General features: G+C 38.8%; 3 protein-coding genes and 1 long non-coding RNA gene across 12 annotated transcripts; 3 read left to right on the forward strand and 1 right to left on the reverse strand.

The window, feature by feature from the left end:
* Window positions 1–22,681: 22,681 nt before the first annotated feature.
* On the forward strand, window positions 22,682–24,076 carry LOC129761176 (uncharacterized). The gene has a single exon (XM_055758889.1). The coding sequence runs from the start codon at window positions 22,682–22,684 to the stop codon at window positions 24,074–24,076; it is 1,395 nt and encodes a 464-aa protein (XP_055614864.1).
* Window positions 24,077–25,996: 1,920 nt separating this feature from the next.
* On the forward strand, window positions 25,997–28,703 carry LOC129761177 (uncharacterized). Its single transcript, XM_055758891.1, has 4 exons — window positions 25,997–26,159; window positions 26,213–26,406; window positions 26,844–28,080; window positions 28,168–28,703. The coding sequence occupies exons 1-4, from the start codon at window positions 25,997–25,999 to the stop codon at window positions 28,701–28,703; spliced, it is 2,130 nt and encodes a 709-aa protein (XP_055614866.1).
* Window positions 28,704–30,684: 1,981 nt separating this feature from the next.
* LOC129762981 (broad-complex core protein isoforms 1/2/3/4/5) lies at window positions 30,685–218,364 on the reverse strand. 9 transcript variants are annotated; one of them, XR_008740768.1, is made up of 9 exons: window positions 102,950–103,975; window positions 78,593–78,836; window positions 70,830–71,018; window positions 70,326–70,767; window positions 69,904–70,261; window positions 60,849–61,000; window positions 60,656–60,706; window positions 49,534–50,067; window positions 48,118–48,165 (listed from the first exon to the last, which is right to left on the reverse strand). XR_008740768.1 is itself a non-coding variant. In XM_055761628.1 (8 exons), the coding sequence occupies exons 2-8, from the start codon at window positions 78,776–78,778 to the stop codon at window positions 47,420–47,422; spliced, it is 1,803 nt and encodes a 600-aa protein (XP_055617603.1). In that variant the 5' UTR covers window positions 78,779–78,836; window positions 102,950–103,975; the 3' UTR covers window positions 30,685–47,419. The 9 variants fall into 9 exon arrangements, 8 of the variants coding, with proteins under 8 accessions (XP_055617603.1, XP_055617597.1, XP_055617601.1 ...); XM_055761628.1 differs by lacking the exons at window positions 48,118–48,165; window positions 49,534–50,067 and adding an exon at window positions 30,685–47,844; XM_055761622.1 differs by lacking the exons at window positions 48,118–48,165; window positions 49,534–50,067; window positions 102,950–103,975 and adding exons at window positions 50,074–56,897; window positions 217,875–218,364.
* LOC129762982 (uncharacterized) lies at window positions 95,547–96,470 on the forward strand. The gene is made up of 2 exons (XR_008740769.1): window positions 95,547–95,996; window positions 96,053–96,470. It is a non-coding gene; the product is annotated as an uncharacterized LOC129762982 (long non-coding RNA).
* Window positions 218,365–288,358: the final 69,994 nt, after the last annotated feature.

The raw sequence follows: 288,358 nt of genomic DNA on the forward strand, positions 1-288,358 counted from the left end.
TTCATTCTTGTGCTCGCAGAACAATACATGCTCGGGATAAGCGCAGCTGTAATCCTTAGTGGAGAAAGTTTTACTACTGGCAAGCGAAACCAAATCACATACAAAATTCCAGAACGACATTTACCCATACTCCAGCATAGGCGTAACAACCTGTCTGTGAACAGCCAGTTTGCTGACTGTGGACGCTTCCGATCTGCGATTAATAATCGGGTATAGACACTTCAGCATTACGATGCCTTTATTTATGCGATCTTCTACATGAGAATGAAAAAGGAGTTTGTTGTCTAGGATCAGACCCAGATAGCGAACTTCGCTAGACCACTCGATTTGTGTATTCGAAACCGTGATGTTTGATGTGGGTCTGAGCCGGAATGTGTTGCGGTGCAGGAACATGATAGTTTGGGTTTTGCCCGCGTTCACGCAAATTTTCCAATCGGTGAGATAATTGATGTAGGCGTCCAGACCGATCTGGAGTTTTGACACAAGCGGCCGCATGACTCGTCCTTGATAGCTGATTCCTGAGTCATCAGCAAACAGCGAGAGTGTTCCACCGTGCGGCAGAGGCGGGATGTCTGATGTGTACAAACTATAGAGTAACGGGCCCAGGATGCTATTTTGGGGGACTCCAGCAAGAAATGCTTACGGCTCGGAGAGTGCACGTCCTATACACACTTGGAACGACCTCACGTTCAGATAATCCGAAATTATTTTCACCAGGTAGGTAGGAAAGTTGAATCTGCGAAGTTTGTGCATCAACCCGTCATGCCAAACGTTATCGAACGCCTTCTCTATGTCTAATAGTACCATAGCCGTTGTCTTCGAGGTTGATTTGGCCCGTTTAATTAAATTCGTGATCCGTTTAAACTGGTCCACCGTGGAATGACCTCGGCGGAAGCCAAATTGTACCTCAAGGATGATGTTGTTCGATTCGGTGTGTTCTAGGAGCCTAGTGTATATCAGTTTTTCAAACAGCTTGCTGAGCGACGAGAGCAAGCTAATCGGACGATAGCTTGAGGGGTTGGTGGGATCCTTACCCGGCATCAGTATCGGTACTACCTTGGATCGTTTCCAAGCGGTGGGGAAGTAACCCAGCTCTAGGCAACGGTTGAAGGTGCTCGCCAAGAAGGTGTAAGCTTTCGGCCCCAAGTTTTTCAGAACGATGTTGAATAGACCATCGAAGCCTGGTGCCTTCATGTTGCTAGTTGATTTGATGGCGTTTACCAGCTCATCCGCCGTTGTTTTGCAGCTATTCTGTAATTCGATAGGTTCTGCAGCTAGCTGATGATGCTCTCAAAAACTTCGTCCTCCAACGGGCTGACAATATCCCCACCCAAATTGTGCGAAGCCATAGAATGGTGTGATATGCAATTCGCCTTCTCAACAGTTGTGATATGAATCTCGTTCATTACTCGAAGAGACGGGATGGACTTAGGTTTATTTTTGAGCACTTTTGATAGTCGCCAGAAGAGCTTGAAATAATTTGGTAGGTTTCCAATATCTCTCGAAAACTGATTATTTTTTAAATTTTCCACCCTGGCGGCAATAATTTTATTCAACTGTTTACAAAGAATCTTCCTTGCTATGTTCTGGGTTCTTTGAAACTGTCGTCTAATGCAATTCCTGAGGGAAATCATTTGTTTGGTTTCGTCGTCAAGATTGGAAAACTTATGTACTATCGGGGTCGCCGGAATGAACCGCTATTTAGCTTCGCCGATGTCATAGCAGAGGGCTTGCAACTCAACATCAATGTCATCTGTAGTTATCAGCACAGGATTTTCGCTTATACGGTCCGCTACAAACCGCTGTAGTTGGGGCCAGCACGGTAATAATTTCGTCGTCGATATAGGTGGCCCTGATCGATTGCATCATCCAGTGAGAACGCTACCGGTAGATGGTCACAGGACAGGTCGGTGATAACACGAAAGGCAGAGCAAACATCCGCCATGTTGGTGAGTACAATGTCAAGAATAGATCCAGCTCCAACGGGTGAGTAGAATGTAGGCGATTCTGAATTGAGGATCACTTAGTGGCCAGCTGTAGGTCCTCGGCCAGCACCGGCCGGCAAGAATGAACTTTCCCTCCCGACAAGTGAGTTTCTGTATGTCTCGTTTAAGAAGCGCAGCTGTACCATTCGTCTGTTTGCACTGCACTGGACAGTAGATGGCGATAAATGTGATGGGACCATTGGATGACTCCAGTTCCACTCCGACGGCTTCCACAAGTGTGAGGCGGAAGTCAGGCAGCACCAGACCTCGCTTGATGGCAATGGCGACGCCACCACCTTGTTGCACTCGGTCGAGTCTGATGAATGTGTGATCGGGCAGGCTAAAGGATTTCTCCGGCTTGAGGTGTGTCTCAGTCAAAAACGCAATGTGAATATCATGGTGTCGCAGGAAATCGATGACTTCAAGCTGTTTTTTACCCACAGAGTGGGCATTCCAGTTAAGAACGTTTCGACTAGATCACATGCATTTATCTCATGGGTTTTGCCACACTGGATACAGCGCTCAGCCATATGGCAGTTTTTTGCTCCATGCCCAAATTTGTAGCATTTCATGTACTGTGTAACTACCCGGTGAACCGACTTATAGCGGTCCCACTGAATCGAAGTGTGCGAGAGCACCCGAAAGGTCTGCAGATCCTTCAGTAATGTTGAATATTTTGACGTAGGACTACGTCTTTCATTTCTATACCGGGGTGTAAAATGAAAGTTTCGAAAACGAAAGCGTTACGCCGGAGACCGAGATTTTGAGCGTTAATAGCTCCTAAACAGCTGAACGAAATGGTATGATTAACACTTCATTCGAAAGATAAAATGTCTACGCGTTATATACTTGTTACTTTTTGATCCAAAAACTTGTTTCAATAGTCTTAAAATTGCTTTCAAAACAGGCTATTGATATCACCAATCGGTATATAAGCGAGCGCCACTCGGAAATTCACTCAGTTATAATTGAACAGTGATTGGAGCATGTTGTCGCTGTTGTGGTGAAGCTCTTCGTTTATCATGAAAGCGCGGATGAACGGTGTCACCAAGAGCCTGTTTGTGCACCTTAGGCCGAAAGGGAATCCATCAGGAGGAGAGTGATGCCACAAACGGTTCCGCTTGAAACATCGGAGCAGCCAACACACACACATACACGCGCGGAACTATTTTCGTTTGGATGCCATTCAGCATCGAGAAATTTCAGGAAAGATGCAATCGTTGTTGAAAAATAATCTGCCAGTTCCCTTGAGAACTGAAAAATACATTCATGCGAAAGAGTTCATTTTAATGTTCTCTATCCATGTAACACTGCGACCAAATATTTTTCAATTAAGTGCTTTTAACAGGTGGTTATCGAGTTAGCATTAACCACTGGTGGGCTTCGAGTATCGAGGAAAATCGGGAAAGAACTAATCGTTGCTGAAAAATACTCTGTCAGTTCCCCTGGGAATTTAAAAATACATTGATGAGAAACAGTTTATTCTAATGTTTTCTATGCATATAACAATGCAACCAAATACATTTGGTTTTGTGATTTTTCAATTGATCGCAATTAACAGGAAAGCTTCTGAAAATTATTCTTTTTCGGCGAGGAATCAAGGGATCGAGGGATTCATTACCTAGCCTGACCTGACCTGAAAGACATGCAGTTTGTTTGGAACTGTGAGGGAGGGCAGAAAAGCCAGGAGGCAGGAGGCAGGAGGAGAAGAGAAGGTGACCAAGAGAGTATCAGCACCGAAAAACGGTTCCGCTTGAGACATCGGAGCAGCCACCACACACACATACACGCGCGGAACTATTTTTGTTTGGTTGCCATCCAGCATCGAGAAGATTCCGGAAAGATATTATCGTTGCTGAAAAATAATCTGCCAGATCCCTCGGGAATTGAAAATTACAATCAAGCGAAATAGTTTATTTTAACGTTTTCTATCCATATAATACTGCGACCAAATACAATTGATTTTGTGGTTTTTCAATCATGTGCAATTAACAGGTGGTTATCGAGTTAGCATTAACCACTGGTGGTGGACTTCGAGAAGCATCCGGATAGATATCGCTGCTGCAAAATAATCTGACAGTTCCTCTTGGCATTGAAAATAACATGCAAGCGAAAAAGCTCTCGTTTTCGAAGTGCCTCAAATATTCATTTGGTCATTCATTCAACTTCAAACAAATGATCACTGAATCAACGATAGTCCTACGTCACCATTGCAGTTATACCATAGCTATAACCCACTTCCTGTTTTTCTAGATGGACCAAATATAGTTGATCTCTATACGTACGGGATGTGTCATGTCGCTTTATTTTATATATCTGGACCGGCTTGAGACCATTTTGCTTAAGCTCCTCCAACAGTATCTCCACATCCATGTCAGGGAGTCTACGCAGCACCACATTGAAAGGTTTGTCAGCTTCGATGTCGTGACTGTAATATTCACAGCCCTGTTGTTTTAGGATTTATTTGACGGCGTTGTAATGGTTCCTAGATGGAACCATAAAGTTGTACCCCTCAGAGCGGTTACTTTTTGATCCAAAAACTTGTTTCAATAGTCTTAAAATTGCTTTCAAAACAGGCTATTGATATCACCAATCGGTATATAAGCGAGCGCCACTCGGAAATTCACTCAGTTATAATTGAACAGTGATTGGAGCATGTTGTCGCTGTTGTGGTGAAGCTCTTCGTTTATCATGAAAGCGCGGATGAACGGTGTCACCAAGAGCCTGTTTGTGCACCTTAGGCCGAAAGGGAATCCATCAGGAGGAGAGTGATGCCACAAACGGTTCCGCTTGAAACATCGGAGCAGCCAACACACACACATACACGCGCGGAACTATTTTCGTTTGGATGCCATTCAGCATCGAGAAATTTCAGGAAAGATGCAATCGTTGTTGAAAAATAATCTGCCAGTTCTCTTGAGAACTGAAAAATACATTCATGCGAAAGAGTTCATTTTAATGTTTTCTATCCATGTAACACTGCGACCAAATATTTTTCAATTAAGTGCTTTTAACAGGTGGTTATCGAGTTAGCATTAACCACTGGTGGGCTTCGAGTATCGAGGAAAATCGGGAAAGAACTAATCGTTGCTGAAAAATACTCTGTCAGTTCCCCTGGGAATTTAAAAATACATTGATGAGAAACAGTTTATTCTAATGTTTTCTATGCATATAACAATGCAACCAAATACATTTGGTTTTGTGATTTTTCAATTGATCGCAATTAACAGGAAAGTTTCTGAAAATTATTCTTTTTCGGCGAGGAATCAAGGGATCGAGGGATTCATTACCTAGCCTGACCTGACCTGAAAGACATGCAGTTTGTTTGGAACTGTGAGGGAGGGCAGAAAAGCCAGGAGGCAGGAGGCAGGAGGAGAAGAGAAGGTGACCAAGAGAGTATCAGCACCGAAAAACGGTTCCGCTTGAGATATCGGAGCAGCCACCACACACACATACACGCGCGGAACTATTTTTGTTTGGTTGCCATCCAGCATCGAGAAGATTCCGGAAAGATATTATCGTTTTTTTTTTTATCCAAAATATATATTTTTATTAAGGCTCATATGGCGTCAACCTGACGGGGCCGGGAGTTCAATATTTCGACAATGTTTGCCTTATAACTATGTTAGTAATATGTAACCGATTACTCGCGGTTGGCTCGAGGTTAGTATTACAAGTGTTTTCGTAATTGTGATGTTGCTGTCTCCAATGCTCTGTACCTGTGCCCGACACGGGATACTTCCTTTTGGGATGCAGCTGACCATTAATCAGCAACGCCCCCTAGTCTGTACCCCATATCTAGCGTGGTGCGTCTTCTCGACTCGAGGAATCCAAAAAAGAATGGTCACTAGCCGGCGCAAACATCAGCTCGTGTAGAGTTGTCATGAGCGATACAACCTTTGGCTCTTGTTGAATGATCAGTGGACTGCACAACCTTTGGCCCGTGTATCTGTAAAGAGTGTGTGTATGTATTGCCGCGACTAAGTAAAAGTTTATAGATCGGATAGGAGGGATATGAAACAGGGACACAACGAAGGAAACATCATTAAACGTTGACATCGGCGTTTCTGAGGAACAGGTATAGATGAAGCAGAAGATCAGGATCACGGCTACCTAAGATATCCCGGACGGGGATATCCGATTGTCTGCCTTTTGCTCTCAGTGCTCTAGAGAGCTGAGAGCGAGCAGCATGGAACCGGATACACGACCAGACAACATGCTCGATGTCGTGGTAGCCATCGCCACAATCGCAAAGATTGTTTGCTGCGAGCCCAATGCGATAGAGATGCGCGTTTAGGTTGTAGTGATTGGACATAAGCCGAGATATCACGCGAATGAAATCACGACCTACATTCAATCCCTTAAACCAAGCTTTCGTCGAAACCTTAGGAATAATCGTGTGTAACCAGCGACCGAACTCATCTTCACTCCACATGCGCTGCCAACTAACGAGTGTGTCCTGACGAGGAATGTGAAAAAATTCATTATAAGCAATTTGCCTTTCAAAAAGTGTGCCTTCTGAAGCGCCCACCTTAGCTAGCGAGTCCGCTTTCTCATTCCCCGGAATCGAGCAATGAGAGGGAACCCATGCTAAGGTAATCTTGAATAATTTTTCGACCAAAACACTCAATAGATGTCTTATTCTTGTTAGGAAATAAGATGAGCGTTTATCAACTTTCATTGGACGAATTGCCTCTATTGAGCTGAGACTGTCTGAAAAAATAAAATAATGGTCGATGGGCAGTGTTTCAATGATCCCTAGTGCGTAGTATATCGCACCCAGTTCAGCGACATACACGGAACAAGGATCTTTGAGTTTGAAAGAGGCATTGGAATTTTCATTGAAGATGCCGAAGCCAGTGGACCCGTTTATGAATGAACCGTCAGTAAAGAACATTTTATCAGATCTAACTTTCCCATATTCTGCCGAAAATATCGGCGGAATAGAATCGGAGCGTAGGTGATCTGGGATTCCATGGATTTTTTGTCGCATGGACAGATCAAAATTGACAGAGGAATTGCAAAAGTATGGGAAGCAAACTTGGTTGGAGATGCCCGGTGAAGGGTGCACTTCATGGGTAAGGAAATCATGGTACAAAGACATAAAACTTGACTGAGGAGTCAGTTGGAGTAGATTTTCGAAGTTATCAATCACCAATGGATTCATGATCTTGCAACAGATGAGAAATCTGTAGGATAATTCTGTGAATCGAAGAGTAAGCGGGGGTACTCCTGCCAAGACTTCGAGACTCATCGTATGTGTCGAATGCAAACACCCCATTGCTATACGCAAGCAACGATATTGTATTCTCTCCAGCTTGAGAATATGAATCCTGGCAGCTGATCGGAAGCAAAAACTGCCATATTCTAACACTGATAATATCGTTGTTTTGTACAACTGAATGAGGTCTCCTGGATGGGCGCCCCACCATGTTCCGGTTATTGTTTGGAGAAAATTGATTCTTTGCTGGCATTTCTGTTTCAAATACGCAATGTGTATTCCCCAGGTACATTTAGAGTCAAAATATACTCCAAGGTATTTGAAAAACATCGAGTGCCTGATCGCTTTACCGGATAGGTGATCGTTGCTGAAAAATAATCTGCCAGATCCCTTGGGAATTGAAAATTACATTCAAGCGAAATAGTTTATTTTAACGTTTTCTATCCATATAATACTGCGACCAAATACAATTTATTTTGTGGTTTTTCAATCATGTGCAATTAACAGGTGGTTATCGAGTTAGCATTAACCACTGGTGGTGGACTTCGAGAAGCATCCGGAAAGATATCGCTGCTGCAAAATAATCTGACAGTTCCTCTTGGCATTGAAAATAACATGCAAGCGAAAAAGCTCTCGTTTTCGAAGTGCCTCAAATATTCATTTGGTCATTCATTCAACTTCAAACAAATGATCACTGAATCAACGATAGTCCTACGTCACCATTGCAGTTATACCATAGCTATAACCCACTTCCTGTTTTTCTAGATGGACCAAATATAGTTGATCTCTATACGTACGGGATGTGTCATGTCGCTTTATTTTATATATCTGGACCGGCTTGAGACCATTTTGCTTAAGCTCCTCCAACAGTATCTCCACATCCATGTCAGGGAGTCCACGCAGCACCGCATTGAAAGGTTTGTCAGCTTCGATGTCGTGACTGTAATATTCACAGCCCTGTTGTTTTAGGATTTCTTTGACGGCGTTGTAATGGTTCCTAGATGGAACCATAAACTTGTACCCCTCAGAGCGGTAACGGATGGTACACTTCAAGCCTTTCGATATGAAGAATATGATTTTTTCCCGAAGTCCACCAGGGAACCCTTTCACGAAAAACGGCGGAAGTTTCTCCTTTTTTTTCTATTTTATTCGGCTCAGCACCTTTGTTCAAAACGGCAAAACGGTTGTGGGTCAGCAGCCTTTTTGCTGACGGGTCAGCGGGAGGGTTTATCATATCGGCATCGTTGATCGATCGGGATCGCTTCCCGGAGGAACTGGCGCTCGTATCAGAGCGCCTTATACCCATAGTAGGGTTAATAGATACGTCAACTTCCAGCACGAACTAAAATTCAACTTTATCTTTACTTTCACTTTTTCACGAACTGTACTGCTGAAAGTTCGGCTCAGCAAGATCCACTGTTTACACTCTAGGCGAATATTCCCCTTCGTTCTTCTTCTTTTCCTTTGTTCTCGGAGACTTAACATCTTACGATTTCCCCTTCGTTGCTCGTCGATAATTTGCTCGTTATTGACAGCTCTGTTCGGAAAAGCACACAAATGGACAGAACAAATGTATGAGGAAATGTTTCCAATTTAAACCATATACCATATACAGACTATGAGATTCTAATGTATAGCATCTCAAACAAATCGTTTGGTATGTAAATCGCCAAAATCCGTTCGCGGCAAAAATAGTTATTAACGTTAACTTTATTTCATATAAACGTGACCTGTTTTCTGATATGGCACCTTTAATGAAAGACGTAGTTATACGTCAAAGAATCCCATTAACATGACCAACAGTGGCTTCAACATTGCACAATGATCCAGGAGGTGCGTTTAAGTGGAAATTAGCATTTAGAGCTCGACAGTTATTTTCTAGACAAAAACTGTCTTCGACAAAGTTGTTACATATAATAGAGCGATTTTTACGTTATCAAAAATAGGATGACCAAAACTGTCGATGAAATAAATAATATAACTTTCTTATCTTTATAGATAGAGGTAAACATAGTTCGACAATGGTGTAGCACCAGTTATTTGAGACATCTTTGTAGAACAAAGTTTTTTTTTCTATCTCTTGAAATAACCGATATAGCGCCATTTTTCTAAGTTCCGTTAGGGCCACCATGGAAAAACTGTTTTTTTGCTCTAACTTTTATATTTCAAACTCTACATACAAACTGTCTTCGAAAGACTTATTATTATCATATGTAACAACTTTGTCGAAGATAGTTTTTGTTTAGAGAATAACGCCTTTTTTCGATGACATTGCCGCAAGTTTTGAGATCAAATCATTGCACATAAAATTATTACATAAAAGTTGGACTTCAAATGACACAAAAAATTAATCACATATAAAAACCATTCTCAAAACATAATTTGAAAAAAAAAACAGGAAGTGGGTTATATCTATGGTATAACTGCAATGGTGACGTAGGACTATCGTTGATTCAGTGATCATTTGTTTGAAGTTGAATGAACGACCAAATGAATATTTGAGGCACTTCGAAAACGAGAGCTTTTTCGCTTGCATGTTATTTTCAATGCCAAGAGGAACTGTCAGATTATTTTGCAGCAGCGATATCTTTCCGGATGCTTCTCGAAGTCCAACACCAGTGGTTAATGCTAACTCGATAACCACCTGTTAATTGCACATGATTGAAAAACCACAAAATCAATTGTATTTGGTCGCAGTATTATATGGATAGAAAACGTTAAAATAAACTATTTCGCTTGAATGTAATTTTCAATTCCCAAGGGATCTGGCAGATTATTTTTCAGCAACGATAATATCTTTCCGGAATCTTCTCGATGCTGGATGGCAACCAAACAAAAATAGTTCCGCGCGTGTATGTGTGTGTGGTGGCTGCTCCGATGTCTCAAGCGGAACCGTTTTTCGGTGCTGATACTCTCTTGGTCACCTTCTCTTCTCCTCCTGCCTCCTGCCTCCTGGCTTTTCTGCCCTCCCTCACAGTTCCAAACAAACTGCATGTCTTTCAGGTCAGGTCAGGCTAGGTAATGAATCCCTCGATCCCTTGATTCCTCGCCGAAAAAGAATAATTTTCAGAAGCTTTCCTGTTAATTGCGATCAATTGAAAAATTACAAAACCAAATGTATTTGGTTGCATTGTTATATGCATAGAAAACATTAGAATAAACTGTTTCTCATCAATGTATTTTTAAATTCCCAGGGGAACTGACAGAGTATTTTTCAGCAACGATTAGTTCTTTCCCGATTTTCCTCGATACTCGAAGCCCACCAGTGGTTAATGCTAACTCGATAACCACCTGTTAAAAGCACTTAATTGAAAAATATTAGGTCGCAGTGTTACATGGATAGAAAACATTAAAATGAACTCTTTCGCATGAATGTATTTTTCAGTTCTCAAGGGAACTGGCAGATTATTTTTCAACAACGATTGCATCTTTCCTGAAATTTCTCGATGCTGAATGGCATCCAAACGAAAATAGTTCCGCGCGTGTATGTGTGTGTGTTGGCTGCTCCGATGTTTCAAGCGAAACCGTTTGTGGCATCACTCTCCTCCTGATAGATTCCCTTTCGGCCTAAGGTGCACAAACAGGCTCTTGGTGACACCGTTCATCCGCGCTTTCATGATAAACGAAGAGCTTCACCACAACAGCGACAACATGCTCCAATCACTGTTCAATTATAACTGAGTGAATTTCCGAGTGGCGCTCGCTTATATACCGATTGGTGATATCGATAGCCTGTTTTGAAAGCAATTTTAAGACTATTGAAACAAGTTTTTGGATCAAAAAGTAACAAGTATATAACGCGTAGACATTTTATCTTTCGAATGAAGTGTTAATCATACCATTTCGTTCAGCTGTTTAGGAGCTATTAACGCTCAAAATCTCGGTCTCCGGCGTAACGCTTTCGTTTTCGAAACTTTGATTTTACACCCCGGTATAGAAATGAAAGACGTAGTCCTACGTCAAAACTTGCTGTTTGCTTGCTAAACCAGATGGCAAGGATCTATTCGATCTATTCGGATCATGGCTTCAGGCCAGTGGAGAGGAAGCCGTGCCGTTGAAGATGCCAAAGTGTTCTTATCCCCCTTCATCGTGGAGGGGAAGGAGCAAGGATCTTCTTGACTGATCCATTGTTCAGACACTAAATCCTGAAAAATAGTTCGGCATCTTTTAAGTAGCAGAAAAGCGCTGCTACTCTCGCTGAATCGTCGCTCAAGACATCTCGTATACTCCCTCTAATTCCATGAAGATTTCGCAGATCATCACATTTGGGGCAACCACACAGGAAGTGTTCGATGGAGTTGTGAACTTGGCAGCGGTCGCAGAGTTGATGGAAAGATCATCTGTTGAATCCATGTGAGACCGAGCAGTGACTGGTCCTCAGTCTGGACAGGATTCGTTGTTCTCTCATTCTTTTCAGGTCGTTGAACCTGATAGTCGAGCCCTTGATTTTTCTGAGAAACTGTCCTCTCTCTGCTAACATCCTTTTGGTCTAAAAGGTGCGAAAAGAGTTGGTGATCCACAATTTCACTTCATCCAGCGGCACCTCCTGGGTGAAAAATGGTCCGGTGTGACCGATTCCGGCAAATCGGTCAGCCGCTTCATTCCCTGCGATGCCGTTGTGTCCGGGGACCCAAATGGGCGCAGGGAATGATCTTGTTGCTTTGTGTCATTATAAACAAACAATGCTTCAACTTATATTCTAGTGCGTTGGTATTGGTGACTACCATACACAGCATGATTTTCATATGTGGGTGTGCAAGCGCTGAGCGTAAACCAAAGGTTTCCAAGTGTCAATTTTCTATAAGACCAGTTACATTTTTCCGTTGTTTTGATCAATAAATCTGGAAAATACCGAAGGGAAAATGCTCACGGAGAGAAAAGAAAGACAAATTGATGAATTTCACAAAGAACATGCTGGTATCAGAGAAATTTCTCGTCATATTGGACGATCCCATCAAGTAGTGCTCAATTATTTGACGAATCCTCAAGCATACGGTAAGAAGGAGAGAGCTCCACGTAAATCGAAGCTCTCTGACCGGGATAAGCGGGAAACAGCTAGTACAGATCCGAATACTTTAAAATCGCTTATGCGAATAAAGCAACAAATAAATGTTTCTCGGTTGACAATTCGTCAAGTTTTGGTAAAAAATTCACACATAGAGAGGGTTGAAGAAGTTAAAGCTCCTCATCTTACACCATCTCACATCGGAAGACGTCTGAGTTTTGCCAAAGCTCACATGAACCGACAATGAGATATGGTATGCTGTGATAAAGAATGTTTCCAAAAGAATACATTTTTCTATATACCATAACGAAAAGTTCAGGGGCAAGGGGACGAATGATTGTCTTGCGTTGCTTTCTTCAGAAATTCAAATGGCTTACGCCGAAAAAAAACAAATGGCTTCAGTATTCTTGGACATAAAGGGGGCGTTTGATTCAGTTTCAATAGAGGTCCTGTCAGACAAATTACACTCTCGGGGTCTGCCGCCTCTATTGAATAATATGTTATATAACTTGCTTTGTGAGAAACATTTGAATTTTTCTCATGGAGATTCGGCAGTGAGTCGGATCTCTTACATGGGCCTCCCTCAGGGCTCATGTTTAAGCCCCCTTTTGTACAACTTCTATGTAAGCGACATCGACAATTGCCTTACACAAAATTGCAACCTAAGACAACTTGCAGATGATGGAGTGGTGTCTGTCGTAGGATCAAACGAATCCGACCTGCAAGGACCCTTACAAGCTACTTTGAACAATTTTTCAACCTGGGCCATTGGGCTAGGGATCGAATTCTCCACGGAGAAAACAGAGATGGTGGTTTTTTCTAGGAAGCATAGACCAGCAAAACCAAAGCTTCAACTTTTGGGTAAACCGATCACTCATGCTATGTCATTCAAGTATCTTGGGGTCTGGTTCGACTCCAAATGTACTTGGGGGGCCCATATTAGGTATCTGAGTAAAAAATGTCAACAAAGAATAAACTTTCTCCGTACAATTACCGGCACCTGGTGGGGAGCCCATCCTGAAGATCTTATAATGTTGTATCGAACAACTATTCTCTCAGTGATGGAGTATGGCAGTTTCTGTTTTCAATCAGCTGCCAAAACACACCTCATTAAACTCGAGCGAATTCAGTATCTTTGTCTCCGTATCGCGTTGGGATGTATGCCCTCAACGCATACCATGAGTCTCGAGGTTTTGGCAGGCCTACTCCCACTAAAAGATCGCTTCAATTTATTATCTCTTCGGTTCCTCATCCGGTGTAAGGTTATGAACCCATTGGTGATCGGAAATTTTGAGCAGCTTATCGAGCTAAATTTTCATTCTGGATTCATGAGCTCATATCATGAATTCATCACCATGCAGGTTGATCCTTCTTCGTATATTCCCAACCGTGTTTGTTTTTCTGACTACATCAATTCCTCTGTACATTTTGATCTGTTCATGAAGGAGAAAATCCATGAAATTCCAGATTATCTTCGATCGAGGATCGCTCCTACGATCTTCAAAGCAAAGTATGGGCGTGTCAATTGTGATAATATGTACTTTACTGATGGGTCCTCTATGAATGAGTCCATAGGACTTGGAGTGTTCAACGTATTTTTTAGCACCTCACACAGTCTTCAGTATCCTTGCTCAGTATATATTGCTGAATTGGCAGCAATACACTGGGCGCTGGACAGCGTCGCCTCACGACCTGTTGAACACTATTACATTGTAACGGATAGTCTTAGCTCTGTCGAAGCTATCCGTTCAGTGAGGCCGGAAAAGCACTCGCCGTACTTCCTTGAGAGAATACGAGAAATTTTGAGTGCTTTATCCAGACGCTGTTATGTCATTACTTTTGTCTGGGTCCCTTCACATTGCTCCATTTCGGGTAATGAGAGGGCTGACTCATTAGCAAAGGTAGGTGCAATTGAAGGCGATATTTATCAGCGTCAAATCGCCTTCAATGAATTTTATTCTTTAGTTCGTAAAAATACCATCGCTAACTGGCAACGCAAGTGGAACGAAGATGAATTGGGCCGGTGGTTCCACTCGATTATCCCTAAGGTTAGCCTCAAACCATGGTTCAAAAGTCTGGACTTGAGTCGGGACTTTATTCGGACCTTCTCCCGACTCATGTCCAATCACTGTTCTTTAGATGCGCTGCTTTTTCGTTTCAAGCTTGCCGACAGCAATCTCTGCGTTTGTGGCCATGGTTACCACGACATCGAACACGTTGTTTGGTCGTGCGAGCTATATTTTGTCGCCAGATCGAATTTAGAAAACTCCCTTCGGGCTCGAGGAAGGCAGCCCAATGTGCCGGTGAGAGATGTGTTGGCTCGGTTAGACCTTGATTACATGTCCCAAATATATGTTTTCCTTAAAGATATCGATCTTCGAGTGTGATTGTTCTTACATCCTTTCCCCCCCATTTTCTCCTCCTTTTCGTCCTTCGCGAGCTATCGGTTCCCTAACATTAGAATAAGTTAAATTGTTAATACATATTAGATGTGAGGATAGTTTAAGAATTCAGTGTGATGTGTGAGTATGAATGTGAAAGTGAGTGTGAGTGTGAGTGTGAACATGGTTACAATCTCCTTACATCCCATCCTTTTCCTAAAGAAAATGTGTCACTCTTCTAAACTTGAGTCAACCGCGAGTAATCGGTTTCCTATTTCATTAACCGTAGAATTAAGAAAACATGTTAATAGTAAAAGTATAGTTGAGAGTTTGGCTTCTTTAAACCTATGTAACTGAGCCTGTACAAATAAACGAATTATAAAAAAAAAAAAAAAAAATAACGAAAAGTTCTTCAATGTATAGGTTATCTCCTCTGACGAAAAAAAGTTCAATTAGGATGGTCTTGATGGTTTCAACGGGTACTGGCGTGATTTACGGAAGAAGGAACAGTATTTTTCAACCAGGAATTTTGGTGAAGGCTCGTGCATGGATTGGGCGGGATTCTGTGCAACCGGAAAGCTCAAGACAGCTTTCATATCATTCAAGGATTACATACATGTTCTGGAATCCTCTCTCCTACCGTTTTTGTGTGGATATCGATATTCATATCAGCAAGGAAACTAAACAATGGATTAAGGCTCACTCTCCAGATTTGAATCCTGTTGAAAATCTTAGGGGGATCCTTGTACGCGGAATCTGCACTGAGGGGAAACGGTACACCACGATCGAAGATCTCAAGGTCGCAATTTCGGAAACATGGAAAAATATCGAGAAATTCGTTCAGCAGCATTTGGTAAATAATATTCCAACACTAATTTTCCAGGTTATTAACCGAAATGGCAAGGTTGCCAATTATTGACATGTAAATCAGCCGATCGTTTTGAATTTTTCATTGATAATCCATATTAATTTTGAAATGGTCTTATAGAAAATGGACAGCTGAAATTATCATATTTAAGCACACTAAATAAACAAACAACACTTTGAAAGAAATTTGGAAACTGCAACATTTCTGGCCGACTGGATGCAGGGTATCCTTATTGATGATGATGATGATGGTCCCACCTCATACCCCTACAATGGTTTGGACGATTTATCATTAAGATAATATTAGGAATTTAACCTTACACATGAAAACCAGTATATCAACTAAAACGGACTGGTTCTATTCCAGACACAAATTGACTATTAGAAGAACATCGAAGAAATAGGCGAAAACTGAAAAAAAAATCCCAAGGCATGTCAAGAAAATTTCCAACCCGGGAAGATCCTTGACCGATCGGGAATTGAACCCAATGTCTTGAAGTTTCCACTAGATGCTTACCCTGAGATCTGCCACAGTACAGAAAAAACCTCGTTATAATCATCTGCTAATACGATAGCTTACGAGTATTCCAACGGGGCTATCCCAAGTTCGAATCCGGTTTCCTCTGTAGACCCTATAAACTTTTATTGTATGTCGGTTTTCGCCAATGTCCAAAATCTAGGTTATTTATGTCTACTAAAACGCGCGCGTGGCTCAAACGTTTGTAGACTACTCATGTATATATCTTTTTTAAATCTAATTTAAAAGCAAAAAACACGCATGTACACGCAAATAATTCATAACACAGATTTCACATGTACTATACACATCTTTTTGAACTCAGCCATTGTTGCCGCTTGCTTAATCTTTCTGGGCATCGAATTAAAGAAATTCACTCCTTTATATAATAGTGAGTTTTGCGACCTACTAAATAAAAAGTTCCGTGTTCTTGCATCATTCGCGTTTCTTGTATTATATCTATGCAAATCACTTCCTCGTTCTATTCGATCACACAAGTATCGAGGCAACATACCATTCAAAATTTTAAAGATGAACACCATTGTCAAGTAATAAATTCTTTGCTAAACAGATAACCACTGTAGCGCGTCCGACATTAAATTAGAGGAAGTGTATCTATGGCATCTTAATATTACGCGCATAATCTTATTTACTAATCGTTGCAATCACAATACTTGTGCGCTATTTGCAAGGAACAAGATGGATGAACAGAAGTCTATGTGAGGTGAAACGAGTGATTTATACAATCTGATTTCACTAGTTATAGTTAACTCATTCTTCAATCGGCATATGATGCCATACTTTTTAGCAATCTTTTTGATGACATTATCAATGTGAGACTTGAAGGCTATTTTGTCATCAATAACTACTCCTAGATATTTGATTTCTGTAACCCGTTCAATTGTCTCACCATCAATTTCAAAATGACTATCGAATCTGGAGTTTGATGAAGAAATGAGCATGTATTTAGTCTTACTAAATTTCAATTTCAATTGTTTAAATTTCAACCACCGAGCAAGAGAATGAAGATCTTCGTTTAAATGTGCCGCGGTTTCATCTAACTCCTTAGATGCAATGAACAGAACAGTATCATCCGCGAACAAATTAACATCACAAAAACGTAAGACTCGCCGCATATCATTGATATATAAAATGAATAAAATGGGCCCTAACACACTTGGTACACCAAGTGTGTTACCGATAGGAGCAGAAATAAAATCGTTGAAACGAGTCCTTTGAGTTCGATCACACAAATAGCTTTCAAACCATTTGTATGATGTCCATACAATTCCATTGCGCTTCAATGTTTGTAACAGTAAGGCCCTAGAAATTGTTTCAAAGGCGCGTTTTAAATCCAAGAACACCGCTAAAATAGTTTCTTTAGCCTCGATATTCTCTTTCCACGGAGTGGTCTCACAAGAGTGTCCCTCTCGATATCCCGACTGTTCTGGTATCAGCAAGTTATTGATGTTAATAAATTTCATCAGCTGACCTTTCACTACAAGTTCTCAAATTTTTTCTGTTGTGTGTAATATGTTAACAGGACGGTACTCTTCGGCTTTATCCGTCCCATTAACTTTGGGGATAGGAATCACGAAAGATTCCTTCCAAACTTTTGGCACGTGCCCAGTTTGCAATGATTCATTTATCAGGCTCAGCAACTCGTGTCCAATAACATGAAAGCAAAATTGAATCACTTTTGCGTTGACATTGTCGATACCAGCCGGAAAAACAATTATCTTTCAACTCTGCAAATATGATGGGTAGAAAACATTCTAATCTACAATTGTTATTCATCGGCTGTATTATTTCGTGAGGCGCACTGACCAATTCAATACTTTGATTAATCAGTTGATCACTGTTCACAAAATAACTGTTGAATTTTTCCGCTATTATTTGTTCTGAATGTTCTTCTGAACCATCGAAAGTTATGGACCGCGATAAGCTACTCTCAGTGTTAAGCAAAATTTTCCATAACTCCTTGCTGTTATTCTGGTGTTGATCGATTTTCCTCTGAATATATTCACATCTAGTCTTTTTCAAGGCTTGTGAATACATGTTCCGCAAAGCAGTGTACCTATTCCAGTCATTTTCTAAATTGCTTCTCCGAAACTTTACGTACTGTGTATCTCGTTTACGCTTGAGACGCAAAAGTGATAACGAGTACCAGCTGTTCGAATTCTTCAAACTGATTTGTTTTCCAAAAACCAAGCTATTCGTACATACATTCAATACATTAGTGAGAGCTGTTGCTTTCAAATCCAAATTATCAGTTATCGCAGTAAAATCCAGGCTTCTCGTGACTAGATGAAACAGTGCTTCTTTCGAATATTTGTCCCAGCACTTGATTTTAATTTTATTTTCTTCATGTTCTCTCATTTCATTCTCAATGTAAACAAAAATTGTCTCATGGTCCGTTATTTTAAATTTGGCCTCTACCAGAGAATGAACCATATCAAAATTGGAGAAAACATGATCAATCAAAGTTCTACTGTTTTTTGTTATTCTAGTGAATTCCGGAACAGTCTGTTTTAAATTGTAAAAATACGATAGATGCTTCATTTGGTTCGAATTTGTAATATTGAGCCAATCAATGTTAAAATCACCAGCAATTACATTCAATTTGCTACAATCAATGAAACTCTCCCATCAGTTTTCTAAGATTTCTAAAAAACGCTGGACACTTGAACTGGGGGAATGATATAAAATTCCAAAATTTCCCATCTGCATACCCCTTACAACTGAAATTGTCAAGAACCAATTATTTTCAACAGATTCGTTTAACCGAGTTTTGAATTTAATCGATTCTTTTGCGTAAATAGCAACTCCTCGAGTGTGTCTGGAATGTGAAAGGCAGAAAGCAACTTCGTAACACGGGATGTTATATTGATCAAATGAATTCTCATCAACAATATGAGTTTCAGAAAGAAAGACTAATCGTGGACGGAAATTCTCTACAAGTTGTCGCATTGCAACATAATTTGTAGAAAGCCCAGCAATATTGAAGTACATTATTTCTAACCTCCTCTCTCATGGTCTTTCCTCGGATTGCTATTTACTGGAAAAAACGATGCTTTTCTTCTTTTCTAGCAGCCTCCGATACACTGGACACTGTGTACTATAAGCAGGATGGGCAATGTCCAATTTTATTCTTTGTTCTTTATTACATTTTAAACAATTTGCGCACTTAAATTCAGTTGAAGAGCATTTAGATGTTTTATGATTTTCATTAAATCTTGAGCATTTTTGCTCATTTTGGCAAACTTTGCTCTTATGCCCGAATTCTCCGCATTTGAAGCAACGTAGAACATTAGAGGCCTCAACTTACACTTACACCATTCGATGCTTATTTTGGGAGTCTTCATCAGACATCCATAAGTTTCATGGTCGGCTTCAATAATTACATTGTATTTGTTATATTTAAAACGTGGATTTTCATATTTTGCAAAAACTCTAACTTCTCGGAACGCGATATCTTCATTTTGGGTTTTCAAAAGGTCAATGAAAATATCTGAGGAATATTGATCGCTCATTCCTAATATTTTAAATTATCTCCCAGATTGCTTTCAATGCTATTCTTCACAGTTCCAATGTCATCCCCTGTGGCACACTCAACTATAATCGAGCCGTCTTTCCCATTCCTAAAATTACAAATTTTATGGATTCTTGGATTCAATTAATTTTTTAAAAATTTCCTTGTCTCGTCATTATTTTGCGAAGACTCAACTGGCTTGATCACTATTACAGGGCAAGCTTTACGTTTCTTTTCAAGTTTTGGTTTAATAGTTGTGCTTTTCACCACAGATGCGTATGTGCGTTCATCGTTCACAACATCGTCATCATTTTCTGTATCTGTATTTTCTGTAATTTCTACTTGAATCGGTTCTTCGCGCTGATTCATTACTATTTTTTTCTTCCTACTCGGGCAGTCAGGTTCAGAACTACCCGTCCTACTACTCAGAGCCCGTTTTCTGTTCATCCCAGCTAATTTTCTTTCATCATGATTTTTTTCATTAAACGAACTTTTTATGTTGGGAAATACTGATTTCAATACATCCCATCTTCTGCGCTAGAAGTTCATCGAAAGTTTCTCCGTTTCCTTTTAAATCGCAATCTTTACCCGCTCATTGATGTTCTTTTGAACCTCGCTTAGAGAAAGTGAAAGAGCAGAGATTTTTTCTATCTCCAGAACATCGTCTCGCGCACAATTATTGTTATTCAACAAACATTCGATACATTTAAACAGAATATTTTCATTCTCCGTTATCATTTTAGAGGCGAATGAACTGCGAAGCTTAAAGCCTCTTAAAAACAAAGAACCTACCAATCTCCGTTATCAACTTAGCAGCCGCTTTTGTAAGAGATGTGCAGCGTCGGTGATATCGAGCACCACAAATCTCTCCGCAAGCGACTGGATCATCATTAGATAAAATTTTGGTTTCACAAGATCTGCACACACTCATCTTGCATGCAATAACCCGTACAAGTGGAAGCAAGAGCCGAGACAACAACACACATTAAACACAAAAGGACGTTCAAACAATAATGCCGCTACAGTCGTCACCAAACCGATAGCAGACCATAGTGTTATTATTTATTCAATTGATGAGCACCAGAGTAAATCAAAGCATGCACTTATACTTATCTGGATAAATCATCAATATAGCTAAACGTTGAACACAATTTATTTCACGTTTGCACAAAATTTCACAATGAAAATATCAAACTGAACGGAGCACAATTTGCACACAAGCTACTTTGTTCGCCATTCATATTAGGGTTCCAAAGAAAAGGGATCGAACCGTGGGCTCCTTTGAGAGCCTATTAGGATTAGGAGCACCTCAACGACTTTGCTTTTGATGATAACAGTGCACTATTGACGACCTGGCCGCATGCTCTTCCACGGCTGGCCTGAAAATTAATGTCAGCAAGTCAATAGCTTTGGATGTCAACACGGTCACGCCTTCCAGATTCACAGTAGCCGGGCAAGCAGTGGAGAAGATCGAGTTTCCAATATCTTGGTAGCCTGATTGCGTCAGATGTCGGGCTGCCCTTGCGAGTCTGAGGAAGACATGGAGGTCAAATCAGATCAGTAACTACACCAAAATCCGGATCTCTAATTTCAACGTAAATCAGTGCTGCTTTACGCATGTGTTCCTAACAGCACCGAGCACAAATTACCAGTGGGTTATCCAGCGTTGCAGACATTGCAGACGAAAAAACAATAGATTGACAGATCATGAACACACAATTGTCAAACACTCACTCACACATACGAATACTAAAATATCTAAAAAATAACATGTAAACATTCAGACAAACAACAAATCACAAAGGAACACATTGGACGTATAATTAAAAGCAGCACGGTTCAAATCTAGTTAAAATACAAATATTAGCACCTTTCGTTGGACAGCAGATTATCTAACACAAGCAGGACTGAAAACGTAATTATTTATAAATTAAACATGAATTATATTAAAACCAAATAAAAATTACAGCTTAAAAGCAACTCAAAATAACCTTCAGCAAACGAGTTTGCTAAACGGTGGTCCGAAGTCTTGTCGGCTGTGCCAACAAACTTTTAAGGTTTTTATGCGAAAATCGTGCTAGATGCCTAGGTCGAAGAACGCTCCCGCTGGTTCGAATCCGGTTCCAGCTGCCGATGAACGATGCTCATGCGGTCGTCCTGATGAAACTGAAGCGAACATGGTACAATGCGAGCGCTGCACCCGATACTACCACTACACTTGTGCTAACGTGACAGCTAGCATTGAAGCGGAAGATCGACATTTCGTGTGTGCGGCCTGCATCCCGCCGGCTGTACAGCTCCCAAGTGTCGCAAGCTCAAGATCCAGTCGATCAACAGCGAGTGCCAGAGCCAGAGCAGTGCTTAAGCTTCAACGTCTGGAGGAGGAAAAGGAGGCGGAGAAAAGGTATCTCGCCAAAAAGTACGATGTTCTCCAAGCTCAACTGGACGAAGAGGAAAACGGGAGTGTCAGAAGTCGTCGATCGCGTCGCAGTACACAAAGGATACAGGAATGGGTTCAGCAGTTAGTCCCGACTACGAGTGTCAGTACCGGGTTACCAATCCCCACTAGTATTCCGTCTCGGACCGGAACCCTACCGAAACAAATCCTTTCAGTACCAGCACCGCAAGTGATGCCAATCACATCCGAGCTCACCGCACAAAATGTGCAGTTACAGCCCACCGTTCTTAATCCAGTCAGTACCGTATGCAACAATATAGCTCCAGCCTTTACTCGAGTGTCTGTTCCTCGCAATATGGGTATGCAGCTTTCCAGCACAACCAACGCTAGTGGTTTACAAAGTGAAGCCATTGGAGGATTAGACAACTACCCGTTCCGGCAGAATCCCCAGGTGGATTTTTCTATCTCTGCAACGCAGCATCCCGATGATCTGATGCAGCAACTGTTTGAGCTGCGAAAACGAATGGATGGTCTACAGCTGCAGCTGGCGAAAGAGCCACCTCAGAACACACTACCAGTCACAGCACCCAATCTATCGGCATCGCAGATTGTTAGCAACAGAATTCCTGAGTATTAGTTTCCAAAGTACAAGGGTAATGAACTTGTTAGCAGTTCGGTAAGTCAGACGTGCTCAAAGCCAGTAGACACTATCAAGAGAGGTGTGTTAACGAATACAACAAGCATTTCAATTTTCGATAAAACCCCGCCGTGTACAATGCCAGTTGAATCAATAAATTATAATGCACCTCCCACTTCGACCGGTCCATGCCAAACCCCCCCTGCCTTGTCGTTCGTTCCGTCGCTTATGAGTACTCCGCATCATCTGGAACTGGTGAACAAATTGCCTGCGAACATAAAATTAAATTGGTCCCTCTTCAAGCGACAACAACGAGTCGTAGATCTCACTACGTTCGGTAGCTATATGGACGACATAGTAACGGCGGTCAGTGACGTCACCTTCACTTACGAAGCCGAAGAGCATCGCGTGAGCAAGCACGAGAAACCCAAACCCAAAGAAAAGTTGTACGTGAACGCACACGCTACATACATTTCGAAGGATAAGCCGAATATCAGCATAGTCAACCACAAAGGAGTTACACCGAAGCCGTGTCCAGTCTGCCAAAAGGAAGGGCATAAGGCTAAGGACTGCTACACTTTCCGAAATATGACCTTGAATGACCGATGGAAACTCACCCAAGAGCAACATTTATGCAGCCGTTGTCTGGTATCTCATGGAAAATTTCCGTGTAAAGCGTCCACTTGCGGTGAGAATGGATGTGAGGAACGTCACCATAAACTTCTTCATCCTGGAAAGCCACTGGTGTCACAGATCGTTGAAGTTCCGAAGACAACTAGTATGGTTACTATGCATCGCAAACTCCAACCAACTATCCTTTTCCGGATACTGCCTGTAACACTGTATGGGAATGGCAAAGTCATTGATACATATGCGTTCCTAGATGACGGTTCATCCACCACGCTGGTGGAATCCCACATCGCAAAGGAATTGGGAGTGAGAGGCGACGTAAGTCCACTCTGTCTTCAGTGGACAAATGACATCGAGCGTACAGAAAACGAGTCACAACTGATTAATCTGGAAATCTCTGGTGATGGGCATACGAAACGGCATCCATTAACAAGAATCCACACAGTTGAAAAAATGAATCTACCAGTTCAGTCACTGAATTATTCGGAAATCAGTCAACAATTTTCTCATCTTCGTGGGTTACCAGTCCGTAACTATAAAAGTGCAGTTCCCACCATTTTAATTGGTTTATACAACTCATATTTAAAAACATCTCTGAAACGTCGTGAAGGTTCCAGAAATGAACCGATTGCTTCCAAAACTCTGTTAGGTTGGACGGTTTATGGAGCCATCAACGCTGGTCCTGATTCTAAGGTCCAGTTACAGTTTCACATCTGTGCTCGTTCGCCCGATCAGGAGCTCCATGAAATCGTGAAGGACTTTTTCGCTTTGGAAAGCGTTGGTTCAATTTCACCGATCGTAGAAAGCGACGATGACATTCGTGCACGTGCAATACTTGAGCGCACTACGGTTCGAACACCTACGGGGAGATTTCAGACGGGCTTGCTGTGGAAACACGACTAAAGGGTGTGTCACATCAAATTGCATCACGGAAAAAACGCTGTAGAAATTTAATTTTTAGGAATTATATCTTCAGATTTCGCTTATAATCAGATAAGAGTGTATAGATCACGTTGGCCATGCTTCACTGTCAATTTTTCGTAAATTTGGAAAAATGTCGTCGAACGAAAAAGAGCGTCGTGAATTAATCCTGCGCACTCATTTCGAGAATCCGGAGTTGTCACATCGGGACATCGGTAAGATGCTGGGAATCGTCCAATCCACGGTCAGCAGAGTACTAAAACGATACTTCGAGAACCTAACCATCGACCGGAAGGTGAAGAACGGCAAAAATGGATGCTCCGTCAGTGAAAAAGATCACAAGCGCGTAGTTAAGCAGTTTAGACGTGATCCGAGAAGTTCGGTCCGGGATGTCGCCAATAAGCTGAATTTGTCAAGTTCATTCGTTCAGCGGACCAAGCAGCGGGACCTGCGTACATACAAGGTTCAGAAGGCTTCTAACCGCGACGAAAGGCAAAACATGGTGGGGACGACGCGAGCCCGGAAGCTGTACACCGAAATGCTGACGAAGCCGCATTGCCTGGTAATGGACGACGAAACCTACGTCAAAGCGGACTTTCGTCAGCTGCCGGGCCTGTTGTTCTTCTCCGCAGAGGACAAATTCAGCGTTCCGGGGGAGATTCGCAAGCAGAAACTATCCAAGTTTGCCAAAAAGTACATGGTGTGGTAAGCGATCTGCTCTTGCGGAAAGCGGAGCGCCCCCTTTGTGATGACCAGCACGGTAAACGGGCAGGTTTACCTTAAGGAGTGCCTACAGAAGCGCTTACTACCACTATTGAAGCAGCACGAGGGCCCGACCATGTTCTGGCCGGATCTCGCTTCGTGCCACTATTCAAAGGACATGTTGGAGTGGTACGAAGCCAACGGGGTTATCTACGTGCCAAAGGAAATGAACTCGCCCAACGCGCCGGAGCTTCGCCCAATAGAGAAATATTGGGCGATTATGAAGCAGGCCCTCCGGAAGAACCCAAAAGTTGTCAAATCGGAGGCGGACTTCAAGAGAAAATGGATTTCTGCTCAAAAAAAAACTACAACCTGACGTTGTACAGAACCTTATGGACGGGGTAAAGAGGAAGGTGCGAGCATACGGGCTTGGGCTCGAAGTATGAATAAAAAGAAAATGCCAAAAGTTGTTTAATAGTTTTATTTTACTGTCTAAAATTTTTCAAAAGGATCGGTCTACTGGGCGAATTTCTACAGCGTTTTCCGTGATGCAATTTGATGTGACACACCCTTTATATTCAGTTTCCAAACAGCAGACCAATGGCGGAAAGAAGACTCCAGTGCCTTGAACGTCGCTTGGCGTCCAAACCAGAGCTTTACGACAAATTGCGAGAGCAGATGAAGGAGTATCAATCCAAAGAATATGCCTACAAACTCAGCCAGGGCGAACTAGCCGCATTAGACGCGAATAGGACTTGGTTCTTACCGTTGAACGTCGTAATCAATCCAAGAAAGCCAAACAAATTACGTTTAGTGTGGGATGCTGCAGCCAAGGTCCAGGGTTAGTCATTGAACTCCAATCTACTAGCTGGTCTTGATCTCCTTACTCCGCTTCCCGCTGTACTTTGTCCATTCCGACAATTCCAAGTCGCCATCACAGCGGATATTTCGGAAATGTTTCACCAAATATTGATACAACCGGAAGATCGATCGGCGCAGCTGTTTCTTTGGAGAGATCATCCGTCGAAACAATTTGTTTTCGCAATGAAAGTGGCGACGTTTGGATCTACGTGCTCCCCATCCGCAGCACAATTCATAAAAAATCGAAACGCTCAAGAATTTTCTAAGCAGTTTCCACAAGCGGCTGAAGCGATTTTAAAACATCACTATGTGGATGATTTTTTGTACAGTGTAGACACGATGAAGGAGGCGGTACAAATTGCGCAACAAGTGAAGGAAATCCACTCAAAAGCTGGCTTCCATATCCGTAACTGGCTCTCGAACTCCAGCGACCTTCTAACACGGGTCGGGGAAAGGAACGTGGAAACGTCGAAGTACTTCGCAGCGACCAAGTCAACTACTAGTGAAGTCTCGGCATGATTTGGAAACCAGATCCAGATATTTTCGTGTTCCAAGGGTTGTTTCGCGAAGAAATGTTACCGCTGATCCAGGGTAATTACATTCCAACCAAGAGACAGACCCTTCGGATCGTGATGAGCATATTTGATCTCTTAGGATTGGTAGCTGTTTTTGTGGTCCACGGAAAAATGCTCACTCAGAACATCTGGCGTTCGAAAATCGGATGGGACGAGCGTATACCCGATGAGCTAGTTAGTCAATGGGAGCGCTAGTTGACCTTGTTGCAGCAACTTGAGCAAATACAAATACCCCGGAGTTACTTTCCTGGCACTTCAAGTGAGATCTATCGTTCACTTGAGCTGCATATTTTCGTGGATGCCAGTGAGGAGGCCTTTGCCGCTGTCGCATATTTCCGGATCATCGAACAACAAACGGTTCGCTGCGTTCTTGTATCCGCGAAGACAAAGGTTGCTCCACTAAAGCCCATATCGATTCCTAGATTGGAATTAATGGCGGCCGTTCTTGGGGTGAAACTTGCCAAATCGGTCGAAAACACCACACCCTAGCTATTACCCGCAGAGTATTTTGGAGCGACTCCAGCACCGCACTTTCGTGGATACGTTCAGACCAAAGAAAATATCGACAGTTTGTTGCTTTCCGGGTGACTGGGATTCTTGATAATTCTCAGGTAGATGAGTGGCGATGGATCCCTTCTCGTTGGAACGTAGCGGACGAAGTAACGAAAAGGGGCAAGGGACCTTCTATCAACAACAGTAGTCGCTGGTTCCAAGCACCAGCTTTTCTCTATCAGCATCCTGATCTATGGCCTCATCAAGATCTACGTGTTACAGAGACACCAGAAGAGCTTCGTCCCATCCACATTCACCATCAAATTGCAATAGTTGAGCAGCTGATCGTGTTCGGAAGGTTCTCAAAATGGGAACGCTTGGTGCGAGCTGTAGCGTATGTTCTCAGATATCTTTGGAAGCTGCGCCGCAGAGTCAAAAAGCAAACTGCAGGAACGACGAATTGGTTGAATCAGGACGAGTTACGAAAGGCAGAGTCAGAGATTTTTAAGCAAATCCAGCAAGAGACTTACGGAGATGAAATCATCACACTAATTAGAAATAAAAAGCTACCGATGGAACAGCAACTAGGTTTGGAGAAAACGAGCAAGCTTCGCAAGTTATCACCTTTCCTGGATAAGCACAGTGTCATTCGTATGGACAGTAGAGCTTCGATTTCCGAGTACTTGTCAACAGACTTCAAGTTTCCTGTAATCCTTCCGAAAGGCCACTATGGAACTCAGTTGCTGATAAATTGGTACCATCGTCAACTCAAACATCGGAACGCAGAGACAGCAGTGAACGAGATGCGTCAGAGATTCCACGTATCAGAAATGAGAGCGGCGTTTCGACAGGTCAGAAAACTTTGCCAATGGTGTAAGATCTACAAAGCGGTCCCTGCAGTACCTAGGATGGCTCCCTTGCCTCCAGAGAGGACCACATCCTACATTCGTCCATTTTCTTTCGTTGGCGTGGACTACTTTGGACCAATGTTAATCAGACAAGGACGCAGTGATGTGAAGCGGTGGGTGGCGATATTTCCTTGCCTCACTATACGTGCTGTGCATTTAGAGGTGTCGCACAGCTTGTCCACGGAGTCCTTTAAACTGGCAATTCGGAGATTCATCGACAGGAGGGGGGCTCCTGCCGAAATATTTAGCGATCAGGGAACCAACTTTGTTGGTGCAAACAACGAGTTGAAGAAAGAGTTGCAGCAAATGTACACAAGTCTGGCTTCAACGTTCACCAATACAGCAACGCAGTGGCGTTCCAACCCTCCGCTTTCACCGCATATGGGGGGGTGTTGGGAACGCCTGGTCCGGTCAATCAAGAGTGCTTTGGCTTCGTTGTCTACAATTCGTAAGCCGAGCGATTAAATGTTTTTGACATTGTTGGTCGAGGCGGAGTCGATCGTGAATTCGCGGCCACTTACCTATTTACCAATAGAATCAGAGGCGCACGAAGCACTGACACTGAACTGCTTCTTGATGCTGAGTACGAGTGGAGTAAATCAACCAACGAGGCACTTCATCGACGACGAGAAGTTGGGAGCATACTCAACCTGGAACACGTGCCAACAACTTTTAGACCAGTTCTGGAGTCGTTGGGTGAAGGAGTACCTCCCAACAATTACCAAGCGGACGAAGTGGTTCAACGACTGCCGACCAATTCAGGTGGGGGATCTCGTAGTCCTAGTTGAAGAACATCTGCGTAACGGGTGGCTGCGAGGACGTGTACTACGAGTATTCCCAGGTCGAGATGGTCGAGTACGCAGTGCGGTAGTGAAGACAACTTCGGGAGTCATGCATCGCCCAGTGGTCAAAATAGCAGTTCTGGAATTAGCAGGTACAACTGGAGTGAACTCGCAGCAATACGGGTCGGGGGATGTTTCGAACAGCACCGAGCACAAGTTACCAGTGGGTTATCCAGCGTTACTGGAACCCGTGACTGAAGATATTGCAGACGAAAAAACAATAGATTGACAGATCATGAACACACAATTGTCAAACACTCACTCACACATACGAATACTAAAATATCTAAAAAATAACATGTAAACATTCAGATAAACAACAAATCACAAAGGAACACATTGGACGTATAATTAAAAGCAGCACAGTTCAAATCTAGTCAAAATACAAATATTAGCACCTTTCGTTGGACAGCAGATTATCTAACACAAGCAGGACTGAAAACGTAATTATTTATAAATTAAACATGAATTATATAATGGAATCCCAGATCACCTACGCTCCGATTCTATTCCGCCGATATTTTCGACAGAATATGGGAAAGTTAGATCTGATAAAATGTTCTTTACTGACGGTTCATTCATAAACGGGTCCACTGGCTTCGGCATCTTCAATGAAAATTCCAGTGCCTCTTTCAAACTCAAAGATCCTTGTTCCGTGTATGTCGCTGAACTGGGTGCGATATATTACGCATTAGGGATCATTGAAACATTGCCCATCGACCACTATTTCATTTTTTCAGACAGTCTCAGCTCAATAGAGGCAATCCGCTCAATGAAAGTTGATAAACGCTCATCTTATTTCCTAACAAGAATAAGACAACTATTGAGTGTTTTGGTCGAAAAATTATTCAAGATTACCTTAGCATGGGTTCCCTCTCATTGCTCGATTCCGGGGAATGAGAAAGCGGACTCGCTAGCTAAGGTGGGCGCTTTAGAAGGCACACTTTTTGAAAGGCAAATTGCTTATAATGAATTTTTCCACATTCCTCGTCAGTATACGCTCGTAAGTTGGCAGCGCATGTGGAGTGGTGATGAGTTCGGTCGTTGGTTACACACGATTATCCCTAAGGTCTCGACGAGTGCATGGTTCAAGGGATTGAATGTAGGTCGTGATTTCATTCGCGTGATATCTCGGCTTATGTCCAATCACTACAATCTAAACGCGCATCTCTATCGCATTGGGCTCGCAGCAAACAATCTTTGTGATTGTGGCGATGGCTACCACGACATCGAGCATGTTGTCTGGCCGTGTATCCGGTTCCATGCTGCTCGCTCTCAGCTCTCTAGAGCACTGAGAGCACAAGGCAGACAATCGGATATCCCCGTCCGGGATATCTTAGGTAGCCGGGATCCTGATCTTCTGCTTCATCTATACCTGTTCCTCAGAAACGCCGATGTCAACGTTTAATGATGTTTCCTTCGTTGTGTCCCCGTTTCATATCCCTCCTATCCGATCGATAAACTTTTACTTAGTCGCGGCAATACATACACACACTCTTTACAGATGCACGGGCCAAAGGTTGTGCAGTCCACTGATCATTCAACAAGAGCCAAAGGTTGTACCGCTCATGACAACTCTACACGAGCTGATGATTGCGCCGGCTAGTGATGATTCTATCCTGGATTCCTCGAGTCGAGAAAGACGCACCACGCTAGAGATGGGGTACAGACTAGGGGGGCGTTGCTGATTAATGGTCAGCTGCATCCCGATAGGAAGTATCCCGTGTCGGGCACACGTACAGAGCATCGAAGACTGCGACATACCAATTATGAGAACACTTGTAAAACTTACCTCGAGTTAACCGCGAGTAATCGGTTACATATTACTAACATAGTTGTAAGCAAACATTGTCAAAATATTGAACTCCCGGCCCCGTTAGGCTTACGCCATATGAGCCTTAATAAAATATATATTTTGGATAAAAATGAATTATATTAAAACCAAATAAAAATTACAGCTTAAAAGCAATTTAAAATAACCTCGGTGCTAAACTAAACGGTGGTCCGAAGTCTTGTCGGCTGTGCCAACAGCATGTGAGACGAAAGGCTCCGTATCGGTACTTGATCCATCCCTGCGGACAGACAGTGAACTTTTCGTTGGGAGTCAAAACTTAATTGTCGGTCCCTCGCTCGGTCGAGGATCTACTGAAATACGAATATAACAATACAGAAATAATAATAAAAATATTGTTGCTACTCATCAAAACAAGTTTGTAGAATTAGATTTTATTGAGTAATTATTGTTTTTTCTTACATTGATAATAATTACATGATAATTAAACATTATCTGATAAAAAAATTAATTTCATGTTTACAATTTGATTTGTTGAATGACCTACATACTTATTTGTTTGCATTAAAACATGTGTGTGTGTTTCCCGTTCAAATTCTATGAAAAAATGTGAAGGTGTTGTTGTATTGATTTCACGAGTTAATTTGGAACATTCTGATAATGTTCTATTGCGATCGAGTCCTCAACCTAGTTTTCAGTGAACCTGTTTACAATTAGTACACAAATAAATGGGGTTTCCTTCTCTATTTCGAGCGATTCGGATGTGGAACAGAGTTTGTTGTGCTGCAGTTTTGCAGTCTTTTGTTTGTATGTTTGTTTGTCGAACGCAACGTAAAATTATTCTGTACAATACACTGTCTCGCTGTGCTCGCTGTGTGAGATCTTTTATGCTGATGTTTAGTGATGTGTTGATTTTATTTTACCTATTTCACGCTATCGGCAGATTTGATAAGTGTACTGTTTTTTGATTTCACAAGCCTGCTTGCTATATATTTAGATTTGTTTCACTGTAAAATGGTTTTGTTTGCTAAAATTTTGTTTTGTTTGCATTCTAAAACCTGAGGTATATCGTCATGTTTGTTAAAATTCTATTTTCATCCACCGTTTTAAGATTAATGGAAAATTTCATTACCTAAATCAGACAATGTGAGTTATAATATCTATGACATGTTTAAATGTTCGTTTTGCTTTTTTAAAATATTTTTTTCTTCTATTATTTCTCTGTATTTCTTGTACTGTCTGAAAGGCAGCTCGGTTGCATTTGAACTGATAATTCGTCTAAATTTTGCAGCTTTGTTTGTGATATTATTTGTTGCATTCGATCATATTTGGTTAGTGTGTATGTTTTAAACGATCTCGATTCGGTTCACTTCTGTCTTAACTTGAAAATTTGCAAATCAATATGATTGACACTGAGTGGTAATATGGCAAGCAATTACTTCCTGATGATGGTGTGAAGGTTTGAAAAAAACTGGTCGAAATAAGTGATTTTTTGCTCAATGCAGATTGTGCTGTTGCTTGGCAACGGTAATGTATTTGATTCGATAACCCGTTTTCAAATTAGTTTTGAACTAAAATCCTTAAAAAAGATGGAAATACACTTTGTTAATGTGTTTGATGAATAGTTTACTTTTTTTTCCTAGCGTTATCCATGTGTTGTGTTCCAAATTATTCGTAATGTTTATAGTACAATGACCTTAAAATTAGATTGCTGCATTACAAATAAACCTTCAATTCGTCTCACTCTTATTTCTATACTTAACTGTATGAATCTCTCCCGTTGGTTGTGACACATTGAACGCATTTAAACTGGTTACACAAAGAGAATCACACAATGGCTTCCTGAACCGACGTATCCTCCGGTAGGGAGCGGTCATTGATACCCATACCCAGTTTGTTCCATCTTCGTACAAATATTTTGTCTGCAACTGGTGGCAAACTGACGACCAAATATAATTTTTCTCAGTTGTAGAAACAATATTGAGCTAGTGTACGGATGTGATGGCGGTTCTTTGATACCGCGGTTTTTTTTATCGTAATGATTCGTATCGTTTCGTGTTATTATCTACATATATAACTTTTAGAATTAACAAAGTCTTACAGAACTACAAACTATCAGCATATGTGTCTTTAAATAATTACTTTCCTTTTCTTAATTATTTTTACATTTATAAATTCGTATTTTTGCTTAGTTCTATTCATTAAATTAAATGACACATTATATTTAAACTTGTATTATTTGTTATTTCAAATCCTGTCAAGTGTAAAACATTAGTTTAAAAGTTATAATACTGAGTTTTATTTAAATTTCATTTTTTCCGTTTATTAAAATATGATTCTCTTGTAAAAATGTAAAAGTTGAGCCGAGATATGTTTTGAAAGATATTTTCCTATAATTTTGATGATGTCTGATTTTCTCGCATATTAGATCATTTATTGACAATTTTTTTCTTTTTGTAGCGGACTATTATTGGATGCTTGCACACACACGTTGCAACCTCTGTTGATAAACGAGTATGCTCTGGGGGTGAATTTGAATGACTGTCGTGTCGCTCGGGCGGAACGTAATTCTACTATTTGGCACATCATTATCCTCGCCATCATCAACTTGGCCGTCAACAATTGGTTGTTAGACAAACACGGATGGGATTAACTGGATTGTACTGGAGCGCCACGACAATTGTCCAAATAAGTTACCACGTAATAATAGGAAAAACTCCTAATTGTACAGTTCGGAAGTTTGCTGTTTGTAAGATATTTATGTAAATGGCACATTCTGTGTTCAGTAGTTTTGCTTATAGTTTGTAAATTCCCCTTTGAATGGTTTTCATCTGGCTCTGTGTGCAGTGTTTATCTAGTTTCAAACGAAAGGGCCTATGTGTGACGATCCATTTTTAAACGAAAAGTAGTTATCTTTGGCAGCCGAAATCACTTTTAGTATCTCAGATTTTTAAGAGTTTCCTACACATCTTTTCACTTTCTAAAAATTTAGTTAATAATGATCTAATCAGTTCTTTTCAGTTTAATAATTTTATAGTTTCTCTTTCTTTCTATTATTTTCATCTACAAGACGGGATAGACAAAATAAGTAATATTAAAAATTATCCTTCTTGTTAAAATTTACAAATCACAGTTCCATTTCTTTTAAGAATTCTTAAATTTAAAACGTGTATCTGAATTGATTGAAAATTAGAATGTCATTCTGTGATTTCAACCAGAGAACCAGCATATGAATGTGTGTCGGATAACTAAGTAAATGATATGTTGCACACGGATGCAAGAATTCTGTTCTGCTCAGTCGTGACACATTCGACACTTGATAAATGTACCATTTAAGTATTTGAACTTACGGGAAAATTCCCTTTCCGTTGATCCTCACAAATGGCCGGACTGAAAACAGCGATATTGAGATATGTACCTTTCTAGAGCGCTAAACATTTAGGCTATCAAATTATTTTCCCTTTGTTTCTTTCTTGTAATCTTTTAAACAGTAGCTTGAAGGGAACTAGTTGCTGATGAATAAATATTGCGTTTGTATCCACTTGTTATGTTTTTTTTTCGGTCACATTTCATCTCGACAGCATAGTGGAAACATTGAGAAGATACACGAAGAGGTCGGCATTTGCACTCCACAATTTGGGGAAAGCCACTGATAATTAAATTGGTGTGTCATTGAGGTTTATCTTAGCGTTTGTTTTATTTTCATTCTGTTTGTAATTTGTATACTCGTCGAAGATTCCCGCCATACGTTACGATATATATCGTCCTAGTAACTGAGTAACCCATTTCGTGTCCTTTTCAATGTACGATGGGTAAAGCAAATGATTATGTCAATTCAATACGATATGTTGCTATTCATAGAAATAATTTCGAAAGCAGCATTATGTGCCTATTTTTTTATCAAGTGTGCCTTGCCTTTTAAAACATGTTTATTTGATTTTGTGTTTTGTACTTTGTGTCGTGGCACCATGTTTCTCATACAATCATGTTTGAAACCGTCGACAGAAGAGGATGACAGATAAATGGATACAACTGGACTTTTCATTACTTTGTGCATTTGAGGACGGTTTGATTTAACGCCTAGAACTTTCAGTAGGATTTTGTGTTGTTTTGTGTGTTCCAGATCAAGAAAATATTTTGACGTTTCTGTACCGGGGTGTAAGTTCAAAGTTTCGAAAACGAGAGCGTTACACTTGAAGTGTAAGTTTTTGAACGTAAATACTGTGGAAGAAAAATTTCCAACTTGTTGAATATATAGAGAACGTTATCTGTATTCAAATCTATGAACAAGTGTTGTTTGAACTGACTCATGTCTTTTCGATATGTTCTTTATTCTGTTGTCAAAAACAAAACGTTCAGAACGTTCAGAACGTTCAGGTTATGGGTCCGGACACGATATGGAAGGTGATAAAGTAACATATCCACAATTTGACGGAAAGGGTTCCGCGAGCTGGGAATTTCGGATCGTGCTGTTGCTTGCTGAGAAGAATCTGTCGGTTTTCATGGAGAAGGAACCGACAGCGGACGATCTGCGATCTGCGGAATGGATACGAAGGCTCGGAACACAATCGTAAAATGCTGGGAAAATTCTCATTTGAGAAAAAGGGTGTAGTTACCGAAATGTTGCTGCAAAAACGTCTATTGTGCCTGTAGTATGCCGAGGAGGATTCCATGGAACGTCATTTGACGACATTCAATGCAATAATTAATGAGTTGCGAGCAGCTGGAGGGTAAGGTACGTGAGGGTGAATCTGTAAGTCATCTCTACCTCAGTCGTATGACAATGTTGTTACGCCTCTCGAAACGTTAGAAGATATAGTCGTCTCAATAAAGTGAAGGCGAGATTGTTGGCGGAAGAGATAAAACGAAAGGAACGGGACACTGCAGAGCAGAATAAAAACAAGTCTGCAGCATTCATGAGCATAAATCGGAATTTTTTGGGGAAATGCTGGAGATGTTAAAAACCAGGACACCGGACAAATGACTGCAGAGTGCACATAGATTCAGATAGATTCAGTAGCTGGAAGCCCAGGAGGAAGTTTGACTTGAGGCGTTTTTGGAGGACAGAAAAAAGTATTCTAGAACGGGCCTCCGATCAACAGGAAGTGGAAATAATGCCGAAAAGGGTGCATTTGCCTTTGTTACCGAGCAGAGATGAGCAAATGAATTGTCAAATTTCATGGTATGGGTACGTTCGTAGTTCTTTGGATCGTTGAGCTTGAGCTTGGGTAGACTGTACAATTCGTAGTTGCTCTCCGTGATTGACCTGAATCAACCAAATTGCACAAAGAACACACAGAATGACCCTTGGGACTAGCAAATCATTCTCGTTGTGCAATTTTCGGTGATTCGAGCTTTAAATGGTCAATAACGACGCCGGCCACGTCCTTACAGTCACCAGGGGAAGGGAAGGAATGTTAGTATGATATTCGCCGCCCGAAGGCCAGAAGGGTCGCCTCTATAGCGTGGTTCCCTAGCGAATATCATGGGAGGGATGGTTGTTAGTGGGAAGAGGTATGAATCAGGATTCACTGCGGTAAGTGATGTGACTCCCTAAATGCTAAATCTCAACAATTTAACGAACCGAATGCATTCTAATTCGATATCAATGATATCAAAGCGTAACCTGAAATCGTAACCTAAAGCAATGATCGCAACATTGCTGAATTTGATTTGCCAAATGCCCTCGTATTTTTAATATCCCTGCTTTGAATTGATTCAGAGCACTTGCCCATACAACCACATCCACCAATGTACACAAACGCGCCCGAAACTCATAAAAAGAAACGAGTACTTCCGTATACAACCCTGAATACACTTATAATGAAGTGCTGTGATAACAACACTACGCAAATCGTGTATGAATACTATAGCACTTCTGGCAACCACTCAGATTATTACACTTCTATGTTTATTTTATCATTGGGATTGAATCTTTAATGCTATTTCAGTTGTCCAAAGTTTTGATCTGCATATCGATTTTCTCAAAACAGGCACACTCCTTCCAAATGAAAGTATCTCCGACGTAAGTTTTATGATAGGAACGCAGCTTTTTGGGGGGTCACATATATTTCGCGTGTGTTGTTCTTTGCTTTGAACTACTTGAACTACTGAACTACTACACGATGACTGACACGTATCGAATACTTCCAGTACTGAAGCACTGGTCATAAGAATAACGTTGCTATGGTGATAATTACACTACGCTTACACATGAGACGGTGCATACTCAAAGTTTGAAATTATGCGCATCCTACTCACACATTACTTACACACGATACAGTGTACACACGTTATCAAATGGGTCTCGTCTATCGAATGAAACACACGAAAATGCACCAACACTCGCCCCAGAAACACCTCTCACTCACTATCCTGTTTTTGATCATATTTCACAGCAAAAACCAAACAATCCAGCTAAATAGAACCCGTTAAAAACGGAAACAACACATGATTCCGATTTTACCCATCGTGACTCGCCACTCTAACACCCGTTCGTAGTTCTTTGGATCGTTTGTCGTTTACTCGCAACCGAGTAACTGACAACGTATAAACCAGGCTTAACGGCTGGAAACTTTTTTCAAGATCCTTATGAGAGAGAACGGGATGTATGTACGCGTGAATTCATGAGAGAGAGAGAAAGTTTGGGAGAAAATTCATTCGATTTTGCTGTGCTCCCGCCATTAGAGGGCAGTCGAGTTCATTCATCATTTCAGTGTCTATTGGTAATCGCTTTTTTATCGCTGCACTAGTAAAAAAAGAAAACTTGCTGACGAAGGACGTGTATTCCAGGGAAAATTGTCTGGGATATCCTTTTTTACGTGCATAAATCATTGTTTATTTGATTTGTAATGAATCTGCTGCTGTTTTGAATGTTCAATTTGGAACGAAAATATGAATCCAAACATGCGTCAAAATGGACAAGTTAGTTGCCACATCCTGTGCTGGAAAATTAGCTGAGTTAGAAGCGAAAATTCTTTGTTTTAAAGTTTGAAAGAACGAGCTGCCGACTATGTATTTTATTCAGTGATAATAGATGCTAGAAGGATTTCGAAGTTACCGAGGAATTGGCTTGCCTTTTTCCTATGGATGTAGGATTCGAGAATGTGTGAAAATACACTGGAAACATGCATATGGAACTCATTGAAACGCAGAGTTATTTAGAGTTTCGTGACAAATTTGGAAACCATGATGTCCTGGATTTGTACTCCAGATTTGTTCCAGAAGCGCGATTTCCATAATTCATAAAACATGCTCATTTAATTACTGCTTTGTTTGAATCCACAAATATTTGTTAGCAAATGTTTCAGTTATGAAAGAAGTGAAATCAAAGTCAAGGAACAGAATCACTGATAGTCAGTCACTATCAGTGACTATCTATTATATTCAAGCTGATTTAGATAAAATGGCTCTAGAAAAATAGTTCGAGTGAAATCGAAATGGTGTTGGAGTATGTTTGTATTTAAGGATATTCTATATTGAAACAAACACAAAACAATATTGTACAAACTTTTTGATGAATGAAAGAACGTCAAAATGATTCGTGATAACGTATTCACATTATCAAGTATAGCCATAATTCTGTCAGCAGAGAAATTTGGTGCGAAGAAAAGTAGTAACATTGCAGTCATGTAGTTCGATGTTCCCCTTCACTTTCACTAAGTTTCGTGGCCCCATTAGTACTTGTTCGGTTTCCTAGCAACGATAAAGTTCGGTCTGTACTAGAAGCGTGTGGCAATTGTCACGTTATTCAAGTGCGAGAAAACGTCAAAAAAGATCTATAGGAGAAGTGCGTAATACGCACCCCCTAAGCGAGAATGGATTTATCTTGACCGTGCTCTTAAAATTTAAAGTAACAACTACGTCAGTACATATATTAGTTAATCCTCGTCATCTGTAATCGTTGAGTGTTTGTTTCTCTCAGATACTATAAAGCTCAGAGAAACAGCTTCTATGAATGAGAGATTCCATCAATCTATTCCCTTCATGCCCACCAGCGAAGAGAAGAAACCGCTCCTCCGGTGAGCGTGTTCTCCCAGTATTCGTGCATTAATTCTCCAGTCCGCGCTCTTGTTTTCCTGCATTCTCTGAGCACATAATATAGATGCCAGATGTGAAGACATGCTTTCGTTTTCAAGACATTTGATTTTGTGAAAACATACTGAGGTCATTTTAAAGTATGTGAAAACAATTGTTTGTGTGATTTATCTAACATGATTAAGAAATATCGTGATGGTTTGCTCATTTTTTGCTCATTATGATTATATTTGAAAACATTTATTCGTGCCATTCAGAGATATTTGAAAAAATCATCTGGCATCCCTTCACATACAAGCTTTTTCTATCGTGAGAATGTTTACGACCGAAAGCGAGCAAATTGCCCCGATCGAGGGTATGCCATACTGCCCGATGGTAAGCTGATACGGAAAATATCAAATCAAGAAAGAAAAGAATCCTTTCTTACAATTTTCTTCATCTGAGATATTCACTGGGAACTCGACTCAATAAATATTTATTTATTTATTTTTATCTTCGCTTATTTTTCGTCGGCCTATTTCCGCCACTTTAGTGCCAATCACCGACATCAGGGAGGCGACTCCACCTGTTCCTACCTATCAGACTCAACAATTCATGAGCCGGGCCAACTTCTTTTACTTCCGCTCCGAAGGAAGACGTAACCAGAGATTTTTCGCCTCAGAAAATCCCAACGACGCCAGCTGGGATTGAACCCAGGCCGATCGGATTGTGAGGCTGTTACGCTAACCATACAACCACTGGCGCCGTCGACTCAATAAATATGACCCACAGTTATCGCCTCTGAATCGGTTTCAAGCAACAAAAACATTATAGAAATGATGTAGAAAACTACATCGAAAATCACTTCCAAAGAAAATTATTTTTCTTATTTTTTGAAATGTAAAACTTGCATGATAGGATTCTATCATTGACTGGCACGATTGCCTATATCCATTTCATTTCTATTCTTGCTGGTTTACGAGAAAATCAGGCGGGTCAAATTGCGCGGCAGGCGCGTTTTAGACACATCTCCTCTACGAGCAGCTCAAACTGTTTTTTGATTCGTGTTCCGTACACTTCAACAGTACAAAGAAATATCTGATGTGGGCGATATGCCCAAAAGGGACGCCCGAGGTTGGTACGGCTACACAATGTTGTCTATGTTGTTCATGTTGTTCATGAAGGCATGCAACGCAATCCTCTTCGGAAACAAAAGCGTTCATCAATCGAAATGAATTGAATAAACTAATTGGTGCGTACATCGATGTGTGAATCGTTTATTGACGCCTAGATTGTAGCGAATATGTTTGGAACGATGAGACTAGCGACAAACCTACCAGATTTCATCTCCGAAAATGATTGACCATTTGCCAATCCATCGGATTATTCACAGTTCTTATTGGAATTACCAATCGTCAAAAAATTCTATCGAGAAGCTGCAGCGATTAACGATTGGCTCTGCGTGAAGAGATGGTCGAATAATTATGCCAAAAATGTTAATTCTGAATACTTTTATACCTTCAATTAATGTGTTGGGTTCTTATCTCATTTTGTTCTCGAGTTATGCGTGAAGTGAACAGTGTGCAGCAAGTTATCGGTAGAAACGCCCTGAGGCACAGGCGGTTGAGATATCTGGATGCATTGGGTCTGTGCGAAGCGTGCGTTATGGGTAAGCACTTAAAGCCACCGTTTCGTAGCCGTAAGAAACGAGCGAGTCGACCATTGAAGCGAGTGCACACCGATGTTTACTGATCAATCACTCCAGCAATATGGGATGGAAAGAGGGGTGAGGTCGCTCACCGATCCAAGGAATATAAGACAATACACAATGGTCCAGGAGATGCATTCAAGTGGAAATTAGCATGTATGATCACGCTCATTACATATGATTACATATGAATGCTCATTTTTATGTTATCAAAAATAGGGTAACCAAAATTGTCGATGAAATACAAAATATAGCTTTCTTATCTTTATAGATAGAGATAAACGTAGTTCGACAATGTTGTAGTTCTAGTTATTAGAGACTGCTTGCCCAGTTCAGAACGAACTGTGTACGAAGACCGCTGGCTGAACTGTGTATACAGTTCAGTTCAGAACGAACTGTGTACGGTGAACGATGAATGTGTATGCAGTTCTGGACCAGTTCAGAACGAACTGTTTACGATGACCGCTGGCGGAACTGTGTATGCAGTTCAGAACGAACTGATAGCTGACTGAACTGTGCATACAGTTCAGAACGAACTGTGTATGGTGATCGGTGTATAAGAGGAAGGCGAGCGAACGAGTGATAGACAAATGCTGCTGCAAAGTGAATAGTCCTAAAATTAACGAATGGAAACAAACGATATCCCCATGAAATAACAAAAATAAGATATCGGTATTGTCGTTTTCATAATAAAACGCAATATTTCAATATTTTTTAAATTGGATTGTTCGATTATTTATCAAATAAAGTATTAATTTCATATTTTTGAGTTGAGGGTAAATATTTCAGTAAGATATGCAAATCTACCTCACAAATCAATACAGTTGGAAGCGAATCGATTCAAACAGTTTTTTCAACAGTAAATAAAAATTTGTGTCGCTGATATGAAATGTTTTTATATTATATCATATTGTCCTCGATAATTTCGAGAAAGTCTTTCGCGTTTTTTTTACAGTCTTGCTTTAGCAGTTATTGCAAAACAGTGAAGAAAAGCAGCGCAACGCTAGGTTGTGCTGAAATGAATGAATCACGGCTCAAACTAAATCAAAATTTCAAAATCATAGTTTGATTTTCTATTCTGCTAAGATATTTTTAACAAAATTCGGTCATATAATTATTGCTAACAGCATTTTATGAATGAAAAGAACAGTCCTACATAACATCTCACACTTTTTTTATACTTGCTTTGGCATATCCCTCTAATTTACGAAAGAGTGAGTGAACTGCTCAAGAGAACTAGTTCACATTAAAGTGAACCGTTTTGCCCATCTCTAGTAATCACATACACACATAGCATGCGACGAGTGTAGCTTTAAGTTTTTTCCTTCATTCTGTTTGTGACTTTTAGATTAGCAACATCGAAAATATAAGTGCATCAACATTTAAAACAGCCTTTCATTGAAGAAGTATCCCAGTGAAGCAGTAGCAGTGGAATCCAATCTGGTCAACAGGGCGACCAACGTTTTTTCCTCCGTTGTGTTGTGAGTCACCGATCGCAGATTGTGGAGACAACCATGATGAGAATCCTTGCGCGAAAGAACCCAAGTGTCTTCATTGTGGCGGGACTCCTCATGATCTTATCCAATGCCCGGTATACAAACAACGAGGGGAAAAAATCAAGCGTTCCTTCAAGGAACGTTCCAAGCGGACTTATGCAGAAATGCTTAAGAATTCCGTTCCAACGACTCAGGACAATCCCTTCTCCATTCTGCAGAACGACGAGCCTGTTGCTGACGCTCCCAATGCAGGATGTTCCGGTACATCGCAGGGTCGAAAGTGCTGAGAATAGACCGAAGCAAGTACCTCCTGGTTTAAGCGGTTCTTCTAAGCACCAGGGGTCTTCAGCACTTCCCGGATCAGCACCCAACCCACAATCTGGCTTGCTTGCGCTTTATGACCTGGTGGACAACATTTTAAATGCTTTAAATATAAATGACCCTCTTAAAAGCATAGTATTATGTTTGCTTACGATTATGAGAACATTTTTGAAAAAAAGTGGTTTTTTAGCAGCGTTCATTTCCCTCGATGCCTGATTCAGTGCAAGAGGTCAAGGATTTGATACAGTGGATTTGCAGAAGCATCATCCCTAAACTAGATCAATTTAAATTTTTAGTTCATAGTTCTAACTGTGATGTATTTTCCCTCTGTGAAACATGGCTTTCTTCAACCGACGAGCTGAATTTACACGATTTCAACATTATTCGCCTCGATCGAAATAACTCGTTTGGTGGGTTACTAATGGGGATCAAAAAATGTCACTACTTCTATAGAGTCACTCTCCCATCGATGACAGGCATTGAAGTTGTCGCTTGCCAGACACAAATCAATGGCAAAGATCTCTGCATTGCCTAGATATATATTCCTCCAAGAACTATGGTTGGTCGCCATCAGTTTTTTGATATCATCGAGGCATTGCCGGAGCCGCGGTTAATCTTAGGTGACCGCAACTCCCATGGAACAGCATGGGGTTAACTCTACGATGACAACCGTGCCACTTTGATTTATGATCTGTGCGACAACTTTAAATTGACAGTTTTGAATACTGGGGAAGCAACTAGAATAGCCAACCCTCCTGCACGGGCAAGCATGCTAGACATATCACTTTGCTCTTCTTCGTTATCCCTGGATTGCACGTGAAAGGTAATCCAAGATCCCCACGGTAGTGATCACCTGCCAATAATTGTATCGATCGCCAATGAATCAGGTTCTCGTGAGTCAGTCGATATTGCGTATGACCTCACGAAAAACATTGACTGGAGAAAATTTGCAGAAATAATATCTGAAGCAATTGTTTCAATGCATGAACTTCCTCCACTCGAAGAGTATAACTATATATCGAGTTTGATTTACGAAAGCGCACTTCAAGCTCAAAAGATACGTGTTCCTGCTACCACTTTCCGAAGTCGTCCTCCATCACTTTGGTGGGACAAGGAGTGTTCAAAGATCTACCTTGAAAAATCATCCGCTTTCAAAAAATTCAGGAAAACTGGATTAGTGGAATTGTTTCGAAAGTACCAAGCTCTAGAAGTCAAACTAAAAGGTTTGTTTAAAGAAAAAAGCGTGGATATTGGCGGAAATTCGTCAATGGTTTGTCAAGGGAGACCGCTATGAGCACTCTTTAGAATACGGCTAGGAGAATGCGTGGCTGGAACCATACAAACGAAAGTGACGAATACTCCGACCGTTGGATTTTAAAATTTGCAAGGAAAGTTTGCCCTGATTCCGTCCCTGCACAACACATCGTGCGCGACATACCGCTTCAAAGCGATTATGAGAATTTTTCGATGGTGGAATTCTCAATTGCACTTCTCTCATGTAACAATTCAGCTCCGGGGTCGGACAAGATTAAATTCAACTTGTTGAAGAATCTTCCCGACTTGGCAAAACAGCGTTTGCTGAACTTGTTCAACAAGTTTCTGGAGCTGAATATTGTCCCGCATGACTGGAGACAAGTGAGAGTGATAGCCATACGAAACCCCAACAAGCCGGCTTGCGATCACAACTCGTATAGGCCGATTGCAATGTTATCCTGTATTCGTAAATTGTTAGAGAAAATGATTCTACTTCGTTTAGACAAGTGGATAGAAACGAACAATTTGCTGTCAAATACGCAGTTTGGCTTCCGTCGGGGTAAAGGGACGAATGATTGTCTCGCGCTGCTATCTTCTGAAATCCAAATTGCATTTGCTCGTAAAGAACAAATGGCTTCTATTTTCCTTGATATGAAAGGGTCATTTGATTCAGTTTCCATGGAAATTCTCTCAGAGAAGCTTCATAATCGTGGACTTTCACCAACTCTGAATAATTTCTTGTACAATTTACTGTCAGAAAAGCACATGATTTTCTCTCATGGCAGCTCGAAATCTTCTCGTTACAGTTTTATGGGCCTACCGTAAGGCTCCTACCTGAGCCCTCTCTTGTACAGTTTTTACGTCAATGATATGGATGATTGTCTAACTAGAGACTGCACGCTGAGACCACTTGCAGACGATGGAGTTATTTCCATCACGGGTACTAATCCCGCCGTTCAGCAAAAGTCGTTGCAAGATACCCTGAACAATCTGTTCACGTGGGCCCTCAAGCTGGGTATCGAATTTTCTACGGAGAAAACTGAAATGCTCGTTTTTTCTAGGAAGCACGAACCCGCCCAATTCCAGCTTCACCTATCCGGCAAAACGATCAGGCACTCGATGTTTTTCAAATACCTGGGTGTATATTTTGATTCTAAGTGTACCTGTCTCCTGCGTATTTGAAACAGAAATGCCAGCAAAAAATCAATTTTCTCCAAACAATAACCGGAACATGGTGGGGCGCTCATCCAGGAGACCACATTTGGTTGTACAAAACAACGATATTATCAGTGTTAGAATATGGCAGTTTTTGCTTTCGATCAGCTGCCAGGATTCATATTCTCAAGCTGTAGAGAATACAATATCGTTGCTTGCGTATAGCCATGGGCTGTTTGCATTCGACACATACGATGAGTCTCGAAGTCTTGGCAGGAGTACCCCCGCTTACTCTTCGGTTCACAGAATTATCCTACAGATTTCTCATCCGTTGTAAGATCATGAATCCTTTGGTGATTGATAACTTCGAAAATCTACTTCAACTGACTCCTCAGTCAAGTTTTATGTCTTTATACCATGAGTATCTTACTCAGGACGTGCACCCTCAACCAAGTTTGTTTCCCATATTTTTGCAATTCCTCTGTTATTTTTGATCTGTCCATGAGACATTTTGATCTGTCCATGGAATCCAAGATCATTTACGATCCAATGTTATTCCGTCTATATTTTCGGAAAAATATGGGAAAGTTAGATCTGATAAAATGTTCTTTACTGACGGTTCATTCATAAACGGGTCCACTGGCTGCGGCATCTTCAATGAAAAATTCCAGTGCCTCTTTCAAACTCAAAGATCCTTGTTCCGTGTATGTCGCTGAACTGGGTGCGATATACTACGCACTAGGGATCATTGAAACATTGCCCATCGGCCATTATTTTATTTTTTCAGACAGTCTCAGCTCAATAGAGGCAATCCGCTCAATGAAAGTTGATAAACGCTCATCTTATTTCCTAACAAGAATAAGACATCTATTGAGTGTTTTGGTCGAAAAATTATTCAAGATTATCTTAGCATGGGTTCCCTTTCATTGCTCGATTCCGGGGAATGAGAAAGCGGACTCGCTAGCTAAGGTGGACGCTTTAGAAGGCACACTTTTTGAAAGGCAAATTGCTTATAATGAATTTTTCCACATTCCTCGTCAGTACACACTCGTAAGTTGGCAGCGCAGGTGGAGTGGTGATGAGTTCGGTCGTTGGTTACACACGATTATTCCTAAGGTCTCGACGAGTGCATGGTTCAAGGGATTGAATGTAGGTCGTGATTTCATTCGCATGATATCTCGGCTTATGTCCAATCACTACAATCTAAACGCGCATCTCTATCGCATTGGGCTCGCAGCAAACAATCTTTGTGATTGTGGCGATGGCTACCACGACATCGAGCATGTTGTCTGGTCGTGTATCCGGTTCCATGCTGCCAGCTCTCAGCTTTCCAGAGCATTGAGGGCACTAGGCAGACAATCGGTTATCCGCGTCCAGGATATCTTAGGTATCCGCGATCCTGATCTTCTGCTTCATCTATACTTGTTCCTCAGAAACGCCAATGTTAACGTTTAATGATGTTTCCTCCGTTGTATCCCTGTATCATATCCCTCCTATCCGACCGATACACTTTTACTTAGTCGCGGCAGTACATACGCATACTCTTTACAGACACACAGGTCGAAGGTTGTGCAGTCCACTGATGTTTCAACAAGAGCCAAAGGTTGTACCACTCATGACAACTCTACACGAGCTGATGATTGCGCCGGCTAGTGATGATTCTATCCTGGATTCCTCGAGTCGAGAAAGACGCACCACGCTAGATATGGGGTACAGACTAGGGGGGCGTTGCTGATTAATGGTCAGCTGCATCCCAATAGGAAGTATCCCGTGTCGGGCCCACGGACAGAGCATTTGAGACAGCAATATCCCAATTACGAAAACACTTGTAATACCAACCTCGAGCCAACCGCGAGTAATCGGTTACATATTACTAACATAGTCGTGAGACAAAAATTTTCAAAATATTGAACTCCCGGTCCCGTTAGGCTAACGTCATATGTGCTTTAATAAAATATATAATTTGGAAAAAAATAAGCAACGAACGTGTTTGATTCTGTAGTCCTTTTGCCAGCCTGGTGTTGTGTTTTCTTGCGGTTAATTGTGTGTTTAGTCGCTGGAATTTCTCTGCAGGTGCTGCTGTGTGCCGCTGAGAGTGAAAACATTGTTTTGAGTTGTTTCTCGGCGAATGTGCGCCGTGGTCCTTCGGAAAAGTCAGAGCAAGCTGCGATCTGAGTGTGCTATCGTCAGCGAAGTGTAGAGACAAAACACATACCATGAGTACAGTATGTAGAAGTGTATTTTCAAATATTATTGGCAACCATTTAGAATTAAATGACCAATGGTCCGAAAAACTGGTCAGAAATCGACCTCCTATTGTCTAGTCTTGTCTTAGGGGTTTAAGCTGTTTATATGTTGGAAGTCGTCGTATGTTACTAGCAGTTGAGTTCCGTCGTCTAGTCCTCCATCAAAACTGTTCAACAGACCATGTTGCCCACATTCTAACTACATATCTTCGCACACATAAATGATTTTTGTTGAAACCCAGCCATATCCATTACCTGCCATTTAGATATGCATCTGCAATAATACATGAGATATGAGAAACATTTTGTATTTTTTAAATACAATTCCAGCGACATATTATCAGTAGTTGGTTTCTTTTTTTTATACTGATCTAATAGCGACTTCGACATTTCATAAGTTACTTGTTTACGATAACAACCGCTACAGAGGGCTTATTAATAGAGAAAAAAACATTCTGTTTGGGAACATTAACCATTGCTTCATTAGTTTCGACTTCGAAGACGAATATTTTGTTACGGCATCAAGACCAAAGTTCAATTGAAGGACTGTTAAATCATCCAGTCAGTTCACCGCGGGACATAAGAAGAGAAAATAATGAGAAAATCATATCCTTAGGACTGAATTTAGTTACAACTTAAAATCGATTTTTGATTTGATCAATTAATATTGCACATTCGTCATTTCACACTTCATCAACTGCTCAGGTATATTGATAGAAATCATTTCTCAAAAATGAAGAAAAAAAAATATCGAGACATAAAAACTGGGAGAAGACCATAGATATGCTGGTAGTATACGATCGTTGATCGCGTATGATTTGACAACTATAGACATGGACAATCTTGTCAGTTACTTATCGATATTGTATACACTTAAAATGAATGACTTAGCTGCGTATATTGTGCATTTCGCATTTGTTTGGGCAGAGCAAACAGGAGGAGGTGGAGGTCTTCTTCTTACTGTATACCTGGTGGAGGTTGGCCAAGTTCCGCAGCGAAATCGAACAGATGTGGCCGCGGATGACCGGTACTGTGAATACCTGAGTTACCGTTGGCGCTCCCTCCTCCGCCGAGCACATTTTTGATTGCCGATGTTTTCAGTAATCGCTTCAGCATTCCACTGGAGCCGCGATGCTGTAGACTTTTGTGTGTCGTTAGGGAATTTTTCGTTCGGTACCGCCGATGACAGAATTCACAAACGTACAACGTGTCGGACTGTTCGTGTTTATCCTGGAAGTGTCGTTTCAGTGAGTAGTAGCAGGAGAAAGTTCTCCGACAGTAGGGACATTCTTGGGGTTCATTTATCCCGCCACTGGTAGGCGGTGGCATACGCAGCGGTGTCAGTTGCGTTGAAGAAGCTGCCTGCACAGCACCTTGTTGTCCTGCCGGGATGAAAACACATAGGATCAGATTGTATTACCAAGGCTCTAGCGTCGAGAAGTTCTAATTAAGTGTAAAAGTTGCTATAAGAGTTGTTATGATTTCTTAAAGGAATTAGAGAGTAATGGGAGTCAAAATTTTTTTAATAAAAAAAACCGGAACTGAACAAAATAATCGGTGTGAAAAAGGAACGAAAAAAAAAGTGGAAATAGAAAATAAGGGTAAATAACTAGTAATCAACTTACATGCTGTGATCACCGAGCATTAGAAGACAATTGAACGAAAACAAAAAGCAACATCCATCTGAAGTAATGTTCCACTCGCTACAATGGCAAAGCAACAGTCATCGTTTCTGTTCATTATTATTCACTGCGAATACATGCAAATGTGAACAATCTCGGAGGACACAAATGGGAAGAGCACTCAGATATATTTGCGTGAGCTCTTGGAAGGATTCTTCGATTATCAGGTATACACATCGAAATATTGCTGAGTATTCGATTCCGATTCGATTCCTTCGCGGGCTGGGTACAAAATGACAGATTACAGAGCAAACACAAAGCTACATATCTAGCGGAAGCAACATATTGTTTAAATGTATTTTCGAGAATTGTTTTTTTACTGCTGATCTACCCTTCAGTTGGATATAACCCTTGTAATTTACCAATAAGCGTATAGAATGTTCAAAGTCATGAATGATGATAGAAAAATAGGTGCCTTCCGGTAAAACAGATAGATAAACTTCATCTCCGATTCCGAATTCTGTTGCAATGTAACTCTGGTTCATACCTACCATTTGTACAGCATGTGAGACGCGCATGCCTTGAATTTACTATGATGTTTATTTCTCAGACAATTAAATAGTTGAACGTCATGTTTCTTGAAGTGATTTCGTTGCGCGACTAACAACACACATAATGTTATAGAGAGTTTACAAAAATAGACAGTAAAAACATGCGAAATGAACACATAACACATAACACAAAAAATAAACACATAACATAGTAGGCTTATCGTATAACGTCTATGGGTATCAACATGTTAAAACTTTAGAGGTAACAATAGGTTTTTGTTTTCGCGTTCATATTTCACGGACACACAGAGAGCCTGGAATTTCTACGTTTTTTTGTAACCAAAATTTTGAATATCTGACTCTGCGCGGCTGTGATAAAATCGATTATCAAAAAAATTGGTAATCGAGGTTAGGCACCCTTGGTGTTAATTCTGGTCTAGTAAACTACTCGATGCGAATTAGTGCACTTGGTTTTAATTGTCAGAAAAAAAATGTTCCTCATGTGGCAGCAGATTATTCTACTGTTTAGGATTTGTGTGTATAAGATTTCACGTGTTTATTCTATGTATTAGATAGTAGTGTATAAATTGAATATGAAATGTTTCCAAATCTACTGAAAATAGTAACTATAAGTAAGTGGTATGTGGATCATACCATTCCAATAGTCAATAGGTGTAAATGGAGTAGAGAAACTCAAGACAGGAAATTGTCAAATGCTTCAATTCAATATGGCGTTCAAATATTATTTTTTTTATATTGCTTTATCTATCTATTTTATCGTTAAATATCCTGATGCAAGTGAAATAGCGTTTGACTCTAGCAGGAGTTTTTTTATATCATTTGAAAACTATGTGTAGAAAAGGATTTTTAGAATTCGAAGCTAAAAATATCGTCTAACCTTGGCGAACGATTATCACTTATGCTTCTGTATTTGTTCTTGCATTTTGCGTCATTTGCGTGGAGCGTATTTGCGATGGACCCTTCTCTCTCTTTCTCTTTTTCACATGGCCGATAGTATAGTCGATGAAGTAGTAAATGACGTTATCGCCACTTATGTACAAATAGTGTAGTCTACTTCTATTGTGATTGTATTACAGAGTTCTTGTTTTGCTTTTATGTTCAAGGTTTTGCGTAACTGTTTTTGCTTATAACTGTATTCCGAAGCGGCAATTATTGGGCAAGGGAGACTGCCGCTGCTGGCATTAGAAGAACTTAATATCCTTCATTTCCATTTCCCCCGGACGGGATTTATGATAGGTATAGATGTGGGTCATCAGGGAATTTCTAGAGCAATAGACGCGCTCGCAAATGATGCACCGATACTCTTCCTGTCTTTCTGCGTGTTTATCAGCGATATGTCGTTTCAACGATGCTTTCGAACACAATACTTTACCGCACAGCTGACATGAAAACAGTTTCTTAGGAGAACAGCCTGGAACAAGACATACGAAAAAATATTCCAAAAACTACCCGTATTTATTTTGGTTGATTTTGGTATGAGTTTTGTTGTTTTTTTTTATTTTTTTATGTTGTTGTTTCGTTTTGTTAAGAGCTACAGTGAGAGGAGATAAAGACAGATTGTGAATGCGCATCCAGATAGCGAGGATAGCTAGAGAGACAGACAGATAGACAGCATCAAGTGATAGTGAAGATTGGACAGAGAGTAATGTTAACCCTCCTTCTCGATTCGGGTCGCGCTATTCTTCCTGACTCGTGCTTACGCAGAATGTGGATACTGGCATAAAGTTACAAACTCGGTTGAAAATCTGCTCCTGAGTGAGCGGTTTTATTGCTGTCATTGATAATTAAGGGAAACATTCTGATTTTACTTTTTATTGTATATTTGTAAAAAATATTGATCATGTGTTAGTGTTCTGGATGTTTCATTGAAAAAAAACATATTCTTCAAATGGGATATTGAACAATAATTTCGGGGAGAAATATATGATTTGTTATTACTTTGCAGATGACCTCTGTTTTTTTTCTTTTTAAATTGTGTCCATGTAAATAAATATTATGTCCTATTCTCCCGATTTACTGCCGGTTCAGTTATTTCCATTTAAAATTTCGCACAAGTTACTTATATGCGAACAACTTGTCTCGGGGATACCAGAAAACATATTCAGATCGTTCTTCATACTTGTTTACTCTTTAAAATGCTAGTTTATTTATGTTCTGTATAATGTAGAAAATCTTTATTCACTGTGTACTGTGCTATTGTATTTAGGGAACATAATTTAGTGGTTTGTCTAAAAATAGAAATGCCAAAAATTAGAAACTCGGAATTCGATAAAAATGCATTTAACATAGATTGGAAGCAAATCGCTTTGCAGTTGCAGTGAACAGTTAACCATACGGGAATAAAAAAAAGTATGAGAACGTACAAAAATTATCCTATAATGAGCTATTCAATGTGATACAGGTAAAAAAGATGCTTCTGCTCTGGTTTTTAGCACACCGTAATTGTTACTTTTAAAATCTTTTATATATTTGTTATTTGTTCTTTGAATCGATCAAATCAAACGTAGCTATATTGAGGAGTGTTATGCGTCGAGGAGCTAATGGATAGTGCTGAATATTTATTTTCATTTAGATTTATTACTCAACGCCTCTCTGTTCGTTTACTGGTAAGATTTAACGTGTGTCTGATGGAGATTGAACATAATTTGATTTACTAGAACTTAGACTGTTTTTCAATGATTCGGGTCCATTATATGAGTGTTTAGATTAAGCTATTTGCAGTCATTTTTAATAAATCTGTGTGGTACATTGCGAAGTTAGGTTGAATATGTACAATGTACTTCGTTTCTATAGTTGGTTTTATTCTCAATGTTGTTTTATAATCATGCTAAAATAGCTAACATATGCGGAGGGACTGTATTTATGTGTACATTTTTTTTGCAAAGAAGTGGAAATGAGATTTTTATTTCTGATGTTTTTGCTTTTAAATGTTCATTTTTTCTCGAAAATAAAATAAATAAATATAAATAACAAAAAATATAAATAAGAAAATTTTAATTTTCTAAAATGCCAGATTTTTCTCTTTCATAAATATATTTCTTTAATAATAGTAATTTTGGTATCGAATTATCAAAATCAGACTTTTGTTTGATTACTTTAAATTACCTTTGTCTTATTAATTTTAGTCCAATCCAATAATTTATTATAAAAATATAATTTTTAAAATTTTCAGTCTTTTAGACAATCACAAACTCGTTTTTGCGTAAACAATATATTTAATAACAATTTTGAATTTCGAATTCTCTATAATTAGCTTTTTCGAAATTAACCGCCTTCCAATTTCTAAAATTTAATTGTATAATTGTTTCGTAACTTTTGTTTTTTTTTGCACCTCGCGAGTAATAGCTTTAGGAGCAAGATGTGTGCTGTTTCTCTTGAACATCAAACATCACCTTGTCTAATACTATGTTATACGTGGTAACTACAAAATTTTGAATGTCTTTTCTTGCTCCTCTTGCATTTCATTCTTGTGATTCATTATATCTTTTGTTTTCTTCTTTTTAAATATTCTCCATTTTTTTGTTTTGTTTTTGCTAAATCTAGTCAGTCGTCGAACAACTCATAAACTCTTTTCCGCTACTTGATTCCAAGGATTTGAATAAACGTGTTATATCGCCCCTCGATTGCGTTATGTATATCCTTTATTAACATTGATTACACATTGTTGGCCGTGTGTGTGTTTTTTGATTAACAGTAACTTCTGCATGAATTGGACTTTTTTTTCGCGACATTTTCCAATTTGAAGGCTGCACCAAGAGACCCCACTTCAGGGACAATATTGACATACAACAGTGTTTGCAACGTTTGGAGAAAGCAATTGTTGCTCTTAGATTTAACAATGGAAAGCGATTTGATCTTCATCAGAGGGATAAGCAGCTTCCAGAAAGCTGCTATTATTGGATATGAGAACAAAAATAGTTCCACATCTTCGATCTAGTAGTCACTGTCGAACAGGTTCACTAACCGAAAGCTGGGAACAAAATTTATTAAGCAAATCAGTAGAGATGTAAGTGGTGGGGATTTTGCCAAAACGAACCAAGCGCCATTTTTTTCAACATTGAGTTACTTACACCACTGGATGCAGAGAATGACAATCCACCGACTATGAATTTACCGTGTCATTCGGACAGCTGACAACAGCTCCAAAAGAAAAATTCTGTGTAGCAGGCTGTGAAAAAAACGAACTTACATTCAGCCAGAGCGAACCATAAAATCAACAACATGGCATCGGAGGATAGTGTTCGTTCTCTCCAAAAAAGGCAGTTTTCTTATTTATCTGAATCTTTAACAGATTTTTCTATTTCGGACTTGGAAACAGAAAGCTGGACATTTCTTACATCACATATCCAAAATTCCGAGAGGCGTTATTTTTTGTTTTTGAGTTATGATTTTTCAAAATTAGTCGATGGTCTGAAATACAATTTCTCCTACTACTACTACTACTACTACTACTACTACTACTAGGCCGATTCAGATGATCGATATATCTATTTGAAGCCAATAAGTTGTCCGAGTGTCGTAGTGATTCTCACAGGGTTCAATGGCCAAATGCCGGAGAAAGGGAATTCCGTGCAGTAGACCCTATTGCACACACTTCTTTCAAGTACCAGATCTACTTCAGTGGCGTCAAAGCAGCGGAACGGGTCGTCGGTTTCGTGGTGCTGGGAAAACAGAAAACAAGAGTCATCCGGTGGAGGCTCTTAGATGACCGTATATGCGTGTTGAGGATCAAGGGCAAATTCTTCAACTACAGTTTAATTAACACCTACGCACCGACAAACGACAAATCTGATGACTTCAAAGAGGATTTCTACGAAAAACTAGAACGAACCTATGGCAAGTGCCCACGACGTAAAAGTCGTCATCGGAGATGCAAACGCACAGGTTGGGAGGGAGGAATTCTTCCGTTCGATCATTGGAAGGCACAGCCTTCACTCGTCAACTACTGAAAACGGTCTGAGGCTTATAAACTTTGCCGCGGCCAGAGGAACCAAACATCGAAAGTGCTGAAATCCCGCACAGAGAGGACGATGCGGTTGAAAGCTGATAACGTGGCAGAAGAATACGCCAGAGAGCTGGATCAACGGATCGCAGAACAGCAGGAGGAACAGGATATAAATGGGCTGTGGAGTACTGTTCACGGTGCCATTGAAACGACTGCGAGAGAGGTGGTAGGTACGACGCGGGGAAGACAGTGTAACGGCTGGTTTGATGTTGAGTGCCAGAGAGCGACAGTCGAGAAGAACCGTGCCAGGAGCCGCATGTTCACTGCCGGTACGTGTCAGAACAGGGAGCCAAGAGCTGCCGAAAATAGAGATTTCCCTGCGCCGGTGATGTGTAATGACAAGGACGGCAACCTGCTTACTGAGAATCCGACGGTTGCAGCCAGATGGAAGGAGCACTTTTAGGTGCTATTGAACTGTGAGGAGTGAGATGAGCAAAATTTCACATCACGTTATTTAATTACTTGAACCACGTATTTCTGACTTTCATTTAACCATATGGCTATACAATTCCAACATTGTTCCTGAATTTTTCATTATAATATAAAGTTGTCTTCATAAACAATTTTCGTATGAGACTTTTTCACCATCTGCAAGCAAATTTTTTTTTCAATTTAAATAGAATTCTAATTTGATATGAAAAAGCAAATTTTCATTCATAATTTTAATTTTGAAAACGTTCATTCCGACTGAAAATCAGCTATTTTTTGACGCTTCCCTAAACTAGTAAACGATGGATCGCCGTCAACGCGGATCGCTGTTTTGAAGAAAACAAATATTTTTGACGTTTGAGATGTTGGCACCAAAAACATGGCGGGTGCCGTACAGCTGGGCTGTATATATACCATTTATGAGATTAGTCGAGAGCCGTTACAAAATACTAATGTGTTGTGTAATGCTATTATGTTAAGAGCTAGCATGTAATTGGTTCGCTCTGGCTGCAAATAAAACGAAGTTTGCGCTTCTAGCAACTACAAAATTTTGTTTTTTTTTCCATTTTCTTAAATATTCTGAATCCCAAATACACGAAGATGTGTGCTCACAGTTTGAAAAGGACTGTTATGTAATTGCGAATAACTTGGTTATGACTTCCGAACTTTAGGAGACAATAATACTCTAGATGACAGATGACAACTTGTAAACCTGTAAACCATGAATTCTTCATGAAGCTGGTTTCCAATGGTTAACATATTGTTAATATTGAATATGACCTGACCAGTCACGAAGAATCATAAGTTTTTCTCAACTATTTAATATTATTATTGTAGTAACGATTCAGGCTAAAATGTATCCAACCACACTGAACTGAAAACCATATTTTTTGGCTTTCATTCGACCAAAGCGAACTGAATGCATGTGTACCAAAAATAAATGTCCTTTCTTTCTATATTTATGTGTTATTTTACAGATTTTCATAATTTCAGTACTTTGAACACATCCTGTCAATAACACGTGAACGATAAAATAATAGATTTGATCAGTCTCGGTCAATTAGTGGGAGCTCAAACTCCAAATTGAAATATCTCAAAATAATGTGTTTGGCGCTTGATCGTTATAAAAAATGAGCTTGCCTTCGTAATATGACAACCATTCGGGTTGTCTGTAGCACCATTTGATTATTCGGAAATCCCACTCATTTCAGTTGGTATACTAATATTAATTTCCACAAACCATGGGGTCTCTTGCAGCTGCTTCCAACCAGTTTCACAACAATTGAACATTCTTAGTTGCGCAGATTTCAAACTGGAAACGTAAGACCAATATTCGATGGAGAATGGGTATGAATTATACATTTTTTTTCTGCATTATCAGAATCATTGACATTAATACATATATGTGTGGTGTCCCCTCGTGCGGAAAAATTTCTCTGCGCGGAGCCAAATTCGAAACTCGATTATTGCACATGGATCGAACGATGGCCAAGAAGTTCTGTAAAAATGCACATCACTGGATTTTTTTTTTGTTGTTAAGTATTTCATCCCTCAAGTTTTCCCTTCTGCGTGTTCAGAATTTAAGTATGTATATTTAAGTAAAAGCTTCAACACTCAGCCCGTGAGTCGTTCGTTAGCATGAATTTAATTTCAGTGTGTAAAAACAAAACACGTTCTCGAGTCGTTCGTATTAATCAATGTTTGTTTTCTTTGTTTCTTTTTATCGATATTGTCTAAGCTCGTTTTCATCGTGTATCTTTAGATAATTAAACAATGACATTCGAAAACGGAAATGTATAAAACAAATCGATCTTGTTAGCAATTATTGAAATAATATATGTATATAAAGAACTCTATTCAGCCGTGTAACACCTATAACCATAGTAGAAATATGCAATGTTTTATGTATATGTTATGATACTTTCTAAAAAAAACAAAATTTGTAATATAGCTTTCAGTGGAATTACAACTAAATAAATATGATGCATCTTACTCTCGAATGATTCAACTATATATGAGCTTGCTTGTTTCTTAGTGGATGAAGTTAGCAAACGACTTTGTTGCAAGCATATTTCGATTCGGATTACATCATATATTCGATTTGAAATACGTTGTTATCAATTGTTCTCTTCAACTAAATCTGAGTATTTCTGGCTACAATGAAAAATCACAATTATTTTCTCTACATTTTCAGTATGTGTGTTTACGTCATCTTTTGTCTACTATGTCAACAAAATCGGTCGACATGTGTTTGTGTTTTGTTTTGATTCAATTGACGAAGAGAAACGCGGATGTGGTTTTGCGTTGTGTTGTCCTTGCTAAACATTTACACAGTAAACTCCAACTAAAAAATATTTAGAGAAATTCCAATTTTGCAATATTATGCTTCATATCACAGCCAGCACCACTCGAATCTCCCAGCAAAGCATGCTGCGATGGATGGTGCAGCGGACTGGCAGCACCGGCTGCCGCAGCAACCGCAGCCACTGACGCGAATGGGTGCTGACTGTGATGCTGGTGATGATGGTGAAGTAGCTTCTGTCTGCGATGGTAAATGCTTTTGTGGTTATTTAAACTATTCAGCGTGCGGAAAACCTTGTGGCAAAGATTGCAGACAGCATTGTTCAACGGCTGGAGATGTTGCTGTTCCTTGTGCCTTTTCAGGGTGAGTTTTGTACTTAACAATTTACCGCAAACATCACATCGATGACAAGCAGTTAGTGGTAGCGGTAGTGCTAATCGGTTCGCTCCACCACCGCTGGCATGATTCACGTCCGATGGTGATGATGGTCGTCCCGTGTTCATACCTGCAATCACCACCCCCAGGTCAGGTGTGCGTGTGTGAGTGTCCCAACCATCCGACCACGTTATAATAGAGTGTGCAATTCAGATCGCGTGAGAAGCGATTGAATGGATTCATAAGCAGCATCACCGGGAAAAGAAAAGAGAGACAATAGTGACTTACTATTTCTGTGTTGTTGTTTTTTTTTTGGTTTGTTTTCTTCTAATTCAGGCATATATTAGTTACTTTTGATTTTGAGAAGCGCATTTTGGTTTGTTTTTTTTTAATCGAATTCAAAATTAAGAGTGAAACTATTTTTGTTTATAAACAAATGATAAAATGTGGTATTATATTTTCCATTTTTCAAAATATTCCTGTCAGCAAGAAACAACATGAATGACATAACACCTACGGTTTTGATGAATTAAATGTAAGCAGGATAAAAGATTATAAACACACGTCTGAATTCCATAACATTTACGCTAATCCGTAAGAGAAGAAAGATTCCTCTTTTTTCGCATTCAATCACGATGGAATATATGACTCAGGATTATTGGAAGCAACTATAACAATATACATCCCTCTAACAAATGCGTGTAATTTTCATCTCTGACTTATATTGTTTTTCGTATTTGTATATGTTTACGCCGCTCACAGTGATTGACGATAAAACGATCGGAAGTAGCCAAAAATATACAACTTTTTTTTTCATGTGTATTCATTTCATTTTCTGTTTTGCTCAGAAAAGTAACTTTTTCCGCGATAGTTTTTTCTTCGGTAAGCCTGATTCGGTTTTTGAAGTCACTAATGTCTCAATTTTTTTTTCCAATTTTGCTGTTTTTGACTATAAAATTTTGCGTTTCGGTCGGAAATTTTTCAGTGTTTAGTGCTACTCTAATATATTCGTTTGTTTGCTAATGCTTTCGTTGAAGATATAACTTATAACCATAAACTTCATAAAACTACGTGTTTGTTTAACGAACGATTTGAATCATGCTTTGTAGATTATATATATATTTATATGTATGTGAAAAGTAAGCGTATTTTCTATAGAACGAAACAATTAACTACTAAACTCTTAGACTTACGACTTTAAAAATTGTTTTTTTGTGTGTATGCAATAAAGATTGAGTTTCAATGATAATAATAATTGTAATGATAAAACAACTTTTTAAGCGTTACTATGCTGTGTGATGTAAGGCGTGGATGGAAGAGAGCTGGTGGCGGTTTAGGGTGTGTGATGGTTTATAGAGAAATACTGATGCTTTTGATCCACAACACCGGACATGCTCGCGAGATTCTGCTGCTGCATGGGGCCTGGATTCGTTGACAGACTATGCTCATCTTTCGGTGGCTTCATGTTTCTGTGATAGATGCTCTTATGATTTCTTAAACTATTCAGCGAGCTGTACACTCGTTTACATATATTGCATATGGGTTCTTTTGTAGGCCTCATATGGACATTTTGAATGTGGCGCTTGAGACGTGTTAATGACGAGAGATTTTTATTGCACGGATCACAGCGAAAGTCCTCGCCTGGTTGGTTCAGTGGCAGTGTGTGAAGCGTCGGGTTGGCCATTGGTGCCAGAACAGAGCACGTTGGAGGGGGTGCATCGTAGAAATCACATGATTTTTCGTTGGAATTTGTGACCGTCGTCAGTCGACCTGACGACAGAAGAAGTCATAAAATACGTCGCATATTAGCCCAAAATAAATAATTGTAAAATTTTCAATTTTATTATTTGTGTTGTTTTTTTCTAGCGAATAAATCACATCCTTCACCAATTGGGTTTTTTTACATTTTGTCAGACAGCATCCCTTTAACTCAAATGAAAATAACACCGAATCATATTTTTCCACTTCAACTGCATACAATAATAAAATGTAATTTTGATCTTTTGATTTTTTTCGTTAGATCAATTGATGAACAATATTCTACAAATTTAATACAAACTCAAAATATAACAACAGTTTCAAAAATGCTTGCAATCCCTTCTACCATTAGTAAATATTTTAAAATTAAAATCCAAATTATAGAAGCATTTGCTTGTCCTTCCATAAACGAGTGCTCCTGCCTACCAATCAATAATAAGGTTCATGTATTTTTGTGTTTCCAAAAATTCAACAGCTTTTAGCGACCAAATTGCTTGCTTGCTCTGGAAGATATTTCATTGCCGTTGAATGATTGGACACATCTCAGTTTAATTGATGCTTATACTAGTAAAATCTCCATTTCCAATTTTCGCGTAATTTTCATTATATTTTTCAATATGTACAGGTTCCGCATAAATTACTTTTTATCATTTTCCTCCACTAATAATATGTACAAATAGTTTCCAAGAGTTGTTTGACGGCTTTTTGTGTGCAAGTATTAAACTGCCACGAATTCAAGTACTCGTTCGTTGCAATATTTGAATTGTTTATTTGTTAAGACTAGCGTGTTTTAGGTTCTCCGTAGGATTCGTAGGGCGATCTTTTTTTTGTCACTTAACCAAGCTTGAGAATGATTTGAGTGTTTCGCTGTCGAATTGGTAATTACCGATTTTGGTTTTTTTTGATAATGTTTTATTTGCAAAAAGCTGCGTGCGCATATTTGCAGTTGTGTGTGAGATTTGGTTAAAAAAATAAAAAAATAAAACACAATGACATCGTTCATTTCACCAATTGGGCATTAGCTAGGACTGGAACGTTATGATTTTTTTTAGTAAATGCAGCGATTGATAATTGGAAACAAAAACAAAACACATATATATTTTTGTAGTACATATTAATATCATGAGTGAAACACACAAACACGACGTTTAATAATGAACACGATCATAACACGAAATATCTGAATTCCAAATAACAATTATACATTACTTAAAACACTGATCTCAAATAAAGAAACAAATTAACACACAATCGATAACAATCGAAATGAGCGAAAAAAAAAAATGAAAAGGAGAACTGAACAAAAATCAACGATTTGGGCAATTCCTGTTTGTACTTTTGTCGGTTTTTGGGAAAGGTATTTTTCGTGGACTCAGAAATATAGAAAAGCCGGTTAGTCTTTTGAATAAAATAGTACAGTTAGTTTCAGGTTAGTACGTAATTTGGAGTGAAAACAAAACCGATCCAGGATTTAATTTCACAGCATTCGGGCGACAACTCTCAAAGAAATGTTTTGCAAATAACTTTCTGACTGTAGAAATTCAACAACAAACAAACAATGTTTCGTTTTTAGGCTTATATCATCGCAAATCATAATAAGAAATTTCACTATCCGTCACTCAACTCAAGTTCATTGTAAACCATCGTCTGATTAAACGAAAAATATAAACAAAATAAAGCTTTGTACACGGTTTTAGATTGAATCTTTATATTTGTTATGTTTTGTTTTAAAAACATTTCACCTAGCCTTCACATGGTAGTCGTATTAGTTCGATTTATTTGAAGAAAATATGGAAAAATAGTAACTGTACTGTAATTCTGCTTTTTCGTCATTTTGTTTCGACTTGGAAAAAGAGGAGTATTGTGAGAACAGAAAATAGAAGTAAGCTGAAGCGAGATTTTGATGGCCATTTAAATCCATATTTTCTTATTCGATATGTGATTTAAACTAACATTGACGCTTGTCTTGTTTTTTTGTTATGTATTAGTTTGTTTGGATATGAAATTGGAAAATGGAAAATATATATTTTGGGCTCATTTTTTTGTAAATAAATCAACAAGTAAATAAATGTGAGAGATAGAATCCACAATCAAATAGTCGAATGGAGTAAAACACAATTTCGGACTTACCTTGCGGTGAACCAGCAAGTTCCACAGCTTGAAGCGCTTGCGAGTTGAAACCTGTGTCACACAGATGACATGTTAACAAAGTTTATTTTATTTATTTATATATATATATATATATATATATATATATATATATATATAAATATATATATAAATGGCTTGCGATAGCTTAGTGACAATTGGAAGATAAACGAACCTGCAAGTGCTGCAGGATCGGCTGCCAAAGCGGCCATGGAGAAGTTGAAGGATCCGGGAGGCGCAAACAGTTTATTATCTCCTGGTGAGATTAAGAATGGAGGCGCCGTGTGGGAATGTATGCTACTATCCATATCATCCTCGTGGGGTGAGCTGAATGGGGGGATGAAAATTCATAGAACTTATTGTATTGGGAACTTTAGCAACTTTAAAATTTGTACTATCTTAAATAATAACAATGAATTTATTTTATTGTTAACACGCTGCGATTAAGAATTTATTTTTGCATTTTTTTCAAAATTTCACTGAATCCACATAAAATCGAATCACAGTAGGCATAGTTTGATGGGATTGATAGAAAGTACAGCGCACATTGGTGCAACCTTCGTATGCTGTCAATTTTGTTCAAACAAAAGTGCACATAGCACAGTGCAGTGCACATCTTAAAAATGGATGTTACGCTATCATTTTTAATTTTACTCTATATAGCTTAAAAAACTCGATCTGTGAAAAGTGTTAATCGTTGAATAAATTATTATGGGAAGAGCCCGTTTTGCTGTTGCCTGTGTAAAAAACTAAACGTTGAACTAGTTCAGGAAAGAAATTCTAAAGGCCGTTTTATATTATCTAGCACGTAGCGTAAACGGCACGTACCGACACCGGCAGACAAATACATGATGTATTCATATCATCAGGCATAGCAACTTCTCTGTACGGACCGGCAGAGCACACGGAGCGGAGAAATGCTATTGGTGATTGAACCGATGTCGTACCGAAGAGCGACGAACGCACCCACACCACGAACTTCGACGTTTGATTTGTATGTATGGTGCTACTCGCCTGTGTAGTTCGTGCCCGGCACCGGCAGAATATTCTTTTCAAGAATTCCTTCATGCATTTGTCTGAAACGTGCTGTGTATGTCCGGAGCCGTTCCGCTATATATACGCATACACATTTGAAACACACGCAATAATATTTGTCTTGCATGAAACGTGCCGTGCCGGTTACGCTACGTGCCTGATAATATAATATTACCTTAATTCCGACGCGAAGTGCGGTTATTTTTAAGGTAATATTATATTATCAGGCACGTAGCGTAACCGGCACGGCACGTTTCATGCAAGACAAATATTATTGTGTGTGTTTCAAATGTGTATGCGTATATATAGCGGAACGGCTCCGGACATACACAGCAAGTTTCAGACAAATGCATGAAGGAATCCTCGAAAAGAATATTTTGCCGGTGCCGGGCACGAACTACACGGGCGAGTAGCACCATACATACAAATCAAACGTCGAAGTTCGTGGTATGGATGCGTTCGTCGCTCTTCGGTACGACATCGGTTCAATCGCCAGTAGCGCTCCGTCTGCGCTGCCGGTCCGTACAGAGATGTCGCTATGCCTGATGATATGAATACATCATGTATTTGTCTGCTGGTGTCGGTACGTGCCGTTTACGCTACGTGCTCGATAATATAAAACGGCCTTTATTTGTTTAAGAACTGTGCCGGAGTGAAAAGTGGAAAATGGCGGATGCAAAATTCGTTGTCGAAAAGCTCGGTTATACGAACTATGCCATGTGGAGATTCCGTATGGGACTTATCCTCATCAAAAAGGAGTTACTTGAAACGATCATTTCGGAAAAGCTGGAAAAACTAAATACTGGTTGGCTGGCTAAAGATGGAAAAGCTCGCGCGATTATTGGTCTCGCTTTGGAGAATAATCAACTCATTCATGTGATGAAAGCCACTACTGCTCGAGAAATGTGGATATCGCTGAAAAGCTTTCATCATCGGCGTCCGTTGGTCAATAAAATTAACGTATTACGTAAAGTGCTGCGGATGCAACTGGAAGAAGGCGGAAATATGTCTGATCATATTGCTGGTGTGATGGAATTGTGTGATGCCCAATAAGAGTATGACCGATTTGAACATGTGTTCTCTTAAACATATAATCACCGCAGGCGTACGCTTAGCTGTGTCTATATAACGGCGGTGTAAAAGTCCTACACCGCATAAACCATTGCCCAGCAACCGTTGTCACACGACTTGACCTCCATCATCTACGAGCACGAGGTAAGATGTATTTCTATTAAAACAGCTACGCTGGGTGATTCCCTAAGAAAGTTATATTCATGAAACACACATTGGCGATCCTGCCAGGAGTTGCTCAACATAGCAACATTTAGAATCATGTAACCTGACATATTATTTTTAATGTTTCAACAAAATCACTAATTGTAGAAAGGGAGTCACCCAGACGTACGAAAAAAATAGTTGGAATATCGTAGGAAAATGACATAACCTTGAATAGCTTATGTTATTTTCTATCAATTTAAAACGTTGTGTTATACCGGAGCGGGATGTCCGCGGAAGACAGGAAGGTCGAAATAACGTTCGTGTTCCAGCGGAACGGGATGTCCGCAAAGATTTGACGAAATGGAATATCTGTAGACGGCGTATACGGCCGAACGGGATGTCCGTGGTGATATGATGGAACTGAATGTTCGCAATGATATGGCGGAACGGGAAGTCCGCAGATTTCCATTGTGTTGGAAATTAAAGAGAAATGAACTCATCATTTTGGCGGAACGGGATGTCCGCAGAGTAAAATGTCTAGAAATAAGACAGACTCAAACGTCGTTGAGACCATCCTTCTTGTGGAACGAAATGTCCGTATAACTCACAGACATTAGTCTCCAGTTGTCAGAAAGTAATCAAAAAAAGAAAGAGCAGAAACATAATGAATGACGTATTTCAAGAAAAAACGCAAAAAAATAATTCAAAACATGACCGTTAACCTGTTTGAATCGCAGTAACAGCAAGCAGAAAATGTTCCGGGTCTAATCACAAATCTAGTGGCGGCTCGATCCCTCCGGGTCCTCAAGAAAGTGTGGAATTTTGCTGCGTGTCGTTTGTTATTCGATTAATCGTAGTCTCGACGCCACATTTCACAGGTTAAATCGTTACGCCAGGGCACCTGGGCTTCACAGAGCGAATAGCGTTTGTGAACATCTTTTACTGGACTCGATAGCACCGAAAAATCTCAAACGGAAACCATCGTCTAAGGAACCTCTGTATCTCTCTAAATCAGATTTTATTGGCGCAAAACATATTAATTTATCGTACACATTGAAAATTAGCCTAGAAGCTACGAGAAACCTATAATGATTCAACATTCACAATGTCCACGGTAGAACAAGCGTAGAGATAGAGTACATATTTTAATTTCCCAGGACCTTTTCGGTATCCTTTTAGGATCAGTTACCGTTGATCTGATGGGGTGAGAAGATCTGTCTGCAAACGAGGCCTTTCTAGCCGAGCTTCGGGCTTCGGGCAGTAACGTACATGTTTAAAATAATTCTCACTTAAAGTTATGCAGAACATGCACAATTTAGCATCTCTGCGCCCTCTCCACAGGCTGCAGACAGTGTATTTTAGATCGCTCTCACTCTTTCATTATTCTAATTGTTGATTTCTCGATAAAGAAGAAACATCAGGGCTGGAAACGAATGCATACAGCATGCATAAAATATCCTTCAAACGGATCAAATCACCTGTATTTGATTGATTTATTCAGGCTTTGGTAGTTCCATTGGCGCGTCTGTGAGTGCTGTGGCGAGCGGTGCTTCTCGGTGTGGTTCTTAGAATGTGGTGTACAAAGTGCAAGGCCGGAGTGTGGTTCAATACTGCTCTACGATCCTAAGAGCAGGTTCTCTGTCAGGAAAATTCCATCAATAATAGTATTCCTCAATTTAAATCAGGAATCCTGCATAAATCCTTCATGAAAGCTATTTTTCGTAGGTTATAAAGAATAATAAAAAAAGAGTTTTTGTTCGAGCTTATCGCTTTGCACTTTCATAATATCATCACTCGTATTATCATTTTTTGCAGAAATCGATCGTTGATGCGTAATATGAATACTTTAGATTCGCGAGATTAATAAGCCCTCGCACGTAGTGTAAGCGCGCAAGTAAACGGCAATCACCGAATGACTCGTAGAGACTGCGTACGAGGTGACAGACAGATTGAGCTATTTTCTCTTTGGCAAGAAAGTGCATCATTTGTTTGACCAGCATCTTCTCATCCTAGACCAATCGAGGAGACAAGCGAGCAACTCAAAATTGCTCGAGACACACTGCACCTTGTTTCGAACCGTACGTTTGATGAGCTAGAGATATACATCTATACGACTAAGTCGATCGCCGAGAAACCGAAGCCATATCGGCAACCAGCTCCCTGAATCCAGTAATCGGAGATGTCCCCCTCCTGTGAACGAATCCACCTTCGAGTGCTCTAAGGAATCAGGGTCGCCGAAAGCTAGCCCGTTTCATCCAACAGGAATCCTCCAGATTGATCAGCGATGTACCGATCGAAGTCTGCCGCAGACAGAATACAGCAAATCTGCATCCAATCGATTCATCACTGCCGGCTAGTTGAAGTCAGCTGAAGAATGCCGCCGCTCGAGGTTCTAACCATTCGGACGACGAACCATTATGTTTTGGATGATGACTATGTGCTACTAAACCATAACTACTTTGAACGATTTTTGTTTGATTGATTAAATCAGGAAGAGGTAACCTGTCTCATACACAAAATTTGAAGTGGTAGAATGACTTTTGCATCGACTCTCTACAGGGGAATGGACAGTAGTATTTCGCTCGCAGTGTAAATAAACATGACAAAGGTGGGTATCGAATTGAAAATCAGGGTGGGAAACATCAAGTCGGCGTGAGTTGAGGATTATTGGTCGCACATAGATTTTTTTTCAAGAAGAGGGAAGATGTGTGATGCCCAATAAGAGTATGACCGATTTGAACATGTGTTCTCTTAAACATATAATCACCGCAGGCGTACGCTTAGCTGTGTCTATATAACGGCGGTGTAAAAGTCCTACACCGCATAAACCATTGCCCAGCAACCGTTGTCACTCGACTTGACCTCCATCATCTACGAGCACGAGGTAAGATGTATTTCTATTAAAACAGCTACTCTGGGTGATTCCCTAAGAATGTTATATTCATGAAACACAAAGGAATTATCGCAGCGAATGAAGGCGATGGGTGAATCTCTTAATCGTTTCTCGTTGGTAGCCATTTTGTTATCCAGCTTGCGCCTCCATCGTACGATAATTTGATCGTCGCGTTAAGGTAATATTATATTATCAGGCACGTAGCGTAACCGGCACGGCACGTTTCATGCAAGACAAATATTATTGCGTGTGTTTCAAATGTGTATGCGTATATATAGCGGAACGGCTCCGGGCATACACAGCACGCTTCAGTGAAATGAATGAAGGAATTCTCGAAAAGAATATTTTGCCGGTGCCGGGCACGAACTACATGGGCGAGTAGCACCATTGAGTACATACAAACCCAACGTCGAAGTTCGTGGTGTGGGTGCGTTCGTCGCTCTTCGGTACGACATCGGTACGACATCGGTTCAATCACCAGTAGCATTTATCCGCTCCGTCTGCGCTGCCGGTTCGTACAGAGAAGTTGCTATGCCTGATGATATGAATACATCATGTATTTGTCTGCCGGTGTCGGTACGTGCCGTTCACGCTACGTGCCTGATAATATAAAACGGCCTTTACTTGACGAGTAGCGAAGGCGCGGTGAGTATTCGGATGGACATGACGAAGCTTTGAAAGTGAGTTTGGTCCGGTAAGCATGAAGTGAAGAACAAGACGTGTTACTATTGCAAGCTAGAGGGCCATTTTCGGCGGGAATGCGCAAAACTTTTACAAGATCAAAAAAGAGAGATGAAGGAGTAAAAGTTGTGAAACAAAAAGAAAATCAAATCAGTTTAGTGCGAGCGAAGAGCAGATGTGTAGGTGAGCGTGGTGTTTGAATTCTGAAGCAACATCTCATATGTCCAGTGATCCATTCTTGACAACACCGGGTGCTAGTGTAATAAATAACGCTGGTAGACGGTAGAAAAGTGTGTTACAGTGGTTCTGGTAATCGACAGCTGATAGCGGTTGATGGTGAAGATCAATGTGAAGAATTTATTTTGTTTGTTTCGGCATTGAAAGGAAATTTGCTATCAATCAGTAGAATGACTGATGAGGGGTGCATTGTTACTTTCAATAAGGCTGGTTGAAGAATTGCGAAAAAATGGATCTGTTGTTACTGTTGGCGAACGACGAGGAGGTTTGATCAACTAAAGGAACATAATACGGCTATGATTGCAGCTGCTCAACATGGTGATAATTGCCAGCACACATGGCTTCGGAAGCTTGAGCATCGGGATCCTGGTGCAATCGACTAAATTGTTCGCGAAAATTTTGGCACAGGTTTGAAATTAGTTGATCGTGGAATCAGGTCTACCGCGCGTGGGAGACGATGATAGATGATTTTTAGTGGTTTACCATTCTTTACCCCCCGAATAAGAAAAGCGAAGCAGAAAATAGAATAAAGAATTATATGATGCTCATCCAAAATCAATTCGGACGGATGCCGAACATCGTTCGTGCGAATGCAGGAGGAGAATATTCAGGACATTCACTACAGCGGTTTATCGGATCCAAAGGAATTGTTCTGCAGCAAACTATACCGTACAGTCCGCAGCTGAACGAAGTTGCTGAGTGGAAGAATCGTAGCTTAACGGAAATGAAGCGATGTTTCTTAGCGGAACCCGGGTTGAAGAAGAGGCTCTGGGGGCGAGAATATTTTGCCATCAACAGCTGTTCCAAGAACATCGTTTGAAATATGGAGGACTTCAAATTAAAGCACGTTTGAACATCCAAATTACGTAGAGAAACTTTTAATGCTTATTCAAACTTTATTTCACAATTGACGAACAATGAAACGAAACGAATTAAATGAAACAATTTTCGAATTCAATTGAATTCAACATTTTTGCTTTGTATGTGAATAATGTAAAAAAACGCCATGCAAGGCACCTTGGTTTAGATGACTGTGTTAGAGAACACATTTCGATGGGAACAAAAATTCCCCCAACTTGCATATATCTGCAAAGCCATTTTTTTCAGGTATGTAACACCGCGAGTGTATAGCGATAACCTTGCTTGTTACGGCCGTTATATTTTACTGAAACATCCAACCTCGTATATACACACCAATGCGTTACTACCTTCGACAAGACACACCCTGGTCGGACAGCATGAAGCCGGGTTCTCTTTCACACACGAACAGCGGCGCGAGCAGCAACAATTCCACATCGCGCTTCATCGGGCTATTTCTCGGCTTTCCAGGCCATAAACCAGGCAACTTGGTTTAGCTGGCTGTGTTAGGGAACATACTTCGATGGCAACAAAAATTCCCCCACATTGATTTTTTCCCAGCACATTGATTTTTAAGTCTGTGTTGGGGAAACCGTAAATCGAACCAATAGAAACGTAACATGTGGGGGCTTTTAGATAACGCTTAACATTTCACAATTCTTCAATGATAGATGCGTAGAAATATTTCCTATCATTTGATGCAAACATCGTTCCAATCTATTGAGAAATGTTCGAGTTATAAGCATTCGAAAGCTTTCATTTTTTTTCCTGCATGTTCTGTTTTTATGTTGGACTCCTTATCGCTGGTATAGTGCCGTTCATTGCCGGGAATGTGGGACTTTGACAGCGGAAAATAACTCTTATCGTCCAGCATGAACGACGTCCCGCGATAATTCTTCGTCATCCACCGGCATTGAGATTACACGGTCGCTATCTGCTCGTCCGTGTACTCTGAGGATCTAGTCTTCTTCCGACAGACGATGCCCTCTTGCTTGAGGGTTTTGTGGATATAGGAATAAGAGCACGCAAACTCATACCGTCCTTGTTGTCGAATAGCTTTTTCAAAGATTCCTTCTTGTTTTCGTCATGATCTTCGCCGGACGGCCACTATCAGTCTTCCGCTCGACGTTCCGGGATGCCAGGATCCGGTAAACAATGCTCACCGGCACCTTTCCGTTCCGAAAATGTTCTACTGTAATCTTTTTTCCTTGACTTTCGCGCGTTTCGAAGAACCGCACAACGCGCTCCCGGAGTTCTTATTGTTTCAACGCCATCTTTGATCGAACTGACAGCACCCAAGCGAAAAGAAACGAGTAAGGCGGCGGTGACACTGGATGGCAGAAAAGTGGTCGTACGAATTGTATGCAATAGTGAAAGTAAACAACCACATTGCCTTGTATTGGTGTGGTTACATTGCTTCCCCTTTGCTTCGTTCGAATTCACCAGCTTCTATCGAACAAAATTGTTTGTTTCTCTTCGTATAATCAAATTTTCGTGCGTACTCCGAGCCAATGTACCCGTTATAAAAACTGAAGGCATCTTCAGACCATTTGACATAACCGCTCTAAAAAACAATACTCTAGAGTTTGCGGTAATTTCACATTCTCTGGAACATCCTCAGTTTTCAGGGATGAAATTTGCAACGCTTTAATCCATTCCGTTATCAATTGGTGTTTCACCCTAGCCCCGGACGACGCTTTAAGTAACTTTCGATCAAATGATGGAATCGATGGGGGATCTCGAGATATTTGTTTCTTTAGCCGATTCCCGGATTGATCTCACTGGATTCCGATTCACTTCCTCGTTGACCGATTGCACCATTTTGCAGCACGGTCATCGACTACCCGGTACCCATGGATATGGTCCAAAAAGAAGATAACGTTTCATGTAGTAAACGGTAGTCAAATGACATCCCATAATCGCTGGAATTTCCTTTGGATATTTTATCCCAAGAAGTGAACTGGTCATTTGCTCTGTTGCGTATACTATACGGATATTGTACCACTACTTTGTTGATATCACTTGACCGTGCAATAAAAACTCGAACGAAATACAGGATGGAATTTTATCATGTCGTTCGAAATATTTCGAATCGATCGAAATACAGAATAGGGCTGTGTATCGGAATATCTTGGATTATTTGCGTAATGTAGGTATTTATCATAACCAGAAGAATGCGAAAGCACGTCATTTGGCTATAATATTCGATTTATGAAATCAATTATCTCAGGCGAATTATTTTGTGATACAAAATGTCTCCATCTTGAGTATTGATTTAACGAAGAAATATAATACAATTGAAAATTACCTGATGGGTCCCTTGATGTCCGCGGGGTGTCGAACGTCGTGCTGCTCGTCAACGATCGAATCGGAGCTGTTCTCGTGCTCAACGTTGGAACTGCACACCAGCTCCATCGGTTCCGATTTCACATCGTCGTTGGAGCGTACCGAGGGAGACGGGGTAAGACTATCCTTATCGGTGTGGGAACCTAAGCTTCCACTTCCACCGACAGTGCCTCCGTTCGCTGCTATGCTACCCAAATGGCCGCTAGATTGGTCACTTGTGTTCACACCATCCTTACTATGGGTGATTAAATTGTTGTTGTTGTTATTGTTGTTCAAATTGTTTGTGTTGTTATTGATATTGATGCTATTGTTGTTGTTACCTGTCGCAGAAAAGTAGTAGCATTATGTACATAGGTCAGTACCCAAAACCGTACTCTTTCTTACCATTGGGGGTTTTATTGCTGTCATGCCTGTGTTGTTCTTTAATATGAGGGGAGTGTGGAACGTTGCTGTTTATTTTCATGCTGGTCGAAAAATCAGTTGCGGTTATCTGTGGCATGTGACTCACCACATCTAGGTTATTGTTATTGCCAAGCATATTATTGTCCGTGGACATTCGATGTCGTTTCATGGAGAGCTCATCCGATTGATTGGAATTGTTCCGCTCGCGCCGTAGAGCGGCTGCAGCTGCAGCTCTTCTGAGCAACTGGTTCACTGTGGATCCTCCGTGGGCTGCTGGAGTGTGGTGTAAGCTGTTGATATGCGGGGATTGCGGTACACCTTGAGCAAACAGTGCATCTTCAACGAGTTTGTCCGCATAGCTTGGATGGTGATGACCAACCGGCGTCCGATTGCCAGAACTGGTGGATGTTTGTACTTGCGCTAACTACGATCACAGAAATTATGTTTCATATAATATCAAGTTGTTCTCTGAATTGTAATACTCACGTTATGGGTTTCATCAGCCTGTTGTTGTGTCAGTCCAGATACTCTCAACACTTCAGCGGTTTTCAAGAAGGAGCTAAGAGATCGCTGATGTACGTTCACTTCGCCGTGGTAAATAAACTCCACCAGCGCATGGAGATCAGTAAACGCTACATCTTGAAGTACTATTACTGGGTGCTTACAGGGTGTGCTCTGTGAAAGAAAATGAAAAAAAAAAGTTATTGACCGAACGTTTTGCATAACACAATTAACACGCTGAGTGCCACGGTTTTATAGCGACTCTATGGAATTTTTTTAACATATTAGGCCCATCGTTTCTTATCGCAGTGGAAGATATTTTTGTTCGGAAGGGAATGCTTGTATGCTTATATTAGTTACCTTTATTATCATGTTTTATACTGTCAGTCACTGGTAACTGACACAGCCTGAGTGAAAACTCGGTGTCAGTCACCGGTGACTGACGTGGCAGTCAACGTGTTAAAGGGGTAGTTATGAACATCATAAAAAGTATGTGATTTTTGCGATTTTTTTCAACTAGAAAATGAATTACTATGATTATTCTGATATCACAGTTTAATTAGGAATATATTTCTTAACGAACAAACCAAAAAGGTGTCAAATGAACTGTCCCCTGAATAGCAGCAACCGGTTTGTTGAGCCCTTGAAGCCAAAACCTTGCAAACTGGTGGAGTTCTACAAGTTTTCCTAGTGGACCGATTTCAACCAATGATTTTTTTTACTTAATCTTGGATATATTTTCTGTCATCGTACGTAGGATTTTTTCAAAATATTGATTTTTGACGAAATGGCGACATTTTTTTGTAAAAAACTTGCAGTTTTGCCTAAAAAATCAAGACAAAAACATTCACCAAAATTTTATTTTTCAAAATCTCAAAAAAAATCCTACGTACGATTACAGGAAATTTAGTGGATAATCTGAGAAAAACTATTTCATTAAAATCGGACGGACCGTTCTGGCGGTTGAAATCTCACGAAGCGGAATTCCATCTATACCATCATCCGTGGGTACTGGGAGACGGGCTCAACCAAGGACCGTGCGAGATCCGGGCGGCCGCATTCGGCGAGGACGCCAACAGCCATCAAGGTGGCGAGGGAGCGGATTCGTCGAAAAATGAACCGCTCGATCCGGAAGACCGCAGTACGCACAAACCATGGAGCGCAGTTGCTTTACTGCTACTGATCTCATCATCAGGTGTTGAGGTGAAAGCATGAAAAATTGGTAAAAATTTTCCATTTCTTTAACACAAGCATTAGTTGAAATAATTTTTCCATATGTGGACAACCAAAAATTCACGGCTCAATGTTGAAATCATGAAACATTTGCCAAACAGAACTATTATCTGGAGTGTGACTAAGGGCCTGGCCGGGTATGGAAGTAAAAAGTGCCCCCAAACCAAATCCCCCGCTCTATGGGAAATACAAATAGGGTACTAAATAAGAAATTTTGACTATTTTTAATTTTTTTGAACCCCTATGAGATTCAACATAGGATCTATAGTAAAAAACGTACTTTTCAAGTTTTTTCATGCCATTCTCGATAGCTTCGAGATAAAAATTAGAAAAAAAATACTGAAAGTGCATCTTACTATGGTGTATCGAGGAATATTATTAAAAAAAATATCAAAAATGTAAGTACTGAAAAAATCCTGAAATCAAGATTTTTTTTTGAAGATTTGGAGATTCATTACTACTCTAATCCGTGTTTAAATGTGTTTGTTTGTTTACTAGTGAAACCATCCAACAACACGGCATGCTATGCTAATTCATTGTTCGTTCGAGGTGTGGTAAACTGGAACTCATTACCGTCCGCTGTGAAGCGTTCCCCCTCGGAAGCAATTTTTAAGAGTGGCTGAATCAACTTTTGGAACCGAATAAATTGAATTTATTTAAAATAGAAGAGTAGAGAATTGGTTACATTATAATTATATCTGTACCAATTTCAAAACCGGAGGTAGCAAATTTTTAAAAAGATTCACATCTTACGCTACCGGACAATAAATAAACAAACAAACAAACAAACAAACAAATGTGTTTCTACGTGTGATTTTTTCAGAATAGGGCATCTTTTTTTTTTTTTTTTTATCCAAAATATATATTTTTATTAAGGCTCATATGGCGTCAACCTGACGGGGCCGGGAGTTCAATATTTCGACAATGTTTGCCTTATAACTATGTTAGTAATATGTAACCGATTACTCGCGGTTGGCTCGAGGTTAGTATTACAAGTGTTTTCGTAATTGTGATGTTGCTGTCTCCAATGCTCTGTACCTGTGCCCGACACGGGATACTTCCTTTTGGGATGCAGCTGACCATTAATCAGCAACGCCCCCTAGTCTGTACCCCATATCTAGCGTGGTGCGTCTTATCGACTCGAGGAATCCAGGATAGAATGGTCACTAGCCGGCGCAAACATCAGCTCGTGTAGAGTTGTCATGAGCGATACAACCTTTGGCTCTTGTTGAATGATCAGTGGACTGCACAACCTTTGGCCCGTGTATCTGTAAAGAGTGTGTGTATGTATTGCCGCGACTAAGTAAAAGTTTATAGATCGGATAGGAGGGATATGAAACAGGGACACAACGAAGGAAACATCATTAAACGTTGACATCGGCGTTTCTGAGGAACAGGTATAGATGAAGCAGAAGATCAGGATCACGGCTACCTAAGATATCCCGGACGGGGATATCCGATTGTCTGCCTTTTGCTCTCAGTGCTCTAGAGAGCTGAGAGCGAGCAGCATGGAACCGGATACACGACCAGACAACATGCTCGATGTCGTGGTAGCCATCGCCACAATCACAAAGATTGTTTGCTGCGAGCCCAATGCGATAGAGATGCGCGTTTAGGTTGTAGTGATTGGACATAAGCCGAGATATCACGCGAATGAAATCACGACCTACATTCAATCCCTTAAACCAAGCTTTCGTCGAAACCTTAGGAATAATCGTGTGTAACCAGCGACCGAACTCATCTTCACTCCACATGCGCTGCCAACTAACGAGTGTGTCCTGACGAGGAATGTAAAAAAAATCATTATAGGCAATTTGCCTTTCAAAAAGTGTGCCTTCTGAAGCGCCCACCTTAGCTAGCGAGTCCGCTTTCTCATTCCCCGGAATCGAGCAATGAGAGGGAACCCATGCTAAGGTAATCTTGAATAATTTTTCGACCAAAACACTCAATAGATGTCTTATTCTTGTTAGGAAATAAGATGAGCGTTTATCAACTTTCATTGAACGAATTGCCAATTACTATGATAAAATTACCATCGAAAATTCGAATTTTTTTTGGCATTTCGATTTTTTCTATGCGGCATTGGATAATTCTATAAATAGAACAGATGTTGATCTATCCTTTGAATTCATATTTACGATTTTATTAATCATCGATTTCAAAAAAATAGAAAGAAATGCAGACGGTGAAAATTAAGAAAACATTTTAAAATAATTGATTTACTTCAAGCTGCTGTTACTTCTCCTCAGTCTTTTGGCAAAGATGTGGAAGCTTTGTTGGGAGATGCTCATGCAGTCCGAGCCTGAATTCAAGAGGATACCCTCTATCAGTGATTTTTTTGGGCAGATTGTGGAAAATAATTGAGTATTATTTTTTTACAAATTTTATTATATTCGTCAGTGTTTGGGTGTTATATGAGATTTGGTATTTTAAATGTTTATTGTCACACAATTTTCATCGGTCTATACTCAAAATTGATTTTTAACTCATGTTTTATCATCCCGATTTATTACATAAAATCACATTCAAAATAACAAAAAAATGTCATGACTCTCAAATACTGGTAAGCTTTTGTATAATATATATAGTACGGCAATATAAGATTACGCATCACTTTGTCACATATGTACACGGCCCAGACCGAGATTGGTATAGACCTCCTTTATGCTGGGAAGTGTTTTCTAAGAGTGAAATTAGAAAACACTTCCCAACTTCAATTTGTAATGAGATGTAATATTATCAAGCGTTTACGTAACATTAACTATGTGGATAGCGTGGTCGTGTAAAACAGTCTTGCATTCCAGCCGGCCTTGGTTCGATCCACGTTGACGTCGTTTGGACTTTTTTTTGGTGCAATCTAGGATTGGGCGATCTTGGATCGATTTTCAGAAGATCGATTTTTCCCTTGCGATTTCCGATTTTTTGGATCGATTCTTTGTACCCGAAAAAATCGTGAAGATCGATCTTTTTCTTTTGATTTTTCTGATCTTACATTTTTTTTGAGCGTTCATTGATTTCAATCTCGCTCTCGAGGATATCAAATTAGTGATAGTGAATCTAGGTGAAGCTGCTGTTTATGTTTGGTCTAGGATTGGGCGATCCTAGATCGATTTTTTTCGATTTAACACAAACTTTTTGTAATTTTCTTTTTCAGTGTACATTAGTTTTAATCTCACCAAAGATTGCCTGACAAATTTTATAAACATAATGGCAACGTTTGACCGCTATGAAGCACTTCATTTGGCTTACTAACAGAGTCAGTTTGATCATTCTTCGATTTAATTCCGTACAAGTTCTGACAAGATCGGAACTTGCGATAGCTACTAAGGGTTGTTGATGCGTTACTAATGATACTTTTTCAAATAAATTATTTAATTAAATGATTCCATGATGGTACAAGATGAATTCTCTGGAAAACACTATTTTCGAAGATCTAATTTTTTGTGCTCTTGATTATTAAATAGAACCATGAAATTTTCATTTCATGTTTAAACAAAAGACGATACCCATATAACATAAGTAGATAAATTGGAAAAATGCTTCCGATTTTTTGAAGATCGATTCGGCAAAGATCGATTCTTTTGTACCGATTTAATCAGTGAATCCATCCCTACGCCGTTTAGAAAATCGATTCGTCGAGATCGATCCTTTCGCAAAGATCGCCCAATCCTAGTTCAATCCCAAAAAAGATGAAAAAAGAAAAAAGGAAGAGATGTCTGCTTCCATACATACAAATGTTTTAAAACGTTTGGGGACAGATGATTCTATTTGCTCATTTGACGCTATAAGGCATGAGAAGACATGGTTTTTGCCGAAAATGAAATGCTTTCAGGCAACGCTTGTTTGGGTGTACTATCACAATTGTAAATATTATATGTTTCGAGTTTTGATTCCAACTCTATGTTCACTAAATATGTAATATATTCTGTCAAATTCATACCGGGAATTTGTGTTCAAAAAAATACTTTATTTATTTTCTAAATTTATATTATCACCTTCAGAATATGTCCCTTCTGAATCAATGTACTTTTTCTAACGCAAAATCCATTTTTTATAACTGTTTTCAAGGATTGCTTTAAAACAGTACGTTCAATACTCGATACATTATGAAAAAAATCATTAATAAAAAAAACAAGTACGAACACAGCAGTATTGTGTCTCAAAACTTAATTTAATAATTCCAAAATTTAAAATTATTAAAAAATTGTACCGCAAAACTTAGATCGTGACTGAAAAAAACACATATCAAGGACAGTTACATTCAAATAAAAATTATGTTTTAATGGATTTAAAAATAAAAGTATCCAAAATTTCGAAATACCAAAAAATTTCTTTCTTAAAAAAAAATGTATTATCTATAATTTTTTTTGTAGTGGTACACCATAATAGACGTACTTTGAGTGTTTTCTCGAATTTCTATTTCCATGCCTATTGAGTATAGCGTGAAAAGAAAACTACGTTTTTCACTACATCTCTTATATGGAACCATATAGGGATTCAGAAAAATTACTTTATTTTTCTGATTTGATACCTTATCCAACATTTTCCATAGCCTTGGTGGTAAGATTTTGAGGCACTTTTCACGAACACATGAATACAATACAATTATAGATTTCAGGATAATAACAAAATATTAGAAAATGACGAAAATAATTTTTTTTTATAATTATTGGATATTTTCGCGCCGCGAAGTGCTCTAAATTTTCTGAAAAAAAATCACAAATATCAAAAATCGCATACGAACATATTTAAATAGAAATAAAACCAGTACTAAGTCTCAAAATTCTAAACAAATATCGAAATTTTATAAATATTTTTTTTGTTTAGCGCAATACTGTTAAAATTCTGAAAAAATCACCCATATATAGAAAAGAGGTAGAAACACATTTAAATACGAATTATAGTAGTGGTGAGCATCTAAAACTTCTAAAAATTTGTTTCAATATTTGAAAAATTTTTTTAGTTCTTTAATTTTTGATGAATATTGTTTTTAATAATACTTGACGATACACCATAGTAAGATGCACTTTCAGTATTTTTTCAAATTTTTATCTCGAAGCTATCGAGAACGGCATGAAAAACATTGAAAGTACGTTTTTACCATAGATTCTATTTTGAACCTCATAGAGGCTCAAAAAAAGTCAAAATTTCTTATTTAGTACCCTATACAATATTTTCTATAGAGCGAGAGATTTGGTTTGGGGGCACATTTTACTTCCATACCTGGCCAGGCCCTTTTATGAGAAAATTTCCAAGAATCGTAATAACCTAATTATTTTTTCGTTTCAGAGAACAATATTAAATTGATCGTTTGGTTTCATTCTCGGTTTTATTAACTTAATGAAATTCTTCCAAAAATGGGGTTTTGTTTTTTTATGGCCTACGTGTCCCGTTTTCATTCCGGAACTATATGATCAGCCTAGTTATGGGCGACAACGATGAACGGAACACGTTTACAGACGTTAGAGAATAGATCCACGAATATGGTGACTGTGAATCTGGCGGGATCCAGACGAAAAGGTGCCCAAACGTGCCTCGAAGAAGCCGCCATGGATCGATTGTTTGGATGGGGTTGTACAAAACTGAATTGTCACTGTTACATTTCCATAGAAAAAAAATCTGAATACTGTATTGATCGGCTTATATTTGACTGGACATATTTCTATCGTGTGGTCACATTGGCAAATTTAGGTCAGAGATACGGACAATCACGTTTCAATTGATACATTCGCAAAGTATGGAGACAATCTACTTATAACGGAATTGCAAATAGCAAACAAAGACGCTAATGGGATCCGCAAAGTATGTCTCTCATGCCCAAATAATTAGGCAAACTTTCCTTTTCTTCCCGCATTGAGATGAGAGATGTGTCGTAAATGTAAAATGTGCATTGGGGTGCATATAAATATACACGAAACGTAGAGTAAATATTTCGCCGAAATATCTCCATGCACTTCACAACGACGAAAACGACGACGACAACGGTGATGATGATGATGCCTGTCTGCATCATCGAATTGCATTGCAATGCGCCGCTGTGTTACTGCAGTTCAGTTGAATAACGTGAAATCTTATTTTAAGCACTTTGAAGGACACTTTCTCAAATTATTGTTTTTTTGCTTATTGGTTTGATTGCAGTTTACAGCATGTCCTACTTTCGAGTCAGCTTTTTCAGTCTTTGGCTGCAGTTGCACATTGAATGAGGCAGAGGTATAGATGAAGTAAAAAAACAGATGCCTTTAAATAACACCAACACGAGTTCGCCTCTGTTGCGTACATGTTTTGGAACGAGTGCCCTTTCACAGCTTTGAATGTGTTTGGTGTCGAAACTCAATTCAAATATCACAAGGGTGAAATGAATAAAACGTGGTCGCTTTTCAGCACAAGGATCGCGCTACTCTTGTATGAACTCGATTGATAACAATCATCACTTTTGAATGATTTGTTTTTATGTCTCTCTTAGTTAGTAACTCTAGACCTGTTAGAAGAAATTACTAGTCTATTAGATTATTTACCTTGAGCAGTTCCCTGAAGTAAGGACTACACGCCGAGAGGACGACGCGATGTGCCTTGAGACTTCGTCCATCGCAGGCAAGCGTCACATCGACAAAGTCTTCGTCGTCTCGTAAATTTTCGAAAGCAGAAGTTATGCTGCTCTGATAGTTATTCCATCGCAGACAAAAATGCTGTGTGTCTACCATTGTATGTGTGTTTGATGTGCAGTTACCGTCGACGTTATATAAGTTGTGATGAATGATCCTGCAAAAAAAAGACGGAAAGCAGAAATTGTTATACGATTAAATTTGTCAAATGATGCTGTTTTCTAATTATTTCCTAGTAAACATTTTATTATGATATATTCCAGCTATCTAGATTCATTACAAATACATTTTTTGAGTTTGGAAATATCCTGGAAAGTCATTAGGGTGGGTTTAGACTAGTGATATATTCATGTGAAGAAATATGGTGAGATTTATAGAAATCGCATCAACCGTTTACACTCTCGTGAACTTCTATAATGAATATATTCATATTTCCGGTGAATTTATTCACCTGAAGTAGAACTGCATCCAACTTTAGTGATATCTCACCAGTGAGAAATTCAAAAGCGTTTACATATGCTGAATTTATTCAAGTTATATATACCTCAAATAAGTGTATCATATTTATTCTCATCCGTCTACACCTATTTTCAGGTGAATAAATCCATCTATAGCTATAGATCTCCCTAGTGTAAACCCGCCATTAGATTTATGAGCATCATTTTATAACATAAGAGTATATTGTTTTTGGAAAGTCCTTCGTTTTGGTCACAATTAAAGGCGCAGGTTTTGGAATGTGAAAATTGATCAACTGTAGCAGATCAGACCAATCGATGTGATGTTTTTATCTGGTCAACACATTCACAACAACACATTCACCATCAAACCAAGAATCATAGAAGATTTGGTGGTGATGAATGAAATGTTAACAAACGTTTACTTGTCACCGAAAATGACAGTCCCTGAGTTTCTGGCGAGTCACTATAGACGTGTATGGCCTTACGTTTTCCTGATGAAACACAACACCTCTTATGTTGGCCAATTCTGGCAGTTTCTGACCAATCGTTAGCTTCAAACGGCAAAGATCTGAATTTAGTGTTTGGCCATACGGAAGAAACTAATAATGAATGACCCCTTTCAAGTCCCACCAAATACGCAGTAGAACTTTCCTGGCTGTTAGTCCTGGTCTGGCCACCGTATGAGCTGCTCCACCACGTTTTGAGCACGATAGTTTTCACACAATATTGTCGTGTGTGACAGTCACCATTCGTTCAAGAAATGGGACGATTTTATTCCGTTTGACCAAGGCTTCGCAAATATATACGATCCATCATGTTTTTTGGTTTTAATTGATGTAGCACCCAAACATCGTTCTTCTTTGTTAATTCAGCTTTGCGCAAGTGTTTTAAAAATATTTTGCGATCGATCTATAGTTCCTAGACGATGCTACAAATAATAACATGCCAGTCAACTTTGATTATTTCTGTGATTTCAACATCTTTAACATCAAAAATATTTGAACGGAATTGACGGAACCAGAATTGCACGTAATTAACTGTTACAGTAACGGCACCATAAACACCATTCAAAATTTCTACGACCTGGCTTACATTTTCGCCTTTATCAAAGAAAAGGTGTAAAATTTACCGAATTGTCTCTTTGTTGACATCCATTGTTAACACCCTGAAACATACGATTGAATGGAAAACTCATTCGATACTCATTTTATAGAGAATATTTTTATCTATCTTTAACCATCTTTTCATTGGTTGAAAAAGAGTCTAAGAAAAGTTATAGGCCAAAACATGTACAACAACGTATGGGTGAAATAAATGAATTCAAATAAAATTGAAAAAAAGTTATTTGAAATGGTTCGAAACACATTTCTGAGATTGTACTCATTCGATAGAGAATATTTTTATTAAAATTTAGCCAAATTTTCATTGGTAGGAAAAAAGTATGAAAAAAGTTATTGACCAAAACGTTCACGAGTTGTACGGGGGAAAGGGTCTGGCTGAGTAAGGAAGTAAAAAGTTTCCCCAAACCAAGTCACCAGCTCTGTAGAAAATATTGTATAGTAATTTTGACTATTTTTGAAATCCCTTTGTAATTCTATGGGGAAAACGTACCTTTCAATTTTTAGCACGCCATTCTCAATAGGTTCGAGATAAAAATTAGAATAAAAAACTGAAAGTGCATTTTACTATGATATATCGAAAAATATAATCAAAAAAACATATTCCTAAAACAATTAAGTACTAAAAACAAATCTTGAAATATTGAATTTTTAGAGGATTTAGAGATTCAGTACTACTCTAATTCGTATTTAAATGTGTTCCTACGTCTTTTATAGTTATGTGTATTTTTTTTAACAATGTCGCACGATCCAAAAATATATATCCCCTAATTTAGAATTTTATTATTTTTTTTAAATTTTAAAACTCAGTACTGTTTATATTTATATTTAAATATGTTCGTATGTGTGTGAACCATATCACTATAAGAGCTATAGTGAAAAAAATCAGTTTTTCGTTTTTCCCCATTCTCAATAAGCTTGGGAATGAAAATTTGAGAAAATACTCAATGTTAAATGTACTGAATGTACTGAATCATCCTCAAATACGAATTCCAAATTTTTCGTTCAAACAATGATATCTCTATACTGAATGGTCCTTCAACAACGTTATAGAAATCAAATGAAGATAGTTGATAACGTTAATTGGATTTGTTATCTTTTTTTTTAACCCAACAGTTTATTTTATTAGGCTTATTTAGCAATTCAGCTGTAACAGAGCCGAATTCATTCGTGTACATTTTTTATCTTAATATTACTTTTGTAGTATATTACACTGTTACTATTTTGAGGCGTAGGAGTATCTTTGAAAAAAAACAGAAAGAAATCGATTTCTCATCTCTTCCCGATATTTTTGTCATCATGGTCATACATCGAGATACAAATCTCTCTAAAAAATATTCCGTGTAAATTCTCGTAAATTATGCTTTAAGTTGATTTATATCCCATCTTCATGTGTTAATATTTCATGATTTCTAAAAATCGCCTAAAAATTTCGACTTCGCACTCTGTTCCTTCAATTTTTTTTTCGAGTGTGAAAAGGTTCTATTTCCATATTCGTTACATTATTACATTATTACGATACATTAATTTCTCTGCCACAACTTGTATACATTTTGGCCCATAACTTTTCTTAGACCCTTTTCCAACCAATAGAAATTTTGCTAAAGATAGATAAAAATATTCTATATCGAATAAGTACTATTTCGAGAATGCGTTTTGGGTCCTTTCAAATAACTTTTTTTTCAATTTTCTTTAAAACAATTAATTTCTCCCATGAAACTTGGCCTATAACTTTTCTCAGACCCTTTTCCGATTAATATTATTGTGGCTGGAAGATAGGTAAAATATTTTTCTATCGAATAATTTCGATAACTCTATTCGAACAACCTTTTTTGGATTTTCAAAATTTTTTATATTTTCCTATATTGACCCATGCTCATGTTTCAGTCTATAACTTTTCTCTGTCACCATCAAGAAAAAAATGACTTATGAGGAAAGATGAATGATTCAGTTCTCTATCTAATGAGCATGATTGTGAAAGGTGTTACTTGATAAACAATCAATTTATTTCAATTAAAATTATTCATTATTCATAAAATCCAGCAAGACATTGAACAGAAACTTGCACGCAACAAAAACTTTTTTTTAGATTTCTTCAATTCAGAGCAGGCATCTTGTACAACATTAAGATTAATCGCAGGGCAGGCTCCGACCGATGACAGGCTGGGTACATTTTTAACGGTTGCGGAGACTTGATCAGCGCTACCTTGCTGACAGCAGAATCATCACCCGATATCAAGGGAGTGCTCGACAAAATCAGCATCAAATAAATAGAAAGTACAGGCAAGCCGAAACCATGCAAAATCGTGCATAACTTCACCAGTAGCTTTAAAAAATCGTGCCCGGAACGCAATTTGAAAAAAACTTTTTTGTGCGGTAGATAGGGACCGCATAAAAAAAGTTTCCCCCAAGAAAATAACTCAAATCCACGCTGTTCACCGTTCGATTTCCTTTTTTCCCTGCTTTGCGATGGGACAGTTTGCCTTTTCGGTTACGCGTGGGGGTTTTTGCGGAAGATTATTCCACATGATTTGTGCTAAGGTGGACCTGCCTCTAATGGATCAATTAGGAAAATGGAAACGTGTTCTGGATACAGCTGTGCTGGATTATTCTCAAATGGGAATTTCCGCACCATGATTGAAAACAGCAAAACAGTTGAGGATTCCGAAGTCATCAACTCGCTGAAAGAAGATATCAGCAAATTGAGTGAGTCAGTCGTTGCTCTTTCTGTAAAAGTTGACACGAATGTCCAAGGTATTTCGTTCCAACATAGCATCAGTCCATGGATAAACAGAAGCGGATAGAAGCGCCAACCTCGAACAAACGACGACGCAGCGATACCGGCAGTCCGGTTAGGATTCCACCAGTTCCAACCAAAACATGTGGGACAGAACCGATGACTGACAAAATTAAAACTGTCCAACCGTAGGAAGACCTTTTATGGATCTATCTTTCAGCCTTCGATCCATTGACGAAAGAAAGCGATATCACGATGCTGGAATTGAAGGTCATAAAACTTATTCCCAAGGTAAGAGCTAAGTTGTCTGAGGTTCGTTTTTCTTCAAAGTCGAAGTCAGCAACCAATTGGAAAAAATAGCCTTATCCAGCGATTCGTGGCTACAGAACGTAGTTCGCACTGGGACGCTCTGTAGTTGGCATTATGGGAGCCCTCGATCCTTCCATCGTTGTCGAGCCATCCCTCCCAGTGCCGTCCAAGCCCAACGTGTGGGTGTGGTGACGGGGTCATGAGAGCCTCATGATCACTGTAATCGAGCTATTCCCGTCAGCTAGTAAAAGCCGTCCCGGTCCTACGTGTGGGCGTGTTGACGGGGTCGCTCAACTCGACATTACCGGCAAGTATTATTCCGTTTTTCCCGCAACGACTCTTGATCCGTGCATCGGTTTCAACCTACCTCCACCAACGATATTGGATCGATTTTCGCTAGTCAGTCGGGCTCTGAGTATGAACGGGACACTGGGACGCACTGAAGATGGGATTATGGGAGACCCCGACCCCCCACCATAGTCGAGCCATTTCTTTCAGCGACCCGCAGCCGTCCTAGTCCTACGTGTGGGTGTGGTAACGGGGTCTCCCAACTCGATACAGCCGGCAAGTATGATCCCGTTTTGTCCTCAACGACTCCTGATCCTAGCCGGACTGAGCGGCGCACTGATATTGCAAAGAACTCACAACCTAACGATCTTCTCGTTTACTACCAGAACGTGGACGAACTAAATACGTGTGCCAACGATTACCCATTGGCAACATCGGATGACGCGTATGATTATTGCGTTCACCGAAACTAAGCTGGACGATAGAACTCTCTCAACTCAGCTTCTCGGCCTGCACTACGAAGTTTTTCGATGTGATCATTCCCCGTACAACAGCCGTAAAGCATCTGGAGGCGGCGTTTTGTTAACAATTCGACAAGATCTGAAGGCGTCTAAAGGCGTGGATTATCGAGGATATCACCAGGCGCACTATAGAACAAGTCTGGGTGGAAATCAAACTCGATGGTCATAAACTCTTATGTGTGGTGTACTTTCCCCCTGATCGTATCAATTAACCACATTGAATCAATAGAGACTATCTGTTGTTTTGCCGCTGCAGTTGATGAAATAATAATTGTTGACGACTTCAATATCCCAGGTCTCAGCTGGCGTTTTTCAACGCATGATTTTCTTTTAGCTGATCCCGCGTGCTCACAGATTACCCCAACCGCTTCGGAGCTCGTAGACAGCTACAGTATTGCCACTCTTCGACAGATCAGTCATATACCAAATAAAAACATTCACCTTCTGGACTTGTTCAACAGACTAAGCTCCTAGCTTGGTGCTAGCACTGACCCCTTTATTCGAGGTTGTACGACATCATCCTCCATTGCTGATATCGTACGAAAAAAGAAAATTATCTTTAAGAGACGACGCTGCATCTGTTAGCTACAATTTTTATCAAGTCTTTTCTAGCATCGCTGATGTTTTGAATGAAATCAACTGTGACGAAATTTTAGATAACGACAACGCTAACAGTGCAGTGCAGACGTTTTCTACTGTGCTGGCCTACGTTAGTGATCGACACGTTCCCAAAAGGGTTCATGCCACCGCTAATGGACAACCATGGCAAACTTTCGTACGAAGGCACGGCTAGTTCAGATACGGAAGAAATATGTCGTTTATTCTCGAGAAAGTTCTCGATGTTGAGGAATCCCAAATTTTCACCGCCGCTGCAAAACTAAAATCCTCTGTTAGTCCAGTCCCAGATGGTATTCCATCTTTGTTTCTGAAAAGGTACATAAACAGTTTAGCGACTACACTGTTGCATCTCTTCCGACATTTTTTGACTTATGGAACTTTTCCTGAGCTTTGGAAAACCGTCGAAATGTTTCCGGTGCTCAAGAAAGGTGATAAGCGGAACGTCGAAAACTATCGCAGTATTTCATCGTTTTGTGCTTTTGTGCTAAACTCTTTAAATTAGCAGTGATGGAACCCGTCTTCTCGTATTGCAAACAGTACATAAATGATGACTAGCATGGATTTATGCCGTGAAGCATTTTCTAATTATGTAGTGGGAAGTTTGTCACGAAGCAGCCGAACTGGCATACAGACTTGACTGCTGAATTCGACAAGATTCATCACGACATCGCAAAGCTGGGAAAGTTCGGAAGAAGGATGGTTAATTGGTTCAAATCCTATCTTAAAGAACGGAAACTTCGCGTTACCGTTGGTAATAGCAGCTCGAGGGTTTTTTCTGCAGCTTCCGGTATTCCTCAAGGAAGCCACCTTGGACCTCTGATCTTCCTAATCTACTTCAACAACATTTGCTGGGTATTGGAAGGACCTCGTGTATCATTTGCGGATAATTTTAAAATCTATTGCCGTATCAGTTCTGTAACCAACTGCCGGTTCTTTCAACGAAAACCGGATATTGTAGCCGAATGGTGCGCCACGAACTTTATGATCATAAATCCAATGAAATGTTCCACGATAACCTCCTCTAGGAAGAAAGAACCGACAACGTTCGAATACGTACTCTCTGGTCATGGAGGTCAAAGGTCTTTGGGTGATACTGGTTTCGAAACTGACGCTCAAAGAACATGTATCGTACGTTGTAGATAGAGCGTTTAGAAACGGTTTTATTATGCGGTTTCAAAAATCTGTCCGGACGTATATTGTCTCAAATCTCTATATGGCGCTCTGGTTTGGACGATTCAGGAATACTGCAATATCGTATGAAATCCGCACCATCAAACTGGAATCACGAAAATCGAGTCCGTGCAGAGAAGATTCACTCGGTATGCACTTCGTCTGCTTTCGTGGCACAATCTACTTCAGCTCCCTAGTTAAGAAAACCGTTGGGAAGGCAAAAGTTCTAATGGGGTAGGAAAGTCTTGTCTGGAAATCCGGATGGACGGAGGCGTTTTGAAGTTTCAGGTTAGTCCTTCTCATCTTCTAGAATGGCGAACTGAACACGGAATCTTTTCAAGATTGGCAATTTAAAAATACATATGTTGCTTTTTTCAATTTCTTGGTCATATATATGAGCGTCTATTTTAAATCAAAACGTTTTTATGAAATATCATTTAATTTTGGTTGCAAAATAACATGGTTGTTTAGGGGGGTCTTCGTAGCCTAATTGGTTGCGTGTCCACTACTAAGCGAACGATCATGAGCTAATAACTCAGGGCCCCTCAACTGACCACCTTTGTGTGTTATTCTAGCTACTACGTCCACGCAACAATCATCATGTGTCGGTAAACCCAGTCCCTCACCGCTCACATTACGATCTGCTGCATCGGTAATTGGTGCGAATTCTAACACAGCAATGGAAGCCTCATATCAGCAGTCCCGATTTGAACAGTCCAACTGTGAACATTCGAACAATAGGAATATTCTAACGCCGAAAAAGGCGGCATGTGTTGTGTAACGATAGAAATGGAATACTCGGCATGTGTTGTGTATCGATAGAATTGGAATATTCTTAGGCCTAAACAGCTACTGTGTTATACATAAAAAAAAACAAATGTTTATCGATGGATAGGAATATTAAGCCTAAATAATATACAACAATAGTTATCTTAACATAAAAATGTATACGAATAAATTCGACTCTGTGACAGCTGAATTGCTAAATGAGCCTAATAAACGGATGGGATAAAAAAAAAACATGGTTGTTTGTAGGTTCTATTTTAGGATTGGCGATCTTTAGGAAAAGACAAAAAAGATAAGATCGATCTTCTAAATATCGATCCAAGATCGCCGAATCCTATTCAATCTACGTCCGTACCGCGATCATCCGATGCACACTTTTGCACCCCCCGTGGGGCGAGAATCCGCATTTTTCTTCTATCACGTATTCCTTGATCCTTGCTTAACCCATTTTAGGCCAAGCGTTCGAAAAATCGAACAGCAACTTTGATAATTTTTCATGTCTTTGGAAAGCAACCATATGGTAATGTTTTGCAACCAAAAGATAGCTTAATTAAGTAGCTGCCACTTACCATCGATTTCATTCAATTTTGTATAACTTTATTGGGCAATAAATTCGATATAAAGCAAGTATGCTTGAAAGGTGTTTTCAATTTCCATCAAAAAACCCAATAAAATGCAAAAATATGTGAATTTTTCCACAGTATTGTTTTGATTAAAACATACGTTGTGATATAGGGCAAAAATCATTCGATTGAGTCTCCTATAGACAAATAAAGGCCGCGAAAATTGAGTGTTCAAAAAATCGAACGTTGGCCATAACGAAAACACATCTAACCTCCGCAGTGCATTTTTGTTTGTTAGCTTTGGTAGACGGTAGGGTTTTCATTTATTTTTGCATTTTCTGTTCTGAATGTGTGCAAATATCGATTAATTTAGCAAATATTATTGAAAATCTGTATGTTTTTTTTGTCTGTAATAACCTGATGGTGGCCTGTAGAATTTCGTGTGTGGAGAAGCTGGAGGAAATGATCAGTAGGGTAATACGTGGTGAGTTGGACATACGGAGTGATTTGGACTACTGCTTTATCTCAAAAAGTACGGCTCAACTTGGATTTTTTAAAATGTCATCTCCTTCTATTGTTGAACCGTATGTACCTAACGTAAAAAAACTTTTTTTTTTGGTAAAATTCGGCAGGTGGAATTCCTTCCATCTACATCTACGGTAGCATGAATACAACAAGCACTTTGATTGTCAAAAAATGTGAGTTTTTCGATCGTGGTTTTAAGGTTTTCCTCGCTGATTAAACAAACTTTTTGTGTATTGTGCAGTAAAGTTCTATTCATCTACAGAAGAGGAACAATTTGATGCAGCGAAACTGTCACTTTGATAAAAATAAATGGAATTATGTTGGGTAAATTGATCCTACAGGTTTGAGGCTTTTCTTTGGTCTAATTGATTCCAGATGCCGATTCCAGATGAATTACAAAAAGGATGGGCAGACAACGTTGGAAGAAGGGAGAGCTTGAAAGAGCAACGCAGGTCATCAAGAACGGATTTTCTTTGACCAAGCATCGAAAGTGTTTGAAAATGCTCGAAAAACAGTGAAAAAATCGATGCAGAATTCGAGATGGCATCAATCCATCTCCATTTAAGTTCCAAGTTTGTTTGTAATTGCAAAAAAAAGCGGGGTTCGGGCAATGTTCGATTTTTCGAACAGTTATTTCCCGGAAAATGGAAGATGGGAATAAAACAATTCTTGAACATTGGGGTTTCTTTAGCGTAAATAATCGAAATTACACTGATGGCTTTCGTCAAAAAAATATACAGCTCTGCCGTTAATGGATTAATCTTTCAAGATTCAAGGCCTAAAAAATTGTTACTCAAACTCAATAGAATAAATTTTTGATACTGAAAGTTTTATTCACAATTTTTGTTTTAGAAGTGTATTTATTCCATCATAATCCGTTATCACATCACAAATCGTAACACGAAGCTCAATTTCGACATCGCGAATATGGGTTGATGCAGAGGGCATAGTAGGCACAGGAAGGCAAATATCGTGTTTTACTACATTATGGAGAACGCACTGTTTTTCAAATCCTAACCACCTTCTGGAAAAACAGACGTGTCGCAGATGTAGGCTCAGAAACATCAAAATATATCCATTTTAAGAATACTCATAATAATATGTTTATAATTGTGGGTTCACCCCTGCTATTACGGTGTTCTTAAATTATGAATCACAGTAAATCAAGTTCATGACCAGCGGAGAAGACCAGTCGTCTCGATAGATGGAATGTGTAATAATAGCGTAAATAGTGAATCTATTTTTGAATTCGTACACTGAAAACTCTGAAACTTCTCTCGGTGGTGGACTGTTTATAGCAAAGATTGAAATGGAAAGTGGAAACACACCACCCAACGTGAACCCTCCTCTCTCGTTTGAAGTTTGTGGCGAGTCCACCGACGACAACAACAAGCCAACAAGTAGAAAGTGAAAACTATTCCTCGAGTTAGTGGTGTTAGTTGGCGGATGTTTGGTGGTATGATGTGTGATGTGTGATGCAAAATAGTCATAGTACATATGGCACATGTATGTATTGTATGCATATCTTGTTCGCTTTTTTGTGTATCCGGGATGCAAGCATGTTGTCTAAGGACGATCAACATATGAGAGAGCTTTCCATCGTGGAAAGAGAATCGTATGAGCTTTTTTCCTTCTACCATTGTACATAACAACTAGTGGAGCATATGCTTGCAGCTGTGATAACACTTAGCAGATACCACATTGTCGGCAGCAGTGTTAATGATAAGCACTTATTTTTCCTAACATACGATGTTGTTCTGTGGTTTCACGCTCTATTGAAAATAGCAAATTTATATTTGTGCGGTGAAATTGGTGATGATGGCGGCACATGTATACTAATTTTTGTGTTTCTTATGTGTAAAAATCGTGTGTTTTTGCCGGCGCGTGTACTGCACACTAAAAATAGTATACCATATGCTGGGATGCTAGTGCTGCTTCTCGTATCGTACACAAACGCGAACACGTTCTCTTGCTGTACTCTGTGTGTGCACACAACAAATTCTCTACTCAAATCAAAATAGCAAAAATACGTACCCGGCATCGTGCATAACTGTCTAACAAACAGCAGCACAGACCAAGGCAAGAACGCTAGCAGCATAGCATACGGAGTATATGACCTTCACCTTAACCCAGTGACAGTGTCGGACAAACGGTCGATTGCCTTTCTTCTTCACATGCATGCAGACGGCTCTATATACATTTGCTATGTGTACACATGTTTAGTTATTTGCATTCTACGTCTGTGACACTGTCCTCCTAGATACCGAGAGAAAATGCAACCAGAGGCTTAGATTAGTTTAAGCGGAAGGTTATTTATGGCTTAATTGTAAGCTTTTCGAACTATTCGCAATCGAATGTTGAATTTAGCAACAAAATGTTAATTTTTGCAAACATACAGAAAATAAATGAGCTACGGTTGCGCGTCCGCTTAGTAACACTAAGCCGTCCGCATGTTTCGTGAAAATTTATTCGCTTGACACCGGCAGCGCTTATTCGGATTACTTGGCTTGTCACCTGCCGTTCTTGACATTATTGGGAATTTATAAATTGTTAAATTTTACTAATCTCATCGATAGTTCTCATAAGTTCTCAACTCCTTTCCCCTACTTTCACGTAATTTCGAAGATATACATACGTATATATTGCAGACCTATCCATATTCCCTCCCACTATATGTCCATATTACCTGCATGGAAAGAAAAGTTCTACATTTCGGGCTGCTTTAATTTCAGTAAAAAAAACATTGAAAAAATGGGTGGGTTATATCTATGATATAACCGCAAGATTGACGTGGGACTATCTTAGCTTAGTAATCATTAATTTGTATTCATTAAATTTTTGATTGAAACAATTTTCAAATTCAATTGAATTCAATATATTTGCTTTGTGAGTAAAGAGATTGAATAAATGCCATGTAAAGTAAATTTATGCATTGTGATAGATTATGTTCTTCGTTACAAGTAAATTTAAAGACAGTCCTTTTACGTTTGGTTTAGGAATTATCAAACGATTATTTTATTTTACATTTCCCTCTGAAGTCTGCATCTCTCAATTGTACGTACTTCTCGAAACGCGAATATGCTTGATTTGATGAACTTCAGGCACTCAGTTTCGATTTTGACATGTACCTTGAACGCATATTGTTTAATCTATAGGCGTTATCGCAGCAAATGGTTATCAACATTTTGCCTAATCATCAAATGGTATGCGTTAAGGTTTTCATTTTACCCCCCATATACTCCGGTTAGACGTAGTCCCACGTCAAAACTTTTTTTTTGTAAAACGTGTGACCGATTCATTAGAAAAATAGTATATTGAATTGCAAGAAACATCATTTAAGTTTGGGGAAACATGAGTTCTGAAAGATATATATTCTTAAAATGTCCATATTCCCCTCCCTCCCCAGCTCCCATATCTATCGAAACATAAAACTTTTTTTAAGTGTGTGAGTTATTGTTACATACACAAAACCCCAACAGAATGCAAACGATACTAAAGTGCTGTCGCTGGCCACTGAGCGACACTATGCACACGTAACCACTGTGGTGTTGCCGGACGGAGAGGGGCCCCGCTCTGGCAGTTCGAAAAAATCGAATTTTTGTTTTTTTTTTGCATTTTTGGGAAACTTATGCCCTCAGAAATGTTGTCCTAAAAGGATTTTTCGATATTTGATTTCGTTGGAAAGTTACAGCCAAAAGTATGAGGTCTGCTCAAGGGACATAGTATTGCTGTACGAATTTTTAAACACGTTTTTCTCGAAACCATGTTATTTCAACTGGTGGTATCGATCTACTCGACCGATTTGGCTGGATATTTTTTTTATCAGCATGTAAAAATTGATTATCTAAGGCGTTACATAGCCGTTTTTTGATATCTATTTTTTTTTATTTTTAAAAAGTCGCTATTTGGAGATTTTTCATGAAAAATATCTCATTTTTAACAAAAATAACGGCCGTTTCGGCAATTTTTCGAATATTCAAAATCCCTACGCTTTAGGTATTGTCCTAAAGTTTCAAAATATTCATTGAAATTTGTTCTACGAAAACCCCCCCCCCCCCCCTTTGCTACAGAACCGATACCACCAGCAAGGTACAGATTTTCAGACAACATCTACGCATCCAGCTGTCAACAGCGTCATTATCATTATTCGTGCACTCCTTAAACGTTAAACATAAACCTAAATACACGAATGCTTCACTTTATTCGTAATATCCGAAAAAAAAATCCACGAAAATTCATTATTTTCCGACCTTCCAGACAGGGGTTCCTCCTTAGGCGAACGACTGTAGGATGTTTTCAAGGCTAGAGACGAATGAAATTCAAAGTTTAGAGTTTCCATAATTTCCATAACTGGGCTTACCAAACGTACCGTTTTTCGACGATTTTTGATTGTCTCGTCTTTTTATCGATTGGTACCGTATTTTGAGCATAGAGAAAAAAAAATATTCGTAATAATGTCCTGTTGTACAACGATTACTGATCCTGCATACATTTATTGGCCTTGTTGAAAAGAGATGTATCTGCTACTAAAATTGCTGTTAATTTTGATGATTTTACTAGAATTCTTCAACATAAAAAGGAAGAAGTATGTTTGACTAGTAGAGTAGTACGGGGCAAAGGTGCGCACCTAACTGTTGTCGTCCAATAACTTTGAAATAGTAGTTAATAGGGTTAAGTTTGCTTACCAAATAGTAACTATATAAATTACCTTCGAAACGTAATCCTTAAATACTTCGAATTTTGTCTGTAGTGGGGCAAAAGTTCGCACTTATTGAATTGAACTATCGAGATAACACAATTCTCAACTCACAATGACACAAAACAACTTACAATAAAACTCTCCGCTACTGTTATGAATGTATCGTGAACGCATGTTATGTATTTTGTTTATACGTGCGAGCTGCTGGTACAACAATGCGTTAAACGAATACAGAATTGCCAGATTTTTATAATTGTATGTTTCAAAAATTCTAATGCAAACTTTTGCCCCGTGCGCACCTTTGCCCCGCACTACTCTAAGGCCTTCTTAAAAAATATTGAAGCTTACCGCCTAGTTGACTCAATACATCGGAATTATTTCCTCCAATTCGCTTGTTTACCACTTCGGTTGGAGGGGCGGAGCCATGGGCCTAAGATCCCATTTTCAATCACTATAATAGTTTGATCTAGTGAACATCGAGATTTCGTCATTCATGCCTTTTATGCAAACTATCGATCAGTGATTGCGAAACGAATAGGAATCAGATTTTTATGTTGCTCGTTCAGAATCGGTACCCTATGGTTAAGGCAAATCAAACGTGGTCAACCTGTATGACTGTTGGGCAAAGGGGCAAAGTTGGACTGTATAGGAGTTGAAGAACACCTGAAAATATGTTGAAACGAGTAAGAGTTTCAATTGAGCAGTCAGTGAGACGGTCTGTACGCAAATATTAGGTTGAAAAAAAAAATCATTATTTTCCGGGTAGATAGCTTTAGTGATCGATATTTCGTATAGTATCGATCAAACGATTTCATGTTTATGCTCGTTGTAAGGGTGCATTTCAAACTAAAAAAATATTTTGCTGTTTTTTGTTTGAAAGTATAATAACTTAATGATTTTTTTTTAATGGGTAACGTGTTTTGCCTTGCCTTTATTAGAACAATTTATAAGCGCAACCTATAATCGGACTGATTTGACGTCAGATCTTGATACAGGGCCCATTTTGGCGAAACTATATTTTTTGCGGGTACACATAATAATGCATAATTGTGTCAGCTACATGCTTATCAATAAACTTCTCTGGATGAACATGTCGTATCTCTTTTTGTTTCCTTTAACCGTTCTGAGAAATAGTCTTCCGAAGACAATAATTCGAGTACATATTTTAATGTATAAAGCATAGGTTAATACCGATAACATGTTCGATAATATTCCCTTGAATATACTGTGTTTCACTGAATGTTTGCCACCGTTTTCACACGTTATATTTTTGAAAATATATTTAGTGTTATGTTATGTATCTCTCGTCTATTATATGTCACGCTTAGACAGTTTTCAAAGTTCAGTCCAAAAAAAAAGTGGGGCCTTATTCCCGTATCTACTGCGTTCTCACTACGCTTACATCTCACTTCACTTTTTTGCACCTATTCCCGTTTCCACCAATCGTGAAGTGTAAAAATGAACTCCGTGTAGAAAGTGGAGTGGAGTGTCGTTTCTAAGGGAAACGTCAGTTGTATTTTGTTATGTTTATCCACGAGTAATGGACGAATTGTGTCGAAAATGGAATATGATCGGTTACTACGATGAAGACGAGGAATCGCTCTGTTTACACAAACGAGAGCGTAAAGTGTAAACCAGAATAACATCGATGGATGAACTCGGTGTGTTCATAATGAACTCTGCCAAAAGTTTACAGTTGAGTGTAGTCAGGGAATAAGGTTGTACTCATTTCACATTGTTTTCATGTGTAGTGTATTCGGGAATAAGGCCCTGTATAACTTGTTCTATTAATACCATGAGTGCCATTTCGTGATATCATCGAAATATCCAGTTATACGCGCTATGAATCCAACGTTACTTTGGCTGCGTGATATGCAAGACCATCTTATTGCACAGCTGCTGCCGAAACACAATGAATCTGTATTGATCGATAATGAAACTTATGCGAAAGCCGATTTCAACCAAGTTCTTGAGGTACAATTTCATAAGGCTGCTGCTCGCAGCAAGTTTTCTAGCAGATTCGAGTATGTTCCGGGGTAAAATGTGATAGAGAGTTTCAAACAACAGTGAACGATTTGTTTCTTTTTTCATGAAATATTATGCTATTACCTTTGTTTCATCCTCAGAAAGAAAGAATACCATTAAACTAAAGGAAAACCAACATTGACTTCTGTTTTAACTTTTAGCGAAATGCTTCACATAGAACTCCACGGAAAGAACGTTGTTACGATCCTTTAGTGTCGTGCGCTCCCATCCATAATTACCTTGCCCCAACGACGATCAAAGTTGTGTTAGTTTGTTTATTTTGTATTATGTTTTGGTATGTTATATGTGTTATTGTTGTTAAATTTAAAAGTTCAATTGGACAATATTGCGAGTGCGAGAAGCTTTAATAATAGCATACCATAGTTAGATCAGAACACTGCGATTCGCTAAGGTAATCACGTATGTTTTATGATACATTTCAATTCATTAAGATAGTGATTACGTTTATATCACAGGGTAATAGTCTTATTGCGGTCGGTCTGAAAGTAGAGCATGAGAAGGAAAGAAAAACACTAAACGTGAGTCTTATAAGAGTAAGGATTTTTAAAATACTTAAAATACAGTTTTTGCGAAATCGGGAATCGATTTATTCTTTCCTGTCACAACAAACGTCGACGTTCTATAAGTATTTTAGCGCCGTGCACAGATAACGTAACGCTAAAAATACGGATTTTGAATCGCCTCCCACAATCCAATCGACGAAAAAAACATCGACCTAACAACGACCGTAACGCTGTTACCTATTCACGATGACGACGATTAGGTATCGACATCTGGATACGGCATTAGTTTGTATGAGGCAAACTATTCTCTATCATATTAGTCGGCCCGAATCAGTTTATATTTGCTAAAATTTGTATGAAATTTTTTTCTTGGCATAATTTTTAATACTTAAAGTACGTTGTCATGACCCTAATTTGAATTATTTTCTATAGACATTCAGATATTCTCAAAAAAATTTGTCATTATAATATAAAATTATCTCAAAACATATTTCTTATGACGTTTTTTCACCACTTGCAGGCAATGGTGATTTTCACTTACATAGAGTACTAATTTGATTAAGGAAAAATCATGTTCATTCATAATTTCCATACTGTCATGCCTATTCCCCAATATCGTCAACGCGGATAGTTCGTTAGTCGAAAATACTGAATAATTAAACAAACCAAATGGCATCACTGGTGGTTCTTTTTTCCACTCCGCTAAACTGTCATCTCAAACAAAAACGAAGTAACAATGGTATTGCGAAGAACTTTCCCCATTAGAGGTTCCGTGCTTCGCGCACATTCAAAAATCCTCTTCAGATACGAAAACTCATCGACAAGGAGGTATTTATCAACTTGCTCAGCTGAATTACCACCCGGAGGAACCCGAATGCACTGATTCCGTTGTATAGTAGAATGAAAATAGGCGAGGTAAGCGAACGTAATCGCATGATATTTTAATGTTCGCATTTTTATCCGGATCATACAACTGGTGAGTAGGGAATTCATTTCTGCTTTTCACTTACTAATCATTTTATTTTGTTTCAGCTATGAATACATCCGACTCAATCAATCGGCGAGTGAGAAAGATGATTTCCCTCATCACCACATTGCTTATTTCCACATCTGTCACGCCAGCCAACAGCATCAGCTTTCCCGCAGCAGTATCCTTTAAGTCCAGGGTGCTATTCCGGGGAACAGCATCAACAGTAACAGCAGCAGGACCTGGCCATCGATAGTATTTCGAGCAATTTTCCCCATCGGAGATCCTGTGCTTCACGCACATTGAAGAATCCTCCTCAGCCACATATCTGTGTCATCAAGGGCAAGGAGGTATTCATCAATGTACTCAGTCGGATTTGAATCGTTAATCCAGACAACCCGGATGCACCGATTCCATTATATACCTTATTTTTATTATACATGGATTTTTATTATTTTTTTTCAATAAAATGATTAAAATCGATCAATGTATTTCCTTTTCATTTTCAATAACAAACCAATACAAACAAGCAGCAAGCAGTGCTGAAAGCAGCGCTGCAAGCAGGTCGACGCCTTGCACATGTTGGCGAAAAAGTGGTGTCAAGTTGTTCGATGAATGCATATGAAAGGTCGATAACTCGATTGCAAGGTGGCAGCATTTGAGGTCGATTGTTGACATTTCATCGACCCGATCTTGGCAGGCAAAACGGAATGTGGGCTGTAGGGCTTGCCCTTCATTACGTAACGCAAATCGTAACCCCAAGACATAGCAAGTAACGCGACCTCGATCGAAGTACAGCGTTATTTTGGTGCAAAAAAGGTGTCGACTACATCTGTATCAAACGTTTCGGGTGCTACAAAAGAACTTGGTCTGAGGACATACAGACCAAGATGCACGACAAAAAATCCGAAACACGCAACATACGTTAAAAAAAGCCAGAAAAATGTCATAAATGTCATAATGGGTGATAGGGCCTATGTAAAACTTGATTATATAGCCCTAGCAGGGCCGCAGTTCTCCATGTCTACGTCTTCTATTGCTCGGAGAAGACATCAATTCTAACCAAAAAATTAACAAAAAGTTTTTTACAGTAAATAAAAACAAAAATACTAGATGGAGATCGTTGAGCAAAATTATGTGAGGAACGCGAGGACGCTAATATTACGCTAACCGGCATTCTTCGACCTTGGCCGCCTGGTGAAGCCGAATAAGTGTGGACAGCGTTGCCAATGTTTCAGTTTAAAATCTTCCAGTTTTTTTAAATATTGTCCAGTTTTATCCAGTTTACAGCATACATACAACATGCTCCAGTTTTATCCATTTTATGTAAAACCAATTCAAAATGTATGAATATTATCCCTCCTTCACCCTTTCAATCCCTATGGAAACTGTGGAAACTTTTTCTGGATACAACCTAAACGAAACGAAGAATAGAAACAGGATGTGGAACATTATGATGAAAGGTATACAAAGCTACAAAAAATTACGTTTCTTTTCGAGAATATTAAATTTGAAATATTGAAACGGCAAGCAGGTCAAAATTTACGATGTACGAGCAGGTTGAAAGAAGTGCCAGGAAGAGCGAAGAAGAACATTCGCCAAGAAATGTCTTAATTCTAATAAGTGACCGTAAAAAAGCGCATATGTTCTGGTTGTTGAACCAACGTAGTTCGACTTTGCACCTGCGCAACACAATCCTGTCTCTCTATGACTTGTTCAAGTCTGATATAAAAAAAGAATACCAAAGAATAAGGCCAAAAAAACAGAGAGAAATATCTTTTCAATTTCAAAATTTTATAATTTCAATGGCAAGGTAATACTTGAATAGTGTTGTTTTAGTATTGGAATAATATTGTGGGACCTAATCAACAATATTCCAGAATTCTAATACGTAGTCAACTGCATGAATCAGTATATGCATACGTCAATTTGACAGTTTCGGGTGTTTCGTTTCGTTGCAATTTCCACATGTCCCTATTCAAATGTCAACGAATGGAAGCTGAAGCAAACCATGCGAAAACGTCAAACCATGCATTGATTTATTATTTTCTTTTATCCTACATTCTTCGTGAGTGTGAACAAGATATCAACGGAGATTGTCGAAACAAACACTCCAGAAATGTTAGAAAAAAAGAACAGAGGATTGAAGTTAGGTGTGATGCAGTGTTCTATAACCAGAAACCGTGTCCCAATGCACCTCAATAAATCACATTGTCGAGCAGTTTTGCGATTTTATTGACATGAAACAATGAAAAAGGAATTTTTACCCAAACACAACCGTATTTTCTAGAGGCTCTAGAAGAGAAGATCCTCAAAAATTGTTTCACAGTAATGTTCGGGTGATGGGAAACGTCATTTGAATCTACTCGAATGATCAATTAATGGTTAATGGTTCGCCATTTTACTCAGGTTTTTCAGGTGTTATTTTACAACGTGTAGAATTACTATTCCTAAAAAAGGTATATTGGATGAGCAAATACTTATGGCTATAACACAGACAAGCAGACATAGTTAAGTTTTGTGTCGAAGATTTCTAAAGACATCACTGACTCACATTGGCTGATGGCTGTATATTGTTCGTTGGTACGACCAATTTTGGAGATTGCTTCGTTGGTATGGTTGGCATCAATAGACATGGGGTTCGAGAATAGAGAGTGTTCGACGTAAGTTTGTCAGGCTTGTATTACCATGGTAAGATCCGCTAAACCTCCCATCGTATTCGGATCGCTGCAATCTGCTCAGACTGGACAAGTAACAAAGAATTCAGTGATTTATTCCTTACTATAAAAACATCAGAAATCGAATAGAGCATGAATTTTTGAATTAACGCAGATTTTCAAATAAACGCAGTTTTTTTTCACAAGCTCCTTATCCTGCGCGTAAAAAAAATACTACACGAAGCATCGAAGAAAATTCGAAAATAAAACGGTTCTACGGTATCCAGTTTTCTTCCAGTTTGTTAAGAGCAATTCTCCAGTTTTTTGAAATTTATTATTGGCAACCCTGAGTGTGGATGTGCCGAAAACCGACTCAAATCATACCAAACCCAACCCGAAACAAGTCGAAGAAAGCCGAACAGAAACAAAACGAAGTACATTCGCGTTGACGGCATTGTGCTTCATGTGTTCAATTTGTGAAGTGAAAATGATAACGGATTTTCAGGTGGAATGAACACACTTTTTAAAACAGAAATTATGAATGAACATAAATCTTTTCATATCAAATATGTAATATATGTAACAGAGTACTAATAATCGCGGTTTGCTGTACATTTTGATGCGGTGGTGTCATCGGGCCGTATGTTTTTAAAAAGCTAAGGGTAACTGACTTTCTTTGAAATTATTTCAACAAACCAGCATCTTTTGATGAAATCAAGGTCAACAGTCATCAACATTCTCGGAAATTGGAGTACCAATGCAAAAAAGGCGTGGTGGTCATTTGAATGATCTTCAGTTCGAATCAGAAATGACGTGGCATTTTCCACCAAAGCTATTCCGCACCATTTGTGGTCAAATTTTAAATCCTTATTAGATTAGAATTAGGAAACAAATGGATTTAGTTTATCATTAGAACTATAAAATAGAAAACAAAAGAAAGGACTGGGCGTAAGACCCCGATAGTATTGTCCGTTTCAGAGATTCTAGTTCAGACGCTTTAGCCTTAAAAAGGAACCCCAGTCGCCCTACAGTAATCGATAATGAATCGATTGTGGAAGCTGGAACCCCTCGAATGTATGAAGTATTGCGGGTAGGTGAAAGATCGTCATCATACTGTTATTTAAACACAGGAAGGGAAAAAAGCTTGAATAGGATACTGGTGATCGACAGAAAATTTTCGTTCCAAGGGTTTTGTTTTTATCTGCTTTGCTACTTAATAAAAAAAACTATCGGGTACCGAAACGATTTGTGATAACCATATAGCTTTCGAACAATGTTTGGACCTAGCTAAGCCTTCATAGGGAGTTCCCAAACTCAAAAGCTACCAGAAAAACAGGAAGTGGGTTATATCTATGGTATAACTGCAAGGGTGACGTAGGACTATCGTTGATTTAGAGATCATTTGTTTGAAGTTGAATCTGAATTCATTCTGAATGAATGAATATTTGGGGGACTTCGAAAACGAGAGCGTTACGTTGGAGGCATAAGGTTTTATGCATCCAATATTGGATACGGAAATATCCTACTGATGGGGAAGAATAATCTTCAGAAGCTATCCTGTTAATTGCGATTGATGGAAAAATCACAAAACCAAATGTATTTGGTCACAGTGTTACATGGATAGAAAACATTAAAATAAACTCTTTCACATGAATGTAATTTTAAATTCCCAGAGGAACTGGCAGATTATTTTTAGTAACGATTAGATATTTCCACATTTTCCTCGATACTGGAAGCCCACCAGTGGTTAATGCTAACTCGAGAAATTGATGTAAACAAAAGCGATTGCATAATTTCAAATCCTATTCATATTCTATATGGTCGGTGTTCTGCCAAAATGAACCAAGCGACATTTTTTTCCAAATTGATTTACTTACACCACTGGATGTAGAAAACAATAGTCTATCGACAATAAAATTACCGTGTCATTCGGACAGCTGACAACAACTCCAAAAGAAAAATTCTGTGTAGCAGGCTGTGAGAAAAACGATATTGCATTCAAACAGAGTAAAAATAAACCATCGGCGGACAGAGCTCGTTCTCTCCAAAAAAGGCAGTTTTTCCTCTTTATCTGAATCATTAACCGTTTTCCTGTTTCGAACAGCTCTTGGAAACAGTTGTCTCCGAAATCTGGTAATCGTGTTCAGTCACAACGAACTAAATGTAATGTATTTTTAAATCAATTTATTTTCATTTAGATATTATTTTGTCAAAACCAGCAAAATTGAGTCAATACATGTACCATTTAAGGAATTAGTCAAGAGCCGTTTCAAAATACTAGTGTGTTGTGTAATGATATTATGTTAATAGTTAGCATATACTTAGTTCGCTCTAGGTGCAAAGAGAACAAATTTTTGCGCGTTTAGTAACTACAAAATTTTGTTTTTTTTTCATTTTCTTAAAGATTCTGAATTCGCAATAGACGAAAATGTGTGCTCACAGCATGAACAAAATTGTTATGTTTTTGCAAAAGACTTGGTTGAGACTTCCGAACTTTAGAAGGCAATAATACTCTAGGTGACCTTTTTTATCTTGGTTCATTTTGGCTGAACATTTTTTTAAATTTTCTCCGATCATAACATTTTAGAACCAGAAAGTTTATACCAAAATGGGCATAACATTTCTCGTACCAAGTACAATGACATTCAACATCTGATGAAATATGTACCTCCTGTAAAACATGAATACATCGCGAAGCTGGTTCCCAATGATCAAAACATTGTTAGTATTGATACTGTTAGTACTGACCAACCACGAAGAATCATAAGTTTTATTTCAACCATTTTAATATTATTATTGTAGTAACGATTCAGACTAAAAATGCATCCCACCGCACTGAACTGAAAACCACATTCTTTGACTTTCATTCTGCCAATTTGAACTGAGTGCATGTGTACCAAAACTAATAGTCATTTCTTTCTATATTTATGTGTTATTTTACAGATTTTCATGACACGTGAATGATAAAATAATAGATTTGATCAGCCACGGTCAACTAATGGGAGCTCAAACTTCAAATTGAAATAACTCAAAATATTGTTTTTGGCGCATGGCTCGTTTTGGCAGAAGCCCGCCCATATATAAGCAGAATATAGATCATTATAATGATAATATTGATGATGATAATTATAATCTATAATGAAATAGATAATACTATTAGTAGAACGATACTCTTTCAATTTAACATAACGTTTATATTTATTTTTATGTCACAACCAAACCATCCTTTTCCCCAAAACAAGTAGTTCATAAACTTGTTCCAACTGCATTCCAAATGTAGCTTGGGAAATGGACAAATAGAATCATGAAACAATTAAACTCATTTTCTGGATAAACATCCTGGAGTAGAAATACTGCTTCGTGAGATCGAATCCGAAATAACAGCTACCATAGGTAGATTAGTTAAATCAAAGACTCATTTGACGTTGAGTCGGTCAAAATCTTTTGTATATATTGGAATTAACAAAAGATATTTTGTTGAAAATTATACGATACTCAAATTTTGTACACAAAGCATCTGATTTACTGCTACAATGCTTCATTATTCTATACTTTTTCGATTGCATTGGAATGACAAACAAACTGTCGTCCGGACAATAACATGGTAGCGACTCAATTACTCTATTTTCAATATTTGAACATGTGTTAAATGTTGTCCTTGGGAAAAATAAATTTAGAAACAATTTTTGCATTGCATCATGTGCAATAAGAGTTTTTTTTTCGTTTTACACCTGTAAGAAGATAAGTGCTAGCATACTCATGCTTGCTATTGAAAATAAGCTGAGCTGCGTTTTGATATTCCACGGGCTTCATTTTTACACTATGCAAGTTTCTAGTAGAAATTTGATTGTTTAATCTTATCAGTTCTTGTGGTGCACACATGTACTTTGCAATGCACACTCCGTCACATTTCGGCAACTGATAAGACTACGGCAGAGGCAAAACAAAAACAATCTACCTAACAGGATTTCATTCGTTTTTAGAGTAATCATTCGTTGAATAATCCAGCGAACTATGAATCATATTGGGGGAGATAACAGATGAAATTTTGAAAAATACAGTACTTTTCAGCATGCCACAGAATAGCACAACACTTGCAAACACGAGAACATTCATTCGAGAACAGTTGTACATACATAATTTCCAGACGCTTTTCTTCAATTGGGAGCAAAACACACGTTGCCAAAATTGATAAGAACATTTGATAAAGCGTATAGCGTCAGTTTCGGCTAGGTGTAATAAGAGACCAGTAAACTATGCCGAAATAAAGTTGCGGCCGATAACAACCACATGTTAGTAGCTTACCTGAAATGTGGTTATCGTATCCGAGCTAATCGGACGATTTTTTTTGCAAAGTATCCAACGTTTTCTAGTTATACAACAACTTTTGGCACATACATTGTTCACTATTACTATTTTGTTTTTGCTCAGTGATCAACAATATTCATGATTATTTTGGGAAGTACATCCACGCAAGCAACGACTAATCTCAACTTGGTATTTCATCTTCGAGCATTTGAATGTTTGTTGGATGTTCAATCGTCGGCACAGGCTCCAATCCTTGTACAATATCGGGAGAATCGTAATATTTTACACGCAAATTAAACAATAGTATCACGTATTGGCGGAATCAATTGCACTAGAATTAACACAGTTTGTCACTTATAAATGCAAAAAATGAGGTATTATGGGTGCCATTTCTTTCTTTGCATCGTATCTCCTGGCGATGCCAACACAGAGCACAAACTAAATATTGTAACCAGAGGTACGAAAATGTGAAAAATAGAGCATGTACTGCAGTAATAAAAAAGGATAGAAAACTTCCACACAGTCAAGACGAAAAAATCGTTTTTACTTTTTCACATTTTGCGAATGGTGTAGTTGCCTTTTTAATGTATATAGTTTTTTTTCGCGTTTACCGTCTACTCTTGGGTAATATCACATATATAAACAGCTCTGACGATTCTCTTTGCCGAAATTTGGTGAGAGAGGCGAGCTAATTACTATAATTTTTCCCTCCGCGTTATCAATTTTTGCGCGTTCGCTTAGACGACCGCGATTCAAGGTTCACTATGGGCGCACTTTTGATATTTTGTATTCGACGATGCGTTTGTACTTTTCCAATTTTATCAATACAGCCGACAACAACAACTAATCACAACTAAAACACTTCTTATCCTCACGCGGATGAATATTTGCGGTCTGTTGAAGCTTCCTTGTGAGTGCGTTGTTTGAACATTATTTCATCCCTGGGAAAAATGCTACTAAAGAACTGAAAACTTAACGAACTAAGACCGCGGATGTAATTGCGTGTATGTTCAGTTTGGCGGTTAGAAATCTTTTGCTGATTTGCTACACCAATTTTTTCTCTATTGGAAAACGAATATTGTATATAATAATGTGTTGTTTTTCCTTATGTATATACATTATTACTAATATCGCTGTGTGCTCTATATACACAAGGCTCAGTTTTCCCAAGTACCGAAGAGCAGCATCATCAGCATCAGCATCAGCGGCAGCATCCGCGAGCGAGGAATGGTGTGCCACCAGCCAGCATCAACGGCAGCGGCAGCTACATAAAAAATCTACTTCTTTTCCTTTCCGCTTTTCCCAATGTTTTCCCAAACCATCAACATCCGACCTTACACCAGCACTAATACAAATCCACCCAGTTTTTCTACATCGAAAAATGAAAATAAAAATACGAACGTAGCGAAAAAAATCACACAGATACACAGCATTCGGCTTGACTGTGCGAATAAATTGAGTGGATTCCAAACAGCAAACACGGCGGCCGAAGCGAGACGAGAGTTGTGGTGCGACATTGGTATAACGAGGGTGGCGCGCTCCTATGTGTATCAAAAATTATATTTTTTCGGATCTTTCATCGCTAAACAGCCACGAATACATCTCAGATGTCGCAGCAGTTCGCGGCGTGTCCATCATCCAAGTGTGCCATAAGAGTAATTTCCTATTGTTTTCTGTTGCGTTTAGCATGGCATCGTAGCAAGCTGACCTTGCTCTCGCAAGCGGTATCCTTGTTCTCCATACATGCACTCACTCGCAGTAAGCCATGGACAATTATCTTGCAACTGCAGAAGATGCGCCATCTACTGCTCGGCATTGAAACGCATCTATCCAATCGTCGCCGACTACCATTACTTTCTAAAACAATGTACGTAATCCTTGTATTATGCGCTGTTAGTAACGGAAGTATTAGTGTTTGGTACATTTGAGAAGCTATTATTTCTAACACCGCCTACACGACAAAAATTGAGTCCCGTGAAACTTTTTCAGCGCGCAATTTTTTATGGTTTATATGTACTTCAAATGTATAGAAAAGCTTTTCCCGCGCCGCTACCACCCCGCAGCGTATAGCTCTTACTTACATTTTAATATTTTTCAAACACACAAAAAAACACAACCCCTGCATTATTCGCAATTTTACATTTTATCGCATACATACCCTCATTTCGAGTGCCCTTTTTCTTCTTAAAAAATAAAACGATAGAACATTACAGCAACAGCGCTACTTTTTTCCTCTGTGTTCGTAAATTCATATTATTGTTAATATTTAGTAACTATACACATAATTTTCACGGAACCCACCCACCCCCGCGACTCATACCAGCGGTCCTTTTTTATTTTATGCTTCTATTTGCGCTCTTTCGCTCTCGTCGTCGTCCTGGAGCATCATCCCACTATTTAAAATTGTATCACCCTTCCCTTTGCCAGCGCGCTTTTCATCCTATTACACCGTTTTCCCTTTTGAAATTGAATAGCGAACGGCTGCTGAAGCAAGGAAAAAAGACACTTTTACACGTATAGGGTACGGAGGGTATTTGCTGCCCCTATGATAACTGATTGGCTAAGAATTACGTTGGTAAGCGTATTCTGTAGTATTTTTTCAAATTTCTCGGTTTATTCGATGGGGACATGAATAGAATCATTTAGATACACTTTTTTTCAACAAAAAGAACATAAATAAATTAAATAAAAATAAAGAGAATTTGCATTAAATTATAAAGTTTTCAGTTTAAGCGACAGTGAAAAAAAACGGAGCGAAGTACTGAGAAATTAAAAATGTCGATGATAAATATTATTAAAATTAATTAATTTGTTTCAATCTACAATTGCAACAAAAAAGGGAAAATTCCCAGACCGTGTGTTTATTAGGTTCTAGTCCGCTTTTGAGAGACATAGAGAATCTATTGTCATTCCAGCCTGCTCTCAAATGAGGAAAGCGATAAGGATTCATGGAAAATCCTAGTCACCTTGTGAAAATGATAAGGAAGTCAATTACAATCCATTTTCAAAGACGTAGAGGGTTAAAAATGACCTTAGTCCGTCATTCCGTCAGAATTACCAATAAGTTTCTTCGTTTTTTGTTCCAAAACTTAATGCGTTATTCTGCAAAAATGGTTACAAATTTAATATTCATGGGCGATGGGCAACGCTAGTCATAACTCCTTCCCATCTTTCTGGAAATTCACGGATCCCTTTGCAAATAGACAGCGTAACTTTTTGGCCGTGAACATTCCGTGCGGCCGTCGTTGTTGATGCATGGCTTGGGTTTCCATACGTTGTCCGACGTTTACGATTGTCGCAATGGACACACTTTTCATCGCCAGTAACGATTCGATGAAAAAAAAACCCTTTCTTCTATGCCGTTGGAGCAGTTGTTCGCACGTGAAAAAACGGCGTTCGACGTCTCGTGGCTTCAATTCATACGACACCCAATGTCCTATCCTTCGGATCATTCCCATTGCTTTTAAAAGATCGGATATGGCTTGCTGAGCTACTCCAAGTGTATCTGCAAGTTCTTGTTGCGTTTGTGACGGATCTTGATCGAGTAAAGCCTTCAATTCTTCATTTTCTAACTTTTTTGACGGTCCGGAACGTTCGAACGCAAACCACGTCTGACACGTTCGCCCAGTTGGAGCATGGTCACCATAAACTTCCACCAAAATACGATGACTTTCACCTTTTTCTTCATATTGAAGTAATGAAGTAACACTCCCCGCTAAAAAGAAAAATTTAGTTGGTACGAAATTCGACATATTCGAAGTGGCAAAAAACTATGTTGTTTACGCTTCAACTTTACATATACTGACATATACTGAAAAAGACGCGCAATGACAGTAGATTTCCAACGAATGACTGGAAATTTGATTCACTGGAATCATAATCAAGTTACGCCATCTGTTGTAAAACCGAAAAAACTTACCGGGAATCACAAAAACAAATGTTTGAAAATTTTCAACAGTTGCTATGACAACATGTTCCCAGGGGAATAAAGCAATGAAGACTTGACTTGGTTCGAATTTGATTTCAATTAAATTTCAACATAACTTAAAGCGGTTGATGATCATAAGGCTGATGTGCTTTGATGGCGCAGACGTAATAGACGTAATAGGATCAAATATAGAATTGTCTGTAATAGCAGTGGGTGTCAAGAAGAAGAGATGCATACTGAGTGCGTTACGTGCGTTTACAATGAAGTCACAATAATCCTGCATTGCTCTCACGAGAACAAAAATGAATCATGAATCTCCAACTTCAACTGCTTCTGTCCTTTCCAGGGCCTAACTTATTTCGAATATTTCGACGCTTTTTCAAATAGTACCTTAAGCAATAAACTATATTTTTTTTTGCTATAGAGAGATTGTGTAAACTTAATGTTCGAATTTATTGGTGTTATGATGATGATGCTTTAAATTATATAGGCTTCAAACATTCTCAGCTCATTCGTCTCTAGCTTTGAAAAAGGCCAATTTTGAAAACCAAACTAAACTGTCGACCTTTTTTTCTCTCTATTATAGTGACTTTCAACACATTTCGGCTGGTTCGTCACTTTTATTTCCATTTTTGGAAGAATGAACTCGTGATCTCTGCGTGAGAGGTGTCGCCTCCACAGTCTCTCGACCTTAAGAAAACACATTTTGAAAGCTTTGGTGTAGTCGCTAGTCGAATATCTGGTGGAACGATATTAACTTATTAGTAATTTTTTTCCAATCGATCATTCAGTTTCAGTGTATTCGAGCATTGTTTCCGGGTCAAAAGTAGCGTAATTCGAGCCAGATGTGAAGAAAGGATTTCTCAGTGGTAAGAACTTTTTTCTTCGATGGAAAATTGAAGATGAAAATTTACTCCGCATCAGTTGCTGTTGCCACCGCCGTCACGACACAACCGATTCGGTTGGGATTTTCATTGCCGTTCTGCGAAAGGGGTTGCATACCATAATTTGTGGGAATGGTCTTCTTGGGAACGTTGGAGATGTAACTTTGCTAAAAGAAACTGAAAAACTACTTGGATATTCAAAAAGTTCAGTGTTTCAGTGTCGCTCTGAGCAGCGAGCAATCAACTACTGAGAATTAATTCAATAATCTGCTTAAATTGGATTTTTTTATTGCGCTCACCTCACTGCAAGAATCGACTCCTCGGTTCTTGTCAGGGCTTCTAAATATTTGTACTGAAGAGCTTAAATCTTTTCGTAGTCCTACATTAACAATGAGGTGTTAATGTTAGACACCATCCTTCTAGTTTTTATAGTTTCAACCTCACTGTTTCTACACCACATCGGAAATTCTGGCACTAATACACTATGTCAATTTGGGAGAGCATTCAATTAACAATATACCAAGTTTTTTTTACGCGGTGGATACGTACCTCATAAAAAACGGCGTTAATTGGGAAATCCGCGTAAAAAAACCATGTCACCTAATGATAGATATCAAATGGGACTATCCTTACGTAAAACGGAAATAAAAAGTTGAATGTTGCTCGCTTCCGAAAACCCGTAGTTTTATTCCTGCAATTTCATTGGTTACTGGTAGCTATAGGTAGCTATAGAATGAGGTCATCTGCTGTTGCTAAAAGATTCCCCTGTGATTTGCACACTCTACTGCCGATGCACGTGCAGTACCACTGTTGGACCATCCAGAGCTAAGTAGACAGAGAAATACATTCACGAATCGCTGCCCGTAAAAACCCTGTCCCGTTGTACCGCCGGGTGAGCTCCCCGTTACCCAACATCTAGAATCCACGTAAGAATCGTGATAAGGTTCGGCACTAATTTCCTTCTTAAGCGCTATGCTCCGTTACAAGCACTAATTACCGTAATATGCTCTGAGGGAGTATAAGAGAGAAATGTGAGTTGAGGGAGAGATGTGATATTGCACTGGTATTTTTTTCACGGGATCCGCGTTAATTGGGAATTCCGCGTTAATTGGAAAATCCGCGCAAAAAAAAACCGCGTAAATAAACCTGAGTGTACTAATTTTTACCCATTTTTGCGCTTCTCAGAGAATTATGTTGCATCGAAGCGCGATGCATACATACAGGGTTGCCAATAATATTTCTCGAAAAACTGGAAGATCGCTCTTAAAAAAAAAAGGTTTCTATAAACCGTTTTGTTTTAAGAAGATAGGCTCTTATTTAGCTAAAATGATTTTTTTACCCATACTAATATTTGAAAAAAATAGAATTTCCTTTGAAGCTTCGTGCAGTAAATGTAGTAAATAAAAAGGTGAAATCAACATTTTTTTTAAATAAAAAAAAGATGTTTCTCACCACTCAAACATTACTGTGAAACAATATTTGAGCATCTTTTCTCCTAGAACCCCTAGAAAATTTATTTGGGTAAAATATGGAAAATCTCGTATATATTGCTTCAGGTTTATAAAATCGCTGATAGAAAATCTTCGCAAAACTGCTCGATAATGTGAATTATTGCGGTGCATGAGGACACGGTTTCTGGATATAGATCACTGCTTCAAAACTCACCTTAATTCTCTGTTTTTTTTTTCACGCGAATTTTCACATTTATATAGTGTGTCATTTGCTATCTTTTTTGCACTCACGAAAAAATGTAGAATAAACGAAATCAATAAATCATTGCTCGGCGCCTAGCCTTATCTTTGGTTTGACGTTTTTGCGTAGATTGTTTCAGTTTCCATTCATTAACGTTCGAATAGGGACATGTGGAAATTGCAACGAAGGGGGGCTGAAACAGAACACCCAAAACTATCAAACTGACGCCTCCGTGTACTGAGTTATGCAATGGTCTATATATTAAAGTCCTGGAATAATTTTTGATTGTGTCCCACAATATTTATCCAATCGAATTGTGCACATTTGATACCAAAACAACATTGCTCAAGTATTCATATTGGTATTAAAATCACAAATTTGGATATTGAAAAACTATTTCTCTCCAATTTTTTGGTCTTATTCTTATCTTATTATCGTCAGTGTAACAAATTATACTTGTACTGAATTTTCAAACTGCCTTTCGATTTGCGATGCGATCATTATTTATTGAACAGTAAACCATCAAAGACGAAGGAGAAATTTTTAATTCAAACAAAAATATTTTTGTATTGGAAGGTCCCACAGGGACGTTATAGGGATCGAATGAAAGCTGGTTGATAAGGCTAATTGGATTTGCTATTTCATTATTTTTCAAAAAAAAATTTTACTCCACAAAAACTTTAAAAAACAGAAAGAAGTCGATTTTTAATTTCTTCCCGATATTTTTGTCCACTTCAATTTTTTCGTAAAATATTCCAAAACATGAAAGTTTCAGCTTTAAAATGATGTACATCTCATCTTTTTCCGTTCATTCTATGTAAAAAAATATATTCTATTTGTATTGAATAAATCGACAATTACTTTTCTGCATGATCTTACACTTCAAAATCATCACTGCTTCAAAACAGAACGTTTCTAGCGAAAAACTTTTCAACTTGTTGGATTTTCAACGAATTTAAAAGTAATTTTCCGTAGCCGCTCAAAATCGCGGTTTGCTTATGTAAACGATTCCCAAGATAATATCGTACACTTTTAGCAACTCTAAAAAATTGAGTATAGGTAGATAACCTTAGAAATCTTTGGTAAAGCATTTGAAACGAATCAGCCCAGGAGGCTGAAAGTCTCAGAGATAAAGAACTAAAAAAAATAGGTTAAACAAATTATTAGAACAATATTCCAAGTGCAAACTGCCTCATGAATGGTTAAAGTCCATGGATCACATTTCTATTCTTCGTTTTGTTGTGGTTAACAGAAGAAGTTCTTTCCACAGTGTGCACAGAAATGAGAACTGGAAGATTTTAGAATTTAACTGTTTGAATGGATCGAGAAAAACTAGAAGTGGGTTATAACTTTGATATAACCGCAAGGAGGACGTAGGACTAACGTTGACTTAGCAATCAACAAGTAACTAGCATATAAATCTTCGAAAAAAGTGAGTATCATACCATTTCGTTTAGCCAAATTATTAATTATTAACAATTATTAACGTTCAAAGGGGGAATCGATTCCTCCTCGGAAATACCCAGCGCAAATAGTACCCACTCCTCAAGCCCCGACAATTGGAATAATCGTTGATCCGGAGCAGGATTATGAGCGCTAAAGAAGGAATGGATTCCTCTTCGGAATTACACAGCGAAATAAGACCCCCTTCTCAACAATTCCAACTTCCCAAAAACGACGATCGATTGCAGCATTTGTGAACAAATAATTTTATAACGCTGCTTTTATAAATGTGATTTCTTTGATATGTAAATAATATAATTTCCACTTTGATCATATCCACTACACCGTATCGTACCATATCAAATCCATAGTCAATCCGAGTACAATAGTACTCGCTTCTTGCATCTAATTTTCTATGCCAATTTGCCCTGGCTCCATGGTTTAGAAATCTGTGTTAGGGAAACATTCCGATTTGCAGAAACGCATGCGAGTACAAAAGTACCCGCAGCTCACATCTATTTTGCAATGCCGATTTTCCCATGCTTCATGATTTTGAAGTCTGTGTTAGGGAAACATTCCAATTTCCATTTTCCATTTTAAAATACGCAACTATATTGGAAGACGTAGTCCGTAGTGGATCCGTTACGACAACTCAAAGCGACAAAAAATGTTGGTCGACCAACATTGGAGAAATATTATCAAAAATTCTATGACTTCTTTCCTAGGCGGAACTAATATTTGTGTACGATATTGTCAGTAATTTAATCTATAATCATCTGATTTCCAAGCAATTCCCACATAGAGGCAGGCAACGATCATCATTAGATGGTGCCACTACTTCGAAAAAATCATGTTCAATTTGTGGCGTATTCTTTGAAAACAATAAAATGCCAGACATTCACGAAAAAGAGTGACCCTCATGCCAAAACCTCGACACAAAATATTCAACAGACGCGTCACGTCAACACGCGTTGTGTGTCACGTTGCGTCAAAGATACAGTACGCGGAAATTGCAGCTTATGCCAGATCAAGAGCCCAAAGGTGGTTAATCCCCACGTTATCGATATAGAAAAAGTACATGGGTAGGGGGTGTTTTAGTCTAGAAAAAAAAAATAACAATGTGTTTCTCGTATTTCTGAGGCTTAGACATTCAAGAATATGCCCTAGAAAGGACTCTTCGAAAACCCCGTTGTTCAACGAGTTATAGCCATTTTAGTAATGTGGTATCTGATCTAGTACGGGTTTGACACAAAACTTCAAACGTGTTTTTCTTGAAACTAGCTTGAAACACGATATCTCAAGTTGTACTGAACAAATTTGATGTGAATAATTTTTATACATCTCTATATCGCTTGAACCAATATTTTTTTTTAAATTTCACATTTTTTTAGATTAGCAATGTAATAAAAAATCGTGCAATAAGTAATTTTTTTTCAAACAGCCACCATTTTGTGAAAAAACATTTTTCTGACTTGTTCGAGGTATATACGATAGTTTAGAAAGGGCTGGAATCGTGTACCCCATGGCACCACTTTTTTTGAACACTCTCACTTCAACAGATGTTATTGTAATTTTGAATATTTTTTTCCGTTTAGTTCTTGTTATATTGTTAGAAGATAAATAAAAAAATAATGAAATAATGGACACTAAAAATATTTGTTTTATTCGTTCAGAGCTCGAGGAATCGTTCGGCATTCGTGCCTCTACACTAGAATTCCCCTTAAGAGAGGTATCCATGAAGTGAGTACACTTGCAAATTCTCAATAACATAATCAATCGAAAATTAGCTTGTGTTGATGTACTAAAAAGTATAGTGAAATTTTGGAGACAAACACATTAGCATATGGTAGAAAATTAACAGCTTTGGCGAAATTGAATCTTAATGGAATAGTTTTAGAAAAAAACCGTGTGAGTAGGGAGGTTAGTTTGAATAACATAAATCGTAACACGACCTTCAAAATTAATTGTAGTAAACTGGACCCACTAAGAGCAATTATAGTCTAACATAGAATTTCTAAATATTGTTGCTAAATTAGATTGAAATTTCCATACTCATCTACGGAGCTGCTTCGCGCTTCTCGATCGGCGAATATTTCCGACGCTACCTTATGTACTTCTAACCCCGCTATATACATCATTTTAATGATCATCGTGAAAAATCGTCGCATGAAATGCAGAAGATGAGTTTTTTCAGCGATAGTGCGTAAGGTGGTTCACGAATACATCTAAATGATATTATCCTCCAGCGCGCTCCTTTGGTGGAAAAAAGCAGAGCAGTGCTCTAGAATGAGGGAGATCTTCACCGCTGTTTTGCGCGGCCAGCCTCACGTGTACATTCTGCTGCAGAGTAGCAGAAGGCGAACGAACTAGAGGGGTGGTGGTGGTGGGACAGGGTGGATTTGGGTGGATTGAAAAGGCATCTCCTAGTGTCATCGTCATCCTCGTTGTCGTCGTCGTGTACTTTGGTTTGGCATGGGAGCCGTGGAATGGGCGATGTAAAGCATGTGGAAAATAAAAACCACACTTTTCGCTTCCCGTGATTTCGCATCATCCACTTGTTAGCGCAAGCGATATTCATTTCGTCCTTTTTACGATTTTTTTTTCAATTTTGTATGGAATAGCGAAATAAAATCTAAAATAAACTAGAAGCTCCTTCCGCACTGTACATAAGCAGATAATAATATCCCTGGCGCCCCATACTATAGCAACTACTTTTTACTTGTATTTTTATTATATTTTCTACTACCTTGGATGGCTGTGAAAATCTAAGATATATAATTCCAACTTGTTTTAAGGCTTTCCGCGTAATTCAGGCAATGTGTATGTGTACAATTATGTACAGTTTTTTTCACATCCCCGTGGAATGCCTTTTTTGTTGATTAGATACAGCGTCGGGATAGAAAATGCTGCATTGTAATTTTAATATTTTTGTAACGCTTCCAAATTTAAAAGTTATAACATGTTTTGGATTTCTGCAGTAAAACAGGGTAATGTTTCTAGATGGCTGCCAAGAAAATAGCTCAATGCGGTAGAAGCATTTGGATAACAAGGCGTGACTGGGTTGCATCTTAGTTTTTTTGTGCCTGCTTATATTTGGCGTCAGCGGTCGTCGTTTCGGAAGTTTGGAATCATTTCATTTGATGTCGCTTGATGGTTTGCTGCGATACAATAAACGATGGCAATGTGTTTAAATTCTCTTTTTTTATTTTTGAATTACTATTAGTATTTCTCGCTATATGTTAAATGGAATTTCATTGCATTGGAAATTAATGTAAACACCTAATTATAATTCGATACTCAACTCATTGATTTCGATGCAGAACCGCAAAATGCAGCATGTTCTGAAACTTCACTTCACGTGTTCTGAAACTTAACTTTCTCAAAGCAGTATTATTATCGTTACCCAACTTCTCTTAACCTCTACATCAGGGATGGCCGCGTAGGTATTCCTAGGCGCCCGCCAGCTGGTCTAGGATAGTGTCACCTTTTGCCGTGATCATTTTATAAGGTGTTTATGCTAATCTCAATAAAACATATTAGTTGTAAGAGTAGATATTTCTTGTAAATGTAAATTAATTGTGCATTTCAATTTAATTTTGTGTTTCAAGAAATATAGTCATGAATAGAACAACAGTGATGAATGATAAATTATAAATTTATAAAGTTATTGGGCCCTATTATGTAATTCTAGTTGAACAGAATTTTACTCCTTAGCTCTACTTTGCTGTTATAGATACAACGGGTGAAAGCTGTCGACATGATTCTTCGAGCTATTTGGTTTGCTTGAATTCCTGATGTTTTGCTTTAACCATTCATAAGGCCGTGGAAACTAGACAACGAATCGACTTCAACTCCAGAGATTAACCCCAAAAACACTGTTTGCCACTGCCTTGTTGCATACCTTTAGATGGGAAACTTATTCAGCAATTATTTTGCTTACAACTTCTTCTTGGATAGTATTAACATTCCTAGTGGAACTTTGCCTTCTCAACATAGTATTACTTGGGTAATTTTCATGAGTAGTACTAAGTTGAGATTTCTATGCCGGATAACAAGCCTTGAATGTATTCTGGAGTGGCAAGCTCTTGAATACGCGTGACCACAGTGCAAGTCGGAAGAAATTTCTTTGACGAAAAATCCCCCGGTCAGAACGGGAATCGAACCTGAATCCCCGGCATGATAATGTTGGACGCTAACCACTCGGCCACGGAAGCACGGGAGTGCTTTCAACATGAACAGTGAATATATTTGAAAAAAGCTAATAATTTGACGAATAAAATGTTATTTGGATATTTACTAGCCACTCGTTTTCCCCCACAGCGTAACGAGCAATCTTTTTTTTTTTGGACGTTAGTTCACGATGTGAGACGATGTATATTATTAATTACTATCGATTTGCCGGTATAGGCATTTATCAGTTGGCAGAATCAATGAAGGGATGATATTGGAGATGATCATGGATGGTTTTACTCTATTCTTCCTAAAGATTCGACGAGTGCCTGGTTCGAAACGTTAATCGTTGATAAAGATATTATTAGATTAATGCTCAGGTTGTTGTATAATCATTTCGTGCTCAATTCAAGTTTTTATCGTGTAGGTCTTGTTACTAACTACTTATGTAATTGTGGTTCAGGATATCATGATATCAGGCATGTTGTTTGCTAATGTAGAAAAATAACTGGACCAGAACCTCCATTTAATGTATTGAAAGAGTAAAAAATTAAGATTACTGAACAATGAAAAATCTTGATACAGTTGCAATTACTACAAACAATCACAGTCCTACGTCAATCTCCCGTCCGTTTCCCTAGGCCCAGACCATTTATATACATTTTTACATAGATTTACAGAGAAAAAAAACAAATTTGAATTTTCCATCAAATACACCATTTGTTTTATTGAAAAAATTGCATTGATTAAGTTTAAGTTAATTGGTTTGATTAAGTTTCATCTCTTTTGCTTCGTTTAATTTGATTTGCGGTGAAGTAAGTATACCCTCCCTCAGATTATCATCCCTTAAGACAGTTACAAGTTTGTTAAGTTTGAATGAAAATAATTGATTGATGTTCTTTGCTTATTTTAATTCGCATTGCTGACTCTTACACGACTAGCATTGAAATTGTTTTAATATATCTACAAAAAAATCATAATTGTATTAGAAATTCCTTAACAGAAAATTATTACTCCCTAAAATGTAATCCTTTATATGCATTCGCAGTGTTCAAAAGCTAAGTTTTCTCCACAAATTTATTTTTTATTGATTTTCGAAACCTTATTCCGAACGTTCCCAGCATTTTCAATTGGTTATTTAACAAATGATATGCTTGGAGAAAACATTGTTGAAATTTTTCTCAGTGACAATTTAAAAAAGTGACAATTTTCAAAAAATTATTACAAGTTATGGTCGAACAACTGGATGTGGGATATGCTATCCATTACGTTTGGAGGTGATACTATCCTAAACCAGCTGGCGAACGCCTAGGAATACCGGGTGACCGGTAGACTGCGGACTACCGTTTGGCCATCTCTGGTCTAGTACTACATTCATTTTCTAATAAATTTTTGATACAGTCAACGTTGGTAGACCGTAAAAAATGGACAAAAATTGCTGATTTTTCATGAGTTACCTTCATACGCACTGACGAATCTACCCATGCAGGATCAATCATAGTAACCCATGAGTCAGTAGAAAAAATTTGACAGCTCTATCAGTCGAACTCTATCCGTGAGGCGAAAACAGTGGAGCTACTCCGTTCAGAAGTGTGCCCGTTCTATGAACGGTTTCCCACCGCGTCGAAAACAGACATCGTACAGCACTTTGTGGACGCCGGATACGCCCGTTCCGGCTCTACAACATCTTGGCACTATTGGACGTTCTTCTTTAGCTCTAGACTGGCCGTGAACGTGGAAATTTATAGTACGAAGTGCATAAGGGCGAAGACACGGTGTTCTGGCCGGATTTGGCGTCGGCCCACTACTCGAAACGTTCGTTAGAGGAGATGGAGCGGCTGTATATCGATGTGGTACCCAAGTCAGCGAACCCACCCAACGTCCCCCAGCTGCGTCCAGAATTACTGGGCAAATCTGAAGCGTGAGATCTACTCCAACAATTTTGTCGTGACAACTGAGAAGGAATTGAAGAATAAAACGAAGTAAGAACTCAAAAATATGCATACACTCAAGTTTTCGTCCGCCATGGCGAATGTTCCGGTTAACTGCTGGAAGGCCGCTCGCAATCGCGTAGAATTTTTTGCAAGTAAGCTAATATAATTACCTTCCATGGGAAATTTATCAAACTCAATTATTTGTCTTAGTTTTTCTCACCATCAAACTCAATTATCTGTTATAGTTTTTATCACCAACCGAAAAAGTCCATTTTTTAATGCAAGCACCACTTACATAAAAATTTGCTTGCATCCAGTTATAATCAGCTATAAGCACTTCTACTTTTTGTGGATGAATTTTTGGCAAGTAGTAATTTTACGTAGAAGACGAACGAGTGACTCGTAAGCCTGGCGATAACTGTGCAACAAAGATTGTCACTGTCCAAGAAGGCTGGCGCTGATTCTAAGGGTGGGTTTAGACTAGTGATATATTCATGTGAAGAAATATGATGAGATTTATAGAAATCGCATCAACCGTTTACACTAGCGTGAACTTCTATAATGAATATATTCATATATTCGATGAATTTATTCACCTGAAGTAGAACTGCATCCAACTTTAGTGATTTCTCACCAGTGAGAAATTCACAAGCGTTTACATATGCTGAATTTATTCAAGTTATATATACCTCGAATAAGTGTATCATATTTATTTTCACCCGTTTACACATATTTTCATGTGAATAAATCCATCTATAGCTATAGATCTCCCTAATGTAAACCCGTCATAACAGAGCACCTAGATGAGAATCTTTAACGGCGACGACGTTGAACGATGTGTCAAACAGGAAGGCTGGTATCAGGGGATAGTAACTTCAAGCAAAAAAGTGGGACCGATTCGAGATTGCTTTTATGTAAACAGTGAACTTTTTTTACACTCTAAAAATCGAACCGACTTGCACTGACAACTGAATGATATTGTCAATTTGTGCGAGATGCCTCAAAACAGCTGGGAATAAATATTGTTTATATACAGTAAGTTACATTTAATGCGACGTTTAGATTATTGAACAGACCTGTAATGTGTCACGTTTAATTGGACATTTTTGTAAACATCGAGTTCGGGGACAAAATTATGGTGCCACATTAAAGTTGCCACCAGACGTCGACACTGTACCACTTTCATCGCCAATGTTCAATTACAGGCCAAAATCGCCTCCGAAGCGACACTGAGTGGTGCCTCGGCATGTCGTATTAAATTTAAATTACTGTATTATGTTGTTATTTATGTCATAATGCATAATGTCATAAGCAATGAACACACATTTATTTTCCACTTGCAACAGTATTCACGATGATTGGATGGATGAATATACGACTCCTACATGCATCTAGTACGACTATCGTCATGCGTATATACGATTTACTACAGACAACCCAAAAACGAATGGCGGAAAACGTTCTTGATAATTATGATAATTATTATAGATTCTTGTAAATACATGTATGATTGGAATATTACGTTAAAAATTATTTTTAAGTCAGAATATTTCCGGTTTTACGAAAAGTGAAAGTTGCTTTTTTTATTTTTAACTTTTAAGAACGAAAGATTATCTGTTTGCCGGTCTTTTGAGTTCTGATAAACATAGTGACAAAAATAAATTAGTTCAACTTCGTCATTCAATTGCACTTAACTCAAAACTGTAGACATGCGATTATGAACTTGAAAAGCCAAGCTGCCAAGTATGCCAACCCAGCAAACATTAAATCGTATAACTATCGTATATAGAGCATCGAATATTTGATACTTTCGGTCGTATGTGATGTGCCCAAATATCATATACAGTAAGTTACCTCTAATCCTCGACATACCGAGGCACTACTCAGTGTCGCATTAGAGGTGATTGGCCTGTAATTGGACATTCACAATGATAGTGGTACAATGTCGACGTCTTGTGGTGACTTCCAATCTGGGGCCATACTTCGGGTACCAAACTCGATGTTCACAAAATATCCAATTAGAGATGGAAAAGTCCTATTATTTGTATCCCATTACAGGTCTGTCCAATTACCTCTAATTCGACATTTAGTTAACTTACTGTACATGCAAGGTTATTAGGCAATACCTAATAACATAATAAGTTTGTTGTCATACGAATATACGATTCATCACTGCCATAAAAAATGGCGGAAAATATTAAAGTAAAATGTTCGGCCCGGGGAATCATCATTTTTGTATGTATATAGAACCTTTATAAACATTATGTTTGTACAAATAGGAATTAATCAATTGACTTTCAGGGATATAAATGTTTGATATGAGTGGAGCCACGCTTATAAAATTGCTCCGATGGGATTTGAACTCCGGTTGTTTGGATTATCAAGCCGCAGCTATCTTGTACGGCTATCTGAAATATGATTCTAGGGCAATTAAAGTTCTTACATATGATACGAAAGAGTTGCACTCGGATACTTCATACCTGATTGTTTATTGTGCTTTAGTGGAAATATCGCAAAATTTATAAATTAAATAAAGTTCAGTACTACATGTTTCAAGTAATCAAATAACATGAAGTAAAAAATTTCATTCATATTTTAACAATTTAAAACTGCCTTCGGGCCTGCCCAGCAAACATTAAATCGTAAAAAAAAAATTCGAGGGGTTGTATCAGAGACACGGCCGCTTAGAACGTAGGACTACGCAATCTTTATTCTTTTGAAATTTGATGGTTTATCATTTCGAATATTATTTGCGAATACGTCGAAATTTCATAAATAACTCTTTAGTAAAAAGTTCCGGGGACCCTGAAAATGGGTAATGGCTTGCATAGTTTTGTACTCATTTCGAGAAGTAACAATCATTTTTTGCCCTTGCGAGAACAATACGCTATGGTCATATGTCGCAATTCGTTTCTTTATATCAATGCACGCATTGCACTGAATATTAACGAGTGGCATCTTCCGTGCATCGTCATCGAAGACGAATGAAATCTCTGAGTTTCAAGTGTCTATAATTCAAAAGAAGAAGAAGAAGTGCATCGCCATTCAACAAGCATCAAACACGCGTCTAACAGATGCATACAGTTGCAGTGCTAAAAATGAAACATCGCAAGAATGACCGTTTATGAAAAATCGTTCCTCGACTCTCGGTCGATACCGTCAACAAAGTTTCTAAGTTCTATGTTTTGCGCAATGAAAACAAGCTACATACAAAAAAAAACAAACACTGATGTTTAGAAGCGACCTAAAATCATTTGTACTCTTCTCTTTTTTCGCCTGCTTTGCCATGCCTCTGATGGTTGTGTTAATTGCAATGCCAGATGCACTTCAAGTGAAATATTTACTAGCGTTCACAGCTCGAAGGGATACATTAAACACAAAACGAGCAGAATAAGCGACCTTTGTTGTTTCGGGCACAGAAATATTCTGAGAATTTTCCTCAGAGGAGATGCAATACTTATACGCTAGCGACAGCTTACATACTATGCAAGGGTGGAGTTTACTTCGCAATTTTTTTTCTTTTCGCTATCCCCCTTCGTTGTTTCTGTTCTAGCGGCTGCATGAGTTACCCGTTATTGACAGCTCTGTTCGGGAAAGCACACAAATGGACAGAACAAATGTATGGAAAAATGGGAATGCTTCCATTTTTCATCAATTTAAACCATATACAGACTATGGGATTGTAATGTATAGCATATCAAACAAAAAAAATCTTAGAAAAATTCCCAATTCGATTGGTATACAAATCGTTTAAATCCGTTCGTAGCAAAAAATAGTTATTAACGTTAACTTTATTTCATAAAAAAGTGACCTGTTTTCTGATTTGGCACCCTTAATGTAAGACGTAGTCCTACGTCAAAAATCTAAAATTGGAGGCGATATACATACATCTAAGACACATTACTTGTATGATGTGTATAACTGGCATATGCATATGAAATTGGAGGCCATATACATGTATATGGGGTATATGTAATATAAACGATAATTTTATTATTTTCTAGGATGTATGTATATCGCCTCCACGTTTGCATGTATGGGCTGGCTAGGCGCATCTTATACATGCAATTTATATTAATCATACTTGTATGTTTGTGAATATAATCCTCAAAATAAAATAATTACACTAAACCTTCATTTCAAACAACTTATGCAGTTACCAAATCACGCAATAAACATCAAGAATTGCTGGGAATCTCTTATCAATATTTGTTCAAATTTAAAAATGTTGTTCAAATTTAAAAATGTTGACAACTTTTATGCATTCAATTAAATCGTACGATAAATCATATGTAAACATAAACATTCCCATCTTTCATCCTTCATTAAACACCTCGTAGTAGAAATCTGTCAGTATGCATACACTCTCCTACGAAACATAGTGGAAAAAAATATATTCGTCGATGTAAACAAGCAGTGAAAAAGGAGACACTTTTCGACGAGTGATTTGTATGAAGTTCCACTGCCGTGCTGGTATGTGGCTGCTTTCAGTTGATTATCTATACAGGAAAGGATCGATATTACTTCTGACATGACATCATAATGCATATCCAAATGAGGGCCCGGAATAGCATTGTTCGATCATTAATGAAATATATTGGATCAAATTGCTTCTAATTTATATCATTGCAGCTTGTTTTAATTTAACTATCTTTTGCTCAGATTTCAACGCCTTTGGTAACGCATTATAACGGATATTTCCATAATACGTGAATGATTCCTTTCTGGTTTCCGTATTCCGACGTGTCATTCTTAAGTTAGCACGATTTCTTGTTTCATAAGAATGGTTGGTTTATCGTAATAAGTAAATATAAGTAGGCCATCCACAAACCACGCGGAAATTTTGGGAAGGGACGAGACTGAAAATATAAAATGTCCAACATTTGACATTTGCTCGACAACGAACCAGATTTTTACACTACGGCAGATCCTCCAAAAGTGCCGCGAGTATCAGGCAGAGCTCTGCATAGTCAACTGAGAATAGTAAGCTGACTATCTGACTGACTATATCCGTATTCAGTTAGTAATGACATTTGGCCTCTTCACGCAATTTCTCCGCCAAAACGACTAGATTCTTTTGTATCGTACACGAAAATTACTCACACGTGTAAAATAGCGTGCAGTGTGTGTGCGCTATTTTGCACGTCTATAACTAACTAATACTAACGCGAGGACCTCTATAGCATACTTGATAAATGTCTAAGTTCGTTGGTTTGAGTTCACGATGGGTAGATAATAAACCGTTCATTGATGGGGTAACTTCTTTTTCGCATCAGAAATCATGTTTTCGTTCCTCTTTATATGGACGTAAAAATAAGATTGCGTACGCGGGTATAAATTTCGTTCCTACGGGAGTAGAAATGTGGATTGAATTAAGTTGAATGAAGAGGCAGATTTGTATAAATTAGTCGAGTCAGTTAAAATAACCACTGACTGGACTAGTTCACCAGTCATCCTCGCTAGTCAGGAAGGAAGGAAGGTATTGAATTAGAGAGACTTTAAACTCTGAGAGTTCATTCGTCTCTGGGCTCGCTAGTCAACGCTGGTCAATTCATTTTATAGTCAAGTCACTTTTTGTTGTTGGCGACTGCCGAAGCAGTTCTAGTCGAAGCGAAGCTACTAAGAGTAGAGTCGGTCTTCATTTTTCACCTTCGAAGATTTCGGGCCCTTGTATCAGGTCACTACGAACCACATCTTCGTTGACTTCAAGGCCCCATATGATACAATCGACCGACGACAGCTAACAAGACTGATTCAGGCAACGATGAATGGTGTGCGGATCTCAGGTGAGCTGTCGAATCATTTGCATCGAACCCGGTAGAAACAAGAAGGAGAGGAGCCTAGCGAGCGAGATTGTCGGTGCAGCCGGGAGTTGGAGAACTGCAGCCATGGATCGGGCTTATTGGCGAAAAGTTGTGAATCAGGTCTAATCTCTCAATGGGATGTTGGATCATTGTAAATAAATAAATAAATAAAAAACATTTGAAACAGAATTCTTTTTGTTAGCAAATCAAATTTATAAATACATAGTTACCTTCACCTGATTTATTTGAAACTCATTGTTGAAAAAAAAGCCAAAAATTGATTTGAAGTTCATTGTGAAAACATAAACATAAACGAAACATAACCGTTATTGAATTGAATGCATGGTGAAAATAAAGACTTTTTTATTTGAAGTTCATTTTGAATTATTTTTAAGCAATTGTTTATTTTTCTTTCTCATCTTAGATTTCGGTTCTGAGGATTCCGAAACTTTGCCTTGGAGCGCTGTTGCTTCGTTGCGCTGTTCGGGGTTCGAAGAGTCAGACGGTGAAGCTAGAAGCCCAATGCTTTCCTGCCAGTTTTGCAATATGCTTGAGTTCGTGCTGGAGCTTGTAGGCTTCCACAAAATAAAATTCAAGACGCCGTAAATATTTGAGAGTCGTACCATACAAAGCTTCGTCCAATGCTCCAACGCTGGTCAATTCATTTTATAGTCAAGTCACTTTTTGTTGTTGGCGACTGCCGAAGCAGTTCTAGTCGAAGCGAAGCTACTAAGAGTAGAGTCGGTCTTCATTTTTCACCTTCGAAGATTTCGGGCCCTGGTATCAGGTCACCACGAACCACATCTTCGTTGACTTCAAGGCCCCATATGATACAATCGACCGGCGACAGCTAACAAGACTGATTCAGGCAACGATGAACGGTGTGCGGATCTCAGGTGAGCTGTCGAATCATTTGCATCGAACCCGGTAGAAACAAGAAGGAGAGGAGCCTAGCGAGCGAGATTGTCGGTGCAGCCGGGAGTTGGAGAACTGCAGCCATGGATCGGGCTTATTGGCGAAAAGTTGTGAATCAGGTCTAATCTCTCAATGGGATGTTGGATCATTGTAAATAGGTATTTGAGACAGAGCGGAATCCAAATTGATGATCGTAGATAATATTTTGTTTGCCTAGGAATTTCGTAACCCTGTCTGCTGTCGATGAGCTTGCTCAAGACTGAAATGACTGAAATGCCGTTTTGAAGCAAATCGTGCAATAATTGACTAACCCCAAAGTTGATCTTTACCCGAAGAAAGTAATACCTTATGTCTGGTGGCATTGGGAAGGGATTTTGTATTATGAGCTTCTACCAAGCGCGATCAGTCGATTCGTAAAATCCATATCTTTTTTATCACTGTACCAATTATTTTGGAGTCTGGCGTGCTATCCCTCCAGCTGAACTAACCGGCTATTGCATTTTCAGATTATTTTAGGTTTAGATTCAAGTTCAGGTCTTTTTTGCGGTGCTTTACGCAACATCGACTGAACAACGTTTTAACTACTGGGCGCGTTAATAATGTAGGTTTCAGTATTGGTTTATTGATGACAAACAATAAAGTTTAAGAAAAGGCGATAGGTACTCCGCTGACGGAGAAAGAACAAAGAATATGACATTAGGCGTCCGGAACCGAGCGAAACCGAGTCCGAACTATGAAGATGAAGGAAAGACTGGATGTTCCGGTGACTTCTAGATAAATTTCCCGGATTTTGAATGAATCGCCGAACAGATAAACTTCAAGGGAAACCGAAACTTACCATCACTCATAAGAATACTCGGCAAAAAGTTCACACGGAAATGCATGGAGTGGAAGTCAGAATAGTGTTGGTATTGATTTGCGTCATTTATTCATACTTAGTAAATTTTTTTATGCCAAATAACGCGACTTGAACGATGAAATTGACGCTCTAGAATCGCGTGAATACAAGGCAAGTCGGAATAAATTTCTTTGACGAAAAATCTCTTGGCCGGAACGGACACCGAACCCGAAGTCCAGCCATGATAATGTGTGACGCTAACCATAGAAGCACTACTGCGCTTTCGTATCATACAGAACTTTTGATTCATTTCATCTAAACTCGAATGAATTCCGGAATGTACCTGGAGTTCTGGAAAATTGTTTTAATCAGTCACATTGAAATCGACGCGAATGAGGATACAATTTTTAGGCGGGACAATGCATCTATCCACGCTTCCAGGTGTCGAAGGCTTGGTTTGCTATGAAAAAAATACTAGCAACTACAATACCGCAACTAGACTGGCCAGCCTGTAGTCCAGCTTGCAATACCATTGAGAAACCCTGGGGAATCATGACGAGCATGGTTTGTGCATACGGACGTCAGCGAACTAAATGGTATTTCCAACCTCAAGGCCCTGAGACGAACCAGCCCAGGAGGCTGAAAGTCTCAAAAATATAGAATAAAAAAAAACCTCAAGGCCAAATTCAATTCTATTCCAAATTCAAGAAAGTTGGACCAAAATCTACTGCTGTCTGATTCTAAAGTGTTTTTTGAAGTGATTCGAAGCGAAAGAGGCCAAATGTTAGCAATGGATTCGCCGGATTTGGCATCTTGCCACTACACGTGGCCGATGTTTGACTGGAGATAACAATATTGTTTGTGTACCAAAATACCTCAACTCACCGAACTCGTCGGTAGATCGTCCGATTGAGAAGTTTTGGGGCATCATGATGGCCAGACTGCGTAAAATATCTAGGGTATCGGAGTACGATCTGGCATGGAAGAAACAGCGGGTAAAAGTATTGAAAGAAGTCGGCCCCACGGTTGCCCAAAACATTACGAGTGCTGTCAAGGTAATTTGCGGGAAATCGGTCACAAAGAAGAGATCCAATAAAGCAATGAAGTAGAAACCTTACCCTAATGTTGTAATTTATTCCCTGAAAGTTTGAAGGAAATCCATTTTGTGGGTCTTTGTCTAAGCACAATTTCTAGGTAATGTGGAATCGATTTCAACGATTAGGAAATGTGTTGGAAGTTCCGGAAAAACTGGTGGTAGAAGGTCGATATAAGGCAACAGTAAAGCCGGTATCAGAATATCACGTTGTATGCCACGTCGCCTTGATAGTTCAACTTTGAAGATGTGCACAATGAAGCGTCGCGTCGTTTGTGTCGTTGTGAAAGATACTGAACTTTGTGTTTGATAGTAAAGTGAATGAAGCGCATGATATGAATTTGGATCACAGATCTAGTAGCTGAATGACGATTTGTTCCTTTTTTCACCAAAAAAGGCGTGAGGTCGTGAAGTCTAGATTGTTGTTTCCAATAGACAGACTTCAGCCGCCGAGTGCCGTGTGACGCAAATGCGTCACCTAGAACGTTTTTTGAGCTGAAAATAAGCCTCAGCCTATTAAGAGTTCATTGTAAAACAAATCTTAGCGGAACGATGCGAACAAAGGCGAGAGACCTTCATCAGAAGAATCGGAAACCTTAAACTGGATGATATCTCGTCAGATGAGGAATTGATAGAAAGTCTGTACGCGTCTATCAGATAAGACAGATCAGAGGATGCGGATTTGTATTGCAAAGTATTGAAGTATTAACACTGCTCTCAACCGTCTATATTTACGATGAAGGGGAGGAAGATCTTGAACAAGCTGGTGGCTCAAAACCGATCATCAATATGATAAGGAATTGGTAAACCGAACGCTAAACAGAACCAGCAGCACAAGAAATCACAATGGCAATGCCTTACCTGCAAATGACGCTGTGATTGGACGACGCCAGTCGCTCTCATTGACAGGCCGTCAACTTCAACAAATCATGTGGACGAGAGAGATGAATGAATTCGTCATTCGTTGCTATTATATTTGCACAAGGTTGGAGACGAACATGTCCGGCAGATCAAGATTTGCCGGCCAACTAGATCGGAATAAGCTCTACACACGGAGACGAGCGATTTTATCACACAACATGTGGCTGAAATAGAGGCCATCAGGCTGCGTAGAGAGAGTGCAGGATCAAGCGATATGTTGAGAAGCAGCTCTGCTAGGCCGAGCACATCTTTCGCTAGTGAAATACATGAATCGATTACACCACCAACGGATCCAGTGGAAGAGTCTAGAGAACAAGGGCCGGCAAAGGATCAACAACGAGGTCAACTAAAAAAAATTAGCTTTCCATATGGATGTAGCAGTGACCCAGTTTTACGGAAAGGACCCTTTAATCTGTGCTCCCGTGACCGAGTGGTTAGCGTCATAACTAACATGCCGGGTGTTCGGGTTCGATTCCCGTTCTGGTCGGGGGAATTTTTCGTCAAAGAAATTTCCTCCGACATGCACTGTGATCACGCGTATTCTAGAGCTTGCCACTCAGAATGCATGCAAGGCGTGTTATTTGGCATAGAAATCTCAACTAAGTACTAATAAAAATGACGCAAGTAATACTACGTTGAGACGGCGAAGTTCCTCTAGGAACGTAAGTGCCATTGAAGAAGAAGAAGACCCCTTAACCCGACACAAGATTCCAATGTTGCAGTATTCTCATCGACTGACGAGTGCCGTTCATGTACTCGACCTGGAAGTTCTACCTGTGTACCTGGAAGTCGTAGAAAACCTAGAGGAGCTGTAATGTATCGTTTATTGTGGAGCTGTAGCTGTTGTTCGGACGTTAGGACTGCGCACCTGCTTGGATGAAACGCCTGGAAGGTCGTATTCAAACGCTCCGAGTGAAAATCGGTCGACTTACGATGTACAAGAGATGAAGTTGATTGCGAAAGCTGATTCCTGGAGTTGCTGAAATTGTTACCGGTCGAGCTCTCTGATTTTAATGAAAACCGCATCATCGAGATCGACACCTACGTACAACGGTTGAGTGCTCTATCAAAAAGGATGAGACGTTATACGGAATGAACGAGAGGGAGTTTTACAGCCACATAAAACAGAAACGAAACAATCGTGGTCATCCTGAGATTGACGAAGTTACTCAGTTTTGGTAAAGCCTATGGGAGAACCCCATTCAACACCGAAGTAATAGGATGTGCCTGGCAGAGGAAGAGGAATACGGAAACGGGCTTGAAGCAATGCATGCCGTTGTGGTAACCGCCCATGATATCAACGAAGTAATACGATTTGCAAGGAATTAGGCTGCGCTAGGACCAGATTTCGTGCACAACTTCTGGTACAAAATTTTTTTTCAACTCATGGGTGAATGGCACAGTGCTTCAATAAGGTACTAGAAAATCTCCGTACAACACCGGAGTTCGTGAAAAGGGGAATTACTCATCTGGTTCCCAACGAATCAAGACACAGCGAATGCGGCGAAGTGCAAGCCAATCACATGTCTAACGAGCCTCTACAAGCTACTTACGTCGGTGATTAATAGAAAGTTAACCATATCCCATCGTTTGTATTTGACTACTGGAGGATGGGATGAAGAGAGAAGGTAGTTCAGAGGAGCGAGAAGTTGCGATGTTAACGATATAAAAACAGAAGAACAGAAAGGCTGTAAACACAACACGCGAGGCTGCAAAGATCGAGTCATTATCGATGCAGCCATCGTCGGACAAGCAAGCCGAAACAATACGCATACGTATTTGATAAAGGAACTAAAAATGTACAAAATACATGATGACGTCATCAGGTTTATGGAACACGCAATGGAAGACTGGAGCACTTTGCTTAGTATCACCGAGGGAACAACTATGTTGAGATCCAGAACTTTCAACATTCACAGGGAAATATTCCAAGGTAATTTTTGATTGACACATTTAGTCCTTTGGTTGACACATTTAGTTCTATGTGGTTTTGCCTTGCGATGAAACCCTTGAGAAGAGCACTCAACCGAAGCAGCCATGGCTATCTTATCAACAGAACAACGACAATAAATCATACCTTCTATATGGATGACTTGAAACTGTTTGCGGAATCGACAGAAGCGCTACACAGTCTACTACAATGTTTTAGCGACTTGAATTTCGATGTGCGGATGGAACTCGGAATCGAAAAGTGTAAGGCAGTACAACTCCTCCGTGGAAGGATTCCGCATTAACGAGAGTAAAGTGATACAAGATTTGGTGGAAGGCGAATTCCATAAGTACCTGGGATTTCAGCAACTGAAAAGGATTTGTCATACGAAAATTAAGAAGGAATTCCAGGAAAAATTCTTGATCAGAATTAACCTGGTTTTTAAAAAAAAAACTTCTGCGGCGGCAAAAAGATCAAAGCCGTTAATGTGTTTGCCGTTCTTTTACTCACATACGGTTTCGAGGTGCTGAAGTGGATGAAAACCAATTTAGAAACAATAGAAAGTGCAATAAGAGTGACGTTCACAAAGCATAATCGAAAACATATTTCGGTGGTCGACCAGGTGTAAAAATCGACTCCTATCAATTAACACAAGTTCTTATTACAAACTGTCAAGATACTGTATAAATTGTGTTACGTGAACCAACTTTTTATAAGAATGACTAACATTTCAGTAGAAACTTTTATTGTTGTAATTTGTATTAATAATAATTAATTACACTTGATATTAACAGAAATTTATGCCTATTTATTAAAGAGAAAATGATGTCAAGTTTACTAACCCCTTTAGAGATGAACCAGCCTTTGGCTGAAAATCTCTTTAATAAAGAAAGAAAAAAAAGTTTACTAACCAACCGCTTTTTTTTAATTGGTAAGAATGTTGTATGATTAAGATAACGATTAAATTTTTAAAGATTTTTTGCTATAGCGGGTCGATGGTATGTCATTGGTTTAGAGCCCCTGGTTTACAGCAAGCGCGTATCAACAAAGTATTATCGAATACGTGGCTGGCGCGAGGTGACTTTTTTCTTAGGCAGAAAGGTTTATGGTATCCATCCAAGATCGGATAATAGCGACCAAGAACTACCGGAAGTACATTTTGCACGAAAACGTTGTCGACTGTTGCAGAAAGTGCAATAAAGTAGTCGAGACGATTGAACACGTCAAAGCTAGCCGAATCAGCTTATCTCAATCATCACAACTCGATTGTCAAGACTGTTCATCATCAGCTAGCGTCAAAACGCAACTTGTGAAATAAGTTGGTACCCTACTACAAGTATGTTCCGGATCCGGTTTTGGAAAACAGCTGTTACAAGTTGTACTGGGATCGTGAAATCATTACGGATGTCAAAATACCAGCTAATCGCCCTGATATTGTGGTCTACGATAAAAATAAGAAAGAAGTACTGATAATAGACATTGCAATATCGTTAGACCACAAACTACAATCTACGTTTGCTGACAAGATAACCAAGTATCACGACTTGGCAGAGGAACTAAAACAAATGTGGCATTTGAAAAGCATCCGTATTATATCAGTAGTGATCTCAGCAACAACTTCAGATGAAGCATAACTGTCCCAATAAATCACAAAACTAGCTGGGAGCTGTGTGTTGTTTGATATTTTATATATCCTCAGCGTATTCCTACAACAAAAAATAATGGATTTCTTTTTCCGCAGTATTATATTCACATTTGTACAAAACAATTTCTGTTTTACGGTGCAATCGATGACTGTCCGTGTAAAGTTCTTAATTGTGAATCGAACGCTAGCAGGAGCATATTTTCCTAACGTCTTAAGACGCAGTGACTGAAGGAGAAAGGGGGTGTACAACTGTTATCAGTTGGTAACTGTTACCTCTGGCTAGAGCATTATTCCACTGCGGCGGCAACGTGAAAAAGTGAATGATTTATCGCATTGGAATTATTGCGCCCTAGCCCTGTAAAATAAGCTCAGCATCAAACATTGGCATCTAATCGCGAAGGAGCTCGCTTAAAAAGTAGTTTCACAGGTTTATGTACAGATCCGATTTTTCCAAAAGCCGCAACTTGAATGTATTGCTTAGATAAAAAATGGAAATATACACCAGCCGCACCACCACCTCTCACCCAGCGGTTTTTCCCAGTCACAAACACTGGGGACCAGTTATGTATTGGCGGTCGCACACAAATACTAAGGCATTGCCACCCCTAAGAGAGCGTCTCCGTATTCTTTTACAACATCGCCGCGATTCCGCGTGTTCACACAGTGAAAGGAAACCCATCTGATCGGAGTCTGTATACACCACTGACGGTAGAGCCACGGACAAGAATCGAAGGACGATGACGAATGGAGAATGGGAATGTGCGGATTCTCGCGAAAGCGGCAGGAGCACAATTTCTGTGCTTGTAAAAAATAAAGGAAGGATGAGGAGATCATACACAGAGAGTAAATTTAAGAAGGCAATGTAAGGCGAGAGAAGACGCTGGCGATGGGTGAAATTGAAAACAACAATAAAATAAAATATTACACTAAAATGAAATAATAGTGGGTGATGTTTGGGAGGGTCGCCCCATCCGCTTTTATAACACGAAATGAAAATTGCGCCGAACAAAACTTTTCGAGAAGTAAAAAAAGCCGGGATTAGTTCAGCAATAAAAAAAACTGCAGTGCCTCGTAAAGGATCAATATTTCACGGATTTGGAATATTGAATCTATTAGAATCTTTTGGAGCATCCCGTAGGAGATGTTATAAGTGAAATGAGTTTTAAACCAAATGTCCAATGCATTAACAGAAATAAAAATTAATTTGAATAATATCATTAATATCATTCTATTATTCAATTTTATTATTACAACACCGCTTATATCAAAATTCATCACGCCGCCGTGCGTTTCAATAAAAGAAATACTTAATTGTTTTTTTTTTCATTGAAATCATGGTTTTAACAAATTACAATCCAAATATCTATTCAAAGTTTTGAGAATTCAATGCCAAAAATATTAATTTTTGGTTATCTTAGGATATCCACCAAGAAAAAATATCGAAAAAAATTGGACATACTTTTAATTTATTTCGCCCTTATGGGGCATGGTTCTGAATAAGGGTTGTCTGATAAATCGGTTGTTTTACCAATTACGTCCTTTTTTGTAAATTTTGAATATGTAGCTTCAATTTGCTTTTGCTTTTGAACGGATCTGCTTTGATTATGCAAAAATCGAAACAATATTACTAGTGCAGCAATACTGATTATTTCAGCGATTTACAACATTTCTAGTGCAGCGAGAAAGGCTGAATTTTTATATAGATTTTCAAAGAAAAAAACATTTAATTTTTCATCAAATACACCGTTTATTTTATTTAAAAAACTGCATGATATTACACAGTAGATCCTACATAGTACGTTTACAGTAAAAATCGTTGCAACTTGTTGCATTTTCAACGATTTTAAAGAGAATTTTCAGCCGGCGTTCGTGGTTTTGTTACTTCAAAATGACTCCCAAATTAATATCGTACATTTTTAGCAGCCCAAAAAAATTGGAGTATTGCCAGATACCATTGCGCAATGGCCCAGGAGATGCATTTAAGTGGAAATTAGTATTAGACCTCGACAGTTATTCTCTAGACAAAAACTGTTTTAGACAAAGTTGTTACTTATGATAGAGCGCTCGTTTTTATGTTGTTAAAAAAAGGGTGACTAAATTTGTCTATGAAATAAAAATTTAACTTTCTTATCTTTATAGATAGAGGTAAACATAGTTCGACAATGTTTTTTTCTATCTCTTGAAATAACCGATTTTTTATAAGTTACGTTACTGAAAAATAACTGTTTTTTCGCTCAAACTTTTATATTTCAAACAAACATGCAAACTGTCTTCGAAAGACTTTTAGAGCTTATTAATACAAATATTTTTCGATGCAGAACTTGTCAATATCTCAACTTTACTCAAAATTATTAATATTTCTCCCCAAAAAACATTCTCTTTTCATTTGTTTGTCATTCTTTCTGGGGCAAACGTATACCAAGTTTATTGGTGTCATTTGAAAGAGCATATTTCACTCTACATGATGTGTTATTTTCAGAACTATGTTATTTTTTTGTGTTTGAGTAAATTAAAATTGAAATCATGAGTTTTTGGGTAAAAAGCCATCAATAACATTGAGTAGGATTAAGACATAGACAAGTTTTGATGTAGTTTTGATTTGAAATATAAAATTTAAAGCAGAAAACACACGTTTTTTCATGGTCACCCTAATGCAACTTAGAAAAAAGCGCTCTTAATCAATTTCTTAAGCCTGCTTAATCCTTAACCCTTATTCATAGGTTTTCATCCAAAAACTCATGATTTCAATTTTAATTTACTCAAACACAAAAAATAACATAGTTTTGAAAATCACATATTATATAGAGTAAAATCTGTTCTTTCAAATTCCGTCAACAAACATTTTTTATGTTTGCCCCAGAAAGAATAACAAACAAATGAAAAGAGCGTATTTTTTGGGAAGAAATATCAATAACTTTGAGTAAAGTTGAGATATTGACAAGTTTTGCATCGGAAAATGTTTGTATCAGTAAGCCCTGAAAGTCTCTCGAAGACAGTTTGCATGTAAAATTTGAAATATAAAAGTTAGAGCAAAAAAAAAACAGTTTTTTTCATGGTGACCCTAACGTAACATAGAAATATTTTTTTTTATTTATTTACTTGGTCTCGAGTTTTAAAAACTCCATAGACTGAATCTTAGTCTAAGTTCCTTAATCTACTTTTAAATACGTATTTAGACAAATTAAAATCAAAAACAGCACTTACATCATTGAACGATCTAACACAGTTATCAAAAGGACGGTTAACTACAAATAAATCACGCTCACGAAGTTGACGGAAAGGTGCGTACAAGTTGATATTTTGCAGAAGAGAAGGGCAGTCTATGTTTCCAATGATGGGGTCAAATATAAACAGTCTCTGAAGGTTGATGCGTCTATCGGCTAGAGTTTCAAGATGAATGAGTCTACAGCGACTTCGATAGTCCGGCAGATTTGTTGGATCATTCCACGGAAGTTGTCGAAGAGCATACCGTATGAAGCTGCGTTGAACCCTTTCCATTCGAATACTCTGGATTGCATGATAAGGTGACCATACGGGAGCAGCATACTCCATGATGCTGCGGACAATCGAACAGTGTAGTGCCTTTAGAGCATATGCATCGGTGAAGCCACTTGCATTGCGTCGGATAAATCCAAGGGCGGCAAAGGCCTTTGCGGTTGTCGCGCTTGCATGTTCGTTGAACCGGAGTTTGCTATCAACCGTGACCCCTAGATCACGGATAGTTTCTACACGCTCCAGGACCTCTGAATGGATGGAATATTGAAAATCTGATCGGGATTGTCGGCGGGAAAACGAAATAAATTTTTTTGGTGTTAAGCTCCGTCCCGTTCTCAGTACACCACAGAGATAACTCGTCCACATCAGCTTGAAGTGCGCAGCAGTCTGATGAGATGATATCACTTTGTAGATTTTTAGGTCGTTGGCGTACATCAGCAAACTCGATTTCAACCGGAAGCAGATATCATTTGAGGGGCTTAGAATGCAAGGGGTGTAACTGATTTGCTCGATTTCTCTTCATCAACTTTTTATTTAGTCAATAACTCAACTGCAAAAACGTTCCAATTTAAGTTTGCTTTATTATACGATAGACGAGGTTCTGACCTATCTTCCACATTGTTAAATACAGCTGGGAATGTATTTGCAGCTAAGTTATGACTAAAAGAGAGAGTCGATGTAGAGAAATCGATCAAATCACTTACACCTCTTTCATTCTAAGCCCCTCATTTATATCATTATATTTGATTTATATGAATATCAGCGGTCCAAGAACGCTACCTTGAGGAACGCCTGACGTGATGGAGAAAACGCGTGAGAGAGATCCGTTCAGTTTGACAAACGCTCTCCGGTCAGATAGATACGAGCGTATCCATTCGGTGATCCAATCAGGGAAGCCAAGATATTTAAATTTAGCAATTGCCAAGTCCAGAGGTCATTCTTCGGCATAAGCTTCGAGTAACCGGTCATGTGCTGTGAGCGTCTCCGTTAAAGCATTGTTTTCGGTTACCGTTGACTGTTTTTTTTTATCGCCCGGGTGTGCTTTTTTCGCGCGTTTTCGAACTGTTCGAGATATCGTAAAACGCAGTGTGAACTCGGAATTAGTGAGAAAAGCAGAATCATCAAAGCCTGGCAAGCCCAGTCGGCTTTCAGTTTTCGCCGATTTGTCGCCATCGCAATCGAAGTCGGACATCGGAGGTCAGTTGCACGCACACAATACCAGCGCGATTCGCTGCTCACTTACAGCAGTGTGAAGGAGAGCATCACTTCTTAGTGGTGTGTGATAGTGCCGAGCGCTCAAGCGCTCCGATTGAGAAGCAAGCAGCGGTTGCCAGTTCATCAGCACTGGGGTGCATTGTGGTGAATAGAAATAAATAAGATATAAGATTTATTTTTATTTTTTTAAATTTTTTTTTAATTATTATTAAAACAAAATATTAGATTATAAGTACCAATTACGAAATGGCAGAAGGAGGGGGAGGATCTCCAGATATGGAGATCTCTGATGATGACTCCCCTCTGGTTGAAAAAACTAATAAAGGAACAGCGAAGACACTTAAACGCGTTCCTACATCAGAGGATGTTTCGCCCGGGGACGAGTCTGCTAACTCTAGCAAGCCCCCCTCTAAAAAACCTGCAAATATCTCCTCTCCAACCCCCCTCGCTCCTTCCCCAGCTCAGATTTCGCCTCCCCATCCTGTTGTCCCCGATCCCCTTCAATCCTCGTCATCTCCTTCTCCTCCTGTTGTCTTCTCTCCACGTGTCAAGGTCTATCCTGAAGATGCACCTGGAACTGGTCCGTGGGTTGTTTTCTTCAGGCCTAAGCCAAACGGAAAAGCACTTAATGTTATTTAGATCATGAAAGATCTGGCAAGATACTCCTCCGTGACAGAAATTACGAAGGTTAGACCGACCAAATTGCGTGTTGTCGTGGCTGATCGGAAAGACGCAAACGGTATTGTCGTCGACCAGAGGTTTACCCTGGAATATCGTGTCTACGTGCCTTCCCATGACGTAGAAATCTCGGGGGTGATAACCGAAACGGGTCTGACGTGCAAATCAATTATGGAAGGAGATGGCAGATTTAAAAAGCTGCCTTTGATTAAGGTTAAAATCTTAGAATGCCGACAATTCGGCAAAATCTCCCAGAAAGGGAAAGAATCGAAATTTACGCCGTCCGACTCGTTTAGAGTCACTTTTGCTGGCTCCGCCCTCCCTGACTACGTTATGGTGGACAAATTGAGGCTACCGCTGCGACTCTTCGTGCCAAAGCCCATGACTTGCCTGAAATGCAAGTCAGTTGGTTACATAGCAGCTTACTGCGCCAACAAGGAGCGCTGTGTCACTTGCGGAGAGCAACATGTGAACAAATCCTGCAGTGCGATTGAGCAAAAGTTTCCATATTGCGGAGGAACTCCGCACGTGCTCTCGGCTTGTGAAACTTACAAGAGTCGCTGGGAGAAGCAGAAGCGCTCTTTAAAGGAACGCTCGAAGCGCACTTTTGCGGAAATTTTGAAGGGCGCTTCTCCATTGGCCCAACAGCAACAACCTTTAACCGCAAAAAATGTGTTCGCTTCGCTGCCAGTTGACGAAATGGAAGCGGATACAGCTAACGAGGGCACACCGTACATCTTCCAAGGGAATCCCCGGCGCAAAAATGTGACCACTCCCAAAGTTCAAAGACAAGTCCCTCCGGTTATACCCCCTGTTAGCATGCCTAAAAAAACGAGTGCAGCGGACAAGCAAAATCAGGTTCCTCCTGGCTTCCGTGGGAATAATTCACCTTCGAACGACCCAGCACTCGAAGGGACATCAAAAACCCCAACTGTCCCTATTTTACCGTCATGTTCAACTTCCCAATCGGGATTTATAAAGTTGACTGACCTTGTGGCTCAAATCTTCACATGCTTTAATGTTTCCGACTCCATCAGAACCATTGTCATATCAATGCTTCCAGTATTAAAGACAATTTTGCAACAATTGATGCAAACATGGCCCCTCCTTGCAATGATTATCTCTCTTGATGTCTAATTCAAATAGAGAGGTCGGAGATATCACTGTTTTACAGTGGAATTGTCGTAGTCTTATCCCTAAATTGGATACATTCAAATTTTTAATTCATAAGTTCAATTGTGATGTTTTTGCTCTGTCCGAAACTTGGCTTTCTTCGCGAGATGATCTCTCTTTCCACGATTTTAATATTATACGCTTGGACCGTGATGACAGATACGGAGGGGTGCTATTGGGGGTCAATAAGTGCCACTCATTTTTTCGAATTGACCTTCCACCTATTGGAGGGATTGAAGCTGTTGCTTGTCATGCAAACATCAGAGGAAAAGACCTCAGTATTGTCAGCTTGTATTGGCCTCCGAGAGCTGCGGTTATCCGCAAGCAGCTTGTTGACATGTGCTCACTCCTTCCTGAGCCACGATTGATCTTGGGAGACTTCAACTCTCACGGAACTGCCTGGGGGGAAAAGTACGACGACAATCGTTCACTGTTGATATATGATCTTTGTAACAGCTTCAATATGACACTTTTGAGCATTGGGGAAACAACACGTGTACCTAAACCTCCTGCTAACCCAAGTGCTCTTGACCTCTCGCTTTGCTCGAATTCACTATCGTTAGATTGCAAGTGGAATGTAATCCAGGACCCCAACGGTAGTGATCACTTGCCAATCAAAATTTCCATCACCATTGGGTCGAATTCTTCTGAATCTATAAACATGGCATATGACCTCACAAGACACATTGACTGGAAAAAATATGCGGACGCGATTGCTCTAGCCATCAATTTCAGAGATGGTTTACCTCCATTGGAGGAGTATAACTTCCTTTCTCGTTTGATCTATGACAGCGCGCTCCACTATTCGTCGAAGGCCTCCCAATCCATGGTGGGATAGCCAATGTTCCAAGCTTTATCAGGATAAATCGAACGCATTCAAAGCTTTTCGGAAACGTGGAACCATTGAAATTTTTCAATCGTATTTGGACCTTGAAAATCAATTTAAAAACTTGATCAAAGGGAAAAAACGTGCTTATTGGCGAAATTTCGTGGGAGGTTTGTCACGAGAAACGTCAATGAAAAAATTATGGAAAGTGGCTCGAAACATGAGAAATCGCTCTTCAACAAATGAAAGCGAAGAATATTCACATCGATGGATTTTTAATTTTGCACGGAAGGTTTGTCCTGATTCCGCTCCTGTGCAAAAAATTGTTCGAGATATACCACAAGATAGGTGCGATCTTGATTCCGAGTTTTCGATGGCAGAATTCTCTCTTGATCTCCTTTCATGTAATTAAGTTCAACTTGCTGAAAAACCTCCCTGATGTGGCGAAACATCGCTTGTTGAATTTATTCAATCGGTTTCTGGAGCATATTGTTCCAGGTGATTGGAGACAAGTACGAGTTATAGCTATTCAAAAACCCGGAAAACCCGCGTCCGACTTCAATTCGTACCGCCCAATAGCAATGCTGTCTTGTATACGGAAATTGTTGGAGAAAATCATCTTGTTTCGCCTTGATCGATGGGTTGAAACGAATGGCCTACTCTCAGATACACAATATGGGTTCCGCAGGGGCAAGGGGACGAATGATTGTCTTGCGTTGCTTTCTTCAGAAATTCAAATGGCTTACGCCGGAAAAAAACAAATGGCTTCAGTATTCTTGGACATAAAGGGGGCCTTTGATTCTGTTTCAATAGAGGTTTTGTCGGACAAATTACACTCTCGGGGTCTTCCGCCTCTATTGAATAATATGTTATATAACTTGCTTTGTGAGAAGCATTTGAACTTTTCTCACGGAGATTCGGCAGTAAGTCGGGTCTCTTACATGGGCCTCCCCCAGGGCTCATGTACAACTTCTATGTAAGCGACATCGACAATTGCCTTACACAAAATTGCAGCCTAAGACAACTTGCAGATGATGGAGTGGTCTCTGTCGTAGGATCAACAGAATCCGACCTACAAGAACCCTTACAAGATACTTTGAACAATTTTTCAACCTGGGCCATTGGGCTAGGGATCGAATTCTCCACGGAGAAAAAAGAGATGGTGGTTTTTTCTAGGAAGCATAGACCAGCAAAACCAAAGCTTCAACTTTTGGGTAAACCGATCACTCATGCTATGTCATTCAAGTATCTTGGGGTTTGGTTCGACTCCAAATGTACTTGGGGGGCCCATATTAGGTATCTGAGTAAAAAATGTCAACAAAGAATAAACTTTCTCCGTACAATTACCGGCACCTGGTGGGGAGCCCATCCCGAAGATCTTATAATGTTGTATCAAACAACTATTCTCTCAGTGATGGAGTATGGCAGTTTCTGTTTTCAATCAGCTGCCAAAACACACTTAATTAAACTCGAGCGAATTCAGTATCTTTGTCTCCGTATTGCGTTGGGATGTATGTCCTCAACGCATACCATGAGCCTCGAGGTTTTGGCAGGCGTACTCCCACTAAAAGATCGCTTCAATTTATTATCTCTTCGGTTCCTCATCCGGTGTAAGGTTATGAACCCATTGGTGATCGGAAATTTTGAGCAACTGATCGAGCTAAATTCTCACTCTGGATTCATGAGCCCATATCATGAATTCATCTCCATGCAGGTTGATCCTTCTTCATATATTCCCAACCGTGTTTGTTTTCCTGACTACATCAATTCCTCTGTACATTTTGATCTGTCCATGAAGCAAGATATCCATGAATATTCAGATTATCAACGATCGAGGATCGCTCCAACGATCTTCGATGCAAAGTATGGGGGTATCAATTGTGATAATATGTACTTTACTGATGGGTCCACTATAAACGAGTTCACAGGATTTGGAGTGTTCAACAAAATTTTCAGCACCTCCCATAGTCTTCAGTTTCCTTGCTCAGTGTATATTGCTGAATTCGCAGCAATACACTGGGCGCTGGACAGCGTCGCCTCACGACCTGTTGAACACATTACCTTTGTGTGGGACCCTTCTCATTGCTCAATTCCGGGTAATGAGAGGGCTGACTCATTAGCAAAGGTAGGTGCGATTGAAGGCGATATTTATCAGCGTCAAATCGCCTTCAATGAATTTTACTCTTTAGTCCGTAAAAATACCATCGCTAACTGGCAACGCAAATGGAACGAAGATGAATTGGGCCGGTGGCTTCACTCGATTATCCCTAAGGTTAGCCTCAAACCATGGTTCAAAAGTCTGGGCTTGAGTCGGGACTTTATTCGCACCTTCTCCCGACTCATGTCCAATCACTGTTCGTTAGACGCGCTACTCTTTCGTTTCAATCTGGCCGGCAGCAATATCTGCGTTTGTGGTCGAGGTTACCACGACATCGAACACGTTGTTTGGTCGTGTGAGGTGTATCTTGTTGCCAGATCGAATTTAGAGAACTCCCTTCGGGCTAGAGGAAGGCAGCCCAATGTGCCGGTGAGAGATGTGTTGGCTCGGTTAGACCTTGATTACATGTCCCAAATATATGTTTTCCTTAAATCTATCGATGTTCGTGTGTGATTATCCTTATATCCTTATACCCTCCATTTCTTCCTTTGTGAGTAATTGGTCCGCTTGCTATAAACAGGAGAATGAAATGTAAATTCACAACAGATGTACGAATAGATTTAAGAATTGAGTGTGTGTGATTATCAACATTGTAATAATTTCCTTATACCCCATCCTTTTCCAGAGAAAAATATGTCACCCTTCTAATCTCGAGTCCACCGCGAGTAATCGGTTTCCCACATTACTAACCATAGATTTAAGAAAATTGTTCATATATATAGTTTTAAAAATATATTTAAGATCTCGGCTCCTTTAAACTTATGTAACTGAGCCTGTAAAAATAAACGAATTTATAAAAAAAAAAGTCCAGAGGTCCCACCTGGTGGGGAGCCCATCCCGAAGATCTTATAATGTTGTATCGAACAACTATTCTCTCAGTGATGGAGTATGGCAGTTTCTGTTTTCAATCAGCTGCCAAAACACATCTCATTAAACTCGAGCGAATTCAGTATCTTTGTCTCCGTATTGCGTTGGGATGTATGCCCTCAACACATACCATGAGTCTCGAGGTTTTGGCAGGCGTACTCCCACTAAAAGATCGCTTCAATTTATTATCTCTTCGGTTCTTCATCCGGTGTAAGGTTATGAACCCATTGGTGATCGGAAATTTTGAGCAGCTGATCGAGCTAAATTTTCATTCTGGATTCATGAGCTCATATCATGAATTCATCTCCATGCAGGCTGATCCTTCTTCGTATATTCCCAACCGTGTTTGTTTTCCTGACTACATCAATTCCTCTGTACATTTTGATCTGTTCATGAAGGAGAAAATCCATGGAATTCGAGATTATCATCGATCGGGGATCGTTCCTATGATTTTCAATGCAAAGTATGGGCGTATCAATTGTGATAATATGTAGTTTACTGATGGGTCCTCTATGAATGAGTCCATAGGATTTGGAGTGTTCAATGAATTTTTTAGCACCTCCCACAGTCTTCAGAATCCTTGCTCAGTGTATATTGCTGAATTGGCAGCAATATACTGGGCGCTGGACAGCGTCGCTTCACGACCTGTTGAACACTATTACATTGTAACGGATAGTCTTAGCTCTGTCGAAGCTATCCGTTCAGTGAGGTCGGAAAAGCACTCGCCGTACTTCCTTGAGAGAATACGAGAAATTTTGAGTGCTTTAACCAGACGATGTAATGAGAGGGCTGACTCATTAGCAAAGGTAGGTGCAATTGGAGGCGATATTTATCAGCGTCAAATCGCCTTCAATGAATTTTATTCTTTAGTTCGTAAAAATACCATCGTTAACTGGCAACGCAAATGGAACGAAGATGAATTGGGCCGGTGGCTCCACTCAATTATCCCTAAGGTTAGCCTCAAACCATGGTTCCAAAGTCTGGACCTTATTCGCGCCTTCTCCCGACTCATGTCCAATCACTGTTCGTTAAACGGGCTACTCTTTCGTTTTGATCTTGCCGACAGCAATATCTGTGCCTGTGGCCAAGGTTACCACGACATCGAACACGTTGTTTGGTCGTGCGAGGAGTACCTTGTTGCCAGATCAAATTTAGAAAACTCTCTTCGGGCTAGAGGAAGGCAGCCCAATGTGCCGGTGAGATATGTGTTGGCTGGTTTAGAACTTGATTACATGTCCCAAATATATGTCTTCCTAAAAGTTATCGATCTTCGTGTCTGATTGTCCTTATATCCTTATATTCTCCTTTTCTTCTTCCTTCGCGAGAAATCAAATCCCTTCTTATTAACAATAAAATAAGGTGAAATGTAAATACATATTAGATATAAGATAGGCTTAAGAATTGAGTGTAATGAATGTGAGTGTGAATGTGAGAGTGAACATTGTCAACATATCCTTTTATCCCTTCCTTTTCCTGAAGAAAATATGTCACCCTTCTAAACTCGAGTAGACCGCGAGTAATCGGTTTTCTACACCATTAACATTAGAATGAGGGAAAAATGTTTATATATACTTTTAACAATAAGGTCAGGAGTTTGGCTTCTTTAAACTTATGTAACTGAGCCTGTAAAAATAAACGATTTAATAAAAAAAAGACCAGAGGTACCTTGTCGAACGCCTTAGAGAAGTCGAAGTATATCGCATCTATCTGGTGTCGTTTCTCAATTTTCGAACACAGGAAACTCACGTAGGACATCAGGTTGGTAGGAGTGGATCGCTTCTTCACGAAACCATGCTGGAGCTCCGATATCAATGGTCGGGAAGCGGTATACAGAGCATCATGAACCAAATGCTCGAACACTTTTGACAGAGAACATAAAATCGAGACACCTCTGTAACATAAACATAAAAACGAGCGCTCTATCATGAGTAACAACTTTGTCTAAGACAGCTTTTGTCTAGAGAATAACTGTCAAGCCCTAAATGCTAATTTCCACTTAAATGCATATCCTGGATCATTGGATGGTTTTTCTCCAAGTAAAATATTGAAATAATATACCAAGTGCAGCGAAAAGAATATTTTTTGTTGTTGGCAATATAGTTGTCAGTACCCGTAAAATGGTTGAATGCAAAAGGAAAGTACGAGGTATGGCTATTAAATAACGAGACTGCGCGCCTGGAGGGCACCCTAGAGGGGTGGAGGGAAAAATGAATAGTGCTTTCGGTAGCTTGAAGTGTCTGCTATAAACGTACGAAAACACGTTTTTGTCACTATAGTAGTTTGCGAGCAGCAGTGGTTTGAATGGAACGTGGTTTGTAGTGCGCATCGGAATTCATGTGTGACGAAAAACACGAACAACAACGCACCTGCCCATGACGCGCTGTCGGTGAAGCAAGTTTTAGCCGGCAGTGCTCGAACATGCCCCGTACTCGCCAGATCTAGCCCCATGCGACTTTTTTCTATTCCCCAAGATCAAATCCGTGTTGAAAGGTACTCGATTTCAGTCCGTAGAAGAGACGAACAAAAAGCGACGCGTGTTTCAGCACTGCTTCGAACAATGGAAAAAAAACGTATGGAAAGGTGTGTCAGGAGCCAAGGCGAGTATATTGAAGGGGAGCATATCGTTGTACCGTTATTTTCAAAATCATGAATTTAATAGCCATACCTAGTATTTTAGTAGATATTTATACAGTAAATATAAATATTTATACATATGCACCTCAAATGCCTACTTTTAGGCGAAAATCTCAAAAATGTTCTTTTTTGTGGTTTTCGAGGTGTCGAGGCCAAAGAGTATCCTAACATTTTACATAATTTTTTACATAAAGTACCATTTTGAGGCATATCTTCCCTCATTTTTATGCTGATGTCTCATTTATCAAAATTCGTAATTTTCAGCCATAAGAATTCAGGCCCCAAATTTAATTGAATTAGGTTAAGAGTTTATAGAATCACAGTAGGCATTTGCTGTCAGGATGAGCTCATTTATTTCATCGTAGCGTCACCGGAATATGTGCATTGCGAATCGATTCTGCACGCTAGCATAAAAAAGCTCGTTGGTTGGCTGAACTACTGAATTATCCTATATCCACAGAGTGGTAAGTACTGAAAGGATTTAAAGAACGTCGAACATTCGACAAGAAATCTAGTGAAAAGCAAATGCAACAGTTCCTGAAATTCATTGTTATCATTGGAAAACGTTGTTGAAATGGCTGGGGTTTCGCAATAATATGTCTAGAAAGTAAAGAAGGGAGGTAGTTTGAGAAGTTTCAACTCATACTACGTAGCAAAATCTGGAGACAAGAAAACCGGTCCAGAAGCTTCAACGAGAACTTGTTGACGACATCGTTATGGATGATGGAACAAACTGCAATGCCGTTTTCAGAGAAATTCCTATATGGTGGCAGCTAGCTAAGATCACGATTTACATTATTATGACCAATTTTTATTACGCCTGATTTTTTTCTAAAAAAGGTACATCCAGAACCATTGAGCTTTTTTAACTCGAATTCAAGATGTCTGATAGAAACATGGTACACAGAAAAGTTGTTGCAAAACTAATGTACTATTTGAGAAAAATAACATTTTAAATATACAGTTAAAAATCTTCTACAAAATTTAATTTAATATTAAAAATGTAAAGGATATAGTTATAGGATACAGTGTTTTCTGAATTTCGATTTATTGCATTTATTCATGTTCAATTTTAATACCGGAAGAACATCAGCTAGACGTGGGGGTAAAAAAAGTACAAATATTTTTCTATCTCTCTTCATAACATCGTTGACCGGTTGAGAAAAGCGATGATTTAAAGACAATCTAGAAATCAGTGTGCGTTCCAATGTAGGCGAAAACCGAAAGAACCAGTTTCAGAAGATAAAGTGTCATCCATTAGCGACTTGACAGTTTTGTGTCTTTGTGTGGACGACCCCTTAAAATATTTTAATTATCTTTCAATGTCTAAACGTTAGTCAAAATCAACATTTTCATCATGGCGAAGTACACGAATGAGCAATGCATATTCCCTATATTCCGGTCGAAATGTGTGGCCGAGTAGTGGAAAATTGGGTCGAATGAATCGATGACCCGTTAGCTGAATCAGCGAGCTTCGTTGATTTTTGATGTGTTAACATTCGAACATTCACATTTTCTTGCTAAGCACGATCTGGGGCTCAATCCCAGTGCTATTCATTATTTGATCCTTTTATTGGTCGTTATTTCGAGCTTAAAAAAGTGAAAATTAATTGTGTCAACGTTAAAGTGAAAGTTAATTTGCTGTTACAAGTAGAGCGAAGTAAAAATCGTGATTTTATTAGATTTTAGTTGTAGATTCACCAGGAATCGTTTATAATGACATTGCAGCACTTTAAGATAGAAGATGGGTGTCAAAGTACAAATTGTAGAGCGGTTAAAGAGCTTTAATTTGGTTGTTAGGAACATTCAAGTGTTTTGTGTATTTTTTTCGATAAAATTAAGAGTAACACCTTAAAAACAAGAACATTGAAGTTTTTCACTTCCAGAATGTTACTTAAATCCACTAATTAGAAAGTTTCACAACTGTATTCTGTATAAAATTTTCTTATCTTTCAAATGGAAGCAACAGAATTGTACTACGTAGCGTAATTTTCGAATTAGAGCCAGTTGCAGGCTCCACGGCCCGAAACAGAGAAAAAGTTCAATAACTTATTGATGAATAAAAAATTGAATTCGTCTTTTACAATTAAAAAACAAAAAAATATATGGATAAAATACAAATAAAAAATTGTTTTCGACTCGATTATATATAGGATTCGAAGAAATCGAAGACTGTATAAAATCGAGTTCGCACTGTATTAGAAAAAAAAACAATAACTTCTCATTACTTCTTTTTGAATGGCGTTAACGTTCGCTGTGGAAATCTTGCCGTCTCAACGTATGGATTAATTAGCGTCCTTAATTAATACTTATTTGAGATTTCTTAAGCCATATAACACGCCTTGAATGTATTACGAGGGGCAAGCTCTAGAACACGCATGACCAAAGTGCAAGTCGAAGGAAATTTCTCTGACGAAAAATCCCCCGGCCAGAACAGGAATTGAACCCGAACACCCGGCACGATAATGTGAGATGCTGACCACACGGCCACGGGTGCACAATTATCAGAAGATGAATCGTAACCGGAATTTGTAATGCTGGTTATTTTTTTAATTGTAGTTCATTAAGTGTATTCTCTTCCAGATAATCATCCCTTAAATCCATTAGTTTTTGACGTAGGACTACGTCTTTCATTTCTATATCGGGGTGTAAAATCAAAGTTTCGAAAACGAAAGCGTTACGCCGGAGACCGAGATTTTGAGCGTTAATAGCTCCTAAACAACTGAACGAAATGGTATGATAAACACTTCATTCGAAAGATAAAATGTCTACGCGTTATATACTTGTTACTTTTTGATCCAAAAACTTGTTTCAATAGTCTTAAAATTGCTTTCAAAACAGGCTATTGAAATCACCAATCGGTATATAAGCGAGCGGCGCTCGGAAATCCACTCAGTTCTAATTGAACAGCGATTGGAGCATGTTGTCGCTGTTGCGGTGAAGCTCTTTATTTATCATGAAAGCGCGGATGAACGGTGTCACCAAGAGCCTGTTTGTGCACCCTAGGCCAGAAGGGAATCTATCAGGAGGAGAGTGATGCCACAAACGGTTCCCTGGGAAGACATCGCTACACACACATACACGCGCGGCTATTAACAGGTGGTTATCGAGTTGGCATTAACCACTGGTGGGCTTCCAGTATCGAGGAAAATGTGGAAATATCTAATCGTTACTGAAAATAATCTGCCGGTTCCTTTGGGAATTTTCAAAATATATTCATGTGAAAGAGTTTAATTGAATGTTTTCTATCCATGTAACACTGTGACCAAATATGTTTCAATCAAGTGCTATTAACAGATGGTTATCGAGTTAGCATTAACAACTGGTGGGCTTCCAGTATCGAGGAAAATGTGGAAATATTTAATCGTTACTGAAAATAATCTGCCAGTTCCTCTGGGAATTTAAAATTACATTCATGTGAAAGAGTTTATTTTAATGTTTTCTATCCATGAAACACTGTGACCAAATACATTTGGTTTTGTGATTTTTCAATCAATCGCAATTAACAGGATAGCTTCTGAAGATTATTCTTCCCCATCAGTAGGATATTTCCGTATCCAATATTGGATGCATAAAACCTTGTGGCTCCAACGTAACGCTCTCGTTTTCGAAGTTCTCCAAATATTCATTCATTCAGAATGAATTCAGATTCAACTTCAAACAAATGATCTCTAAATCAACGATAGTCCTACGTCACCCTTGCGGTTATACCATAGATATAACCCACTTCCTGTTTTTTTAATTTTAAATACAAATAAATGGTTGATGTCCTTTGCATATTGAAATTATGTGGCACAAAATCTGCCGGAAGGCCATGGTTATAGTAAGAGAAAGTCAATGATGAGAATCGATCGAAGCAAAAGCAAAAATTGTCGAATAATGAATAACAAATAATGAGCTTTGCACAGAATTTATTGCAATTTTTAAAACAGCTTTCTGATTTGGGAATAATCGCATTATTGAAAAATGATTCATTAGAAATTTCCCATTTTTCATTCTATCAAAAATTTTTCCTGTAGTAAAATAAACTACAGGAGCGTTCTTGGAATCAAATGAATGGTAATTTATAAGGTTAATTGGATTTACTATTGACTTGGTTAATAAAACACTGTGTTAACATTTTGACGTCCGCACGTTTCGTAAAAAAAATATTCGCTTGGCGCCGACAGCGCTAATTCGGATTACTTGGCTAATCGTCGCCCGTTCTTGACATTATCGGGAAATTATCAATTGTTAAGTTTTACTAATCTCATCGTTAGTTTTCATAAGTTATCATCCCTGTTCCCCCACTTTCATGAAATTTCGAAGATATACATACGTAAATACTACAAACCTGTCCATATTTCCCCCACTATACGTCTATAGGGGTAATCATCAAAAAAATATTTTACTGTTCGGTCTGTTTAAATTTTATTAAAAACATTGAAAAACATTCGACCGATTAATTCCAAAAACAGTATATTGGAATACAAGAGACTTCATATATGTTTGGAGAAACATGAGTTGCGAAAGATATAATTGAAGTTCTTCTTATTATGACTGTATTTCCCCACCTCCCCTACTTATAAAAACATAAAACTTGTTGTTGTGTGTAAGTTATTGTTACCTAAATAAAACACTAACAGAATGCTAATCTTAAGAAAAGCAAAAATAAACGATGTGCTTTTTTTTCCAGTATTGATATCCACTACACCTACAAACAAAAAGGGAGAAACAAAATTTAAAATTCGGAGCTTTAAAATGATGTACATCCCATCTTCATACGTTAGTTTTTCACGAAGTTACAGCATTTCTCAAATCACTTAAAAATTTCGAATTCGAGCTCCGTTCCCATAATTTTTTGTCAAGTGTAGAATTAACGCATAGTATTGGATACCAGGAAGAAGATTTTTTTATTTTTTTTAAATTTAAATCGTTTATTTTTACAGGCTCAGTTACATAGGTTTAAAGGAGCCGAACTCCTTACTGTATTGTTACTAGTATATAAACATTTTTCCTTAATTCTAATGTTAATAATATAGGAAACCGATTACTCGCGGTCGACTCGAGTTTAGAAGGGTGACATATTTTCTTCAGGAAAAGGAGGGGATATGAGGATATATTGACAATGATCACACTCACACTCTCAATCACACTCTCAATCACACTCATCACACTCAATTCTTAAACCTATCTTATATCTAATATGTATTTACATTTCATCTTATTCTTAAGAAGGGATCCGATCTCTCACAAAGGAAAAGGAAAAGGAAAAACTAAGGGTGTAAGGACAATCACACACAAAGATCGATAGCTTTAAGGAATACATATATTTGGGACATGTAATCAAGGTCTAACCGAGCCAACACGTCTCTCACCGGCATCATGGGCTGCCTTCCTCGGGCCCGAAGGGTGACTACTAAATTCGATCTGGCGACAAGATACAGCTCGCACGACCAAACAACGTGCTCGATGTCGTGGTAACCTTGGCCACAAACACAAAGATTGTTGTCGGCAAGATTAATACGAAAGAGTAGCGCATCTAACGAACAGTGATTGGACATGAGTCGGGAGAAGGTGCGAATAAAGTCCCGACTCAAGTCCAGACTTTTGAACCATGGTTTGAGGCTAACCTTAGGGATAATCGAGTGGAGCCACCGGCCCAATTCATCTTCGTTCCATTTGCGTTGCCAGTTAACTATGGTATTTTTGCGGACTAAAGAATAAAATTCATTGAAGGCGATTTGACGCTGATAAATATCGCCTTCAATTGCACCTACCTTTGCTAATGAGTCAGCCCTCTCATTACCCGGAATTGAGCAATGTGAAGGGACCCAGACAAAGGTAATGACATAACAGCGTCTGGATAAAGCACTCAAAATTTCTCGTATTCTCTCAAGAAAGTACGGCGAGTGCTTTTCCGGCCTCACTGAACGGATAGCTTCGACGGAGCTAAGACTATCCGTTACAATGTAATAGTGTTCAACAGGTCGTGAGGCGACGCTGTCCAGCGCCCAGTGTATCGCTGCCAATTCAGCAATATACACTGAGCAAGGATTCTGAAGACTGTGTGAGGTGCTAAAAAATTCGTTGAACACTCCAAATCCTGTGGACTTATTCATAGAGGACCCATCAGTAAAGTACATATTATCACAATTGATATCCCCATACTTTGCATCGAAGATCGTTGGAACGATCCTCGATCGAAGATAGTCTGATGTTCCATGGATATCCTGCTTCATGGACAGATCAAAATGCACAGAGGAATTGATGTAGTCAGGAAAACAAACACGGTTGGGAATATACGAAGAAGGATTAACCTGCATGGAGACGAATTCATGATATGAGCTCATGAATCCAGAATGAAAATTTAGCTCGATCAGCTGCTCAAAATTTCCGATCACCAATGGGTTCATAACCTTACACCGGATGAAGAACCGAAGAGATAATAAATTGAAGCGATCTTTTAGTGGGAGTAGGCCTGCCAAAACCTCGAGACTCATGGTATGCGTTGAGGGCATACATCCCAACGCGATACGGAGACAAAGATACTGAATTCGCTCGAGTTTAATGAGGTGTGTTTTGGCAGCTGATTGAAAACAGAAACTGCCATACTCCATCACTGAGAGAATAGTTGTTCGATACAACATTATAAGATCTTCGGGATGGGCTCCCCACCAGGTGCCGGTAATTGTACGGAGAAAGTTTATTCTTTGTTGACATTTTTACTCAGATACCTAATATGGGCCCCCCAAGTACATTTAGAGTCGAACCAGACCCCAAGATACTTGAATGACATAGCATGAGTGATCGGTTTACCCAAAAGTTGAAGCTTTGGTTTTGCTGGTTTATGCTTCCTAGAAAAAACCACCATCTCTGTTTTCTCCGTGGAGAATTCGATCCCTAGCCCAATGGCCCAGGTTGAAAAATTGTTCAAAGTATCTTGTAAGGATTCTTGCAGGTCGGATTCGTTTGATCCTACGACAGACACCACTCCATCATCTGCAAGTTGTCTTAGGCTGCAATTTTGTGTACGGCAATTGTCAATATCGCTTACGTAGAAGTTGTACAAAAGGGGGCTTAAACATGAGCCCTGGGGGAGTCCCATGTAAGAGACCCGACTTACTGCCGAATCTCCGTGAGAAAAGTTCAAGTGTTTCTCACAAAGCAAGTTACATAACATATTATTCAATAGAGGCGGCAGACCCCGAGATTGTAATTTGTCTGACAAAACCTCTATTGAAACAGAATCAAAGGCCCCCTTTATGTCCAAGAATACTGAAGCCATTTGTTTTTTTTCGGCGTAAGCCATTTGAATTTCTGAAGAAAGCAACGCAAGACAATCATTCGTCCCCTTGCCCCTGCGGAACCCATATTGTGTATCTGAGAGTAGGCCATTCGTTTCAACCCATCGATCAAGGCGAAACAAGATAATTTTCTCCAACAATTTCCGTATACAAGACAGCATTGCTATTGGACGGTACGAATTGAAGTCGGACGCAGGTTTTCCGGGTTTTTGAATAGCTATAACTCGTACTTGTCTCCAATCATCTGGAACAATATTATGCTCCAGAAACCGATTGAATAAGTTCAACAAGCGATGTTTTGCCACATCAGGGAGATTTTTCAGCAAGTTGAACTTAATTCTATCCGATCCCGGAGCAGAATTGTTACATGAAAGGAGAGCAAGAGAGAATTCTACCATCGAAAACTCGGAATCAAGATCGCACCTATCTTGTGGTATATCTCGAATAATTCTTTGCACTGGAGCGGAATCGGGACAAACCTTTCGTGCAAAATTAAACATCCATCGATGTGAATATTCCTCGCTTTCATTGGATGAAGAGCGATTTCTCATGTTTCGAGCCACTTTCCATAATTTTTTCATTGACGTTTCTCGTGATAAACCTCCCACGAAATTTCGCCAATAAGCACGTTTTTTCCCTTTGATCAAGTTTTTAAATTGATTTTCAAGGTCCAAATACGTTTGAAAATTCTCAATGGTTCCACGTTTCCGAAAAGCTTTAAATGCATTCGATTTATCTCCATAAAGCTTGGAACACTGGCCATCCCACCATGGATTGGGAGGCCTTCGACGAATAGTGGAACCTGGGATGGGTTTCGTTTGAGCGCGAACCGCGCTGTCATAGATCAAACGAGAAATGAAGTTATACTCCTCCAATGGAGGCAAACCATCTCTGGAATTGATGGCTAGAGCAATCGCGTCCGCATATTTTTTCCAATCAATGTGTCTTGTGAGGTCGTATGCCATGTTTATTGATTCAGAAGAATTCAACCCATTGGTGATAGAAATTTTGATTGGCAAGTGATCACTACCGTTGGGATCCTGGATTACATTCCACTTGCAATCTAACGATAGTGAATTCGAGCAAAGCGAGAGGTCAAGAGCACTTGGTTTAGCAGGAGGTTTAGGTACACGTGTTGTTTCCCCAGTATTCAAAACGGTCATATTGAAGCTGTTACAAAGGTCATATATCAACGATGAACGATTATCGTCGTACGGTTCCCCCCAGGCAGTTCCGTGAGAGTTGAAGTCTCCCAAGATCAATCGTGGCTCAGGAAGGAGTGAGCAAATGTCAACAAGTTGCTTGCGGCTAACCGCAGCTCTCGGAGGCCAATACAAGCTGACTATACAGAGGTCTTTGCCTCTGATGTTTGCATGACAAGCAACAGCTTCGATTCCTCCAATAGGTGGAAGGTCAATTCTAAAAAATGAGTGACACTTATTGATCCCCAATAGTACCCCTCCGTATCTGTCATCGCGGTCCAAGCGTATTATATTAAAATCGTGGAAAGAGAGATCATTTTGAGAAGAGAGCCAGGTTTCGGACAGAGCAAAAACATCACAATTGAGTTTATGAATTAGAAATTTGAATGTATCCAATTTAGGGATAAGACTACGACAATTCCACTGTAAAACAGTGATATCTCCGACCTCTCTATTTAAATTAGACATCAAGAGAGATAATCATTGCAAGGAGGGGCCATGTTTGCATCAATTGCTGTAAAATTGTCTTTAGTACTGGAAGCATTGCGGTGACAATGGTTCTGATGGAGTCGGAAACATTAAAACACGTGAAGATTTGATCCACAAGGTCAGACAACTTTATAAATCCCGATTGGGAAGTTGAACTTGACGGAAAAACAGGGACAGTTGGGGTTTTTGATGTCCCCTCGAGTGCTGGGTCGTTCGAAGGTGAACTATTACCACGGAGGCCAGGAGGGACCTGATTTTGCTTATCCGCTGCACTCGATTTTTTGGGCAAGCTAACAGGGGGTATCACCGGAGGGACTTGTCCTTGAACTTTGGGAGTGGTCACATTTTTGCGCCGGGGATTCCCTTGAGAAATAAACGGCGTGCCCCCGTTAGCTGTATCCGCTTCCATTTCGTCAACTGGCAACGTAGCGAAGACATTGTGTGTATTGATTGGTTGTTGTTCTTGAGCCAGTGGAGAAGCGCCCTTCAAAATTTCTGCGAAAGTGCGTTTAGAGCGTTCCCTCAAAGAGCGCTTCTGTTTCTCCCAGCGAGCCTTGTATGTTTCACAAGCTGAGAGCACGTGTGGGGATCCCCCGCAATATGGACACTTATGCTCGGTCGCACTGCAGGATTTCCCCTCATGTTGTTCTCCGCAAGTGGCACATCGTTCTTTATTGGCACAATAAGCAGCCGTGTGACCAACTGACTTGCACTTTAGACAAGTCATTGGCTTTGGAATAAAAAGTCGCACGGCTAACCTCAATTTATCTACCATCACGTAGTCAGGGAGAGCTGAACCAGCGAAGGTGACTCGAAACGAGTTGGACGGCGTAAATTTCTTTTCTTCTCCTTCATGGGAGACTGTTCCGAGCTGGCGGCAACCCAAGATCTTAACAGTCGTCGAGGGCAGTTTTTTAAAACGGCCGGTACCTTCACTCGTAATGTATTCGCACGTCAAGCCCGTTTCGGTTATCACACCCTCAATTTCGACTATGTGAGAGGGAATGTAGACCCGATACTCAATTGTAAAATGCTGATCGACAACAATCTTGTTTGCGTCTTTTCGATCATTCACGACAACTCGCAATTTGTTTGGTCTAACCTTCGAAATTTCCGAAACGGAGGTATACCTTGCCAGATCTTTCGCGATCTGCATGACTCTCAACGCCTTTCCATTTGGCTTAGGCCTGAAGAAAACAACCCAGGGACCAGTTCCGGGCGCATCTTCTGGATAGACCTTTACACGGGGAGTGGGAATAACAGGGGGGAAGGCGAGGACGGGGATTGAGAGTGGGAAGACGAAGGTTGAGAAGGAGCGGGAAGAACAGAGGGAGAAGACGAGGTTGAAGGTAGAGTGGGATCGTTAAGGGCAGATGGGAGATTTGCTAGTTTTTTGGAGGGTGGCTTGGTAGAGTTAGCTGACTCGTCCCCAGAAGAAGTATCTTCCGTATTTGGTACGCGTTTGAGTGACTTTTTTTTATCACTTAGGAGGGAACTAGAGTCAGAGACCTCCATATCCGAAGGTCCCCCACCCTCTGCCATTTTAAAATTGGCACTTATATTCTATGAACGCACTCCAGTGCAGATGAACGGGAGCGTGCTGAAAGCTCGTTGGTGGTGGGAATGTGCCTACGACACCACTACACACAGTCGTCGGTGAAAGCTTACCCGCACTGTCACTGTTGGCACGATGACTCGGCGAAATCTCCAATGTCGGCGAAGCAGCGACAAAACAAAAACCAATGCTTGGCTTTCCGAGGATGAAAGCCTCTATCCACTTGCAGGCAGGGCACTTCACTCACTATCCAGATAGCGAAATGAACTCTTCAGCGGCAAAAAAAAACAACAATCACGCGGTAACCGATAACGGAACTTGGACGCGACTTTCCTTCGTCTGGTTACTTCGGGCAATGAGGAAGAAGATTTAGAGGCATAGTTTTATTTGAAAATTATTATTGGGTACACTCATTACGAAATTCCAGGAACACTTTTACCATAATGGGTACATGGAAGTGACATTTTCAAACATATATTTTTTTTAAATTTGGTCAATTAATCATCGAATCATCGATCATTTTTTATCAAAGAAATTTTCTCCCACTTGCACTGTGGTCACGCGTATTCTAGAGTTTGCAACTCAGAATGCATTTAAGGCGTGTTATTTGGCATAGAAATCTCAACTAAGTACTAGTAAAAAAATGACGCAAGTAAAAGTAATAATTTGTATACTTTTGAACTGAAATAGAGTATTATTGTCTGGTCGTGTATCCGGTTCCATGCTGCTCGCTCTCAGCTCTCTAGAGCACTGAGAGCAAAAGACAGACAATCGGATATCCCCGTCCGGGATATCATAGGTAGCCGTAATCCTGATTTTCTGCTTCATATATACCTGTTCCTCAGAAACGCCGATGTCAACGTTTAATGATGTTTCCTTCGTTGTGTCCCCGTTTCATATCCCTCCTATCCGATCTTTAAACTTTTACTTAGTCGCGGCAATACATACACACACTCTTTACAGATACACGGGCCAAAGGTTGTGCAGTCCACTGATCATTCAACAAGAGCCAAAGGTTGTACCGCTCATGACAACTCTACACGAGCTGATGTTTGTGCCGGCTAGTGACCATTCTATCCTGGATTCCTCGAGTCGAGAAGACGCACCACGCTAGATATGAGGTACAGACTAGTGGGGCGTTGCTGATTAATGGTCAGCTGCATCCCAATAGGAAGTATCCCGTGTCGGGCACACGTACAGAGCATTGGAGACAGCAACATCACAATTACGAAAACACTTGTAATACTAACCTCGAGCCAACCGCGAGTAAACGGTTACATATTACTAACATAAATAGTTATACCGCAAACATTGTCGAAATATTGAACTCCCTGCCCGTCAGGCTGACGCCATATGAGCCTCAATAAAAATATATATTTTGGATGAAAAAAAAGAATATTTATTCGCAAATTTCTGCAATTTGATGACATATTTCCTCAATAATTGATACACTTACGTTAATTGAATAATAGAAGAACAGAAGGAATACTCTTACGCCTGAAAATGGCTACTGTGTAATGTACAATTTATTTATTTATTTATTTATTTATTGTCGTCTATTGTAGACTGATACATTCTTAATACTACTTAAAACTACTTGTTTAAAACTAAAGAAAGCTGTCTGGATAATTTATCCGTTTAATTCGAAAGAGGATTTCAACAAGTTACATAACCAAAATTTGGACGTAGGACTACGTATTATATTGAGGGTGCCAAATCAGAAAACAGGTTACGTTTTTATGAAATAAAGTTAACGTTAATAACTATTTTTGCCGTGAACGGATTCTGGCGATTTACATACCAAACGAATCGGAAATTCCCCAAGAATTGTTTGATATGCTATGTATTACAACCCTATAGTCTGTATATGGTTTAAATTGATGAAAATTGGAAGCATTCCCATTTCCCCATACATTTGTTCTGTCCATTTATGTGCTTTTCCGAACAGAGCTGTCAATAACGGGCAACTTATGCAGCCACTAGAACAGAAACATATGTGGAGGCGATCTGGCGTAGCGGTAACATCCATACCTCTCACGCAGAGATCACGAGTTCAATTCTCACTCCCGACATTCTTCCAAAAATGGAAGTAAAAGTGACGAACCAGCCGAATTGTGTTGAAAATCACTATAATAAAGAAAAAAAAAAAAAAAAAGAACAGAAACAACGAAGGGGGATAGCGAAAAGAGAGTATTTGCTCGTTTTGTGTTTTATGTTTCCCCTCGAGCTGTGAACGCTAGCGGATATTTCACTCGAAGTGCATCTGGCATTGCAAGCCATTACACCTTTTGAGGGTCCTCGGATCTTTTTACTAAAGAGTTATTTATGAAATTTCGACGTATTTGCAAATAATATCTGAAATGATAAACCAACAAATTGAAAAAATTGCGTCCTAAGCGGTCGTGTCTCGGATACAACCCCTTGATTTTTTTTAAATTTTTTATTTATGTCCTCAAACTAGCGAAGGCTAATTATGCTGCCTAAATATTACAGTGAAATTTAACTATATCTCTTTCTATTCAGATAGTCTTTGAGCATTGACCTCGACATGGTCACATCAATTATTTCACTGTTACAGAGGCTCATCATACGATTAATAGGACTATATTTGGTATAATTCGTTCTTCGGTATCTATGTAGAAAATGTTATGGTTTTCTCAGGTGCCTAATGGGTGCGTAAAAATTTCCTAATATTTCTTCTGAGTCCGCTCGTTGTGATATGATGTCAATAATAAATAGAATCATGGCCGAGTTCTGACGTTCTTTTAAGCTTTTCATATTGATTAGCTTGCAACGTGCCTCATATGGAGCTATGTATCTGGAGTATGTGGAGCATATATATGTAGATAAGCGTTTGATGAAGTTCAACATATTATTTGCTCTATGGATGATTGTATTTTAATGATCAACGAAGGATAGTTTCGAATCTAAGACCACACCTGAGTCTCTTACTCGGTGATGAGCTGATGTCCAAGCTTAACACCATTGTTCAATGGTATGCTTCTTCTTGTAAAAGACATCAAAGCGCATTTCCTAACATTGAGCTGTAATAAGCTCTCAGTGCACCAATTATAAAAAATGTCAACTTCATTTTTGAATGTTTGAGAGTATTCTTCATTCTTTATTTCCATATACAGTTTCATATCATCTGCCTAGATATGTGCCTTACCACTGTTAGGAAAAACGCAAACGTCATTAACACGTTAAGGGGGCCCTAGGGCCGACGTTGAGCATTTTGGTAGGAAAGCGCTGATTGACAAGGGTTGAAAGTAACAAAATAATAAAATAAAAAATATATACTGTTTGTTTTCAGATGTTTTACAAAATGCGACTACTTCCTAGTCTAATTGCTGACTATTTTCTATTTATACAATAAGTATTTTTGGGTACTGGGACCGATACTGATATTATACAAACGCTCTTGATGTGGGATGAATGGAAAGCGCAGCAAGAAAAATGTGGGGCTTAACGTGTTAATAAATAAAATGAACAAAAGTGGTCTCAAATGAGAGCCTGGAGGAACTCCAGATGTATCAAATATTGGTTTCGAAATTTTCCCATTGAATCTTACTATTTGCATACTATTTGTAGTTTAAGAGGCAGTAATGGTATATCAACACGATTGAAAGCTTTACTAAAGTCAGGGTACAGAGCTTCAACTTGATTACCATTATCTATTGCATTCAAAGTGAATGTGATAAATTCCAGTAAATTTGTTGTTGTTGAGCGTCCTTTAAAAAAAACCGTGTTGTTTATTCGTAATTCGTATCTTTAGTTGTTGAAAAAGTTTTTGATTTATTATGGCTTCAAAGAGTTTTGGAATGCAAGAAATAATTGCTACTCCACGATAATTTCTTACATCGGATCTATTACCGGATTTGGATTACCGGTACAAAAAAAGAGTTTTTATATTTTTGGGAACGTTTCAGATTCCAATGACTTCGCAAAGTCATAAAGTGGATGAGTTAATTCAGATGCCATTTTTTTATAAAAACTGGTGGAATTCCGTCAGGACCTGGCCCTTTCGAGACGTCAAGCTTGTTTCATGCGTCAAAATTCCAATGTATGTTAGTTGTCTGACGCCAACATCACATAGAAATTCGGGAAGGAATGCAAATAAATCGCGATCTCGGTCTTCCTCAGATGTTTCATTAGAAACTTCTTGAAAAAATGTTGCAAAAAGGTTGTAAATTTATACTGGCTCATTCCCCACAGTATCGTCAAGGGGCATGCGTGATGGAAAACCATTGCTTTTTAATTTTGTTTTTATGTAATTAAAGAAACTTTCCGGATTAGACATTATGTCGGACTCTGTTTTTAAGTTGTAATCTTCAAAGGCGTTTTTAACAGTTTAGTTGAGCTGTTCGCAAATGTTCAGATATTTTTCCAGATTAGCGTCAGATTATAGATATATAGATACGTAAAACATGTAACATGTACACGATTAAAGTCCGACTCTGTAACAGCTAGAATGTTAATGAGCCTAAATAAATAAACAAATGAGATACAAAAGGGGGCTGTTCACTTACCACGTGAACAACTTTAGGGGGGCTGGGAGCGGGGGCAGGAGTTACGAAAATGTCCACGAAGAGAGGGAAGGGGATATAGGTAATATCCACGTAGACACGTAAAATCAATCATTTATCGATACAGGTGTGATACACACGTGAATGAAAATGAATTTCTAAAATTTCGTTCAAAAATGAATCTTAAGTGCTTGCAAGGCGACTTTGCGCATTGGCTTATACATACAATATGGATAGTGCTCGTTCTGTCCAAAAAGGCAGATTTTTCTATTTGTCCGAATCTTCAACAGATTTTTCTGTTTCGGAGAGCTTTTGGAAGCAGTTGTCTTCGAGATCTGGTAAGTGAGACAGTCAAAGGGCTGCCATGGAGGGTGAAACCGCCACAACGAACCAAGTGTAATGTTTTTTTAAATCAATTTATTTTCATTCATTGATATATTATTTATAATTAATATGTACTTGGTTCGCTCTGGCTGCAAAGAAAACGAAGTTTAGCACTTCTACACTCAAACTAGCGATGCCAGAAAGCATTTCATTTTCGGCAGAAACCATGCCTTTTCGTGTCTTGAATCGTGAAATGGGTAAATAAAATTATCTGTCCTCAACGCTTTCAAAGGTTTGTATGTATGGAAGCAGACAACTCTTTCTTTTTTTCTTTTTTCATCTTTTTTGAGATTGCACAAAAAAAAAGTCCAAACGACGTCAACGGGGATCTGATCAAGGCCGGCTGGAATGCAAGGCTGTTTGACACGACACGTTATCCGCATAGCTAATTATGCTGTTGAGTAAATGCGTGATAATATTGCACCTGATTGTAAAATGAAGTTGGAAAGTGTTTTCTAAGAGTCTAGGCCGTGTATGTGGCAAAGTACGAAACAAAGTCTATTGTTTCGCTCACTCGTATTAATCTTATATTGCTTATATTGCCATTTATGTTATACAAATGCTTACCAGTGTTTGAGAGGCATGACATTTTTTGTTATTTTTAGGCTCATTTAATGTAATAAATCGGGTTGACAAAACATGAGCTAAAAATAATTTTTTTTGTGTAGCAACTACAACTTTTTTTTTTCATTTTCTTAAAGATTCTAATTCCAAAATAGATGAAGATGTGTTCTCACAGCATGAAAAGGAGTGTTATGTTATTGCGAAAGGCTTGGTTATGATGTCCGAAGGGAATAGTACCTTAAGTGACATTTTTTAACTTGGTTCGCTCTGGCTGAACTTTTTTTTAAATTTTCTTCGATCATAACATTTTAGAACCAGAAAGTACAATTACATTCAACATCTGATGAAATATGTACTTCCTGCAAACTCTGAATTCTTAATGAAGCTGGTTCTCAATGATCAAAACATTATGTATATTGATTATGACCTGAACAGCCACGAAGAATCATAAGTTTTTCTCAACCATTTTAATATTATTATTGTAGTAACGATTCAGACTAAAAATGCATCTAACCGCACTGAGCTGAAAACTATATTGTTTTACTTTAATTCGGCCAAAGTGAATCGAGTGTTTTTGTACCAAAACTAAAAGTCATTTCATTCTATATTTATGTGTTATTCTATAAATTTTCATAATCTCGGTGCTTTGAAGACATCCTGTTTGTAACACGTGAACGATAAAATAATAGATTTAATCAGGCACGGTCAATTAGTGGGAGCCCAAACTTCAAACTGAAATATGTCAAAATAATGTTATTGACGTTTGGTTAGTTTTGTTTTGGCAAATGTTATTTGATTATTTTTTTAACAAAATCAGATTGTTTCGCAAGTCCCAAAGCTTCAAGTTTAGTACATGCACAGGAATTTCCACAAGATCATTTAGATGCCTTTCTCACTAAAACTAGTAAGGAAAATTTTGTTCTTTAGCATCCAAAAATATGTCGATATAATCCTTAAATTTTAATGCGCAGATAAGTACCAGTGTGCGATAATTCAGAAAAGAAGGGCTTTGGATCTTAACCCGTATATTTCCATAAATACTTGAATAAATTTGAATACATACAAGCTTTCAGAGGATATATTTGTAGATGTAGTTTATAGTCTATAGTTTGATATAGTTGTTCATATTGATTGGCAAATATTTTCACTAATCGCTCCGGCTGGGCTTTATTGGAAATGACTTTCCGATGAATCATATAATAACTGAGTTAGGGGGTTCCAAAATACAATTTCTGTTCAATTTTAGGTTAGGTTAGGTTAGGGTATGTAAATATAATTAAACTATTCAAAATCAACCTAACACAAATAAACATATATACGAAAAAAAGACTGTTCAAATGATTCATAACTTATTTATCAAATAAATAGATAAAGTTTTAATATATTCAACGAACGAAAATAATTATATTATCATCTAGTAATTTTTTCTTAATACATTGGATAAGTTTTAGATCGAATATGGGCAAGGACGCAGTTGAAAAAGGTTGAATGAAAATCGAAATTGCAGATGAACCACACTATTCTGTGATTAACCCGTTCTATACTCGCGCATTTGGTCTCACAGACCGAGCGTAAATATTTCTATTTTAAGGAGGCTTAATTTAATGGCTATTAAAGCTGAATGAAGAAGAAGAAAAAATGTTTTCTTAGGTTTTTTCATCTTTTTCTTCAGATAAATGCCAATAATGCCTGAAAATAAACAATAGCAATATTAAACAGACACGTGCGGTCTGTGACACCGTGCGCGTTATGATTTTGCGCGCGAGTACAGGAGGGTTAATCATATTTTCAGTGAGCAAAGTGATTACTAGATATCATTTAAAATACGGATTGATTCTATCTTTTAGAAAAGTTGCTTACCTTCACTCATACTTTCGACCGATGATACACCTCTTTAATATTTTCCATTTTTTTAAGGGAATCACATTAATACTAAAACGAATGCACCTCTTAATCTAATTGTTGTTCGATCCCTTCTTTAGTTTTTTTTGCAGAAAATGTAGAAATAAAATAACAACTAATACCGCACAATGCAAACCGTAAAGGTAGAACCTTTTTGAACGAATGTAGCGATTGGATGAGAACCAGCTCTCGACAATACCCCCAACAGTTGGTATGCTACCGCTAGCATAACGTCCCCATGTTTGAAAACCGTTGCAGAATCATTCTCGCTAATGATTGTATTCCAAACCATATCCAGTCACGCCGGAGGCCTTTCTACTTAAATGACGAAATATCTAGTTCCTCCTGCCCAAACCACGAAGCAGGTTCATTTCTCTCAAAGTGGCACAAAAAAGAAATCAATACGAATTATAATTTGCTTTTTTTCCTTTTCCCTTCATGAAATCATGTAGTAATATACACTTGCTTTTCTATTATTAGTCGTCTAACGAACACATCTGCAGCCTCACTGCAGCAAAAGCAGTCAAAATACAGCGAGATGATCTCGAATACAACCATACACATCCCGTCGTTACTGAAATTTTTATAATTCTAAACTACATTAAAAACTACCCTTATTTTTTAAATTCTCGCGCACCCTCTAATACTATGTACTTGGTGCAAAAATATAAAACGAAGCGCCAACAAAAAAAAAGATGCTATAGCAGGTCCTTTGGAATGAGTAGAGAAGCGCGGAAAATCACCCAAGCAATATAACAAAACGTGCTCACCCCTATGTACATAGTTTTCGCTATGTATTAAAAAACCTCTCTTTGAACTCTCTCAACTTTTTCTGCCGCCGCTGCCTTGTAAAAATTATCATCAGCGCAGAGGAAGAGAATTGAGAGAAAATAATAAAACTGTAAGAAACTACTAAAATCAAGACTAAAACTCGTAATTCTCTTGGCAAGACATGAAGAGTTAAGAAGGAAACAAAAGGATCTAAGGAGCCGAGGCACGCGGCGCGCGGAGGGAAGTAAATAGTAACCATGGTTATTTCTCGGCATCTTACCGCAGTATTTTTTATCATTTTTATTTCTCGATATGGTTACGTGTTAGCATGGTAGGGATAGAAGTTTTAAAAATGTTTTATTATGTAATATTTTTCAAATTATTGCAGAGCATCATATCGCGGAATACCAACGAGGCAATGTGCTCGTTTCCACTTTATTGCGTTTGGGGCTTTTTTTTAGGAAATTGCTACCCCACACACATTTGGGGTGGTTTTAGCGTTTCCACCGAAGATACAGTCGTAACAGGCGGGTTGGTTGGCTGGTTGGCTGGTTGGCTGGCTGGTAGTGGTACCACTTGTAACGGATTTTATGTTCGATTAGAAAATTTCTTCAACGCGTCCAATTCCGCTACGATTATGTTCCGCCGATAGTTACGTGGGTACAATATTTGAATACGTGGAACCTAAAATTTATTTCCATAGTGGCACGTCAGTAATGAATACGCATTTGTCCTAATGGTCTACCAGTAGTAATGATAGTTACCAAACACTATTTAAAAATGTATAAAGATAGGAGTTGTATTATCATTTCTAGTCCCAATCAATGGCAAAAGATAATTGATCGCCTCAAATTAACTTAGCACAGACATGTTAATGTCTAACATTATATAGAAATAATGCAGTGCATGTTACGGATGTTCATCAATGCCCTTAATCTCACAGATTGAGTTTAATACTTTTTCAAGCTGAGGAATTGTTTCCAACATGTTTTAAATATATACGCATAATTTCCAACTTGACCCATATAAAAACCAAATTTTGTTTAGCATAATAATGTCAATCAAGTACAAAAAACAATGACACAAGCAATACATTGTTGTAAAGCCCTCTATCCCACGTGGCGAATTGTGTGAAATGGTTCAGTCACAATCCTTTTTATTCTGTGCTGCGAGTGACGTGAGATAGCAAAGTTTCTCGCTTTATTCCGGAAGCTACATTACTGTTTAGCTCCTTTTTGATACCCGAGTCGATAACCGATATAGTCACGCCATTCGCCCTCCCATATATTAATTTCCAAATATAGTAATTCCTCATATAATTATTTTAATGAATGCTTTCACAGATATTTTCAATTAGGTTAGTATCAGGGGCCATTCCAGTGAAACTGTTTTATTTTCCAGATTCCACCGGGTGCTTAGGATTATTGTCCTCCTGAAGGATCGAACTTTTATTTTAGGCAATGATTTTTTCCAAACAAGAACAAAACACGGAAGTAGAATAGTAGATTCGAAGTCGATATTGTATTTGTGGAATTAATATTGAAGAGTTGATTCGCCAACGCATGGGAGATAATATACTTTTGTCTTTCCTTGCCTTCAAATTGAGCGCCTCTAAGTTTCTTCAGAATATGAACTCCTGGACTGCCGGAGTATCCATTATTTTCTTAATGATTCGACGAGTCTTACCACGTCGTAATAAATCCAATTTATATAATCAAACTCGGACATTAGTTCAACAAAGTCGTAATGAACCTCAAAGTAAGTTTAATGTAATATCTCAAACCCAACTCATAATCAAAATCCCGTTACTCAGAGGATGAACAAGTATCCGGTACAATCAACTCTTGATATATTTGGTGACGTAGTTCGTGTTTGGTGCCTACATGTAGCAGCAATAGATTCACACATCTTTTATTGGATTACTGACTGACAGCGTTCTTTTACTTGGCGATTACTATTTGCCCAGCATTAGTTGGACTCAGAGCGCAACGAAACAACTGAATGAAATGGTATGATAAACACTTCATTTGAGAAATGTCTACGTGTTAAAGCTTGTCACTGTTTGATCCAAAATTTGTTTCAATAGCTTTTAAAACGTTTTCAAACCATCAACACACCAATCGGTATATAACCGAGTTCCTCCAGAAACCCATTCAGTTATGATTGCGCAGCGGTTGATGTACGATCGCTGGAATCCGTGTGTTCCCTAACACATACTTCAAAACCAATGAGCATGAGGGAAATCTACAGGAAACCCACTCAGTTATAATTGTACAGCAAATGGAGCATATTAGCGCTGTTGTGGTGAGGCTATCTTCGTTCAACTTGAAAGCGCTGATGAGCGTTGTTACCAAGGGCCTGTAGCCTGCAAACAAACGGTATTGGTACGCCGAGGTCAATAAAGATTCCCCCTATGGCCAAAAGGGGATCCAAGAAAACTACCAGTAAAATATGTTCGTGTCTATATTTTCTGACTCGATTATATACAGTCTCCTGATTTTTTTCACTGCATATAATCGAATCCTGTCGAGTCAAAAAAGATTTTTTTTATTGTTTTATATAAATACTAGCTGACCCGACAAACTTCGTCCCGCCCAAAATTTATTTTTCGTTATCACATCCACGTTTTCTTACTAAGCGCACGTTCATGGGTCTAATCGCAGAACTGTTCATTGATTGATCTTCTAATCTACCCTTTAAAATTATTTTTTATTATAAAATTTCAGTACTTCTACCAAAACTTTTTACAATAAATTACAATATCAGATTCTCGTGCAAGATTTTTCATTCACTTGCAAATAACATGTTTCTCCGTGACATGGTATAAATGTTTGATACAGAAAATATGATAGCATGAAGACAGCCCTAAATCGGACAATTGATTTCTCGAGTTTTGCTCTTATCAACACATTTGGCGATCTATTTTTATTTATATAAATAGAAGACGTTTTATCACAATAAAATCCATTTCCACCTTCGAACGAAGATCAACAAACAACAAATGGACTAACAACGCTTGTCAATATGTTATTGTAGAAACATTGTTTTTAAAATTTTCCCATTTTCCTTCAGAGTTTTTCGAAGTTTTTTTTTTCATTTTTATGGCAGTCTCCTCTTAGAGAGAGGGGAAGAGTGTCGAACCACCATAGAAAGTTTATCGATCCCTAAAACCTCTATATGCCAAGTTTGATTCCATTTGCTTGATTAATTCTCGAGTTATTCAGCGCAGCTCACCCTTAGAAAGGTGGGAGTAATGAACCTCCTTAGAAATATTCATTGTCCCCTAAAATCTCCATATGCCAAATTTGGTTCCACTTGCTTGATAAGTTCTTGAATTATGCAGAAGGTTATGTTTCATTTGTATTGCAAAAAAAAATCCTTCTATGCATATGGTCGAACCTCAACAAAATTTGGCATATAATGAAGTTATAAAACATCTCAATTATCTATATAAATAAAAATATAAGGCAAAATCTGTTGGTAAGCGGAAAACCCGAAGAAGGGATGATCCGATTTTAGCCTCCTGTATTTTGTTGTATTCGTCTCTTCCCGTAGATCGATGTAGTGGAGAGAAAAATCGGAAAATTTTCGGAAAATCCTGAAGGAAGGTCGGAAAATTGAATTCCCACATGTTTGAAAATTACATCATAATAACCGTTGTTAATCCATTCGATATTTGCGCTATCGAAGTTCGTAAGAGGAAATGGATTTTCTGGCGAAACAACGCAATTCCATATCTTATATCTATAAGTAAAAATGTAAGGCCAATTGTGTTGGTAAGCGCAAAACCCGAGGAAGGAATGGTTCAATTTGAGTCATCTATATTTCGTTGTATTCGTCTCTTCCCGTAGATCAATATAGCTGAGAGAACAATCGGAAAATTCGAAAAATTGAATTCCCATTTGTTCTACAATTAGCTAAGCGTTGTTAGGCCATTTGATGTTGGCGCTAACGAAATTGATTTTTGTTCGAAAGTGGAAAAGGATTTTCAGACGAAATAACGCATTCCTATATCTTCTATCTATATAAACAAAAATGGAAGGCCAAATGTGTTGGTGTGCCCTAAACCCGAGAAATGAATGGTCCGATTTGAGCTGTCTTTATTTTGTAATATTCTCCGTATCAAACATGTATTCCATGCAATGGAGAAACATGTTATTTCCAAATGCTTGAAGAATCTTGAACAAGAATTGTGTCTGAAAATAATTTTATATTATAAGGACGAATTTTTGTAGAAGTACTAGACAATTTATAGTAAAAGGAAATTGTAAAGGGTCAGAGGGTAATCAATCAATGAAGAGTTCAGTGATTGGACTCACTAACGTGCGCTTAGTAAAAAAACGTAGATGTTCGAAAGTATTCAAATCAAAAAATCTATTTTGGGCGGGACGAAGTTCGTCGGGTCAGCTAGTAATTTAATAAAATATGATTTAAGAAGCTAAAAGCTTAAAAGTAATCATTTTTAGGCCCCGACGACATGGCCCAGCACCTGAATTGAAGGAGATTCGGAAAGAGATTGGGAAGTTGAACAATGATCGAGCCGTTGGCAATGACCAGATGTCAGGTGAGCTTTTTGAGTGTAGAGGAAGCTGATGAGGTCGCTTCACTGGGTTATCTCAAAGATCTGCGATGAGAAGAAGGTACCACAAGATTGGATGCCCAAGCTACAAAAAGGGCGATAAGTGGTACTTCACAACTTCCGTGGAATCACGCTCATCAACGTCGTCTATCTAGTATCTCATAGATCCTCAAAGATTCTCTCTTGCCGTCTGTCCTTTAACCTTTAGTTAAAGAGTTTATGGGACTAGCGTTGACATGTAAAATCTATTCGTCCGTACCACATATTCATCGACTTCATAGCAGCGTACGATTCAGAGGATTGAGAACAGCCATGGTTACTAATACACGAAATGGAGAAAGTGCTGAACGGGTTCGTGTACTTGCGTTGTGGATAACCGCATACAACGATACCAGCAAGGAGATTCGGAGACGCATCCTAGTAGGGAATCGTGCTCTCTTCGGACCCCGTGGAATCCCACGATCGAATCGAGTGGGTCACTATACGAGGCAGACCCTGTACAAGACGCTGATAAGACCGGTTGTCTACTATGGTAGGAAACGTTTATGGTGCACAGGATCAGCGAATATTTGGCGTTTTCGCACTAGAAAGCGCTACGGACAGTTTTCGGCGGCGTTCGCAAAAGCGCATTGGATAGCCCGAACAGGTTTAGGGAGACCTGCGGATACTACGCCACCTAAAAAATTCACGGAACATAGCTCACGACCGAGTAAAATAGGAGCGACCAGTGGATACAGCACGAGTCTACTAGAGCTGTAATCTGCTGAAGGTAAGTAAGATATAGAAAAAGACGTCTCTTTCTATTTCTAAAGAAGCACGAAAGTTCATCCTTCGTAAGCATCCCAAAATATTGAAAATGAGTTGTTGATGAAGAATGTTTTCAAAGTAAAACGTCTAAAATAAATGGAAAGTTTGTTGTACGAAATTGGATGGCTGGAATGAATAGAAATGCGCAGGTATCCGGAATGGAAGGGAAAATTGAATAAAATAAACAAAGCAAACTATCATTAACCTGTAGTCCTTAATTTTCAGAATGTTTTAAGAGGATCCCATTGACGTATTAAAGATGAATTTTATGTGTGCAATTTTCATCTAAACGAATCGAAAATCTTACATTTAAATTGAAACATTGTGAAACTCCAACAATCAATTGCATGAATTCGATAAAGTGATAAAAAGCACTGAATGCAGCAAATTAATCATGTTAGTTATTGTAATCTGATGGAAAAAAATACAATGCTCAATTCCGGGACATATAGGGTATTGCCGGCAAAATAGAATTACCTAAACTGTAGCAAATTTGGTCATCAATCGATCTATTTTTTCGTTTGTTATCCAAACGCTTGACATAACGGTGGCCACTTGTGAATTAGCTGGCACACTGCATATGAAATAATGTATTTCCAATGTTCTGCTGCGATTGGTCCAGCGCAATTTGAACCTTTTGCGCGAATTGCAGCCGTGAATTTCGCGTCAAATGTATAGAAATTTAACGCTCATCCACGTTCTAATTGGGGAAAAATCGAATGATAAAAAAATAAAGTAATAACGCTGATGATATGAATATACATAAAAAAGGGCGCACACTCATATCACGTTTGTATAGAGATAGATTTTTAATTTTAAATAATAAAAAATGTGTGTACAAAAGAGAGAGAACGAGCACCTACGAAAATATACCACCCAAACTACCCCCCTTTTTCAATGCCTTTTTTTATTTATGTTTGATATTAAAAATTCTCCTGCAATCCCCATTTCATGCGATGTTGATATATTTATTCGGGCATATATGTAGAGGTATCTTAATTTATGTACAGAATTTTGTTTTATTATTCATACAAATGCAATTACACACACGATGTCATTAGATCTCTTACATCGCGAGAATAAAGAAAAAAACAACACAAATCTAAAGACTGATGAAAGCGTCCTTAAAAATGAAGCCTTCCCCGTGTATCCTGTCAGCGAAATTAGCGTTTTCACGCTACACACATATATCGCATATTATTATCGAAATAACTTCCATCACCCGCCGCTTTTGCTAGTTTTTTTTTAATGTTTAATGTTAATAACTCGCAGAAAAGTATATATGTAATAGATTTTTTGGTGATGCGCAAAAATGTGTTTTTTTGGGTTTTCCCGCATCATGTTTTATTTTTCGTCATTTTTCGCTGCCTCATATTATTATTTATATATAATATAAAATTTTCCATTTCCTCTTCACTCACGCCCCACTCGCGACTGCTCTGTAATACATTATTACACTGTACACGAATAGCTCTTCACTCTTTATGGAGGTAGTTAGATTTTTTATGTTTATTTTATTACATTTTAGAGGGTAGTTTCTCTGCATACTTTTTTCCACTTGCCACATGAAAATGTATTTGTCGTACATACATTATAGCCGCGCGTTCGGAAATTATATACATATACGCGGTGGTACTTTTTCGGCGCACATAAAAAGCATCTCCTCATCCGGCGAACACAGAAAAATTGCTAACGTTAGAATGGTTTTGGTTTAGAATCGAGAGCACAATTAAACAGCGAGGAAAAAGTCTCGCATAACCACGCTAGGATATTTGAATACAGGATGCTGTGGGGTGGGCGGTTGTATGAGCGAGCGAATTCTCACACAGTTCAAATTTTCTGGCTCATGTTTGTATGATGAATTTCAATAATGTTGCTAATAAGGAATTGTTCCATTTCAACGAACTAATCTATTGTTCTGAATCATTCATTGGCAATGAAATTTCCAATAAATTGTATGTACCATTAATGAACTTATCGGAAAATAGATAAACTTTGTAGGATTGATTCTTTCAAAAATTATTCAACAAAAATCGAGTGAAGTCACAATTTGCGATCAATGATGTGTTGTTGGATAAAATAATAGCGGTACCCTCGAGATAACATCACTTCATTTCCGTTATTACCAACCTGAGTGGAATTTTATCTTTAGTTAAGTTGATATTCGCATAAGCTAGATGATTTTTGGTATGAGCATACTTCCCTTCGTATTTTGAATCTTTTTTCAGACAGGACTTTTTCTAAAAGAAATAGTATTCAAGGGACTCTATCAATGTTTCAACTGTTAAAAAATTTGTTTGTCGTTGGTGAAAAACGTATAAGTTTTGCTATTATCATAAAAATGAACACTTCTGTCAATACGAGAGTCACAACATCTTCTTATATATAAAACAAGGTTTTTCCCACGTACGCATCACTCATCATCACAGGAGAACGGCTGGTCAGATTTGAGTCGTCTATATATCGTTGAGTTTGTCTCCACCCAAATTAGAATAATAGAATACTTTGGAGGATATTTGAGATGGGTAGAAAAATTCGAAAAAAATTACTAAAATTACTATTACTATCTGATCAAAGCCTGAAATCTTCGAAGATGAAACATGAAACTTTTCCCTCCTTCCAGTCGCTTCGCTTCGACTAGTACTACTTCGGCATTCACCGTCAACGTAACTTGAATTGACTAGAATTTAATTGACGAGCATGTAAGAGCGGAGATGACTGATGAACTATTCTAGCAAATGGTTATTCTAATTGACGTGACGGATGGGTCCAAATCTGCCTCTTCATTCAACCTGACTACAATCCACACTACTATTCCTCCTGCCATGAACCTCGTTACCTGCGTACACAATCTTATTTTAACGGCCATATAAAGTGAAACGAAAACTTAATTTCTGATACAACAAAGTAGTTACACCATCCATTATTTACCCACCGTGAACTCAAACCAACGAACATAGACAGTTACCAAGTATGCTATTAAGGTTCTCGTATTAGCATTTGGACATAGCATGCAAAATAGCGAGCAGTTTCGGAGGAATTCTAAACAAAATTTTTGTTCACTTTGTTACGAGTTCAATTATGTCAAAATAACATAGAGAAAAACGGGTTTATATCAACAAAATTCATAAATTTGTCAGTGTTTCTGAACACAACACTGTGCGCTGTTTTATATGTGTGAGTAATTTTCGTGTACGATACAAAAAAAAATTGAACTCACCTGTAGTATATGTCAAATCACGTACATGCATACGTGATACATGAGAGAAGGAAACGAATTCATTTTGGAGGGAGTCACTTTAAAATGCAATGAAGCCCATTTGACGGGAGGAATGAAATGCGATAGTCGAGTCATAGAGTAAGATAGCAACTAAACGCCCGAATGACTGCTAAGTCATGTTGACGGATAAACTGCTGGCAGAAGCCAAAACTCATTTCCAATTGAATACGAAGACGAATTTCTTCATAGTCCGCTGACCATCTTCAGTTTAATATGACTTCGCCGAATCCTGATCGTTTTTTTGCATTCACGGGAAGTTCATACCTTCAGAAATATATATTTAGAAATATATATTTTTGCGGTTTTTTCAATATTTCATCACGTTGAAAAGTTACAGTAAAACTTACGGGGTCACCGTACCACCATCAGCCGGTGGCACCTTCATCCCAGAATTTACAAGACCTATTTCGCTGAATTTTATCCAGCATGTAAAAATCAATTACCTAAGTTGTTAGGTAACCGTGTATTGGTATTCACATTTTTTTCTTTTTATGATTTTCTGAATGTTGTAATTTTATTTTTATAATTTAATTAATTTTTATTTAAACGGTCGCTATTTTGGCAATTTAAAAATTTTCAAAAACCACAATTTAGATAATTCATTTTAAATTGCCAACAGCATAATAATTAGAGATGAAACGGATCCGGCCGGATAACGGATATTAGAAAAAAATAATGTCTCATTAACGCAAGATAAATCATAACAAACTATCTCGATAACAACTTTCATACATAATTAAAAAGATGGTTCAACTATTGAAATGCCAGTTTTTTCAAAACTAGATTTGCAGGACAGGTTATGCCACGTGATCTACCCGAGTTCACGGGCGATCCAGAAAAGTGGCCGATATTCTTCAGTAGTTTTAGTAACTCCACAGCTGCTTGCCGGTTTTTTTTGTCCCATTTATTTATTTTAGGCTCATTGGCATTTTAGCTGTAACAGAGCCGAATTTTAATCGTGTACATGTCACATATTTATCATATCTATAATTAGCACATTACACAGTTGCCATTTTTCGGCGTTAGAGTATTTCCTTCTATACCATTCCATATGGTACACATTTACACAGTAGCAGCCATTTAGGCGTAAGAGTTTTCTATCTGTTCTTCCATTATCCAGTTAGACCGGACAGCGGAGACAGTTGATTGATATCATTGTTGAGTTATTTATAGAACAGCAGCCCGATGTGTCTTGCAGAGCAGAGCAGTTGTATGGATGAATCGATCATATTTCGACCGTGGATCGATATCTCCATCGCTGATGATTGTTGCGTGGACGTAGTTATTCTGTAACAACACAAAGATGGTCAATGAGGGCCCTGAGTTTCGAACTCACGATCGATCGCTTACTAAGCGAACGCGCAACCAATGTGGCTACGGAGGCCCCCTGCTTGCCGGTTTAGCAACGTAGAAAACTTTGCTCGTTTGCAACGTTGCCTGAAAGGCAGCGCTCTGAAATTAGTGCGATATTATCTTCTGTCGCCTGATTCTGTTCTGGGAATGATAAATACACTTCAAACCTTGTATGGTCGCCCCGAGATTATTATGAATAAATTGATTCGAACCGTGCGTGAAACACCAGCTTCCTAATCCGAGAGGCTTGACTCGTTGATTGATTTTAGGATGTCCATAAGAAACTTGACACAACATCTTATTGCAGCAGGACAGCAAGCGCACCTGGTGAACACAGCGCTGCTCCAAGAACTGCTTGAAAAATTACCAGCCAACGTAAAGCTACAGTGGGCGCAGCATTTCTTATTCATTCCTCATGCAAGTTTGAAAAACTACAGTAACTTTATTTCGGCGATCGTCGAAATGGCCAGCAGAGTCGTCGTTATTACTGACGGGGAATACTCATCGAAGTATGAGAAATCTCGAACAAAGGACAATAATTTTGTCCATGCTCACGTCGAAAACTCAGCTCAGTGTCCCGAAAAAAAATGCGAGTTAGGGTAAAGTGTGCTTATTCTGCGGAAAAGCTGGTCATCGATTGAAAGAATTTCGAAATTCCAACAGCTGCCGGTGGACGATCGTTGGAAATGTATCCAGTCGCTGAAGGTTTGCCGAACTTGTTTCTATCTGCACGGACGGCGAACGTGTCGCAATTCGAGTCAATGTGGAATCGACGGTTGCCAATATCGGTATCATCGACTGCTTCGCAACGAAGTGGCCAAGAAGACTCCGGGAACCACTCGGGTAGAAGATCGTGCAAATCACCATCACGAACAATTCATTCTCTTCCGCATCATTCTCATAACGATCCACGGGAATTTAAAGTCTGTCACAGTTCCTCTGCAACGCTTGCCGAGCGTGATTTGGTTGAATAACCTGGGGGATCGAAGGTCCGAATGCTTTGCCTTAACTGGACCGCTAACATGAGGAGAACCGGAGAAGAGTCACAGAGAGTTTCGTTTGAGGTGTCCGAAATAGATCGGAACAATCGATTCCACCTGGTGAACGTACGCACAGTGGAAAGCTTGAATCTACCATCGCAAACGCTGTGTTTCGAGAAAGTTCAAGAGGGTCATCCGCACCTGAAAGGACTCCCGGTCCGTAGCTACAAGAATGTCACACCAAAACTGTTGATCGGACTCCGAAACCTGCCATTGGCGGTGCCGTTGAAAATCAAGAAGTGTGAAAGCGGAGTCATAACGGCCAAAACTCGCTCAGGATGGTGTGTCTGTGGTAGTCTGGATGACAAACCGCAAGACAACTAAGAACTTAACTACCACGTGTGTGAATGCCAAGCCGAGGAAAGGTGAACGACTGATCCTAGAGAAGTTAAGCCCTCTTCGGATGCTTACACCGTTGCTTGATGATGAGGGGCTTCACCTAGTCGACAGTCGCATTTCCTTGGCCCAATGGATAGTGGAAGATGTGAAGTTCTCGGTGATACTGCCGAGAAAACACCACGTCACCAACCTTATCGTCGATAATTTCAATAGGAAGCTTCTCCATGGAAACTCCAAAACAGTGGTTAACAAAATCCGCCAGCACTTTTATATTGCACAGCTGCGCACAGTAGTTCGAGGCATCGAGAAGTGGTGTCAATGGTGCAAGGTAATGAAAGCCAAGCCTTCAACTCCAAGGAGGGGTCGACTTCCGGAAGCACAATCACAAACATTCTGGTGAAAGTGAATAGATCCGCGGCAAAACGGTGGGTATGTTCGATTACGTGCCTTACAATTCGTGCTGTACACGTTGAGATTGTTTACGTGCTGTACGCGTTGAGATTGTTTGTATCGTCGAAAAGCTGTATCGCCTGCATACTTCGTTTCATCTGTTGCAGAGAATCGCCGAAAGAAATACACTCCGATAATGGTCGGAGCTTCTCCGAAGCGGATTGAATTCTGGAAGACCAAATCGAGCGAATCGAGCAAGACGCAGCTACGAAGTTTAACAACACTGAGACACAGTGGTTCTTCATTCCGCCTTCCTGTCCACCCATGGGCGGATCGTGGGAGTCTATGGGGCGTTCCTGGACAGGGCGATGAAAGACTATTAGCTGTAGTGGTAGAGACTGAAGGGATTGTAAACTCACGCCCGCTCACGTACCTACAATTGGACTCAGTGGAGCGAGAATCACTCACTCCAATTTACTTCATCTTGGGAAGCTCATCTGGAGTTGCGCAGCCAATAACAAAGTTAGAAGACTCTGCAAATGGCCTCTCATGCATCCTAGAACCCGGTCCAGAAACGTATCAACCATTTCTGGAGGCGATGTGTTCGGGAATACCTGCCCACACTTACCAGACGCACAAGTGGCTTGAAGAGACGAAGCTTGTCCAACCCGGAAACTTGGTCATTGTGATCGACGATAGTAGACGAAATGGATGGATACGTGGGCGAACTGTAGAAGTGACCTCGGGCAGCGATGGACGAATCCGGCAGGCGCTGGTACAAACATCTAGTGGATTGTTCCAGAGACCCGTCTTAAAGCTGATTAATTCAAGAGGATTAATAATCACAAAAACCATATTGAAGCTTCAAACTACAATGAATTCAGAACACGAGGAACTTTTTGTGGAATTTGGACTTTTTCTTGATTTCACATTCTTCGGGGTTTCGATCTTTTTCAATCCACTTAGGTGTAAAACCGATTACGCTTTGCTTCGTACATCAGACCAATTTCAGAGAACAATCTTTCGCTGTAAACACTACTGCAAGGAGCTGAAGGATAAATTCTAGCAAACCTTGCCAATTGGGGGTACTGCTTAGAGTTTAATGACCACCAAATGTAAGGATCGTGATTGCGATCTATTCGAATTATTTTGACATAACTGTCAATTTCCTTTGCAATGGATTTTTTTTTGCTGAACGCAACGCTGACTCATATTTTCATTTGCCACTTCGTTGGAACAGTTTGTAAGAATTTATTGTATAATCCAATAACATTTTCTGTCCGGCTGTATTCATTTTTTTTTATCTCATTTATGTATTTATTTATTAGGCTTATTAGCATTTTAGCTGTAACAGAGCCGGATTTTAATCGTGTACATGTGCATATGTTTATGTTTCTATAAATTGTAAGATACACAGTAGTTAGTAGTAGCCATTTAGGCGTTAAGTTTCCTGTTACATTACATTATGGTAAATTACACAGTAGTAGCTATTTGTTTTTTTTATTTAAATCGTTTATTTTTACAGGCTCAGTTACATAAGTTTAAAGGAGCCGAACTCCTTACTGTATTGTTACTAGTATATATACATTTTTCCTTAATTCTAATGTTAATAATATAGGAAACCGATTACTCGCGGTCAACTCGAGTTTAGAAGGGTGACATATTTTCTTCAGGAAAAGGAGGGGATATGAGGATATGTTGACAATGATCACACTCACACTCTCAATCACACTCATCACACTCAATTCTTAAACCTATCTTATATCTAATATGTGTTTACATTTCATCTTATTCTTAAGAAGGGATCCGATCTCTCACAAAGGAAAAGGAAAAGGAAAAACTAAGGGTATAAGGACAATCACACACGAAGATCGATAGCTTTAAGGAATACATATATTTGGGACATGTAATCAAGGTCTAACCGAGCCAACACGTCTCTCACCGGCATCATGGGCTGCCTTCCTCGGGCCCGAAGGGTGACTACTAAATTCGATCTGGCGACAAGATACAGCTCGCACGACCAAACAACGTGCTCGATGTCTTAGTAGCTATTTAGGCGTAAGGGTATTCTTTCTGTTCATCCATTGTTCAGCAGACCGGACAGCGGAGACAGTTGATATTGATCATTGTTGAGTTATTTATAGAACAGCAGCCCGATGTGTCTTGCAGAGCAGAGCAGTTGTATGGATGAATTGATCTTATTTCGACCGTGGATCGATTTCCATCGCCGATGATGGTTGCGTGGACGTAGTTATTCTATAACAACACAAAGATGGTCAATTGAGGGCCCTGAGTTTGAACTCACGATCGATCGCTTGTTAAGCGAACGCGTAACCAAGTGGCTACGAAGACCCCCGGCTATATTCATCCCGAGAACTCCTAAATAACCAGACTTGAACCCCGGATTCAGAAATGATCTCCGATCTCTGAGAAATTGTTTGGCACTCTCTCTTAGGTTATCATCCCTTAAGACAGTTCTAAATTTTTCAATCTTGAATGAAAATAATAGATTAATGTTCTTTGCTTTTTTAAATTTCTTACTTTTACTCGAATAATATTAAAATTATTTCAATATATCCACAAAAATCTCATCAAAAACATGGTACTCTATTAAAAATATTCGTTCTAAACAGAAAATTTAATCATCGGTCATTATTTTTATGTAAAAATGTAATCCTTTATTTGCTTCACGCACGCATGCAGTTTCTCCCAGTTTATCATTCATAATTCCGAATATCGAATCTATCGAATCTATCGAATCTATCGAATCTATCGAATCTATCGAATCTATCGAATCTATCGAATCTATCGAATCTATCGAATCTATCGAATCTATCGGAATATTGGAACTATGAGGTCCCAAGATCGACAAAAGCAATAGCAGGATAAAAACTACCGACAGGGATCTTTGTAAAAACACTTCGTGTACAATGATGATCCTTTACTATAGCTGGTGACGCTAGCATGCTCGACGGTTAAAGTCCGAGTAACGATACGACGATGTGACCAGAAAAAGTATACAATTAAATGACAAGAGTTCAACAAAATTTTTAAAAAAGTAGAAGGGTCTGAGCCTAGGGGCACGGATGGAAGTTTGACGTAGGACTGTGATTGTTCAGAACACTTGGTTATGTTAAATGTAATTCTTCTCATTGTTCAGAAATCTTAGCTTGAGCTTGAGCTTGGGTAGACTGTACAATTCGTCTTTTCATTGTTCAGAAATCTGTTAGTTTAACTCTTTTGAAACTCTAAATAATAGTGATTTCTTTCCATTGGTTTCCTCTTATTATAAGTCTTATTCTAAGGCATCGAGAGCAGTAGCCTTTTCGATGAAATAATATTCGCTTGCAGTTTATCACAATCAAGTCGTATTGGTTCTACTGATCAATCTATCATAGCAGGAATTGAGTCATTGAGAATTATGAATATGAGTCATGAAAAATATTATATTTCGTTTCATTTTTGTGATGCGATGTAATGCAGATCTCAATAAGTCTTCGCATGATAATCGCTGCCTCTTAATTATTGAACGATCACTATATAGGTGACACTTTCCTCGTTGCTTTGATGAAATCTTGCATGAAGTTTGAGTGATGCAGGAAATCTTGCATCTGATTTAACATCTTGCTAACTTGCTAGATGGAAAGAATTATTGCACGCAATTTTATGTTACATACAATATTCATTGGAAATCAAAAAAACACTCAATTTAAACTCATTATTTCACTAAATTTTGATCGCGACACCCTTTAGTAGCAGTTGCGAAAAACCACTAGCACCAGATCTCTATGGCACTCCCCTAATATTTCTTTGAAAGTGGCGATCTAGGCGTTCCCGGTAATTTTTTACAATGCAGAAATGCCTGGAATTTCACGACAAAACAATCAGTCTAGATCAGGGTTTCTCAAAATGGTCAATATCGACCCCCAGGGGTCGATTTCGGTTTCCCAGGGGTCGACAGAAACGAAAATTTATTTGAGGGTCGACGGGGGCTGAATATTGACCCCTTTAAAATAACAAAAGTTCTTATTTGAAATATTTAAGATTCTCTATAAGTTGTGTTACGTGAATCACATTGTTATAAGAATGACCAGGGGTGCCACATTTGATTCTGTAAAATTTTCTAAAAAAATGGAAGTAAACGTTTATTTTCGTTTTGAATTTATTGTTTTTATTTATGGTTAGCTCAAGTCATATCAATACAACAAAATGAATCATAAAAAAAGTTTTCTCATAATAAATTGTATGATTGTTTATGGTTTTGTTGAACTTTGCTTTTCTTCAATTTTCCGTCCATTTCCGATTGATCGATGGAAGCCAACCGATTTGGGAACTTTGTTTTGTTGGGATTGTGAAGCGAGAATATTCACTCAACACACGCTGATGAATGTGGAATTATAAAAAAATGTCCCAAAAACATCTTTAGCAGCAACGGAGAAGTGAGGTATATATATATAGTTCAACATTTTTATAAATCAAGGTACATATCTTCATGACTCAACGATATAAAAAAACAAAGTTTATAAGTAAGAAAGTAGAAAAAGCAAATGAACTGTAATTAGTTTAACATTTAAATTAAAATTTCAAAAAATATCATTAAATTCTGTATCTTTGCAGAAAATCTGTAATCTATATATACAGATTCTGTATCTGAAATTTGGCGAAAAATCAGTAAAATACAGAATGTTCAGTATATGTGGCAACATATGACTAATATCTTAGTAGAAAATACTATTGCTGCAAATTTTAGAAACTAAACAAGACGATGAGATGCACAAGATGAAAATAAAAAAGTTCAAGATGAAACATTCGGCAAGTAAAAAAACCTGAACAGGTTTGTGCAAGATTGTTTAACATTCCTTCAGGCATGTTTAACATTTCTCTGTATTTCAAACATATACGCGATATAACACGAAGGAATTCATCATCAAATTCATGTACAAACTTGCTCCTAATATTTTACTGTATAACAACCCTGCCCTTAGGGCATCCGCACCAATGCGTTGTTACAGACATTTTGACAACCCTCACCATAACGCAGCAACCCCACTGGTGGTTGCGCTTCAGGTGTGGGAAATAGTAATCTGCCTCTCGGTGAATAGTGAGTTAACAAATTTGGCAACGCGATAGCAACCGAGCCAAGTGTTGCTATTTTCAACAAATGTCAAACATCTGTTGTGGGTTCCATTCGTCTTGTGTTGTTTTTTTTGTGATTCTGCTCTGAAGTATTATTTCGGAAGTTTATATATTACATTTATTTATCAAAAAATGAACGCGACGAAAAGAGAATCAACTGACACTTGTCGTTTCTTCTAGTAATAGCAATCGTATTTAGCAACCTGCGGTGCGAAAAAGAACTGATACTATAGCAACCGCGATAGCAACGACGGGTGCGCAAATCGAAGAGTTCATAAATTGACAACGGCTAAAACTCGCGACTAGAAACCCTGAATAGTAACGCATTGGTGCGGATGCCCTTAGGTTCATATGCGTTCTGTAATACGCTGGAGCTTGAATGATAATGTACTCAACTTCTAATTTAATTCAAAAGATTGCAAGGTATTTACATAGATAAATGAAGTGAACTAGAATAAAGTGATTGAAAAAGAATTTCCAAAATGCTTGGTCATCTATGTGCATGGCGCAACAATTTTTTTTTTCAATTATTTCAGGAACTTGAGATGGGTCGCGAAAAGGGAACAATGTTGTTCAATTTATTATATTCCAACAGATTTGCTCTCCAGCTGGACGAATTTACATTACCCAGCAATGAATCTCTGTTGTTAGGGTATGTTCGATATATTAAAGATGAAATTATGTGTCAAGAAATTATTTTTGCTACATATATGAAGACCATCTTTGGTAGGTCGTAATCGTGGTTTTACAGCTCACTCAATGTTTCAATTGCGTAAGATACTGGCCACTCACTGTGAGACGGCATTTAGTAGCAAGAAATCTGAGCCCTAGATCGCATCAGTCTTTTTATGTTATGAGTGCTATCAAAAACATTCGAAGCAATTCTTTGAACACTCGATTGTTTGCTTACTCGAATACTTCTACACGCTGGATTCGCTGACCTACAAGAGTCCCTTGCATAGCAAGATTCTCAGCTTTTTTGAATTTGTGTATCAGCTGCAGGGTGACGATTTCAGTTTGATTGAAACAATATCAATAAAATCGGCCCTTCTGACAAAACTTTCAAAACAAAATTTAAGCAGAAGAGAATATTCACAGTTTCCGCATTTGTCAAAACTAGCACAAAAGCTTCAAGGCCATGTTATATTATCATAGAATTTTCAAATAAAATTTTGGCTATGGGGGTCTAAGGTGGGCCCTAATTCTGGAAAAGGGGTCTCCTGCCCAAAACAGTTTGAGAACCCCTGATCTAGATCAAGTTAGTTTTGTAGCAGAAACCAGATATCTGACCCACGGCCTAAAGATCCAGCTATATATCTGCCGGATACACTCGAGAAACATTAGGAGAGAGTCGTCCCCGATAGGTTAGCCAAATTCAAGGAACGGAAACGTGGGTTATCACGAATGCTGCTCAGTTTCCGAAAAGCGGAATCGACTGTGGACGCAGTCCGAATTGTAGTTGGAAATACCGAGCATTCATCTAGTCAAAAGCGGATAGGGGATCGATCTTGTGATGAATTACCATTCGACGTCAAGAGCGCCTTCAATACCATCAACAGGGAGTCATCGCTGAGTCACTACACTGAACTAAAGGTCCCTGGATTCCCGAATGTTGAGCACGAAATCCAGACCAATGCCATTGAACATTTTATGGGTAATTTTTTACAAAATTTCACTGAATTATACTGAGAGAGTATATAATCACAGTGGGCATTAATTGTCATGATGAATTCATTTGTTTATACGTTAAAGCAAAGGAGCGGCTGTTTTCGACCAAACTCCTGGGCAGGAATTTTACACCTAGGTTAATTGAAAGAGTTTGAAACCCCGAAGAATGTGTAATCAAGAAGAAGTCCAAATTTCCCAAAAAGTTCCTCGTGTTCTGAATTTGTTATAGTTTGAAGCTCCAATATGGGTTTTGTGATTATTAATCCTCTCGAATTAACTACTCTCAAATTAACTACGTGCCATCAACTTCTGCACAGGCTACTGGTCAACCTCATCGGTGGCTTACTTCCAATATATCTGAGCATTGGAGTAGCATTTTTAGTTATTTTTCCACTCTTCTTTAGCTTAGGATTGATGATAACCCCAATACAGTTCGATTAGGTGGAGCTCCGAAAAGTTTGGGGCGTTCATCTCTTCCTCAATGACGTCTACTCCGTTATTGCGATACCACTGTTGCGTATTGTTAGTGTAATGATAGCTCGCCGTATATGACCAAAATTTCACGGGAATACGTGTTTTTCCACGTGTTTCCGTATCTGCATGCATAACGAATATCCCATTCGTTATTTGTTAGTTGGTATTTTGTTAGGTGGTTTTTCATGAGATTGAAATCGATGTATACTGAAAAACAAATCTACAAAAAGTTTTGCTAAGGTCGAAAAAATCGAAAGCAAAAAAAAAACGATTTTCTCGATTTTCTCGACTACGAAAGATCGATCCAAAAAGTCGAAAATCGGAATGGAAAAGATCGATCTTCTAAAAATCGACCCAAGATCGTCCAATTCTGTAAGCCATTCGTAAAAATAAAACGTACATAAAAATTCGAGACAGGACAATCGGACTAGACCCAACCAACGAACACGGACTAGAGATTGGAAAACAGCAGATTTGTGGGGGTTATCAGGCCGGTTTCATGCACCATTCCTCGAAGAAGGAACAGAATTTTAATACAAAATGGCAAATCTTCCAAAAGTTCCGCAAGTATCAAGTCCCTACACACCACATCTTCGACGTCTTCAAAGCCGTATATGATAACGTCGACCGACAAAAGCTATGGAGAATCATGGTCGAACACGTCGAAGGCTTATAAGAGTGATTCAGGCAACGATGAACGGTAAACGGTGCAGTTTGTGGATCTTAGGCGATCTGTCGGAATCGTTCGAGACACACACGAGATCATAATGTTTACTTGAACATCCTGAAGAAGAGTATGAACCAAAGTATCGACAAAATGGGATTGTATCTAGGATTAAAATTTTACCAAGTCAAAGACACACAGCACAAGGAACTGCTTGAAGAATGAATGGATTAATATACACCAAAAAGCTCGTAGATATCGGCCAAAGGAAGCTAAGGGTAGTAGCAATGAACAAGGCCTATCATACTAACGATGGAATTCTGAAATTCAACGTCATCGAAATCAAATTTCAACTAATGTACGAATATGAGTTAGAGTCAGTTTTTTTACATTCGCTAATCTACAATCATTTTTAAATAAATAAAAAGCATCTTTGTGAAAACAGGTGGCACACCTTTTCATTCTCATGACTTTATCTAAATAGGATACTGCGAAAACTTGTTTTCGATTTTCAAAAGTGGTGAAAAGTACCGTTTTTTCAACCATTTTTGATTGTCCGTCTTTTTATCAATTTTTACCGTATTTCCAGTGTGAAAAAAATATTTATGTTTTTAGTGTTTCTGTTACTAAAACTAAAACTGCCAGACAAACTCGACTCGACAAACTGAATTAATTTCCTTATTGGCTGGAATAACGACTAGGTCCAACATGTTGCGAACCACTAAAGACGCAATAACTTGAGCTGCAACGGTTCTTTTGGACTGAATCCGTTGATGTATCTGACTATGTTACACTACTGCAAGCTCCACATTCAGCCTCGAAATTCACACGGTGACCTTCACAGTCCGAGGACACGAATTCCGGAGAATAAAAACGATTCAATGATTTCAAATTATCGTTACTTGATGAGACTGCTTTCCTTTCGCTGACTACTATGGAATCGTTGTTTCTATATGACCCATTATCCACACTCATGTGATTTAGATGGAGAACTTCCACTGCTTCGGACATTTCGGCTACACGAGTTTTTTTCTCTGAGAAACGATGTGTTGCTTGACAGGTTGTTGATACATGACCTCGCTTTCCACAGGAATAGCACGTCCAATTTCGTGCTAGACACGTCGCTGGGTCATGTTGGCGACTGCACCAATAACTGGCCTGCCAGACTTCAGAGATGTACGACTAGACGACTTACTTTGCTCATACTTCCCTTCTATTTGAAACGCTGCTAGTTTCGAAGACAACTGACTTGACATTTCTTTGTTTTGACATAATGCTGCTTCCCAACTCCTAGCGATCGAACATGTCTTCTCGAAAGTAAGGTCAGCTTCGGTGAGAAGCTTTTTCCGCAAACCTTGGTCGTTGATACCAGCGACAAACTGGTCACGTAGGGCGTCCGTGAGAAATTCATTGTAATTGCATGATTGAGCCATCGCTTTAAGGGTTATGATGAAATCCGTGATAGATTACGAGGGTAGCTGTTCGCTGTTCCTGAACTTGTACCTTTCTGACACCATATTTATAATTGGAGCAAGGTGTTTTTGTCAAAATACTGACCAAGACCTCAGGAGCACATAGTCTGACCGCGACCGTGTACAGACTAGGCCCAGCGACGGTAATTATTACCGTGACCTTTTTTTTCCGGTTATCGTTCACCAAAAAGAACATCTCTAAACGATTGAGATATTCTTCAATGTTCTTTCTCAAGACAAATGGCTCTATTTGACCAAACATGCCAGCTCTAATTACCGCAGCTCCAGCACCATCTTCTTTTTCCACCGTGCCACTACTTTCTCCTAATTGTGACATTATGTCTGATTGCGGTTATGTGCACCGACCATGTGCACTACTTTTACACCACGGTGTGACAAAGTCCAAATTCTCACTTTTTGATCCTCGTCGCCAAGTTTAACTGTTGTGACGGTACTCAATAATTACACACTTTTTCACATACTGGTAAATATTTTATTTCGAATAACCGAAATATGGTAGTTATAAGACACATTGCTTCTATTCCCTAAGATGGTGGGATGATGAAAGAGAGCTGATTGGTGTGGTACATGGTATTTTATAATATTTGCTATAACATTTTGGTATGGAAGAAAATAATGTATACAATTGCGGCTTTCAAGCCAGTAGTGAAACTAGGGATACTACACATAAAGGGTGTGTCACATCAAATTGCATCACGGAAAAAACGCTGTAGAAATTTAATTTTTTAGGAATTATTTCTTCAGCTTTCGCTTATAATCAGATAAGAGTGTATAGAACACGTTGGCCATGCTTCACTGTCATTTTTTCGTAAATTTGGAAAAATGTCGTCGAACGAAAAAGAGCGTCGTGAATTAATCCTGCGCACTCATTCCGAGAATCCGGAGTTGTCACATCGGGACATCGGTAAGATGCTGGGAATCGTCCAATCCACGGTCAGCAGAGTACTAAAACGATACTTCGAGAACCTAACCATCGACCGGAAGGTGAAGAACGGCAAAAATGGATGCTCCGTCACTGAAAAAGATCACAAGCGCTTAGTTAAGCAGTTTAGACGTGATCCGAAAAGTTCGGTCCGGGATGTCGCCAATAAGCTGAATTTGTCAAGTTCATTCGTCCAGCGGACCAAGCAGCGGGAGGGCCTGCGTACATACAAGGTTCAGAAGGCTCCTAACCGCGACGAAAGGCAAAACATGGTGGGGAAGACGTGAGCCCGGAAGCTGTACACCGAAATGCTGACGAAGCCGCATTGCCTGGTAATGGACGACGAAACCTACGTCAAAGCGGACTTTCGTCAGCTGCCGGGTCTGTTGTTCTTCTCCGCAGAGGACAAATTCAGCGTTCCGGAGGAGATTCGCAAGCAGAAACTATCCAAGTTTGCCAAAAAGTATATGGTGTGGCAAGCGATCTGCTCTTGCGGAAAGCGGAGCGCCCCCTTCGTGATGACCGGCACGGTAAACGGGCAGGTTTACCTTAAGGAGTGCCTACAGAAGCGCTTACTACCACTATTGAAGCAGCACGAGGGCCCGACCATCTTCTGGTCGGATCTCGCTTCGTGCCACTATTCAAAGGACGTGTTGGAGTGGTACGGAGCCAACGGGGTCACCTTCGTGCCAAAGGAAATGAACCCGCCCAACGCGCCGGAGCTTCGCCCAATAGAGAAATATTGAGCGATTATGAAGCAGGCCCTCCGGAAGAACCCAAAAGTTGTCAAATCGGGGGCGGACTTCAAGAGAAAATGGATTTCTGTTAAAAAAAACTACAACCTGACGTTGTACAGAACCTTATGGACGGGGTAAAGAGGAAGGTGCGAGCATACGGGCTTGGGCTCGAAATATGAATAAAAAGAAAATGCCAAAGGTTGTTTAATAGTTTTTATTTTACTGTCTAAAATTTTCAAAAGGATCGGTCTACTGGGCGAATTTCTACAGCGTTTTTTCCGTGATGCAATTTGATGTGACACACCCTTTATGTTCTACAATTAGCTAAGCGTTGTTAGTCCATTTGATGTTGGCGCTAACGAAATTGATTTTTGTTCGAAAATGGAAAAGGATTTTCAGACGAGATAACGCATTCCTATATCTTCTATCTATATAAACAAAAATGGAAGGCCAAATGTGTTGGTGTGCCCTAAACCCGAGGAATGAATGGTCCGAGTTGAGCTGTCTTTATTTTGTAATATTCTCTGTATCAAACATGTATTCCATGCAACGGAGAAACATGTTATTTCCAAATGCTTGAAGAATTTTGAACGAGAATTGTGTCTGAAAAAAATTTGATATTATAAGGACGAATTTTTGTAGAAGTACTAGACAATTTATAGTAAAAGGAAATTGTAAAGGGTCAAAAGGGTAATCAATCAATGAAGAGTTCAGTGATTGGACTCATTAACGTTCACTCAGTAAGAAAACGTGGATGTTTGAAAGTATTCAAATCAAAAAATCTATTTTGGGCTGAATAAATAAATAAATAACTTCTGCGAGATTTAGATGCTATTTTATATGCACCTGGTGAATATAGAACAACAAATTTAACCGTTCCATATCTGTGGAACAAGAAATGGGGTCCTGTATCTTCTGACGAACAAAGAACACAAATCATTTTCGGAAATTATGCAAAAATATGACTACATTAGTAGGTTTGATTGAATGTAATTACCCAAACCTGCAAAACAAACAAAAGAAAGAATGAAACTATTTTCAATGCTGTTTTACAAATCGGATAATTGTAGTTTCGGAATTATCAAAAGCCGTACAAAACAGTTCCTTTACTAAGTTGGAAGCACAAATGAATAAAATTTCTAAAGTCCGAAAATTGAATATTCTATAATTATTACTTGATACTTATTTTGTTTATCCATCGTTATTTCTGTATTAGTTAAGTTCAACTTGAAAAATAGAACGTTTATTTGAAAATATTAGATGTGATTGAACTCGATGTGAATAACGCTTTTGCGACATTTCTTCGTGAGATTAGTAACTCTGGCTTGCTTAGGCTATCATCATGCAGCGATCCTCGTAGCTAGGGAGATTAAATGGATCATTCCATTTGAATCACTTGTTGAGTATTAGTTTGGTAGTATGGCGATCACAATACACAAACATATTCGAGAGTCGAATGAGCCAATGCACAATAAAGAGAAATTATCATTTATCGTGTAACCGATTTTTACTGACATAACGCGATCAGTGGGACAAGAAGGTAACCAATTCAAGAAAGGACCATTGAATCCAAAGCGTCGATGCTTGGCTATCACGATACCATGGTTGATAGTATCAAATGGTCGGTGTTAAGTCAGACCGGACCATGTGACATTCTTATGATTTCGAGAAAAACGAGCTTGAAGTGTGGTGCTATAAGGGGTTTTCGTTGAGCATTCAAAACAATTTCTATACATTGTTCCTGCTCAATGCGTGTTTTTTCAAATCTGATAAATGTGGTATGTAGCTAAGGCTTAACCTAATGTAATCAATAACTGGAAACACCTGACTTGACAGAAATAAATATAAATTGCATCGATTCGTTGACGCGATTCAAGGGCACGTGCGATGTAGTATGCATAAAAACCGAAAGTTCGTGCAAGTTGACTTTTTTGGTCATGAATCTGTGTTGTTTCCCAGCGATATATTTTTTGCAAGTATGGTAGACGAAATCCAACGTTATTATTTCGAACAACTTAGAAACGGCACATAGACCTTTGTAGTTTCTGACATTTTTTCCTGCTGACAGAGAAAACGTTTTCCATGCATTTGTAAAAGTTCCACAGACGATGGAGCGAAGGAACAAGGTGCTCAGCGATAACGAGAGGCTGCTAAAGCATTTCTTCAAAATAAACGAAGACATACTCGCGGGTTCAGCTTTCGAATCATATATCTATCATATAGATCTATTATTCAGTACTGATTTACTACCTGTTGAAACGAATAGAATGCAAGTCGGACGAAATAAAGGCAACGTTTTCACTATCAAACTGCATTTAAAATGTTACGAATTTTATTCCATCCGGCTAATGTTGAAAATTGAGCCTATAGATGTGCTTTATTTCTTGTAGCGTAGCGATGAAAGTGATTAAATGTACTCAATTTTTGAAAAATAATCTTATTTTCAACTGCAACAAGCATTTTGCGATCATCCAGGGTTTATTACTACTCGGTAGAAAAACTAGCGAACATTGTTTGTTGTTTATAAAATCGTCCAGACCGTCGAGTAATATGAGCACACAGCAAAGAAGCACAGAAATGAGGCAGACAGAAGTGTAAAATTCACGTCTGCTTGCGTCATTCTGTCTAGCCAAATAATTTGCCTCCCATGTTAAGGAGCGTTTATACGTCTCAGTTGGTAAGGAACTATCTAGCCGTCTGGCTTCTCTCCGATGAGACATCGCGGTCCGCGTGCACACAGCTTGAGGACTAAGACTGCCGCTATTCCTCGCACACTGTGTGTGAATGCATTTAGCAAGTATCAGAAGGAGAAATCTAAATAAATGATACCGTCAGTTGGAGGTACATTGCAAATGTCGGTTCATTTAAAACCAAGAAACTAAGTGAAATAGTAAATTTCATCTTCATTCTTCAAAATTAAGCTTTTACACCTTCCGTCAGTTCCTAATTGTCAATTTTATGCACAGTTGCACAAATAAAAATTCACACTAAAACTGACACCTAATGTTTTTAATATTGATAGAAATCTGTATATTCATACTATTCAATAATATTTTGAACATATAAATATTTTGGTATTTCTAGATTAGTTTGGGGAAAAGGTAATCCATTATTAGCTTGCTGCAGTGATCGATATCTCTCATAATATCGATCATACAGTTTCAAGTTTAGGCTCGTTGTAAAAGTGACATTCAACACTGAACAATTTTTTTTTGCTGTTTATTGTTTGTTCCATCCAGTCGTGAGTTACAAACCTTTGAACCACGCTCTTGAAGAAACATTTGGAATAATTGAATATAACCACCGCCCGAGACTTCCAGTGTCCCAATCGGTTTGTCAACTCAATAGGGAACTCTGACGCAGTAATTGGAAAAAAATAATGGCATAAAGTCTGTCTATCAAACAATTCGCCTTCCTGGACACCTACCTTTGCAAGAGTGTCCGCCTTCTCATTGCCAGGGATTGAGCAATGAGAGGGGACCCATACAAAGATTATCCTATAAGATCTTCCGATCAGTGCACTCATCATTTTACTTACTTTTGTGAGGTAAAATGATGGGTGCCTACTAGTTTTCATCGAACTGAGACTATCCGAGAAAAGGAAGTAGTGGTCTGCAGGCTTACTGGAGATCATCCCCAATGCGAAGTTGATTGCTGCCAGCTCAGCAACATAAACGGAACAAGGTTCCTGCAGTTTTCCAAAGGCGCTTGAATTTTCATTGAAAACTCCGAAGCAAGTGGATCGATTGAGGCGAGACTTTTCATGGAATTGATCGTACTTTCGGTAAAAAACGGGGAATGAAAGTTGGTCGAAGCTGATCTGAAATCCCAAGTATTGCTTGTTTCATCGACAGATCGTATTCAATTTAGGAACTGCTGATGGTGAAGTGAGCACGGTCTGGAGTGAACGATGGAAGACAAATATCTGGCGGAAGTGGTGATAAATTCTCATAAACTGAATGTATATTTAATCATAAACCCAGATTGTATATTTAGATGAATTTTTTTTTTCAAAGTTTTCAATCACAAGTGTGTTCGTGACTCCGCATTCCACCAGGATTCTGAGAGGAAGTTCCCAGAATCTGCTCTGTAGAGGTGCTATTTCTGCCTTGGGGTAGACCCATATAACTATTTCTGGAAGTTGTCAGTTGCTCTAGGGTGAAGTTCATTCGCTTTTCTGACAACAAATTGTACAAGAAATTATTCTAAACTCCAGGAAGTCCACATCTGTGCATATTATCTGACAGAATTTATATGGAAACCGAATCAAAAGCTCCTTTAATGTCCAGGAATACTGAATCCAGTTGCTCCTTGTGCGCAAAGGCCAGTTGGATATCTGTGAAAAGCAACGCTAGACAATCGTTTGTTCCTTTGCTCTTGCGAAAACCAAATTGTGTACTTGATAGTAAATTATTTGGCTCGATCTATTGATTGAGTCTTCGAAGGGTCATTTTCTCCAACAATTTTCTAATGCACGAGAGCATAGCAATCGGACGGTATGAGTTATGGTCAGACGCTGGTTTCCAGGCTTTTGAATTGCTATTACTTTGACCTGTCTCCATTCGGGTGGAACAATGTTGTTTTCTAGTCTGATAATTTAACAAGAGCCAAAGGTTGTACCGCTCATGACAACTCTACACGAGCTAATGATTGCGCCGGCTAGTGATCATTCTATCCTGGATTCCTCGAGTAGTGAAAGACGCACCACGCAAGATATGGGGTGCAGACTAGGCGTTGCTGATTAACGGTCAGCTGCATCCCAAAAGGAAGTATCCCGTGTCGGGCACACGTACAGAGCATTGAAGACTGCAACATCCCAATTATGAGAACACTTGTAAAACTCAACTCGTGCCAACCGCGAGTAATCGGTTACATATTACTAACATAGTTGTAAGCAAAAATTGTCGAAATATTGAGCTCCCGGCCTCGTTAGGCTAACGCCATATGAGCCTTTTTTTTTGTCCCATTTATTTATTTCAGGCTCATTGGCATTTTAGCTGTAACAGAGCCGAATTTTAATCGTGTACATGTCACATATTTATCATATTTATAATTAGCACATTACACAGTTGCCATTTTTCTGCGTTAGAGTATTCCCTTCTATACTATTCCATATGGTACACACATTTACACAGTAGCAGCCATTTAGGCGTAAGAGTTTTCTATCTGTTCTTCCATTATCCAGTTAGACCGGACAGCGGAGACAGTTGGTTGATCATTGTTGAGTTATTTATAGAACAGCAGCCCGATGTGTCTTGCAGAGCAGAGCAGTTGTATGGATGAATCGATCATATTTCGACCGTGGATCGATCTCCATCGCTGATGATTGTTGCGTGGACGTAGTTATTCTGTAACAACACAAAGATGGTCAATGAGGGCCCTGAGTTTCGAACTCACGATCGATCGCTTACTAAGCGAACGCGCAACCAATGTGGCTACGGAGGCCCCCTATATGAGCCTTAATAAAAATATATATTTTGGATAAGGGTCTTTTCGCGATATCTGGAAGATTTTTTAGAAGAACGAATTTAATCATATCGCTTCCGTGTGAAGAGTTGTTCGATAAAAGAAGAACCATAGAAAATTCCAGCATTGAGAATGGACTGTCCAGAGGTCCACCGCTCGAACACGTTTCTCGAAGAATATGTTGTGCTAGAACTGAGTCTCAATCAATAGAACATTTCGTCATATTTTTATCACTAGAATATTTAGCAAAAAACAACAACTATTTTTCAATAGATACAAATTCCGTATTATCGCGTTATAGAAGTGCGATCTTGTTACGTTAGGAGGCGTTCACTGTGCACAAGCAACCACCACAGTCATTGGATGTTGATTACAAAGCAGCACCAGTAGACTGTGTGTATCATTCGTTCTTACTGAATCTTTTCAACATCTGCACTGGATCGTCGTTCTATTGATGTAACAAAATCTAAACTCTTGATACGTTTGCGTGTGGGGTAATGTGCGACGACGGAAAACTCCGGACACGCAAAAAAAAAACAAAATAAACGTTCAGTGACTCGCCGATATGCGACGTATAAACATTCATACTAAGCACAAGCGTCCGTGTGTGTGGAAGTGACTTAGCTAGTCTGTGGCCGCTCGTCACGTCTATTCCTATTAGTGCATTTGCATTTTCAATGTCAAGTTCTCTACCACGTTGTTGTTGTTGTTGTTTTTGTTTACCGACGTCTCGTCTGGTTCTGCTGTCATCGGTAGAATTCCAATCTTTCTCTAGCGGTTATCCAAAGAATTGTTGTATTTTCAGCACGCTGTGATGAATATAGTCATGGTTTATTTTAGGGTTTTTTCTTATGCAGGGTAGGGTTTTCCTTTTTTGGAGGTGTGTTTTGCGAACTTTTTTTTTATTTCTGACAGTTCACAAGGGATTCGTGACACGTGCGAATGTAAAAAACAATCAGTTTGTATGGCAATCATTGAATCATTGAAATAAATTCATACTTTGTGAAGAATCGACTTCATGAGCAGACAAATTTCACAATTTCGTACTCTGTATAGTTACATTTTGAATTTCAGATTTCTGTTAATGAGAACACCTTCTACGCGTTATTCTAGAATATTTAAACCACCCTATGGCAATGCATACTGACCAGAAGAGAAAAAGGGAAACAAAAACCCACAAATCATAAATGATTCAGCGTGTGGATGTAATTATTGCGGCTTCGATATTAAGCATTTTGGGTGGCTTAATACCTAAATTCAATTCGCTGATGGTTATATACTGCGTTTCAAAACTATAGAACCACTTTTTTTCTGAGTTTCCAGATATATGTAAAAAGTCGGTTGAATTGAAGTATATAGTGTAGAATACAATAACTATCTTCAGACGTGTTCAGACGCGAAACATTCAAAAAACTAAAATCCCATTGTTTCATAACTATAGAACCAGATGGAAAAACTCTCGCTCCTTTACAAAATTAACGTCAATTTCATATAAATTACAATAACTTTCTAATTCGTAGGTCATCTTTAATTCTCAATCAGTTCAAATAACCCATTCGGGGTGGTTTTGACCAAGTTGTGCCATGCTGTAGTGTGTATCTCTTTCTACGTAGAGAGTACTGCTCGTTTAGTATCTTCGAATCTCTCATACTGCTTGTAAGCTGTATCTACTATTCGTACGATCACTCCTCCTAAGTTCTTGATAGGGGTTTGATATGGTAAACAAACTGACCAATCCGGAATCTGAAGCTCTTATTCATCAAAGCATGCCATGACTTTCCGGATTTTATGCCAAATTACCCAATTATCACATTGTTTCTTATGTAAAAACAACCATAAATTATTCTGAAGTACTTCTTTGCACTTCTGACTGTTCATTCTAAGCTATCTAAACCAGGCCTTTTTTGAGAAAACTCTCCCCAAACCATAAAAATCTCATCTCCAAAGCTGCGGATCCAAAAACTAATGTGAAAACTAATGCCATGAGTTTCACTATCTCAGGAGAACTTCTCTGATGAAAAGAAATCCAACTTGAATAGAATTTCTTCATACTGGAAAGACTTATGTAACGTTTCATGTAATTTTTCAACTCGTAACTTTGCAGGCGGCAGATTGATGGTTTGAGGGAAATGTTTTCAAAACGGCCTGGTTCAGATAGCTTATCATCAAAACCAATGTATAGTCAGAAGTACAATGAAGTACTCCAGAATCATTTGCATTAAAAACACCACAATAATTAGGTAATTTGGCACCAATTCATAACATTCGGAAAGTCAAGGCATGGGTTATTGAATAGGGGCTTCAGATTCTGGACTGATCAGCTTGTTTACCGGATCAAAACCTTATCAAGAACTCATGAAGAGTGATGGTACGAATAGTGCTTGCAGCTTACAAGCAGTATGAGTGATTTGAAGAGCTTAAACGGGCAGTATCCTCTGCGTAGAAGAAGATACACACTACAACATGGTGCCGCTTGATCAAAACCACCCCGAATGTGTTATTTGAACTGATTTAGAACTAAAGATGACATATGAATTAGAAACTCGTTCTAATTCATGTGAAATTGATGTTGATTTTGTAGAGGAGTGAGAGTTTTTCCATCTGGTTCTATAGTTATGAAACACTGGAATTTATGTTTTTTTTAATGTTTCGCGCCTGAACACAACAATAAAGTTCAAATGGCCAGTCTTTTAAATGAAGATAGTTGTTATATCCTACACTATATACTTCAATGCAACCGACTTCGTACATATCTCTGGGAACTCAGAAAAAATGAATGGTTCTATAGTTGTGAAACGCAGTGTTTTTCGGTTTGTGAGTTAACAGTGAAGCGATATTACGTACAGTGCAAAGCAATCGTACAAAACATTAAAACCACTGCTCAAGCAAAAAAAAAAGAAAGTGACGAAACATTGAGAAAAAATAATCCAGTTCAATTCCATTTATAATAATTTATTTTAATTGTTTGAAGAAATTTATAACATCTATAGTTAAAAGAATAGTCATTCATTAAAAAATGCGTTTTAAACGTACTATACATCTAAAATGACGCGACAAAACTTTGGATCAGTTCCTCGTTTTGGCTGTTTCTAGTGTTGTTTCGACCGATTTTTGAAGAAAATTGATTGTTTGTCGGTTGTATTTTATGTTTTTCGGACCCTGGTAAGTATTGATCGTAAACAAGAAGTATGTATGGTTTTAATTCTCGAATTCTAGTTGCAGTCAACAAAAAATGGGTCACGCGTATTGCACGGAAACACAGCCACAAAATGCCCAAGGAATACAGCAGCCAACGCGACAAAAGTAATTGAAATCTGGCCTTTATTCAACTTTCATAGGTAGAATTTCAAAACCGAGCTGAAATTCCACTGAAAGATACAAAACTATTAATTGAAATCAGGAAAAAAATGAGATCTCCAACAAAAATTTCATTATAATTTTATCTAAACTTTACATTTTTGGCCTGGCCATATTTTTTAGTTAATTTGAACTCGCCGAGCTTTGGGTTTAGGATTTTAGGTTGCTTGAGTTCCAACATTTTATGTATAACCTCGTATTAGCCAGCGAACGACATGTACTATTTTTTTTTTTATTAAATCGTTTATTTTTACAGGCTCAGTTACATAAGTTTAAAGGAGCCAAACTCCTATCTGTATTGTTACAAGTATATATAAACATTTTTCATTAATTCTAGTGTTAATGAAGTAGAGAACCGATTACTCGCGGTTTGCTCGAGTTAGAAGGGTGACATTTTTTTCAGGAAAAGGAAGGGATATAAGGATATGTTGACAATGTTCACACTCACATTCGCACTCACATTCATCATACTCAATTCTTAAGCCTATCTTATATCTAATATGTATTTACATTTCACCTTATTCTATTGTTAGTAAGAAGGGATTTAATTTCTCGCGAAGGAAAAGGAAAAGGAAAATATAAGGATATAAGGACAATCACACACGAAGATCGATAACTTTTAGGAAGACATATATTTGGGACATGTAATCAAGGTCTAACCGAGTCAACACATCTCTCACCGGCACATTGGGCTGTCTTCCTCTGGCCCGAAGAGAGTTTTCTAAATTCGATCTGGCAACAAGATACACCTCGCACGACCAAACAACGTGTTCGATGTCGTGGTAACCTTGGCCACAAGCACAGATATTGCCATCGGCAAGATTAAAACGAAAGAGTAGCGCGTCTAACAAACAGTGATTGGACATGAGTCGAGAGAAGGTGCGAATAAAGTCCCGACTCAAGTCCAGACTTTTGAACCATGGTTTGAGGCTACCGACCCAATTCATCTTCGTTCCATTTACGTTGCCAGTTAGCGATGGTATTTTTACGGACTGAAGAATAAAATTCATGGAAGGCGATTTGACACTGATAAATATCGCCTTCAATTGCACCTACCTTTGCCAATGAGTCAGCCCTCTCATTACCCGGAATTGAGCAATATGAAGGGACCCAGACAAAGGTAATGACATAACAGCGTCTGGTTAAAGCACTCAAAATTTCTCGTATTCTCTCAAGGAAGTACGGCGAGTGCTTTTCCGGCCTCACTGAACGGATAGCTTCGACAGAGCTAAGACTATCCGTTACAATGTAATAGTGTTCAACAGGTCGTGAGGCGACGCTGTCCAGCGCCCAGTGTATTGCTGCCAATTCAGCAATATACACTGAGCAAGGATTCTGAAGACTGTGGGAGGTGCTAAAAAATTCGTTGAACACTCCAAATCCTGTGGACTCATTCATAGAGGACCCATCAGTAAAGTACATATTATCACAATTGATATCCCCATACTTTGCATCGAAGATCGTTGGAACGATCCTCGATCGATGATACTCTGGAATTCCATGTATTTTCTCCTTCATGAACAGATCAAAATGTACAGAGGAATTGATGTAGTCAGGAAAACAAACACGGTTGGGAATATACGAAGAAGGATCAACCTGCATGGAGATGAATTCATGATATGAAGTCATGAATCCAGAATGAAAATTTAGCCCGATCAGCTGCTCAAAATTTCCGATCACCAATGGGTTCATGACCTTACGCCGGATGAAGAACCGAAGAGATATTAAATTGAAGCGATCTTTTAGTGGGAGTAGGCCTGCCAAAACCTCGAGACTTATGGTATGCGTTGAGGGCATACATCCCAACGCGATACGGAGACAAAGATACTGAATTCGCTCGAGTTTAATGAAGTGTGTTTTGGCAGCTGATTGAAAACAGAAACTGCCATACTCCATCACTGAGAGAATAGTTGTTCGATACAACATTATAAGATCTTCGGGATGGGCTCCCCACCAGGTGCCGGTAATTGTACGGAGAAAGTTTATTCTTTGTTGGCATTTTCTACTCAGATACCTAATATGGGCCCCCCAAGTACATTTGGAGTCGAACCAGACCCCAAGATACTTGAATGACATAGCATGAGTGATCGGTTTACCCAAAAGTTGAAGCTTTGGTTTTGCTGGTCTATGCTTCCTAGAAAAAACCACCATCTCTGTTTTCTCCGTGGAGAATTCGATCCCTAGCCCAATGGCGCAGGTTGAACAATTGTTCAAAGTATCTTGTAAGGGTTCTTGCAGGTCGGATTCGTTTGATCCTACGACAGACACCACTCCATCATCTGCAAGTTGTCTTAAGCTGCAATTTTGTGTAAGGCAATTGTCAATGTCGCTTACATAGAAGTTGTACAATAGGGGGCTTAAACATGAGCCCTGAGGGAGGCCCATGTAAGAGATCCGACTTACTGTCGAATCTCCGTGAGAAAAATTCAAATGTTTCTCACAAAGCAAGTTATATAACATATTATTCAATAGAGGCGGTAGACCCCGAGAGTGTAATTTGTCTGACAAAACCTCTATTGAAACAGAATCAAAGGCCCCCTTTATGTCCAAGAATACTGAAGCCATTTGTTTTTTTCGGCGTAAGCCATTTGAATTTCTGAAGAAAGCAACGCAAGACAATCATTCGTCCCCTTGCCCCTGCGGAACCCATATTTTGTATCTGAGAGTAAGCCATTCATTTCAACCCATCGATCAAGGCGAAACAAGATCATTTTCTCCAACAATTTCCGTATACAAGACAGCATTGCTATTGGGCGGTACGAATTGAAGTCAGACGCGGGTTTTCCGGGTTTTTGAATAGCTATAATTCGCACTTGTCTCCAATCATCTGGAACAACATTATGCTCCAGAAACCGATTGAATAAATTCAACAAGCGATGTTTCGCCACATCAGGGAGGTGTTTCAACAAGTTGAACTTAATTCTATCTGTTCCTGGAGCCGAATTGTTACAAGAAAAGGAGAGCAAGAGAGAATTCTACCATCGAAAACTCGGAATCAAGATCGCACCTATCTTGTGGTATATCTCGAACAATTTTTTGCACAGGAACGGAATCGGGACAAACTTTCCGTGCAAATTTAAAAATCCATCGATGTGAATATTCTTCGCTTTCATTCGATGAAGAGCGATTTCTCATGTTTCGAGCCACTTTCCATAATTTTTTCTTTGACGTTTCTCGTGACAAACCTCCCACGAAAGTTCGCCAATAAGCACGTTTTTTCCCTTTGATCAAGTTTTTAAATTGATTTTCAAGGTCCAAATACGTTTGAAAATTCTCAATGGTTCCACGTTTTCGAAAAGCTTTAAATGCGTTCGATTTATCCTGATAAAGCTTGGAACATTGGCTATCCCACCATGAATTGGGAGGCCTTCGACGAATAGTGGAGCCTGGGATGGGTTTCGTTTGAGCGCGAACCGCGCTGTCATAGATCAAACGAGAAATGAAGTTATACTCCTCCAATGGAGGCAAACCATCTCTGGAATTGATGGCTAGAGCAATCGCGTCCGCATATTTTTTCCAGTCAATGTGTCTTGTGAGGTCATATGCCATGTTTATAGATTCAGAAGAATTCGACCCAATGGTGATGGAAATTTTGATTGGCAAGTGATCACTACCGTTGGGGTCCTGGATTACATTCCACTTGCAATCTAACGATAGTGAATTCGAGCAAAGCGAGAGGTCAAGAGCACTTGGGTTAGCAGGAGGTTTAGGTACACGTGTTGTTTCCCCAGTATTCAAAACGGTCATATTGAAGCTGTTACAAAGGTCATATATCAACGATGAACGATTGTCGTCGTACTGTCCCCCCAGGCAGTTCCGTGAGAGTTGAAGTCTCCCAAGATCAATCGTGGCTCAGGAAGGAGTGAGCACATGTCAACAAGTTGCTTGCGGCTAACCGCAGCTCTCGGTGGCCAATACAAACTGACAATACAGAGGTCTTTGCCTCTCAACGACATGTACTATTTGACGACTACTACAACTATATCCAATAGATCTAGGCACTCGATTTTTATCAAGCGCATTACGGAATTTGAAACCCCCATCATCACGATCGCACCGTCCGACGCGAATCCTTTCAGATGATCTTTCTAAGAAATTCCGTCCTTATGAATTCGATCAATTATTGGATTGTAAAAACTTTTATGAGCAGCAGCACCAAGCGATACTGCGGCGTGAAAGTCGTCATGTACCTTAATGTTGCTTTGTTTAAATGTAAGAAATATCACGTGCGGAAAAAATCTGTACCAATCTGTACTTTTTGACGAAAATCTGTATGTAATCTGTATCTGTATAAAATCTGTACCAAAAATAACGAAAAAATCTGTACCTTTCCAGATAAATCTGTACGTGTAGCAACACTGCTTGGGACGATCCAAAACCTTCATGTTTAATGCCCTCCACGACCGTCAGAAATCCGAAACGACTGGACGCCCAAGGCAAACTACCGCAAAGGATAACTCTCTCATGATGCGAGCCTCCAAGAAAGATTCCTTCAAGGCCTCGAAAAAGATCTAGGACAAACTGAATTTGTCCGTGAGTTCCCGGACAGCTGCTGATAGAGCAGGGGCTAGGTGGTAAAAGCTACCGGAAGGTCTTAATGCTGACGCCGAAGCATACAAAGGCGCGGTTGAAGTTCGCGAAAGAATATACTGTGGTCGAATGAGACGAAGGTAAACCTCATCGGCTCGGAGGAAAAACTTGGGTCCATCGCCCAATAGGCTGCGCTTACATTTTTATTTTTATTTTATTTTATTTATTTATTTATTCATCTGACAATGTCTTAATGAATACAAACATAAAACACAAACACATTCAAAGACGTGATGCGGAAAAGCAGCAACTTGGCGAGAGTATCCAACCCAAGCAAGAGACATTTATCGGGATACGAAGGAAGATTCTAAGGACAGCGCCATGGTAGGGAACTGAGAGCACGTCGAATAGACATTTAGGATCCACGAAAGTTGATAGGGCATCCACACCATAGAAGCATTTTCCAAGACAGGGCGCACTAATGAACAGTATAACGCCTTCAGACAACACGAATCCGTGAATTCTCAATATAAATCCAAGTTGGCGGTAGGCCTTGGTCGCCGAGCGATGTTTGTTGAAGGTTAGCTTCGGATCCAGTATCACTCCAAGGTCGTTCACCCCATTGACTCGGGCCAGTACATGGTTATCCAGAGAGTAGTCAAAGAATATTGGTTCCTTCTTGCGATGAAACGTCATGATGACACATTTGGCAGAAGCTGTCGAGCAAGCTCTGTAACTGACGGCAAGGATCTATGCATTCTACGGCGAGAAAAATTTTCAATCTCATCTGCGTAGATGAGAATGCAATTCGGTTTCAAAAAAAAAATGTTACGCCATTGTAGAGAATGGCTAACGGTTGAGGTCCCAAGTTGCTACCTTGAGGAGCTCCGGAAGTAGTTCCAGAATAACATAGCCGACGTCATGGCATGGCCAGCGCAGTCACCGGGTCTGAATCCAATAGAGATCCTATGGGAGACCGTGATCATACAAACGGAGAAGTCGAAAAATAAGCAGCAACTGTGGGATAGGATCCAATCTTGTTGGTACGCCATCGCGGTCACCACGTGCCAGAAGCTGGTGGAATCCATGCCGAACCGGGTGCGTAACATAAGTTACACGACCAAGTACTAACCCTAGAAGCTTTTCAGAGTATGAATTTTCTTGTTTTTATTTTTTACCATGAATTTTAAAACATGTCTTAATTTCTGTCGCGTTATTTTAGTTGTTAAGTATGCTTAAAACGCATCTTTCAAAGAAATGACTATTGTTTTAACAAGCGATGTTAGAAGTTTCTTCGAACAATGCAAATTATACGATAGGATTGAATCACTGGATTGGATTATTTTTTCCCAAAGTTTTGTCACTTTCTTTTTTTGCTTGAGCAGTGGTCTTAATCTTTTGTCCGACACTGTATTTGATTCGGAAAAATTGATTTTCATACAATGTTGTTATTCTAAAAATGTGTGTTTTTCTCCTGTAAATCCATTCGAGTTATCGTTCGATAACTGGATCTGTTTTAACTTAACCAACTAGTACCCGTAATCTATCTATATAACGTTTGCAATAAAAAAATGGACAAAAATTGTCGATTTTTCATGAAGGTAAACTTTACACGCACTGACAAAACTACCCATGCAGCATCAATCATAGTAACCCATGAGTCAACAAAAAAAATTGACAGCTCTATCAATCGAACTCTAACCGTGATGGCGAAAACAGTGAAGCTACTCCGTTCAGAAGTGTGCTAGTTCTGGCCGGATCTAGCGTCGGCTCACTACTTGAAGCGATCGTTGGAGGATATCGAGCGGCTGAATATCGATGTGGTGCCCAAGTCGGCGAACCCGCCCAACGTCCCGCAGCTGCGTGCCATCGAGAATTTCTGGGTAAACCTGAAGCGTAAGATCTACACCAACAATTATGTCGCGAAAACTGAGAAGGCTGATAAATAAAACGAATAAAGAACTCAAAAACATGCCTACACGCATGTTTTCGTCCGCCAACTGCTGGAAGGCTGCTCTCAAGGGCGTGGAATTTTGTTGCAAGTAAACTAATATAATTACCTTCCATGGGCAATTTATCAAACTCAAACTGTCTTAGTTTTTTTTTATCACTGTCCGAAAAAAAGTCCATGTTTTTAAATTCAAACGATATACAGCCATGTCCATGTCATGCCAAACCGATATAGTGGTTCTCCGATTTCCATGAAAAGTGGTAGTTTTGTTCCTTATCGCTAAATATTGGGTTGGGGAAAAAGAAATGTCGTATTTCTGATCGAAATTTGACGCTTTATTTAACATACTTAAAATTATCCAATTTAAGTCAAATATGTGCCGTTTTGTTCGCAAATTTGTTGGCAACTTCATTATCCCTCCCCTTATAAAACCTCCCCTCCTTATTTGCAAAAAACTCAGACAGCCAGTTTTCACAAGCCTCTTTTGAGGCCAACTTAGTATCACCAAAAGCATTTTGCATGGACCGGAAGAGATGATAATCACTTGGAGCCAGGTCCGGGCTATACGGTGGGTGCAATAGGACATCCCATCCGAGCTCCCGTAGCTTCTGGCGGGTCATCAAAGATGTGTGAGGCCGAGCGTTGTCCTGGTGGAAAACAACACCATTCCTATTGATCATTTCTGGCCGCTTCTGGTCAATCGCCTGCTTCAAACGGTCAAGCTGCTTACAGTAGAGAACCGAGTGGAGGGTCTGGCCATAGTTGAGCAGCTCATAGTGGATGATTCTCTTCCAATCCCACCAAACACACAGCAAAACCTTCTTGGCCGTCAATCCGGGCTTGGCGATGGTTTGGGCCGGCTCACCGCGCTTCGACCACGACTTTTTTCGCTTTAAGTTATCGTACGTGATCCACTTTTCATCACCAGTCACACTTCTTCAAAAATGGGTCGAGTTCGTTCCGTTTCAGCAGTGCATCGCAGGCGTTGATTCGGTCTAAAAGATTTTTTTGCATCAACTCGAAGCACACGAGTTCCAGCTCTTCCAGCTTTTTTTGGAATCCAATCTTCTGCAAATGGTTCTAAACGGTTTTATGGTCTATACCCAGTTCCAATCGAGCGAGTGCTGCCGGTCTACTTGAATGATTTCAACGATTTTGTTTAAGTATTTCCATATATAGACAATATACGACATTTATTTTTCCCCAACCTAATATTAGACCAGGGTTTTTTTTCGTTGAGGTGATCGTTTCCATTTTTTCATAGAAGGTAAGCTTGTTGACTCGAATTTAATGTGTCGATCATCTAAATCGATTCAGTAGTTCAAATGTTATGAATTTTTGCGAAAAGTCATTCTTGGATGAAAGGGGAAATATGATTTTGGTAAATCATATCTCAAAAACGAAAAAACAGCTCTCTGACATCGAGATATGTTATGTGGCAAATTATCAGCTTTCAATAAAAAATATTTAAAAAATAGCGCCCCCAAGTCCAATTCCATGAAAACAATAAAAACGACTACAATCAATGATTACAAAACTAAACATATTTTTTTGCAAGTTCAATTTTTTTTTAATATAATACTTTATTACTTTAATGAAATACTAATAAATCATTGGCTTCAATTTGATAAATCGATTATCTAAATCGGTTTAGTGGTTCAAATGTTACGTGACGGCACTGTTAAGTGGTGAATTATCTTAGTTTTAGAATGGAAGTATTGAAATTGTGCTATGTAGCAACGCTTCCTACTCAGAACTTGTTTTAGATGTGCATAGTTTATAACATTTTTTTTTAATCTGTAATAGTTGATTTCATGATATGCGTAGAAGTTCCAGAGATCATCGATAATCACCCACGTGTTCACGTGGACATTATTCCTATTAGACCCCCCCCCCCCCCACTGTGGACATTTTCGTAACAGCCCTATACACTCTTAACTTTATTTCTGCAAAATTGAGTTAATTTACTCAATGTGGATAAATTGTATAAAAAATCGATAACACTTACTTACTGGAATTCGCAGTTCTTTTAAGAATAAATTTGGGTTCACAATCAAAAAGGTAATTCATAATATATATTAATTGAAAAATATTGAGAATATTTGAAGAAAAACTCGAAGAAAATGTTATGAACCATTTCAGTAATAAACATGCACTTACATTACAACAACCCAATGACGGTGCGAACACACCAGTTGTTTACCTTCGCGATCTCGCAGGATTTCTGAAACAACAAAGTGCATCGTGATTTCGGTACATTTTCCAACAATCAGGACAAGTTTCTGTCGAAAAGCAGACAAAAATTTTGCTAGCCATGCATCGTGAAATTCGAACGCAAGTTTTTGTATGCGTTCCGTTCTAATGTTTCAAACCGACAAAATAAGTGCGGTGATGCAATTTTGAAACACACACACACTTTTTTTAGAGTTTGTGACTAGCCGTCGTCTACAAAGGTCATCGACACCCAAAACTTGATGTATTCATTTTACGTTTTCCATATGTGTATATTTGAAAGATTATAATGCGAATTGAACTGGCTAACAGCATTTAACGAGCACAGTAGACTTTGGTTGTATACGTTATTCCTACAACACTACGGCTGCTATGATGCAGTGGTATCGAAATAATGCATATTCTATGTGTGCAAAACTGAAGAACGGGGAAAAGTGAAGCGGTCGGAAAGAAAACACGTAAAACTGGCTTGCTTTGTGCACAGGCCATTTAGCTTGTATTTTTGGAAACAGGCGATAGTGTAACTGTAGGAATGGTTGGAGCACCTCTCCGAAATTCAGAGTGTACGCCAAAGATCTTGATCCATTCTAAAGCGCATTTTATTTTATGTTCGATCGGTGGAAGGAAAGGAAGAAAAAATGCATTTTACCGATCTTTTTGTCTTGTTTTGACTAGCTGCTCCGCGCAAAAACGAAAAAAAAGGATGCTCATCCGTCGTGTCCGGTTGTGTGTTAAAACAAAGCGCATTTAGGCCACCACGAAAAATAGTACACAAACCACTTCAATCAAACCTGCTCGTATGGCGTTAATACATAAACAGACAAATTTCTCGTACGATAATCAACGCATACATTTCTTCGTTTTGTTGCACTTTTCTGCCTTCCCCAAAGGCTTTGTTCAGATGCACACAAGTATATAATGTAATACCCCCGAAAAATGAGTTGGAGACGAAATGCAAGATTCCGGTGCATCCAACTTCTTTTTTTTTTTGAGAGAGAGAGAGAGAGAGAGAGAGAGAGAGAGAGAGAGAGAGAGAGATGGGGAAATGTAGAGTAATTTTAGAAGATTACGATTCATCTCGTTGCAAGTTTCTTTACTCTTTGCTTTTTAGCCATCAAGAAACTGTGGCTGGGAGAGAACGTATAAAAAAATTATTGTTAATGAAACCTTAAAAGTTATACGATTCCGCAGGAATAGTTCGACGATTTTGACATAGTGAGGGTTTTTTCTATTTTTTAACATGGGTGTAGTTTTAAATGATTTTTGGAAAAAAATATTAAAAATATTAATTAAAATAAAACAAACCAACCAAAAGCTTATCAAAAACGAGCAGTTCATTATTTACTCTTGAGCACAAGGATCGAACTTTAGCTTTCAGTCGGCGTACAGATAGAATACGCATGAGATATTGGTTTATCGCGCAGGATTTTTAAAACTATGGTCAGATTACACAGAATTTTACGTGCAATAGCCTAGAAGCAGGAGCCTTTTAATTATTTCAATTGACACAACCGTTAAACTGCGGGGTTGTGGCAGTCGCTTGGCTAGCGTGCCTTTCCACACTCAGTTGCCCTTGGGTGCAGGTTACTGGAATTTTGAGATGTTACACCACAGGCTTTTCGAACTATATTCTTAGTAAGTTTTATTGGAGAATGCTTTTATCTGGGAATATTAATTCAGTTTATTTAGTTACTTGAAATTAACGCTAGTTCACTGACACTCATAACTATAGTAAAAAAACGGCAAAAAGTTTTGTTTGTTCCAGCCTACTTTGTTGTTAACGCAATACCCATGTGTCGACAATTGGACCCAAAGAATTTGTTTTTGAGCAAATAATTGGTTAGGGGGGTCTGGGTTGCCATAATAAAATCTGTGTGTTTGGTCTGAAAAAATCTTTCGCCGTAGGACCATGCCTTTCATTTCTATATACGGGGTCACTAGGGTGCCAATGAAAATGGTCATCTCTAATTTCAAAAAGTTACTCCATAAAAAATGTTCACCACTTCGAAAAAACATAGTATGCAAAATATCAGCTCAATCGGACTTAAGGGAGAGTGGCGCAAAGCGTTCAAAGTTTGAGTTTTTTGAAAATCGAAAAATCATCCAAGGGGGGAAATCGGGGTTTTCGAAAATAAAATTCTTGATGCCAAATGACTTAAAATGCATTAAACGCGAAATGTTGATTTACACGATAATATACCCTATGCAAAATATAAGCTCATTCGAACTTCATTTATTAGTGTCACAGACGTTGAGTTTTTTTGAAAAACGAGAGATTACCGAAAATCCGAGTTTTCAAAAAAAATTGTTGGTGCCAAATGTCTCAAAATAGCATTACTCGTCGAGTTTTACTGTTATCTCAAAAAAAAATTTGGCACTTGGTCGTTTTTCCAACTGAAATGTCGATTTCTGACAAAAAAAATATTTTGAGATAACTGTAAATCTCGACCATTTCGTTTAGCCGGAAAAGAATTGTTAACGTTCAAAGGGGGAATCGATTTCTCCTCAGAAATACCCAGCGCAAATAGTACCCACTCCCCAAGCCCCGATAATTGGAATCATCGTTGATCCGGAATAGGATTATTAACGCTTGAGATGGAATGGATTCCTCCTCGGAATTACAGAGCGAAAATAAGACCCCCTTCGCAACAATTCCAACTTCCCAATAACGACGATCGATTGCAGCACTCGTAAATAAATAATTTTATAACGCTGCTTTTATAAATGTGATTTCTTTGATATATATAATATCCATTTTGATCATATCCACTACACCGTATCATACAATATTAAATCCATACTCAATCCGAGTACAATAGTACTCGCTGCTTGCATCTAATTTTCTTTGCCAATTTGGTTTTGAAATCTGTGTTAGGGAAACATTCCGATTTGCAGAAACGCATGCGAGTACAAAAGTACCCGCAGCTCACATCTATTTTGCAATGCCGATTTTCCCATGCTTCATGATTTTGAAGTCTGTGTTAGGGAAACATTCCAATTTGCAGAAACGAAAACGAGTACAAAACTACCCACCGCTCACATCTATTTTACAATGCCGATTTCCCCAGGCTTCATGATTTTGAAGTCTGTGTAAGGGATACATTCCAATTTGCAGAAACGCAAACGAGTACAAAAGTATCCACTGCTTGCATCAAATTTGCTATGCCAATTTCCCCTGGCTCCATGATTTTGAAGTATGTGTTAGGGAAACATTCCGATTTCCAGAAACGCAAGCGAGTACAAAAGTACTCCCAGCTCGAATTTGTTTTGCAATGTTGATTTCCCCCAGGCTCCATGGTTTCGAAGTCTGTGTTAGGAAAACATTCCGATTTGCAGAAACGCATGCGAGTACAAAAGTACCCGCAGCTCACATCTATTTTGCAATGCCGATTTTCCCATGCTTCATGATTTTGAAGTCTGTGTTAGGGAAACATTCCAATTTGCAGAAACGAAAACGAGTACAAAACTACCCACCGCTCACATCTATTTTACAATGCCGATTTCCCCAGGCTTCATGATTTTGAAGTCTGTGTAAGGGATACATTCCAATTTGCAGAAACGCAAACGAGTACAAAAGTATCCACTGCTTGCATCAAATTTGCTATGCCAATTTCCCCTGGCTCCATGATTTTGAAGTAGGTGTTAGGGAAACATTCCGATTTCCAGAAACGCAAGCGAGTACAAAAGTACTCCCAGCTCGAATTTGTTTTGCAATGTTGATTTCCCCCAGGCTCCATGGTTTCGAAGTCTGTGTTAGGAAAACATTCCAATTTTCAGATACGCAAGCGAGTACAAAAGTACCCAATGCTTACATCTATTCTGCAATGCCGATTTCCCATGGCCATGGAAACATCCATCCATTCCAGCGATTTCATCCATCCATTGGTGTGATTTCAATAGCCTGTTTTGAAAGTAGTTTTAGGGCTATTGAAACAAATTTTTAGATCAAAAAGTAACAAGCATATAACGCGTAGACATTTTATCTTTCGAATGAATTGTTTATCATACTATTTCGTTCAGTTGTTTAGGAGCTATTAACGCTCAAAATCTCGTTCTTCAGCGTAACGCTTTCGTTTCCGAAAGTTTGAACTTACATCCCAGTATAGAAATTAAAGACGTAGTCCTACGTCAAAAAAAGAATTAAACAAATTCAATGTGAAAAAATAAGGGAGATGGGATAAAATATTGTTAACATCAAGCTATAACTATCATTGGAACGTTATTTTAAAAAATCTGTATATTATGTATGAAACCCAAAAAATCTTTAATCTGTATTTACAAATTTTTGGTTGAAAAAGTCCGAAAAATCTGTAGAAATGCAGATTATTCTGTATATCTGGTAACTCTGATGGGGATGAACTACACCCATGTTAAAAAATAGAAAAAACCCTCACTATGTCAAAATCGTCGAACTATTCCTGCGGAATCGTATAACTTTTAAGGTTTCATTAACAATAATTTTTTTATACGTTCTCTCCCAGCCACAGTTTCTTGATGGCTAAAAAGCAAAGAGTAAAGAAACTTGCAACGAGTAAATGCTTAATTTTGTGTGTTAAATCACAATTGAAATAGTTCTGAATTCATCAATCACGTAATTTAGAAGACACAGTTTTGGTCTATTAATCGTGGTTCGCTTGTTTTTCCCCTGTATCAAAAATATGCTGACATTTTCATCCAACTCTATCATCTATGAAATAGATCGTGACAATCATAGAAAGAGTGAAACTATCCTCTATGCAAATTTGTGCAAAGTAAAGACGTTAAAATACAAAAAAAAACAATTCAATCCATATCAAATGAACCCAGAAAAACACATCCATTTCCTTTCGAACGAAATCATAACTTTGGCTGCGGTCGGACCTTCCTAGTTCTAAAATTGAGTTTTGCGTTGCATTTTCATCTGTTTTTTTGACTCCACTTTGAGGACGTTGACCTCATCCGGCCATTTCTTGCGCCGTTCACGAAAATCTCAAGAGAATTTTGCAAGACATGTGCATCGAAATGCCGTTTCGCGCACCGCAAAAGTGCATGTGTGTGTATCCCGGTGCCGGTGCACAACACGAGAGACGAACGAGAGGAGAAAAAGATGCGGTTATTTAACTCCCGGTCCAAATTTTTTTTCGAGGTTGTGCTAAGAACTAACACTAAAACGGAATCCCCCCGAAAAAAAGCGATCTATGTGCGTTAGTTATATGTATATAGCGTCCATGCTTCTGGCAAAGCGGACAGCGCAGACCTCTTAAGTTACGAAAAATGATTCAATCAGGAAAGGAAAGGAAGGAAAATTCGCACACATCGGTTAGAGGAGTCTGATTTGTAGTAGAATAGGAAAGTTTGTATGTGTTCCTTGAGTGATATTTTGCGTGTTTACCCCCTCTCTCACCCGGACGATTCGACGCAACTGCTATAATCACAAACTGCATTTTTGCTGCTTCTTCTCCTTAGAATTCAAGATAATGAACCCTCTTGTATTCTCTATAGTGTATTAAGGTCGCAGAGGAACACAAAATGTGAACATCGAATGAATCTGCTCTGCTGCCCACAACTTGGGGGGATTGATGTTTTCAACAAACAAACAAGGATCAGCGACATTTCGGAAATTTCTTGCGATGGTTGTTGTTCTGAGGAATGCTATATGTGTCAAATGTGTATTTTTGAATGGTTCTAGAATAAATGTGCAGTGTAAACTTTTGTCTCATAAACGTTTGCAAAGACAGGTTGAATTTAGAGAAATACGGAATTATTTCCATTTGTAACTAGAATGTATCACTGTAGACTCAATAAGGACAGTTTTAAAAAAAATTTATCGAAATTATTCTATTTGTTCTATATTCTATATTCTTATTGATATTATATTCTAGATGTTTATGTGTTATTTCTACATGAAAATTTCTGCCAGTAAATATTATACAAAAAGTTTTCGATAAGTGTGAGATATTTTCGATATATCAGATAGATTGGCAATAATGAAGGCTCGTTTGCTTTAATTAAGTTCGCATAGTCCTAAGCTTATCGGAATAATATGTACTTAGATTTAAAATAGTTCCAAAAACAAAGTTCGATGATGTTCAATTGCAAGATTATGGTGGTCATTTTTGTGAATCATCTCGGGAAAATAGCGACTCAACAGCGACTCGACAAAAGTATCGAAAAACATGATGGCATAAGCGCCGAATTATCAAGTTTTGAGGAAGGAAAACACGAGTTAACATTTCGCGATATCACTCGCCATTTATGGTAACCGTAGGATAATCGACATTTTTCAAAAAAGTACGATAATAATATTTTCATACCAAGGGATACCATCTGGTTGGAGTTAGAAATCAGGACATCTGTCACAACTACGATTACGACCATTATAATTTTTTTTGAGATATAAATAAATAAGAACACGTTGTATGTGATTTGCACTTCAACAAACCAAAACACTCAAATCTATTTATTCAACATATTTCTCGGACGATCCATACGGTGATACACTCCGGAAATGATGACTTTTGTTCTGTACGAGTACAGGAAATTTTTAGTGGTTTTCGAGTCACCAAAAATCATGCGCAAGAGTGTACCGAGGACAATCCATGGATTTGAAGCTTTTATGATGTATAAAACGCAAGAGCTCTTTCTGAAGCCCAAATATTCTGAGCGATTTGATTTTCAGACCAAACAGACTATGGGATTGTAATGTACAGCATACCAAACAAATCTTAGAGAATTTCCGATTCGATTAGTATGCACATCGTCAAAATTCCTTCGCAGTAAAAATAGTTATTAACGCTAACTTTATTTCATCAAAACGTTTTGTGATTTGGCACCCTTAATGAAAGACGTAGTCCTACGTCAAAAAACCACACGCAACAATACATGCACTAAAAGATAGACTAGATCTGCCGATCGTACCGTTGACGACGCGTAACAGAATGTGATCTGAGGAGCTATTTTGCTAGGAAGCGACCGATGATCGGTAAGGTCAACAAGACATCGACATCTGTAACGACATCTGTTCGCAAAGGATATAAAAAATCCGCTTGAATTCTGGAGGCGTATCATCTGATTGGATGAGTCGAATGAAACCAATTCTGAGTCTAATATGTTCATTAATAAATAGTGACTAAGACATTCGCGAAAGTGCGACAGGGGACTCCAGAACAGTAATCGGCAATGGTTTGGATCTACTTCTAATGGTTGGGCGTAAGAACTGTTGCATAAATCAATGGCATTATAACAGCAAGGAGGTGTATCGACATTCTATATGAAAACTTGAGTAAATCGATGCTGAAAATTGGTCTGAAAGATAATTGCACCTTCCAGCTGGATAACTATAATGGTAGAAAATAAACAAGCAAGAGTCCCGATTAGAGACCAATTGAAAATTTGGGCTATTCTCGACAACAAGGTGAACAGAACAGATGTGACAACCAAACAAGAATATTTCGCAGCTCTGCTAATGGTTTGGTACGATTTAGAACTTCGGAACCTCGCGGAAGCATGTCAGAGCGTCTGCGAATGGCAACTGAGACTGAAAAAGGTTATATTGAGAACTGAATGCTTGTTTTGATTTGTTTTTGTTTATTCTTTGTGTTTGGTTCATGTTTTTATGAAGCGGATTTATTTTTGTCATTCTAACTGAACTGAATTTGAACTGAATATTGAGTAAAACGTTTTTTTTCCGATCGAGTGGAAAATACTTTTCAAATTCCAAAAACTTCCAGTGTATTTATTATATAGTTTAATCTATCCACTTCTCTGATTGCTCCTTCTCCCCATCGAATGAATCAATAAAAATTATTGTTTTCTAATTTCCCTACTTTTTAAAAATTGAGCTTTTTATTCAAATGGTCGCTATTTTGGCAAAACGATTTTTTGGACTTGCCCAAGGTTCATACCAAAGCGACAACTTTACTGTTTCAGAACATGTTTGATTTTTGTTTGTTTCGTATAACAAGAAGGGCTGGAATCGTGAACGCAACTTATTCCAGCTTCTAACTATTTTTGATTTTTTTGATGTTCAGATCTCGAAAGGACGCCCGAAACTCCTACCTCTATCCTAAAATATCCCCTTAATGTTGTTTCTTTAAAGAAATCTATGATGATTAATGTTAAAATGAACATTGGAGTTTTCTTTTCTGAACCATGAAAAAAAATAGTTTATATTACTTATGTTTAAATTTAGATTTTTATTGCGAGTGTATTTTTCTTTATGTTGGTCACTGTACGAATACATAGAACATATGACAAGTATGTACCATGTGTTTAGTCGTTGTAAAGTGGTCGACTCAAAGTTTATATAACTGTTTTAATCGTGCACTTAAAAAATATTATCATCTCTCATTTTGTAAGTGCGAGCGAGCAGAATGATGCATCTGTTGGAACGTAAAATTAACTAAGCAGCTCGCGAATTCCTCAACATTAAAAGAACTAAACACGAATATATTTTTATCTAACAAGTCCTACGTCAAGCATCCGTTCGTGTCCTTAGTCACAGATCCTTATTCTTGTTTTCCAAAAAGTATGTCTCTTAGCACGAACTTGATTTTTTTCAACTGTAGCTCGGAACCAATATATTGTTAAGAAAAACTGTACAAGAACGAGCTGTATGAAACTTAGAAGGTTTTGTAAAAAAATGAGAAGTGAACTAACTAAGTTTTTTTTTGGGAGAAAAAATAGTCAGAATTAACACAAAAATTTTGAATAATTCAAAAAACATCCTTTTTTCTCTTTTCATTCGGAGTGTGAAAACCTAAAGACATGCCAGAATTCCGATCATATTTGCAGGATGTTGAAATATCAAGAATTATTTTAAAGGTTAATCTTTGCAGCACATTTTTCAAACTGTAGCTATTTTAAAAGTAAACGTATTTCAATGGAGTAATATTAGGGATACCATTTGTCCTGATTTAGCAGGACATGTCCTGATTTTGAAATGCTTTTCAGCGACCTGATTTATTTTTCACTAGCATACCAGCCCGGCCAACTTCATTTTGCCAAAATGTAGTTCACATTCACATCCAAACATTCACGTTTTCTTAATAGGCGAACAATCTAAGCGGTCCAATCATAGAACTATTCATTGATTGATCTTCTGAATGACCCTTTACAATTTCTGTTATACTAGAAATCTCCTGGTACTTCTACCAAAACTCGTCATTATAACACCAAATTATTTTCAGACACAATTCCAGTTCAATATTTTTCAATCACTTGCAAATAACATATTTCTCCGTTTAATGGAATACATGTTAGAAACAGAAAGTATGAAAAAAATTGTTTTCGTAATTATTGATTATATTTGTTTTTATAGCTTACATGGTTTCGAGACCAAGGGCGCCTAATTTTTTTATATTTTTTCCTGAAAGCTGGGGTTTTTTTCACATAATACATCCGAATACCAGAGAGGTGTTATTTTTCGTTTTTATGTTATTATTTTTCAAAGTTAACATGTTTTCAGTTTTCGTTCAATGTTTCTATGCGACTAGACTGGATGCATGTGACTATAATCCAATTGATTGGCAAGTGTGTTGTTTTATCAAAAAAGGGGAAAAATATTTTTTGGACCATAGGGTAACTTTGAAAAATCATAGCTCAAAAACAAAAAAAAAAACGCCTCCCTGGTTTCGAGATATGTTGTGTGAAAAATCCTCAGCTTTCCATAAAAAATGCTTGCATTTTTTCAAGAAGAATGACAAGAATTAGCTTTAATTTGATATGTCGACCATCTATAAATCGGTTCAGTAACGGGTGTTGAATAAAAAATGAAAATTTTTTCAATACCTTTCAGTAACTCAAATAAAGAGCGTAAAATTTTGTTTCTCCAAGAAAATTGCTCTTTGGGCTCCCTAGAAACAGTAGGCGTGTTTGGTTTTGCTAGTATGAATTTAGTCAAAGCAAAGATGGCGTCGAAACAGCACGTGCTCCGCGAACACATTGTACGGTTCTACGGAACGCATTTCCAGCAAGGAAAAAAGTTCACGGTGGCACATTTTAAGGAAGAAAATGTACCTGTCAGTACGGTATATCGTATCCTGGGTTCCCTGAACGTAGAGCGGAAGGTCGGAAGTGGTTGTCCGGTGACGATAATGACCAAGCAGAGCAAGACATCGTTAAAGAAGCTGTTTGACAACAAGGAAGCAACCAGCCTTCGTGACGCCGGTCGGAAATATGGCTGCTCCCACGTATTGATCCATCGGACCCTCAAGATGGAAGGAATCGTCTGCAGAAAGAAGACGAGGTCGTCGGAGTACACGGAGGAGCAGATTGAGACGGTTAAATCACAGTGTCGGTGAATGACCAAAAAATACCGCGGGACGTCTTTCGTTCTGGACGACGAAAGCTATTTTCCGCTGTCCAAACCGCATATTCCAGGAAATGATAATTACTACTCCAGCGACAAGTCATCCACACCGCCTGAAGTGAAATACAAGTTCAAGCACAAGTTATGTTGTCAAGCACAGGTTATGTTGTACATCGCCATTTCCGACCGGGGCATTTCAAAGCCTTGGCTTAAGCCGAGCGGTCTGGCAATCAACCAACAAATCTATCGAGAAGAGTGCCTCGATAAAATCATGCTGCCGTTCCTGAACGAGCATCACGCGGATGGGAAGTACGTCTTCTGGCCGTACAAGGCGTCTTCCCATTACGCCAAGAAGACGCTGGCGTATCTTGAGGAGAAAAAGACACCGTTCGTGCCGAAAGATCGTAACCCAACAAACTTGCCCCAGTGCCGCCCAATAGAGGATTTCTTTGGCTCACTCAGTGCCTTAGTGTATAAAAACAATTGGAGGGCCAAGGACACGAAGCAACTGACTACAAAAATCCGGAATTGTATCCGGAAAATGGACGTAAGTGCCGTACAACGTTCTTGTGAGAGCATCGCGACAAAGTTGCGTCGAACAGCAGACCACGGCCCTTAATCAAACATTCACTGACATTTTTTTTGAAGAAATACATTATGTTATTAGTAAAAAATACTGAAATCGATGAAATTTTTTTTTTATTTGTGATTGAAAAAATCCTCAATTTTTATTTAACACCCGTTAGTTCACAAGTTATGATTTTTTGAAAAATGTCATTTTTGAAAAAAAGGGAGAAAAAGTCGACATTTCGGATCACCCTAAAATGAAAATGGGCACCATAACAATTTTTTAAAAAAAAACGGGTCTAATAGTTTGCGATAAAGAACGAAACTACCACTTTTTACGAAAAACTGAGAACTACTCTATCGGTTTGACATGGAATGACTGATATTTAACATTGAGTTGAAACATCTCAGTAACAACTTATATGAAATTATGACTTCTGTCTTCAACAGATGTCTATCACTTGATGACTTGCCCTAACTTGGCAAAAGTGATCCCGATACTAAAACCCGGAAGGATTCTTCTTCTTCAAAGAGTTATCGACCAATTAGTCAAATTAGTCCCAGCATTTTCGAAGATTTTCGAAAAATTATATTAACGCACATTCTTGCTTTTGCAGATGAGCAAAATATATTTTTGGATGAACAGTTTAGATTTCGAAAAGGCCACTCTGCCATTCACCAGCTTCGTAGGGTATACAACATAATCAGACGAAACAATTCATCTGCCATGACACTTCTTGATGTTGAAAAAGCATTTGATAATGTTTGACATAATGGTGTCATTTACAAGCTTCAGAACATTGATTTTCCCACATACTTGATAAAAATGATCAAAAAGGTTTCAATGTTTCTATGAACAATATTTTATCAAAGAAATTCAGGACCAATTCTTTTCAACATTTATACTTCAGATGTTCCCGCACTTCCATCTGATGGAGAACTGTCACTATTTGCAGATGACACTACCATCAATTACAAGGGCAGAAGTGTTACAGAACTAAGATCTAAACTTCTTTGTCTTGATATTTCAATAATTGGAAAATATGCACAAATGCAGCAAAGACACAGTTCATATTGTTTCTCCATAAGAACACTCCAAAGGTTGTTCCATCTCAAAACATGAAAGTCACTCTCAATGGCAATAGTATTGTATGGTCTTCGGAAATAGTATATCTGGGCCTAGCTTTCGATTGAAAGCGTACCTTCAGAGCATACATTGACCTCACAGATAAGTAGTTTAAGTTGGGACAATGTATATAGTTTTAGGAGGTTGAGGCAAAAAAAGATAACGTAACTAGAAAAGTTTAGGTATAATTTTATTATAATGTATAATATATATAATAATATGGAACAATCAATTAATTTGTATGATAAAAATCATTACAGAATTGACATTGCAAATTAAAATTGTAGAACCCTAGGTTGATCACTTCAAATGTAATGTTATATTATAATGTAATCAAAGTTAGAAATTAAAAAAAAAAAATAGGTCAAAAACAAAAAAGTGGAATTCTCATTCTCGTTCTACGCTCAGATCGGCAAGTGTGCTTTGGTAAACAACACTCTTCACATCAACCAACACGACTTGAGGCGGCAAGGGAGCCAAAGGAGGAGCGAAGCGCATCGCAAGGTAACTATCCGTCGTTTAGCTCGCCGACTCAAACATCAAATTGCGCAGCAGAGTTCGCACAACACGAGGATTCCAGTCCTTTCCAGAACTATCGATATTGCTTCGAAAGGACCAGTGGCGAAGTGTAGGAGGGGCGGAGGGAGCGGTCCGTCCCTGGCGTCACCCTTAGAGGGGTGACACTCATGACCATGACAAGTATTGTAAAAAATCATGATTTTGAATCAAGGTAACCGGTTATTACTTATAATATTATCTGACAAAACAAGTCACTATGGAAACGTTCATGTTATATAGTCCTTCTTGGTTTTTATGTTCATTATTTTTTTATACTACATTTTTCATTTCTGCACTGGGGTAAATTCTAAGTCTCGAAAGCGAGGCGGTGACGTTCGAAGTACAAGGTTTTGAACGTTAATATATCTCTACCGGATGAACGAATTGGTATGAAAATAACATCATTGGAAAGATAAAAGAACTGCGAGAGATGTTTTTACTTATTTGAGTTAATCTTGCGATTATATCACAGATGGGTAACGTTGTTGTCTAGACGAAATGGTCATTAAGAAAGTTTTATTAAAATCAATCGTTTGAAAATTTGCTAGTGAAAGGAGAATTTCTCATAAGATAAGTAACCCAGGTGAAAGACTTTCCGGACCCGGCCCAACGAGACCATGTAAATTTCGAATTTGACATCGAATTATTCCACATACTCAGCATTTAATCATTCCGTTGATGTAAGTCACTCCACCATCTTTATGCGATTGATCGTGATATCGGCAAATCATGTTGCTAAAATTATCTACGGTCCAAATTGCTTTTACAAATTCCCAGAGTATTCAGGAAAAAAGTACTATCATAGACTCGCAACAAATCCAACAATAACAAACGAGTTCATTTTGTTCATATCGGTGATGCATGAACAAATTTGCTATCATGATCATTGAAACGATAGATTGTCCGCATAAATAGACGCAAGCGTTTTCCAAATGAAAAAAAAGTATGTTTTATTCCATAAAATCTTTTAGGTCCTCTTTTTGCCGATAATATCCTTCAACTGGACAGATTATTTCATTGGAAATTTGCATGGTTACTCTTGTAGGCAAAAAAACACAAAAATGCGTTTTCCCAACACTGATGGTGTTGGTGATTACGTCTCCTATGCAAACATGGGCAGTAATGTTTTGAGGTACAGTACAAAATTACCACTTTTCACGAAAATCTGACTATGTCATGTAACGTTCAATATAGTTTTTTTAATAATGATTCGGCACAATTATGTTATTTATTGAATGGATATGATTCTCTTGGTTTTCTTTATTGACATGAATACCCAACTTAGGGAAATCTTCATCCCGCTTCTGCGTAAAGTAATTAAGAAAAAAATGTACAAATTTGTAACCAATAATTTTAAGATACATTTTCATCAATTTTTGGCAAAATAATATGATATCGAGAGCGCTCAAATAATAATAATCTCATTCATTAAATCTATAGGATTATGTCAAAATTTTGTTTTTCTGTTAAGGAAGCAGAGTGCATACTAAACTTGTGTTACTGAAACTTCAGTCGAACAAAACACGGCCGCGATAGATTACCACGAGTTTCATCTTCCAGGAATCGGAGTCTATTTCGGCTCGGGATATGTGGCTGCTACAGACGACAGACACGTTTGCTCAAAATCTTCAACGAATTAGCAGACTAAAATACATCTAAAACTAGTTTCAAGGTTGTCTGAATCTGCAGTCAACTTCCATTTTTAAGGATGTTTTTTTTGCGCTCTTGATTGCGCTCTTGCCGTTGCTATTTTCCTCCAGTAAATATCGGACAAAGCGCTGCTGCAACGTGACCTAAATATACATTTTGCCAGACGGGGGAAGCAGAATACAGGGACAACAGAAAAAAAAGAATTCACCACAAGCCGAGCAGATTAAAGCGGAGAGCGTCGTACAAGACCTAGAAGTGTGATTCTCCATATACTGTGTGTGGTTAGGGTTCCGCCCTAGAAGACGATTCCGTTCGAGGTTTGGTGTGTAATCAATCGTGGATAGACTGCACACTTGCTCGAAAACCTGGTGTCTGACTAAATTCAATACTTGTTGATGAAAACAGAACGTCATTTCTGGAATTCTCATACGTGTGTGCCGTCTGTGCCGTTGAAACGATTTGGCACTTGGATCTAGCGAAGTATTTTTTTTGCGCTGCTCCTGCCACATACAATGAAGACATATGCAAGTCGCTCTTCTAGTCGGCCGCTCGATCGCCATGGTTCGGTAACCCGAATAACAAGAAGAAACGGAAAATATCGTGTTCTGATGGATGCGATCGTAATAGAAGTCTAGACACGTTTATCGTGGTTAGTTTGGAACAGTAAAAACAGTGGGCGCGCTGTGCATGACTTTCTCAAGAGTCCTGTGTTTCGCATAGTCCTATCGGAGAGTGCCAACGGTACTAGCGTATCTACTACTCAATGAAAACTGTACGTAAACATGAAAAGGAAACTAGTAAAAATTTTCATTCATAAAATGGTTAACGGCGGCATTGGCCCTTGCTACATTGCGCCTCGTAGTGGAAGAGCGTGGGAAATGGCACTAGTCTTCTCGATGGTGTACTTGCCATAGAGTGTGCCTGCCAACGTTCAGCACGAACCGGACGGAAAATGCATAGCAAACAAGACACACATGCGATAGATGGGAATGCCCGTCGCCGTTAATTCGGAATATTTTTCTTTGTGGAAAAACAAGTAAGCGTTGATCCTTTTTTCCGATTCGCGTACTCTGTGCTTCGTATTTTCCACGTTGGTTCTGTTTAGGTATGAATGCACGAGTGCGCCAAAAGATTTTTTCTCTCATGTGCGAATATATAACAATAGAACTGCAAATAAAACAAAACGACTCGTGGTGTTCCACTGCACTAGCATTCAACAGGTGGTCTCTAGGAACGAAATTGACGACACCGTTTTCCAACCACGAAGCGCATGTTGAAATAGTTTTACAGGCTTGTAGAGATATTTCCGAGCGATATGACGGTATGATGGAATTGTGCTTTTCTTCAGCATATTGACATGTTATCGTGTGGGATATAGGCAATAGGAACTTACCGATTAATTCAATTAATTTACTTATGTACAATTATGCAGCATAATCACATCATCACTTTTCACTTCTTGTTTGTGAACAAATAAGAAACTGTTCTATTTGTTTGGGGAAAAATAACAGAACTCTGCTGTCTGGAATATTTTGCTTCTATTGTATAAAATTGCACATTTTTCAAATTTTCGCGTATACAATTTGCAGTTATTCGCGTTGATGCACACTTTTTTTTAACCACCCTAGTTCAGTCAGGTGAAACTAGTACGCACTATCTCTCTATCACTGCGCTATAGCCCTTTCTAGGCTTGCTAACTCTACTCAACTCGAACACCACCAGAAGAGGTCCACTTCATTGGACGACACACAGATGACCGAAAACGCAGCAGGCGAATGCAACAAGAGAGTTCGAACTATGAGCACGACCTGTCCAAACGCTTTCTTCTTTTGGTCTAAAATACTATCAAATATTTTGGCAATATTATTCGAATGCTTAAGCGTTGCACTAATGCAAACAGGCAACACATAAAAACCCCGAAAATAATACAAGAAAAAACGCTGTCAGACAACAGCCCGCGCGTATAATGCATTTCGTTTTATTTCATTGTTATGTTTTGCTGACTCTTTTTTACCCGCTCCCGACTCATATAAAAATTTTGGATATTATATATTATTATATAAATTGACCCCTCTCGTCTAGTCTTAGTATTGGTCCTCTCTAAAAAACAATATTATAAAAATTTGTTGGTTCAAAAAATTTTCAATTGCACCTCCTTTCCTATCTTTCTCTTTACATTAATCGGCGGTCCTATATTTTTGTAACACTATGCATTTTTTGCGCAACCAATACATGCTTAACCGAGCTGCCGAAAAAGGCAGTACATGCATATGTGGTACATACATTAAAACTAAACCCTGCAAGCCTTAAGTTGGCAAGCCAAAATGACGGGGCATTGGTGGTATTCTGTAATACAACGTTGAGTATTGCAATTCTGCATATATACATATTTAATTTAATTATCATTATAATTTAAACACAAAATCCACACGCAACTAAAAATTTACGAAAAAAAACACTTAGCCAAATAAAAATAAAACATATACAATCGAGGGTTCCCAAAAAAAACGAAAAATGCACTCGATCCATGCATGGGTAGAACGCAGCAGTGGTGGTCGTCGTCATCGCCATCGCCGCCATCGTCATCATCATCCACCAATTCAATTTATTATAAAAGTTCGCCGAAAAGAACGTCTACATGTATGTCGCTGCTGCAAATTGGACGCGGTTTCTGCATGCGTGCGAAGGAGTAAGCGAGAACGCGCGCGCGAATTGCAATTGTGTGCTGCTGCTGCTCGTGGAGAGGACCCATGATAATACAAACTTTTTTTCTCTCGTGATAAATGATTAATATGTAGAGGCTAAACAGTCACTCTGTTTCATTAAGTGGATGTATTCGGCAGTTTCGCAGTTTTGCCAGATTCGCGGTTTTCGTCTGCTCGTGACACAAAATTTGGAAAACATTTGCGTGCATTCGTTTAGTTAATAATGCCTGTACACGCTAAAATTTCTAGAGATAATGTAAAGGTAACAGGCATTCGTTTCACCAGAATAACCTTACATCTATCAAAAGTAATTTTTGACGTAGGATTACGTCTTTCGGGAACATATTGGGGGACAAATTGAAAATCAAAAATCGAGCACATCATGAAAACTGTCCAATTTCAAACGCTTATTGCTCAGCCATTTCATGATGGATTGATGAAATTTTTGCGTCAATCGATTTTGGCACTCCAAAAATCTCAACCCCTATCCTAACGGAAATACCCACTTTTGATTGGTCGAAATTGACGACACATGCGGCGGGCATTGCAAATACGTGAAAGTCGGGGGAGCTTTTGTTCCTACCGAAATGGATTCCCTAACAGAACATCAAAGCCAAGCTGCCTGGGAGAATTCGTCATTGCAAATACATGAAAGTAGGGGGAACTTTTGTTCTTACCGAAATGTATTCACTAACAGAGACATTAAAACCAATGTCCCCGGAGGAAATCGGCATTGCAAATATATGAAAGTCGAGCGCATTGTTATATTGCAAATAAGGTGAGTGATACGATTAATTCTAGCAAATAAAATTTAAATTTGGAACTTTAATGTTGGTTGCTTCGTGAAATTTCATATCAATGACCGATCGTGAAAAACTTAGCACAAACGTAAGTGTAAAATTGTATATGGTAGCAGTTGTGTTAAAAATGACTTGATATATGAAACGATTTATTTCAATTTTCATAAATAAAAACCAAGGTGTGTTCCCGCTCGAGAATGGGTCGTTTGGTTTAAGCTGTCTGTTTTGTAGTGGTCATTTTCACCCAAGGAGAGTTTATACGGCGAGAAAAATTGAAAAAAATGGAGAAATATTATGCCCTACATATAGTGCCGTTCTACGCATAGTTGTCCCATGTTCCAAAACCAGCAACTATAAAAGAATATTACCTTTTCCATTTCAAATATGTTTTTTCTATATTAAAATAACAAGTTTTCACTGATGAGAAAAATTGATAATTGTTTTCGGTACTGGTAATTATCTTATATGACGTTGGTGAGTTTTTTTTTTCTTAATTTCATTCATACATAACACAGGAGGCATCTCGTCTAGGATCACAGAGGGCGGTTTTCATCATATCTCGTTCCACTTCGCTATCTTTTATCTGATACGCACCATCCAAAGGCTGTTTACCATCGTTTTGTCATCATCACTCGGTAAACACTGGTGATGCGAAAAAACAATACCCAACAACCAAACAGAACGGCCCTTTTCAGGAGGCCAAATCATTATAAAAAAGTTTAACGATGTAATTCTTCAAACATATCCAAAATCAACAGATAGCCTAACGGAATCCTACGTCAACTATGCGGTCGTGCCTTGAACACAACTCTCCTGTGACTTTTTTCTATTTCATCATGAATAGACTTGGATAATTGTGAAATGTCAAGCATTATCTAAACGCCTTAACTGCCACGTTTGATTGGCCCTATTTACGGTTTCCCAAACACACACTTCGAAATCAAAGAGCCTGGGGGAAATCAGGATTGCAAATACATGAAAATAATAGAGGTAGATTTTGTTCCCACCGAAATGTGTTCCCTAACCAAGATTTACAAACCAAGGAGCCTGAGGATGCGTTTCACTCACCTTGATATTGCAATCAAGGTGAGTGAAACGCAAATAAAATTCAAATTTGTAACTTCCATGTTGGTTGCTTCGTGAAATTTCAAATCAATGACCGATCATGCATTGTGAAACATTCAGCAAAAGTGTAAGTGTAAAATTGTATATGGTAGCAGTTGTATTAAAACTGACTTGAAGTATGAAACGATTTATTTCAATTTTCATGAACAAAAACCAATGTTTTTTCCCGCTCGAGAACGGATCGTCCAGTTTAAGTTGTCTGTTTTGTTGTGTTTATTTTCACCCAAGGAAAGTTCATGCGGTGAAAAAATTAAAAAATGAAAAAGTGAAAAATATTCGAAAAACTAATTTCTTACATGCTCTACATATCATATTAGGTGCTGTTAGTTCAATTGAAATTCGGATTGAGGCATATAGCATCGTGATCCGTTGGGTTTGAAGCAAAAATGGAAATGGGTTCAATAAACACACAGAAAATAAAAATTATAAAAGAGAATTACATTTTCAGGGGGTCTCCGTAGCCACATTGGTTGCGCGTTCGCTTAGTAAGCGATCGATCGTGAGTTCAAAACTCAGGGCCCTCATTGACCATCTTTGTGTTGTTACAGAATAGCTACGTCCACGCAACAATCATCAGCGATGGAGATCGATCCACAGTCGAAATAAGATCGATTCATCCATACAACTGCTCTGCTCTGCAAGACACATCGGGCTGCTGTTCTATAAATAACTCAACAATGATCAATCAACTGTCTCCGCTGTCCGGTAGTCTAACTGGATAATGGAAGAACGGAAAGAATACTCTTACGCCTAAATGGCTACTGTGTAAATGTACCATATGCAATGGTATAGAAGGAATACTGGCGAATGACAACTGTGTAATGTAATGTGCTATAATTATAGATATAGATGTGATAATCTAATCGTGTGACATGTACACGATTGAAATTCGGCTCTGTTACAGCTAAACTGCTAATGAGCCTAAAATAAATAAATGGGATAAAAAAATTACATTTTCTATTTCAAATGTTTTTTCCCTATAATAAAGTAACAAAGTATTTTTTTCTGGTGAGAAAAATGTATTGCCATTGTGTTCTATAGTGATAATCATCTTATATTACATTGGTGAGTTTTTTTTCTTTATTTCATCCATACATAATACAGAAGCCATCTTGTCCAGGGCCACACAGGTCGGTTTTTATCATATCTCATTCCACTTCGGTATCTTCTATCTTGATATGCACCACCCGACGATTAATCACCATCCTTCTGTCATCATCACTCGGTTGTGAACACTGGTGGAGTGAACAAACAATACCCAACAACCAAACAAAACGGTCCTCCTCAGGGCCACCGAATTTTTCTTCAAACATATCCAAAATCAACACACAACAGATAGCCTAACGGAATTCTATGTGAACTATGCGGTCGTGTCTCGGACACAACCCTCCTGTGACTTTTTGTTGACAATTGTTAAAATAATGAGAGGATATAAAAACATATTAAAAAGGATATGAAAGATAGATAAATTTATTGAATTCAAAATATTTGGAAGTTTAAAAAATAGGCGAGATTGAAACGAAAGTGAGTGAATTCGATGAAGATGTAGTATTTATATATTTGTTTATTAGAATTGCAAAAAAAGAGAGGCTGAAAAGCAAATAAAAGGGGAAAAAAGGTTAGTGAAAAGAGAAACTATTCATGTGAATTGATAAGATTTTTAAACAAACATATATCTTTTACTATATGTATTTAAGTTTTGAACCGTTAAAATAGAAACACACGAGCTACAAAGAAGTAGTTTTGAATCGATCGAGAGCCCTATAAAACATCCAACAATATGCGTTTGGTGTGCATGTCAAAATCGAAACTGAGTACTTGAAGTTCATCAAATCAAGCTAATTTGCGGTTCGTGAAGTATGTACACATGAGAGATGCAATAATTTTTGAGGGAAAATAACCGTAAAAGGACGGTCATTAAATTTTCTTGAAACGAAGAACATGCATGAACAATGCATGCAAAGATCTTACAATTGACCTTTGTTTAAACTCTTTACTTACAAAGCAAATATGTTTTATTCAATTGAATTCGAAATTGTTTCATTCAATCAATAATTTATACAATATAAACAAATAATTACTAAGCCAACGGTAGTCCCACGTTAACCATGCGGTTATATCCTAGATATAATCCACCCATTTTTTTCGAAACCCAGAGTTCGGCTCACCACACGATTTTTTTTTCGAACGATGAAGCTCATTTTTTGTAAAGCAATGAGGATTGACTTCATTTGGAGTGAAGAGAATCTGCGTATTACACTGCGTTTCATAACAATAGAACCACTCAATTTTTTTGAGTTTCCAGAGATATGCAAGAAATCGGTTGAATTGAAGTATGAAGTGTAGAATATAATAACGATATTCATTTATAAGACTGGCCATTTGAACTTTATAGTTGTGTCCAGGCGCATTCATTTCATTTCAACATTCAAAAAACTAAAATTCCAGTGTTTCATAACTATAGAACCAGATGGAAAAACTCACTCCTTTACTAAATTAACGTCAATTTCACATGAATTACAATAAGTTTCTAATTCGTCATCTTTAGTTCTTAATCAATTAGAATAACTCATTTGAAGTGGTTTCGACCAAGCTGAAGTGCAATAAAGCACTTCAGAATCATTTACTTCTGTTTTTGCATCAAAAACACCGTGATAATTTGGTGATCTTTTTCGATCTCCTTCAAATTAATAGTGTTTCAAATGCAAATGGCTGGCTTCTAAACCTGGTATCCGTGAGCGATCCTAGCTTAGTTGAACTATTCGTGCCTCCATCTGCCCTACTTACAATTGAGGGGCTTAGAATGCAAGGGGTGTAAGTGACTTGTTCGATTTCTCTCCATCGACTTTCTCTTTTGATCACAGCTTAACTGCAAACACATTCCCAGCTTATTTGACAATGTGGACGATAGGTCAAAACATCAATTATCGGTTTCTATAGCAAAATCAAATTGGAACGTTTTTGTGCGCTGAGTTATTCACAAAAAAAAAGTTGATGAAGAGAAATCGATCAAGTCACTTATACCCCTTGTATTCTAAGCCCCTCAATTGATAGTCACCACATACCGTTGGTTCTTCGCATCGACGTAAACGAAAACTTGCGGAAACCCTCTGGGAACACAATTCGAAACGACAACTTTGATTTTCAACGCTGCAATTTTGCAGATCTCAACAGAGATAACTCTACCATCGATTTGGTTACGTTGTTTCTCGGCAAGGATACAGACGAGACGGTACGCATATTTTATGACTGTTTGTAAGTAATCCTGGATGAGCATGTTCCACGCAGAGCTGCAATTTGTCGCTGTCACTGCTGTCACTGTCATATTTGGGCTACTATGACAACCATTGCAACATTACCACCAAACGACGTGCAACAAAACATAAGCCGACAAAACAAATTCTTCACTCTTTGATGCTAAATAGTTTGTCAGAGTGTTTTGACGATCAAAGCATATTGCAAGTCAGCACACTATAATCGTCAAGACGAAAAATACCATGTGACTTGATGTAATGGAAGTTTAGACGTTTGCCAGGATGTATTTGTTCACATTGCTTCCCGAATACCATTCTTATATAAAATGCTAGAATTTCGAGGAGAACAAAGGATATAAATGAGTCTAAACGGACTTTCAAATACGTGAATTTCGATATCGGGCAAAAATTTCAACGAAGAGAAAACATTCTTCATTATTTCAGCATGTAGAGATAGTTCAAGCTTTGATCAATTATAACAGTTGGGTTGAAAAGTTTATAAGTTAACACAATAAAATGGGATAAAAAAATTACATTTTCTATTTCAAATGTTTTTTCCCTATAATAAAGTAACAAAGTATTTTTTTCTGGTGAGAAAAATGTATTGCCATTGTGTTCTATAGTGATAATCATCTTATATTACATTGGTGAGTTTTTTTTCTTTATTTCATCCATACATAATACAGAAGCCATCTTGTCCAGGGCCACACAGGTCGGTTTTTATCATATCTCATTCCACTTCGGTATCTTCTATCTTGATATGCACCACCCGACGATTAATCACCATCCTTCTGTCATCATCACTCGGTTGTGAACACTGGTGGAGTGAACAAACAATACCCAACAACCAAACAAAACGGTCCTCCTCAGGGCCACCGAATTTTTCTTCAAACATATCCAAAATCAACACACAACAGATAGCCTAACGGAATTCTATGTGAACTATGCGGTCGTGTCTCGGACACAACCCTCCTGTGACTTTTTGTTGACAATTGTTAAAATAATGAGAGGATATAAAAACATATTAAAAAGGATATGAAAGATAGATAAATTTATTGAATTCAAAATATTTGGAAGTTTAAAAAATAGGCGAGATTGAAACGAAAGTGAGTGAATTCGATGAAGATGTAGTATTTATATATTTGTTTATTAGAATTGCAAAAAAAGAGAGGCTGAAAAGCAAATAAAAGGGGAAAAAAGGTTAGTGAAAAGAGAAACTATTCATGTGAATTGATAAGATTTTTAAACAAACATATATCTTTTACTATATGTATTTAAGTTTTGAACCGTTAAAATAGAAACACACGAGCTACAAAGAAGTAGTTTTGAATCGATCGAGAGCCCTATAAAACATCCAACAATATGCGTTTGGTGTGCATGTCAAAATCGAAACTGAGTACTTGAAGTTCATCAAATCAAGCTAATTTGCGGTTCGTGAAGTATGTACACATGAGAGATGCAATAATTTTTGAGGGAAAATAACCGTAAAAGGACGGTCATTAAATTTTCTTGAAACGAAGAACATGCATGAACAATGCATGCAAAGATCTTACAATTGACCTTTGTTTAAACTCTTTACTTACAAAGCAAATATGTTTTATTCAATTGAATTCGAAATTGTTTCATTCAATCAATAATTTATACAATATAAACAAATAATTACTAAGCCAACGGTAGTCCCACGTTAACCATGCGGTTATATCCTAGATATAATCCACCCATTTTTTTCGAAACCCAGAGTTCGGCTCACCACACGATTTTTTTTTCGAACGATGAAGCTCATTTTTTGTAAAGCAATGAGGATTGACTTCATTTGGAGTGAAGAGAATCTGCGTATTACACTGCGTTTCATAACAATAGAACCACTCAATTTTTTTGAGTTTCCAGAGATATGCAAGAAATCGGTTGAATTGAAGTATGAAGTGTAGAATATAATAACGATATTCATTTATAAGACTGGCCATTTGAACTTTATAGTTGTGTCCAGGCGCATTCATTTCATTTCAACATTCAAAAAACTAAAATTCCAGTGTTTCATAACTATAGAACCAGATGGAAAAACTCACTCCTTTACTAAATTAACGTCAATTTCACATGAATTACAATAAGTTTCTAATTCGTCATCTTTAGTTCTTAATCAATTAGAATAACTCATTTGAAGTGGTTTCGACCAAGCTGAAGTGCAATAAAGCACTTCAGAATCATTTACTTCTGTTTTTGCATCAAAAACACCGTGATAATTTGGTGATCTTTTTCGATCTCCTTCAAATTAATAGTGTTTCAAATGCAAATGGCTGGCTTCTAAACCTGGTATCCGTGAGCGATCCTAGCTTAGTTGAACTATTCGTGCCTCCATCTGCCCTACTTACAATTGAGGGGCTTAGAATGCAAGGGGTGTAAGTGACTTGTTCGATTTCTCTCCATCGACTTTCTCTTTTGATCACAGCTTAACTGCAAACACATTCCCAGCTTATTTGACAATGTGGACGATAGGTCAAAACATCAATTATCGGTTTCTATAGCAAAATCAAATTGGAACGTTTTTGTGCGCTGAGTTATTCACAAAAAAAAAGTTGATGAAGAGAAATCGATCAAGTCACTTATACCCCTTGTATTCTAAGCCCCTCAATTGATAGTCACCACATACCGTTGGTTCTTCGCATCGACGTAAACGAAAACTTGCGGAAACCCTCTGGGAACACAATTCGAAACGACAACTTTGATTTTCAACGCTGCAATTTTGCAGATCTCAACAGAGATAACTCTACCATCGATTTGGTTACGTTGTTTCTCGGCAAGGATACAGACGAGACGGTACGCATATTTTATGACTGTTTGTAAGTAATCCTGGATGAGCATGTTCCACGCAGAGCTGCAATTTGTCGCTGTCACTGCTGTCACTGTCATATTTGGGCTACTATGACAACCATTGCAACATTACCACCAAACGACGTGCAACAAAACATAAGCCGACAAAACAAATTCTTCACTCTTTGATGCTAAATAGTTTGTCAGAGTGTTTTGACGATCAAAGCATATTGCAAGTCAGCACACTATAATCGTCAAGACGAAAAATACCATGTGACTTGATGTAATGGAAGTTTAGACGTTTGCCAGGATGTATTTGTTCACATTGCTTCCCGAATACCATTCTTATATAAAATGCTAGAATTTCGAGGAGAACAAAGGATATAAATGAGTCTAAACGGACTTTCAAATACGTGAATTTCGATATCGGGCAAAAATTTCAACGAAGAGAAAACATTCTTCATTATTTCAGCATGTAGAGATAGTTCAAGCTTTGATCAATTATAACAGTTGGGTTGAAAAGTTTATAAGTTAACACAATAAAACTATTTTTTTGCGAAATTCAATTTTATTATTCAACATAATTGAATCGTTTGTTTGAGAAACCCCATAAGTCCATATAACGCACATGCGAGAAAACGACAAAAAACTGTTTTTCTCAAAATTTTGACTTGGTCCTCCAATTTGTTGGTATGAAGTTCGATTATTAGACCCAAAACATATTATTTGGGCCCACTACCATATCAATATAACAGGTTAAACTCAAAATATAACGCTTCGAAGTAGGTATATTTAGCGGTTTTGAAGTGATTCAATTCGATTCCATGTACTTTTAATGTTCATAATGTTCATACTAAGTAAGAATGGGGTTAATGATATATTATGCTCTGCACTGAAGGAGTGACGGTAAGGAGGGCGCGTTTGACTGATGGTTGAATAAGTATTAATTAAGCTCACATTACTTTTAATGCATAAGGAATACAAAAATACGTTATGGAGGGAGATAGAGGTTATTTTAAAATACTTTTTGCGTTACGTAATGTATGAAGAGTACATAGTTCTACGGGGCTTTGTCTGTCACTCAGCTTAGTGTACTTTGAGCACTTCCACAGTTCTTAGTGTGTGCCTTTTCAAAGCCTTTTTAGCCTTTTCAAAGCATTCGAATGGCAAGCACAGCAATACCCGCTAATACTACAGGGCTGTTAAACGAATTTCCAACCAACAAAAAATAGTGCCGGACTCGAATCCTCAACCTCTGACTTGAAAAAACGACCTGCTTAGCATTAGCGCTGTTGAGCCCCTGATTTTACAGTCATGTAATATTCAAAATAGTTTTTTTTGCAGCTGTTAAAAATAAGAATATGAGCCATGTAATAATAAAATTTATTTGCAAACAAATTTTTAAATGGTTTTATTGGACTATTGACCATGTTCATCCCGAGCTTCCATGTTCCAATTCGTCAAAATTTCGTTATAAAACCTGGTGATATTATCTTCATCCGGAATATATACTTTCAATTTCCTGATGTCCTCGATTTTTTTTATATTGATCGGAGCTTTTCCACCTGGATATGCAGGATTGGCAGGGAGACTTAATTGTTCTGGTTTAGATTGTAAAAACCGAAAAGTACTACTGTTGGTGTCACGTATATGATTTCTTGCCACCACCAGGTCCTTGAATCCTTTCGAGTGAGAAAACTGGTTGAACTGCGAAACCTTGAAGTGCACTTTTTGGTCCTTTCCGGGTTGCCGACCACTACTTTCTAACGAAATAGGCGTTTTCTTGTAGTGTAATGGCCACCAGGATTTGAAGTCTACAATATTCTTTGGCTCAACGATTTCCACCTCAAATCTATCGTTCTTGGAAGCTGATTTGATAAGATCTGCATACTGCTGTACTGTGTAGACACGATCCACCATATTGATCTTCTTCTTCAAGACTGCGAAGTCTCTGCGCCATGGCAGGAAAGAAGAGTCCTCTAATCGGGAAATATTGATTAACGGATTCAAATTTCCCCAGAGTAACCAAAGCTGAATACATCCTCACCAACGTGTTATTTTTGTTTTGAGCTGCGCATGAATCGAAAAATATGTGGAGGTGCTTAGCGTTTTCCAGATTCTCTGTGATGTACTGCATCAAAAATGAGCACACTTCGTTTGGACCCTTGGTGCCGTCTCCTTCGTGGTACACGAAGAATTTAGCAGTACCATCCTTCAAATTTTGTATACCGAAAACATTTACCGTAAGCTGTCTCAAATAAAACGCATCCTGGACGGGAATATTAGGCAAATGTAAGTTTTTGCATGTAATCCATGGCAATAACTGCAACGCTGTCATCAGATTGTTCGCCAAGTTCCCTCATAAGGGAAGAAAATACCTTGGCTCGGCGTAGATGTACAGCTTTTATAATAATAGCTGCTTGTTTGGCTGTTTCATTCTGTACCGGATTCTTGATTTCAACGTTAAGTGCTTCACACGTACAACATGTATCCACTTGAGGGCGACCGAACGATAAATTAAAATGTTGCTTGAAAACTTTTCTGTAAAACGAGTTGCCCAGTTTTGTATTTGGATGTTTCTCTTGGAACATATTGAACATTATTGTGAAATCAAGCTTCTCACTTAAATAATGTTTCTCGACCGATGTGTAGTGAGATATTTTTACCGGAAACGACGAGGAAATGTGTTGTTTAACTAGGTCGATTAAAGGGTGTGTCACATCAAATTGCATCACGGAAAAAACGCTGTAGAAATTTAATTTTTAGGAATTATATCTTCAGCTTTCGCTTATAATCAGATAAGAGTATATAGATCACGTTGGCCTTGCTTCACTGTCAATTTTTCGTAAATTTGGAAAAATGTCGTCGAACGAAAAAGAGCGTCGTGAATTAATCCTGCGCACTCATTTCGAGAATCCGGAGTTGTCACATCGGGACATCGGTAAGATGCTGGGAATCGTCCAATCCACGGTCAGCAGAGTACTAAAACGATACTTCGAGAACCTAACCATCGACCGGAAGGTGAAGAACGGCAAAAATGGATGCTCCGTCAGTGAAAAAGATCACAAGCGCGTAGTTAAGCAGTTTAGACGTGATCCGAGAAGTTCGGTCCGGGATGTCGCCAATAAGCTGAATTTGTCAAGTTCATTCGTCCAGCGGACCAAGCAGCGGGAGGGCCTGCGTACATACAAGGTTCAGAAGGCTCCTAACCGCGACGGAAGGCAAAACATGGTGGGGAAGACGCGAGCCCGGAAGCTGTATACCGAAATGCTGACGAAGCCGCATTGCCTGGTAATGGACGACGAAACCTACGTCAAAGCGGACTTTCGTCAGCTGCCGGGCCTGTTGTTCTTCTCCGCAGAGGACAAATTCAGCGTTCCGGAGGAGATTCGCAAGCAGAAACTATCCAAGTTTGCCAAAAAGTACATGGTGTGGCAAGCGATCTGCTCTTCCGGAAAGCGGAGTGCCCCCTTCGTGATGACCGGCACGGTAAACGGGCAGGTTTACCTTAAGGAGTGCATACAGAAGCGCTTACTACCACTATTGAAGCAGCACGAGGGCCCGACCATCTTCTGGCCGGATCTCGCTTCGTGCCACTATTCAAAGGACGTGTTGGAGTGGTACGAAGCCAACGGGGTCACCTTCGTGCCAAAGGAAATGAATCCGCCCAACGCGCCGGAGCTTCGCCCAATAGAGAAATATTGGGCGATTATGAAGCAGGCCCTCCGGAAGAACCCAATAGTTGACAAATCGGAGGCGCACTTCAAGAGAAAATGGATTTCTGTTCAAAAAAAACTACAACCTGACGTTGTACAGAACCTTATGGACGGGGTAAAGAGGAAGGTGCGAGCATACGGGCTTGGGCTCGAAGTATGAATAAAAAGAAAATGCCAAAAGTTGTTTAATAGTTTTTATTTTACTGTCTAAAATTTTCAAAAGGATCGGTCTACTGGGCGAATTTCTACAGCGTTTTTTCCGTGATGCAATTTGATGTGACACACCCTTTACAATTCCCGGCTTGGAGTTTCCGGGAGATGATTTGCCTCTCAAATCGTTTGGAACCTTGCCTTTTGCCAACAGCAAGCGCAATCTTCGAACTCTTTCAGGTGTAATACCGTGAAGGATTTCAAAAGCAGCTCGGCACACACTGACTTTTTTGAGAAATGTAGAAACATTGTATCCATAAGTGTTTCCTCTGGAAGGTCTACCTGACTCATCCTGGCTAATCCTCTTTCGATGACGCTTTATTGGTTTGAGATCTATCAAGTGTTGCAAGTAGCAGTCCTGTTCATTTTTATTTTTCAAGCTTCGAAATTCCCGAAAAATGCGCTGCTTGTCAGTTTCCGGAATGAGGCTGCAACAGTTTTTGGTGCATCTAGATTAAAAGATTGTTTAATTACGACTACCCTCACTAATTTTCATCCAATCAAACCTAGCTGCAGTTGCAATCCGCTTCCACTATTACACCTGGAACATCCACTCCCTTCCAATTTTTGTATGCCGTTCCTTGTACTCTTGCCCTTTTTATAATTTCCGCTTTGTATTCTGCTGTCCGCCGAAATCCACGCTTCCGTTTCAGGGTCGTGTCTGGGACACAATCCGAGTCGGAAGACATATCTATTGAGTTAAGTTGCGCAAGCTTCTTATAACATCAGATGTAAACAAAGAATGAGATTGTATACCTATCACAACGCCGCCCATGATGATAATTGGAAACATGGACTTATGGGGTTTCTCAAACAAACGAATAAAGGGTGTGTCACATCAAATTGCATCACGGAAAAAACGCTGTAGAAATTTAATTTTTAGGAATTATATCTTCAGCTTTCGCTTTAAAATCAGATAAGAGTGTATAGATCACGTTGGCCATGCTTCACTGTCAATTTTTCGTAAATTTGGAAAAATGTCGTCGAACGAAAAAGAGCGTCGTGAATTAATCCTGTGCACTCATTTCGAGAATCCGGAGTTGTCACATCGGGACATCGGTAAGATGCTGGGAATCGTCCAATCCACGGTCAGCAGAGTACTAAAACGATACTTCGAGAACCTAACCATCGACCGGAAGGTGAAGAACGGCAAAAATGGATGCTCCGTCAGTGAAAAAGATCACAAGCGCGTAGTTAAGCAGTTTAGACGTGATCCGAGAAGTTCGGTCCGGGATGTCGCCAATAAGCTGAATTTGTCAAGTTCATTCGTCCAGCGGACCAAGCAGCGGGAGGGCCAGCGTACATACAAGGTTCAGAAGGCTCCTAACCGCGACGGAAGGCAAAACATGGTGGGGAAGACGCGAGCCCGGAAGCTGTACACCGAAATGCTGACGAAGCCGCATTGCCTGGTAATGGACGACGAAACCTACGTCAAAGCGGACTTTCATCAGCTGCCGGGCCTGTTGTTCTTCTCCGCAGAGGACAAATTCAGCGTTCCGGAGGAGATTCGCATACAGAAACTATCCAAGTTTGCCAAAAAGTACATGGTGTGGCAAGCGATCTGCTCTTGCGGAAAGCGGAGCGTCCCCTTCGTGATGACCGGCACGGTAAACGGGCAGGTTTACCTTAAGGAGTGCCTACAGAAGTGCTTACTACCACTATTGGAGCAGCACGAGGGCCCGACCATCTTCTGGACGGATCTCGCTTCGTGCCACTATTCAAAGGACGTGTTGGAGTGGTACGAAGCCACGGGGTCACTTTCTTGCCAAAGGAAATGAACCCGCCCAACGCGCCGGAGCTTCGCCCAATAGAGAAATATTGGGCGATTATGAAGCAGGCCCTCCGGAAGAACCCAATAGTTGACAAATCGGAGGCGCACTTCAAGAGAAAATGGATTTCTGTTAAAAAAAAACTACAACCTGACGTTGTACAGTACCTTATGGACGGGGTAAAGAGGAAGGTACGAGCATACGGGCTTGGGCTCGAAGTATGAAAAATGGAAAATGCCAAAATTTGTTTAATAGTTTTTATTTTACTGTCTAAAATTTTCAAAAGGATCGGTCTACTGGGCGAATTTCTACAGCGTTTTTTCCGTGATGCAATTTGATGTGACACACCCTTTATTTGCAATCCCAATTTAAGGGGGTTCGTAGAACTAACTTTTTCTGAAATTTTGATAGTCGGTGTAGGTATCCTCAAGGACTCAAAATCTGCCAAAAAGTCAATTTTGATAAAAGTGGCGTTTATGGGGTTTCTCAAACAAACGATTCAATTGCCTTCGAGAGCGATACAGCGATTATAGCGGTCCTGCAACTTGATAGCATTTTTACTTTCGGGTTTTCCTTATAATAGGCCTCAGTTCCGGTAATCACTTCATCGTCAGTCTTAAATTTCTTGCCAGCGAGCATTATCTTCAGGCCAGATCTGGAGAATACGGTGGATGCGGAAGCAATTCGAAGTTCAATTCATGCAATTTTGCCATCAATACACGAAACTCGGATTTTTCCATTTTTTGCACAATAACAAAAGTTACTTTACTCTTAATGCTGTAACTCACAAACCAATCGACCGATTGCTGTCAAATTTTGGTACGTATCCATTGAAATATGGTGCTTTGTGATAGTCAAGTAGATTTTTGCAAGAGGCGCCATCTAGACGTCAACCTTATGAACTTTTCAACTGAACTGTTATATTCCGTTGCCTTCCGTTTACAATCGCTCACACGTTATCGTGTATTCGACATAGTATTTATTTCAGTAAATACAAGAAACAACATCCGGGACGAAAATCGAAGCTAGGTTCGATGAAAATAAAATGCAATCTGCGACAATCACCAATTCATTACGGACAATTTTACCGCCTACTTGATCGGTCAAAGCGTATTGACGAAGCTCAGTAACAGGCAAAGTGTTGCATCGTACTCCGTCAGTCACCATTTGACCAAGATTTCTGTCAGTAGGAAGTGACTAACGTGGTTCGTCAGTTGTCAGTGATATTGATGACAAATGCAGCTCTGGTTCCATGTAGAAGATTTACAAGACACTCTTACACGCATGCTTGGTGGATATCTGAGCTGCAGCACCTTCGTAACGCAGTCCGCAAATCTCGTAAGCGTTATTGTCTAGCGCGAACTGATGCAAATCGTAATAGTCTTCGTACAATTGAGACTTATGATCACAAACTTCAAACGGTATCATTTCGGAATTACATCGCTCGCCTGGAGACGACTGCGAAGCAAAAAAACCCTCCTATTTTTGGACGTTCAAAAAATTGTTCGCATATCATTTCGAGAAGGTACATAGCACCAATTCACCAGTTTTCTTACCTGACAGTCTCAGTAATTTCCCCGCTTTCGATTTGGATTTACCGTTGTTCGAAATAACCCAGCACGATGTCTCATCTGGCTTGCGTAGACTTGACGTTACCATAGGTTCTGGAGCTGACAAACTTCCGCCACTGTTCATAAAAGATAACGATAATTTTTAATAAGTCGCCACGTCACAGCACTTTTCCGCAACAGTGGAAAACCGCTTGAATATGTCCGATCTTTAAATCAGGCTCTAACCATACCGTTACGTTAGGCTATACTGTTCGTTGATCCGTAGCATTCATTCGCAGATCATTCGGATGGAAAAAAGGGCATCGTAGCTTTGTCCGATATGCTCTCCGATTATAGCCTTGGCCTGATCCAGAACATTTTTCGAACTACACAAGTCGTTGCAAACTGATCGCCTTGAAATATTGTGTTCGACCTATTGAATGGTAATTCTGACTGTCCATCGTTATTGTACAGGGTTTTCCATTTCGGGCTTCCGAAAGTATACAGCCCTGCGCTGACAACCGTTTGACATAGCTGTCAACCAAAGCGTCATATCGTTAGTTGAATGTCTGCCATTTTACAATATGGATCGTTTTAGCATCGCACAACGTGTTAATTTTGTTAAATTATACTATAAAAATGATGAAAACCCGGCAAATGTTTTTTCGAGCATTACGGACGGATTTTGGTCGTCATGGACGGCCTACAGAGCACACAATCGCTAATGTAGTGCGTAAATTCGAATAAACTGGATCCTGGCCGAAAATATTGCTGCTGTTGCTGCCAGTGTGGAGGATGACCCGAATGTTTCGATTCCACGGCGTGCCCAGCAATTGGACTTGTCAAACACATCATTGTGGCGAATTTTGCATTTGGACTTGCACCTACATCCATATAAAGTCCAACTGGTACAAAAATTAGAGCGTGGTAACCATGGAATGCGTCGGGCATACGTCGATTTGGTGAATGAACAACAGCAGCAAAATGCTGAATTTTCGCATCAAATTTTCTTCAGCGAGGAGGCACATTTCGAGCTCGGTGGCTATGTGAACACCCAAAACACCCAAGAATGATGTTGTATTTCACACATAATGGCATAAACCAAACTTTAATTTGAAATAAAAGTTTCATCGAAATTCGAATTCTAAGTGTGTTTTATTTCAATTTACTTTCGGAATTTAAAGTTGGAAAACCCTGTATAATGTATTGTTTTATGTGCCATCTCGACAACTAAGTGAGCGTGATTTATTGTTTGTTAACCGCCACAGGATTTTTTATGGATTTCACAATCCCTTTGATAGATATTTTCGTGAATTCAACAGTGTGTATGTGTTATGTTTGACTTTGATATGGTATGTTGTTTTTAAAAACAGAACTTTATTATAACGATTTAATCTGTGGAATATATAAACAATTCTAGACGGTAATAAATAAATGTATAATTTTCGATACTTATATACACTTTACATACACTGAGTCCCTGAAGCACTAATCTTAGTTAATCTAGCCAAAAAATATTATTTGACACCATTGGTGTTAAAAAAACTCCGATGTTCAAGGCTCGTTTTTCCAACTTTCCATTTTCCAGAAATCGAAAAATCAAACATTGGGCAAAACCTGCATTTTTTCCTGTAGGAGGTTCAATCGAATGTTTTTTTTTCGTATATCAACATTTTTATATTTTTTTAGAGGTGAGGAACGGGCCACATCTAGGCGATTACTTCAGGGGGCGGCTGTGCTCATGCACTTCAAGAGTCTTCAACGCTGACTAGCGTCGATCCTTCCCTTTTTCTCTATGTTCTTATTCGCCATTCGATGTTCTCCGCCCCGCTTATGACCGTTTTACAGGCATTCATTTACCCGTCGAGACGTGAACCGATTAGGAAGCGCCCTCCAACTTGACGCGCGCCCCGTCACAGTTACCCTCGCAGGATTTCTCTTCCCAGCGGAGCGCCGATTGCCATTCAATATGACGCGCACTCCGTCACAGCTACTCTCATGGGGTATGCACCATTTGATGATGACTTCCTCTTTGATGCTTGCTCCTTCGAAACGTTCGCAGTGTTCCTCCATCCAGGTTACGATCATGCTTTGCCAGGCAGAACATTTTTCGAACTACACAAGTTGTTGCAAACTGATCGCCTTGGAATATTGTGTTCGACCTATTAAATGGTAATTTTGACTGTCCATCGTTATTGTGTTCCAGGCAGGCATTTTTTGCTGTTCTCCGCAACAGTATCCGTTTACCTGTCGAGACGTGCACCGATTAGGAAGCGCCCACCAACTTGACGCGCGCCCCGTCACAGTCACCCTCGCAGGATTTCCCAGCGGAGCGCCGATTAGGTAGAGCCCTCTAACATGACGCGCACTCCGTCACAGCCACTTTCGTGGGGTATGCACCGATTTGATGATGGCTTCCTCCTTGATGCTCGCTCCTTCGCAGTGTTCCTCCATCCAGACCACGATCAGGCGTTGTCAGGCAGGCATTTTGCTGATCTCCGCGGCAGTATCCGTTTACTTGTCGAGACGTGCACGGATTAGGAAGCGCCCTCCAACTTGACCCGCGCCCCGTCACAGTAACCCTCGCAGGATTTCTTTTCCCAACTGAGCGCCGATTAGGTAGTGCCCTCCAACATGACGCGCACTCCGTCACGGCGGCTCTCGGGGGATACTATCCGGTGCTACAGCCCTCGCAGTTGTTCATCTTTTATAGTCAGGCGTTATCCGCACGCTGGTCGGTCCTCCACTTCCGCTGTAGCTCGGACATGATGTGTATGATTGCACTGTTCACTGCGTTCCAGGTGCCCTCGTCACGACACATTTCCTCCACGATGTTCCCAGCATGAAGGGTAGGCAGCCCCTCGCGCACTGTGGTGAATCTGGGACATACGAATACGATGTGTTCCGGTGTTTCCTCCACATCTCCACACTCCGGACAAAGAGGCGACAAAACAAAAACTGCGTTAGGTGGAAATTCACCTCTCCGTGTTTCCTGTTAACCCAGCCCATTAGTGTCGGTATGAGCCTGTGCGTCCATCTGCCGTTTTGCGCCGCACTCCACTCTTGCTGCCACCTAGCCATCGACCCTAGCCATCGAACCCTCATTAGCTTCCGGATTCCTCTGGTTCCCCTCCTGCTATAGCACTCGCTGTCCTCTGCCAAGATGAGGTCTATGAGGACCAACCTAGCTATGACGCAGACCGCTTCTGTTGACACGGTTCTGTACGCACTCGCGACTCGCATCGCCATGAGCCGGTACGTACTATTCAGCCATCACGTGTTCCGCTGAGTTTCTAATGCCGCGATCCAGGCTGGACCCCCGTATCGATATTTTTACAAGCGTAGTCGACGTGACTGTTGAAGTTCAGTCGATCATCGATCTGCACCCCCAGGTATTTTAAGTCTCGCTTCGAGGTTATCGAGTGCTCTCCAATTGTATTGTTTGATCCATATCAAAATGTGTGTTCTTTCATCAAAGTAACACTGTAGAAAAGTTTACATATTGCTATATTTTATTAGGTTTTTGTTATTTTTTAGGTTATGTTATTGAAAAACCTTTCGCAAATAGATGCTTTAAACTGGATTTTGTTGCCCAATAAAGTTATACAAAATAAATTAAATATATGATAAGTGACAGCTAATAAATTAAGTTATCATTTGGTGTAAAAAAATACCATACGGTTGTTTTGCAAAGACATGAAAAATTGTCAAAGTTGCTGTTCTTTTTTTTAATAGCTAGTCGTTGATGAGTTAATTTGTTAATTTTTACGATTTACTTAAATCGACCAAACGGCATAAGAGATTGAGTTGTGGATGAACAATTGTCTGCACAAACCTTTTTTTAGCAATTCAAGACGTATTTGTATTTTATAAAACTTACTCGGGGTTAGTAGATGGGATACGAGGTGGGAAATAATGGGAATGCTAATACTATTGGGCTTGGATTCCTAATTGCAAGACCCAACATTATTGTTTGATCCATAGAGTGTTTGTCTCGGTGGTGGGTACAGAAATTGTCTGAATAACAGCACTCTTTGGGGAACATAAATTTTCAGCAGTGCATGACTGTCAACTTCAATGAGCAGAATTTTGACTCCAAGAATAGCATGATTGCGATTGTGTCGATCCACAACGGGCTCAAGAGTGGTGCAAATAAATATGTTTCAATTTTCAAATTTTTCACGAAGAATTGAAGATCGGTTAAATACTATTTCAACTACTCACACATTCTCGAAGATGCATCTAAACGTTCAATGTTTGGCTATCATAATATCATGAATGCAGCATTCCTACGATCCAATCGGTAATTTTATATCAAAATGAGTGCTGAAGAACCCACCGTAATTTATTGAGCCGTTTATTAGATCATTCATAATGTTTGAAATACGTTATCATTTTAATATTAAATTTTGATAACGATTCTAGAGATTTGAGATAACTGAATTCGATGCGTCCCAAAAATCTGGCAGCACTAATCGTAATGACATGAAATTTAGAGCCAACATTCGTTCGTCGTCGCTGGACCGTTGCTACTCCTAACGCATATTGCAAAGGACATGAACCCGATAGACTGCAATTTTGCTGTAGCTGATGTTGATGATTGTAGTATTGATAGGAAAGGGTCGAAAAGAAAAACTTGAAGAGTAGCTTAACCACTACATTAACCAGGCTACATGTTTACCAGAGCCGAGTTGTGTATCTCGCATTCTCATCTCAGCCACCAAGCTACGTTCACAGGATAAAAAGATATCTGTCTTGCACTAGTGGCTTAAGCTATTTGGGCATATACACATACGTATGCAGTTTGCGTTTGCACCCATAAATTTTGGGGGCCGTTGGGTGTATTGTCCAAGTTATACATCCTGTGTTGAGCCCCTACATAACAAACTAACACACGAACAAATTTTTACCACCTAAAAGTATGAGGTACAACAGTTTTATGCACTTACACGTATAGTGCAGTCTACAATTCAATGGTAGCGGTGGCTGGAAAAAGTTGAGTTCACAACATATTTTTTTTTATTTTTAAATAATCACGGTAAGTATCATCAACACACAGAGAAACATTGGCAATGTATTTCCCACTGTTCGTTGAGACGAATGAATTGCATATATATGTATTTTGGGGGGGGGGGGGGGGTGGGGAGGAGAAAGAAAAATAGTTCCAACACATAACATTTTGTGGGAGATCATACGCGTTATGTTGTTGGGGTGTGTGTGTTCAATATGATTTTTTGAAAATTTGAAATGTACGCCAAACAATACAGATCTCGGGCTATTGTATATTAATTTTCCTTATACCGTCAATGCAGGTGACATGGTACTGACATTTTTTTTATGTTGAAGGAAATTCTTTATTCTACATTCCAATTCGTATCGTCGAAATTCAAACAGGAAATGTCCTATTTGCTGTGTCACAGTATTTCAAGACTGGTCTTAGAACACAAATATGTATAGTTCTGTACAGCGAACTAGAAGTCTTCGAAGTGGATAATGTCCACAATTGTCCACGGTGAGCGAGGAGAGGGTAGGAATGATGTCCACGTGGACACGTAAATTTTTAAAGTCAAAAATGAATTAAATCTGTTCTGGATTTTCAAGAATTTTCGCATTTTTTCTTGATCACTCAAAGTATTTAGCTATCTGGGAGCGGCCGATCATCCATATTTTATTCATATCGTTGATATTAGTTTCACTGTATTTTGAAATTAATTGTGAACGATCGGATATATCACTGATTGGCCTTTTCTTCATTCTGGTGGAATGAAACTTAATTTACGTAAGTCGACATCCTTAAATTTATTCTGTTGCAAATTCCTTCCGTATTGATTACAGGTTTAGGGTGATTATCGAGGATCTTCCAAGATGGGACTGCTACGCGTATCATAAAATCAACTATTACAGATTCAAAACAATTTTCTAGTTGTGAGCTATGCGTATCAAAAACTTGTTCTGAATAGGAAGGGTTGCTACATGACACAATTTCAATACTTCCATTCATAAACTAAGATAATTCTCCACTTAACAGTGCCCACATATTTACCCTGCCTGTAAATATCAGGAGTATTTTAGAAGTATTTTTTTCAAGTTAGTGGTTTTTAGAAGTTTTTGTCTTTTCCTCTCAAAAAAATTATGAACATTAATGGTTTGATCAACCACAATTAAACTTTCATACTTCTATAGTATTCGTTCTTTGACACCGAACGCTTTTGCTATTGAACTAATTTCGTTCCGAAAACGTTGTTTCGTGAGATCCCAGAAAAAGATACAAATTCTGAAAATAAAACCGAAGACTAAGAAAAAAAATAAAAAGCGATGTTTTTGGAATTCAATTGACACATTGTATCAATTTCTGTATGGGTACATTTTTCATAACTAAGTTGAACAATTGCTTTTAAAGTTGATGAGAAACAAAAAAATAAATAGAAAAGGAATCCATTGTAAACTGTAATATTTCGATTTTTTTGTTATTTAGAAGGAAATGTGAGGTAAACTTACTTTTTGATTTCGAACGTGTTTTAGACATACATAGCCCAAAACCATAAACGTTCGATGACAACAAACCAAAAACATGACTTGTAGAATATCTTCAGAACGGCTAGTCTTAAGATAATAATATTTGTAGAGTTTTTCATATATACTCGATTACTTGTATTACTTTCCTTGCAAAGTTACCAAAAATAATATCCACGCTCTCCTGTGATTGTCCATGCAGCACTAGCCGTCAAATTATTTTTTTTTATTTTTCAAAAAGTTCATTTATTTTGCAAAGAAGAACATCGTCAAACATCATATTCTGAATAGATAGCGAGCTTTTGGTTTTCCATAAAAAAAAGTCAAGTATTGTAGATACGAGCTTATAAAAGCTGATTTATCGCGGAATTGCTCTATACACTGAGAGAAATAATTAGTAACGATTTTTTTTAGAAAATGCTACCAATCTATAGCCATTTTCTACCGTACTAATAAACATGTCAAGCAGAATCATGATTCGTAAGGCTAATATCGACTACATTTTCCTGGCACGAGATGCACGTATTAGAACTGCATCAAAACTCTCACCTCCATATTGCCCTATGACAGCAATAAAAATGTAATCGGTTACATATTACTAACATAGTTGTAAGACAAAAATTGTCAAAATATTGGACTCCCGGCCCCGTCAGGCTAACGCCACATGTGCCTTAATAAAATATATATTTTGGAAAAAAAAACAATAAAAATGGTTAATACGTGCTTTTCTCACCAGTTTTCAGATGCGGCAACAATCAAGCTTACTTATGTTATCGAGTAAAATATACTAACCTCTAATAGGGATTTGGACAGGGATAAACGTGAAAAAATAAACACTAAGAAAAAAATAGTACTCTTTTTTTATTTACGAAAAAAACTATAATTTTCAATATCTAAAATATGTATTTTTTCATATAAAAAGAAAGTCATGTGGAAAATTCAAAAAATGAGTCCAAGATGGAAAAACTATTTTTGACGGACTTTGTGAAACAACGAATTTTTATGAATTTTCGATGCTTAGAATTTTTATGTTAGTTTTAGCTACAAATTATGAATCCTGAAGTGATTTAAAACAAAAAAGCTCTCTATCGATCTGCTTCTAAATGCAGCCATTCTCGAGATATCTAAAAAATATATTTAGTATATAGATCCTTTTAATATGGGCGTGAATAACAGTATAGCACAATGGAATGCAACAAAATTTTCTAGTGTTGTAGACCGTTTCCGAAAAACGACAAGAAAGGCTCATCTGGAAAACGTTTCTTAACTGTTTCAGTGATTGAGAAACTTAAGTAAATGGGATGCAATATCCTTTTAGATACATCTTTAAAGATTTGCGACTGATGAAAAATGTTCTGAGTAACTTTTTATACAGTGTCGGACAATAGAATAGGACCACAGCTCAATCCAAAACAGAAAGTGACAAAACTTTGAGAAAAAAAATTCCATTTAAGTGCATCAAACCATTTACAAATTGTAAATTCCTTTCTTCGAAGAAATTAAAATCATCCGTAGTTAAACCAATTGTCCTTTATTTAAAAATGCACACTTACTGACTAAAATAACGCGACATAAAAAAGGACCGCTTTAGAATTCATGGTAAAAAAAATTAAAAAAAAAGGAAATTCATACCGTGATCGATTTGCAGGGTTAGTACTTGGTGGTATATTCCTTATTACGCATCACTTCTCGCACCCGGTTCGGCATCAACTCCACCAGCTTTTGGCACGTTCTCAGCGGGATAGCGTACCACACCGCCTGGATTCTCTCCCACAGCTGCTGCTTGTTTTTAGATTTTTCGGTGTACACCTTACGTTTAACTATTTCCCATAGGTTCTCTATGGGATTGAGATCAGAGGACTGTGCTGGCCACTCCATAACGTTTACCTTATTATCCTGGAATCACTTTTTAACCGTTTTAGCGGTATGTTTGGGGTCGTTGTCCTGCTGGAACTGCCACTTTAGGGGCATCTCCCACTCGGCGTGTGGCAGCATTACTTCCCGAAGTATCTGGGCGTAGAGATGCTGGTCCATAATCCGGTCGATCCAGTACAAGGGACCCACCCCGTACCAAGAAAAGCACCCCACACCATGATGTTACCTCCTCCATGTTTGAATGTTTTATTTGTATACTGGGGCATATACGCACAGCCGAGTGGGCGATGGACCCAACTCTTTCCGTCCGAGCCGATGAGGTTCACTTTGGTCTCATCCGACCACAGCACATTTCTCCATAGTTTCTCCTTTTCCGGGTCCATCGCCCACTCGGCTGTGCGTATATGCCCCAGTATGCAAATAAAACAATCAAACATGGAGGAGGTAACATCATGGTGTGGGGGTGCTTTTCTTGGTACGGGGTGGGTCCCTTGTACTGGATCGACCGGATTATGGACCAGCATCTCTACGCCCAGATACTTCGGGAAGTAATGCTGCCACACGCCGAGTGGGAGATGCCCCTAAAGTGGCAGTTCCAGCAGGACAACGACCCCAAACATACCGCTAAAACGGTTAAAAAGTGATTCCAGGATAATAAGGTAGACGTTATGGAGTGGCCAGCACAGTCCTCTGATCTCAATCCCATAGAGAACCTATGGGAAATAGTTAAACATAAGGTGTACACCGAAAAATAAAAAAAAAAAGCAGCAGCTGTGGGAGAGAATCCAGGCGGTGTGGTACGCTATCCCGCTGAGAACGTGCCAAAAGCTGGTGGAGTCGATGCCGAACCGGTGCGAGAAGTGATGCGTAATAAGGAATATACCACCAAGTACTAACCCTGCAAATCGATCACGGTATGAATTTCCTTTTTTTTTAATTTTTTTTACCATGAATTCTAAAGCGGTCCTATTTTATGTCGCGTTATTTTAGTCAGTAAGTATGCTTAAAACGCATTTTTAAATAAAGGACAATTGGTTTAACTACGGATGATTTTAATTTCTTCAAAGAATGGAATTTACAATTTGTAAATGGTTTGATGCACTTAAATGGAAATTTTTTTCTCAAAGTTTTGTCACTTTCTGTTTTGGATTGAGCTGTGGTCCTATTCTATTGTCCGACACTGTACATATAGAGAGGTACCTTCAAGATACCTGACTTTATATACACATACAGGGGTACCTTAAAGATATCTGACTTCAGGTACAATGTGAGCATAACGTAAACAAGTCAATTATTCAACAGTTCGGCTGAAAAGTTCATAAGTTCAGTTACTTGCAATTCAATATACTGTTTTTCTACCTAATTGGTCAAATATTTTGGCGATTTGATTTCCATTTATAGACGCAGGGCATTCTTTAGGAATAGATTAAACAGACTTTTCACTATCCATCTCACTCCCACGGGCAACTGTCCGTTTTACCCCACCTGTACATTTATTCCAATAATTTAAATTTTCCACCCAAAAATGAATTTACTTTTCCGTACATACCCAATATCGCTTCTCTGTTGACTCACAAACCGAAATATAACCATTAGCGCATTGAATTTTGATATTAAACCACTTAAAATGCTTAATATCGAAATCGGAAAAAATACAACCACACGCGGGATCATGTATGATTTTCGATTTTTGTTTCCCTTTTCTACTTTTGATCAGTCATTGTCATAGGGTGGCTTAAATATTATAGATGTAGAATGTGTTTTCATTAACAGAAATCTGAAATTCAAAATGTAACTATACAAATCAACCACCTGTCCATATTACCCCCACTATTCGTATTACCCGCGGTTCCCCTATAAAAGCCCTTGGTATCCATTTAGATTCAAAGATTACTTTCAGGGAATATATTGCGTACGCAGTCTCAAAGACTTCCAAGGCTCTTGGATTCATTTTCTGCACTTCACGGAAATACAATGCCTTAAAGTTCGATACTGCGCTCTTGTTCGCTCAGTTTTAGAGAACGCTTCGATCGTTTGGGCTCCATACTACCAGAACAGCATACACAGAGTGAAGTCTGTCCAGCGTAAATTTGTCCGATATGCACTACGTCGGCTTCATTGCTAGAGTTCTCTTTTGTTTACGATCTAATCCAAGACAATATCGACTGCTCTGGATTACTAAGTTGCATTAATTTCAACGTCAGAAGAAGAAATCCACGTAATCACGAATTTCTCCGCCTTCCAACTGCTCGCACTAATTATGCTCATCATGAGCCTGTCGTTACCATGGCTCGTATGTTTAAAAACATCGATTTTCACGATATCACGAAACAGTATAAAAAGTCGTCTCAAACAATATCAAATGTAATTAGGTTAAGATAATTAGTTATGTAGTTCATATCATTAAAGTTCAATGTCAACCTGTTAATAAATTGTTAATTTAATGAATTGGATGACCGCGGCCGCTTTTTTTTCAGAAAATACCCATTATAATAACAGTTCAGTCTTGCAGATCTTAAACAGAATGTTGCACAGGCGTCTCAAAAACTGTTAACTGAACGTTGACAATATTTGATACTGTGCTGTTCTGTTCGATTCAGTTGTTCAAGATTATTTACACCGAATGCCATTAAACTCGCTCCGCGCAAACATCTTTTCTATAAAAAAAAAATTACACTTCCAATCGGACTAGATAACAAGGTATTTCACTTGCTTTGTTCAACAGCTACAGTTGAATAGCTGCGAATCCTTGCCATTGTTTTTTTTAACGTCTCGAATCAAATCTGACATTTGAACCGGTTTTTTTATCAAATAACAATTATTGAACTCTTTTTTATACAATATATTTCACATCCATTTTTTTCAATTTCCAAACTAAGATTTAATGCACAGGTACGAACATAGATTATGGATTACGATTTCGCGTGAATAATTCACTGTTTAGATTCCGAAATCATTATCCAGAAATAAAACAAATCTGTGTAGATGCCCAGAATTGTATATGTTTTCACTACGGAATAATCCTTCTCTTTGTACACGCCGTCATTATTCAGCGCGGTACACGGTAACAAATTTGACCAATCCGACGGTATTAGTATAGGTTGCATTTCTTCGTGCTGATGACTCCTCATGGTAATATTAGCAATTTCGAAAACTAGTTTTACTTTGTTTCTGTGCTTTTTCTTCTTCTTTATTCCCTTCACACCACTTTTCGTCGCTATTCCAATCTTTCGGGAAAGAGCGATTGCAAAAAAAAAAAACACTTGCCAAAGTTGTTGAATACTGGCGAAAGTTCAGATAATAACGTACTAGATTAAGCCTCTTACATACAGCATCAGTGTATAAAACAAACGCAGAAACTGCATCTTTCGACTACATATACGAACAGGATTTTCGCCGGTGCACTCTGTGCCAACGTTGAACTCTGGATGCATTTCATTCGTTTGAAAGCGCTTTGTCCGCGCGTCCTGTTGAACCGTTATGCACGGGATACGAAAATGTCATAATGCATTTCACTCAGCACTGTTTACAAGTAGTATCAATTTGATTTGACTTTTTTTGTATATTTAATGGTTCATTCAATAAGAATCGCATTTCATATTATAAAAAAATATAATACGCTTTTCAAATTTGAACTTATTAGACGCTGCTACCAGCTTCAGCTGATTTATACAATTATTGCAACACAGACTCTGTCCTAAACAATTCTAGCGAGCTTTCTGTATCGTTGTAATGATACTCATCTTACCATATCCTTCAAAATCAATTTAGGAAACATGTTGATATGTACTAGTAAAAATATAGTTAAGATTTCGGCTCCTTTAAACTGATGTAACTGTAAAAATAAACGATTCCAAAAAATATCCTTCAAATCCCTAAATATCATACATTTTAACAACATCTTGCCAATGATTGACCAACTGTCAAAAACGCTAAAGACGGTGATCTGATTATCTTGTTCTTCTTCTTGGAGCCACAATATTGGAAAGTTTTACGCAGTTTTTTGTTCAATTTATGGATTGAATTTTCCTTTATTTTCCTTTATTGAAAACCAATTTTAATCAAGCATACAGGGTGTCACCACTAAAGTGACACACACATGATACACCCTCGTGATGCAAACTATGCTATACCCAGTTTATCCGCTGCGTTTGTTTTAGTTGCGACATAGTTCATAGTTAGGCTGACCAAATAGTTCAGGAATAAAAACCCAAAGAACTAAACAACAATTTTTTTTGAAGAATTTTAATGAATATATGATACCGAGAATAATACTAATCAATCAAACATTTTTAGATGTAGGGGAAATGGGGGGACTTTGGTCCCCCTAAGCATATCGTCTATTATTTCCAAACCAATACGGTCTAAATAAAAAATGTTTCTCTCAATCAATAATGTTTAATCATTATATCAAGCTTCGAACTACCAAATATATCACAAAATAAAAGAGATGATTTTAGGACATTGAAATTTGATGCGGGGTGATTTGACCCAGTGTGTGTTTCATAAAAAAAACATACTTCTGGGATCGATACCATGTGTCTTGGCCAGATTCCAGAAAAATTGCATTGAGATCATTTCGAATTCTGCATGGATCTTTCCACTGTTGTTCGAGCATTTTCAAACACTTTCGATGCTTGGTCAAAGAAAATCCGTCATACGATCTATGATAAAAAAACTGTACTTTTCAATTTTGCATGCCATTCTCGATAGCTTCGAGATAAAAATTTGAAAAAAAATATTGAGTGCATCTTACACTATGGTGTATCGAGAAATATCATGTTTTTTCATCAACAATTTAAGTACTAAAAAATCTCAAAATATTGAAATTGTGTTTTGGGGATTTAAAGATTCAATACTACTCTGATTCGTATTTAAAATTTTCCTACAAATTTTCCAAATATGTGTGATTTTTTCAGAATTTTAACAGTGTTGAGCGATACTGAAAAACTTATATTTATAAAATTTTGATTGTTTTTTAAGAAATTTGAGACTCAGTACTGGTTTAATTTCTATTTAAACATGTTCGTATGTGTTTTTTGATATTTGTGAGTTTTTTCAGAAAATTGCGAGTACTGCGCAGTACGATAATATCCATTAATTTTTTTTTAAATATTTTTTTTAATTCATATTTTGTTTAATTTCTATATATTTTATTTTCCTAAAATCTTTAATTTTATTGTATGTGTTTGTGAAAAGAACACCTAAACCTTATCACCAGAAAATGTTGTACAAGGTATAAAATTAGCGGTAATTTTCTGAATTTACCCGTAAGATTTAATTCAGCTAGAATCCAGAATGTCAGTCCATTTTATACCAGCGACCGTAGTAGGCGTATCTAAAATATTTTGACATCAAATGGTTTGGAAACCCTGTATCTTTCGACGGTGAAAATTCCACGTTGATCCGTTTTGTCAGGTATTCAAATCACCAAATCGCTGAAGATGGCTAAATCGACAGTAGATGATGTACTAAAACGTTTTCATGAACGTTGTTTTGATGCATCAGAGGACGAATCTTAATGGAACATACGATCGGAAGCTGAGGTTGATTGTATTGAGATATTTAACGCAAACACTCATTGGTCACCCATGATAATTAGATTGAAATTGACGTTGAAAAAGACCTCAATCCTCCCAATTGTCGGAAATTCCGCCAAATCGAAAAATATTGGGCAATTGTGAAGCGGAATTGTGAAATTTATGCCAAAGTGATTCGGGATGCTGTAGACTTCGATATAACCTACAATTGGATACAACGAACAATTTTGAAAGTAAAATGTACGTTATATCGAAGTTTCCCTGTTTATCTTATAGTGTTATATGGTTCACTATAAGATGTATAGTGAAAAGTGTAATTTTCCTTTTTTTTCACCATACTCAATAGACTTGGAAATGAAAATTCGAGAAAATACTCAAAGTGTACGTACTATTTTAAGGCAATTCCTGAATACAGTTATAAAAAATGTAAGGGGCCTATGTTGAAGGCGATAATATAAATTTAGATGATAAATAAAACATTTTCTTTAAAAACACAAATTTCCACTATAAATTTGACATAATGTATTACATATTTAGTGAGCATATAATTGTAAAATGAAAACTCAAAACATAGAATATTTCCAATTATGATAGTAGAGCGGTGAAAATTGTGTGACAATAAACATTTTAAATATTGTCATAACAAATGTCATATAACACCTTAACACGAACAAATGTAACAAGATTTGAAAAAAAATACTTGATTGATTACCACAATATGACCGAAAAAAATCACTAATAGGGGGTATCCACTTGGAGTCAGGCTCAGACTGCATGAGCATCTCCCAACAAAGCTTCCACATCTTCGCCAAAAGACTGAGGAGAAATAACAGTAGCTTGCAGTAAATCAGTTATTTCATTTTTGACGTAGGATTACGTCTTTCGGGAACATATTGGGGTACAAATTGAAAATCGAAAATCGAGCTCATCGTGAAAATTGTCCAATTTCAAACGCTTATTACTTGCAGTGACCCTCTCCCACGAATAGAACATCTCAGATAATTTCAATATGAATAAGTATTTACAATAAGAAAGATTCCTACTGAAGATAGGGGAGAATCCAACCAAGGATTTTCCAACAGGAACGATGGAATTTTCCATACTGTGCAAGTTGAAAATTCCCTACACATAGCAGGTAGCCAGTAAGTTAGTTCTAACGTTTTTAGAGTTCTGTACATCCTCACAGAGGGATCGAGGATTAGAGAAAATAAAAAATCAGTGGATAGTTGAACATCGAGAAGAACAGTTGTTTCTCTCGATAGAACAAAAAAGAAAAGTGACCCAGACCGCCCCATCGAGTCTCACTCGTGGTGTACTTATATAATATAGGGCACTAGAACAGAGCAGAGTAGTGAAATCAATTGATTTGTGACGTATTAAATAATACGGGAAGGGGTTAAAAATGACTTGATATATGAAACGATTTATCGTTTGGTTTAAGCTGTCTGTTATGTTGTGTTCATTTTCACCCAAGGGAAGTTTGACGGCGAGAAAAATTGGAAAAGAGAAGAAATAGTGATTTTCCATATGCTCTACATATAGTATTAGGTGTTGTTAGTTCAATTAAAATTCGCATTGGGTTGAATAAACAATTCCCATTTCAAGTATATTTTCGCTATATTAAAGTAACATGTTTTACTGATGAGAAAAATTGATAATTGTGTATTGTGTAATTGGGTATTAATAATTATCTTACATAATTATATTACAGTGGTGAAATTTTTTTCTTTATTTCATCCATACATATCACAAGAGGCATCTCGTCTAGGATCACAGAGGGCGGTTCTCATCATGTCTCGTTCCACTTCGGTATCCTTTATCTGATACGCACCATCCAACGACTGTTTATCATCCTTCTGTCATCACCCGTTAAACACTGGTGGAATGAACAAACAATACCCAACAACCAAACAAAACGGCCCTTTTCAGGTCCACCAAATCATTATTAAAGAGTTTAACGATGTAATTATTCAACATATCCAAAATCAACAGATAACCTAACGATATCCTACGTCAATTATGCGGTCGTGTCTCGGACACAACCCTCATGTGACTTTTTTCCTAATTTTCACCATCTGCATTTTCATGAAATCGATATAATGTCGTGGATTTAAATTCATAAGACTAAACATCTGATCTATTTTTTTTTATCCCATTTATTTATTTAAGGCTCATTAGCATTTTAGCTGTAACAGAGCCGAATTTTAATCGTGTACATGTCACATGGTTATCATATCTATAATTAGCACATTACACAGTTGCCATTCGCCAGTATTTCTTCTATACCATTACATATGGTACATTCACACAGTAGCCATTTAGGCGTAAGGGTATTCTTTCTGTTCTTCCATTATCCAGTTGGACCACCGGACAGCGGAGACAGTTGATTGATCATTGTTGAATTATTTATAGAACAGCAGCCCGATGTGTCTTGCAGAGCAGAGCAGTTGTATGGATGAATCGATCTTATTTCGACTGTGGATCGATCTCCATCGCTGATGATTGTTGCGTGGACGTAGCTATTCTGTAACAACACAAAGATGGTCAATGAGGGCCCTGAGTTTTGAACTCACGATCGATCGTTTACTAAGCGAACGCGCAACCAATGTGGCTACGGAGACCCCCTTGATCTATTTATAGAATTATCCAATTTCGTATGAAAAAAAAAAATTGAAATGCCAAAAACATTTGAAGTTTCGATTGAATTTTTATCATAGTATAAGTTGCACTATAAATATTTTTTCCAAGCTATTGAGAATGTCGTGAGAAAAATTAAAAAAAAAATTTCTTATAAAAGGCTGGGTCATTGGCTTCAATTTGATATATCGATCGGTTCAGTGTTTCAAAAGTTATGAATTTTTGAAAAAAAGTCATTTTTGAGAAAAAGGTGAAAAAATTGATTTTCCGGACCACCCTAAAATGGAATTGGGCACCCTAATAAAAAAAAATAAAAAACGATGTTCTGCGATAAAGAACAAAATTACCACTTTTGACGATAGTCTGAGAACCACTATATCAGTTTGGCATGGAATGGCTATATATAGATTTTCGTACCACACAGTTCTCGAAATGTTCTGAAAAAAGATTACCAGTATCCAGAAACACATGCACAAACAAATAAACATACATATTTAAGTATAAATTTAACCTGTAATAAATCTCAAAATACTAAAAAAATCAAAATTTTGAAACATTTTGTATCTAAAAAAATTACACATACCTAAAAAAGGTGTAAAAACACATTTAAATACAAATTAAAGTAGTAGGGAAAGGGTGGTAAAGATAGACACCTCAAGTAAACGTTGATTTTTTCGCGAATTTCACAAAAAAAACATATCACAAGTTTATGTATTCAATAAGTTTTGGAGATCTTTAAATAGGCATTAAAAATGATCAAATAAAAAGGCTAGACTAAAATCACCTAGAAGGGCTGGTAATTTCTCTCATGTTTTCATGTCGAATAAAGCTTTCGGTATCGGAATGACAAATTCGAATTACGTTTTAAAAACCGCTCTGCTGATTCATCCATGATATCTGGTTGCACTTGTCAGTAGGCATGTGTTAAAAAAGTTAGTGATCATGTGTCAAAAAAGAACGAGGAGACAATCAAATTGTTTTCCAAACAAAATTCCTTTCCCTTCGGTGGAGTGTCCGTCTTACCCGACTTGATAAGTATTTTATTTTCATCAATATTTCTGGAGTAAAAACAAGAAAACTTCACCGCTGATTCGATAAACTGGAAGAGAAGAGATGGTGAAACACTCACGTAACGAAACGTGTCAAAAGTATTGATACACTGTTTTGAAAAATTGTACATCATTAAAATTTAAAATAAAAATGTAATTTATCAATTATACATAAGTGTCCGAAAGAATCTAGATTCCCCTCTAGATTATATGTTCCAACTTTATTATCTCATTGATTATAATTCCTGTAATCTATTTGAACAGGAAGTTTTCTTACTAATGCCACTTTGAATCTCTGGTAATTCTGGAATGGACTTTACTATACAGCCATTCCATGCCAAACCGATATAGTGGTTCTCAGATTTCCGTCAAAAGAGGTAATTTTTTTATTGGGTGCCCATTATAATTTTAGGATGGTTCGAAAAATCATTTTTTCCACTTTGAGCTTGAGCTTGGGTAGACTGTACAATTCGTAGTTGCTCTCCGTGATTGACCTTCTTCTTCTTCTTCAATGGCACTAACGTTCTTAGAGGAACTTCGCCGTCTCAACGTAGTATTACTTGCGTCATTTTTATTAGTACTTAGCTGAGATTTCTATGCCAAATAACACGCCTTGAATGTATTCTGAGTGGCAAGCTCTAGAATACGCGTGATCACAGTGCAAGTCGGAGGAAATTTCTTTGACGAAAAATTCCCCCGACCAGAACGGGAATCGAACCCGAACACCCGGCATGTTAGTTATGACGCTAACCACTCGGCCAAGGGAGCACCCGTGATTGACCTGAACCAACCAAATTGCACAAAGAACACACAGAATGACGCTTGGGACTAGCAAATTATGCTCGCTGTACAATTTTCGGTGATTCGATCTTTAAATGGTCAATAACAACGCCGGCCACGTCCTTACAGTCACCAGGGGAAGGGAAGGAATGTTAGTATATTATTCGCCGCCCGAAGGCCAGAAGGGTCGCCTCTATAGCGTGGTTCCCTAGCGTTTATCATGGGAAGGATGTGTGTTAGTGGGTAGGGTAAAAAATCAGGATTCACTGTGGTAACTGATGGGATTAAGTATATGCGGACTTTCAACCACTCGACGAAACGAAATCCTGAGAATCGACTATGTTTCGATTATCCGAAGGCTGGACGATATTTTGGATTCATTGTGTGTCTAATTTCTCAATTATTCCGAAAAATCATTTTTTCCACTATTTCCCAAAAATTACTTTTTTCAAAAATTCATAACTTTAGAACCACTGAACCGATTTAGATGATCGACATATAAAATTGAAGCCGATGACCTTTATTGTTATTTAAATCGTTTATTTTTACAGGCTCAGTTACATAGGTTTAAAGGAGCCGAACTCCTTACTGTATTGTTACTAGTATATATACATTTTTCCTTAATTCTAATGTTAATAATATAGGAAACCGATTACTCGCGGTCGACTCGAGTTTAGAAGGGTGACATATTTTCTTCAGGAAAAGGAGGGGATATGAGGATATGTTGACAATGATCACACTCACACTCTCAATCACACTCATCGCACTCAATTCTTAAACCTATCTTATATCTAATATGTATTTACATTTCATCTTATTCTTAAGAAGGGATCCGATCTCTCACAAAGGAAAAGGAAAAGGAAGAACTAAGCGTATAAGGACAATCACACACGAAGATCTATAGCTTTAAGGAATACATATATTTGGGACATGTAATCAAGGTCTAACCGAGCCAACACGTCTCTCACTAGCACCATGGGTTGCCTTCCTCGGGCCCTAAGGGTGACTACTAAATTCGATCTGGCGACAAGATACAGCTCGCACGACCAAACAACGTCCTCGATGTCGTGGTAACCTTGGCCACAAACACAAAGATTGTTGTCGGCAAGATTAATACGAAAGAGTAGCGCATCTAACGAACAGTGATTGGACATGAGTCGGGAGAAGGTTCGAATAAAGTCCCGACTCAAGTCCAGACTTTTGAACCATGGTTTGAGGCTAACCTTAGGGATAATCGAGTGGAGCCACCGGCCCAATTCATCTTCGTTCCATTTACGTTGCCAGTTAACTATGGTATTTTTGCGGACTAAAGAATAAAATTCATTGAAGGCGATTTGACGCTGATTAATATCGCCTTCAATTGCACCTACCTTTGCTAATGAGTCAGCCCTCTCATTACCCGGAATTGAGCAATGTGAAGGGACCCAGACAAAGGTAATGACATAACAGCGTCTGGATAAAGCACTCAAAATTTCTCGTATTCTCTCAAGGAAATACGGCGAGTGCTTTTCCGGCCTCACTGAACGGATAGCTTCGACAGAGCTAAGACTATCCGTTACAATGTAATAGTGTTCAACAGGTCGTGAGGCGACGCTGTCCAGCGCCCAGTGTATCGCTGCCAATTCAGCAATATACACTGAGCAAGGATTCTGAAGACTGTGGGAGGTGCTAAAAAATTCGTTGAACACTCCAAATCCTGTGGACTCATTCATAGAGGACCCATCAGTAAAGTACATATTATCACAATTGATATCCCCATACTTTGCATCGAAGATCGTTGGAACGATCCTCGATCGAAGATAATCTGATGTTCCATGGATATCCTGCTTCATGGACAGATCAAAATGCACAGAGGAATTGATGTAGTCAGGAAAACAAACATGGTTGGGAATGTACGAAGAAGGATCAACCTGCATGGAGATGAATTCATGATATGGACTCATGAACCCAGATTGAAAATTTAGCTCGATCAGCTGTTCAAAATTTCCGATCACCAATGGGTTCATAATCTTACACCGGATGAGGAACCGAAGAGATAATAAATTGAAGCGATCTTTTAGTGGGAGTAAGCCTGCCAAAACCTCGAGACTCATGGTATGCGTTGAGGGCATACATCCCAACGCAATACGGAGACAAAGATACTGAATTCGCTCGAGTTTAATGAGGTGTGTTTTGGCAGCTGATTGAAAACAGAAACTGCCATACTTCATCAATGAGAGAATAGTTGTTCGATACAACATTATAAGATCTTCTGGATGGGCTCCCCACCAGGTGCCGGTAATTGTACGGAGAAAGTTTATTCTTTGTTGACATTTTTTACTCAGATACCTAATATGGGCCCCCCAAGTACATTTGGAGTCGAACCATACCCCAAGATACTTGAATGACATAGCATGAGTGATCGGTTTACCCAAAAGTTGAAGCTTTGGTTTTGCTGGTTTATGCTTCCTAGAAAAAACCACAATCTCTGTTTTCTCCGTGAAGAATTCGATCCCTAGCCCAATGGCCCAGGTTGAAAAATTGTTCAAAGTATCTTGTAAGGGTTCTTGCAGGTCGGATTCGTTTGATCCTACGACAGACACCACTCCATCATCTGCAAGTTGTCTTAGGCTGCAATTTTGTGTAAGGAAATTGTCAATGTCGCTTACGTAGAAGTTGTACAAAAGGGGGCTTAAACATGAGCCCTGGGGGAGTCCCATGTAAGAGACCCGACTTACTGCCGAATCTCCGTGAGAAAAGTTCAAATGTTTCTCACAAAGCAAGTTATATAACATATTATTCAATAGAGGCGGCAGACCCCGAGATTGTAATTTGTCTGACAAAACCTCTATTGAAACAGAATCAAAGGCCCCCTTTATGTCCAAGAATACTGAAGCCATTTGTTTTTTTTTTCGGCGTAAGCCATTTGAATTTCTGAAGAAAGCAACGCAAGACAATCATTCGTCCCCTTGCCCCTGCGGAACCCATATTGTGTATCTGAGAGTAGGCCATTCGTTTCAACCCATCGATCAAGGCGAAACAAGATCATTTTCTCCAACAATTTCCGTATACAAGACAGCATTGCTATTGGGCGGTACGAATTGAAGTCGGACGCGGGTTTTCCGGGTTTTTGAATAGCTATAACTCGTACTTGTCTCCAATCATCTGGAACAATATTATGCTCCAGAAACCGATTGAATAAGTTCAACAAGCGATGTTTCGCCACATCAGGGAGATTTTTCAGCAAGTTGAACTTAATTCTATACGATCCCGGAGCAGAATTGTTACATGAAAGGAGAGCAAGAGAGAATTCTACCATCGAAAACTCGGAATCAAGATCGCACCTATCTTGTGGTATATCTCGAATAATTCTTTGCACTGGAGCGGAATCGGGACAAACCTTTCGTGCAAAATTAAAAATCCATCGATGTGAATATTCCTCGCTATCATTGGATGAACGTTTTTCCCTTTGATCAAGTTTTTAAATTGATTTTCAAGGTCCAAATACGTTTGAAAATTCTCAATGGTTCCACGTTTCCGAAAAGCTTTAAATGCATTCGATTTATCTCCATAAAGCTTGGAACACTGGCTATCCCACAATGGATTGGGAGGCCTTCGACGAATAGTGGAACCTGGGATGGGTTTCGTTTGAGCGCGAACCGCGCTGTCATAGATCAAACGAGAAATGAAGTTATACTCCTCCAATGGAGGCAAACCATCTCTGGAATTGATGGCTAGAGCAATCGCGTCCGCATATTTTTTCCAGTCAATGTGTCTTGTGAGGTCATATGCCATGTTTATAGATTCAGAAGAATTCGACCCAATGGTGATGGAAATTTTGATTGGCAAGTGATCACTACCGTTGGGGTCCTGGATTACATTCCACTTGCAATCTAACGATAGTGAAGTCGAGCAAAGCGAGAGGTCAAGAGCACTTGGGTTAGCAGGAGGTTTAGGTACACGTGTTGTTACCCCAGTGTTCAAAAGTGTCATATTGAAGCTGTTACAAAGGTCATATATCAACGATGAACGATTGTCGTCGTACTGTCCCTCCAGGCAGTTCCGTGAGAGTTGAAGTCTCCCAAGATTAATCGTGGCTCAGGAAGGAGTGAGCACATGTCAACAAGTTGCTTGCGGCTAACCGCAGCTCTCGGAGGCCAATACAAGCTGACTATACAGAGGTCTTTGCCTCTGATGTTTGCATGACAAGCAACAGCTTCGATCCCTCCAATAGGTGGAAGGTCAATTCTAAAAAATGAGTGACACTTATTGATCCCCAATAGTACCCCTCCGTATCTGTCATCGCGGTCCAAGCGTATTATATTAAAATCGTGGAAAGAGAGATCATTTTGAGAAGAGAGCCAGGTTTCGGACAGAGCAAAAACATCACAATTGAGTTTATGAATTAGAAATTTGAATGTATCCAATTTAGGGATAAGACTACGACAATTCCACTGTAAAACAGTGATATCTCCGACCTCTCTATTTAAATTAGACATCAAGAGAGATAATCATTGCATGTTTGCATCAATTGTTGCAAAATTGTCTTTAATACTGGAAGCATTGCGGTGACAATGGTTCTGATGGAGTCGGAAACATTAAAATACATTTTAATGTTTCCACAATTTGATCCACAAGGTCAGATAACTTTATAAATCCCGATTGGGAAGTTGAACTTGATGGAAAAACAAGGACATTTGGGGTTTTTGATGTTCCCTCGAGTGCTGGGTCGTTCGAAGGTGAATCATTCCCGCGGAAGCCAGGAGGAACCTGATTTTGCTTGTCCGCTGCACTCGTTTTTTTAGGTATGCTAACAGGGGGTATAACCGGAGGGACTTGTCTTTGAACTTTGGGAGTGGTCACATTTTTGCGCCGGGGATTCCCTTGAGAAATAAACGGTGTGCCCCCGTTAGCTGTATCCGCTTCCATTTCGTCAACTGGCAACGTAGCGAAGACATTGTGTGTATTGATTGGTTGTTGTTCTTGAGCCAGTGGAGAAGCGCCCTTCAAAATTTCTGCGAAAGTGCGTTTAGAGCGTTCCTTCAAAGAGCGCTTCTGTTTCTCCCAGCGAGTCTTGTATGTTTCACAAGCTGGGAGCACGTGTGGGGATCCCCCGCAATATGGACACTTATGCTCAGTCGCACTGCAGGATTTCCCCTCATGTTGTTCTCCGCAAGTGGCACATTGTTCTTTATTGGCACAATAAGCAGCCGTGTGACCAACTGACTTGCACTTTAGACAAGTCATTGGCTTTGGAATAAAAAGTCGCACGGCTAACCTCAATTTATCTACCATCACGTAGTCAGGGAGAGCTGAACCAGCGAAGGTGACTCGAAACGAGTTGGACGGCGTAAATTTCTTTTCTTCTCCTTCATGGGAGACTGTTCCGAGCTGGCGGCAACCCAAGATCTTAACAGTCGTCGAGGGCAGTTTTTTAAAACGGCCGGTACCTTCACTCGTAATGTATTCGCACGTCAAGCCCGTTTCGGTTATCACACCCTCAATTTCGACTATGTGAGAGGGAATGTAAACCCGATACTCAATTGTAAAATGCTGATCGACAACAATCTTGTTTGCGTCATTTCGATCAGTCACGACAACTCGCAATTTGTTTGGTCTAACCTTCGAAATTTCCGAAACGGAGGTATACCTTGCCAGATCTTTCGCGATCTGCATGACTCTCAACGCCTTTCCATTTGGCTTAGGCCTGAAGAAAACAACCCAGGGACCAGTTCCGGGCGCATCTTCTGGATAGACCTTTACACGGGGAGTGGGAATAACAGGAAGGGAAGGCGAGGACGGGGATTGAGAGGGATCGGGGACAGTAGAGTGGGAAGGCCAAGGTTGAGAAGGAGCGGGAAGAACAGAGGGAGAAGACGAGGTTGAAGGTAGAGTGGGATCGTTAAGGGCAGATGGGAGATTTGCTAGTTTTTTGGAGGGAGGCTTGATAGAGTTAGCTGACTCGTCCCCAGAAGAAGTATCTTCCGTATTTGGAACACGTTTGAGTGACTTTTTTTGTCCGTTAGGAGGGAACTAGAGTCAGAGACCTCCATATTCGAAGGTCCCCCACTCTCATAACATAACATATCTCGATATCAGAGAAGCTTTTTTTTCGTTTTTGAGATATGGTTTTTCAAAGTTAACCGTTGGTCCGAAAAATCTTTTTCCCCTCTTTCTTCCACTACAAAAATTCGTAATTTCTAAACAACTGAACCAATTCGGATGATCGACATATCAAATTGAAGCATTTGAGTTAGATTTATATTTATTTTTATTTATTAGTAAATATTATCATTGCGAAACGATTTGGAGCTTCGTTTTTGTAATTATTTATTGTGTTAGTTTTTCAATTCAATATTTTTTATATTTTAGTTCAATATTTTGACGTGGGACTACGTCTAACCGGAATATATGGAGGGTAAAATGAAAACCTAAACACAGAACATGCAGGAAAAAATGAAAGATTTCGAATGCTTATAGCTCGAACATTTCGTACTGGATAGGAGAGATGTTTGCATCACTTGATAGGGAATATTTCTACGCATCTATCGCTATGTTGTTTTTCATAGGAAAACAATTGAATAACTGTAAAATATTAGGCGTTATCTAAACGCCCTAACTGCATCGTTTTGATTGGCCCGATTTACGGTTTCCCTAACACAGCCATCAAAACCAAGCAGCCTTGGGGAAATCGGCATTGCAAATACATGAAATGATGATGATGATGTTGAATTAAAGAGGCTTTAAACTTTTCAGTTCATTCGCCTCTAAAAATATACATGAAAGTAGGGGGACTTTTGTTCTCATCGAAAAATGTTCCCTAACACAGACTTTAAAACCAAGCAGCGAAATCGGCATTGCAAGCACCCGAAAGAGCCTAGAGGCGAGTGAACTGAAAAGTTTAAACCCTCTTAAAGCCAAAAAGAAGAAAAAGAACACACGAAAGTAGGGGGAGCTTTTGTTCCCACCGAAATGTGTTTCCTAATAGAGATTTCTAAACCAAGGTGCCTGGAGAAATCGGTATTTCAAATTCATGCAAGTCGGGGGTATTTTTGTTCCGACTGGAATGTGTTTCCCTAACACAGACTTCAAATCCATGAAGCGTGGGGAAATCGGCATTGCGAATTCATACAAATCGGGGGTATTTTTGTTCCGATTGAAATGTGTTTCCCTAACACAGACTTCAAAACCGTGGTTTCTGGGGAAATCGGCTCTGCAAATAAATGCAAACTGCGAGTACTTTTGTCCTCGCTTGCCTTTGTGCAGAGTGGAATATGTCTGTCCTAACATGATCTTCTAAACTTAGGAACCTGGGAAAATCGTGCAGCCACTAGAAGCGAATGAACTTCCCAGTTTCAAGCAAATTCGAGATTCGAGAAGTATGTACACTTTTGGGATGTAAACTTCAGAGGGAAATGTAAAATAAAATAATCGTTTGATAATTTTTTTTTTGTCTTTATTGGAAAGATTTTCAGCCTTAGGCTGCTTCATCAAACGTTTGATAATTCTTCCGTACATATATTTTGTTCTAGTCATCATACCAAACGTAAAAGGTCCGTCATTAAATTTACTTGTAACGAAGAACAATCAATCACAATAAATGAATTGACTTTACACGGCATTTGTTCATTTTTTTCACTCACAGAGCAAATATATTGAACTCAATTGAATTTGGAAACTGTTTCATTCAATCAAGAATTTAATCAATACAAACGAATGATTGCTCAGCTAAGGTAGTTCCACGTGAACCTTGCGGTTATATCATAGATATAACCCACTAATTTTTTTTAAAGAAAAATCTAGCTCATTAATTTCAATTTTGGAAAATGGAAATGGGCACCCTAATAAAAAATATACGGGTATAATGTTTTGCGCCAAAGAACGAAATTACCACTTTTGACGAAAGTCTGAAGACCACAATATCGGTTTGGCATGGAATGGTTGTACAATGAAAATAATTTAAGTAAAATGTCGGAATCTCAATCGTAGTGTGCAACAGCAGTATGCATTTTCTGATATTTCACGATTTAGTTCTTCATGTTGCATCGTATGTAGATTCTATTTTTCATATTACTTTTTTATGTGATTAGTACATAAGTACATAAAAAGAAATTCCATAAATTTTCGTATATCCATTTTGGTAAGTCCGACACGGCGCCATTATACGTCAAACTTTGTTCAATTGGAAGAGCTTTCTAATAAAAATATACTAAAAAAATATCGAAGGAATGGGGGGGGGGGTTTGTTTTGAGATATAAAAATGTTTAATATCTAATTCAATTCTCGAGTGAGATTTTTCAACAGTATATTTTAAATGTTATTTTTTCAAAATGGCTAATTGATTTTCCAAAAACTTTGTCAAATATCACATTTTAATCAGCTATCTGAATTTTAAGTTACAATTTTTTTAAATGAAAATCAATGATTTTGAATACGCCCGTTTGAAAAATCAGTCATAATTTAAATTGGTCATATTATGATGCAAATAGAGATTTTGGATAGTTTCGTACCAAGTACCAAGGACTAAGTTTAAAAACAATCGGAGAGGGTCTGGTCAAAATCTGCTGTTTTCTCGCCGGTTTGGCATGGAATTTGTCGGTAGCTTTCAATATTGCGGTAATTGGCACATATATGTAAAATTATACCAATTATGGTAATACAAAAATACAAGTTTATTTCGATAAAATCGTGTAAATTTGTTGAATCATAATATCAAGAAAGTTGTAATGTACGCGTCTACAGTGAATTTGCATCATCTGCTTCACAGTTATCGCATTGTTGTGATCACATTATCCTTAACAAAATGCTAAGAAGCAAGCATCGATGGGATACTCTATTTTTAAACTAGATTTTTAAACAAAAGAAAAATGTTTTGAATGGAATCAAGCACCAAAATCGACAAAGAAAAGATTTGTCATGTTTAAAAATAATATAAGGAGGAATTAAAAATAAGATTTGTAATAAAAAAACTCACCAATATTACAGTAATAGGTACTATTGCGATAATAGGTGCTTCTGCGCTAGTATGAAAGTGTCATGATTTTTTTTTCTTTATTCTATTACTAGCTGACCCGGCAAACTTGGTCCCGCCCGAAATTTATTTTGACGTAGGACTACGTCTAACCGGAAGATATAGGGGGTGAAATGGAAATCTAGGCATTGAACAAGTAGGAAAAAATGCAAGATTTGTAACGCTTATAACTCGAGCATTTCTCAATAGATCGCAAAGGTTTTTTCATCAATTGATAGGAAATATATCTACGCATCTATCATAACGAATAACATTTCATTTTTCTTGAGATAAATAATTGAATAATTGTGAAATATCAAGCATTGTCCAAATGCACTATGTGCCCATTTTTGATTGGTCCATTTTGTGCTCCTCAAATCGTACCGACCAAAACGGGCAACCACAGCAGCAGCGAAATACAATGAAGCACGATTGGAAAGGAAAAAGAAAAAAATGAACGAAACATTGGTCGCAGTCTCACACATGCGTAATTCTCGAGCCAGCCAGTCAGCTTAAAAATCCCCGCTCCGCTGCCGTAACGATCATTCTTTGTGTGGACACCGACTGGACAACATCGTTGCTGGACTAGCTGGACGGCGAGGGATCGAGTGCCTTTCTCCAGGCAAGAGGGCGGAGGTGGTAGCGCTGGAGTAGAGTAATAGAGTAGAGTAGAGTTTTCAAAGGGCCTTTCTCAAGGCTAGAGACGAATGAACTGCAAAAGTTTAAAGTCTCTATAATACAATACCTTCCTTCCTTCCTTCCGTAACGATAATTCTCATTCAAACCGTACACCACATCGTTTCGCATCACATCACATCATCAAACTAACACAAGCAGCCATGTCTGGACATGGCAAAGGAGGAAAAGTGAAAGGAAAGCCAAAATCCCGCTCGAACCGTGTTGGACTGCAGTTTCCCGTAGGTGTATTCGCCAATTGCTCCGCAAGGGTAGCTAGGCCGAGCGCGTTAGTATCAGTGCACCAGTCCACCTAGCAGCCGTTATAGAGTTTCGGCTGCCGAAGTGATCGAGTTGGCTAGCAAAACTGCTCGCGCTTTGGTTCGGTGGACATCAAGACCTCAACAGGCAGACGCAGAAGAAAAAAAGTTTGTTGATTATACAAACTGCTTTGGTGGCAAATCCAGAACAAGGCGGCATCGAGGGTGTTCGAAATGGCTTTTTTTCAAAACCACGAGTACTAAGTTTTCTAAATTGGAACCATTCCATAAAACACGGCGCTTATCAGGGCCATTAAACCTTTCAAAAAAGAGTTTACGAAATACAGTTCAATGCTTTCTCAAATAATATCCCAAATAATAATAAAACACAAATTGATTTTTTCATAATTTGTTGACCAGGATCTGATGAGTATGTGAATTTGGCAGTTGTTCTGAGCTTATTGATAGTTGGGGACTTTCCTGATTATTCAATTTTCACCAATTCTTAAATTGTGTACAGTAATTTACAATTAGTTCGACATTTAGCTAATTGGACGGACATGTAATGCGACATATTTAGTTGGACATTTTTGTAAACATAGAGATCCAAATTATGACCCCACATTGAAAGTTGACACTGTACCACTGTAATCGCAAATGTTCAATTACAGGTTAAAATCGCCTCCAATGCGACACTGAGTGGCGCTTCGGCACGTCGCATTGAATGTAATTTACTGTACAACATGTCACAAAGCTGGATGGGAAGAAATTTTCTGTGAAAGCTGTGGCGAGTGGCAAACGCAATCGCTAAACAGAAAGGTTTAGCCGAACAAGATTGGGATATCGAGTGATAACAAAACAATAAACCCTTTAGATTGAAGATAATTGTGTGATCCTGAAAAGGACCCTTTTTAGCCTGCATGTGCATGTTGCCATCGCTCCCTTTTAACGCTCATTCGTTCGTCTCGTTGGGCTCGCCCCTCTGGCTGAGTCTGCCGATTTGTCTCTATCCTGTGAGTGTGTACCGCTAGAGTATAAAACGCGCAGACCCCAAAAAATATCTTATTTTCTTTCAAACCGTAAACCCGTGTGGTTGTACGGCATCGGCATCGTGGACGTAACAAAGGAGGACAAGTTAAGGGAAAGGCAAAGTCTCACTCGAACCGTGCAGGTCTCCAGTTCCCTGTTGGTCGCATTCACTGATTGCTCCGCAAGGGTAACTAGGCCGAACGGATTGGTGCCGGAGCACCAGTATACCTAACAGCGATTATAGAGTTTCGGCCGTCGGAGTGCTCGAGTTGGCTTGCAAAGCTGCTCACGACAATCAGAAAACCCGCATCAAGAACAGAGCAGCTTCGGTTCGGCGCTCATCAAGGCAACAATTAGTTTCAGTGAGTGGCAAAGTGTTTCTCCGGCACGTCGCATTAAATGTAATTTACTGAACAACATGTCACAAGCTGGATGGGTAGAAATTTTCCAACTGTGAAAGCTGTAGCGAGTGGCAAACGCAATAGCTAAACAGGAAGGTTTAACCGAACAAGATGGGAATATCGAGTGATAACAAAAACACAACACCAAAGGTTCTTTTCAGAACCATCAACATATTCATAAAGAGTAAACAGTAAACTAATCCATTTTTCAGGTAGATAGGTAGGTATTCACGTAGGAGAAGAAAATAAAACAATATTTTTAAAATATATATTTAACAAAAGCTGTCCCCTTTGCATAGTCCTACGTCACTCCGGTTATGTCCCCGACATTACCCACCCGTCTTTTTCGTTATCACATTCACGTTTTCTTACTAAGCGCACGTTCATGAGTACAATCGTTCATTGATTGATCTTCTAATCTACCCTTTAAAATTATCTTTTACTATAAAATCCTAGTACCATCACATTATTTTCAGACACAATTCTCGTTCAAGATTTTTCAACCACTCGCAAAAAAACATGTTTCTCCGTTACATGGAATAAATGTTTGATACAGAAAATGTGATAGACTAAAGACAGCCCTAAATCGTAAAATTCCTTTCTCTAGTTTTGCTCTTACATTCGGCTCTCCATTTTTATTTATATAGGTAGACGTCGTTATAGGAGTGCGTTTTATCACATTAAAATCCATTTCCACTTTCGAACGAAGATCAATTAAACATTTGTTGATCCCTATAATCTTCATATACCAAACTTTGTTCCATTTGCTTGATTAGTTCTCGAGTTATGCAGAAATTTATGTTCATTTCTATGGCAGCCCCCCTCAGAAAGGTGGGAGGAGTGTTGAACCACATTAGAAACGTTTCTTGCCCCCTAAAACTTCCACATGCCAAATTTGGTTCCGTTTACTTGATTAGTTCTTGAATTATGCAGAAATGTATGCTTCATTGCAGTGCAACACCACCACCTCCCCCCTCTCAGAGAAAGGGGAGGAGTGTCTATTCACCATAGAAACGTTTCGTGTCCCCTAAAACCTTCGCATGCCAAATTTGGCTCCATTTTGTCGGTAGGTTCGTCGCCTCAACGCCAAAATGTACCGAAATCACGGTGTTCGTTGAATCATATATTCATGTTGATGATGATGGTGATGTTTCAATTGTTTTGTGATGTACATGGAAGGATTCTACCCGTTAAAAACTCGAAAAGTAATATTCATCGTTTGCCTAAAAAGAAACCTAACCTTGTCCTACACAATCGGGTGTCATTCTAACACTAATGATCATAATGTTATACAGATTTGAAACATTGGCAGAAAATAGTTTTTTTTTGCAACAGTAACAAACGGTTTCCGACGCGGCATCTCTGTTTTGGGTATAAATCATCAAATCAATTGTTGTCGTGAAATTAACCTGATGTTTACAAATGTAAAAAATCGGGGTTGATGTGCTGAGAACGGTGTAATTTTCACAAATATCAAGCCATAGTTGGTATGTCAGAATATACACCAAAATTTGATGAAAATGCCTAAGATAGATGTGTGTCCATCTAAAAAATCGAAAACATTGATTGCAGCGCATGCTGAACCGGGAACTTTTCGACTAAGGTAATACATCAATCATCCTTTCTGCAACAGCCATCGCAGCCACACAAATATGGGAGGATGGAGAAAAATAATTTCTCTCGAATCGCACCGGGAGGAGCGTTTCACGAATGTATTAATCAAAAATGCATTGAACAAATGAAGCTAAAAAGAGGTCGTTTACCTTTTCTCAAGGATTTCTCTTTTTGGTTTAGACATTCATCTGTTCATGGGCCTATTTATTGGTCGAGCAAAGATTATGCTCCCTTCGAGCACTGATGCTGGCAATGCAACTGTTACGTACACAAGTGAGATAATGCTGTTAACGTCTTCATATTCGTTTTGCTGCAGTTTTGCAATAACCTGTCATATTTATGCATGTATATTCTTCTGTTTGACACCATCGCACGGATTTCGGAACTTTGCGTTGTATCATAGAACCTGTTTCGGACTAAACAACTGCTTCTATTAGGCATAAAGTGTTCATCATAGTGTATCACAGGAACAAGCTGATGTTGTTCAATAGTTATTCTATATTTTTCTTCTTCTTCTATATTTCTGTCTGGAAATATAGGAAGAACAGCCTTATTCCTTAGATGTCATGAATCTGGAAATGTTTCAAATTTTAATAAACAGATTATATTATTATGGCTGATTCTATAAATTGCTGAAAAACTGGACTGCAGTTGGAAAGTGATTTAACGATTTCATTGGAACAAATTTTGTCTATTTCGTTATTTTTACATTTTTGAGGACAACACGTTAATACTGCTGCATTGAATTGAAGTATCGTTTTTAAAAGTCATGTCATGTTTTCACGCAATATCAGCAGGCATCTATGCAGAATTGACATATGGTCGGTGTTGAGTCAGAGGGGACCAAGTCGCAAAATTATAATTGTTTAGTTATTGATTGCATTAGGTTAAGCATTTCGCAAGCTACAAACCGTTCTGAATCATATTTCAGACGCTTAAGGCATATGATGCAGAAAACAGATCTAAACTTTATGTACATGTATTATTTGGTTGATATTTTTAATAAATTAATTTGAAATGTTCTTAAGCTTTTTACTTTGGTACCTATTTGATTGAAAACATAGAAAAATCATAAAATTGAACTCCCGGCCCCGTTAGGCTGACGCCATATGAGCCTTAATAAAAATATATATTTTGGATAAAAAAAAAAAAAAATAGAAAAATCATCGAATAAAATGCTTTCCAAATGAAGCGAATCAAATAATCAAACTTCGGACACTAAATCAAATTTCGGACAGATTGAATTCAAATTTCGCACACTTTTTTTTTTTTTGAACGAAAATTACATTACACTTGATTATATTTTATGGTCAACTGCGAAACACTTACCGAGCAATCACAGTAAACTGTTAACGATGATTAGAACTGATGAAACACGGGAGAAATTTAAATATTGATGAATGGGTAAATTCTACGTGCTCACGCTAAGCAAACGTCAAACACAAACGATAATGAGTAGTGTTGTCAGATTTCTGCTGATCATGTTACAATTCAAATGGAGTTCTCATGTGAAATGATAGTGAAACCAAGGGATTACTCTAAAGGAGCAATTGTGATATTAATTTGACAGTTATATCATCAGTGCATTAAGCATTTCAAGATATTAGAACAAAGTGTCCGAAATTTGATGTTGTCCGAAATATGATTCAGAACGGTATCACATTCATTAGATTTGGAAAAAAATGTGAGTTTTCCACAGCAATTGGGAGTTTTTTCACTCAAGTGCAACTTTTGAAAAGGGCGTGTCTTTTTTTCTCTATTATAGTGACTTTCAACACATTTCGGCTGGTTCGTCACTTTTACCTCAATTTTTGGAAGTATGTCGGGAGTGAGAATTGAACTCGTGATCTCTTCGTGAGAGGTATGGATGTTACCACTACGCCAGATCGCCTCAAAAAAGGGCGTATCGATTTTAGTAAGAGAAATCTTTGATAATCATATCTCAAAAACTATGGATCGTACCGAAATAGTGACTTGGAAAGGTTATAGAGTATTGATGTTAAAATGTGAAAAAAATATAAACTGAGAGAAAACAAAATTAGTACTCTTTTTTTTATTTACAAAACTTTAATTTGTAATATTCAAAATATGTATTTTTAATTTTTTTAGTTTTTCATATAATATAGAAGTCATGTAGAAAATTTTCAAAATTAGTCCAAGATGGTAAAACTATTTTTGACGAACTTTGTGGAACATCAAATTTTTATGAATATTAGAAAGTTCAAATTTTTGTATGTTAACACTCATTTTTAACCAAAAAATAATAAATTATGATGTGATTTAAAATAAAAAAAGCTCTGTGTCAAACTCCTTCTAACTGTAGCCATTCTCGAGATATTTGAATAAACATTTATAATTTATTGTCTTTTTTATAGTTGTAGAAACCTTCTCCTTAGTTTTCTACGTTGTGTTTAACTTCACTTTCTTTCTAAATCACTTTCAGCTTTACTTTCTCCTCTATTTTCAATTTTCACTTTCTTCACCATTAATAAAAACGTCCTGTCTGATTGAAGGTTTTGTGTGAACTGTCTATCAATTTATTAGAATATGTCAATATTCAACTGCGACGAAAATACAAGGTTGCCAAACAGGGTAGCTTTTTATCCCGAAATTAAAAATTGGCGAAATTAAATTTGCTGTATGTGTATGCAAACGCTTTGCCTAGTGTGTTATCAACAATAGTAAATAGGCTCTTTTAATGTGTTTGTCGTGTTATACCATCATGTTCATGAAATTTTATAAACTTGCTTATAATTTTCAACAACCTTTCCAAATACCTCATTATGGTAAAAATATATGTTTAAGAGTAACGTTGAAAAGCACTTGAAAACATGTGGGTTAAAACTTCGAAACATAACATGGGTAACTCCTAAACATATATTTTTACCATAATGATGTATATAAACATAATTTCATACCAATAACATCGTTGACACCGCCAAAGACATGATTTCCAATGCTGGTTTAACAGTTCCCTCATAATGTAACAGCCTCATTAACAGTTGGATAGAGACTCATAAAAGCCGAAAACCGAGTAGAGGAGATGGGGGTAAAACGGACATGTTAGGGAAAACTTCAATTGTATCTTTGGAAACTCATGTTTTCCAAAACTTAAAAGCAGATTCTTACAGTTCTATATACTGGTTTTCGGAATAATTGGCCAAATGTTTTATAAAAATGTGTTTTTTATAAAACATTTGGCGTTTTTTACTGAAATTAAAACAAGTCGAAAAGTAGAACGTTTTCATCGATGCGGGTATAATGGACATATAGGGGGCTGTCCACATACCACGTGGACACAAAAAGCACGATTTTATATTCCCCCCTCACCCTTCGTGGACAAGCGTGGACATTGACCAGACCCCTCCTCCTGTTGTCCACGTGGACATTCCTGAATATTTTTAAATGAAAAATTACCAAGTAAACACCTCGATTGCAAACTTGTTCCATTTCAAATTTATTTCATGTTGATTTTGTTTATCAGAAAGGACTGTTTCAAATGACTTTTCCACTCGCACGAATAAAAAGTTAGGAGTTCAAGGGTTTAGAGGCGTATGAACTGAAAAGTTTAAAGCCTCTTTAAACCAAAGGATGTCAGTAGGAGTTAAGGAATCATTTGCTGCCGTTTTTGCATCGAAACCACCGAGCTATTCGAACAGAATAAAGCATCATTTCAAAAAAGTCAGAAGTCCTTCACATGGTTTATAGGATTGGAGCATCGATTCTGGACTACCCTGCTTCTTTACCAGTTCCAACCCCAACCGATAACTTATGTAGATTGATCGCTCGAAGAATATAAGAATAGAACTGCCGAAGAATAGGCAGTACGTGAGTTTTATTGAGCTTAAACGAGCAGCTACCTCTGCGTGGAGCGAGATTCAAATTTCCACATGCTGTAGCTTGACCGAATACGTTGTTTAGATAGATTAGAAACCAAGGATGGCCTACGAATTATAAACTTGTTGTAATTCGTGCGAAATTTGTTATTAATGTTGTAAAGAAATGACAATTTTTTATTTTATTTTCAAATTGCTCGAATTTCAATTCCTCTCGAAAGTGTACATTTTTGGAAAAAGTAATGCAAGTGAAAAATTAAATCTTCGCGTTCCTATGTCTGTTCTCAGCCAAAAAACCTTACCGTGCAGAACTGTAGTCAAAAACCAGGACCTCATTTTGAGGGACTGTTCCGAAAAATGGCTCATGAACGAGAGTTTTAGAATATATTTTTTATATAAAAACAGCATTTTAAAACACATTATTCAGTAGATACACATCTGAAGTTCAAAGCAACTAGAGTATGCATTTTGTATGTTTTATTTTGAAATGAAAGAAAAATCCTCTGACGGTACACGACCAGGAGCTCCAGTCATACTGACTTTTGGAAGAAGATTGTTTGGACCGATTTGAGTAAGTTTGAGGTTAAAAGACCCAAGGAAATGACAGCCTGAAGTCAGAGCTATCCAGCCTACACAAGCAACAGCAAGCAAGTGGAGGATCACTGCTTGTGTGGGGCTGTTTACTTGGAATGGGATGGACAATCTCGTCAAAATCCATGTAAAGAAGCCTGCTGAGTCCTACGTCAATGTCTTGGAGGAGAACTTAAAGCCGTCACTCAGGAAAATGAATATTAAAGCCTATATTTTCCAACAGGACATTGATCCCAAGCAAACCTCGAAGGTTGCGAAACGCTATTTTCAGTCCAAAAAGATTGTGATGGTTGAGTGAATATCCCAGTCCCCAGACCCCAACTCCATTAAACATCTATGCACTATACTGGATGAAAAAATCCAATTAATTGGAGTTCTATATAAATTTGAAAATGAATACAAACAATGGTTTGCTTACATGCTTTCCTTTGCTAGAAATATGTTCATTTTCAAAAACAAAATCATGAAAACGTATTTTGCGTAATGCTGTTTACTTTTTTATTTCCAACACTGTACATAGGATATTTGGTAACTTATCGAGGAGCTCTTGATCAACCTGATAAATCTTCACAAACTGCTTTGTGATCAGTTCTATGACACCAAATTGTTAGATTATTTACTTCCGTAGCAATTTCATTTTAAGCATCTTCAAAAACCACGAATTCTACCATTGTGTTCACACTGACAAGTATTTGAAAAAAAAACACCAGGCAGCTCAACCTTTTTATTGTTAAACATGCAGAACAAGCATGAAGGAATGTTTGAAAGTTCTTGAAAATGAAAAACAGATTTCGTTAATTTTTAGATATAGATGTGATTGTTTTTTTCTGGTCCCCATGGCCTAGTGGTAAGCGTTCCGCTTGCCAAGATGGGGGCTTCGGGTTCGATTCCTGTTCGGGTCAGAAATTCTATCGTCATAGATCGCTTTTCGGGCATGCACTGGTAAAGGGGAACTGTCTAGGGTGTGGTGGGATGAGCATTGGGCATTGCCAGTCCCCATGAAAATCCACAAAAAAAACCCGGAAACAGCTCCTCTAAGCGAATTGACGCCGCTATAAGCGTCTTTGCCCAGTCCTGGTGGTACTCGGGACGTAAAGCAGCAGTATCACGATGGTCCTCCTGCGAGATAATGGGGTTGGTCGCAGGCCTTGCAAGCCGCACCACTAAAACACCAAGCAACGAACAATACACAAGAAAATTTGTGAATCAGGCCATATTGTAAGGACGTTGAGCCAAAATAAATAAAATGTTTTTTTTTCTCAAATATTTATTTCACGTATCCACGTGGACATTAGCTTACCCCCCACACCGTGGACAATCGTGGACATTTTCGTAACTCCTACCCATCCTAATGTTGTCCACGTGGTAAGTGAACAGCCCCTAGTGGGGGGAATTTGGGCAGGTCAATAATATACGAAGCGTAGAAGTCTATCGCTCGCGAGAGAAATAATTTCGCTCTCTCTCAGTGTTTGTAAGAACATAAAAAATGAAATAGAAAAAAATTTACGGTTACGTACATTCCTAATATCGCTTCTCTGTTAACTCACAAATCGAAATATAACCATCAGCGAACTCTATTTTGCAATTAAACCACTCAAAATGCTTAATATCGAAGCCGCAAAAGTTACATCCACACGCGGAATTATGTTTGATTTTCGGTTTTTGTTTCCCTATTTCACTTTTGATTAGTATTCATCGTCATAGGATGGTTTAAACATTCTAGAATAGCATGTAGAAAGGTTCCCCTCAACAGAAATTCGAAATTCATAATGCAACTATACAAATCAATCATCTGCCCATCATACCCCCACTGCCCGTCTTACCCGCGGTTCCCCTACTGTTACTATTATAAAAACTTGATCATGCGTTATTATACGTGCCTTTCAGTACGTTTCAGATGTTTGAGCATTTATGAATGGATTTTCACCTTAAGTCTCTTATTTTAAAACGAATCGCGAGTGACATCGATCCTGATGGTTGTGTTCATTCTGTCAACTATATACCGGGAATCTGTGTTTTTAAAGAAAATACTTTAATTATCATCTAAATTTATATTATGCTCTTCAGAATAGGCCCCTTTTGAAACAATTGAAACTTTTCCCGACGAATAATCCAGTCATCGAAACATTTTGATAGCTGTATTCAGGAATTGGCTTCAGTTCACGCAGAGGGTTCATTTTTATATCTTCAATGCTGCCAGAACGGGTCCTAATTTGAGTCACACCCATGTTTCATCGCCATGAATTATGCGTTGGATGAATCAGAATGCGTTGGATCAGAATTTGATCGTTCGAGCATGCCTTCAGTCACTTGATTGCGATGAAATTTTCAAAGAAAACTGAGCTCTTTTGATACTAGTCGTGCTGCGATTTGTCTCATGCCCGGAAAACAATTAAAACATGACTAGGTTTTTCAAATTTAAATGACGATTTCCGTGCACCATTCCTATTATTTATAGATGTTTCCATTTGATGAAGGGGTGCATGGGCTTTCTTGGCTTGGCAAATCGTTCATCAATTCTCGCCATTCATTCGTGTCACCACCAAATGTATTCTGCGAGATTTTCAACATTACGTTACCTACTTCGCTAAATTTTTTTCATCATTCAAGGAGCATCATTTGTTAAACTGTAAACTATATATTATGTCAAGGCAAAATCCTTAGCCGAAGGGTTCGGAAAATAATACTCGAACTTCGGAAAAAAAATTACTATCGCGAACGTTCGAATCATGATAAGTAAGAATGTTTGAAAATCGTCAATCCTGGAAGGTAGCAAACCCCTTAAGTAATATTGAGAATATTTCGATGAAACCCGACAGTACTTCACTGATTTCTGATATAATTCGTGCATGTGTAATAAGTTTTAGGCTCCAACATGCAATTAGTCTACCAGTATAATATGAACACCAATAGGATTCAAACGCATTTTTTTTTGTTAATTACACTCAAGCGTGTATTGCAAATTGAACAGTTCTGAGGCCCCTCCTCCTCAAATGGGCTGTCAAAGAAATTGTTTCGGTGCTACAATTATATGAAATAGTAAGCACCGGAATGGATGGTCCAACAAGTGAACGGTAAAACGGTATAGGCGTAATAGGCGAGCATGTGTCAATTCACAGCCCCACGCAGAGGAAAAAAATATACGAAACGATCGAGAAATATTGATAAATAATATCCATTTAAATAGATATAATACAACAATCATCCCAAAAATATTACTACCTATGTATTGCAATTCGGCACCGCCGAAAAATGGTGTGTACATGATTGCAATTATTATGCTGCTAAGAATAAGATAATCACGATGATGTACAGATTATGGAACGCATTGTACCATTTATCCAACAGCAGGCAAAGCTGAATAGAATATGTGTGCTTCAGTCAGCGAGCCGGGAGAATCATAAAGCAGAAAATTCATTTATTTCAGGAACTGCACTCGAAAAAAGACAGCCGTTGCATACCACATTAAAAATAATATATCGTTTTAGGCAATTTTCGACAAATTTATATAATGCGACTGCAAATCGGACAATAAACAGTTGCCAAAAAATAGGTGGAGTTTCCAAAAATACATAAGTTTTTTTCCGTAAATAAATGATTTATTTAAAAAGAGTTCAAACAAATGCGTTTACATTTCGCGTAATATTTTGAAGGACCTGATAATCTATGATTTAATATATACTGTTTTTTGTTCTCTCTTTTTTGCCATTAAAATTTTATTGAAGATAATTGATTAAAGGAATATATTTCTATCATGCTGGTTCTCGTTGAATGAATCTTCGAAGCGGCAAAAAGCTTATATTCCCAGGCCTAGAGTGTGAGCAAATGTTTTCGCGCAGCTTCATGGATACGAATGATAGCAAATATAATGTAATTCGATCCGGTTGAATCAGATCCGTTGATATTAATATAAATTCGCTAAATAAAACATCCATAGTGATAAGTTATCAATACAGACACACCGCTTAGGTTCCAGTTAATTTTCAGAAGGAATCATTATTCTCGAGTATTATACTGATAAAATTGGAGAAAATTATAGCAACGAATAGTGTAAGTTCCTCTATGGAACGTAATGCTTTTTTTAGAGAAAGATGTTTGTTCAGTAGAATGTCTTATATAATGATTTAAATATTCAATTGCTTTCAGTGAGTAAACAGTACGACAGAAACCAGCTGTTCCTACGATTCTTTCCTTAATACCCCCTCAGTTGACTCAATGCATATTCTTTCTAAAACTCAACACCGAGGATTGATGCGATTTCGGTGGAATGCCCACTTCATGCTTCTGGATTTACTATAGGATCCCAACATTTTTTCAGCAACAGATTCTCGGATGACTATGACTATGACTATCTGCATTCTGTCAAATATATACCGAGAATTTGTGTTTTTAAAGAAAATGTTTTTTTTTTATTAGAGAGGCTTTAAAAATAAAATTTCGGTCGCCTCTATAAAGAAAATGCTTTATTTATCGTCTAAAATTGTATTATAGCCTTCAAAATAGGTCCCTTCTGAAGCATTGCACTTTTTCCAATGAACAATACAATCATCGAAACACGTTTTATAGTTGTATTAAAAAGTTATCTTCAGTTCATGCAGCGAACTCGTGTCAAATGTTTGCTGTCAAAATCGAGTTTCGGAAATAGGAATGAGTCACACCCAGTGTTGCCACATTTAAATCTGTACCAAAGGGGTTAAACATCTTTCTGATCTGTACTTTTTCTTCCAAAAATCTGTACCATCGAAAATATTCGTTATAGAGAAAAAATTATGTTATTAGAATGAAAAAAATACTAATTTATTTACTACAAACACTACATTTAACATTTGCAAGTTATTCGTGTGTTTGATGATGCTTATACATAGTTTTTCGGAATCTAGATTGATAGATTGCGATACTGCGGCGTAAAAATCGTCTTGTATCTTGATGTTGCATTGTTCAAATATAAGAAATTTCACAAGTGGAAAAAATCTGTACCAATCTGTACATTTTGACGAAAATCTGTACCCTGTACCGTACAGAATCTGTACAAAGAATAACGAAAAAATCTGTACCTTTCCAGATAAATCTGCACGTGTGGCAACACTGGTCACACCCATGTCTCATCGCCAGTAATTATGCATTGGATTAACATGCGATAAGAATTTTATCTTTCAAGCATGCCATCAGCCACTCGATGATTTTTTGAGGAAAACTGAGGTCTTCTAACACCAGTCGTGCTCTCTCATGCGTTTTCGACTTTTCTCATGCCCAAAACATCAGTCAAAATATGACGAACGGTATCGTGAGCGATATTTAATTCATGGACTAGCTCTCTCAAACACGAATGACGATTTTAGAACACCATTCCTTTTATTTTGTCGATATTTTCATCATTTGAAGAGGTGGCTGATAGTCCTTGACGTAGCAAATCTTTCATCTCTTCTCGGCCATCTTTGAATAGCTTATAACATTCATACATGTATGTTTTCGACATAGTTGAGTCATAAAATGTATTCTACAACATTTTCAACGTTTCACCACAAGCAATTTTGTTTTGTCGACGAGTAAAATGTTAACTTGTTAATTTGTTCTAAATGACCCTCCAAACCAACTAAAGGACAGATCGCCCTCAAAATTGACATCAAGACCGCAAGCAGTAGTATCGACTTAAAAAAATTGAAAAATGTTCAGTGGGAAGATTAATTATTACAAATTCCCGGTATATTATTGACCGGATGTAACTGTTGACTTTGACTGAATGTGTCAAAATGTTCTTTCTCTCTGCCATAGCCATAGCCCTTTGATTATTCTCATGAATTAGCACAAGATAAAATTTTATTCACACAAATCTGGCAGCAGTCCAAGGAGCTAATCGCTATATACTAAGTATCCGTGGGTGACATTGCTAGGGCCGCTGCTTTTTGGACGACCACACTAAAATGCATCCAAATACATTGATCTAAAATCTAGAAACACAATTATCGTTCTCGTCACTCGTATATACAAAAACTTTGCAGATGGTGGTTCGTATTGGTTTCTCTTGAAAATCAACGTCGTATCCTTCGCTGCGTAAAGGTAACCCATGACGTAGCACAGATCCGGCTTCGAAACCAGCATCAGGAACATGAAATTTTCTTCATTTCACCGGCCAGCTTTCCGTAAGGATGGCCACCCCCTTCAGTAATTTTGTAAGGATGTAACTAAGCTTAAGCGGATGTGCTGGAAGATTTAATGATTAGATCTTCCTGGGACGTTCTATTTTGATATCCAAAATATGTGTCGCTCCTAAATTTTCCGCCACTACGAGCAAATTAACCACGTAGGAGCAAGTTAATTTGGGCAAGTTGAAATGTTCAACTAGTTCAACTCGAATGTTATCTCAAAATAAAACAGGTAATACTACTACTACTACATGGAATCCCGGTGTTTTTAATGAAAACAATCGTTTTTTGGCGAAGCTGTATTTATCAGAATTGTGGTAATGAATCTACGTTTCATCCATTGACACAAAACGTCGAAAGAAGCCTACTCGATTAATGTTGCGCTCGCAACTGAATAGAAAGCAAATTTTCCGATTTTATAAAACCTTTTATTTACAGGATGTTATTAAATTCCTGTTAAAGGAAATAAATAGAGTATAATTCGTATTTACGTTTAATATTGTAGTGCATGTAATCTTAATGTAATATAATCATGTGAATATTGTAACGATATATGTTTTTATATGTGGTACAAATCATGTTTGTGTTGCAAATTTATGTGTGTACTTACGTTTAGTGTTTGCTTTTTATCTTTAATAATTCTATCCGTAGTTGCACAAATACTTTGTAATTTTCGCGTGGCAATTGTGATCTGTGGTGGGACGTTGTTTAGGGTTAGGTGTTGTAAATGTTCTCAATATTTTATGTTCACCTGTTTTCTGTATCGTATGTGACGTAATCACGTAATCAGAGCCCAGAGATTAGCTCTCGCCACTAGAGTTTTATAATAATTCAACTATAAACTTCGTAATTTATATAATATTTTCACTGTTAACGTTCGCTCACTTTTATCTTAATGCTTTAACTTTACCTTTTGTTCGAGCGGATGGCAGTTCGTCGACCAGGGTTGGGTTTGGGTGGTTTGGCGAATCAAGGTGTGATGTTTGCAGGTTCATCACTCACTGAAGGGCCGTGACACTCCCCCCCGGTACGCCGCTTTCTCATAGATGGCTTACCAATACTGGAACCGACGTCTTGAATGGCAACCTTCATCGCTGGTCTCTCCAATAATCCATGATCCGTTTGCACTGTTACGGCCTTTCACGATGCGGCCTCTCGGTCAACAGTTCCTTGGAAGATTGTTGTCTACAATCAAGGCTAACTCGCCTACTTCGATGGGCTTTACTGGCTGGAACCATTTCGTCCTCCTGGTTAGAGTGGGCAGGCATTCGGCTAACCATTTCTTCCAGAATTCGTCAGCGTACTGCACAGCGGGTTTGTCGTCGAAGGCGATCGGAGGCTTTAGGTTAAAGGTCCAATTGGTATTCGGTCCGACAAATGTGGTCATGAGCTTCTTCTCGTCAACCGTTTCCAAGGCTTCTCGTAGCTCTCGTGCAGCTCCAACGAAATTAGTGCCTCTATCGCTGATGATCTCTAGTGGAGATCCTCTTCTTGCGATGAACTTTCGCAAAGAATACAGGAGTCGGTCGTAAGCGAGTGTGCGAGCTCAATGTGTATGCCTCTCGTCGTCAGGCAAGTGAGCAAGACTCCCCAACGTTTTTCGACTCGTCTGCCGACTACTACCAACATCGGGCCGAAGTAGTCTATTCTGGTGTACGTGAACAGTCGTTGGAATGCTGCTAGGCGCGCGGGTGGTAGGTTTCCCATGGCAGGAGGCTGCGGGTTTACTTTAGTCTCAATTCATTAATTGCTGTCTGATGGTTTTGGTGACGGTACTTGTTGTGATAGTCAGCAATCAACAAATCAGTTACATAGTGTCGTCTCGGTAGCAGGATCGGATGCTTCACAGACTCATCCACCCACTCACACGATGCGATTCGTCCCTGCATCCGTAGTACGCCATGTGGGTCGGTGGTCGGACTCAGCTTGTATAACGGGCTGGTCTTTGGAATAGTGCGTTCCCAGGAGTGCTTGTTCTTGTTTACGTCGCTCAGCAGTTGAACATCATTCGGATATCGTCGTTGAACTTGTCGGTAGATGGTTTGTTCAGCCCAATTCAGTTCATCCTGGGCAAGTGGCCCTAGCTCGATGGGTAACCGGTGAGTTTGATTCCGTAGGTTCTTAATGAATCGGCGAACGAAGGCGACAGCTCTTAACAATCGTTTCCATTTGGAGAATCGTTCGAATGGTTCCGTAATCGTTCGATGAAGAACGCTTGGACGAATCTCTTCTGCAGTTGTTCCCGGATCTCTGACCTCACCTGGCCACTCGGTTTCGGGTTCCGCAGAAAATCTGGTCTGCAGAACCAGCGACTTGAGGGTTGCAGATCTGGTAGTCTCTGCCATTTCGTTCCCTCGTCGGCTACGTTCGCTCTGGTAGGCACCCATCTTCTCTCATCTCCTCCTGTAGCGCCGGTGGTCCGTATCCGTATCCCGTATCCAACATAGCACGTCGCGGGAATCTGTCCAAAAAACACGGCGTGAGATCTTTATCCGATGTGAGCTTGCAATACTGTCTGCTAAACGTGCTCCTACTACAGCAGCTTATAGCTCAGGGGAGCTACTCGTGTCTTCGATCCGACCATGGCACATTCAGTCACTCCATTCTCTTTGAATCGGAAATAGGTAACGGCCGCGATTCCGTTCTCGCTTGCATCGCAAAAGACGTGCAGCTGAACTACGTTTGTGGACCTAGCGGATGTACTAAGACGATAACACCGAGGAACACTAACTTTGCATACGTCAGGAAGCACAGTAACCCAGATCGTCCACTTCTCGGCCAGCTTTCCAGAGATTTTATCGTCCAAGGCACACCCAGAGCGCCAAATTTCCTGCAGAAAGATTTTGAGATACACAAGGAAATTGCAGATAGGACCCATCGGATCAAATATCGCCATCAATGTCCTTAAAACTTCGCGCTTCGTAGGCGTTCTGTCCCCACACAACAGCTCCTCATCATGTTTCGGTGATGTTCTGAACGTGAACGTATCGTTGGTGGTGTCTCACCACATTCCAAGCCTTCGACGTCGTCGTCTCCGTACACGTGCTCATTTCCTTCTCGGTAGTGCCTTCCTGCAACGACGCTGTGACTCTGCTGGAATTCCATTGCCAGTTTCGGATCTCGAAACCCGCTTGTGAGTGTGAGTGTCCTTGATAAGTTGTACAGCCTCCTCTTCAGTCTCCACACTGGATAGCATGTCGTCGACGTAGTGCTCATACTTGATACAATCGATCGCCCGAGGGAACTTCTCAGTGAATCTGTCCGCGTTCAGGTTCTTCACATAGTGTGCACAGCTTGGAGAACATGCAGCGCCAAACATCATGACAGCTACTACGTAAACCTCCGGAACTTCGTTGGGGTGTCCTTCGTTCCACAGTATCATTTGACTGCGTTGATCTTGCTCTCTCATTACCACTTGGAAAAACATTTCACTACAGCAATCCTGAATTCACGAAACTTGAACAACACCGTAAGTAACGATACCAATTGGTCCGGTCCTGTTAGAAGGAATGAGTTTAGGGACACTCCGTTGACCTTCGCTGCGGCATCGAACACGATCCGAATCTTCCCTGGCTTGTTCGGATTGATAACCGGGAAACTTGGTAGGTACCAGTCCATCGGTTGCCTTTCCGCCCTCTCAATCACTGAGAGCTTTCGGATATAACCCTTTTTCTCATACACCGTCATTTTTACACGCATTGCTGCTGCTAGCTCAGGATCCTTATTCATTCTTTTCTCCAGGCACGCTTTGTCGCCATCGCTCGGCTGTCGGGCAATTTTACTTGGTCGTACCGCCACAACAACCCAGTCTCGTAACGGTTTCCCTTCAGGCGTGTTTCGGCACACAAAATGTTAAAAGCCCGCTCTTCGTCCTTCGAAACTGGCTGTTTTGACGACCCAGATACTCCCATTGACTCAATCGAGAAAAACTCCTTCAATGCTCCGTCCAAGTCCTGATCTGATTCCGTACTGCATGGACAGATGTGGAAACTGTGGTAGCCGTTATATTCTTAATTTGCAGCTCCGGGTACCATCGAACACGGCCCGTACACGAGCTAACCGAGACGGGTTTTGACGCAACAGGTTCGTTCTCATTGCCCTCGGTACTTCTCAGAGCGTAACCAAGATGGCAATTGTTCATCCCAATCAAGATTTTAGGAGACACGCTATCATATGATTTTAACGGTAGTCCATGCTGGTGGCTGTATTTGGCTATCAATTGCCCCACTGAAACCGACTGCTTCGGCAGAGAGAGATTGCGTACCGTGTGATCCTTTGGGAGTACGTAAACTTTACTCGTATCGCTCGTACCAGAAATTTTAAGTGACAGCTTGACCGAATCGCTTTCTTCCCTTTGCTGACCTCCCGTCCAATTGAGACATAATGGATGTGATGTTCCCGCGAGATCCAGTTGTTTTGCCAGACTGTGCTCCATGAAGGTTGCCGAAGACCCATCATCGAGAAAGGCAAATGTTCTCACTGCCTTTCCTTTACCGAAGACTGTTACAGGTACGTACCGAAAGAGAACTTTGCTAGCCGCGTTTGAGTGAGTGTTGCAACTCTGCGCTGAAGGGTTTCCATGTGCCGAGGTAGTTGGCTTGATAGCAGATTTGTCGTACCGTTTGTCATCATGCAACAAGTTTCTTTCTGGGGGTCTCCGTAGCCACATTGGTTGCGCGTTCGCTTAGTAAGCGATCGATCGTGAGTTCATAACTCAGGGCCCTCATTGACCATCTTTGTGTTGTTACAGAATAGCTACGTCCACGCATCAATCATCAGCGATGGAGATCGATCCACAGTCGAAATAAGATCGATTCATCCATACAACTGCTCTGCTCTGCCAGACACATCGGGCTACTGTTCTATAAATAACTCTACAATGATCAAACAACTGTCTCCGCTGTCCGGTGGTCCAACTGGATAATGGAAGAACAGAAAGAATACCCTTACGCCCAAATGGCTACTGTGTGAATATACCATATGTAATGGTATAGAAGGAATACTGGCGAATGGCAACTGTGTAATGTGCTAATTTTAGATATGATAACCATGTGACATGTACACGATTAAAATTCGGCTCTGTTACAGCTAAAATGCTAATGAGCCTTAAATATAAATAAATGGGATAAAAAAAAAACAAGTTTCTGTGCATGAATAAACACCCATTCTTGCCACATGGTGCTTTAACATGGCAGGCGCCGAAGTGTTTCCGCAGACATTTTCTGCTCCTTGATCACGGCCCAACGACCTCCGATATCCATATTTAAAAACTTACGGCATGTCTCCAGCCCGCTGCACTCTTCGAGACACGAGACAACCCTTCGCAATGCCCACTGAACGAGTATTCGTTGTGAATTCTCCGCTGGTACCGCCATCTAAATGGACGTTTAAGTAGTCTTCCTTTCGACCGCATCTCTCCGATTTCGTGCCGCCAATGGATGGGATTGTTATGACACTAGCTGCCTCCACCAGCTTCCCAAGCCATTCTTCGAAGTCGACAGAGTAACTCTGTCCAGTGTCTGACGGTGATACGCCCAGTTGAGCCTTATAGTTGGTGGTAATCTCTCTGTCAACTCTTGCAATAAAGCTTCGTTGCAGAAGTACTCATCGAGACCCGATGCACAAATGGTGGCGCAGACGTTTTGCACAGCGACTCCAAAGTCGATCAAGGTATTCATTTTCTCTGCTTTCGGAGCTGGCATCTCTCGAATTTTGCCAATCAAAGAGTGCACGATTATCTCAGGCCTCCCAAACAGCGTTTTAAGTGTAACGATAATACCTGGTAGGTTCGACGGATGCAGCAATCGGAAACGCACAGCCTCCAATGCTTTTCCTTTCAGGCTTCGCTGAAGGCGTAGAAGGTTTTCTTCATCGCTATATCCACAGATCCGGGTGGAGTTTTCGTAGCTAGCGAAGAAGAGCGGCCACAATTCAGGATTTCCGGTGAAGCTTGGTAGTTCCTTACAAACGACCTGACGCGCTGAAAGCTGACTTTGGTTTAACAAAGAATCGCCAAATAGATTGCTGCGATGTGTTGGTTGAAATGTGTTCGCCTGAGGATACAGTCCGGAAGCTCCTTCGACTGCACCTCCGTCGAAAGCCCCAAATCGCTGTAATAATCGACTTTTCTCCTCCAAATGTCTTCGTTCTAACACTTGCTTCTCTTCCAGTAATTGAAGTTCCTGTACCAGAACATCCGCTTGATTGATACTGCTGACGTGAACTTGTGGGAGGGGATTTCCCGTTGAACTAGCTGTTGATGCATCTCCTAGTGCTGCTGCTACGGGCTGAAGAGCCTCCTTCTGTTCCCGCATTCGGCGCTCTGAAGCTGCCAATTCCTGCTCAAATTTATCTTGTTGATCTCTGAGCGCCCGCCGACGTTGATCATCCATTTCCCGCATAGCCCGCTCATATTCCTTCTGCTGCTTCTCCATTTTCTTCTGCATCTCTGCTAATTGCCGTTTAAGATTATCATCCGGTTCGAGTTCATAATTCATCGTGTTTCCAGACTTTGGTTTAGTTCCTCCTGTGGTGGCTGGTGTTGATGTTCTGGACGGGATTTGAGCTGCCGCTCCGATCTCGGTGCAATTTCCGCAGCTCCAATCACAATCTTGAACAGTTGAATCCTCACTCACACACGCGAAGTGATACCACTTTCCGATATACCGATCTAACCTCCCGATCGCGAATTTGATAAGATGTTGTGCAAGCAACTGAATAGAAAGCAAATTTTTCGATTTTATAAAATCTTTTATTTACAGGATGTTATTAAATTCCTGTTAAAGAAAATAAATAGAGTATAATTCGTATTTAAGTTTAATATTGTAGTGCATGTAATCTTAATGTAATATAATCATGTGAATATTGTAACGATATATGTTTTTATATGTGGTACAAATCATGTTTGTGTTGCAAATTTATGTGTGTACTTACGTTTAGTGTTTGCTTTTTATCTTTAATAATTCTATCCGTAGTTGCACAAATAATTCGTAATTTTCGCGTGGCAATTGTGATCTGTGGTGGGACGTTGTTTAGGTTTAGGTGTTGTAAATGTTCTCAATATTTTGTGTTTACCTGTTTTCTGTATCGTATGTGACGTAATCACGTAATCAGAGCCCAGAGATTAGATTTGGCCACTAGAGTTTTATAATAATTCAACTATAAACTACTTAATTTATATAATATTTTCACTGTTAACGTTCGCTCACTTTTATCTTTATGCTTTGCCTTTACCTTTTGTTCGAGCGGATGACAGTTTGTCGACCAGGATTGGGTTTGGGGGGTTTGGCGAATCAAGGTGTGATGTTTGCAGGTTCGTCACTCACTGAAGGGGTGTGACAATTACGCTTCAACAACGGCAAACCTACTGTTGAATTCCTCAACGTGCCGCTGTTTTTGGTCGACGGTCAACAAACGCGGTACCCATCGCGCGGATAGCTTTTCATGTTCGAAATGTCGTGCAAAATGTATCCCACTCGTTCTTTTGAAATGCCTACAGCTTCAGCTAACTCGCACAACTTCACTTTACGATCATTCAAAACGAGTCGATGCATTTGTTTAACGATTTATGGATTCGTAGTCCCTTTTGGCCTTCCAGAACGAGGTGCATCATGCGAATCAGTCTGAATGAGAGTCATTTTGGCATTCATATGTAGCGTGTAGTACCTACTTCTTTCTCGTGTTCAAACTAAGGCGAACAGATGCAAAAGCCTGCGTCATCGGCTAGCTTCACAATAAATAAATAACGCTGTTTGTCTTTTCCCTACTAAAGCACAGTGAATGCGAATTTTTACGATGGTATCCACGTAAAAATTCGCATTCACTGTGCTAACATCGTCAAATTCATAACAGCTAGCTGAAGATTATGCCCTTTGCGGTCGTATTGAATTTTGACACGTGTGTCGTACTTGTCGCAATTATTTTTACTTGAAAAAGCAGTGGTGTATAGTTTTGTAAGATAATGAAAGATGATTGTTGTAAACGTCTCATAAGTATTTACTAAACAATGTTTTAATGTTTATGTTTGAATAATATTTGCTATAATTCTTCTTCGTGTGATATCTTTCTCACATAGGGTAAATCATTTCAGTTTGTCTGATTTAGGGTGTTTTCACGCAGCTAGTACATTCAAATAGATTTTTCTTAATGAAAATCACATGTAATCAAGACGAGTTTGAGTTTGTTGAAAGTCCCAAGTCTCTAATTGCTAATAACACTATAAAGGGTTCGAATTATCCAAATTTTTAAGTTTTATAAAGATTTTCTTCAAAGCGAGATTATGATCATGGTTTGTTCATCTCTGATCATGGTTTGTCCAAAAAATAATCATGATTTGTCTGGTTTTAGAAATCACTATTTTTGAATGAAGAAATTCGAATTTTGAAGTAGATGTTGCATTTTTCACTGCTTGAGTTCACTGTCGTTATATTGATCCATTCTTAATTTAGGCTTTCTTCTTTCTTTCTTCAGAATATCGCCTTTTCCTGTGCATTTTAAAAGAGAACATCATTCAATACAGAGGAACTTTATTTCTGCTTCGCACGAAGAACAACAAAACAAAACAAACAATCTGCAGCGCGTCAAGCGGCCGCCATAGTAACGGTGTGGACAAACCAACATCAGCGCATTGATCAAACCATGATCAGAATTGAAGTCATCTAGATGCATTAGTTGCATGATTTAGATGTATAAATCTGATCCAAATGGTGTGCAAGCATGATGTTTACACTTTTTCCCATCTTTCTGGCAATTCACAGATCCCTTTGCGGAAATAATTGGCCGGTTTGTCGGCTAACCACGAATCGATCCAATTTTTGACTGCATCAAAATTGGAGAAGTGTTGGTCAACCAGACCGTGTTGCATCGATCGAAAAAGGTAGTAATCGGACGGAGCATTGTCTGGAGAATACGGCGGGTGGGATAGGACATCCTATTTCAGCGTTTCCAAGTATGTTTTGACCGGTTTCACGACATGCGACCGAGCATTGTCGTGCTGCAATTAACTCTATCGTGGCACGTATTGTGGCCGTTTTACCTTCAGTGCACGGCTCAAACGCATCAATTGTCGTCGGTAGACGTCCTCCGTAATGGTTTCGTTTGGTTTTATCAGCTCATAGTACACTATACCCAGCTGGTCCCACCAAATAGACAGCATACACTTCTGGCCGTGAATATTCCGCGCGACCGTCGATGTTGATGCTTGGCCGGGGTATCCATACGATGCCCGACGTTTAGAATTGTCGTAATGGATTCACTTTTCATCGCCAGTAACGATTCGATGCAAAAAAAAACCTTTCTTTTATGCCGTTGGGGCAGCTGTGAAAAAACGGCGTTCGACGTCTCGTGGCTTCAATTCATACGGCACCCACTGTTCTATTTTTTGGATCATTCCCATTGCTTTTGAACGATCGGATATGGTTTGCTGAGCTACTCCAAGTGTATCTGCAAGTTCTTGTTGCGTTTGTGACGGATCTTGATCGAGTAAAGCCTTCAATTATTTATCTTCAAACTTTTTTGGAGGTCCGGAACATTCTTCGTCTTCCAAGTCAAAATTACCACTTTTCAACCGTGCAAACCACGTCTGACACGTTTGCTCAGTTAGAGCATGGTCGCCATAAACTTCCACCAAAATGCGATGACTTTTCGCAGCTTTTACTCCTTTTTTTTATCCTAAAATATATATTTTTATTAAGGCTCATATGGCGTCAGCCTAACGGGGCCGGGAGTTCAATATTTCGACAATGTTTGCCTTACAACTATGTTAGTAATATGTAACCGATTACTCACAGTTGGCTCGAGGTTAGTATTACAAGTGTTTTCGTAATTGTGATGTTGCTGTCTCCCTTTTTTCTCCATATTGAAGTAATGAAGTAATACTCCCCGCAAAAAGCTTTCCAACGAATGTCTGGAAATTTTATTCACTGGAATAATAATCAAGTTACGCCATCTGTTGTAAAACCGAAGAAATTTACCGGTACACCTAATAATTCAGAAAAGGTCTGAATACGCACCAAATATTCATGTGTTGATTCAAAATTGAAATATGTCATGAAACTAACTATCGAATAATTGAAAAATCTCAACCCCTATTCTAACGGAAATACCCACTTCTGATTGGTCGAAATTGACGACACATGTGGCAGGTCCCTAACAGAGACATCAAAACCAAGCTGCCTGGAGGAATTCGACATTGCAAATACATGAATGTAGGGGGAGCCTTTGTTCCTACTGAAATGTATTCCCTAACAGAGACCTCAAAACCATGCTGCCTGGGGAAAATCGATATTGCAAATACATGAAAGTAGAGGGGAACTTTTGTTCCTACCGAAATGTATTCCCTAACAGAGATGTATAAACCAAGCTCCCTGGAGAAATCAACATTGCAAATACATGAAAGCAGGGGGAACTTTTGTTCCTAATGAAATGTTTCCCCTAACAGAAAAAGCGATTGCTCTACATATAGTGCCGTTCTACGCATAGTTGTCCCATGTTCCAAAATCAGCTGAGAAAACTGAGAAAACTGAGAAAAACGCAATCAAAGTTTTCTCGCATATTTGTCTACCAAAAGTTTTAAGCATTTCAATTTAGCAAAACACCGGATTTTTTATAAGCACTATACTATTGTTTAACGAATTGTGATGAGATCCCCTCACTGAATCAATCAAGCTAGATTACGGGTTCAAAAATTCATGGTGGGATTGATATGACTAGAATATCAACATGGGGCAATTGATCTTTATGTTGTTTTTTAATATACTGGAATGAAACATTTTTTTTTGTTTTTCCGAAAGATTATGCAGAAAAGATTAACATCGTTTTATGAAGAAATGAGTGATCTGCAACACTTTCGCAGAATATAAATCCCATTGTTATTAGGCATTCGCTAACAAGGTGTACACGTGTTCTGTTAAACTTTTTCTTATTTGTTTGAGAATTAGTTCGTTCTACCATACCAGAAAAGAGTGCATTAGGCCTGCTGAAAGTGTGACATGAAATTCTTGTACTTGAACCGACTTACTCGATATGGATCTACAAAAAATACATGGTGGGACAGTTATAAATAGAATATCAACATGGGACAATTGAGCTTGATGTTGTTTCTTTTATGTTGGGAATAAACTATGTGTTTTTTGTGTTTTTCCGTAAGATTATGCATAAAAACAACGTTTTTGGAAGAAAAATGAAAATAGTCAAAAAGTAACATGGGACAACTATGCGTAGAACGGTAGTACAGTATTAGGTGTTGTTAGTCCAATTAAAAATCACATTGGGTTGAATAAACACTCAGAAAGTAAAAGCCTTTAAAAATAAAAAAATTAAAGAAAATTACCTTTTCCGTTTCAAATATGTTTTTTCTATATTAAAGTAACAAGTTTTTACTGATGAGAAAAATTGATTATTGTTTTCGGTATTGGTAATTATCTTATATGACATTGGTGAGTTTTTATTCTTAATTTCATTCATACATAACACAGGAGGCATCTCGTCTAGGATCACAGAGGGCGGTTTTCATCATATCTCGTTCCACTTCAGTATCTTTTATCTGATACGCACCATCCAAAGACTGTTTACCATCCATTTTTCATTATCACTCGGTAAACACTGGTGGAGTGAACAAACAATACCCAACAACCAAACAGAACGGCTTTTCTCAGGAGGCCACCAAATCATTATCAATGAGTTTAACGATGTAATTCTTCAAACATATCCAAAATCATCAGATAGCCTAACGGAATCCTACGTCAACTATGCGGTCGTGTCTCGGACACAACCCTCCTGTGACTTTTTTAGTGGCGGGACTTTTCAGCCCGTGTAGTGCAGCATCACTAAAGTGATTTGCTGAGAAATCAATATTCACAATTTCTTTGAATTCATCGTCCATACTTTGGTATGAATCTTTACTCATTGATTGAGGAAAGCTTATCGACAGTGGAGAAATTGCTGATTTTTTTTAAATTTTGATATTATTGTATTAGGAGAATTTAATTTAATGACAGTTCTCATTTCGA

The sequence above is a fragment of the Toxorhynchites rutilus genome, chromosome 1, assembly GCF_029784135.1.
Source record: "Toxorhynchites rutilus septentrionalis strain SRP chromosome 1, ASM2978413v1, whole genome shotgun sequence".
Taxonomy (NCBI): domain Eukaryota; kingdom Metazoa; phylum Arthropoda; class Insecta; order Diptera; family Culicidae; genus Toxorhynchites; species Toxorhynchites rutilus.

What these genes read in the sequence shown, in the direction of transcription:
- LOC129761177 (XM_055758891.1), top strand. Translation starts at nt 25,997, where the DNA reads ATGAAGGAGGCGGTACAAATTGCGCAACAAGTGAAGGAAATCCACTCA. An exon ending in AGCGTATACCCGATGAGCTA is followed by an intron (nt 26,407 to 26,843) that starts GTTAGTCAATGG and finishes GATAATTCTCAG; the next exon opens with GTAGATGAGTGGCGATGGAT. An exon ending in GGCTTCGTTGTCTACAATTC is followed by an intron (nt 28,081 to 28,167) that starts GTAAGCCGAGCG and finishes ATTTACCAATAG; the next exon opens with AATCAGAGGCGCACGAAGCA.
- LOC129762981 (XM_055761622.1), bottom strand. Translation starts at nt 78,778, where the DNA reads ATGGTAGACACACAGCATTTTTGTCTGCGATGGAATAACTATCAGAGC. An exon ending in AGGCTGATGAAACCCATAAC is followed by an intron (nt 70,768 to 70,829) that starts GTGAGTATTACA and finishes CTGTGATCGTAG; the next exon opens with TTAGCGCAAGTACAAACATC. An exon ending in GACATCAAGGGACCCATCAG is followed by an intron (nt 61,001 to 69,903) that starts GTAATTTTCAAT and finishes CCCCCCATTCAG; the next exon opens with CTCACCCCACGAGGATGATA.
- LOC129761176 (XM_055758889.1), top strand. Translation starts at nt 22,682, where the DNA reads ATGCCAGTTGAATCAATAAATTATAATGCACCTCCCACTTCGACCGGT.